Here is a 288358-nt window from a genome sequence, read left to right as displayed (position 1 = left end):
GTCCAGAAAAGGGGGAAGGAGCTGAAGCTGCGCAGCCGTTCAGGTATTACAACTGTGGAGCTCCGGGAAAGCTACCAGCACCCGGTGAGCAGAAGCATAAGAGGGGGACCAAGACTGGGTTTGGTTCCCATTTCTGTACTTTTGCTCACTGGGCCCCATACAGCAGTAAGGGCGGCAATGCTATTAGCATGGTCTAAGAAGCTTGCTGGAGCCTGGTGCCCCGTATGATGTCATGACGTCAGGTCACCATGACAACTATCAGGTATCTACAATGATGTCACGGCGGCGCTGATTGGAGGGCAGAGGGGCCCCCTCCCTCCACATGCCTTCTAAATGCTACGATCAATTTTGATTGCAGCATTTAGAGGGTTAAACTGCTGGGAGAGGTGCCGGCAGTAACTGCCGGGTGTCACTTGTGATATTAGCTGAACACCCGTGGCGATTGAGCACGCAATATCGCCAGGATGTACCTCATGAAGAGGTTAACGTGGTTATCAAACATGTTTAAGCAAGGGGTGTAACAAGTAAAGCAAAGTTCTGCACGACCTGTCAGTGTTCTATTTGGGTTGAGGACACTTATTGTACGTGGGCTGGTGAATTGTGTGTGCCACGGCTGCTTTTTAGTCCCAGTCTGGCCCTGAATCACCCCCATTATCTGAATGCATGAAAGAGTGTGAAATTGTGCTAATTGTGCAGTAACACTTTGTCATCTCTGCTTTATTCTGTCTTCTAGCACAGGGTTAAAATTGCTCCGACTCCATTTCTGGCTTCATGGCTTGATCATAGATGCTGGATCCTGATTCACAACAAAATCCCCCCCAACCCAAGATTGTGAAAGAAACACACAAAACACTTTTATTGGATGTTAAATTGACCAAATTTTATTCCAATTCTCATTATTATTATTTCATTCAGTGTCTGAAATTTAGAATCAGCCAATTACTATGAAAAAGACACTGAAAATGGCACAACCTCCGACTCACGAAGAATCGTCCTTCAGCACTCAGGAGAGGAAAAACCCCCTGTGGTGGAAACCTCTAGGGAACGATGGCTGGAGGACTGCCCTTCCCTTGGGCTTAGAAGGTTAGCCCAGAATTTGTACATTGTGTCATATTTGGTATGGAGAAGCCTAATGTGACCTCTCCAGGCTGTACACATAAAGGTGAAGGCGGCGGGTACCGGACGTGAGGGAGATCTGGCTGCAACATCTGTCACCCCATTGATCTGGCTGGCTAGGCGGTATGGCTGATCTGGCTGGCTAGGCCGTATGGCTGATCTGGCTGGCTAGGCGGTGTCCCCTTCCTCCCATTGTGGAGTAATGAAGCTCCAGGTCTCCAGACACATCAAGTACGGCTCCTCATACGGCTGAATTGACTGGTGGTTCTGGAATCTTCTCCTATATCATAGATGCATGTGTTTATGACATCAGCACAGTTGCCGTAGTTACCACAGGTGTTTATTACTGTTGTTTCATTGGCTAGAAGTCCCACTCAGAATTAACCCTTCAATGCCTGGCATTGTGCCTTTCTCCAGAAGTCTATAAAATAAACTTGTCACTAGTCAGGACCATTATCATTATTACATTTAAAAGGTGCCCCAACCAAAGTCTCATTAGTGACCGCTTCTACAGATTTGATGTGTAACGATTAACGGGGTGGCCCAAAGGCAAATAAATTTTCCCTATCTATTTAGTCCCATAATTTAAGCTATTTTCTAATGTACTTGTTTTGAACATTTTTTTTTTACCGTTCCCTATCTACAATATTTAACTGCTTTGGTATTTCTTTTCTCTACTTCCTGTCCGATGGCGATTCATTTGAGTAACCCAAGTGCATGCTGGGATGCTCAAACAAAGCATCATCAGAGCAGGGGGCAAAGACTGCGGTTATTGTCACAGCCTCCACCCTGAAACAAAGTGTCATCAGTGCTGCTCGTTTTGGTGGCTGGTCCCTGCTCTGTCCCTGAGCGTCTCCCTTTTCCAGTGTCTTCCCCAGTGCCCTGTGCAATGTATATGAACTTCTATTTACCTCCTGCTTCACTTTCTTGTGGGGTTGTGGTGTCATCTTGTGGTTTCCCACTTTTTTACTAGTTTTTTAATGGCTTGTACTTTGTATTGATATAATAAATAAACTTTCACTCTTTTGTTATACAGTATATGGTTCTCCTGTACATTTTTTTTTGTATGATCTTATGTCTTTTTGTACTGAAACCAGGGACGGACTGGTACTGAAATTCAGCCCTGGCATTAGAAATCACACAGGCCCAAGGTGCCTTCACCCCCAGGCACCAGATAGGGATATATTACTAATATTTCCCTGACTGAAGTAAATCAAGATTTACTGTAAGACAAATATTTCTAATAATAATAATAATAATATTTCTATAGAAGATGAAATAATTAGAATGTCAAAATAATAATGTTGCGGTATTACAGACAAATACCAACAAACCATAACCAAATATTACCAGCATATACAGTATTGCTAATGCCACCATACTGATCGTTAAAGAGGTGGAGGTTAAAGTCTATTTAACACCAGACTTCTGTATCCTCATAGTGCACACTTTGAGGATTCTCCGGTGCCGACATTGGGTGACGGCCATCCTTGACCCCAAGAATGCGATTTTCACACCTCCGGTCACATTCCGACCAATTGTACTTGGCTTTGCTCATTTCGCTTGCATTGAGCGAGGCCATGCAAGTCTAGTTGGCATGTGAGTGCATGTACGCAAATCTCATACTTGCGGCAACATGATCAGGGGCAAACTACAATAGGTGCGAGGGTTGCAATTGAGCCTAGAGGGGCCCAAATGTATTTTTGGCCAATATGGAAAGGCAAATCCTATTAAAGACTTGCAATAATTGGCCTCCTTAGAGCTTTTGCTTTGAGACTCATGCTGTTCAAGTTACCTCATTGCATATGATCACCAGCACCAACACTAGAGAATCCTCACAGGGCACGAGCTTTCTGAGGATTGAGAAGTCGGCACATCACAGACTCACTGCAGACTTTAACTTCAAGCTTGGACAACTACTTTAACCAAAACACTGTACTAAGACTGATAATACCACCATATAGTGACCATATAGCGGTAATATCAGTCCCACACTAGTGCTCTGCAGACCATATACTGTATGTGTATGTTGTGCAGGTTCTCCCCAGTGACGTATCACTGATTGTTCCATTCGGCACAGACCTTCTTCCATCTATAACTCATCCCTTCAAAATGTAACACACAAACCTCTTCACTTTACTGATTTTCCAGGACCCTCCTAACATTCTACCCCCTCTACACAAACAACAGCTTGTGATACCTTATAATAATTCCCCTAGGCCTCCTTTAATAATGCTCCCTCTTGACTTCTTATATTAATGACCCTGTACCTCCTTATAATAATAAAAATATCCCTTGTCCTTTCTTATATTATTAATATAGAAGAGAAGATAGATCTGGATAAGTTGGAAACTTGGGCCAAGAGGTGGCAGATGCGGTTTAACAATGATAAATGTTTCTCCCCACAACCGTACGGTCCCCTATGTAGAACGATATTACATCCTACTTTTTTATTGCTCCTTTATATTTTGGTTCCACCTAAACTCTCTCCATGACCTTGGACACTCCAGTCTGTATCGTATAAAAGGAATTATTGAATTACTCTAGTTATTCTGTTTAATTTCTATGACCCTGAGTGTGTCAGCATGGTTATTGTACTACACAATCTAGTCATGTTTATGTATGTTGTTAATTGCTTAATAAATAATTGTTTAAAAAAAAAGAAAGAACAAAAGGAATAGAAGAAAAATAAAATTGCCTGAAGGAAAATGCTGAGGAGACAGCCTAAGGACAGAGAGAAACAATGAGGATACAGAATGAGAGCAGAGAGGAGCACTGAGGAGATGGCTTGAGACCAGATAGGAACGATGAACAAACAGCCCGAGGGCAGAGAGCAACGCTACTGAGACAGAGGAGACAGTCCGGGGGCAGAGAGGAATGCTGAGGAGACGGCTTGATAGCAGAGTGGAACGCTGAGGAGATAACCTGATGACAGAGAGAAATGCCTAGGAGATGGCATGAGGGCAATGAGGAACACTGAATAGGCCTGAGGGCAGAGAGGAGTGCCGAGTAGATGGTCTGAGGGCAGAGAGGAATGCCGAGTAGATGGCCTGAGGGCAGAGAGGAGTGCCGAGTAGATGGCCTGAGGGCAGAGAGAAGTGCCGAGTAGATGGCCTGAGGGCAGAGAGGAGTGCCGAGTAGATGGCCTGAGGGCAGAGAGAAGTGCCGAGTAGATGGCCTGAGGGCAGAGAGGAGTGCCGAGTAGATGGCCTGAGGGCAGAGAGGAGTGCCGAGTAAATGGCCTGAGGGCAGAGAGGAGTGCCGAGTAGATGGCCCGAGGGCAGAGAGGAGTGCTGAGTAAATGGCCTGAGGGCAGAGAGGAGTGCCGAGAAGATAGCATGAGGGCAGAGAGGAGTGCCGAGTAGATGGCCTCAAGGCAGAAAGGAACACTGAGGGGATGGCATGAGGACAGAGAGAAGCACCGAAGAAACAGGTTGACAGCCAAGAGAAGCGCCAAGAAGGCAGCCTGCAGTCAGAAAGGAGCACTGAGGAGATGGCCTGAGAGCAACGAGGAGTGCAGAGGATATGGCCTGAGGGCAAAGAGTAGTGCAAAGAGGACAGCCTGAGAGCAGAGAGGAGCACTGAAGAAAAGACAGAGCAGGGTGTCAAGGGGACGACCTGAAGGCAGAGAGGAGAGCTAAGGAAATTGCCTGACGGCAGAGAAGAGCATCAAGGAGATGGCCTAAGGGCAGAGAGTAGTGCCTAGGAAATGGCCTGACCGCAGAGAAGAGCATCAACGAGATGGCCTGAGAGCAGAGAAGATTGCAGAGAAGATGGTCTGAGTGCAGAGTGGAGCACCAAGGAGACAGCTTCAGGGCAGAGAGGTGCACTGAGATGGCCAGAGGCCAGAGAAGAGCGCCGAGAAGACGGCCTGAGGGCAGACAGGAATGCTGAGGAGATGGCCAGAGGGCACTCAGAGTGGACAGCCTGAGGACAGAGAGGAGTGCTGAGGAGACGGACTGATAGGAACAAGAACTTGGGTTTAAAATGTGATGAGCACCTGGACAGAAAGTTGATGGAGCTCATTATAGTCAAAGGGGATAGTTGGACTCTGCTGTGCATTCGTTGACCAATCTGTCCCCAGCTGGTTTTCATTGTTCTGCCCCTATAATATACAAGACAACTAAAAGATTTAGCAGTAGTGTGAACACAATCTTGAAAGGGTTGTCTATCACTTTCTAAATGTTTTTTTAATGAGACCAGGTGAGAGTGAAATAGTAAATGGGTGGCTGTGGTTAATGGCGTGGCCTAAAATGTGTTGTATATTTTGTCCCTCTTTATCTTTTTCAAAAATTGGGAGGTATTGCAGTGACATTAGCGGTTGGAAACAAAATGTATGAGAGTGCATCTTTGAGACTCAACCATATAGAGGACTAGATGGCACACAACTTATAAAGACTCGACTATACAGACCAGCGGCACGTTCTAGCTTCAGAAAGATTACATGTTCAGAAATAACTGCCCAAACTGCATTTCAGGAAAACAGTAGAATCATGACCTGACAGATTCCCTTTAACGCTCCATGTCAATTAGATGTTTACATATAAAACGCAATTTATATAAAATATATGGAAAAAAGTTTTGGGACACCTACACAGCTTTTTTAACATCCCATTCTAAATCCATAGACATTACTATGGAGTCGGACTATGCTTTGCAGCTAATACAGCTTCCACTATTTGGGAAACGCATTATATAACATTTTGATATGTGTCTGTTGGAATTTTTGCCCCTTAATACAGCATTTGTGATGTCAGACAATGATGTTGGACGAGAAGACCTGATACTCAGTCTTTGTTCTACTTTAAGGGAATCTGTCACCTCAAATTGGCCGGATATGTATATGCCCGGTATCCGGTCTGATGGGCGGTGTTTCATCTTCTTTTCCCCACCCCATCCTTCCCCGCTGTCCGCAATATTTTCGTGAATTTGAGTAGGTGTCCTCCATAGTTCGCGCGTGCGCAATGCAAATCTTGCCTCGCGTACGCGCAGTATGCTTTGCCCAACTGCGGGCAAAGCCGAAAAGCATTACTGCGCATGCGCCGGGGCACTATGTCCCGGAACACAGCAAAATACTTCTGGGACAGAAGGGGGCCATCGCCCCAGGCCCGATGCTCTGAGGGGGCCACCCGGAGCCACGCTACTGTAACTGTATTGGCATGCACAGAGCACCGATAAAGTTACATTCTGCGGCAGAGCAGGGAGACACGATCTCCCTGCTCCGCTGCCCGGCCGCTGTGGGGCCCCTGAGCAGGTGAGGGGGGGGGGGCAGTGCCAGCAGTGGGCCCCACCACTGTCATCGCAGGGTAAGCTGTATCGGCATCTAGCAGATACAGCTGACCGCATTGATGAGAGAGGGCGCGTTATGCTCCCTCTCTCATCATCCCTATATCAGTGTCTAACCAACGCAGACACTGACAGCGGGCGCGATGACTTCACTGCACAGGGCCCGCGGTCTGGAGGTGAGCGGGTGCTCACAGCAGCGGAGGAACCAGGAAGAAAAGAGGTAAGTATTTATTGTTTTATCTTTATGGGGTGCTGCCTTATGCTACAGAGTCTGCCTGTGGGGGGTTCCTTGTACTACAGAGTCTACCTGTGGGGGGTGCTGCCTTATACTACAGTCTGCCTATGGGGGGCTACTTTATACCAGAGTCTGCCAGTGGTGGTGCTGCCTTATACTACAGAGTCTGCCTGTTCGGTGGGGGGGGGGTGCTGCCTTATACTAGAGGCTGCCTGTGGGGGTGCTGCCTTATACTTCAGAGTCTGGCTATGGGGGCTACCTTATACTAGAGTCTACCTATGGGGGTGCTGCCTTATACTGCAGAATCTGCCTGTGGTGGTGTTGCCTTATACTACAGTCTGCCTATGGGGGGCTGCCTTATACTACAGAGTCTGCCTATGGGGGGACTGACTTATACTAGTCTGCCTGTGTGGGGGGCTGCCTTATACAACAGAGTCTGCCTGTGTGGGGGTGCTGCTTTTACTACAGAGTCTGCCTGAGGGGGGAGGGTGCTGCCTTACACTACAGAGTCTGCCTATGGGGATGCGGCCTTATACTACAGAGTCTGCCTACGGGGGGCTGCCTTATACTACGGAGTCTGCCTGTGGGGGTGCTGCCTTATACTACAGGGTCTGCCTATGGGGGTGCTGCCTTATACTACATGGTTTGTTTATGGGGGTGCTGCCTTATACTACAGGGTCTGCCTATTGGGGCTGCCTTATACTACGGGGTCTGCCTGTGTGGAGATGCTGCCTTATACTACAGAGTCTGCCTGTGGGGTGGTGGCCTTATACTACAAGGTCTGCCTATGGGGTGCTGCCTTATACTACAGAGTCTGCCTATGGGGTGCTGCCTTATACTACAGAGTCTATGTGACGCCCAAGAGACCGGGATACCCAGCACCGGACCAATGGGGTCTGTCTCTTGAGGGGGATGTCACGGGTGGCTTGACCCGGTGCTGTGGCCTCAGGCAATGCACAGTTTAAGGGGTATCGTGAGGGGACAGGCACCTACTTGATCAGCAGCAGGTTCTCCCAGCGGTGACGATCCCGATCCTGGATAGATGGCTATTGTCCAAATGAAAGACTGAGGCACTGAAACGTTTAACCAGTTTACTTTAACATAAAAGGATTTACAACCAGTCCTGTCACCGGAGTCTGTATGGGAACTCTGAGTTACTTTGACCCTGCCGGGGTCTTCGCCTCTTATTGTGCGCAATTTCTGTGTGGCCCTGCTGCTGTATGTGAACTGGCTGCCGGCCCAATCTGTCCCCTCCGGGTCCTGGTTCGACGGGCAACCCGAGTCCTTTTATCGGCTTACCCCCTCCGGGAGTACCGCTGAACTCTGTGTCTGTTGCTGCGTCCGGCCCTAGTGAAGCTGATATCACCTCACGTTTTTCCGGTTGCTGTATTATATATAATGAATACAGCCACGGATCCGGTATCCGTCTTTGCGCCTGTTCTGGGTAGTGATTAATGCTACCCGGTTCTCACAATGTCCCTTTTCTCTATCCCTCTTCTCCTCAGGCCGGTGATTTGGGCCTGGAAACCGTCATAGGGCTGTTAGAAATTCAGCTGCATGACCTCTCACTATCAGCTCCTTAGCCCAACTGCCATTTCTTCTCTCAGACCAGAATGGATCAAGGGGAGTCTCTGGAGCTCCCCCTTCTGGCCGGAGGTGGTAGTGCAGTTTTGCTATCTTAATATTTGTATTTAGTGTCAGTAACTATTTTTGTGGCAAATACCCCTAGGGGTGCCACATTCCCCCTTAGTTAAGAACAGTACTCCGGGACTGTGGGACGATAACATTTTGAAATAACAATTAATATGTACAGAGTCTTAAAAATTAAAAGTTACAAAAACCACTCGAGGAAACAAAAATAGAGTTCTGTAAAAAGTCACTTCAAATAGCGTCCATTAATACAGTTCTACCCTTGAAGGTACTCAATATAAAGTCTAAAGAAAGTTCAAAAAGAGCAAAAAGCAAAGTTCAAAAAGCAGTCTTTCCGGAGCTTTGATTTAGTGCCTCCAGGCTGATAACAAGTTCAAGAATATGCAAGAAGTTCATACAGACAAGTCTCTGTAGGCACTGGGCTTAAACGTTGCAGACTGATAACAATGACTATACTACATTTTCTGTTTAACTATATACGGCATAACATATATACAATTCACATTATGAGCTTTATAGTTGGTAATCTGCATACCTGGCCGGTAATTGACCCTGGGTACTACGCTGTGATCTACGTAATAGCGGTGTCTATTCATGTGGTGTACTACTGTCTACTGCGGAAGTAGTATCTGCCCGCTCTGCTATAGATAATTCCACGACTATGGAGTTGGCAAGTCCACTGTGAATGGGATTACTCTGACCAGGAATATGTTCTTCCTGGCCTGGAACCTCCTGTAGTACGGGGTCAGCCTCTTCATGTCTTGGGACTTCTGGTATTGGGTTCGGTGTTGGGTAAAAGGCCACCATGGGAACCACTACTGCACCATGGTATGTTAGTAGGGTTTTGGGAAAGTCTCCTATACAGGTGTGATACACTTCCTCTTCTTTTTCCTTTACTGGTTGAACCTGTATGGGTTGAATAACTTCTGGTTCTGGCTGGACAACGTCTGGCTCTTTCAATGCTTCCGGACATAATTTAAGATTGTCTCTTGACACTAGTACAGATGTTAAGCCTCCGTTTTTGCTAATGAGACACATTTTAGGATTATCCACTCTTGTTGGTAAAACTGTGTAGGGTACGGCTTCCCACTGATTGTCCAATTTATTGGTTCGACGATTTCTCTTGAGCACTTGGTCACCCGGTCTTAATGGGGTCGCTAGAGCATTCTGGTTGAAAGTTCGCTCTTGTCTTTCTCTAGTTTGCTGAAGGCTTCTTTCCACACTCTCTTGCACTTGGCGATACTGCTTTTGCCGTGTGATATCCCAATTGGAGTCTTGAACTTCTGCGTCTGGTTTCAGAATTCCCATTTCTAGATCGATTGGTAATTGGCCGGGTCTTGCACGCATAAGGTAAGCTGGGGTGCAGTTGGTAGAGCTCACCGGAACATGATTATACAGATCCACCAAGTCAGGCAATTTCTCTGGCCATTGATTCCTTTCTGTCTCAGGTAAAGTCTTTAGTAGGTCTATTACAATATGGTTCATCTTCTCGCATAAGCCGTTTGTTTGTGGATGATAGGCCGTCGTCCGGATCTTTTTGCAACCATACATATTACAGAATTCTCTGAAGATCTCTGATTCAAAGGCTGTACTGTCATGATCCCAATGGCAGGGGATCACAAAAATGACAAGCACAGATACAAACAAGCTCTAGGGCGATGGAACCTGAGCTGACCGCGACCCTAAACCTAACACACAAATAAAAGTAGCCGGGGAACGTGCCTACGATGATCCTAGACGTCTCGCTCCAGCCGAAGATCTAACTTCCCCTATCAGAAGAAACACAGACCTCTCTTGCCTCCAGAGAAATACCCCACAGCAAATAGCAGCCCCCCACATATAATGACGGTGAAATGAGAGGAAAGCACATACGTAGTATGAAAACAGTTTCAGCAAAATGAGGCCCGCTAAAGCTAGATAGCAGAGGATACAAAAGTGAACTGCGCGGTCAGCGAAAAACCCTTCAAAAAACCATCCTGAAATTACTTGAACTCATGTGCCAACTCATGGTACATGAAAAGCAATTTCAGCCCACTAGAGCAACCAGCAGCAGAGAATCACATAACTGCAGGCTGGACTAAAAACCAAATTAAGCAAAACACAAAACAGGAAAATCCAAACTTAGCTTGTCCAGAAGGTTCTAGGAGCAGGGAGCAGAGGTAACAAGACACACTGGATACATTGATAACCAGCGAGGAAATGCCAGCAAAGCCAGGTTAAATAGGAAACTCCCATATGCTGATGGAACAGGTGGAACCCAGAAACCCAGGAAAGACAAGTCACCCAGTACCATAAGTAACCACCAGAGGGAGCCCAAAAACAGAACTCACAACAGTACCCCCCCCTTGAGGAGGGGTCACCGAACCCTCACGAGAACCACCAGGGCGACCAGGATGAGCCCTATGAAAAGCGCGAACCAAATCATCAGCATGAACATCCGAGGCAACCACCCAAGAATTATCCTCCTGACCATAACCCTTCCACTTGACCAAATACTGGAGTTTCCGTCTGGAAACACGAGAATCCAAGATCTTCTCCACAACATACTCCAATTCTCCCTCCACCAGCACTGGAGCAGGAGGCTCAAGCGAAGGAACAACAGGTACCTCATACTTCCGCAACAACGACCGATGGAACACATTATGAATAGCAAACGATGCCGGGAGATCCAAACGAAACGACACAGGGTTAAGAATTTCCAAGATCCTATAGGGACCGATGAACCGAGGCTTGAACTTAGGAGAAGAGACCTTCATAGGAACAAAACGAGAAGACAACCACACCAAGTCACCAACAAGAAGTCGAGGACCCACGCGGCGACGGCAATTAGCAAACTGCTGAGCCTTCTCCTGGGACAACTTCAAATTGTCCACCACATGACTCCAAATCCGATGCAACCTATCCACCACCATGTCCACTCCAGGACAATCAGAAGGTTCCACCTGACCAGAGGAAAAACGAGGATGAAACCCCGAATTACAAAAGAAAGGAGAAACCAAGGTAGCAGAACTAGCCCGATTATTAAGGGCAAACTCGGCCAGCGGCAAAAAGGTAACCCAGTCATCCTGATCAGCAGAAACAAAACACCTTAAATAAGTTTCCAAGGTCTGATTAGTTCGTTCAGTCTGGCCATTCGTCTGAGGATGGAATGCAGACGAAAAGGACAAATCAATGCCCATCTTAGCACAGAACGTCCGCCAAAATCTAGACACAAACTGGGATCCCCTGTCAGAAACGATGTTCTCAGGAATCCCATGCAAACGAACCACATTCTGAAAAAACAGAGGGACCAACTCAGAGGAGGAAGGCAACTTAGGCAAGGGTACCAGATGAACCATTTTAGAAAAGCGATCACACACAACCCAGATGACGGACATTTTTTGAGAGACAGGGAGATCCGAAATAAAGTCCATGGAAATGTGCGTCCAAGGCCTCTTCGGGATAGGCAAAGGTGACAACAATCCACTGGCCCGAGAACAGCAAGGCTTAGCCCGAGCGCAAACCTCACAAGACTGCACAAAAGAACGCACATCCCTCGACAAGGAAGGCCACCAAAAAGACCTGGCCACCAAGTCTCTAGTACCAAATATTCCAGGATGACCTGCCAACGCAGAAGAATGGACCTCGGAGATGACTCTACTGGTCCAATTATCCGGAACAAACAGTCTCTCAGGCGGACAACGATCAGGTTTACCCGCCTGAAACTCCTGCAAAGCACGTCGCAAGTCTGGGGAGACAGCAGACAAAATCACCCCATCCCTAAGGATACCAGAGGGCTCAGAATTTCCAAGGGAGTCAGGCACAAAACTCCTAGAAAGAGCATCCGCCTTCACATTCTTTGAACCTGGCAGGTATGAAACCACAAAATTGAAACGAGAGAAAAACAGTGACCAACGAGCCTGTCTAGGATTCAGACGCCTGGCAGACTCAAGGTAAATCAAATTTTTGTGATCAGTCAAGACCACCACACGATGTCTAGCACCCTCTAGCCAATGACGCCACTCCTCAAATGCCCACTTCATGGCCAAAAGTTCCCGATTACCAACATCATAATTCCGCTCAGCCGGCGAAAACTTTCTAGAAAAAAACGCGCATGGCTTCATCACTGAGCCATCGGAGCTTCTCTGTGACAAAACCGCCCCCGCTCCAATCTCGGAAGCATCAACCTCAACCTGAAAAGGGAGCAAAACATCTGGCTGACGCAACACAGGAGCAGAAGAAAACCGGCGCTTAAGTTCCTGAAAGGCCTCCACAACCGCAGGAGACCAATTAGCAACATCAGCACCCTTCTTAGTCAAATCCGTCAAAGGCTTAACAACACTAGAAAAATTAGTTATAAAACGACGATAGAAATTAGCAAAACCCAAGAACTTCTGTAGACTCTTAAGAGATGTAGGCTGCGTCCAGTCACAAATAGCCTGAACCTTGACGGGATCCATCTCAATAGTAGAAGGGGAAAAAATATACCCCAAGAAAGAAATCTTCTGGACTCCAAAGAGACACTTTGAGCCTTTTACAAACAAGGAATTGGCCCGCAGGACCTGAAACACCTTCCTGACCTGCTGAACATGAGACTCCCAGTCATCAGAAAAAACCAAAATATCATCCAAATACACAATCATAAATTTATCCAGATATTCACGGAAAATATCGTGCATAAAGGACTGGAAGACTGAAGGAGCATTAGAAAGTCCAAAAGGCATTACCAAATACTCAAAATGGCCCTCAGGCGTATTAAATGCGGTTTTCCACTCATCACCTTGCTTTATTCGTATAAGATTATACGCACCCCGAAGATCAATCTTAGTGAACCATTTAGCCCCCTTAATGCGAGCAAACAAATCAGTCAACAATGGCAAAGGATACTGATATTTTACGGTAATCTTATTCAAAAGACAATAATCTATACAAGGCCTCAAGGAACCATCTTTTTTGGCCACGAAAAAAAAACCTGCTCCCAAAGGGGACAAAGATGGACGGATATGTCCCTTTTCCAAGGACTCCTTAACATAATCCCGCATAGCAGTATGCTCTGGCACTGACAGATTGAACAAACGACCTTTAGGAAATTTACTGCCTGGAATTAAATTTATAGCACAATCGCAATCCCTGTGAGGAGGAAGCGAACTGAGCTTAGGCTCCTCAAAAACATCCCGATAGTCAGACAAAAACACAGGAATCTCAGAAGGAGTAGATGAAGCGATAGAAATCGGAGGTGCATCATCATGACCCCCCTGACAACCCCAGCTTAACACAGACATTGATTTCCAGTCAAGGACTGGATTATGAGTTTGTAACCATGGCAGACCAAGTACTAGAACATCATGCAAATTATACAGTACCAGGAAGCGAATCACCTCCTGATGAACGGGAGTCATACGCATGGTCACTTGTGTCCAGTACTGAGGTTTATTCATAGCCAAAGGTGTAGAGTCAATTCCCTTCAAAGGAATAGGGACTTCCAGAGGCTCCAGACTAAACCCACAACGATTGGCAAATGACCAATCCATAAGACTCAGGGCAGCGCCTGAATCCACATAGGCATCGACGGAAATGGATGATAATGAACAAATCAGAGTCACAGACAGAATGAACTTAGACTGTAAAGTACTAATGGCAACAGACTTATCAACCTTTTTTGTGCGTTTAGAGCATGCTGATATAACATGAGCTGAATCACCACAATAAAAGCACAACCCTTTTTTCCGCCTATACTTTTGCCGTTCACTTCTGGACTGAATTCTATCACATTGCATTATCTCAGGTGACGGTTCAGACGACACCGCCAAATGATGCACAGGTTTGCGCTCCCGTAAACGCCGATCAATCTGAACAGCCATAGTCATAGACTCATTCAGACCAGCAGGCGCAGGGAACCCCACCATAACATCTTTAATGGCCTCAGAAAGGCCATCTCTAAACTTTGCAGCCAGAGCGCACTCATTCCACTGAGTAAGTACCGACCACTTCCGAAATTTTTGACAAATTTCTGCTTCATCTTGCCCCTGAGAGAGGGCCAACAAAGCTTTTTCAGCCTGAATCTCTTGGTTAGGTTCCTCATAGAGCAAACCCAATGCCAGAAAAAACGCATCCGCATTAAGCAACGCAGGGTCCCCTGGTGCCAATGCAAATGCCCAATCCTGAGGGTCACCCCGCAGGAAAGATATAATTATCTTGACTTGCTGAGCAGGGTCTCCAGAGGAGCGAGATTTCAAAGAAAGAAACAACTTGCAATTGTTCCTAAAATTCAGAAAACGAGATCTATCTCCAGAAAAAAACTCTGGGACAGGAATTCTAGGTTCAGACATAGGAGCATGTACAACAAAATCCTGTATATCTTGAACCTTAGCGGCAAGATTATTCAGGCTGGAAGCCAAACTCTGGACGTCCATGATAAACAGCTGAGATCAGAGCCATTCAAAGATTAAGAGGAGGAGGAAGTAGCCAGGCTGCAATAAGGCTAGGCAGCAAACTCTGAGGGAAAGGGGAAAAAAAAAAAAAAAAAAACTTCCTCAGACTACTTATCCTCCTACTTCAGCCAATACAATTAACACTTTGTGGGCCGGTTATACTGTCATGATCCCAATGGCAGGGGATCACAAAAATGACAAGCACAGATACAAACAAGCTCTAGGGCGATGGAACCTGAGCTGACCGCGACCCTAAACCTAACACACAAATAAAAGTAGCCGGGGAACGTGCCTACGATGATCCTAGACGTCTCGCTCCAGCCGAAGATCTAACTTCCCCTATCAGAAGAAACACAGACCTCTCTTGCCTCCAGAGAAATACCCCACAGCAAATAGCAGCCCCCCACATATAATGACGGTGAAATGAGAGGAAAGCACATACGTAGTATGAAAACAGTTTCAGCAAAATGAGGCCCGCTAAAGCTAGATAGCAGAGGATACAAAAGTGAACTGCGCGGTCAGCGAAAAACCCTTCAAAAAACCATCCTGAAATTACTTGAACTCATGTGCCAACTCATGGTACATGAAAAGCAATTTCAGCCCACTAGAGCAACCAGCAGCAGAGAATCACATAAACTGCAGGCTGGACTAAAAACCAAATTAAGCAAAACACAAAACAGGAAAATCCAAACTTAGCTTGTCCAGAAGGTTCTAGGAGCAGGGAGCAGAGGTAACAAGACACACTGGATACATTGATAACCGGCGAGGAAATGCCAGCAAAGCCAGGTTAAATAGGAAACTCCCATATGCTGATGGAACAGGTGGAACCCAGAAACCCAGGAAAGACAAGTCACCCAGTACTATAAGTAACCACCAGAGGGAGCCCAAAAACAGAACTCACAACACTGTACCTTGGTCGGTGAGAACCTGTTCCGGATATCCATGGGGTCTACAAAAGTACGTTTGGAACGCTTTGGCTGCTGTTTTTGCTGTCAGATCTTTTACGGGTACTACTACCAAGAAGCGTGAATAATGGTCCACGATGGTCAAGGCATAGACATAGCCGGACCGGCTTGGTATTAACTTCACGTGGTCTATGGCTACAAGTTCAAGTGGTTGTTTTGTGATTATGGGCTGCAGTGGTGCTCTTTGGTTCTTTTGATCGTTTCTTCTGAGGTTGCACGGGCCACAATTTCTGCACCACTGTTCGATTGATTTTCTCATCCCGACCCAATAAAATCTTTCTCTTAGAAGTACTTCTAACTTTTTCCAACCGAAGTGACCAGCACCATTGTGGTAAGCTTCGAGGACCATCTTGACATCTTGTTTAGGCACGATAATCTGCCAAACCAATTCATGTGTTTTCGGATTGGTGTACCTTCTACAGAGCTTCCCTTGATACAGGAACATTTTGCCTCTCTCTTTCCAGAGTTGATGCGTCTCTTCTGGGGCATCCTCATCGGGATATGCACTTTGCTCAGTTAACAGTTCCTTCACCAACTTCACAGCCGGATTGCTGTCTTGGGTGTCAGCCCATCTATGGTGTGCTAATGGATTAATATTCACCTCTTGTTGTTTCTGATAGGTACTTGACTGATGATGTTTTGCCTTGGGATGATGGAAGGCTGGTAGTTCAATTTCTTCAAGCTCCCCCGTTTCTTCTTCTACATCTTTCAAGTGTGGCATCCGGGATAGGGCATCGGCATTTCCATTCTTGCGACCTGCTCGATACTTGATCTTGAAGTTGTAATTAGATAACCGGGCTATCCATCGCTGTTCTAACGCACCTAATTTGGCTGTGTCCAGGTGGGTCAACGGATTGTTGTCAGTATAGACAATAAATTCTGCAGCGGCCAGATAGTGTTTGAAACGTTCAGTCACAGCCCAAACTACTGCCAGTAGTTCCAATTTGAAGGAGCTGTAATTTTCTGAATTTCTTTCAGTAGGCCGGAGCTTTCTACTTGCAAAGGCGATGACTTTCTCCTGACCTTCTTGCTTTTGTGACAGCACCGCTCCTAGTCCCACATTACTGGCATCGGTGTAGAGGATGAAAGGTTGATGGTAATCTGGGTATGCCAGAACCTCTTCTCCGGTTAGTGCCTTCTTTAGTTGTTCAAAGGAGTCTTCCCTTTCGTCGTTCCACTGAAAAGGAGGGTTTCGGTTTGAAGGTTTCTTCGTCTGCCCTACCAAGGTGTCTTGCAAGGGTGCTGCTAACTTGGTAAATCCTTTTATAAATCTGCGATAGTAACCCACCAATCCCAGGAATTGTCTCACTTCTTTTGCGCTTGTAGGTCTTGGCCAATCCCTTATGGCGCTTATTTTCTCGGGATCTGGTGCTACTCCCTCCGAACTCACGATGTGTCCCAGGTACTGTACCTTTGGCTTGAGAAGGTGACATTTGGATGGCTTGACTTTCATGCCATACCTGGATAAGGCTTCGAACACTTCTGCCAGATCTATTAAGTGTTGTTCGTAAGTCTTTGAGTAGACGATCACATCATCTAGGTACAGGAGGACGGTCTCGAAGTTCTTGTGTCCGAGGCAGCATTCCATCAGCCGCTGGAAGGTACCGGATGCGTTGCAGAGTCCGAACGGCATGCGATTAAATTCACATAGACCCATTGGTGTGGTGAATGCCGTCTTTTCCTTATCTCTCTCAGCCACAGGGACTTGCCAATACCCGCTTGTTAAGTCTAAGGTGGAAAAATAATTAGCAGATTTCAAAGCAGTTAAGGACTCTTCTATCCTAGGCAAGGGGTAGGCGTCTTTATGGGTGATGTTATTAATCTTCCGGTAGTCTACGCACATTCTCATGGTTCCGTCCTTTTTTTTGACAATCACTAGAGGGGCCGCCCAGGGGCTACAGCTGTCTCTTATTACCCCGGCCTGTTTCATCTCCCTCAGCATATCTTTTGCACACTGATAGTGAGCGGGCGGTATGGGTCTATATCTTTCTTTTATTGGGGGATGGTCACCGGTGGGGATTGTGTGTTCTACCCCTTCTATCCGTCCGAAGTCCAATGGGTGTTTACTGAAGACTTGTTCATATTCCGTCACTAGCCTATACACCACTTGTTTTTGATGGGTAGGTGTTGAATTTATGCCCACGTGTAGCTGTTGGCACCAATCCTCCAATTCTACGTCTGAGCCGTTGCCTTCCACCTGACAGGTTGGTTCTAAGGGCTCAATGGTTGTGATGGCATTGTTGTCAACAGTATATAGCTTTGCCACTGTAGCATACCTTGGCAAAGTGACCTCTTCCTCTCCACAGTTCAAAAGTCGTACCGGCACTCGTCCCCGGTGTACCTCGACTACCCCTCGTGCTGTGAGTATAGTGGGCCTGCTGTTGGTGTACACTGGTTCTATTAAGGCTTGATAATCTCGTCCCTTAGTACCAATGGCTGCTCTACACCATACCAGCATTTCTGTTTTTGGTGGGATTACAATAGACGTTGGATCACTTACCCTCACACTGCCGATTTCTCCACCTGCAACTTCTACCTGTTGCCTTAACATCAATACTTTTATTTCCCTTCGGAGAACTCTCTGCTGGCAGGATTGGGCAGTTTCAGCAATTTGCTGTAAGACAGAAATAACTTCGGAAAAGCAGTTCTCTAACACATTCATTCCTATCAAAATACAGTGGGTTCACAGTTCCGCCGGTCAACATCAACAACAATTATACCCTGTTTCTTCAATTCTACTTTACCAATCTTTATGGTCATCTCCCTGAATCCTAGTTTCGGTACCAACTTACCATTACTGGCCCATATATCTAGTTCAACATCAGAGGGCCCTTTATCAATATCTGCATCAGCCCAGTACCTCTTATAAAGGATATACGGTATAGATGAAATCTGGGAACCTGTGTCCAGCAAAGCGTTGAGGGGCATTCCGTCCAGCACGATAGGGATAATGGGTCGTCCTCCGATGTACCTGTCGTGCCAGGGTGTTGGGCCTTGAAAGTTCATTCCTGCGAAGCGGCCCGCATTCCCAGGGGATTCCCGTTTAAATCACAATCTCGTGCAAAGTGGCCTGGCTGCTGGCAACGGCGGCAAATGGGCTGTCCATCCGGTTGGTAGCGGTCGTGGGGTCGTCCTCTCCATGTCGGGTATCTCCGGGGTCTCATCCATGGAACACCTTCTCTACGGTTTGACAACTCCATCTTGGGTCCTCTCATCTCCTGCATGGTTTTAGCCATTGAAGCAACAACATCAGTTAAAGAATCAAGCTTTTGTTGAAGAGCCTCATTAGTACTGGGCCCCAGGGGCTTAGCAATGGCCCCGGACATAGCTGATGTCACTGGTACTCCATGTTGTTGAGGAGCCTCTGCCATGAGTTGCGCAGGCTCCTGATCCCGAGGTGCCTCTGCCAGCTGGAGACGTATAACGCTCTCCTTTAATTGGGCAAATGTCAATTCAGGGTTCTTAAAAACAAGCATGCTCACATGCCCCCGGTGAGAAGGGGTGTAGAGTCCCTCAATAAATTGATCTCTTAGCAGTTTATCCGCTCCGGTGTTAAAAATGGGTTCAGCCAGTGTAAGTGATTTAAGGGCTTCCTGCAGGTTTAAGGCAAAGTCTCTCACGCCCTCATTAGCTTTTTGTTTGCAATTAAAGAATCGTACTTTAGCTTTGCTGCTGGCAGTGGTTTCAAATGTAGCTTTTAATCCAGCAAATATGCGTTCAACAGTGCCTTTTAGGTCAGCTGCCCATGCTGTGACTTCTCGCTTAGCATGGCCACTTAACTGCATCATCAGGAGACTAACACGCTGAGCTTCACCCACGGGGAACATGTCAAAATGGGCCAACATCTTTTCTCTGAAATCGTCAAGGGTATTAGGCTCACCTTCATACATTGGAAGCCACGGGCCACCCGGGGTATATGGCATCAGCATCGGCATGATGGGCACCACTCCTTGCACCGCTGCACTACCGGACTCTCTATCAACACTCTGTCTTTCAGCGGCATTAACGTCGCCGGGTGCTGCGGCGTCTCCGTGCTGCGACATACTGTGCCCCCTTAGTTAATCCGGACCCTTCCGGTCCTCCGCTTCCGTCGGGATAGTGTAGATTCGTTCCGCTGTGCAGCAGGATCGGTTTTCCCCTTGCTCTGACGTCAGAGCGTTCAGCTTGGTGCCGCCCACAATGACACGCCCCCTGCTGCTCCCACCCGCCGCGCGCTCTGTAATGGCGGATTCTGAAGTTTTTCAGTCAGACTGGGGCTCAGGTGATGGCGCAGCTCAACCAACAGTCTCGTGCCCAACTGTCATGAGGTGATCACCTCAGGGGATGGCGGCCATCTTTACTTCATTATAACCAATGGGGAAAAGTCACTTTTAATAGTTTTCAATGGGGAATGGAATTTTCTTTAATAAAGTCAATTTTCAAGATTTTTCATCCAAGTTTTCACAGTTTTGGGCTCCAATCACGGCACACAATACCCGGTATATGGGCTGGCTAGATCCTGTTCGTGACGCCAAATGTGACGCCCAAGAGACCGGGATACCCAGCACCGGACCAATGGGGTCTGTCTCTTGAGGGGGATGTCACGGGTGGCTTGACCCGGTGCTGTGGCCTCAGGCAATGCACAGTTTAAGGGGTATCGTGAGGGGACAGGCACCTACTTGATCAGCAGCAGGTTCTCCCAGCGGTGACGATCCCGATCCTGGATAGATGGCTATTGTCCAAATGAAAGACTGAGGCACTGAAACGTTTAACCAGTTTACTTTAACATAAAAGGATTTACAACCAGTCCTGTCACCGGAGTCTGTATGGGAACTCTGAGTTACTTTGACCCTGCCGGGGTCTTCGCCTCTTATTGTGCGCAATTTCTGTGTGGCCCTGCTGCTGTATGTGAACTGGCTGCCGGCCCAATCTGTCCCCTCCGGGTCCTGGTTCGACGGGCAACCCGAGTCCTTTTATCGGCTTACCCCCTCCGGGAGTACCGCTGAACTCTGTGTCTGTTGCTGCGTCCGGCCCTAGTGAAGCTGATATCACCTCACGTTTTTCCGGTTGCTGTATTATATATAATGAATACAGCCACGGATCCGGTATCCGTCTTTGCGCCTGTTCTGGGTAGTGATTAATGCTACCCGGTTCTCACAATGTCCCTTTTCTCTATCCCTCTTCTCCTCAGGCCGGTGATTTGGGCCTGGAAACCGTCATAGGGCTGTTAGAAATTCAGCTGCATGACCTCTCACTATCAGCTCCTTAGCCCAACTGCCATTTCTTCTCTCAGACCAGAATGGATCAAGGGGAGTCTCTGGAGCTCCCCCTTCTGGCCGGAGGTGGTAGTGCAGTTTTGCTATCTTAATATTTGTATTTAGTGTCAGTAACTATTTTTGTGGCAAATACCCCTAGGGGTGCCACATCTACTTGTGGGGGGCTGCTTTATACTACAGGGTCTGCCTTTGGGGTGCTGTCTTATATTACAGGGTCTGCCTGTGGGGGGGGGGTTGCTGCCTTATACTACAGATTCTGCCTATGGGGTTGATGCCTTATACTACATGGTTTGTTTATAGGGGTGCTGCCTTATACTACAGGGTCTGCCTATGGGGGCTGCCTTATACTACAGGGTATGCCTGTGTGGAGATACTGCCTTATGCTACAGAGTCTGCCTGTGGGGGGCGGCCTTATACTACAGGGTCAGCCTATGGGGGTGCTGCCTTATACTACAAGGTCTGCCTATGGGGTGCTGCCTTATACTACAGAGTCTGCCTATGGGGTGCTGCCTAATACTACAGAATCTACCTGTGGGGGGCTGCTTTATACTACAGGGTCTGCCTTATACTACAGAGTCTGCCTATCGGGTGCTGTCTTGTACTAGAGTCTGCCTATGGGGTGCTGCCTTATGTAGCAGAGTCCCTTATGCAGCAGAGTCTGCCTATGGGTGCTGCCTTGTGCTATAGAGTCTGCCTGTGGGGGGGCAGCTTTATACTACAGGGTCTGCCTATGGGGTGCTGTCTTATACTACAAGATCTGCCTATGGTGGAGCTGCCTTATACTACAGTCTGCCTATGGGGTGCTGCCTTATACTACAGGGTCTGCCTATGGGGGTGATGTATTATACTACAAGATCTGCCTATGGTGGAGCTGCCTTATACTACAGTCTGCCTAAGGGGTGCTGCATTATACTACTGGGTCTGCCTGTGGGGGGGGGGGCTGCTTTATACTACAGGGTCTGCCTATGGGTTGCTGTCTTATACTACAGGGTCTGCCTATGGGGGTGATGTATTATACTACAGGGTCTGCCTATGGCGTGCTGCCTTATACTAGAGTCTGCCTATGGGGGGCTGCCTTATACTACATGTTTTGTTTATGGGGGTGCTTGTTGTGAATTCCGCTCTTGGGCTCCCTCCGGTGGTTGTAAGTGGCACTTTTGTGAGTCCTGCTCTTGGGCTCCCTCCGGTGGTTTTAAGTGGTATGGCTGCTCCTTGGATTTAGCAGTCAGCAGCTGCTTCCACTGATTGTCTTTTCTGCTCGGCTATTTAGCCTGGCTCTTTCCTTCAGCTTGTGCCACTTGTCAATGGTTCCTGGTTGGATTCACATCTCTGCTTGGATTTCCCTGATATCCTGACCAGTTCAGCAAAGATAAGTCCTTGCTTTGCTCTTTTCTGTCCACATGTTGTGGACTTATTGCTCTGTACATTCTATGTTTTTGTCCAGCTTGTCAGTATGGATTTATTCAGTTAAGCTGGAAGCTCTGGGAAGCAGATTTACCCTCCACACCTTTAGTCAGGTGTGGAGATTTTTGCAAACTCTGTGTGGATTTTTCTAGTTTTTAATACTGACCGCACAGTATTCCGTCCTGTCCTATCTATCTAGCTAGACTGGCCTCCTTTGCTACATCCTGGTTTCATTCTACGTATGTCTTTTCCCTCTTCACTCACAGTCATTATTTGTGGGGGGCTATCTATCCTTTGGGGATTTTCTCTGAGGCAAGATAGCTTTCCTGTTTCTATCTTTAGGGGTAGTTAGTTCTCAGGCTGTGACGAGGTGTCTAGGGAGTGACAGGAACATCCCACGGCTACTTCTAGTGTTGTGTTGAGCTTAGGAACTGCGGTCAGTACAGGTACCACCTCCTTCAGAGCTCGTCCCATGTTGCTCCTAAACCACCAGTTCATAACAGTACAAGTGGCCAAAAATGAATTAAATGCATCTCAAAAGAAGGAAAAAAAAATTCTGAGCCATTTTTTTTTCTGCACTCTGTTTTGTCTTTTTTTCCCTCTTAATCTCTGGGTGGTTCAGGATTTTGGCGCTGGCATGGATGTTCAGGGTTTGTTTTCCCGTGTGGATCAACTTGCTGCAAGAGTACAGAGTATCCAAGATTATGTTGTCCAGACTCCGGCTTTAGAGCCTAAAATTCCTACTCCTGATTTGTTTTTTTGGGACAGATCCAAGTTTTTGAACTTTAAAAATAACTGCAAATTGTTTTTTGCTTTGAAACCCCGTTCTTCTGGTGATCCCATTCAGCAAGTTAAAATCATCATATCCTTGCTGCGTGGTGACCCTCAGGACTGGGCATTCTCCCTTGAATCAGGGGATCCGGAATTGCTGAATGTAGACGCATTTTTTCAAGCGCTCGGATTATTGTATGACGAACCTAATTCTGTGGATCATGCAGAAAAAACCCTGATGGCCCTGTGTCAAGGTCAGGAAGCGGCATAATTATACTGCCAGAAATTTAGAAAATGGTCTGTGCTCACTAATTGGAATGAGGATGCTCTGGCTGCAATTTTCAGAAAAGGTCTTTCTGAAGCCCTTAAAGATGTTATGGTGGGCTTCCCTACGCCTGCTGGTTTGAGCGAATCTATGTCTCTAGCCATTCAGATTGATCGGCGTCTGCGCGAGCGCAAAGCTGTGCACCATATGGCAGTGTCCTCTGAGCAGAGTCCTGAGCCTATGCAATGAGATAGGATTTTGACTAGAACAGAACGTCAGGAATTCAGACGTCAGAATAGGCTGTTTTTACTGTGGTGATTCTGCTCATGTTATTTCTGATTGCCCTAAGCGTACTAAGAGGGTCGCTAGGTCTGTTACCATCAGTACTGTACAGTCTAAATTTCTCTTATCTGTGACCCTGATTTGCTCATTATCGTCCTTTTCTGTCATGGCATTTGTGGATTCAGGCGCGGCCCTGAACTTAATGGACTTAGAATTTTCCGATTATTGGGAGTCTCATGTGAAGCAGGTCAGGATGGTATTCCAGATCCTTCGTGATAATGCTTTATTTGTGAAGGGGTCTAAGTGCCTATTCGGAGTTCAGAAGATCTCTTTTTTGGGTTTTATTTTTTCTCCCTCGTCTATAGAAATGGATCCTGTTAAGGTCCAAGCCATTCATGACTGGATTCAAACCACATCTGTGAAGAGCCTTCAGAAATTTTTGGGCTTTGCTAATTTCTATCGCCGTTTCATTGCCAACTTTTCCAGTGTGGTTAAGCCCCTTACTGATTTGACGAAGAAAGGCGCTGATGTGACGAATTGGTCCTCTGCGGCTGTTGAGGCCTTTCAGGAGCTTAAACGCCGATTTACTTATGCCCCTGTGTTGCGTCAGTCGGATGTTTCTCTTCCTTTTCAGGTTGAGGTTGACGCTTCTGAGATTGGGGCAGGGGCCGTTTTGTCTCAGAGGAATTCTGATGGTTCTTTGATGAAACCGTGTGCTTTTTTTTCCAGAAAGTTTTCGCCTGCGGAGTGCAATTATGACGTCGGCAATCGTGAGTTGTTGGCTATGAAGTGGGCATTTGAGGAGTGGCGACATTGGCTTGAGGGAGCCAGGCACCGCGTTGTGGTCTTGAGTGATCATAAGAATCTGATTTACCTCGAGTCGGCCAAGCGGCTGAACCCTAGACAGGCTCGATGGTCCCTGTTTTTCTCCCGTTTTGATTTTGTGGTCTCGTATCTTCCGGGATCTAAGAATGTTAAGGCTGATGCCCTCTCTAGGAGTTTTTTGCCCGATTCTCCTGGAGTCCTTGAGCCGGTTGCCATTTTTAAGGAAGGGGTGATTCTTTCTGCCATCTCCCCTGATTTGCGGCGGGTGCTTCAGGAATTTCAGGCTGATAAACCTGACCGCTGTCCAGTGGGGAGGCTGTTTGTTCCTGGTAGATGGACAAGTAAGGTAATTTCTGAGGTTCACTGTTCAGTGTTGGCTGGTCATCCTGGGATTTTTGGTACCAGAGATTTGGTTGCTAGGTCCTTTTGGTGGCCTTCCTTGTCGCAGGATGTGCGTGCTTTTGTGCAGTCCTGTGGGACTTGCGCCCGGGCCAAGCCTTGCTGTTCCCGCGCTAGTGGGTTGCTTTTGCCTTTGCCGGTCCCTGAGAGGCCCTGGACGCATATTTCCATGGATTTTATTTTGGATCTCCCTGTTTCCCAGAAGATGTCTGTTATCAGGGTGGTTTGTTACCGATTCTCTAAAATGGTCCATCTGGTACCTTTGCCTAAGTTGCCTTCCTCCTCATATTTGGTTCCATTGTTTTTTCAGCATGTGGTTCGTTTGCATGGCATTCCGGAGAATATTGTGTCTGACAGAGGTTCTCAGTTTGTTTCTAGGTTTTGGCGGGCCTTTTGTGCTAGGATGGGCATTGATGTGTCTTTTTCTTCGGCGTTTCATCCTCAGACAAATGGCCAAACTGAGCGAAATAATCAGACCTTGGAAACCTATTTGAGATGCTTTGTGTCTGCTGATCAGGATGATTGGGTGGCTTTCTTGCCGTTGGCTGAGTTTACCCTTAATAATAGGGCTAGTTCGGCTACTTTGGTTTCACCTTTCTTTTGTAATTTTGGTTTTCATCCTCGTTTTTCTTCAGGGCAGGTTGAGCCTTCTGATTGTCCTGGTGTGGATTCTGTGGTGGACAGGCTGCAGCAGATTTGGACTCATGTGGTAGACAATTTGACGTTGTCTCAGGAAAAGGCTCAACGTTTTGCTAACCGCCGTCGGTGTGTTGGTCCCCGGCTTCGTGTGGGGGATTTGGTTTGGTTGTCTTCTCGTCATGTTCCTATGAAGGTTTCTTCCCCTAAGTTTAAGCCTCGGTTTATTGGTCCTTATAAGATTTCTGAAATTATCAATCCGGTGTCTTTTCGTTTGGCCCTTCCAGCCTCTTTTGCCATTCATAATGTTTTCCATAGATCTTTGTTACGGAGATATGTGGTGCCCGTTGTTCCCTCGGTTGATCCTCCTGCCCCAGTGTTGGTTGAGGGAGAGTTGGAATATGAGATTGAGAAAATTTTGGATTCTCGTTTTTCGAGGTGGAAGCTTCAGTATCTTGCCAAGTGGAAGGGTTATGGCCAGGAGGATAATTCTTGGGTTGTTGCCTCCGATGTCCATGCCGCCGATTTGGTTCGTGCTTTTCACTTGGCTCGTCCTGATCGGCCTGGGGGCTCTGGTGAGGGTTCGGTGACCCCTCCTCAAGGGGGGGGGATACTGTTGTGAATTCCGCTCTTGGGCTCCCTCCGGTGGTTGTAAGTGGTATGGCTGCTCCTTGGATTTAGCAGTCAGCAGCTGCTTCCACTGATTGTCTTTTCTGCTCGGCTAGTTAGCCTGGCTCTTTCCTTCAGCTTGTGCCACTTGTCAATGGTTCCTGGTTGGATTCACATCTCTGCTTGGATTTCCCTGATATCCTGACCAGTTCAGCAAAGATAAGTCCTTGCTTTGCTCTTTTCTGTCCACATGTTGTGGACTTAATTTTTCTGTACATTCTATGTTTTTGTCCAGCTTGTCAGTATGGATTTATTCAGTTAAGCTGGAAGCTCTGGGAAGCAGATTTACCCTCCACACCTTTAGTCAGGTGTGGAGATTTTTGCAAACTCTGTGTGGATTTTTCTAGTTTTTAATACTGACCGCACAGTATTCCGTCCTGTCCTATCTATCTAGCTACATCCTGGTTTCATTCTACGTATGTCTTTTCCCTCTTCACTCACAGTCATTATTTGTGGGGGGCTATCTATCCTTTGGGGATTTTCTCTGAGGCAAGATAGCTTTCCTGTTTCTATCTTTAGGGGTAGTTACTGTAGTTCTCAGGCTGTGACGAGGTGTCTAGGGAGTGACAGGAACATCCCACGGCTACTTCTAGTGTTGTGTTGAGCTTAGGAACTGCGGTCAGTACAGGTACCACCTCCTTCAGAGCTTGTCCCATGTTGCTCCTAAACCACCAGTTCATAACAGGTGCTGCCTTATACTACAGGGTCTGCCTATGAGGGCTGCCTTATGCTCCAGGGTCTGCTGATTTATACTACAGGGTCTGCCTATGGGGGTGCTGTATTATACTGCAGGGTCTGCCTATGGGGTGCTGCCTTATACTACAGGGTCTGCCTATGGGGTGCTGTCTTATACTACTTGGTCTGCCTATGGGGGCTGTCTTATATTACAGGGTCTGCCTGTGGGAGGGTTGCTGCCTTATACTACAAGGTCTGCCTATGGGGGTGATGCCTTATACTACATGGTTTGTTTATGGGAGTGCTGTCTTATACTGTCTGTCTATGGGGGGCTGCCTTATACTACAGAGTCTGCCTATGGGGTGCTGCCTTATACTACAGTCTGCCTGTGGGGGGCTGCTTTATACTACAGGGTCTGCCTATGGGGTGCTGTATTATACTACAGGGTCTGCCTATGGGGTGCTGCCTTATACTACAGAGTCTGCCTATGGGGGCTGCCTTATACTGCAGAGTCTGCCTATGGGTGCTGCCTTGTGCTATAGAGTCTGCCTATGGCGAGTGCATTACACAACATAGAGTAGGCCTATGGGGAGTGCATTATACTATATTTAGCACTATGTGGTGCATTATATTATATGGAGGCTATCTAGGGGGCTATCATACAGTGTGGGGATTACAGTGAGGGGGTCATCATACAGTGTTGGAGCCATCAAACAGTTTGGGGGCTACTAAGGGGTCAGTATACTGTGTGAGTGGTACTATACAGTGAGGGGGCATTATACTGTGTATAAGAGCGCATCATACTGTGTATAAGGGAGCTGTACAGGGGAGACTCGGGACATTATTAAATGTAAAGAGGGCACTTATTGTTATAGGGGAACTCAGGTTACTGTGACTATCAAAGAGGCACACAGAGGGCATTATTACTTTCTAGAGGTCACTTGCACCTGACATTACTATATTATATAGGGGTGCTTTAGAATTTAGAAGGCACAGAGAACCACACAGCAGATGCAGTAATAGGGACACATGTCAGCAGTGGCTCAGTATTGGGGTATCAGGTGCAGTAATGGGGTCACATACAGCAGCAGCGGTTCAGTATTGGGGTATCAGGGGCAGTAATGGGGTCACATACGGCAGCAGCGGATCAGTATTGGGGTATCAGATGCAGTAATAGGGACACATACAGCAGCAGTGGCCCAGTATTGGGGTATCAGGGGCAGTGATAGGGACACATATGTCAGCAGTGGCTCAGTATTGGGGTATCAGGTGCAGTAATGGGGTCACATGCAGCAGCGGTTCAGTATTGGGGTATCAGGGGCAGTAATGGGGTCACATACGGCAGCAGCGGATCAGTATTGGGGTATCAGGGGCAGTAATAGGGACACATACGACAGCAGCAGCTCAGTATTGGGGTATCAGATGCAGTAATAGGGACACATACGGCAGCAGAGGCTCAGTATTGGGGTATCAGGGGCAGTAATAGGGTCACATACGGCAGCTGTGGCTCAGTATTGGGATATCAAGGGCAGTAATAGGGTCACATACGGCAGCACGGCTCAGTATTGGAGTATCAGGGGCAGTAATAGGGACACATACGGCAGCAGCAGCTCAGTATTGAGGTATCAGGTGCAGTAATAGGGACACATACGGCAGCACGGCTCAGTATTTGGGTATCAGGGGCAGTAATAGGGACACATACGACAGCAGCAGCTCAGTATTGGGGTATCAAATGCAGTAATAAGGACACATACGGCAGCAGTGGCTCAGTATTGGGGTATCAGGGGCAGTAATAGGGTCACATGTGCCAGCAGCAGCTCAGTATTTTGATATCAGCAGGATGAGGGGTTTGTGCAGGTTGGGAATAGATGGTGATGGGGCTGGAATGTGAGAAGTGAAACGTGTCTTTGTTGTATTCTCTGCAGCCGAGACCTGGCTGGAAGAAGTTGTCATGTCGGTCTGGGCCAGATGGAAAAGACGGGAAAAATGGATGATTCCATCAGAAAGAACGTCAGCGATAAGTCATTATCTGTAACTGTGCTGTGATCTGTTATATGTTCTGTAGGGCTAGTATCTACCACTGACCATATGGCGGTAATATCCATGTTGGTCTTTATATAGAGATTATCTTCAGTAACAGCGCGGTCATCTGCTCCACTATTAGGGAGCGTCACCGAGTTGTAATCAAGGTTACCTGGTTAGGGGCCCACTCGGAAGTTTCGCCCCCTCCCCCCCCCGAACCAAAACCTTAGCTACGCCTCTGACTTGCGCTGATGCTAATGTCAGAGGAGGTTATTGAGGTATTGCAGTTATTGAGTCAGTAGAGCATTGGTGATTTTTATGCTTCACCACTCGGTGGCCCGACATTGTAACTTTACGTAGTCTTCACTTCATGGCTCAGTTGTCTTTGTTCCTTACACTTTTCAATAGATGTTAAGAGCTGATCTGCAGTATCTGGTGGCGACCACTACACAGTGTACAGAGCCGTGCTGCTTACAACTGGCCGCCACTAAAGCTTATAACAGCGGATCGGTGAGGGTGGTGGGTGTCGGACCCTCACTGATCAGATATTGATGACCTTTCCTGAATATAGGTAATATCAAAGGAGAGGACAACCAGTTTGAGGTGCGGAATTTAAAATAAATGTCAAAATCAATAAATTATGAAGTGTATGTCACAAGGTACTGATGTCAGCTAAGATGATATTGATCACGCTCCTGAAGGGACCCAGTATCAGAATCTTAAAGAGAATGATACATTGTGCACGTAGCCTGATCTGTGGGCAGCATGGTATAGAGGGAGAAGCTGAGCAGATATATAGGATTGCTGGAAAAGATTCAGCATAACTTCTATATTATTCATTAAAGTCCCTGCCGTTTGTATGCATGCGAGTGCAGTGGACGATCCTAATAGTGATCGCTGCATGCACATGAGTCGTCCGCCAGGGCAGTGGGGATACTTGGTACCAGATCCGGTACTTAAAGGGGACGTCGCGGTGGCTGCGACCCGGTCCATGGCTCTAGGCACCCAAATAAAGGGAATGTCTTTAAAGGGGATTTGAAATAAAGTTTATATTCGTGATGCCTACTATGGTATTCGGTCAGTGGGGACCGACGCTGCTTAAAGGGGTCCTCTGGGGTGACGTTATGGCAGCTAAGATGGTAAAACTTCCCACAGGTGAAGTAGATCCCCAGGGCTCCCGGTGTATAGATGGAAGATGGTGAATGGCGCAGTAAAGAACGGAGGACACAGGTTCGCAGTCTCTTTACCTGGTTTACTGAAGTCTTCAGGCAGCCACAGTCCAGGGCACGAGATCACAGATACAGGCAGGGACCGGCCGGCTTGGAAGCGAATTCAGAGTCGCCTTTACCAGGTGGAGTTATAAGCCTTCCTGTTAGCGCGGTGATGTTGTCCCTTACTGCCTATGGCTTCTGGTAAGGTCCTCACAGTTCTCTCTGTCCTCCATGAAGGCGGGACACAAACCCGTATGACAGGTGACTCGAGCCTTTCCACAGGGTCTCTATCACGACACGGGCTCTATGTGTCACTGTGCCTCCTGGGTATTAGGGCAGACAGGTGATATGTAGTCCAGCTGTCCTGCCGGTTTCTGCTCCTAGAGTCCAACAAAACCTCGGTCTTCCAGCTACCGGTGTCTGCGCTCGGCCAGGGGAGGTAGCTGTACTCCCCAAAGGTCACTCTCCTGTGCTTCACTGTCCTGCACGCTCACTAAACACTGTTCTTTTCTTGCTCTCTCATTCCTGGAGCTGCAGCACCTTCGGCTGCACGGCCCCAAACATGTTCCTCTGCCTCAGACTGCTCCAGTCTGCTGTCCGGCGCTAACTAACTCACTTTCCCTCCAGACCAGAATATATATATAGGGGAGCCACCCATAAGTTGGATCAGAGCTCCCCCTTCTGGCCTGGAGTGTGAACATGTTGTGTGCTTTGTGATTACCTGATAAGATCTTCCTTCACTTCCATGCGTGACATCACTCTCCCTGTGAGGAAAGCAATGCCACTGTGACAACCTGGATCCTGGGGTGTTACATACAGGGATACAGGGAACTGTCAATCACTGTTCTTCTGATGAGCCCCGTCCCTTACTTGCCAGCATCCACAGCTGTTCTTCTGATGAGCCCCGTCCCTTACTTGCCAGCATCCACAGCTGTTCTTCTGATGATACCCGGCCCTTACTTGCCAGCATCCATGGCTGTTCTTCTGATGAGCCTCACCCTTACTTCCAGCATCCACGGCTGTTCTTCTGATGAGCCCCGTCCCTTACTTGCCAGCATCCATGGCTGTTCTTCTGATGAGCCCCGTCCCTTACTTGCCAGCATCCACGGCTGTTCTTCTGATAAGCCCTGTCCCTTACTTGCCAGCATCCACGGCTGTTCTTCTGATGAGCCCTGTCCCTTACTTGCCAGCATCCACGGCTGTTCTTCTGATGAGCCCTGTCCCTTACTTGCCACCATCCACGGCTGTTCTTCTGATGAGCCCTGTCCCTTACTTGCCAGCATCCACGGCTGTTCTGATTAGCCCTGTCCCTTACTTGCCAGCATCGACGGCTGTTCTTCTGATGAGCCCCGTCCCTTACTTGCCAGCATCCACGGCTGTTCTTCTGATGAGCCCCGTCCCTTACTTGCCAGCATCCATGGCTGTTCTGATGAAACCCGTCCCTTACTTGCCAGCAACCATGGCTGTTCTTCTGATGAGCCCCGTTCCTTACTTGCCAGCAGCCACGGCTGTTCTTCTGATGAGCCCCGTCCCTTACTTGCCAGCATCCACGGCTGTTCTTCTGATGAGCCCCGTCCCTTACTTGCCAGCAGCCACGGCTGTTCTTCTGATGAGCCCCGTCCCTTACTTGCCAGCAACCACGGCTGTTCTTCTGATGAGCCCCGTCCCTTACTTGCCAGCATCCATGGCTGTTCTTCTGATGAGCCCCGTCCCTTACTTGCCAGCATCCACGGCTGTTCTTCTGATGAGCCCCGTCCCTTACTTGCCAGCAACCACGGCTGTTCTTCACGGCTGTTCTTCTGATGAGCCCCGTCCCTTACTTGCCAGCATCCATGGCTGTTCTTCTGATGAGCCCCGTCCCTTACTTGCCAGCATCCATGGCTGTTCTTCTGATGAGCCCCGTCCCTTACTTGCCAGCATCCATGGCTGTTCTTCTGATGATACCCGTCCCTTACTTGCCAGCATCCACGGCTGTTCTTCTGATGAGCCCCGTCCCTTACTTGCCAGCATCCACGGCTGTTCTTCTGATGAGCCCCGTCCCTTACTTGCCAGCAACCACGGCTGTTCTTCACGGCTGTTCTTCTGATGAGCCCCGTCCCTTACTTGCCAGCATCCATGGCTGTTCTTCTGATGAGCCCCGTCCCTTACTTGCCAGCATCCATGGCTGTTCTTCTGATGATACCAGTCCCTTACTTGCCAGCATCCACGGCTGTCCTTCTGATGAGCCCCATCCCTTACTTGCCAGCATCCACGGCTGTTCTTCTGATGAGCCCCGTCCCTTACTTGCCAGCATCCACGGCTGTCCTTCTGATGAGCCCCATCCCTTACTTGCCAGCATCCACGGCTGTTCTTCTGATGAGCCCTGTCCCTTACTTGCCAGCAGCCACGACTGTTCTTCTGATTAGCCGCCCTGGCGTGACATCGTGGTTGGAAGATGACGGCCATGTGCTGACTAATCAATAAAAGAGCCGCGGATCCGGGAGGAAGGCGGTGGCTCTCACGGTTCCCGTTCGGTGCCGAGTCCTGCAGATTCATTTACACGCACCCTGTCAGGAGGGTTTAAAAAAATGATAAACACTGGAGGGTGGATCAATGTAGGGACGTGTAGAGCGAGGTACAGCCGCTGTAAAGTCGCACAGTAATGGCGCCCATTGACTCCCACCGTAAACTACCACATATGGTATAGGCTATGTGTATCCTTCTGTGTAGGGGAAAGCAGCACACAATGCCTTTCTAAATGGTACACAACTGTATACAGACATGTATCAGCCACACGGACACTGTGGAGCACACGGACACTGTGCACATAAATACAAATGGGGCAGGAAAATAGTTGGAACCAATCAGACTGCAGATTATACTTTTACAGTAAGTGTTACAGAAGGTAAGGAGTGATCTGATTGGCTGTTGTTTCTCAGTACTACTAGTTCATACCGAAAGGCTTTGACACAGATTTCTCTCACTCTCAGTCTCCACGGCCAGCGCAACACGTCACGTGATCAGGCAGGCGCGCAGCAGCCTATGACGTCTCCGGTTGTAACCCACGTGATGTCCCAGGTAGCCCTGTCAGGAAGTTCTTCCTGCGGCCGCTAGTTCCGCACTGCGCATGCCCCGGCCACCATTTTGCCGTGCAGTGTTGTGTCGTGTCGGGGGCTCGTTCTCCGGGGCGGGGGAGGCTGTACACTCTGCCAGGGCCACGGAGATTACGGCAGGAAGGCCGGAGGACCTCAGCTATACATTCCGGCGTCGCATCCATTGAAAAAGCCAGAACCGCGCCAGGACAGCACCGGAGCAGACATGGCCAACATCGCAGCGCAGAGGATCAAGAGGGAGTTCAAAGAAGTGCTAAAGAGCGAGGAGGTGAGGGCTGCCCGGCCACCACCATGCCTGGTGCCACACTGGCTGTGCCAGTCCTGTCTGGGCCCATGGGCCAAGTGTGGAGAGGGCTCCTAGTGTGACCTCCCCGGTGCCCAGTGCCTGTCCTGTGCCCACCTCTGCTGTTCCTCCATGTACCCTGAGGTGATCCCTGCCCCTCTGACCACTGCCACCCCCTCTGCACCCTAGTGTCAGCCCTGCTCCTCTGTGACCACCGCCACACCCCTCCCCCCCAGTCAGTACCATAGTGATAGTGTCAGCCCTGCCCCTCTGTGACCACCTCCACCACTGTACCATGGTGTGAGCCCTGCCCCTCTGTGACCACTGCCACCCCCCTCTGTACCCTGGTGTCAGCCCTGCCCCTCTGTGACCACCTCCACCGCTGTACCCTGGTGCGAGCCCTGCCCCTCTGTGACCACTGCCCCCCCCCCCCCCTCTCTGTACCCTGGTGTCAGCCCTGCCCCTCTGTGACCACCTCCACCGCTGTACCCTGGTGCGAGCCCTGCCCCTCTGTGACCACTGCCACCCCTCCCCCCTCTGTACCCTGGTGTCAGCCCTGCCCCTCTGTGACCACCTCCACCGCTGTACCCTGGTGCGAGCCCTGCCCCTCTGTGACCACTGCCCCCCCCCCCTCTCTGTACCCTGGTGTCAGCCCTGCCCCTCTGTGACCACCTCCACCGCTGTACCCTGGTGCGAGCCCTGCCCCTCTGTGACCACTGCCCCCCCCCCTCTCTGTACCCTGGTGTCAGCCCTGCCCCTCTGTGACCACCTCCACCGCTGTACCCTGGTGCGAGACCTGCCCCTCTGTGACCACCGCCGCTCCCCCCCACTCTGTACCATAGTGTCAGCTCAGCCCCTCTGTGACCACCTCCACTGCTGTACCCTGGGGTGAGCCCTGCCCCTCTATGAACATTTCCACCCCCCCTCTGTACCCTAGTGTGAGCCCTGCTCCTCTGTGACCACCGCCACTCCTTTCCTACCTCAGTACCCTGGTGTGAGCCCTGCTCCTCTGTGACCACAGCCACTCCTTTCCTACCTCAGTACCCTGGTGTGAGCCCTGCTCCTCTGTGACCACAGCCACTCCTTTCCTACCTCAGTACCCTGGTGTGAGCCCTGCCCCTCTGTGAACACTTCCACCCCCCCCTCTGTACGCTAGTGTGAGCCCTGCTCCTCTGTGACCACAGCCACTCCTTTCCTACCTCAGTACCCTGGTGTGAGCCCTGCTCCACTGTGACCATCGCCACCTCCTACCCCCAACCAAAGCTGTGTTCTTAACGCGACCCTCCACTATGGGACTGAAGTTACACTACACCTTTCTCTTGTATACCTGGGGCATTCTGTTTTCCTTCTGTTGCCTCCTCTGCTCAGATCGGCGTTCTTTTCCTCCTGCTTCCAAGGTGGCCGCTGCAGTGATAAGTTTAACCGCTCTGCTTTCCGGCTCACAGCCAGTGCAGGAGGAGAGCAGAGCACAGCGCTGGAGGACAGACAGCGGTAGGTAAGTATCTAGTGTTTGTTTTTTTTACTTTTAGCATGGTAACCAGGGTAAACATCGGGTTACTAAGCGCGGCCCTGCGCTTAGTTACCCGATGTTTACCCTGGTTACCAGTGAAGACATCGCTGGATCGGTGTCACACACGCCGATCCAGCGATGTCAGCAGGAGTCCAGCGACGAAATAAAGTTCTGGACTTTGTTCAGCGACCAACGATCTCCCAGCAGGGGCCTGATCGTTGGTCGCTGTCACACAGAACGATTTCATTAACGATATCGTTGCTACGTCACAAATAGCAACGATATCGTTAACAATATCGTTATGTGTGAAGGTACCTTTACTCCTTCTGCCGCAGTGGCCACCATCTTTGAATCACGAGGAGCAGAGCGCCAATCTGAGTGGAGGAAATGCAGGAGGCAAAGTGAGACCATCAGGCAAGGTGAAAATACATGAAGTGTAAAGTTACTTTGTAGTTTTATGGTGTAAGGTTATTTTAATATATAAATATATACGACCTGCTAATATAATTGTTTTTTCAAAGGTGCCCGATTCACCGGATATCGGCGCTGGTCCTCGGATATGCGGCCTATGCTTTATACAGCAGAGTGTTTTCTGTATCTGCCATGTTGTGAGAGCTGTGTGAGGGGAGCTGGACAACTCGCTCATTTCAGTAACTTAACCAGCACCCTTCTTTATCTTGTCTGTGGCACTGAAAATGAGGAGGCTGGATACATCTGAAATGTGAAGTCAGCCAGCCCCCTTCACACACAGCATTGATGACAATGTGACCTAGGAAACTCAATGTCATGTTAGAAGTGGAATTGCCATGACTGCAGTGGTATCTGGAGATTAGGGAAATAAACTGTTCTGTTTTTTTTATTTTTTTTTTATTTTAATTTTTGGAAACTCCATCCTGTAGATAGATGACTGTACATCCAGATTACACGCAGGGCTGTGGAGTCGGTAAGCCAAACCTCAGACTCCTCAATTTCCATCACACCGACTCCACAGCCCTGATTACAAGTGATCTCCGAAATGACAGGGCACAGTTGTACCCGCGCCATCCACATCAGGAGCCGGCTGTTATCCGAGGGGTGGAAATACTGGGATCGGAGCGGAGTTCCAGCCGCATTTGCAGAAATAGTACCATCTGTAATCCCAGTACTTCAACCCCTAAGAAATCAGTAGTGACAGCTATAAGTCAGAGGGCAGTCGCTCACGTTGTCAGCCCATCGGCATCCCCACAGTGCGATTGTGGGGTGTCAATGATTGCTGTAGAGACAAGAAGGCCCAGCAATGGCCTGTCTGCCATATCCATCATTGTATCACATCCTGAAAGCCTGGTAGGTTACTGATCGGTCAAAAACTGACATGTTAATGCGCAGGTTGTATAGTGTCTTATCTATGCAGTCAAAGGATGTGTGGGTTCAAGGCCCCTTGTGGGAGACCTCTAAGTATTAGAGCTTGTTCACATGATGTTTGTTTGTGATGGTTTTTCTATGCATTTTTTCAAGGGTCAAAAATGCTGCACCTTACAGTACCAGCAAATTTAATGTGACTTCTAAAATCTCATGCGGCTTACTTTTTTCTTTGCAAATTTGAACCGTTAGGCTATGTGCACACGTTCAGGAATTTTCACATTTTTTTCACGATAAAACCGCAAAAAAAATGCATACATTAAGCATCCTATTATTGCATCCTATAGAATGCAATCCGCATTTTTTTGTGCACATGCTGCGTTTTTTTTCTGCGGCGGAATCGCATTCCGGAAAAAAAACGCAGCATGTTCATTCCTTGTGCGGAGTCGCGGGGATTCCGCACACATTGATCCGCTTACTTTATGCCTGTGGCTATTCCCTACCATGTGGGAAGTAAGCGGATCATGTGCAGTTGGTACCCAGGGTGGAGGAGAGGAGACTCTCCTCCAGGCCCTGGGAACCATATCATTGTTAAAAAAAAGAAATAATTAAAATAATGTATTGTGATATTCTCACCTTCCGGCGTCCCTCGCAGCCTTCCCGCTCCTCGCGATGCTCGCGTTCTCAGTGATTCTTTGTGGCAATGACCTGTGATGACGTAGCGGATCGCTTGGAAAACGCTAGCATTCTGCAAGATAATTACGCTTGGAAAACGCTAGTGTTTAGCAGGAAAACGCATGCTAATTCTGCACGCGTTTTTCCTGCGGCAGGGAGTCCCGGAATTGCCGCAGAAATTTCCGTGGCAATTCTGGATGTGTGCACATAGCCTAAAACCATTTTTCAAATCTGCAGCTTGACAATTTTCAGCATTTTTCACTCATCCAAATGTATGGGAGAAAAAAAACATAAAAAATCGGTAAAAAGCGCATTTCGTGCCATGGTGTTGAAAAATCTGCTGCAAATGCTCAACATGTGCTCATACTCTTGTAAAAAAAAGTTTTTTTTTTTTGTTTAGTGTAAGACAAACATATAGCCTCCAAATCAGTTTTAATATTGAAATGGTTTACTTTAACCCCCCCCACAATAGTACTATCTTTACCCCTTACGGCGAAAGCCCTTGAAAAATAAAAAATGAAAAGCAATGAACTCACCGAATAGTGCTCAAGTCATAATCCTATAAAACATAACCTTTAATGTAAATATGTAAATAAAATTATTACACAACAAAATAACTTTTTCATACGTTATTGTCATCACCCCATATGGGTCTGCACATTAACTGGTAAAAAGGAAAGGGAAAGAGATCACCATACTAAGTTACTATGGACCCCCTTCCTACCAGCGGAGGTTGCACCCTTTAATCCTGCTCAGTGGCGCCCCCACTCGACAACGGCTCTCCCTCCCTGTCCCTGAATGGCACTGTAAAGATAGGGTGCACTAAGAGAGCAGTATTGTACCATATGTTTTGTAATCAGTAAACATGGTACCCTGCTTCTGATATACCATGTGGCACGTCCAATATATCAGAGAGGGGGGTAAATTGAGGCCCAGAACAGACACCAAAATCATGAACACAAAAGAAGTTAGAAAGTGTAGGCAGATATTCAGATTGCACATCTTCTCAGATATCATATACAGATTGATGCAAAAATCGATGATACCTTATTATATGCACCATCAACAGTCATTGTGCAATTTTAAACTGGATTGTATATTCATATTGCGCATTACCCAAAAATGTAGGATTATATGTATCAAATAAATCCCACAATATAAGAATGGGGTATTGAAATCCCAGGTAAGACAGATGCTGAATAAATTGCACACTGTTCTTTTGCTAATACCCCAAACAATCATTTAAGTGATTCTATTGCCTCATATAAGTCATACACAGAAAGAGCCAGTATGTACATTTCTCAACGCATTTCCCAATAAGTTGGTTCTTCAGGAGAACATACTGGTATACATCCCTTAAAAGGGGGAACTTATCTTATCAAAAGTCATCAGAGAGACCACGTGGGAGTAGTGTCCGTCTGCATATGTCAGGGAGGCGATAACCGCCATGGGACGCAAAAAATAAGACTTCAAAGAGCTCCACTAATGGGAGATTGTAATCATTGTTTATGGTGACCAAAAAAAATGTTTTCCTTATTTCAATGTGTCTTTTAATTGTACAAAAGTAATAAAATAATGAAGCCATAGAAACTTGAAATCGCCATTATTGTGCTGTCCCATAGTCAGGAGCTCTCGTTCAGCCGATCGCTCTGGTGTCTTCTATGGAAAGCTGCTGCCAGTATCTCGGTAAATTCCAGCTCCACATCTAACCTGACCCAATGGAGAACTTTAGAGCATACCGACACTTTCACAAGACATTGATAATAGAGCAGGGCTCCGCAGTATCATTTTTCTACATCAATGTATTAGCAATTTTTGCTGATAACCTGCTGCTTGAACGGCTAGATTTCTGTGATGCGGGGAACTTTATACATAGTAACATAGATACAATATTGTTACGCTCCAGGAAGACATCCAGGCCTCTCTCACTGCCCTAACAGTAAAGAATCCTCTTGTATGTTGGTGGGAAAACCTTCTCTCCTCCAAACGCAGAGAATGCCCCTTGTGACCATCACTTTTTGTATTGTCCCCTTATATACTTATACATGGTTATTAGATCGCCCCTCAGTCGTCTTTTTTCTAGACTACATAATCCTAATTTTGCTAATCTATCTGGGTATTGTAATTCCCCCATCCTCTCTATTAACTTTGTTGCCCTCCTTTGTACTTGCTCTAGTTCCACTTTATCCTTCCTGAGCACCGGTGCCCAAAACTGGACACAGTACTCCATGTGCGGTCTAACCAGGGATTTGCACAGAGGCAGTATAATGCTCTCATCATGGGTATCCAGACCTCTTTTAAAGAGAACCTGTCACCCCCCCCCCGGCATTTTTAACTAAAAGCGCCACCTTGTGCAGCACTAATGCTGCATTCTGTCAAGGTGGCTTTTATTTGGGGTCCCTTCCAACGCTGCAATATGGTTTTTTGTTTTTTTTTATTTGCCCGACATACCTGTAGTCTGTCCGGGGGGGGGGGAGGCATGTCTTCCCCCACACGCACACAAACGTCTCCCAGCCATCACTCTGCCCCTCCACGCATCGGGCGCTGCCTCCTCTGTCTTTATTGACGTCCCCGGTGCCTGCGCTGTAAGTTCCCATCATGTGATGTGCGCATGAACGAAAAATGCATTATCATCATACCACCGAACAAAAAGTGGAATAACACGTAATCAAAACGATGGATATAAATAAACATGGTACCTCTGAAAACGTCATGCTGTCCTGCAAAACACAAACCGCCATACAGCTCCATTAGTGAAAAGATAAGTGTTAGCTCTCAGAATAAAGTGAAGGAAAAATAATAATTTTTTTCTATAAAAGTTTTTATTGTATAAAAGCGCCAAAACATAAAGAAACTATATAAATGAGGAATCGCTATAATCGTACTGACCCACAGAAGAATAAGACTCAATAATAAGAATCAATTTTGCCACACACTGAACGGCATAACACCCCCCCCCCCCCCGAAAAAAAAGAGAAATTCATGAATTGCTGGTTTCTGTTCATTCTGCAATGAAACAATGAAAACGTCAACTCCTCCAGAAAAAAAACAATCCATCACATGACGCTGTGGACCAAAATATGGACAAATTATAGTGTCTGGCTGCTGTCGCACACTAAATAAAACATAAAAACCTGCTATAAGGTCCCTTTCACACATCCTGATATTTCCGGTACCGGAGAGGTCAGTGTCCATGTTTGTAATACGGACAGGGCAATAGAGATAATATATATAAAATACTGATTTACTTACTGTATATGGGTGTTACTAATATTACTCCTATGTGATGGGGCGTTATAGTCTGAATTACGTGCAGTGTTCCTAGTAGTAGTATATCTAGATGCCCTTACCAGAGATGGCCATAGTCTTATTTTTCCCAGACTTAGGATGGCAATTTCACATTAGTGCGCAAGCGCAGTGCACGCGGTTTTCTCGCCACTTCATAGAAGGTCTCGTTGCCTTGGGCAGCCTGGGTAATGATGTTGGAGGGTTTACCCTCCCCTGCTGCTTCAGTGAGGCCAGATATAATGCGGACAGTGACCGCAGCGCGACGCTCATGCGCCGATTCTAATGTGACTAATAATGGTATGTATAGAAAGACAGGGCAGTGCACCATCCAGTACAGCTCCCGGAAGGAGCCCCCCAAAACGCGCGTTGGAGCTGCGCACACTTGGTCCCTAATAAGGACACTATGGGTAAGAGCAGGCTTTTGGTATTGTGACAATTTGCTGTGATTTCTTTAGTTTTAGGAGGAGTTAGGCCATGTTCACACCATCCTTTTTTTCATGCGGAATCGCCGCGATTTTCCCGCTGCGGGTCCGCAGCTGTTTTCCTTTCTGGGTACATTACAATGTACCCTATGGAAAACAGGAACTGCTGTGCCCACATTGCGGAAAATCCCGAAAAAAGCCACACTGAATAGCCGCGGTAAAAAAGAAGTACCATGTCACTTCTTTTTGCGGAACTGCAGCGGTTCTGCACCCATAGACCTCCATTGTGAGGTCAAACCCGCAGTAAAAACCGCAGATGAAAAAAATATCTGCGGGTTTTCTGCGGTTTGTGGTGCAGAACCGCTGCAGTGTGGCTGCCCCCCCGTGCCCTCATCTCCCCCCCTTATACTTACCCGGCCTCCCGGTGTCCGTCCGGCCGTCTTCTCCCTGGGCGCCGCCATCTTGCAAAATGGCGGGCGCATGCGCAGTGCGCCCGCCGAATCTGCTGGCCGGCAGATTCGTTCCAAAGTGCATTTTGATCACTGAGATATAACCTATCTCAGTGATCAAAATAAAAAAAATAGTAAATGACCCCCCCCCACACCTTTGTCACCCCCATAGGTAGGGACAATAAAAAAATTAAGAATTTTTTTTTTCCACTAAGGTTAGAATAGGGGTAGGGGTAGGGTTAGGGTATTTTCAGCCATTGTAACCCTAAAGAACTTCCTAGAAAACACACAGACTCTGCATAGAAAACTGCATAAAAAACGCATCAAAAAACGCACCAAAAAACGCACCAAAAAAAGGACCTGCGTTTTCTGCCAAGAGCTGCGGTTTTTAGTCCTGAAAAAAAAGGAGGGAAATCAGGAACGTGTGAACATAGCCTAAGAGATCACTTTATGCAGGCTGATGCCTGTACTTGTTTGGGGCATGGGTAAGTGTTGATCTGCACTGGCACTTTAAAGCTTTCTCCCCTTTTCCCACATTACTCTCCTCTTTTGAAATTATTACCATAGTTTGCACCCCCATCCTTTATAATGTAAGTGTGCCTTGTGTGATACACCTGTTGTGGTCACTTTTTTACTTTGTCTTTAAATGTATTGTTATTGTGTTCATTTTTATGTAAACTACCGTATATACTCGAGTATAAGCCGAGATTTTCAGCCCAAATTTTTGGGCTGAAAGTGACCCTCTCGGCTTATACTCGAGTCAAGGTGGGCGGCGGGTGAGGGCGCTGAGGCATACTTACCTGCTTCCAGCGATCCTGGCGCTCCCTCTGCCGTCCCACGGTCTTCGGTGCTGCAGTTCTTCCACTGTTCAGCGGTCACGTGGGACCGCTCATTAGAGAAATGAATAAGCGGCTCCACCTCCCATAGGGGTGGAGCCACAAATTCATTTCTCTAATCAGCGATAATGGTGACCGATGATAGAGGAAGAAGCTGCGGCACCGAAGACCAGCTGTTCGGGAGAAGGAGCCGGACGCCGGGAGCAGGTAAGTATCGCATATTCACCTGTCCACGTTCCAGCTGCCGGGCGCCGCTCCATCTTCCCGACGCCGCTCCATCTTCCCGACGCCGCTCCGCTCTGACTGTGCAGGTCAGAGGGCGCGATGACGCATATAGTGTGCGCGGCGCCCTCTGCCTGATCAGTCAGAGCGGAGAGACGCCGGGACCGGACGCTGGGAGCTGCAAGCAAGAGAGGTGAGTTTGTGTGTTTTTTTTTTTTTTTTTTATTGCAGCAGCGGCACAGATATATGTGGAGCATCTATGGGGAAATATGAACGGTGCAGAGCACTATATGGCAGAGCTATGGGGCAATATGAACGGTGCAGAGCATTTTATGGGGCACAGCTATGGGGAAATATGAACGGAGCAGAGCACTATATGGCACAGCTATGGGGCAATATGAACGGTGCAGAGCACTATATGGCACAGCTATGGGGAAATATGAACGGTGCAGAGCACTATATGGCAGAGCTATGGGGAAATATGAATGGTGCAGAGCACTATATGGCAGAGCTATGGGGAAATATGAACGGTGCCGAGCACTATATGGGGCACAGCTATGGGGAAATATGAACGGTGCAGAGCACTATATGGCACAGCTATGAGGCAATAATGAACGGTGCAGAGCACTATATGGCACAGCTATGGGGCCAGAATGATCTATTTTTATTTTTGAAATTCACCGGTAAATGCTGCATTTCCACCCTAGGCTTATACTCGAGTCAATAAGTTTTCCCAGTTTTTTGTGGCAAAATTAGGGGGGTCGGCTTATACTCGGGTCGGCTTATACTCGAGTATATACGGGTAATTTAAATTCTTATGCTATTTTTATCTCTGGATTCTTGTACTCTTTATTCTTTGGTTGCAGTCTGGCATATAAGAGTTTCCACTGCTACTATAGCTTCCTCTACCCCTGGGATTGAGGTATCAAGGATTAATATGTATTCGGGTGTGAAGTTTGTTTGTCTGTTTGTAATACTTGTGGCAACCGTGTGCCGCATCAGTACCACACGGACGGGGCGCCAGGGAGGAAGCGTTAGGCTGCCGTCACACTAGCAGTATTTGGTCAGTATTTTACATCAGTATTTGTAAGCCAAAACCAGGAGTGTGTGATAAATGCAGAAGTGGTGCATATGTTTCTATTATACTTTTCCTCTAATTGTTCCACTCCTGGTTTTGGCTCACAAATACTGATGTAAAATACTGATCAAATACTGCTAGTGTGACGGCAGCCTTACAGTAAGCACTGTTCCCCGGCGCTGAACGCGGCTCTCGTCATTCTCCCTTGCTCTGCCGGCGATCGGCACAAGCAGGGGAGAATGATGAGAATTATATTTCAGTGATAAGTGACGTCAGGCGGCAACAGATGGGACTATTACTCCCCAACAGCCTATCCTGCTGCTGCTAATAAGTGACAGCAGGAGCGAATGATGGGGGTATTCATCAGCCGCCGCCTGCACTATAAATAAATTTTAAAAATGTCATGGGTTCCCCTGTATTTTCTATAATCAGCCAGGCAAAACTCACAGCTGGGGCCTGCAACCCTCAGCTGTCCTCTTCAGCAAGGCTGGATATCAAGAGTAGACTGGTCCCCACTCAGGTTTTTTTTTTTTTTAATTATTTAAATAAATAATTTTAAAAACGTCGTGGGGTCCCCCCCATTTTGAACTACCTGCCTTGCTAAAGCTCACAGCTGGGGCTGGTATTCTCAGGCTGGTAAGGGGCCATGGATATTGACACCCAACCCCCCCCAGGCCTAAAAATAGCAGCCCGTAGCTGCCCAGAAAAGGCGCATCTATTAGATGCGCCAAATCTGGCTCTTAGCCCGGATCTTCCAATTTGCCCTGTAGCAGTGGCAAGTGGGGTTGATGTCACCTTTGTATCGTCAGGTGACATCAAGCCCACGGCTTAGTAATGTAGAGGCGTCTATAAGACGTCATCCACGTGTGTTATGCGTATTCACGTGTGTAGGACGTTTTGTGGCCTGTGCTGACATTAAAAAAACAAGACATGTCAGCGTGTTTTGCACAGACACATGGTCCGTGGAAGCACACTGACATGTGCACCGACCCATTCACTTGAATAGGCAATAGCACTCCGTTCTCCCGAGTCTCTCCGCATGGCTAAGTAGTACTGTAGAGCCACATATTCACATATTGACACATTCCGTAGAAATTGTGGGACAAATTTTGTTGCCATTTTTACCCACTTCTTGTGTAAAAATGTAAAATCTTTGGCTAAAGCTAAATTTTGGTGGTATAAATGTAGTTATTTTGTCTTCACTGCCCAATGGTATAAAATTGTGACATACCCGTGGTGTCAATATGATCACTGTACCCCTAGCTGAATTCATTGAAAGGTGTAGTTCATAAAATGGGGTCACTTATGGGGGGTTCTGCTGTTCTGGCACCTCATGGGCTCTCCCAGTGGGTCATGGCACCTGCACACCATAACTGTAAAATCTGCGCTCCTTGCCTTCTGAGCTTTGCACTGTGCCTGAAAAATATTTCCCGATTTTACATGTAGAGTATTGGCGCACTAGGAAAAAATGGACCTCAGTTTGTTGTATAAAAAAAAATCCCTATTAGCCCTTTGAAAAATTAAAAACTTGGGGCAAAAACAACATTATAGTGGTAAAAATGTAATTCATTGTTTATTCACCGCTCAGTGGTATAAAATTCTGTGAGGCACATGTGGTGTCAATATGATCACTGCACCCCTAGATGAATTCATTGGGGAGTGTAGTTTGTAAAATGAGTTCACATATAGGGCGTTTCCGTTGTTCTGGCACCTCAGGGGCTCTGCCAATGTGACATGGCACCCTCAAACCATTCCAGCAAAATATGAACTCCAATATGGCACCTCTTCCTTCTGAGCTTTGCACTGTGCCTCAAAAGTAGTATTTCCTCCACATATGGGGTATCGGCGCACTCAGGAGGAATTGCTCAACAACTTTTGGGGTCCAATTTCTTCTGTTTCCATTGGGAAAATAAAAAAATTTGGAGTGAAAAGATTATTTTTGTGAAAATGATTTTGTTTTTTAATTTCCACGGCTCTACGTTATAAACTTCTGTGAAGTACTTGGGGGTTCAAACAAAAATGGTGGCTCCGTGGTTAGCACTGCAGCCTTGTAGCGCTGGAGTCCTGGGTTCAAATCCCACCAAGGACAACATCTGCAAGGAGTTTGTATGTTCTCCACGTGTTTGCATGGGTTTCCTCTGGGTTCTCCGGTTTCCTCCCACATTCCAAAGACATACTGATAGGATATTTAGATTGTGAGCCCCAATGGGGACAGGGATAAGTGTGTGCAGACTGTAAAACGCTGCTGAATGTTAGCGCTATTTCAAAATAACTGGTGGTGGTAATAGTTCCTTGGGGGGGTCTATTTTCCAAAATGGGGTCACTTGTGGGGGGTTTCCACTGTTTAGGCACATCAGGGGCTCTGCAAACGCGACATGGCGTTCAATCTCAATTCCAGCCAATTCTGCTTTGAAAAAGTCAAACTGCGCTCCTTCCCTTCTGAGCTCTGCCATGCGCCCAAACAGTGGTTTACCCCCACATATGGGGTATTGGCGTACTCAGGACAAATTGCGCAATAACTTTTGGGGTCCAAATTCTCCTGTTACCCTTGGTAAAATAAAAATTTTTTGGATCCGAAGTAAATTTTGGGAGAAAAAAAAAATTTTTTTTTTTTAAACATTCCAAAAATTCCTGTGAAACACCTGAAGGGTTAATAAACATCTTGAATGTGGTTTTCAGCACCTTGAGGGTTGCAGTTTTTTGAATGGTGTCACTTTTGGGTATTTTCTATGCTATGGACTCATCAAAGTGACTTCAAATGTGATATGTTCCCTTAAAAAAAAAAAAAAAAAAAGTGTAAAAATGAGAAATCGCTGTTCAACATTTAACCCTTATAACTTCGTAACAAAAAAATGTTGGTTCCAAAATTGTTCTGCTGTGGACATGTGGGAAATGTTACTTATTACCGTATAAGCCGAGACTTTCAGCCCATTTTCTCGGCTTATACTCGAGTCATACCCAGGGGTCGGCAGGGGAGGGGGAGCGGGGGCTGTGTAATTATACTCACCTGCTCCTGGCGCGATCCCTGCAGGTCCCTGCTTCCCCAGCGCCGCAGCTTCTTCCTGTACTGAGTGGTCACATGGTACCGCTCATTACAGTAATGAATATGCTGCTCCACCTCCCATAGGGATTACTGTAATGAGCGGTAACGGTGACCGCTCAGTACAGGAAGAAGCTGCAGCGCCGGGGAACCAGGGAGTGCACCGCGCCAGGAGCAGGTGAGTATATCGGGGAGGGAAGCGCAGCGCGATATTCACTTGCTCCTCGTTCCGGGCGCTCCGTCTTCAGCGTCTTCTGCAGTGACGCTCAGGTCAGAGGGCGTGATGACGTGGTTAGTGCGCGCCCTCTGCCTGAACGTCGATGCAGAAGATGCTGAAGATGGAGCGGCGCCGGAACAAAGTCAGGTGAATATTGAAAGTGCCGGGGGCCTGAGTGACGGAGAGGTGAGTATGTGATTTTTATTTATTTATTTTTTATCGCAGCAACAGCAAATGGGGCAAGTGTCTGTATGGAGCATCTTATGGGGCCATAATCAAGGTTTGTGCAGCATGATATTGGGCAAATGTGTCTATGGGGCCATTATTAACCTTTATGGAGCATTATATGGGGCATATTTTAATATGGAGCATCTTATGGGGCCATTATAAACTGTATGGAGCATTATATGGGGCTCCTGATTCAATATGGAGATTCAAAAACACTTAATCTACTGATGTCTCAATTAATTTTACTTTTATTGGTATCTATTTTTACTTTTGACATTTACCGGTAGCTGCTGCATTTCCCACCCTAGGCTTATACTCGAGTCATTAAGTTTTCCCAGTTTTTTGTGACAAAATTAGGGGGGTCGGCTTATACTCGGGTCAGCTTATACTCGAGTATATACTGTGAGTATTTTGTCTGACATATCTCTGTGATTTAAGGGCATGAAAATTCAAAGTTGGAAAATTGTGACATTTTCAAAATTTTTGCCGAATTTCCGTTTTTTTCCACTAATAAACGTAAGTCATATCAAATAAATTCTACCACTATCATGAAGTACAATGTTTTCTTGTGACATATTCTCAGAATCACTGGGATCCATGGAAGCGTTCCAGAGTTATAACCTCCATAAAAGGACAGTGGTCAGAATTGTAAAAATTGGCCATTAACATGCAAACCACCCTCGGGGGTAAAGGGGTTAATAGAGAATGTTTGATAGGCCGGAGTCACACTAGCGAGGAATACGGATGAGTGCTATGTGATAAAACACCGCATAGCACTCGGACTGCTGTTGTCTATGGGGCAGCTCACATCAGTGTTTTTTTTTCTCGGCCGTATTATACGTGTGAGTGAAATTGCAGCATGCTGGGATTGTCACCAACACTCGGCCGAGTCTCGGCTCACTCGCACCCATATAAGCCTATAGGTGCGAGTGACACAGCGCACATCGTTGGGATATCATTCGAGTGCTGTGTGATATACGCCAACAATGGAGGAGATGGAGAAATTAGTTTCTCCTCCTCCGCAGCTGTGCTCCGCTTCGCTCTGTGCAAGAGGCTTGGAGCACAGTAGCATGACACTTGGCCTCCCGCTCACAGCAGAGCAGGAGCCGAGGGTCATTAGCATATCGCACCCGAGGCTCTCGCATCCGATGCAATACGCTAGTGTGACCCCGGCCATACAGACCTCCTCCAACATCTCAACCACATCAAATAGGCAAGCAACCGTGTGGTCGCATTTGACCAATTGGATAGACGTGCCGTATTTTTCGGACTATAAGACGCACCCGAAATTTTGGGGTGGAAAATAGCAGAAAAAAGATTTTTATAAGATGGACGTCCGTCTTATTGTCCGAATTTAAATTCTTACCCGAGGGCCAGCGATGGTACAGCCGGATCACAGGCAGGGTCGCTTCCTCAGGAAGCCGGAGGCTGCTGTCCCGGTGTGTGATGCTGCGGGTCCGGTGTCGGCGGTGAGGCAGAGCATGGAGCAGGGTCCTTTCCTCAGGATGCCGGCGGCGGCAGAATTGGGGCAATGTTCCGCACGCGTGGCCTTCGGTGGACATTTTCCTGAAGCCTCCGGAGGCCCACGACTTCAGGAAGATTGCTGCAGGGAAACCGGTTAAGCGCTCGGGTCTGCTCACTGTGGACATAGCGCCATCGCCACAATTCTGCTGCCGGCATCCTGAAGAAGGGATCCTGCTCAGGTGCACTCCGCACCGCCCATTGCCGCAGCATCACCACACCTCTGCACCAATCCCCTGGTAAGCCTGTGTTCGCACTGTAAAGGTACCGTCACACTCAGCAACTTTGCAACGAGAACGACAGCAATCTGTGACGTTGCAGCGTCCTGGATAGCGATCTCGTTGTGTTTGACACGCAGCAGCGATCAGGATCCCGCTGTGCCATCGCTGGTCGGAGCTAGAAGGCTAGAACTTTATTTGGTCGCTAGATCGGCGTGTATCGTCATGTTTGACAGCAAAAGCAACGATGCCAGCAATGTTTTACATGGAGCTAACAACCAGCGAGAACGATAAGTGAGTCGCCGTTACGTCACTGGATCGCTCCTGCATCGTTCTGGAGTTGCTGTGTTTGACGTCTCTACAGCGACCTAAAGAGCGACACTCCAGCGATCTAGTTTAGGTCGGATCGTTGTCTATATCGCTGCAGCGTCGCTGAGTGTAACGGTACCTTAAGACGCACCCCCCATTTTCTTACCAAATTTTTTGGGGAAAAAATGCGTCTTATAGTCCAAAAAAGCGTTGTTTTAATTTTGTATTTTATAAATCGGTAGTACACATGAAGAAATAAGACACTTTGTAATTTATCTTATCAGAGAAATGACTGCCCAATAATTTCCCAAATTCTCAATTTCAAGATAACGTGTGTATTTAGTGAAAACAGAATGTCACATTTAGTAGATGGCAGCTGGCGCTCATAATGTTCTACACAGAGAGAGGCCTTTATGAGCACCAACCGTCATCTAAGTGATGGGAAAATGTCTTCACTGGATTTTACCCATGAATTGAAAATGTTGAGTATGAATGAGCAGTCCTGGCAGAGAAAGGAAATAAGGAATATTCCAAATTATCTTATTTTCATTTGTTTTATGAAATAAAAATTAAAACGTCTTGAATTTGTCGTGCATTACAGTAACAATTGGTGTCACGCCTTCCGTTTTTTATCATCACTACGATTTCTATGCTCTTGGTTGTGACAAATTCTTCGGGGATTGTTAGGTCAGCTGCCCCCCCACAGATGTACAAGACCTCTGGACCTAATTCTGCTTGCCTCTCCATAGATGTGGGGGTACATTATGGCCCATAGAAGAGAGAGCACTGTATTGGGGTTATTTCTTGTCTCTGGTTCTCCCGTGGTACAGTATGCTGATAATTTAGTTATTGGAGGAGCATGTTCTACACTGCGGTTTTGGGCATTTAAATTTTAGTTCTTCCTTCTGCAATATTCTCATTCCCCATGGATGAGTTCCCCTTCTTGTTTACAGGCATGTTATCTACAAAGAAAACGAGTCGCATGTGTCCAATGTTTTACAAATTTTATGTATTAAGGTGGTCAACATAATATTATAACTTTTGCCATCAACTCAGCATATGATTCTTCGTACTCATTTAGGGATTTTAATACACAGTAAAGATACATAAAGCGTACGCAAAAGCTGAAAAAATGCTGCAGTGTAAGTGTGCTTTCAAAACTAAATCGTCTGGTTTATTTTTTCTACATTTTAACATAATGCTAACTGAATAATGCACAAAAGAGAAATATAAATCGCATCAATGTTTGGTGTCGCCATCCTTCTCCTTTAGAACAGGATCAAATAATCAATTCTCCTAGATACTTACACACAGGTTTTGAAGAAACTCATCAGGGAGGTTGTTCCAAACATCTTGGAGAACTAACCGCAGATCTTCTTTGGTTGTCGCTTGTGCAAATCCTTCTGTCTCTCTATGTAATCTCAGACAACTTGGTGTTGAGATCATGGCTCTGTGGGGTTATATCGTCCCTTCCAGGACTTCTTGATTCTTTATGCTGAAGGCACATCTTCATGACATGACATTGGCTGTATGTTTGGGGCAGTTGTTCTGCTGCAGAGTAAATTTGGAGCCAATCAGTTGCCTCCCTGATTATATATGACTAGATGGTGGCCCGATTCTAACGCATCTGGTATTCTAGAATATGTATAGTAGTATATAGCACAGCCCACGTAGTATATAGCAATGTGGGCACCATATCCCTGTAAAAAAAAAAAAAAAAAAAAAAATTAAAATAACAAATAGTTATATACTCCTCTTCCGGCATAGGCAGCATCAATAGTAAAAGTTAGTCACACAGGGTTAATAGCAGCGTTAACGGACTGCGTTATGCCGCGGTGTAATGCAGTCTAACGGACTGCTAAAATGCAATGGGGGCACTGACTGGAGGGGAGTAGGGAAGGGCGAATTTGTGGCCGGACTGTATCCGTCGCTGATTGGTCGCGGCCGGCTGCGACCAATCAGCGACGCGGGATTTCCGAGACAGACAGACAGACGGAAGTGACCATTAGACAATTATATAGATAGATGGATATGTATCTGCCTGCATACAGTACATCACAAAAGGGAGTACACCCCTCACATTTTTGTGAATATTTTATCTTTTCACATGACAACAGATATGACGCTGATACAATGTAAAATAGTCACTGTACGGCTTGTATAACAGTGTAAATGTATGCCGTCTTATTAACTCAACACACAGCCATTAATGTCTAAACCACTGACAACAAATGTGAGTACACCGCTAAGTGAAAATGGTCAAATTGTCAAAATTTTGTGTGGCCACTATTATTTTCAAGTGGTGCCTATATGACCCGGGAGTTCACTAGAGCTTCACCCGTTGCCACTGGAATATCCATTCATGACATCACGGAGCTGGTGGATGTTGGAGACCTTTCTCTCCTCCGCCTTCTGTTTGAGGATGTCCCACAGAAGCTCAATAGGGTTTAGGTCTGGAGACATGGTCGCTCATTCCAGCACCTTTTACCCTCGGTCTCTTTAGCAAGGCAGTGGTGGTCTTGGAGGTGTGTTTGGGGTTGTTATCATGTTGGAATACTTCCCTGCAGCCCAGTTTCCGAAGGGAAGGGATCATGCTCTTCTTTCAGTATGACAAAGTACAAGTTGGCAATTATGGTTCTCACAGTGAACTGTAGCTCCCCACAGCTGGCAGCACTCATGCAGCCCCAAGCCATAGCACTCCCACCATGCTTGACTGTAGGCAGGACACACTTGTCTTTGTACTGCTCACCTGGTTGCCACCACACACGCTTGACACCATTTTATCCAAATAAGTTTATCTTGATTTCATCAGACCACCGGACATGTTTCTAGTAATCAAGGTCCTTGGTCTGCTTATCTTCAGCAAAGTGTTTGCGGGTTTTCTTGTGCATCCTCTTTAGAAGAGGTCTCCTTCTGGGATGACAGCCACGCAGACCAATTTGCTGCAGTGTGCGGTGTATGGTCTGAGCACGGACAGGCTGATCCACCACCCCTTTAACCTCTGCAACAATGCTGGTAGCACTCATATTTCTGTTTTCAAAAGTCAACCTCTGGATATGACGCTGAGCACATGCACTGAACTCATTTGAACCTGGCGAGGCCAGTTCTGAGTGGAACCTGTCTTGTTAAACTGCTTGTTAAACTGCTGTATGGTCTTGGCTGCCGTGCTGCAGCTCAGGTTCAGGGTGTTGGCAATCTTCTTATAGCCTAGAGCAACAATACTTTTTTCAGATTTTCAGAGTTCTTTACCATGAGGTGCCATGTAAGTCTCTTACACATCAGGTTTTCAGTGTCAGGCTCAATCCGGCTAATTTAAAAAAAAAACAGAACCGGCGAAAGTTTTTTTCCCATAGACTTGTATTGGTGCCGGATTGCTCCTGATGACCTTGTGTTTCATCCGAGCAAATCTGCCCTTTCCGGTTTCTTGAAAAAACGTCCATAGCAACGTGTTTGTCTCTGGCGGAAAAGCCGGAAGCGCCGGATCCGGCGCTTCCGGCTGTTTGCTAGAATGGAAGTCTATGGGAGGATGCCAGATCCGGAAAATGACTGATTCCGGCGCTGGATTCCGTCTTGTTTTTTTTTTAAACTGAGCAGGCTCCAAATTTTTTTTTTTAAATCCAATAATCTAGATATGCTTGCTAGATCCGTCGAAAAAACGGATTAGTCACATCAGTTTTTCCACAATCTTCGCCGGATCCAGTTTTTCCAACATTCGCCGGATTGTGCCGCCTGCAAAAAAACCTGATGTGTGAAAGTAGCCTTCAGCTTCTAGTGACCAGTATGAGTGTGAGAGTGATGACACCAAATGTCACACACCTGCTCCCCATTCACATCTGAGGCTATGCGCACACGTTGCAGATTTCCTGCGGATCCGCTGCGTTTTTTGCGGTGCAGAAACACTGCAGATCTGCAAGTGATTTAGTTATAGAAATCCGCAGGGGTAAAAAATGCAGTAAATCCGCAAAAAATCTGCACCAAAAACGTACAAAATCCACACAAAAAAACGCGACAAATCCGCACCTGCGTTTTCTGCCAAGATGCAGAATCCGCGCCAGAAATTCCTAAGCCTAATCCGCAACATGTGCACATGGCCTAAGACTGTGTGTAACACTAATGAGCCACATAACACCGAGGAGGGAAAATGGCTGTTTGGGCACAGTTTGGCCATTTTCATTTAGTTGTCTACTCACTTTTGTTGCCAACAAATTAGACATTAATGGTTGTGTTGAGTTATGTAGAAGGCACACCAAATTTACACTGTTATACAATGTAAAATAGTGTACAGCTTGTATGTGTTACATCGTCAGTGATGTTGAAATTATGTAATAAATTATACTGTATATCAGCATTAAGAAAACCAATAATCTTGAACAAATCCCCAACCCCATTTGCTGAAATGTAGCCCCAAACTAGCAAGGAGCCTCCCCCATGCTTAATTGTAGACACTATTGTACTGCTCCCCAGCTTTGATCAACAATTTGCCTTCTGTTACAGCCAAATATTTCATCACTCCAGAGCCCCTGCTGCCATTTTTCTGCACAACGGATCCTGTATTTTCATGCGTAGTTGAATCACTTGGCCTTATTTCCATGTTGAAGGTATGATAATTCCACGATTCTCCCATGAAGACTTCTCCTAACAGTAAATGGGTGTAGCGGAGTCCCAATGGTTGCTGTCAGTTCTGAGCTGATGGCACTGCTGGATACCGTCTGATTTTAAAGGAAATTAAGCATAATGTGTCTCTCATCTGCTGCACTAAAGGTACCGTTACACTAAATGACTTACCAACGATCACGACCAGCGATACGACCTGGCCGTGATCGTTGGTAAGTCGTTGTGTGGTCGCTGGGGAGCTGTCACACAGACAGCTCTCTCCAGCGACCAACGATCAGGGGAATCGGTTTTGACGCTGCGGATCTGCAGCTGTTTTCCATGAGTTTACAGCACCATGTAAACCTATGGAAAACAAAATCCGCAGTGCACATGCTGCGGAAAAAAACGTGCGTTGTTTATTCCGCAGCATGTTCATTCTTTGTGCGGATTCTGCAGCGGTTTACACCTGCTCCATAATAGAAATCTGCAGGTGTAAAACCGCAGGTCGAATCCGCACAAAAACCGCATAAAATCCACAGTAAATCTGCAGTTAAAACGCAGTGCTTTTTTACCTGCGGATTTCTCAAAACGGGTGTAGAAAAATCCACAGACGTTCCATGTACGTGTGCACATACCCTACCTGGTCGAAAATTGTCAATGTAAATATCGGCCCGGTCGCAATTGTTGCAAAAGTTTGAGACTTTTCCAAGCGATTTATGCCAGATTTCTGGGGTTAATCGCCTTGATGAAATCAGGGCCATAGTTCTTATTGGTGGATTATGTCTTATTTGTCCCGCATAAGGCGAATTTGGAAGCTGCTCACTAGTTTGTATATACACTTTAACCCCTTAATGACAGCCAATAGCCTTTTAACTGACCGGAGATATAAGAGAATAGCCTCCCCATACAGGCGACAATCCAGCAGCTGTCGGCTGTGCACTATAGCTGACAACTTGCTGCATCAGCCACGATCAGTGTTTGCACCATCCAAATCTGTTTAACCCCTTAGATGCTGCTGTCAATAGCGACTACATCATTATAAATGGTTAACAGAGTGTGGGGGCTTCCTCTTTATCCCAATTGGTGCCCTCAGATCATGATTGTGTGGTCCTGATGTTTGCCATGGCAATTCATGACCAAATAGCGGCCTTAGAGTCAGAAGTTACCGACATTTAGGTGGTAAAAATACACATTTTCATTTCTGCCATGCCACTTTGCATTAATTCCCGAAAAGTACCTGAAGGGTTAATAAACTACCTGACAGCAGTTTTCAATATGTCAGGGGGTGCTGTTTTTAAAATGGTATAACTTTTGGGGGGTTCCCAACATATGGGACCCCTAAAGGCACTTCAAACATGGATGAGTCCCTAAAAAAAATAAAAAAAAAAATAAAAATGCATTTTTGAAATTTCTTTAAAAAATTCCTGCTACATTTTTAAACCTCCTAAAATGTTAACAAAATAAAATAACATTTTATAAATGGTGCTGATGTAAAGCAGACATGTGGAAAATGTTATTTATTGTTTTGCTGTAGTATGACTCTGAGGAAGGGATAAAATCATTCAAACTTTGAAAATTGCTAATTTTTTTACATTTTTCTCAAATTTCTGACATTTATTATAAATAAACACAAAACCTATCAACCTAAATTTATCATAAAGTATAATATATCACAAAAACACAAGCTCAATTACTGGGATTTGTTGAAGCGTTCCAGAGTTACCACATAAAGTGACACTGGTCAGATTTAAAAAATTTGGCTCCGTCACTAAGGGGTTAAAAGACGCGTTCTGGTTCCACAAAACCAACAAAGATGCTCCAGGAAAAACACTGCCATCTTCTTCAAAAAGTCAGCATGTGCAAGGTGTTAGTTTATTAAGAACAATAGTAAACCGCCCCAATATCTAAAGATGTCTGCTACAAATGGGAAGGGTGTCCTGCCAGATGATGAGCCTTTATTTAGCTGGAAAGGCCGGTTGGCCTAGGAATAACGTCAGAAGATTAGATCTAGTGACAGTGATTTTATAACCTTCTTTCTACATTCTGAATGGCCCCAGCTCATCAATGCAGATATTACAGTGCCAGCCTCTGCTCCTTAAAGGGTTTTTCCACTCAAAAATGTATTGCCTTTCTACAGGCTATGCAATGAGTGTCCTCTGTTCTTCTCACTTTGGATGTGGTTGGGGTTGTGTGTGGCCAGTGCTGCTCCATTCTTTTATCTGGTGATGATGGAGATAGTGGTGCGCTGCACTCTACTGTCTCCATCAGGTCCATAAAGCAGCAATTTTTGCTTTCATAGGAAAAACCCTCAAGTTTTCATCTTCTCTCTCTGTGATGTTATGCTTGCCCTGTGACAACCACATGGACCTTCTACAGCTTCCTATCAGGTTGTCACCTATGGAAAGTGGCAAACTTCATACAATAGTACAGGTGCATCTCACAAAATTAGAATTTCATCAAAAAGCTTATTTCTGTTCTTCAATGCAAAAAGTGAAACTCATATATTATATAGTCATTACAAACAATGATGTACAGTATTTTAAGTTTTTCTGTTAATGTTGATGATTATGGCTGAAGCCAATGAAAACCCAAAAGTCATTATCTCTGTAATTAGAATACTTTATAATATGAGCTTTGAAAAAATGATTTTAAAATCTGAAATGTTGGCCTACTGAAATGTATGTTCAGTAAATGCACCCAATACTTGGTCGTACTTTGGTCTTGATAAAACACAGTGGTCCTACACCAGCAGATGACATGGCTCCCCAAACCATCACTGATTGTGGAAACTTCACACTAGACCTTGGAAATCAAGGTCCCAGAGTCTGGAGGAAGAGTGGAGAGGCCACAATCCAAGCTGCTTGAGGTCTAGTGTGAAGTTTCCACAATCAGTGATGGTTTGGGGAGCCATGTCATCTGCTGGTGTAGGTCCACTGTGTTTTATCAAGATCAAAGTCACTGCAGCCGTCTACCAGGAAATTTTAGAGCACTTCATGCTTCCCTCTGCCGACAAGCTTTTTGGAGATGGAAATTTCATTTTCCAGCAGGACTTGGCACCTGTCCACTCTGCCAAAAGTACCAACACCAGTACCAAAATAACAACAGTATCACTGTGCTTGATAGGCCAGCAAACTCGCCTGACCTTAACCCCAGAGAAAATCTATGGGGTATTATCAAGAGAAAGATGAGACACCAGACCCAACAATGCAGACGAGCTGAAGGCTCCTATCAAAGCAACCTGGGCTTCCATAACACCTCAGCAGTGCCACAGGCTGATCGCCTCCATGCCATGCCGCATTGATGCAGTAATTGATGCAATAGGAGCCCCAACCAAGTAATGAGTGCATTTACTGAACATACATTTCAGATTATAACACCAGCTTGAAAATTGATTTTAAAAAGTATTCTAATTTACTGAGATAATGACTTTTGGGTTTTCATTGGCTGTAAGCCATAATCATCAACATTAACAGAAATAATTACTTGAAATAGATCACTCTGTAATGACTCTGTATAATGAGTTTCACTTTTTGTATTGAAGAACTGAAATAAATTAACTTTTTGATGATGATCTAATTTTGTGAGAAGCACCTGTATGTATTGGAGCTGCTGGACACACCCTGTCTAATTTACTTTGTTAATTATGAGAAATCTCTTCTAACCCTTTCACTGCCAAGGACCTGGGTGAAAATACATTCTGATTTTAAACGATTGCTTCGATTTTAGAATTTGAGCTTGGGATACCAGAGTCCAAGTTAAGGTACCTTCACACTCAGCGACGCTGCAGCGATACCGACAACGATGTCGATCGCTGCAGCGTCGCTGTTTGGTCGCTGGAGAGCTGTCACACAGACAGCTCTCCAGCGACCAACGATCCCGAGGTCCCCGGGTAACCAGGGTAAACATCGGGTTACTAAGCGCAGGGCCGCGCTCAGTAACCCGATGTTTACCCTGGTTACCAGCGTAAAAGTAAAAAAAACAAACACTACATACTTACCTACCGCTGTCTGTCCCCGGCGCTCTGCTTCTCTGCACTCCTCCTGCACTGACTGTGAGCACAGCGGCCGGAAAGCAGAGCGGTGACGTCACCGTTCTGCTTTCCGGCTGACCGACACTCACAGCCAGTGCAGGAGGAGTGCAGAGAAGCAGAGCGCCGGGGACAGACAGCGGTAGGTAAGTATGTAGTGTTTGTTTTTTTTACTTTTACGCTGGTAACCAGGGTAAACATCGGGTTACTAAGCGCGGCCCTGCGCTTAGTAACCCGATGTTTACCCTGGTTACCAGTGAAGACATCGCTGGATCGGTGTCACACACGCCGATCCAGCGATGTCTGCAGGGAGTCCAGCGACGAAATAAAGTTCTGGACTTTCCTCAGCGACCAACCATCTCCCAGCAGGGGCCTGATCGTTGGTCGCTGTCACACAGAACGATTTCCTTAACGATATCGTTGCTACGTCACAAAAAGCAACGATATCGTTATGTGTGAAGGTACCTTTACAGGGATATTATTAGCCATGCAGGACTGATATGAGGTCAGCAGTGAGGATAATGGGTTTTCTTTTCTGGCTTTGTGTATAAATTGTGAATGGGAAGGAGTTAAAGGGGCAGTAGGAAGCCATAAAGGCATCCATGATTGTAAAGCGCCGGGTGCTGCCTTCACAAGATCTGCTTTGAGAATATATGAATACTGCGGAAAATGGTATTTTATAAATCCGGTTTCAGATGTATAAGAGAAAGTTGTTCTGCAGCCAAAGGGTTAAATTACCTGTTGATTTAGCCATGAAGTCTGCGGTGCCATTATAAGGCTATTTTCACACTAGCGTCATTTGGGATACGTCGCAATGCGTCGTTTTGGCGAAAAAATGCATCCTGCAAAGTTGTCTGCAGGATGCGTTTTTTCCCCACAGACTAACATTAGCGATGCATTGCGGCGCATTGGCACACGTCGCAATCATTGTGCGACGGTTTGCGTCGTGTTGTGGCGGACCATCCGAACCAAAAAACGTTGCTTGCAACGTTTTTTGGAGCGTTGTGTCCGCCATTTCCGACCGCGCATGCGCGGTCAGAACTCCGCCTCCACCTCCCCGCAACTCACAATGGGGCAGCGGATGCGTTGGAAAAATGCATCCGCTGCCCCCGTTGTGCGGCGCTTCCACATTATGCGTCGGTACGTCGGTCCGACGCACTGCGACGGGCCGAGTACGACGCTTGTGTGAAAGTAGCCTAAGGCAGAGGGGGGTACATGTCCTGAGTCCACAGGTTCTTTCCATTGAGTTTGTGTGAGTAAACTATTCCAGAAATGCTGATCACTTCCTATTCATTGTCACAGAAGTGTAGGTAGTGGTCGGCCATAGGAACCACTGAAGGCAGCAATGCATCACGTAACGTGAAGGAGATTCCTGATAGAACCGTGCTAGAAAAATTGTAAATGGTGCAAGGCCAAGAAAATCCGGGTCCTAGTAAGATGTATATGTATGTAGTGGGTTTGTATGGTCTGTCAATTTACTGGTGTAAAGGTACCGTCACATTTAGCGACGCTGCAGCGATCTAGACAAGGATCCCGATCGCTGCAGGGTCGCTGTGTGGTAGCTGGAGAGCTGTCACACACAGCTCTCCAGTGACCAACTATGCAAAGTCCCCTGGTAACCAGGGTAAACATCGGGTTACTAAGCGCAGGGCCGCGCTTAGTAACCCGATGTTTACCCTGATTACCAGCGTAAACGTAAAAAAAAAAAAAGCAAACACTACATACTTACATTCCGGTGTCTGTCCCCCGGCGCTGTGCTTCTCTGCACTGTGTGAGCGCCGGCCGGAAAGCACAGCGGTGACGTCCCCGCTGTGCTCTGCTTTCCTGCCGGCGCTTACACAGTGCAGAGAAGCACCGCGCCGGGGGACAGACACCGGAATGTAAGTATGTAGTGTTTGCTTTTTTTTTTTTTACGTTTACGCTGGTAATCAGGGTAAACATCGGGTTACTAAGCGCGGCCCTGTGCTTAGTAACCCGATGTTTACCCTGGTTACCAGTGAAGACATCGCTGAATCGGCGTCACAAACGCCGATTCAGCGATGTCTGCGGGAGATCCAGCGACAAAATAAAGTTCTGGTCTTCTAGCTCCGACCAACGATGTCACAGCAGGATCCTGATCGCTGCTGCGTGTCAAACTCAACGATATCGCTAGCCAGGACGCTGCAACGTCACGGATCGCTAGCGATATCGTTCAGTGTGAAGGTACCTTTAGATTCGATCCGGAATATGTTTCTGAAAGAGGACCAGTCACCAGGTTAAAATTAGGCAGTGTTTGCTCTATTTCCTCTGATCTACTGAGGAATCTGGTTTTGTTGTTTTCCACCTCTCCTCTTCTTCTTTTTTTTTTTTTTTTCTCTGTCATATGGTTTTTAGAGAGATGGGCCTTTTTTATTTCAGTCCAAATATTTATAGTCTTTAAAAGGGGAACATTGAACACAGAATTCTCAGGGGTCTTCAGGCTGCTTTGTAGTATTACCCTGTGAGCAACACCCCTTATTAAAGATCATAAATGTGTCCCCAGATAAAAAGGTCAATATCTATGGAACCATATGGCAGATTGTAAAAAGAAAATAATCGGCAGCAGAAGGGAATAAAATAAGAATATCCATAAATGAGTTCAGCTTGTGTGTGACTCCATGTAATACCTCGTTACTAGTGTCCCAGTAAGGATTACAGTGCTGGGACATATTTCCATAGAGCTCTGGGCTGTTCCTCTGTTATGCCTCCTGGTAATGTGTGAATTGCCAACTGGGTGGTATCATTTCCACTGTCAGTGTAGTGCTCCTGGCCAGACTGACACTGTTCAGTCACTCTGTCCTGAAAGGTCGATCTAGCAGTATCCATGGGCGTTTAGGTTATTTTGGGCAGACGTCGTACACGCGTTTTTCACCCTTAAATGCTTCTATTGAGTTGAATTGGAACACCATGTTTGATTATATAGATGTCATGTGTGACAATCACTCCCATCGTTTGACCAGTGTGCCCAGAGTAGGAGTATTTATCTGTCTGCAGCAGCCCTCTTATACAGGTAACTGGGATCTGGTTTCTCCTTCTCCGTACACTCAGACTTGGCTTCTTAGAAGAGCAGCTATTTTAGGATTGTGCTCCCAGAATATTGGATATGACCTTACATGAGCTCCGGGTCTTCAATGATGTGATACCATGACTGCGCTGTGTACCTGCTGACCTACACAGCCCTGATAATAATGCCAGATGCTGGTTTTTGTGTTTGCATAATGATTGTAATATGCGGGTTATTCATCAGTAGTAATAATAATCCTTGTTTTTTTTTTCTCTCTCTCTTTTAAAGACTAGCAAAAACCAAATCAAAGTAGATCTAGTAGATGAGAACTTCTCTGAGCTGAGAGGCGAAATAGCTGGCCCCCCAGACACACCGTATGAAGGTAGGTACATCTATGTGCTTATTGTACCCTGTCCTGCGTCTATGTAGGATATTGGTAGAGGATCTAGCTTGTGGGGCATGATGCTTGGAGCAGGAAATGTGCTGATATAATAACAAACGTTCCATCCTACACCGCTCCAGCTCTGATCTAATGGTTACTGCACGCCTTGTTCTGCAGTGATGTGCCGTACATCCATGTTTAAGGTTTCCACACCAAAATACACAGTAGCAATATTCCCTGATTGTTGTGTGTTTGGTGCAGCTTTGAATTTTTTTTTTTTTTGTTAATGCGTTTTTTGATACAGAATTACAGGGATTCTGCACTTTAAGGGAGCCGGGCATGTTTGATAATGCTATTAACTTGCAGATACGGGGTTAATCTCCAGGTGTATAGCGGTTGCACTTGGATAGGTGCCTGGCTGCTGTACTAAAAGTGCTCCTTCCCCAACAAAATGTACTGTATTCCTCCTGGGAGACGCCGGCTGTCAGTCATAGTCACAGTTCTGGGTGTTCTTACAGCCGCGCCTCACAGGCTTGTATGAATTAAAAGCTTGCGGCTACAGGGAAGAAGGTTGATTTTTTTTTTTTTTTTTTTCCCTCCCTGGAGCCATGCTTTTAGTTTTACGGCCAGACACCATTTTTATGGACAAGTTCACACGTTCAGCATCTGGTCAGTAATTTACCTGAGTATTTGTAAGCCAAAACCAGGAGTAGGTGATAATACAGAAGTGGTGCATATGTTTCTATTATACGTTTCCTCTGATTGTTCTACTCCTGATTTTGACGTACATATACTGATCTAAAATACTGACCAAATACTGAACGTGTGAACGTGGCATAATGCTATTACCCTGTCAGATTAATCGGACCTGACAGGTTCCCTTTAGCATGTATAAAATGGTGGAAGGTATTATTTAAAAATAATAGTGGCTGAAGAGCTGAATAAAATGTACCGTATTTTTCGGATTATATGGGGGTGCGTCTTATAGTCCGGATGTACTTACCAGGAGTCTCACCCCAGGCTGATGTGCAGCAGTTTCGCAGATGCTTGGTGGTGTGGGGGCTCCGCCAACATTTTGTGACATCCCGGAGCCCCCACACATCCATTCCAGGCTGAAGCGCAGCAGTTTTGTAGATATTTGGTGGTTCGGGGGCTCTGCCGACATGTTGTGAAAGCCCAGAGCCCCTGCACTTCCATTGCTGTAATGTGTTGGCCTCCAGGAAAATGGCCACCAGAGGCAGCGCATGTGTATATTGAGATCTCGGGAGACAAGATCTCGGTGCCGAGACCTCATTCTGCGCATGCGCCGCCTCTGGTGCCATTTTCCTGGAGACCACAGCATTACAGTCAAGGAAGTGCGGGGGCTCCGGGCTTTCACAAAATGTCGGCGGAGCCCCCGCCCCACCGATCATCTCCACAACTGCTGCACACCAGCCTGGGATGGACATATTGGGGCTCTTGGATTTCACAAAATGTCGGCGGAGCCCCCATGCCATCGAGCATCTGCGAAACTGCCTTGCACCATCCTGGGATGGATGTGTGGGGGCTTTCACAAAATGGCACCACCGATCCTACCGCACCAGCCTGGGATTAGTCAGATCATTCCCAGACCACCGAATACCTCCCGTGACCCCGCTCCACCAGTGCACCTGACCACACCCCTACCCCCGGTAAGCTGAATAATTCAGGCTGTAAGACGGACCCTCATTTGACGCATTCATTTTTTTCCCTATTTTTGTTCTGACAATTTGGGGTGCGTCTTATGGTCTGGTGCGTCTTATAGTCCAAAAAATACTGTAGTTTTATATTTTTTTTTCTCATCTCCATTGTGCAGATTTTGGCGTGTAAAGTTTATATGCTAATCTCCACCATAACCAAGGGGGAGTTAAAAAAAGATTCTTTGGAGACATTTACTTTTTCCACTTTGACATTGCTGAATCATAAGCAAGGGGCCTCATACAAGGGATTAAAAAATAAAACACACCCTCCGAAAAGGTCAGAACTGTTTTTCTCTGTGTGATACGATAAAACGGATATGCTCAGCCAGGTGACACTGAGATCTTGCTGCCGGCAGCACAGACAGTGATTACAAGTGCTGTAATGACATTACATACCCGCTCTGCAGCTATCCCAGGCATCGGGAAATCTTTCCCCGGTACCTAGATTATATGCAGAGCGTGATACTCTGCAGCTCTCACCTCACTGCACAATGTGGGGGGAGGAGGAGAGCTGACCTGTGTGTCATTACATACATTCCCACCAGACGCACAGCTCTGCCCTCCGCCCAGGTAAGGTAGAGCGGTGCTTGTAATGGCACACAGCTCTGCTCTCCTCCCACGGTCACACAGATCTCACTGCTGCAATTACAAGTGCAGAGGGAGGAGAGCAGAGCTGTGTGCCATTCCTGGGAAAACCGCTTCTGACATTCTCTGGGGGCATTTCCATTTTTCCTTCCTGTATTATCCTTCCTGCTCATGATTGGACAGTGCCATTTAGGGGTAAAAGTAAACGTCCCCATAGATGAATCTCTTCTAATGCCCTCTTGCTTATAGAGGAAATTAGCATATAAACTTTACAAGTCAATTTGCAATTGAAATGAGAAATAATAAAACATTTATTTAATAAGATCTTCAGCCACTAAATCATGATGTGGCCAGTTTATCATGTAAAAAATGGTGAAACGTCCTCTTTACAAACACAACTGCATTTTTTGCATATATTTTTCAAACTACCTAATGACTCCTAAATACGGAAATCATATAATTCTACATAATTGTCATTACACACCTGCAGCTGATGGAGCCGACCCGCCGCCAGGGGGGAGATATATATATATCTGTTTGTGCAGGTAACTATTACTGTGCAGAATTATTAAGCAACTTAATAAAAAAACAAATATAATCCCATCTCGCTTATTTTCACCAGGTAAATCACTATCACTGCACAAAATTTAGAAATAAACATTTCTAACATGCAAAAACAAAACCTCAAAAAATTAGTGACTAATATAGCCGCCTTTCTTTATGATAGGTAGGAATTGGTTGGCTGTGTAAATTTAGAAACTAATCCGCAGCATTGCACGCTTGGCGGTTCCAAGCGCTGTGGATTAGACAGGGGTGGAAAGAGATGATTTGCATAGCTCCGCCTACTGCAAAGGATTCTGGGTAAACCTGCTATTCTTTGTATTATGCTGCTTGCAAGTACTTTCCGTTTCAGGAAAGCATCCACTATGTATTTCCTTTAAGTAGAGGGCTTTTCGGTCTCTTTCGTCCTGCTACATTTAGCCCAACTTGGGTCTCTCCCTAAGGTGGCTAGCATATATGTATTTCTTTATGATGACACTCAGCAGCCTCCATCCATAGATTCTGTGAGTTGCTTGATCTGTTTACGATGAACATTGAGTGCAGCAGCCACCACAGCCTCCCAGACACTGTTCCGAGAGGTGAACTGTTTTGCCTCCCTGTAGATCTCACAGGTTCTCTATGGGGTTCAGATCAGGGGAACAAGGGGGCCATGTCATTATTTTTTCTTCTTTGAGACCTTTACTGGCCAGCCACGCTGTGGAGTAGTTGGAGGCATGTGATGGAGCATTGTCCTGCATGAAAATCATGTTTTTCTTGAACGATATCGACTTCTTCCTGTACCACTGCTTGAAGAAGTTGTTTTCCAGAAACTGGCAGTAGGTCTGGGAGTTGAGCTTCACTCCATCTTCAACCCGAAAAGGTCCAACAAGTTCATCTTTGATGCCAGCCCATACCAGTACCCCACCTCCACCTTGCTGGCGTCTGAGTCGGAGTGGAGCGCTCTGTCCTTTACTGATCCAGCCTCTGATCCATCCATCTGGTCCATCAAGAGTCACTCTCATTTCATCAGTCCATAAAACCTTTGAAATGTCAGTCTTAAGATATTTCTTGGCCCAGTCTTGACGTTTTATCTTATGTTTCTTGTTCAAAGGTCGTTTTTCAGCCTTCCTTACCTTGGCCATGTCCCTGAGTATCGCACACCTTGTGCTTTTTGTTACTCCAGTAACGTTGCAGCTCTGAAATATGGCAAAACTGGTGGCAAATGGCATCTTGGCAGCTTCACGCTTGATTTTCCTCAATTCATGGGCAGTTATTTGCGCCTTTTTTTTGCCCAACACGCTTCTTGCGACCCTGTTGGCTATTTGCCATGAAACGCTTGATTGTTCAGTAATCACGCTTCAAAAGTTTGGCAATTTCAAGACTGCTGCATCCCTCTGCAAGACATCTCACAATTTTGGACTTTTCAGAGCCCGTCAAATCTCTCTTCTGATCCATTTTGCCAAAGGAAAGGAAGTTGCCTAATAATTACGCACACCTTATATAGGGTTTTGATGTCATTACACAACACCCCTCCTCATTAGAGATGCACATCACCTGATTTACTTAATTGGTAGTTGGCTCTCAAGCCTGAACAGCTTGGAGTAGGATAACATGTATAAAAAGCATCATGTGATCAAAATGCAACTTGCTAATAATTCTGCACACAGTGTAGTAGGACGCATCAGTAAAAGTTGTCCTGATGAGATGATCCTTTTAAGACAAATGGCCTCAGCAGTGACATATACTCATCACTCTGCGAGATGGCCGGTATCTTCATTATACCATCTACACACCTACCATCCTAGACGGAGTCAGAGCCGTGCACTCCGGGGGGCTGCCGCAGTGGTGGCCGGTCATTCATATTCATGGCCGGCAGAGCCGGGGTCAGCGCTCAGAGATATCATGTTGTATAAGGTGTGCGGTGATCGGCGGTGTAAGGTAGGGATACAATGACACCGCCTGACTCCTGATCCTTCTCCGCTTTCAGTTTATTAGGGTAAAGTTCATTGTGCTTCATTTACTTTTACTTCGGCCTCAGAAAGTACCGTACTTTATATTTCCCTGGATGGTTTTACTTCTAGTTTTGGCCGTGTAAGGAGATTACATAGAGATAACCGCATACAATGGTCATGGCTTTATAAAAGGGCCAGTAGCCACGTGGCCGTTTCTCCCCAGCTCCCCGCCGCTCTGGGAGTAATGTCCCGTCTGGCTGCAGCGCTGCCTCGGGGTGTGATTCCCTAGTCATGAGCTGTCTGTCGTGGAGAAGCTGATGTCATCCCATTGTGTCCGCCCTGGTTTCAGTGCATACGTCACCTGTACCAGTTAGGTGCCCATTCATTTGACTCAGGCCACCGCTGCATTTTCTTTGCTGAGGCTGGTATACACAAGTTGATTTTTTTTTCCTAATCCTATTAATCCCCCAAGACTGTAACCAGTGAGATTTATTTGCAGTCTACATGTTGTTTATGATCTATTAAAGGGAGGCTTGTCCCTTCAGTCTGACGATATGAAGGAAGCACAAGGACGTATAGCACCTATAAAAGTCTTCCCTTTAGGGCCTGATACATTATTGCAGTTGCGTTATTTCTTGCTTACATTTTTTGGGGGGACATTTTGTGGAACATGACACTTTTTTTTGTGCTCTGAAAAGGTGCAAAAAAAAAAAGTTGAAAATAAACATCACACCACTATTGGCAGCTTTCTTTATAGACCGTGCATAGGCAGAAAGCCGTCACAGTGGTGGGAACGGAGCTAAGAAATATGGAGACTACCTGGCAGCAGATTTACTAGTCCTCCAGTGCTAATCTCTTGCTGATGAAGCAGTGTTTTTTTTGCCTTTTTTCATGCGTTTTTTGTGCGTTTTTTGCGCGTTTTTTCCCCAAATGCATAGAATAGCGGGAAAAACACAGAAAATCCGCAAAAATAATGAACATGCTCATTTTTTTACCGTGATGCGTTTTTTTCGTGGAAAAAAAACGCATCCATGTGCACAAAACATGCAGAATGCATTCTAAATGATAGAATGCATAATGTATGCGTTTTTAATGAGTTTTTATAGCGTTTTTAGCGCGAAAAAACCTGAACGTGTGCACATGGCCTAATAGTGAGGGGGGAACATAACTGAGTGACCTGTCTGGTGGCTGCTTATCTCTTCTGAAAACAAAGGACCCCCCCCCCCATAAAAAAAAAAAAAAAGGGCTTTAGGGAAGGTTTGAAACCCCCATATGGTTTAGGTGGTCTCTGATCCTGCCTAAGGGTATGTGCACACACTATGGTTTATGCGTTTTTATAGTGGTACAAAAAATAATTTCTGTACCAGCAAAATGAGTTTGTGAAGTCTCCTGCACAGGCTGCTTTTTTCCTTGCAGATGTGAAGCACTTTCAAATCTGCAGCTTGTGAATTCTATTAGTTTTTGCAGCCTATTTTACACATAATTTATCCTGCCAAAAGAAGTTTTTGCATAAGAAATTTCTCCAAAGACCCAATGTGTGCACATAGCCTTAGGCAGCGGGTTCATGTAATGTGTATGGCCATCATATATAATGAGGGAATTGATGTGGTCTATCTCTTTTGTGTTGTCTTTTGTTAAGTTTTTTTTTTTGTAGCTGTTACAGTGGAAATGTCTTTGTTTCATTTTGTCAGTGTAGGGGAAATTGCTATAGGATACAGTAGTGAACATTCTGCCTTTCTAATGCGCCCTGACGTGTGACTGCATCGCAGGTTGTGGCCACAGACATTCTGCTCCATGAGCCCAGTGTATTTAGTTTGATAATGGAAACCAATCCCAAGTATATAATTCAATGAAATGGTGAATGCATGTAGAGCGCTTGCTGAGAATTAGTAACGACGTGTCTGGGGTCTGCGGACCCCCTATAATTGTACTCTGGGTCTTCTCTGTATAAGTCCTAGATCTGTGATTGGCATTATATCTAGAATTTGGCAAAAATGTCAATATAGTCCTGATACAAGGATGTACAATTATACAATTCTAAGTGATATACGGTTTAATTTCTGTGTAGTGAATGGTTCTCCAACTTCCTAATATACCATTTATTAGATTTACTCTACATTGTCAGCACGCTGCTTCTCTCTGTGAATAGAGACATTCTTGGGCCCAAGCAAACCATTACAGAAATAGTACATCTCCGAGCTGGGACATTGCTGGATTTTGCTGGGGATTATCAGTCCCGTGGAAGCGGTCCTGCTGGGGATTATCAGTCCCGTGGAAGCGGTCCTGCTGGGGATTATCAGTCCCGTGGAAGCGGTCCTGCTGGGGATTATCAGTCCCGTGGAAGCGGTCCTGCTGGGGATTATCAGTCCCGTGGAAGCGGTCCTGCTGGGGATTATCAGTCCCGTGGAAGCGGTCCTGCTGGGGATTATCAGTCCCGTGGAAGCGGTCCTGCTGGGGATTATCAGTCCCGTGGAAGCGGTCCTGCTGGGGATTATCAGTCCCGTGGAAGCGGTCCTGCTGGGGATTATCAGTCCCGTGGAAGCGGTCCTGCTGGGGATTATCAGTCCCGTGGAAGCGGTCCTGCTGGGGATTATCAGTCCCGTGGAAGCGGTCCTGCTGGGGATTATCAGTCCCGTGGAAGCGGTCCTGCTGGGGATTATCAGTCCCGTGGAAGCGGTCCTGCTGGGGATTATCAGTCCCGTGGAAGCGGTCCTGCTGGGGATTATCAGTCCCGTGGAAGCGGTCCTGCTGGGGATTATCAGTCCCGTGGAAGCGGTCCTGCTGGGGATTATCAGTCCCGTGGAAGCGGTCCTGCTGGGGATTATCAGTCCCGTGGAAGCGGTCCTGCTGGGGATTATCAGTCCCGTGGAAGCGGTCCTGCTGGGGATTATCAGTCCCGTGGAAGCGGTCCTGCTGGGGATTATCAGTCCCGTGGAAGCGGTCCTGCTGGGGATTATCAGTCCCGTGGAAGCGGTCCTGCTGGGGATTATCAGTCCCGTGGAAGCGGTCCTGCTGGGGATTATCAGTCCCGTGGAAGCGGTCCTGCTGGGGATTATCAGTCCCGTGGAAGCGGTCCTGCTGGGGATTATCAGTCCCGTGGAAGCGGTCCTGCTGGGGATTATCAGTCCCGTGGAAGCGGTCCTGCTGGGGATTATCAGTCCCGTGGAAGCGGTCCTGCTGGGGATTATCAGTCCCGTGGAAGCGGTCCTGCTGGGGATTATCAGTCCCGTGGAAGCGGTCCTGCTGGGGATTATCAGTCCCGTGGAAGCGGTCCTGCTGGGGATTATCAGTCCCGTGGAAGCGGTCCTGCTGGGGATTGACGGCTATCTATATGCAGTGTCATACAGGAAAGACTGTCAATCACTAGTTGGACCTCCCACTGGACTCATGCATACAGTCACCAGGGATATCAATGAAAAATACACATTTTACTGAAACTTTTCCCACAAAAATGTAGGAATCAATGTGATCCGTATATAAGAAGGTTGTAGAACTGTTCATAAAGTAATCTCCAGACTATATTTCCATAAAATCTTTTTCCTGGACGTCCATCTTGTTCATTGTACTTATGTGTCCATATCTTGGTTACAGGAGGCCGATATCAATTAGAAATTAAAATCCCAGAAACGTACCCATTTAATCCACCAAAGGTAAGAAGATGCAAGTTACTGTACTTACAGCTAATAGCCGCTCACTTTGCTGCCGAATATGTAGGAATATTTTAATGAGGTGTTTAATCATTTTGTACATATTCATGTCAAAGTAGCGTATTTTTGGACTATACACATCCTGGTATACGTGGGCCCCATACCCCCAGGGAGAGCATGGCACAGGTTTGTAAATGGTGTTTGGGCTAATAGAGCGGACCTGTACTGTGCTGGCCGGATGTGATGCAGTGGTGCCGCTTTATCCTCCGCTGAGGCGTCACACAGATGTGCCCACCATGATGGGGGATCGGAGACAAGTACGAAGGTCTCCATTCCTGAGCCAAGGTGCCCTGCTGTACTGATGCTGCTCCTTTCTGTCCTAGGTGCGGTTTATTACTAAAATTTGGCATCCAAATATTAGTTCAGTTACAGGAGCCATATGCCTGGATATACTGAAGGATCAATGGTAAGACAATTTATTCAGAGACTTCTAGTTGCTGCCCCCATATATTCTGACCCCTCCAACACAAACACACACACACTGTGACTGCCGGTTAGGCCACGTTCACACGTTCAGTATTTGGTGAGGTTTTTACCTCAGTATTTTGATATTCACTAACAAATTGTATTGTGGTACCGTGTTAGCCAGAAAAATCAGTGTGAATACTTTTCTGCCCAATGATGACAGAAGTATTCTAGGAGTGATACCTTTATTGGCTAACCAGAAAATATGTGTGCAGCTTTCAGAGCACAGTGGCTCCTTCTTACAAATAGATTAATAAGAAACAAGCACAACATTTAGAGAATTCTACAGTAGGACATTTGTTCAAGGGGTGGGAGGTGTGATGCCTCCTAAAGATAAGCCAAGGAAATCAGATCAGGCATTCTCTTACACATGGAGAGGCAGTGGGAATGATGTCCTAAAGGTACCGTCACATTTAGCGACGCTGCAGCGATCTAGACAACGATCCTGATCGCTGCAGCGTCGCTGTGTGGTCGCTGGAGAGCTGTCACACAGACAGCTCTCCAGCGACCAACGATGCCGAAGTCCCCTGGTAACCAGGGTAAACATTGGGTTACTAAGCGCAGGGCCGCGCTTAGTAACCCGATGTTTACCCTGGTTACCAGCATAAACGTAAAAAACAAACAAACACTACATACTTACATTCCGGTGTATGTCCCCCGGCGCGGTGCTTCTCTGCACTGACTGTGAGCGCCGGCCGGAAAGCACAGCGGTGACGTCACCGCTGTGCTCTGCTTTCCGGCCGGCGCTTATACAGTGCAGAGAAGCACCGCGCCGGGGGACATACACCGGAATGTAAGTATGTAGTGTTTTTTTTTTTTTTTACGTTTACGCTGGTAACCAGGGTAAACATCGGGTTACTAAGCGTGGCCCTGCGCTTAGTAACCCGATGTTTACCCTGGTTACCAGTGAAGACATCGCTGAATCAGCGTCACACACGCCAATTCAGCGATGTCTGCGGGAGATCCAGCGACGAAATAAAGTTCTGGACTTTCTGCACCGACCAACGATGGCACAGCAGGATCCTGATCGCCGCTGCCTGTCAAACTCAACGATATCGCTATCCAGGACGCTGCAACGTCACGGATCGCTAGCGATATTGTTCAGTGTGAAGGTACCTGTAGTGATCTGGAGTCCGTCTGGTGGAGGTGTGAATTGTATCCATGTAGTGACTCAAATCCAGGTGTTAGATTGAGTCCTAGTGTCAAAGAATTGAACATCTTCATCAGTTTGAATTCCCAAATTTTTCTTTGTCATCCTTAAAATGACATTTTAGTATTAAGACTTTCTAATCTGTCACACTGTGTCCAGGTCCAGAGTAATATTTTCCCACCGGTGTGTCCATTTCATTCCTGATTGTGTGTCTGTGTAGATTTGTCCTTGTTTGCAGTTTTTGCATAGTTTCCCCAATATAGATACTTCCAGGGCACCTCGTACATTGTATCATGTACACCACATTGGAGGATGTACATGAGAAGGAACCCGTGACCTTATAGTCCGTGTATCAAACACAAATCAGGGCCATATTTGCTGCCTCTCCATGTGTAAGAGAATGCCTGATCTGATTTCCTTGGCTTATCTTTAGGAGGCATCACACCTCCCACCCCCTAACAAATGTCCTACTATAGAATTCTCTAAATGTTGTGCTTGTTTCTTATTAATCTATTTGTAAGAAGGAGCCTCTGTGCTCTGAAAGCTGCAAACATACTATTTTCTGGTTAGCCAATAAAGGTATCACTCCTAGAATACTTCTGTCATCATTGGGCAGAAATGTATTTACCTCAGTATTTGTAAGGCAAAACCAGGAGAGGAACAATCAGAGGAAAGGTATAATAGAAACATATTCACCACTTCTGCATTTATCACCCACTCCTGGTTTTGGCTGAGAAATACTGATGTAAAATACTGAGTGTGTGAACATGGCCTTATAGTCTCCTTACACTGACGATTGGGGAGAAGACCTATAAACCTGGCTAGAGTGCAGATGGGAAAACATTCTTGTGTCAGTAATCACACTGTGTGTGGCTATAAGATTAATGATTTCATGTGAATAGGGGGTGTGCTGTCCACAATATCAAGTGAGGGGGAAGAGGCGCTCATGGGAACAAAACTGGCAGCATCAGAGGCTTCTAGGTTGATCTAGGTTTTAGTGCAGAAGAGCGAAATGTGGTCTGGGTTTTGCGGCTGTATCGCAGCTCTCCAGGCCTAACATTATTGCTGTCCTCCTTCTCCACAGGGCAGCAGCCATGACGTTAAGAACAGTGTTGTTATCATTGCAAGCCTTGCTGGCTGCAGCAGAACCAGATGACCCACAGGACGCGGTGGTGGCTAATCAGGTGAGACTGGCACGGATCTCCTACTCCATAGTGGCTGTGACAAGTCCCATCAGGTCATGTGGCTAGAGGTAATGGCCATTCTGCTCACAAACTCTTTTACCAATGTAGTGCTGAGTCCAAATAAATAGGCAAACCAGGCTGAGTCCGCCAGGATAGGAGCGATCTCGGCTTCTGGAAGAGATGGAGTCTTGTAGTGAAGACCCTCGTCTCATTTGGACAAAACCTCTAATGCGAACTTCCCACAGAGTGTTTTCTGCATACTTATGGTGCACAAGCAGACAAATCTAACTGTTTTATGTCCTCTTTGTTTTGTTTTTTTTTACGGTGTGTAAACTGTCCTATGAGGTGTGAAAAAAAAGTACTAAAAAAATCAATGAAAAAAAAAGAAAAAAAAAGCAAGTGTCCTAATCTAGATAATTGATGCAGAAATGCTGCATCATAAAAAATGCACCAAAGTCTCCTGGGGGCAACGAAGCCTAACAGGACGACAATGTGACATTCTGTGCAACAATGGAAGCTTCTTGCTGATCTGTAACGTTTCGTTTCCTCTCTGCCTCCACATCTTTTATTTTTGTCCTCTCTTTTTTTTTTTTTTTTTCTTTTCTAGTACAAGCAGAATCCAGAAATGTTTAAACAGACGGCTCGGCTGTGGGCACATGTATACGCAGGCGCACCGGTCACTTGTCCAGAATACACAAGAAAAATAGAGAATCTTTGTGCTATGGGCTTTGATAGAGTAAGTATCGTGTGTGGTGGAGCTCGCCTGTGACCACGGGGCCACGTGTACCGCACGCAAGGAAAGTCCTCGATCGCTGCACATAGTGGATCACTGCACGTGGGCTGCCAGATTATCCAGCCTTTTCTGTGCAAATTGTGAAATAAAGGAGTAGTCTTATCAGATACCCAGAGTAGTGGGCTGCTCCAGAGACCCACCCTGCCGCCACAGTGACTGTTCACACCAAGTACAGGTGCATCATGTAACTACACCTTCCCCCCTGCTTGTTTTACCTCCATCTCCAACCTTTCCCCTATCTCTGGCTTTCTTTCCCTCGATCTTACCCCTTCTATAAAAGGTTGGGCCCGCCATGATGCACCGAGCATGGTTTGAAAAGTCATTCTGTGCTGACGTCCCTTTTTTAAGGGCTAGCACTGATGTCTGTGGGCAAGTACAATAAACATGCCAATGCACAGGTACCATCGTACACAATAACAACTAGCTTTATTAAAGTATACAAAAAGCACCTAGACATAAAACCAATTAAAAACCATTTAGAAAAAATAACACCCGTTGACAATTCTTGGCCCCAATGACAATCTTGCACACACAACTCCACATATAAATAATGTTTTAAAGACACAATAATGCGGGTCTTTGACATCACAATACATGTATTGGCATCAAATATACAACCTTATAAGCCCCAAGTCCTACAATAGGATGAATCCGCTGGTGCATAGTCAAGGGGCCAGATCAGAGCCCGACGCTTGTCGCCACTGGAGAGGCTTCCTCAGGGGCCTTAGTTTTCACAGGTTTGTCCACTGCTTATACTTTTTGTATTTATTCATATATACGATTTTTGACTGTTTATTTAGGTGGGTCTCACCTGTGCTTGGAGTTCATGGGCACTACAGCTGGTGGGGTCTAGCCACTGACACGCTGATTCATCCAATTGTAGGACTATACTACTATATGTACTATGAATATATATCTATCTCTCTCTCTCTCTCAAATTCAAATTAGCTTTATTGGCAGGACTAAGTACAGATTAGCATTGCCAAAGCATATCTCTCTCTATCTCTCTCTCTCTTATATATTGAGTGTGTGTGTATACAGTCATCGCCAAAAGTATTGACACCCCTGCAATTCTGTCAGATAATACTCAGTTTCTTCCTGAAAATTATTGCAATCACAAATTCTTTGTTATTATTATCTTCATTTAATTTGTCTTAAATGAAAAAAAACAGAGTATTGTCCTAAAGCCAAATTGGATATAATTCCACAGCAAACATAAAAAAGGGGGTGGACAAAAGTATTGGCACTGTTCGAAAAATCATGTGATGCTTCTCTAATTTGTGTAATTAACAGCACCTGTAACTTACCTGTGGCACCTAACAGGTGTTGGCAATAACTAAATCACACTTGCAGCCAGTTGACATGGATTAAAGTTGACTCAACCTGTGTCCTTGTGTGTACCACATTGAGCATGAAGAAAAGAAAGAAGACCAAAGAACTGTCTGAGGACTTGAGGAACCAGATTGTGAGGAAGCGTGAGCAATCTCAAGGCTACAAGTCCATCTCCAAAGACCTGAATGTTCCTGTGCCTACCGTGCGCAGTGTCATCAAGAAGTTTAAAGCCCATGGCACTGTGGCTAACTTCCCTAGATGTGGACGGAAAAGAAAAATTGACAAGAGATTTCAATGCAAGAGTGTGCGGATGTTGGATAAAGAACCTCGACTCACATCCAAACAAGTTCAAGCTGCCCTGCAGTCCGAGGGTACAACAGTGTCAACCCGTACTATCCGTCGGCGACTGTATGGTAGGAGACCCAGGAAGACCCCACTTCTTACCCCGAGACATAAAAAAGCCAGGCTGGAGTTTGCCAAAACTTACCTAAAAAAGCTTAAAACGTTTTGGAAGAATGTTCTCTGGTCAGATGAGACAAAAGTAGAGCTTTTTAGGCAAAGGCATCAACATAGAGTTTACAGGAGAAAAAAAGAGGCATTCAAAGAAAAGAACACTGTCCCTACAGTCAAACATGGCATGATCAATGTTTTACTTTTTGCTTCATTCTATTTTGTGTTTTGTCATTTAAGAGGAATTAAATGAAGATAATAATACCAAAGAATTTGTGTTTGCAATCATTTTCAGGAAGAAACTGAGTATTATCTGACAGAATTGCAATGCTTTTTTGAAGTGTGTTTTGGGTCATTGTCCTGCTGGAAGACCCATGACCTCTGAGGGAGACCCAGCTTTCTCACACTGGGACCTACATTATGCTTCAAAATTTGTTGGTAGTCTTCAGGCTTCATAATGCCATGCACACGGTCAAGCAGTCCAGTGCCAGAGGCAGCAAAGCAACCCCAAAACATCAGGGAACCTCCGCCATGTTTGACTGTAGGGACCCCGTGTTCTTTTCTTTGAATGCCTCGTTTTTTTCTCCTGTAAACTCTATGTTGATGCCTTTGCCCAAAAAGCTCTACTTTTGTCTCATCTGACCAGAGAACATTCTTCCAAAACGTTTTAGGCTTTTTCAGGTAAGTTTTGGCAAACTCCAGCCTGGTTTTTTTATGTCTTGGGGTAAGAAGTGGGGTCTTCCTGGGTCTCCTACCATACAGTCCTTTTCATTCAGATGCCGACGGATAGTACGGGTTGACACTGTTGTACCCTCGGACTGCAGGGCAGCTTGAACTTGTTTGGATGTTAGTCGAGGTTCTTTATCCCACATCCGCACAATCTCGCCTTGAAATCTCTTGTCAATTTTTCTTTTCCGTCCACATCTAGGGAGGTTAGCCACAGTGCCATGGGCTTTAAACTTCTTGATGACACTGCGCACGGTAGGCACAGGAACATTCAGGTCTTTGGAGATGGACTTGTAGCCTTGAGATTGCTCATGCTTCCTCACAATTTGGTTTCTCAAGTCCTCAGACAGTTCTTTGGTCTTCTTTCTTTTCTCCACGCTCAATGTGGTACACACAAGGACACAGGACAGAGGTTGAGTCAACTTTAATCCATGTCAACTGGCTGCAAGTGTGATTTAGTTATTGCCAACACCTGTTAGGTGCCACAGGTAAGTTACAGGTGCTGTTAATTACACAAATTAGAGAAGCATCACATGATTTTTCGAACGGTGCCAATACTTTTGTCCACCCCCTTTTTTATGTTTGCTGTGGAATTATATCCACATTTTTGTGTTTTTTAAGACAAATTAAATGAAGATGATAATAGCAAAGAATTTGGTTTGCAATAATCTTCAGGAAGAAACTGAGTTTTATCTAACAGAATTGCAGGGGTGTCAATACTTTTGGCCACTATGTATATATATGTGTGTATACACACACACAGTGTGTGTGTGTATATTATTCATACTATTGCAGGTTGTATATTTGATGCCAATATGTGTATTGTGATTTCATAGACCTGCATTATTGTGTCTAATAATCTCTGAGTGGTGCTCTCCCTGTTGGTTTCCTTTGGGGAAGTACAATACCTGCTTTTTTCCCTCTGGTAATAACTGATGGTCGTGAAACCCTCTGATATCGGCTTCTTGCCAAGAGACCTTTCACATCAGAAGGGATTGCCTCTTTTCCCGAAGTCCCGGTGGCAGCACCTTTTTCTAGGCAATGACCGGCCCATCTGCTTCATGTCTATGTTTCCTCTGTAGAAATGGCCTCGATCAGGTCCGGCTAGCACTGACGCACGGAGCACTGTACATGGCCTGAGATAATCTTCTTTTCTCTTCCAGAATGCAGTAATAGCTGCCTTGTCATCAAAAGCATGGGATGCAGAAATTGCAACAGAAGCTCTGCTGAGTAACTGAGAAGTCACCGATCCAGGCTCGCCCCTTCCCAACAGCTCGACATATCTTATTTTTAAGATTCTGCATAAGAGGAAAGCAAAACACTCTGCGTGATGACGTGATTTAGGCCACACTGAAGACTGATGGGGGGGGGGGGGGGGGGGGAACTGTTCTGTAAATAAAGCTAATTAAACATGTAAATTAAATGACAACCAAACAAAGGGGAGGGGGTATGAGTATCATTTTTCTTTAATTATTGTAAAAAAAAAAAGTTTTGGAGCTGAACCAGTGGAAAAAAATATGCATTTGTGTTTTACCATGTGACAGTGGCACAGTGCCCACTTTTCTTTTTCCCTGTTCTGATCTCTGCACCACAGCTGCCGGGTCAGCAGATTCATACTTTGGGCTACTAGGTCGTCATTTTGCCAGTCACTGTCTGCCGTACCGCTCGTACCAGCCATTCTTTGTGTCTGTGGACTTGCATGCACAACATCAGGTTACACTTATTTGTTCAACCTTTTCATTTGTAATATATTTGGTACTTGGTTTTCTTCTCCTGGGGGACTTGAGACATAGGAAAAAAAAAGGTTTTCATGAAACCAGACATAAAAATGTGATCTGCTAAGTGTTGACAGCTAGTACCAGAGAATGATGCTTACGTCCACACCGCACTCCATAATGGTGGGTTTCTACTACTTTTTGGAAAGCTGAAAGAAAAATAAATGGAAGGAGCCAACTAGTGAGGAAGCAAAAGAACTTGTCTTGTGGTTACATTGCTGAGCTCCTTACACCAGTTTGAACCACTTGTTTTGTGAGACCAGATCCTTCTTTGCAACCAGTTTGTGTTTTCTTGTTGCTACCATGCATCTAACAAAAGAAAATTGGCAAATAAACTTTGTTTTTTAAATTTTATCATTTTTGTGACTGCAGCTATACTGCCGATTTCTGGGGTTAGTCGAAGACTGTGATTTTCACACTCGCCCAAACTTGACAGCTCCATATTGATTTATGAGGTGGTTGGTGAGTTCGGCCTTAGGTTATGTTCCCATAGTTAGTAAACGCTGCTGGTTGGACGCTGTATACATCTGCAGAGTCCAACCCACAGCGTCCAGATGTTACAGCCTAGTGGCGGGGATTTCAAGAAATCCCATGTCCACTATGCAGCCAGGGACCCCTCCTGACTTCCCTGCGGAGACGGACATGCGGTGCGTCTTTCCAGACCGCAGCATGTCTATTTATCTTTTGGAGACTCGTGCCGTAAATATCAACCGTACAATGTATTGGATGCGGTGATTCTGCATGGTTCAGTGAACACATGCGGAATCACCGGTGTTCAAAAGCAGTCAGCGCTTTGGATAGAGCGGACCTGTGCTGCATCCAAAGCGCTGCTTGATACTGTCACTGGTAACGTAGTCTAGAGCGGCTGTCATTGCTTCTTATAATTGGTACAATAATAGTGGACTCAGGTCAAGCATTATGCCTAATCGAATAAAGTATGGAGAGACTTGGGTCCACATTGGCTAAGTGGGAACAAAATGGTGCAGGTACATGTAATTTTTTTTTTTTTTTAAATAACAATTATCCAGTATGGCCTCTATACTGGTTGCAATTTAGAGTATTACAGGAAAACCCATGCTGTTGGCTTTAAGAAAAAAAAGTGAAGGTAAAGTTCTAGAGCTGCTTGGTCTTAATAATTACTCTGCCTCTTGCTTATGAATTACTACAGTGATCTCTAGTATCTATGAAACCCTGACTGTTCACAGTCCAAGTGTTCTATAAATCCCTCATGTCGTCTGTATGTAGTCACTGTTCCGTCTTGTATCCTGCAAGTTATCAATGAAGGCGCTTTATGAATCAAATGCAGCTACTTCAGACAATCTTTGCTTTTTTTCCCCATGGACACATCTTGGAAAGTAGCTCTAGCATCTCTTACAAATCAGCATTTCTGAAGTTGGCCTAAATACAAGTGCCAAGATTATTATTTTTTTTTAATTATTATTTTGCAACAGGAGTTTGAACAAAATGATACTTTATAGTATGTTTATCCCCCAAGTACCTTAAAAAAATAAATAAATAACCTTGTGCAGGACACGTGGTAGCATGCGCCTAACAATCAGAGAATCTGGCTTTGTAATGTTTGTAACTAAATCTAGTTTTAAAACCTCGGTTATGTTCACAGTCGGCTAGCTGCTTCAGTACAAGAATATGATTAGTCTTAAAAAAAAAAACCTGACAGGTGGTACATGCTACCCAAACTGCAGCGTGGGTCACCTACAGGCTGTACGATCTCCGTCGGCTTGCAGTGACTGACAAGTTTCTGCCTGTATGCCCTTTTTTTTTTCCCCATGTAAAAGCGCCATGGAATAAATGGTGTTATAAAAATAAATAATAAAATCCACATATAAGCATACTTTTACGTCACTGTCAATGGGACCCACCTGTACGACTAGTGCACAGTGCAGCTCAGTCCCCAGCAGGTATTAAAAGTATGTTCTTTGAACTGCTGCGGCATTTCAGAGTCAAACATATAAAGCTGTGGTCATACAGCCCGTGGCTGATACATGGCCACAGTTTGAGCAGCATGCATTGACAGGTTCCCTTAAAGTGATTGTCCACCACTACCTTTTTTTCCCCACAAACATCAGGTCGTGTCTGCTTCATTAAAGTAATTGGAGCCGAGTTGCAATTTAAGGCCGGGGTCACACTTGCAACTGCAATACGAGAAACTAGCACAAGTCTGTCACAAGAATACCCAGCACTGCAGCCGGCGGTTCCAACCGGAGCGTTCAGCTGTGTAGAAATAAATGCAGCCGCACGCTCCGGTCTGAGTGCCGGCGGCAGTGCCAGGTATGGAGGCGAGAGACTCGCACAAGTTTCTCACACTGCACTCGCAAGTGGGACACCGGCCTTAGGCTATGTGCACACGATGCAGATCTGCAGCGGATTTTTCCGCGCAGACACGCTGCAGATCCGCACTGTGATGTACAGTATAATGTAATTCTATGGGGAAAAATTAGTGTGGAATTGCTGCAGATTTAAGAAGTGCATGTCACTTCTTTTGTGCGGATCTGCAGCGGTTCTGCACCCCTCCATGTTAAAATTCCGCAGTGTCCCAAAACCGCTGAAAATCCGCATCAATTCCGCAGATGTGGATTCTACCAGGAGATGCGGATTTTGTGCAGAAAATTCTGCACCTCTTTTCCTACGTGTGCACATAGCCTAATAGTGTAAACCGGGGTCCTGCTGTTTTGATTAGAAAGCAAATTGTTTTTTTTTTTTGTTTTTTTAAAGCATGTAAACCATCATAAAGTAAATTAGTCAGTGTGTACATTGACAAATGCGGACACCCTACTGCTGGGATCTTATTAGTATAGGTGGATTATTCTTGATGTAGTATAAGGAATTTCCAATAATGGGTGGTATTGGTTTTCCATAGAAGCTGTGCTAAGCGTGCGTGAGATGCAGTAACTGACACTGCCCATGGACAGAGGTGGCAAAAAAAAAATGAATCAATACACAAAAACAACTCCATCCACAAGCATTTATTTCATTGTATTTTTCCTTTAAGGAATTAGTCACGATTTCATTATATCCTTCCCGAAGAAAATGCCTTCTACTTCTTTCTCCTGAAATCTTTTCCTAATAGAAGAATGCAGGATCATACGCCTTTATTAAAGTCAAAATTGAGACTTTGCAAGCACTTCAGTGGCTAAGGCTATGTGCACACATTGCGGATTAGGCTTAGGAATTTCTGGTGCGGATTCTGCCTCTCCTGGCAGAAAATGCACCTGCGGATTTGTCGTTTTTTTGTGCATTTTTGCTGCGTTTTTTACCCCTGTGGTTTTCTATAATGGAATGGGTACAAAAACGCTGCAGATTCACAAAAAAAGAAGTGACATGCTACCTCTTTTAAACCGCAGCGGATTTTCCGCAAAGTGCACAGCATTTTTTTCTCATTCATTTGCATTGTACTGTAAATCAATTATCCAGCGTTTCTGCACCTAAAAAAAACCGCAGAGAATCTGCAACGTGTGCACATACCCTAAATCTTGCAATTTTGTTGCGTTTTGTTTTAAACCACAAACGTAGCTCCACAATTCACTATGTGTAATAGCTGCGGGAAATGTATTCGGTCACTTACTTTGAGAATGCCTTTTATGTGTTTACGGCGGATGATTTGCTTACTTATTTCTTGGCCTTTCTAGAACACGTCACCATGTGCTCCAAAAAATTTATGATTACATCATTAAAAAAAGAAAAATATGGAAAACATTGTACCAGATGTATATTTTTATTTTTTACACATTTTCAAGATCTGTGCCATCTTCAATAGCCCAAATGTTTGTTTTGAAGGAAGCATTAAGCTATGGAAAACGTGTTATTTGCATACCTGTGGTACATTCCACATTGTCTGACAAGAATTTGGGATAGTTCAACAAAAAGCTAAAATAAACAAAAAAAAAAAAAATCTGAAAACACAAAACTTTTAAACGTGAGCTTTTGTCTGTGTCTTCATTGAACTTTCAGATTGTCCAGACTGGAACTCCAAATAACTAATAGAAAGTTGTATTTCCTATGCATTTGATGAAAGGGACAGTATTGGACATCATCAATAGGATTCTGATAAATGGTCACAATTCTAGATCACGGTTTTGCTGAATTGTGATTGAACGATGCAGTGGAGAGCTAGCTTTTATGTCACTATTAAGATTAAAGGGTTTATCCCAATAAATCCAAAAGTCCTGCAAGGTTAGGCTACATTCACATGTCTAGTAATCATCAGTTGTAATTTATCCAGCAGCGATCTGTTAACAAAAAAGTTGTGCAGATGGGTTTTTTTTTTTTCAGATAAAAGATTTTTTTAAACGGCTTCCTGGCCACCGCACTGGAAGTCTGGCTACTGAGAGGAAATTACCGTAGCTTAATTCCTACCGGCAGCTTCAGGCTTTCAGTCATTGCTCAGTAGATAATGAGTGGCAGCTGTAACCACACAATGGCACTGGCAGCCGGGTCAGAACGGGTGGTGATGCACAGTGTTGGTTTTGTGCCAAAGAAAACTTGAAACTGGCCAAAATGTTCAACCTTGGTCTCATCAGACTATCACCTGTTTTCGCACATGCTTCTGGCAGACTGGAAGTAGGTTTTGGCAAAACAGCTCAGTTTGGATGTCTTTTCTTTGTAAGAACACTTTTGTCACCCAAACACACAGGCCAGACACATGAAGAATACAGGAGATAGCAGCTACATACAATGCACAAACAGTGCTTGTCAGAAATTGCTGCAGCTCCTTTGAAGGGAACCTGTCACCCCGTTTTTTCAGTAGGAGATAAAAATACCGTTAAATAGGGCCTGAGCTGTGCTTTACAATAGGGTATTTTTTGTCCCGATTCCCTACCTATGCTGCCGAAATACCTTACAAAAGTGGCCTTTTTCGCCTGTCAATCAGGCTGGTCAGGTCGGATGGGCGTGGTCACAGCGCTGTTTCTCCCCCACATCTTGCTTATGTTCCCGTTGGTGGTGTAGTGCTTCTCGCATGCGCAAGTGCCGAATGCACTGCGCAGCTGTAGAAAAAGAGCGCGCTCGCCGCTATTCAGCGGTTTCTCGGTGGGCGCGGTCATCTTCCTGAGGCCGTGCGTGCGCAGATGGAGTCTCCTGCTTCCCGGGGCTTCAGGAAAATGCAGGAGACTCCATCTGCGCACGCGCGGCCTCAGGAAGATGGCCGCGCCCACCGAGAAACCGTTGAATAGCGGCGAGCGCGCTTTTTCTACAGCTGCGCAGTGCATTCGGCACTTGCGCATGCGAGAAGCACTACCCCACCTGACCAGCCTGATTGACAGGCGAAAAAGGCCACTTTTGTAAGGTATTTCGGCAGCATAGGTAGGGAATCAGGGGACAAAAAATACCTTATTGTAAAGCACAGCTTAGGCCCTATTTAACTGTATTTTTATCTCCTACTGAAAAAACGGGGTGACAGGTTCCCTTTAATGTTGCTGAAAGCCTTGTTTCCACATCTAGGACCAATTTTCTTGTTGGCTTTTCATCAATTTTTGTGTGACATCCAGTTCTAGGTAAAATCTCTGTTGTGCCACGTTTAAGCCACTTCTTGATGACAGCGTCAGTGTCCCATGGTAAAGCTAATGGCTTTGAAACTGTACTCTTCTCCCAGCTAATAACTTTCAACAATGAGACCTCTTTGCTGTGTTGTAAGCCAACTACAGCTTTTGATGTATAGAGAATGTCAGGAAAATCTTACTAGAACAGGTAAACTTTATATGAGGTCAATCAGAATCACTATGAATGATGGCAGCTGGTGTACAATGTAACATGAGTTTAATTGGGTAATTTGGAACATAACCACATCTCCATTTTAGTTCAGTTTCTCAATGGATTTGTTCAGATTGTGGGAGACAAAGATGGAAAAAGTTAAGAAATCATTCTTGGTAGGTTCTGTTTCCACTTACGTAAATTTTGTTACTCCTAACTAGATAATTGTTTTTGTACAGAATGTGTGAGGAAAACACTGTGGAAAATGTACTCTTCAAATTGAGCCAGAATTCTGACAGGTCACATTAGCAGTTTAGCCCCTTTACCCCCTAGGGTGGTTTGCATTTAATGACCAGGCCAAATTTTACAATTCTGACCACTGTCCCTTTCTGAAGTTATAACTCTGGAACGCTTCAACGGATCCTGACGATTCTGACATTGTTTTCTCGTGACATATTGTACTTCATGACAGTGGTAAAATTTATTTGATATTACGTGAGTTTATTTGTGAAAAACACAGAAATTTGGCAAAAAAATGTGAAAATTTCACAATTTTCCAACTTTGCATTTTCATGCCCTTAACCCCTATCTGACGTACTATCACGTCAAGGTGGCCTGGGCCTGTATGACCACCGACTGGATAGTACGTCATGCCCTTTAATGCAACACAGACTTAAGTCGCGGTGATCACATTAAAATTCCGACGCCATCTTACAACAACTTTTGGGGTCCAATTTCTCCTGTTAACCTTTGGAAAAAAAAAAAAAAAAACTTGGAGTAAATAGTGTTTGTGGAAAAAAAATAGGATTTTTTTATTTTCACGCCCGGGTGTTATAAACTTCTGTGAAGCACTTGGGGGTTCAAAGTGCTCAACACACATCTAGACAAGTTCCTTAAGGGGTCTAGTTCCCAAAATGGTGTCACTAGTGGGAGGTTTCCACTGTTTAGGCACATCAGGTGCTCGCCAAACGCGACATGGCGTCCATCTCAATTCCAGCCAATTTTAGTTTGAAATTGTCAAACAGCGCTCCTTTCCTTCTGAGCCCTGCCGTGCACCCAAAAAGTGAACCCCCCACCCTCCCACATATGCATACTCAACAAATTTTGACGTCCATTTTCTCTTTTTACCCTTGGGAAAATAAAGCAAATTGTTGCTGAAAGATCATTTTTGTGACTAAAAAGTAAAATGTTAATTTTTTCCTTCCACATTCCTTCTACTCCTGTGAAACACCTGAAGGGTTAATAAACTTCTTGAATGTGGTTTTGAGCACCTTGAGGGGTGCATTTTTTAACCTCAAAGTGACTTTAAATTTGAGGTTGTCAAATGGTTTTGTAAATTTTGTTGTAGAAATTGCTGGTCAAATTTTAACCCTTATAACTTCCTAGCAAAAAAAAAAAATTTGCTTCCAAAATTGTGCTGATTTAAAGTAGACATGTGGGAAATGTTATTTATTAACTTTTTTTGTCACATAACTGGTTTAACAGAATAAAAATTCAAAATTTGAAAATTGCAAAAGTCAAAATTTTCGCCAAATTTCCATTTTTTACATAAATAAACGCAAGTTATATCAAAGAAATTTTTACCACCAACACGAAGTACAATATATCACGGGAAAACAATCTCAGAACCGCCAAGATCCGTTGAAGCGTTCCAGAGTTATTACCTCATAAAGGGACAGTGTAAAAATTGGCCCGGTCATTAACGTGCAAACCACCCTTGGGGGTAAAGGGGTTAAATCACAGAGATATGTTACATAAAATTCTTAAGTAACATCTCCCGCATGTCTACTTTACATCAGCACAATTTTGGAACCAAATTTCTTTTGTTGTTAGGGAGTTATAAGGGTTAAAAGTTGATCAGCGATTTCTCATTTTTACACCACATTTTTTTAGGGACCACATCACATTTGAAGTCACTTTGAGGAGTCTATATGATAGAAAATACCAAAAAGTGGCACCATTCTAAAAACTGCACCCCTCAAGGTGCTCAAAACCACATTTAAGAAGTTTATTAACCCTTCAGGTGCTTCACAGAAATTTTTGGAATGTTTAAAAAAAAATAAAAATGAACATTTAACTTTTTTTACAAAAAAATTACTTCAGATCCAATTTTACCAAGGGTCATAGGAGAAATTGGATCCCAAAAGCTGTTGTGCAATTTGTCCTGAGTACACGGATATCCCATATGTGGGGGTAAACCACTGTTTGGGCGCATGGCAGAGCTCAGAAGGGAAGGAGCGCAATTTGACTTTTTAATTCCAAAGTGGCTGGAATTGACATTGGACGCCATGTCACATTTGGAGAGCCCCTGATGTGCCTAAACAGTGGAAACCCCCCACAAATGACACCATGTTGGAAAGTAGACCCCCTAAGTAACTTATCTAGATGTGCGTTGAGCACTTTAAACCCCCAAGTGCTTCACAGAAATTTATAATGTAGAGCTGTAAAAATAAAAAAAATCATTTTTTCACAAAAATTCTTTTCACCTCCGATTTTTTTTTATTATCGGAGAAAGTGGACCCCAAAAGTTGTTGTCCAATTTGTCCCGAGTACACAGATACCTCATATGTGGGGGTAAACCACTGTTGGGCGCATTGGCAGAGCTCGGAAGGGAAGGAGCGCCGTTTGACTTTTTCAATGCAGAATTGGCTGAAACTAGACCCCCCCCCAGGAACTTTGAACCTCCAGGTGCTTCACAGAAGTTTATAACGCAGAGCCGTGAAAATAAAAAAATCATTTTTTTCCTCAATGATTTTTAGCCCGCAATTTTTTATTTTCCCAAGGGTAACAGGAGAAATTGGACCCCAAAAGTTGTCCAGTTTGTCCTGAGTACGCTGATACCCCATACAGTAAGGTCCATATATATTTGGACAGAGACAACATTTTTCTAATTTTGGTTATATGCATTACCACAATGAATTTTAAACAAAACAATTCAGATGCAGTTGAAGTTCAGACTTTCAGCTTTCATTTGAGGGTATCCACATTAAAATTGGATGAAGGGTTTAGGAGTTTCAGCTCCTTAACATGTGCCACCCTGTTTTTAAAGGGACCAAAAGTAATTAGACAGATTAAATAATTTTAAATAAAATGTTCATTTCTAATACTTGGTTGAAAACCCTTTGTTGGCAATGACTGCATGAAGTCTTGAACTCATGGACATCACCAGATGCTGTGTTTCCTCCTTTTTGATGCTCTGCCAGGCCTTCACTGCGGTGGTTTTCAGTTGCTGTTTGTTTGTGGGTCTTTCTGTCTGAAGTTTAGTCTTTAACAAGTGAAATGCATGCTCAATTGGGTTGAGATCAGGTGATTGACTTGGCCATTCAAGAATATATTTCACTTCTTTGCGTTAATAAACTCCTGGGTTGCTTTGGCTTTATGTTTTGGGTTATTGTCCATCTGTAGTGTGAAACGACGACCAGGAGTTTTGCTGCATTTGGCTGGATCTGAGCACACAGTATGGCTCTGAATACCTCAGAATTCATTCGGCTGCTTCTGTCCTGTGTCACATCATCAATAAACACTATTGACCCAGTGCCACTGGCAGCCATGCATGCCCAAGCCATCACACTGCCTCCGCCGTGTTTTACAGATGATGTGGAATGCTTTGGATCATGAGCTGTACCACGCCTTCTCCATACTTTTCTCTTTCCATCATTCTGGTACAGGTTGATCTTGGTTTCATCTGTCCAAAGAATGTTCTTCCAGAACTGTGCTGGCTTTTTTACATTTTTTTTTAGCAAAGTCCAGTTTAGCCTTTTTATTCTTGATGCTTATGAGTGGCTTGCACTGTGCAGTAAACCCTCTGTATTTACTTTCATGCAGTCTTCTCTTTATGGTAGATTTGGATATTGATACGCCGACCTCCTGGAGAGTGTTGGTCACTTGGTTGGCTGTTGTGAAGGGGTTTCTCTTCACCATGGAGATTATTCTGCGATCATCCACCACTGTTGTCTTCCGTGGGCGCCCAGATCTTTTTGCATTGATGAGTTCACCAGTACTTTCTTTCTTTTTCAGGATGTACGAGACTGTAGATTTTGCCACTTCTAATATTGTAGCAATTTCTCGGATAGTTTTTTTTTGTTTTCGCAGCTTAAGGATGGCTTGTGTCACCTGCATGGAGAGCTCCTTTGACTACATGTTTACTTCACAGCAAAACCTTCCAAATGCAAGCACCACACCTCAAATCAACACCAGGCCTTTTATCTGCTTAATTGAGAATGACATAACGAAGGGATTGCCCGCACCTGTCCATGAAATGGCCTTGGAGTCAATTGTCCAATTACTTTTGGTCCCTTTAAAAACAGGGTGGCACATGTTAAGGAGCTGAAACTCCTAAACCCTTCATGCAATTTTAACGTGGATTCCCTCAAATGAAAGCTGAAAGTCTGAACTTCAACTGCATCTGAATTGTTTTGTTTAAAATTCATTGTGGTAATATCTAGAACCAAAATTAGAAAAATGTTGTCTCTGTCCAAATATATATGGACCTAACTGTATGTGGGGGGGAACCACTGTTTGTACACACGTCGGGGCTCGGAAGGGGAGTAGTGACGTTTGGAAATGCAGACTTTGATGGAATGTTCTGCGGGCATCATGTTACGTTTGCAGAGCCCCTGATGTGCCTAAACAGTAGAAACCTCCCAATTCTAAAGGTACTGTCACACTAGACGATATCGCTAGCGATCCGTGACGTTGCAGCGTCCTCGCTAGCGATATCGTCCAGTGTGACAGGCAGCAGCGATCAGGCCCCTGCTGGGAGATCGCTGGTCGGGGAAGAAAGTCCAGAACTTTATTTCGTCGCTGGACTCCCCGTTGACATCGCTGAATCGGCGTGTGTGACACCGATTCAGCGATGTCTTTGCTGGTAACCAGGGTAAACATCGGGTAACTAAGCGCAGGGCCGCGCTTAGTAACCCGATGTTTACCCTGGTTACCATCCTAAAAGTAAAAAAACAAACACTACATACTTACCTAACGCTGTCTGTCCTCCAGCGCTGTGCTCTGCACTCCTCCTGCTCTGGCTGTGAGCGTCGGTCAGCCGGAAAGCAGAGCGGTGACGTCACCGCTCTGCTTTCTGGCTGCCCGGCGCTCACAGCCAGACCAGAGAAGCAGAGCGCCGAGGACAGACAGTGGAAGGTAAGTATGTAGCGTTTGTTTTTTTACTTTTTAGGATGGTAACCAGGGTAAACATCGGGTTACTAAGCGCGGCCCTGCGCTTAGTTACCCGATGTTTACCCTGGTTACCGGGGACCTCGGGATCGTTGGTCGCTGGAGAGCTGTCTGTGTGACAGCTCTCCAGCGACCAAACAGCGACGCTGCAGCGATCCGGATCGTTGTCGGTATCGCTGCAGCGTCGCTATGTGTGACGGTACCTTAACTCCAACCCTAATCCCAACACACTCCTAACCCTAATCCCAACCCTACCCCCACTTTGGCCCAACTCTAACCCTAATGGCAAAACTGGGGTGTGAGGGGGTGATCACTGGGGCACGGGGGTGATCAGCAGGGCAGATCCGTGGGGCAATCAGCGGGGCAGGGGGTGATGAGTGGGGCGGGGGCAATCAGCGGGGGCTGAAGAGATGCAGCATGGAGATGGTGCCGGCAGCAGGGGGGCGATCTCCAAGGCAGGGAGCAGAGGTCGGCGGGATGGAATCGGAGGGCAGCAGAGGGGAGTACTGGATGGCAGGTGGCGGAGGTCAGTGGCAATGTAAGTAGGGCAGCTGAAGGGACATCACTCTGCAGCTCCCACGAAAGGGATCAAGCTGCAGAGTGAGGGCAGCCATATTTCACTAAGCCCCTCCACATCTAATTGGAGCAATAGCGTCACATAGATGCTAGCTCCAATCAGATAAGGGGGGTGGTGACAAAGAGGTCACCAGAGCGATCGTAGCCATGAGGGGGGCTCAAGTACAAGCCCCCACTGTTCCTGCAGGTCGGGTGAAATTTCAGTTAACCCGTTCACCCGACCCGCAGGAACGCGATCCCGCCATGACGCATCGCTGCATCACAGGTCGGAAAGGGGTTAAAATGTTACTTTTCAAAAGGTGGTGTACTGATTTATGCTGAGCACTGTGCTTGTGTTACTACCATAAGATGGGAGATCACTACACACCACCTCCTACACAGAAAACGATTTACTACTAAAAAAAAAAAAAAAGGCAAAACGCGTGTTAGGTCGGCAGGGAAGTCACCATACCAGCATGGTCACATTTAAGTGTCCATTATGAATAATAATCCTTACATAGCTGTAATTATTGGACACCATTAGTATTAGCATAATCTATGTGGAGCTGAGTGTGAGCTGAGTGTAAGAGAACGTCGGTAAGTGTGACTTGTGATTCAGTGACTTTGGAGTCAGGGAGTTTCCAAGGGAGGAATTACTGAATTGTTGTCTGTTTTTTTTTTTTTTTGTTATTAATACTTTGTATTTATTTTTTTATTTTTATTTAACTTTTCTGTCTGGTGCAATCCCCATTAGGAAATGTGCTCCACTATTGTTAATGCCATCCAGTGCACATCTTGCCACATGTATGCAGTCCTTGAGCAGCCGATCGAGGGTGCATACTGCTGTGCGAGATGTGAGCACGTTGTGCATTTGGAAACCCAGATTCTGACTCTAAATGTGCAGCTGGCGACACTGAGATCCATAGACAATATGGAGAGGAGTCTTCTGCTCACGGAGCAGACGCTCAATGGGACAGATGAGGGGGGGATGGTAGGATGGAGATGCAGGACGGTGAAGTAGCAAGCTGGGTGACAGGAAGCGGGGTAGAGGGAAGAGTGCCAGGGAGGTTAGTCCTGATCTGGAACACCCCAATAAGTTTGCTAAGTTGGCAGATGAGGGTGGTGCCAGTACAAGGGTAGCACTGCTGCAGCCAGGCATGTCCTCTGAAAGCCGGAGGAGTGACTGCTCCAGTAAGGAGGGAAATAGGAGAGCAGGGCAGGCCAGACAGGTGCTGGTAGTGGGCGACTCAATTATTAGGGGAACAGATAGGGCAATCTGTCACAAAGACAGGGATCGTCGAACGGTGTGCTGCCTTCCTAGCGCTCGAGTCCGACACATTGCTGATCGGATGGACAGATTATTGGGAGGGGCTGGTGAGGACCCAGCGGTCATGGTGCACATAGGCACAAATGACAAAGTTAGAGGTAGGTGGAAGGTCCTTAAAGATGATTTCAGGGAATTAGGCCGCAAGCTGAAAGCAAGTTCCTCCAACGTGGTATTTTCCGAAATACTGCCTGTACCACGTGCCATGCCAGAGAGGCAACGGGAGATTAGGGAGGTTAATAAGTGGCTCAAGAATTGGTGTAGGAAGGAGGGGTTTGGGTTTCTGCAGAACTGGGCCGACTTCTCAGTTGGCTACAGGCTCTACAATAGGGACGGGCTGCACCTCAATGGGGAAGGTGCAGCTGTGCTGGGGGAGAAAATGGCTAGAAGGTTGGAGGAGTGTTTAAACTAGGAATGGGGGGGGGAGGGTATTCATTTTATAGGAGGGGAAGATAGTGCAGATAGAGACCTGGGCACAAATAAGGAAGTTGGGGGTGGCGGTGGCAGGGGGGGTGGGGTTAGAACAGTTAATAATTTAAGAAAGAATAGAGGTGCAGAGAGATACATAAAATGTATGTATACTAATGCCAGAAGCCTCGCCAACAAAATGGACAAATTAGAACTAATGTTGTTGGAGCATAATTATGACATGGTGGGGATATCTGAAACATGGTTGGATGAGAGCCATGACTGGGCTGTTAACTTGCAGGGCTATAGCCTGCTCAGAAATGACCGTACAGATAAGCAAGGGGGTGGGGTGTGTCTATATGTAAAATCGTCCTTAAAACCCATACTGCGTGATAATATAGGTGAATTTAATGAAAATGTAGTATCCCTGCGGGTGGAGATAAGGGGAGTGGGAAAAAATAATATATTACTGATAGGGGTTTGTTATAAATCTCCAAAAATAATGGAAGCAATGGAGAATATCCTCGTAAAGCAAATAAATGAAGCTGCGACTCAAGGAGAAGTCATTATTATGGGGGACTTCAACTACCCTGAAATAGATTGGGGAACAGAAACCTGCAGTTCCAGCAAAGGTAATCGGTTTTTGACAACCATGAGAGACAATTACCTTTCACAACTGGTTCAGGACCCAACAAGAACGGGGGGCACTGCTAGACCTAATATTAACCAACAGGCCAGACCGCATAGCAAATATAAGGGTTGGGGGTTACTTGGGTAATAGCGATCACAAAATAATAAGTTTTCATGTATCCTTTAAAAAGATGTGTAATAGAGGGGTTACAAGGACACTAAACTTCAGGAGAGCAAATTTCCAACGGATGAGAAAAGATCTTGGTGCAATTAACTGGGACGATATCCTGAGACACAAAAATACACAAAGAAAATGGGAGACATTTATTAGCATCCTGGATAGGACCTGTGCACAGTATATACCGTATGGGAATAAACATACTAGAAATAGGAGGAAACCAATATGGCTAAATAGAGCTGTAAGGGGCGCAATAAGTGACAAAAAGAAAGCATTTAGGCTACGTTCACATTAGCGTTTTGCGTGTTTGCGTCGGGCGACGCAGCGGCGACGCATGCGTCATGCACCCCTATATTTAACATGGGGGACGCATGGACATGCGTTGTGCTGCGTTGTGCGACGCATGCGTTTTTTTTGCCGCAAGCGTCGGGCACAGAAAACGCAACAAGTTGCATTTTTCTTGCGTCCAAGTTTCGGCAAAAAAGGACGCATGCGTCGCAAAACGCAGCGTTTTTGCATGCGTTTTGGAGAGTTTTTATTTGCGTTGTGTCGCCAACGCAGCGGCACACAACGCAAATGTGAACGTAGCCTAAGAGAATTAAAGGAAGTAGGTAGTGAGGAGGCATTAAATAAATACAAAAAATTAAATAAATTCTGTAAAAAGCAAATCAAGGCAGCAAAGATTGAGACAGAGAGACCTGCTTAACCCAGCAGGAAGTGCGGCGGCGTCTAAAAATCACTAAAATTGACAAATCTCTGGGCCTGGATGGGATACACCCTCGAGTACTGCAGGAATTAAGTACAGTCATCGATAGACCATTATTTTTAATCTTTAAAGACTCCATAATAACAGGGTCTGTACCACAGGACTGGCGTATAGCAAATGTGGTGCCAATATTCAAAAAGGGGACAAAAACTGAACTCGGAAATTATAGGCTTAACCTCTACTGTGGGTAAAATCCTGGAGGGCATTCTAAGGGATGCTATACATGAGTATCTGAAGAGGAATAACCTCATGACCCAGTATCAGCACGGGTTTACTAGGGACCGTTCATGTCAGACTAATTTGATCAGTTTCTATGAAGAGGTAAGTTCCGGATTGGACCAAGGGAACCCAGAGGATGTAGTGTATATGGACTTTTCAAAAGCTTTTGATACGGTGCCACACAAAAGGTTGATACATAAAATGAAAATAATGGGGATAGGGGAAAATATGTGCAAGTGGGTTGAGAGCTGGCTCAGGGATAGGAAACAAAGGGTGGTTATTAATGGAGCACACTCGGGCTGGGTAGCGGTTAGCAGTGGGGTACCACAGGGGTCAGTATTGGGCCCTCTTCTTTTTAACATTTATTAATGACCTTGTAGGGGGCATTCCGAGTAGAATTTCAATATTTGCAGATGACACTAAACTCTGCAGGGTAATCAATACAGAGGAGGACAATTTTATATTACAGGATAATTTATGTAAACTAGAAGCTTGGGCTGATAAATGGCAAATGAGCTTTAATGGGGATGAATATAAGGTCATGCACTTGGGTAGAAGAAATAAGATGTATAATTATGTGCTTAATTCTAAAACTCTGGGCAAAACCGTCAATGAAAAAGACCTGGGTGTATGGGTGGATGACAAACTCATATTCAGTGGCCAGTGTCAGGCAGCTGCTACAAAGGCAAATAAAATAATGGGATGCATTAAAAGAGGCATAGATGCTCATGAGGAGAACATAATTTTACCTCTATACAAGTCACTAGTTCGACCACACTTAGAATACTGTGCACAGTTCTGGTCTCCGGTGTATAAGAAAGACATAGCTGAACTAGAGCGGGTGCAGAGAAGAGCGACCAAGGTTATTAGAGGACTGGGGGGTCTGCAATATCAAGATCGGTTATTACACTTGGGGCTATTTAGTTTGGAAAAACGAAGACTAAGGGGTGATCTTATGTTAATGTATAAATATATGAGGGGACAGTACAAAGACCTTTCTGATGATCTTTTTAATCATAGACCTGAAACCAGGACTAGGGGGCATCCTCTGCGTTTGGAGGAAAAAAGGTTTAAGCATAATAACAGACGTGGATTCTTTACTGTAAGAACAGTGAGACTATGGAACTCTCTGCCGTATGATGTGGTAATGAGGGGACTGGATACCTTTCTGGAAAAGTATAATGTTACAGGGTATATACACTAGATTCCTTGATAGGGCGTTGATCCAGGGAACTAGTCTGATTGCCGTATGTGGAGTCGGGAAGGAATTTTTTTCCCCAATGTGGTGCTTACTCTTTGCCACATGGTTTTTTTTTGCCTTCCTCTGGATCAACATGTTAGGGCATGTTAGGTTAGGCTATGGGTTGAACTAGATGGACTTATAGTCTTCCTTCAACCTTAGTAACTATGTAACTATGTGCCAGACTGGTATTGGTAAATTGGTGCATTTTAAATGGCAGCACTCAGTTTTACACTTTGATGAATCGGGCCCACAAGGTTTGATGAGGCCACTGTGATCTGTGCACCCGATTGTGAGAAATCAGAGCCGATAGTCCCACCACATCCAGACTGTGGAGAGTTAGATGTGGACCCTGCAGAGTTATCACAATGGTACTTTGTAAGACCCCCGTTTGTAAAAGATGTGACTCCATTAAATTTACAAATAAAAAGCCAAACCCAAATGTTAAGAAGAAAACAAACTTTATTAAATAGCTGTATGTACACTTTGGAGGGAAAAGAGAAATGGCTGTTTTCCCTGCAGGAACCTGGATTATAACGGTGTACGATGGCCAGAAAACCATTAGAGAGATAATATTAGGAGACGGATACAATGTCTGACAGTGTAAATAGTGTTCACTAAAAAGCAGATCAAAATAGTAATGCGAGTTGTAAGGAAGACAAAGAAATTAGTGTGACACAGGGCACAGACAAAAGATGATGCTGTACAGAGCCGAGTACACACGGGACGATCTACAGCCATTTAGATTCCATTCACATTTCTTCCTTTCATCACCCAATGTAGACTATCAGCATTTTGGCCAAAATTTAATGTGAGGGGGAAATAAAAAAAAACTTAATTCTCCAATGAGTCTGAATTACCAGTCAGGGAAGCATGACAAAAAAGACAGACAAGGTGAGATATCATTAGGCGTCGAGACACAGAGGGGGAAATACGATGCAACAAACTTTGAGGACTTTTTTTTGGTTGTGCATTTTGTGCTCTGTTATCCAACAAGACAATGGAACGGAATAAGAGCAAAGGTGGGAATTATCCAGAATACATTCCCCCACCACCATCAGGGACAACGCTGCAAACATTTTATGATATAAGGCACAAGGAAAAGCAACACAAATACAATACAGCAACCTATCCGGGGAGAAGGACACTGATATAACTCCACATGGATGCGGCAGGTTGGACTGAAATGGTTGTAGAAATGTATCCTAGCCATACTGGAAACTATCCTGCAACCAGAACAGGGAGTCAATACAACGTGAAGAACATTAAACACAGGAATCATATAAAGCCAATGTTGGCTCCCTAGTCCGCTCACATCTCTACGGACATAAAGAGCAGAAAAAGGTGCAATACTACAAGCAAATAAGTGCAGCATACACATACAGAGGATGCTTGAGATCAACACTTCTAACAAGAGAGGTGGGGAAACGCATGAAACTGTAACCGTGGAAAGGCACCCATTTAGGTTATGCGGCACCCGTTACTTCAAGAAGTTTGGTTGCTGGAGGTTCCAGAATTCACAGCATAGACAAAGGTCAAGAATAAGTTGCTACAACTCTGCAGCCATTTGCTTCCTAAATGCAACTTTCTAATAGTTCATTAAAAAAAATTATCAATTTTTCTGCTGTTTAGCGTCTGCAAGTCCTATATTTAATAAAACGATCTACAAAAATGTTACAAATGCAATCAGAGCTTTTGCTTCCAACACACTTTCTGCTCTCTCTCCTTCCTTAGAAATAGCAGGAAGGAATGGGAGGAGGTTGTACACCGATCTGCAGTGGAGAGGAGGGAAAGGATCTACAGGGTTATGGAAAGCACAGAAAACATGTTGCAGACAAGGAGGAAAGCATATGCAGAGTACAGTATTATGGCGGTGTTTAAAAATAAAAGCAAATGAAGACCACAGCACCCCGAATGTACACAGATCTCACATCCACCATGTGTCACAGTCTCTCTGATGAGAAAATATATGAAACTAGGATCACTGCTTATTCACAAGTCTGAAAATGAATCAAGGAATATGAATGCTGCAGCCAGGAATTTAGTGCAATTTTACTAACTTAAGGGAATCACTAAAGATATGCAAAATCATTAATCCAAAATATTTTTTTTTGTCTTTTCTTTTTATCGCCTGTAAGAGGGAGACTACTAATCTAGTAGAAAGTGCAGACCACATATATACGCCTATGAATATCCTCAGAAAACAAAACACGGAAACTAAGTTATGGGTGATCATAGGATAAAGGATTTTTGGAGTTAAAGGTTTAGGGTATATACAATGCCCAGTTTTTTTTTTCCAAAGGGTTCAAAAATGGTGAAACATTTCTCAAATTTTACTTTTTTTGGTAGTTTTTCGAGCAGTCTTTTATTTCCAGAAGATATTTTGGAAGAGTTTTTCACATTCTTTTTAGGTCGTGCACACAAAATCTCTGTACACTCACTATATCTTACAACACACATCAATGGGAAACCTCTATAGACAACTGGGCGTTAATTGGAGCATTCTGTCGTTTTTGCTTTAAAAGAAAAAAGAAAAAAAAAAAAGATAATGGTTTCTTCATTATTCCATGGAATGAAAAAAAAAACAAAAAAAAACAGAAATTATATATTAAAAAAAGTTGAAAAAAACATGGAAAAACCTTCCAAAAAAATAGCAACAGCCAAGCCAGTCGAAAAAAACAGTTGATGTTTATGTTATGACATTCTGCTTGGAAAACATGATGGATGGCCAGAGCTTAAAAGATGCTGGGTGCATATTTGTTTAGAGTTACTGAAGTGGTTTTTTTTTTTTTTGCAGCCTTCTGATTGGACAGTCCCTTTAACGTACACCTGAACAACAAATATCACTAATATATTAGGATTACTATCTTATAATGAATATAGATATGACAAAACAATGGGAAAAAAAGAGCAACAAAAAAAAAAAATCAGAACAAAAATAACCAATGGACACAATGTGACACCTAGAAGCATTTATTGTATGCAACAAAACTTAAATATGATCATGTGTACATACACGGTGCACGGGCATCAGGAGAACATGTACGTGTCCACTAATCCTTTGACAACATGCGGCGTGTACGGTCATCAATCTAAAACTGAAAGTTGGAAAAATTATTCTGAGACAGACAAGAAACAATGACTGCAGAACGGCAAAAACTCCTAAACAGAGTCGGCCGCCTCCTGTAAAACGCCACCTAATGCAGCCACTTTCTTTATAATAAAAAAATAAAAACAAAATAAAGGGGAGGAAACTTTAAAAACGTAACTTCTTAGGAAAGACCTGGCAACCAACATAAAATGAAATGCCGGACTGTCTCGCTTATCCGGTACAGTATCCCAACATGAACAGGTCATAAAAACGCTGTCTACACAAAGTGATATATTGTTTAAAAAAATATGTACATTTAGCAAATTCTGAATACAGAGCAGACAGAGGTGGAGGATTAATGAAAAGTCTGCTTAAAAAAATAAATGGTGGATCCCTCTCCTACTTGGTGCAGAGAGATAAGCATAACGTTCTTGGGGTTGGGGCCGGGCTCTGTACATTTTATTCTATTTAAAAAGTAGACTTGCAACGCAGTTTTTTTTTTCTTTATCTTTTTTTTTTATACATAAAACAGTGTCTAATTGATTTATTCAACACATTTGTCCAACAAGCGTTTCCCTTGTCCCTGGTTGTGCCTTGCCTCTATGTACACCAGCAGTACAATCTGTTTACACAGCAAGTCCTATGTGCAGGGGCAAAATTCATGAGAAGCCAAAACAGCACCGTCCAGCTTTTTCCAGAGTAAGCCAGACACTGTGTGTCCAGGAGACCCAGTACAACCATACTGTGATTTCAATAGATGGAAGAAAAAAAAATGTTCCTAAAATTTCAGTGAGCTTTTTTTGTATCTGTTAAAAGTAGAAAGCAGTTCATGTTTGAGCAAGTTCAATTTCTGAGTAAAAAACTGGAATTTAATCTTGAAGTGTGGAGCATGCCTGGTGCCGGACAGTCACTTCTGTCTCGAGTTCAGGACTTTTCTTTTTACCTGTTCAGAGAAAAAAAAAAATAAAAAACAAATGTGGCATAGAACCAAATCAGATCTGTAACACAGTATTTCTATACCAACACACCAGGGTTTCATGTACAAACAGACATTAGGTAACCAAGTATACGTCTGTAGGCTATGGATATGTTTGTATGATGGGGCAGGCCATGAGTGTAGTTTGGGATGATAGTGTTCGTTCAGCACTGTTCACACTGGATGTATTCCCCAGATGTATCTGTATACTAATGCACCCAGCATAAGGGAAAAACAACAGAAGGATTTTGTGAATAAATACCAAGAAAGGATTTATTGGAAATTTATCAGGTCACTATGTATTGGCCTGCACAGGAACCCACTGGATTTCCCATAGACCCTTCTTAGTATCTTTTCGCAAGATCCTGGCAAACCTAATTTTGTGCTGCTAACTGTTGACCTGAAGATAAATGGTTACATTAAGCCTTGCAGTTTTACAGATTCTGTAGTTGGACCAATGCAGTGTAAACATTTGCTTTTTGTTCCTACCTGAAAAAAGTATTTTTCATTAAGTCTATTGGTGGACATGGAGACCATGGGTTTTAATTTGCTGACAATAGAAGGCGTACACCAAGTAGTTTAGGGTTTGCTCCTCTCAAGCTATAACCCTCTCCTGCAGGCAGTGAGCTGCTTATCAAGTTTCTTACCAGCAGTAGGAGAAACACAAAATCACCAATATCACAATGCGAAAATATAACCAAACTCGAGAATTAGGAACCTCTTGCGGAGAACGGGCCAACTTTAGGAACGTAGGGTGGGTGGGTTGTTCCTCTATGTGCCCCAATGAGGGGGAGAAGAAAGATTTTACAGGCAAGAAGAAAGTCAATTTTCTTGTCAGTAATGGGATGCTCCAAAGCAGTCCCTAGGGCGTTGGACAACAATGGAGAACCTTTCTAATGAACTCTGCATCCTAAGGGTACCGTCACACAGTGGCACTTTGATCGCTAGGACGGCACGATCCGTGACGTTCCAGCGATATCGTTACGATCTCGCTGTGTCTGACACGCTACTGCGATCAGGGACCCCGCTGAGAGTCGTACGTCGTAGCAGATCGTCAAACTTTATTTCTCCTTCGCCTCATTGGGGGACACAGACCGTGGGTGTATGTTGCTGCCAATAGGAGGCTGACACTAAGTGATACAAAAAAAAGTTAGCTCCTCCCCTGCAGTATAAACCCTCCTGCTGGCTCACAGCTAACCAGTTCTTGCTTAGTGTCTGTAGGAGGCACATGGGTCGGTTTCAGACCCCAACGTTTTTATTTTATTGTTTACTTTTCTGTAAATTTTTATTTTTTAATTAGCGGAGTGAAGGGGGCGACGGTTCCTTTCAAGGTTCCGATCTCCCCCGAACCATCAACAGGCGAGCACGGCGAGTATACCTCCCCGTACCTCTCCTGCGACGTGGAAAGCCATGCCTGAGCTCACTTCAGGGGCGACGGTTCCTTTCATGGTCCCGATCTCCCCATACCAGCAGCAGGCGACCACATGGAGTGTCGCCTCCATGTATCCTCTCCTGGAGCCAGGCCTAATGCCGGACAACTGGCCCTGTCCATTCGGACTGAACTCCGTGGCTGTACAGAGGCCCCTCTCTATGGCGTCCGAGCAGCCCCCACTGTCCCACCACTGTGAAAGCGGATGGCACAAGGAGGCGGACGGTTCCTCTCCACCTCCCTAACAAACGGATGATGGATTGAGGCTTATCCCTGCACCGTCCACGCTGCACAGAACAGCGCTGAAACCCCCATCCGCGCCGGCTCCATGCCGGGACGCGCATCAATGGTGAATGGATCCATCTTCAGTGGGATATTCACATGCTGACAGGCAGCCTCAGCCACTTCCCTGTGGCCCACCTCCCTGAGGTAACGCTCTGGATGGCTGCAAAAATTTAGCCCCTGGCTTCGGCCGATTTGTAGGCCGCATTCTGGAAGTCTTGCCTGGAACGACCCACTGGTGACTTCCGCCGGCTACAGAAATTTAGGCCCCGGCTTAGGCCTATTCAACATCGTGTCTGTGGCTCCGCCCCCCAAATTGGCGCTTCTCGCTCTCTGCGAGATTTTATCAACTCTGCAGCTCCCGGTGGCCATCTTGGTCCACCCGGCCAGCTCACACTGGGGTGACAGTATTTTTGCATTAAAGGGGCACATCGACTCTACATCAGTACCCGGGTAAGGAAGTACCTGGTCTTAAAGGCACATGACCAGTATTTCCTGGTCTTAAAGGCATATGGCCAGTATTCCCTGGTCTTAAAGGCATATGGCCAGTATTCCCTGGTCTTAAAGGCATATGGCCAGTATTCCATGGTCTTAAAGGCCCATGACCAGTATTTTCTGGTCTTAAAAGCACATGCCCAGTATTCCCTGGTCTTAAAGGCGCATGACCAGTATTCTCTGGTCTTAAAAGCACATGCCCAGTATTCCCTGGTCTTAAAGGCGCATGACCAGTATTCTCTGGTCTTAAAGGCGTATGACCAGTATTCCCTGGTCTTAAAGGTGCATGACCAGTATTTCCTGGTCTTAAAGGCGCATGACCAGTATTCCCTGGTCTTAAAGGCGTATGACCAGTATTTCGTGGTCTTAAAGGTGCATGACCAGTATTCCCTGGTCTTAAAGGCGCTTGATCAGTCCGAGGAGCCCTCCGCCGCTGACCCCAGCTTTATCCTCTAGTTCCCCTCAGTGGACTTCTTCACTGACCAATCCATGGTTCTCGGACCAAGAGATTGAATCCCTCTGTGTACCCTCTGTGTTTGGAGTGCTCGCAGGACCAATTTACATGGTCCCTATCCTACATGGGAGCTGTCGGCTAGCAGGGGCCGCAAGTATTCTAGAAACGTGCAGGCATCTAGAAAACGGAAGTTTTTTGTTTCCTGCTCCCTCACCAATGATTTGATGACAACAAGGCTCTGAATATGGATTGGATATTGCCTGAGCTTGCCAGAGCTTCAGAGACTAAACTCCCTCGAGAGCATTTGCCATTCAATTCGGATAAGCGATTCACTGGACAGAAGCCTCTACGTGGGATGCCATGCCTGGCCTGTTTTTTAAGGGCGACGGGTCCTTTAAAGGGCACCGATCTCCCCACACCATCAACAGACGAGCACACGGAGTGTCGTCTCCATGTTTCCTCTTCTGCATCCAGGCCTAACGCCAGACCTGTCCTGTCCACCTGGAGACCTGAACTCTGTGGACATATAGAGGCACCCTTTTTGGCGTACGAGTTCCCCCCTCTGCATCACCACTATTCAGTGGATGATGCAAGAGGGTGGACAATTCCTCTCCACTTCCCTGTTAAGAGGTTGATGGATCGAGGGTTCCTAATTTTTATCTCTGCACCGTGAAAAGAGGAGATGGCAAGAGACTATGACCTGCTGGATGCAGCCGCACATTCTGCCATGGGGCAGTTTAACCGGGTAGAATCTCCTGTGGTATACCTACCAGTATCCCTACCTGATGGGTCATCAATTAAAAATACCACGGACTGTCAGATAGCAAATCTGGTTCGTTCCATCTTGCGGCTTCGGGTCCAGCGCTCTATCCTCCCTAGCGGCCGCATGGATTGCTAGAGCAATGGTCTCCTGGCTGGAGACCTTAACTACCTTGATTCACACCAGCAACAACTGGCCAATCAAATCTTTTGAGCGGGAGACTGACAAAGGATTGTATAAGGATTGTCCAGCACAGTCTAGATCTAAGGGATCTTGGTTCCAAACAGGGGAACGAAAAGTAAGATCGACCCTGGACCTCAAACTTCTAACAACCTTTGACATGGTCCTCCTTCTTTGGATGGAGTCCCTCCGCTCAGCCATTACTTCAACAGAAAAAGGTGCAGTTTCCGGCATCCATCGACATTCGGGTTGCTTACCCTCTGCAAAAATTCCTTCGCCTTTCTATTCGTCAACAGCATTTTCAAGTCACAACCTTGTCCTTCGGCCTTGCTTCCGCACACAGAGTGTTCGCTCGGGTCATGGCGGATGTCATGTTTCTCTTGCACTCTAGAGGCGTGCTCGTCCTGCCCTGTTTGGTCTGTCTAGCCGCCCTTCCAGGACTACGCTGAGTCGTCTATATCTCTTGCGATACCTTCTCTCCTGGGCTGGCAGCTACACTTAGACAAGTTCTCCTCATGTCCAGCCCAGCAGATATCCTTTTTGAGGATGATCCTGCATACTTCTAGAAGGATGGTAATTCTTCCTCGAGACAAGGTCATGGCCCTTCAACAGGGAGCTCGCGCAAGGAGAGTTCTGAGGACTTGATTACTCACCCCCTCATTTCATTCGATTTGCTAAGAGAGTTCTGAGCAAAAATGGTGACGACAATGGAAGCGGTTTCCTTCGCTCCGCTCGTTTTCAGCAAGTCAAGCAGACTTTCAGACAATAGTCTCTGAGCTCCTTCTTCATCCAGGGCCTTTCTCCCGGTTCAATGGTTATTAGTAACTTCCAATGCCAGTCTTCTTCTCCCCATCATTGTTCTGGAGATCCGAACGGTAGTCTTACAGCAAGTCCACTGCCTTCTGGCGGGTCTCCCTATCCGAATTCAATTGGATAATGCCACGGCGGTGCCTTACGTCAGTCATCTAGCAGGTACGCACGGTCAGGCGCCATGACCGAGGTACCTCACTTTCTCTGATGGGCCGAAGTCTATTATTCGGTGATCTCGACAGTATATATCCCAGAAGTAGAACTCTGAACGGCAAACAAATTCAGCCGTCAGGGTTTCGCCTCAAGTCAGTGGGAACTTCACCCCGAAGTCTTCCATCAGATCTGTCCTTACTGGAGCTCTCCAGTTGTAGGTGGGATGACATCCAGACTGAAGGCCAATGTACTCGAGTTCGTGGTTCGGCCTCGAGATCCAAGAGCCATCCCTCTCCATGCTCTGGTTCTGCCGTGGTACCAGTTTCCATAACTCCCCTTCCACTGCTTCCGAAAGCCTTTTGGAAGCAGAAAGGGGCCCCAGTGATCCTCAGAGATCTGCACTGACCACGTCCGTTTTTTTTGTTGGCAGAGCTAGTATCTTCTCGCCTTATCGCAGCACAACCGCAAGTAGGGACTGTCTCACAGGGAGTTTTCACACGTAGTTCTTCCCTATCGCATACCGTTAGATCATTGGGACCTTATTATTCATAGGAGCCTTTCAGTAGGCTCCTTTTTCATACGGGCAGACTTTACTATCAGGGAAAGTCGTCCCGTTCTCCTCTGCAATATTCTCACTCTGACGAGTCTTCGGAGCTAGCTTCTCTGCTCTTTCAGACTTTTTTTTTTCCCCTTATTTTCTTCGAGGCAAGGTTGTCCTCAGGCCATCTCCATCCCTTGTTACCAAGGTGGTACTGTATTACCACTGTTATGAGGGCTTAGTTCTTCCCTCAACTCTTTTGGCTCCAGTCCACAAAATGGAATAAGATCCCCCATATTCTGGACGAAGTGAGTGCTGTGAGTAGGTACGTCTTGAGGACGGCGTCCTTCTGAAGGTTGGACGTTTTATTTGGGCTTCCTGACGGTAGAGGAAGGCTTCCTGACATTTTCAGGAAGGGTTTAGCCGTTTCATCGACCATGATAGCATGGTGAATTCTTTTCACCATCCAGGAGTCCTTCCGTGCTAGATGTCAGCCTATCTCCCTGTCTATCAAGGGTTCTAGGCACCAGGCGTCAGCAAGGCACGCCTGCAAGCTTGCGGATTCGTCCAGTCCGCATGCATTCTTGAAGCACTATAATTCCCACACTTCCACAGATGTGAGTCTGGGCAGGCGGACTCTGGAGGCCACGGTGGCGCACTTGTAAGTAGCGGTTACACAGGGCCTGATCTATTGTTGTCCCCACCCAGGGACTGCTTTGGGACGTCCCACGGTCTGTGTCCCCCAATGAGGCGAAGGAGAAATAGGGATTTTTGTGTACTCACCGTAAAATCCTTTTCTCCGAGCCATTCATTGGGGGACACAGCTCCCACCCTGTTATTAGCTTATGATTGTTTTTTATAATCTGACATGCTATACTCTCATATATAATATGACATGCTATACGCTCATATATTGTTATTGATCTCCTACTGCTTTTGCACCGAACTGGTTAGCTGAGAGCCAGCAGGAGGGTTTACACTGCAGGGGAGGAGCTAACTTTTTTTTGTATCACTTAGTGTCAGCCTCCTATTGGCAGCAGCATACACCCACGGTCTGTGTCCCCCAATGAATGGCTCGGAGAAAAGGATTTTTTGGTGAGTACACAAAAATCCCTATTTCGTCGCTGATCTCCCGCTGACATAGCTGAATCGGCGTGTGTGACGCTGATTCAGCTATGTCTTCACTGGTAACCAGGGTAAACATCGGGTTACTAAGCGCAGGGCCGCGCTTATTAACCCGATGTTCACCCTGGTTACCAGTGTAAACGTAAAAAAAACCAAACACTACATACTTACCTTCAGCTGTCTGTCCCCGGCGCTCTGCTTCTCTGCACTCCTCCTGCATCCTGTATCAGCGCCGGCCAGCCGGAAAGCACAGCGGTGACGTCACCGCTCTGCTTTACGGCTGACTGGCGCTAACAGTGCAGAGGAAAGCACAGCGCCGGAGGACAGACACGGAATGTAAGTATGTAATGTTTGTTTTTTTACGTTTACGCTGGTAACCAGGGTAAACATCGGGTTACTAAGCGCGGCCCTGGTTACCAGGGGACTTCGGGATCGTTGGTCGCTGGAGAGCTGTCTGTGTGACAGCTCTCCAGCGACCAAACAGCGACGCTGCAGCGATCGACATCGTTGTCGTATCGCTGTAGCGTCGTTTCAGTGTGACGGTACCCTAAAGCAGCATCAGCAAACATGTGTCCTGGAAATTGGTAAAACACCTGATGGGCAGAAGCCATGTAATAAAAGACCTGTGAAGCCCCCAACACTGTGTAGACTGGTGGTCACAGAGGGGTGGCGACTTTCATTGAGGTGAAAGTGCACGCTCAAAAATTTTAGACGTGGCGAGGGAGAGAGAAACAAGGTTTGATGGTTGATTATCCAACTGAAACAACTCAGAGCGTCACAGGAGATGTGAGATAGTCTACTCTAGACGGCACTGTGATCATGAGATCATCCAGATAAGAAATGGCTAAAACACTCTTGTTGTGGAGAATGTCCATTACTAACGTCAAGAATCTGTGAAGGTAGTTTTCAGAACTAAGGAAAGGGCCACAATTTGACTGTGGTGGGCCCCAACAGCAAAGTGCAGGAAATGCTGGTAGGTCTGGTAGATTGGTAAGTAAAGGTTTATATGGTACATCCTCAATGTATATGTATGGCATACATCCTCCCTGATAATTGTCCTGAGGGACTCCATTGGAAAATGATGAATCTTCATACAGCAGTTACGAAACTTGAGGTTCAGGACAGGGTGCAGAGCATGATAACCAAAAGTATCTGAAACCAGTGCAAGCGAACCCGCTGAAGAACATAAACTCTTGGTCTGGCAAAGTCCGAATGACAGGAAAAAATTCATCAGCACGGGGTGGTGCGTTAAGAGGGGCATTGTGGGGGAAAAAAGGGGGGAGGGGGGCATGTAATTTATAAGCTGCAGAGGCCTCCTCACCCATCCATGAGTCTTGTAGGTCTTAGAGCCAGACATCTTTAAACAGAAGACAACAAACCTCAATCCTAACCTCATCAGGTGGAGGTTCCCCTTCATGCTGAAGTAGACTTTGACGTCTGTTGGCAAGGATGGGGGTGAATGTCAGGTTTCTTGTAACATTGACTGTGCTGGACAGATGCCAATAGAAGCAAAAATGTGTCATGGATCTTCTCTGATGGCGGGAAAGAACCTAACCTGCTTGTTAACAGGCAGATGAGTTCTCTTTCCACCTCTTGTTTCTGAGAGGATTTCATCCAGAGGTTTACCAAACTAACGAGTGCCTGTAAAGGAGAGAGCTGTAAGAGCTTTTATTGATTTTGTGTCTGTAGACTAGAATTTCAGTAAGAGGATGTGATGGATGGCCACAGAGTAGAAGAGCTGACAAAGACCACCAGATGCATCAAGAGTGACTTCTCAGATGTATCTTCCAGCTTCAGATATTTGCAGAGTGATGTCTACAAAATCTTTGGGAGAAGTACCAGCTAAAGAAGCCACCTTAAAGTGCAATTGGCTTAAAGTGCAATTGGACGTGGCCTTATAAAACAGTCATGAGCATTGACCTGAGCTCCAAATTCACAGCTTAAAAAGAGGATTTAGAAAATGACTCAATCTTACAAGTCCCTGAATGGGTAAAGTTGTGTTTTGTTAAGACATGAGACTACTTCTGTTAAGGTAGCCTTATGACAAGCAACACATTTGGGTTCGTAGGCACATAGGGGTGAGCATGAATAAGATGGCCACTTAATGAATTCAGGGCATGTTATCAGTAGTGTTGGTTTTGCCAGAAATGCGTCTCCAGTTTGGGACTGGAGTAACATTTCTGGGGTAAGAAACGCTGTCACATTTGCTTAATTTGACGGCCAGGCATAGCCAAGCTATGCCCAGCGCCACACATTTTGGCATAGCTATCTAAAACTATACTTTGTGAAAAAATTTTTAGACTTTGCAAAGAATTGTACGTCAGTTTTCTAGTGTAAGGGTACCGTCACACAGTGGCATTTTGATCGCTACGACGGCACGATTCGTGACGTTCCAGCGATATACTTACGATCTCGCTGTGTCTGACACGCTCCTGCGATCAGGGACCCCGCTGAGAATCGTACGTCGTAGCAGATCGTTTGAAACTTTCTTTCGTCGTCTAGTGTCCCGCTGTGGCGGCATGATCGCATGGTGTAACAAAGGTGTGCACGATATTGTATACGATGTGCGCATAGTAACCAACAGCTTCTACATCGCAAATACGTCGTGAAATTATCGCTACAGCGTCGTGCATTGCGAAGTGTGACCGCAGTCTACGACGCTGGAGCGATATTGGAGCGATGCTGGAGCGTCACAGATCGTGCCGTTGTAGCGACCAAAGTGCCACTGTGAGACGGTACCTATAAAGCCTTGATGAATCGGGGCCATAAGTGTCCAAACATTTAGGTCTGTAAAAATGTTTATCTGGCTATTTCCATCCCTTTGATAGCTTGCTCTCCATACTCTGTGTAAGAAAAAAAAAAGTTTTCGAATTTTGGCAGATCCTGAAAGCAAATGGGCTCCTGGTAAGAAAAGGTGTCCGTCCGTGTAAGTGAAATTTAAGATCAGACAGGGTAATTGTGGATAAAGTGTCCGAGCATTGTGCCATCAGGGAAGAGGATGGTAAAAAGCCAGGGAACTGTGATGGCAGGCTGAAGAGTTTGAACCTCATCTATTTACATGATGTGTCAGAAGTTTCTCTTGCAGCGCAAGCCTCATTGTCCATGGCGTTGTGCTTAAAGGGGTTGACCACTACTTGGACAACTACTTGATCAAAATGTTTGTCCCCCATAAAAGTATAAAGCCTATACCCCCCCATCCCCTCCTTGCCGGCGATGTTCCCGCGGTGTCGGGACTTTCGTGCGGTGTTCTGACATGCGACGCAATGCATGCAATAGCACGCAATCAGCTCTGTCATCACTGTCTCCGCCTTCAGACAAATCGAAAATGAAGGGGAAGTCCGGCCTGCAGCTGATCTTGGACTTCCTCTTCCTGCTCAATTCGACACGAGCCGGGGACACGGACGCCAGCACTGACTGGGCGCCGGAGTCATGTGCCAAAGGCACAGGAATCCCAGGAGAAAAGCTGACACTACAGGATGGGCGCCAGCAGGGGAGGGGAGTATAAGCTATTTTATGGGGCCAAGCATAGGGTATGACAAAAGCTACCAAAGTCTGTCTCTTCCCTCATTGTATGTGGATGGATAGAGGAGGGGCGCAACATAATAATTTGATCAACCATGAACTCCAAGTCGAGAGGGAGAAAAGAAAAAAAACAAAAACAACAACAACAAGAAAAAAAAAAAAAAACAGGTAATGTCTACCCCTGTGGACACTAAGCCAAAACAGATTAACTCACTACCTGCAGGTGGCAAATAGCTGGTTGGAGAAGCAAACACTTAGGCTACTTTCACACTTGCGTCATGTGACGCACGTCGCAATGCGTTGTTTTGGAGAAAAAAACGCATCCTGCAAAGTTGCCCACAGGATGCGTTTTTTCTCCATAGACTTGCATTAGCGATGCATTGCGACGTATTGCTACACGTCGCATCCGTCGTGCGACGGATGCGTCGTGTTTTTGGCGGCCGCGTCGCACAAAAAACGTTCAATGTAACTTTTTTGTGTGCATCGGGTCCGCCATTTTCGACCGCGCATGAGCGGCTGAAACTCCGCCCCCTCCTCCCCGGAACTCACAATGGGCAGCGGATGCATTGTAAAACTGCATCCGCTGCCCACGTTGTGCTAATCAATCACACTGTCCGTCGGTATGTTGGGCCGTCGGTTTGCGACAGCTTGTACTGACGGACTAGTGTGAAAGTAGCCTTAACTGCTTAGTTTCCATCTCTTAGTGGCAGCAGCTATAACCCATGAGCTCGGCGTCACCAAATAGCCTGGATGAGAAATTGTTTATGTAACAGAATCGGCAAAATGTTTTTTTTTTGGCATCCACTGGTCTAATATGCATTGGATTTTCTTTTTTACCCTCAATAGAGGACACACTTAACATGTACGGCCCCCGCGGTAAACCTTCTTCCACAATGGGTCCTTATTGGCTTTCTCAACTTCTGGTATACGTAGAAATCTCCCAAGTGTACCTCCAGCCTAGGCTGAAACCGAGAAGTGAATACAGCATTAGCTGCACACCCCACCTTCTTGAATACAAGCACAAGAAAAAAAAATCTATTAAAACAACCTCTACCTATATGACCCATGAGGAACTATAAGAGAGCCACTCTCCCTTGGAGACAGAAGGAGAGCAGTATCTATAAGAGGCTCCCGTTATGGCAGACTTGTGCCCTCTACGTATTAGGCTATGTTCACATGTCCTGTAATCGTCTGTTAGAACGAATCCAGCAGTGATCCGCTGGCAAAAGTTCTGCAGACAACTTTTTTGTCCGTTTTTTAAAACAGATTTCAGCTTGATCTTTAACACTGAAGTCTATGGACCACGGATCTGTTAATTAACCATCCATTATTTTCCATTAGAATATCTTGTAAGAAAAAAAAAACGGATGTTTACAAATGAAAAAACGGATTGCTGATTATTGGATCAGTTATCCATAGACTTCAATGTAAAAAAAACAAAAAACTAAGATCCAGCTGAAATATTTTTTCCTGAAAAATGGACAATAAAGTAGTGTCTGCAGACATTTTTTGACAATGGATTGCTGCTTGATCCGTTCAAACAGATAATCTGGACATGTGAGCACAACCTTACTTAGATGGCCATTCAGTTATATGTACATGTCCCCTCTTGTCTGGGCTGGATCAGCAGAACGAGCTGTTTGCTGTAGGCCTTGTTCTTGGATTGTACCTGACAAGACAACCCCTGTAATGTAAATGTGCATACAATAGTGAGATACATTTGCAGACAGGTAATAAGAAAAGCATAACACTTATGGACTAGCAAAAAAGCACAAAAATATACGCACTGCAGACATTATGGATTATCATGTAACTAGACACACTTCTACTCTGTTGATTATTGAGGTTAACCTGCACCTTCAAGAAACCTCTCTCTTCTATCTGTGCATCTTCTGTTTCCTGGCTGCTCTCACATGCACTAAATAGATCAGCATCACTAGCTGTATATCCTGGACTGGAGTCTATCTCCCATAGGCAATCTCCTTCACTGCCCAGATAATGGCTGCTGGAGGAATCAACAGATTATCACATTGTACATCATCGCTTAAATAGTCAGCATGTATGGGGAAAAAATACATACAGAGTTATCAGAGAGGTACCACAGGGGTCAGTATTGGGTCCTCTATCTTTTACTAAACACTCGTCAACATTGAAATTTTAACACCAAGAACAATAGTCATGGTATTATGGAAATCACAGAATGGATAGAGATGTTAATGATACACAATGAGTCTAAGGAATAAAGTATTTCCTTGTGGAGAGTACGCCCACAGTGTAGGGAGACTTACAGGACAGTGTAGCCTAAAAGTGCTGCCATGGCCTGCAGCGTCTCCAGACTTCACTCCCATTGAACACAACTGGGACACTATTGTTCGGCAATAACAAATGTAGCTGCCAGCAGCAGATCTTGATTATTTGAGTGCCCTGAATAAATTGAGATGTTTTTAATATTTTCTTTACACTTTCTCATCACTTGCAGTAACATGACTCCCCATCTTGTAATGTCCATAATTCAAAGACTTATATGAGGAGTGTATTTATTAACGAAGTTGTGCGGGACAGAGAAAATAATTTCAATATTTGAAGAGGATACTAAACTGCAAGGAAATCAACACATACGACAATTTAATATTACAGAGGGACTTATATAAGCTGGAAGCTTGGGCTGGGAAATGACAAGGGAAGTTTAATGTGGATAAATGTAAGGTCATGTACGTGGCCAGAAGAAATAAAATGTACAATTGTGAAATAAATCGCAAAACCATCATTGAAAATGTTGTTTTGTTTGGGTGGACGGCAAGCTCCATTCCACTAACTAGTGTCAGGCAGCAGCTGCCAAGGCAAATAGATCACGGCATGCATTAAGAGAGGCATAGACGCTCATGGTAAGAGAATAGCTTTGCCCTACACAAGTCAGAAGGGCCACACTTAGAATACGGTGTACAATTTGGGGCCCCAGTGTATAACATGGATATAGCTGATCTTGAGCGGGTGCAGAGAAGAGCGGGTGCAGAGAAGAGCGGGTGCAGGACCGAGACACCTGGGGATATTCCATTTGGAAATACAAAGCTTTGGGGCGAACTTTCTACAATGTACAAATACATGAAAGAACAGAGATCTTTCTAATAATCTTTTTACATCTAGGCCTGCAATGGTGACAAGGGGGCATCCTTTACGTCTAATGGAAGGAGGGTTTAATCATAATCACAGACATTGATTCCTAACTGTAAGAGCAGTGAGATTATGGAACTCTCTCCCACCATATGCTGCAATGGTTGATCCACTAAAAACACAGCCTGGATTATTTTTTGTGGAAAATGTAATATTACAGGTTCTAGGTGCTAGATTCGGAGCTGGGATGTTGATCCACGGAGCTAGTGTGATTGCCGTATGTGCAGTCAGGAAGGAATTGTGCCGCTATCAGTATCTGCATCAGGAGTTATTTTCTTACTCTGGACCAACATGTTAGAGTATAGGTTGAAGTCAATGGACTTGTGTCTTCTTCAATCTTAAAACTCTAAAACATCTCCATTAGGTCATTAACAATACAATATATTCAAGTAAAGGGCTCTCTGGATCCTTCTAGAGCATCAATGAACTTTCTAGAAAAATGTGTCTGCTAGCAGCAAGCAGATAAGTGATGTAATCAGACAGGGGAGGAATCCCGAAAATTCATGAGCTGCACAATATGTCAACATGTAAAGTTTTATCATGTAAAAAAAAAATATCCCAAGATGAATCATTTCAGAACTTTTTCCACCTTTAATGTCCACCATAATCAAGTCAATTGCAAAATAAACTGAAATCTTTGATTTGATTGAAAAAGATAAAGAACTAAAATAATGCTGTTGCATAATTATGTACACCCTTAAATTAGTATCTTATTGAAGAACTCTGAATATTTTTTGGATGAAGTCCATCAGCACGGGATATCTAGAATTGGCAGTCTTTGCCCACTCTTCCTTGCAGTTGTTCTAAAATCTGCCCAATTGTGAGGGCTTCTCTTGTGAACAAAGATTTTCACTTGGATTCAGGTCTGGGATCTGGCTGGAGCATGCCACAACTTTCATCAACTTCTACAGAAGCCACTGTTTTGTTGATTTGGAAGGTATCCTTAGGGTTGTCATCATCATGAAAGGACACATTGCTCCATTTTTATATCACTTCCTGAAGGTCTTGAAGGAAACTTGCCTGATATTTGGAACTGTTCGTAATGCCCACCATCTTGACTAAAGCCCCAGTTCCAGAACATAACATGCTTTCCCACAAGCTTTTTGCAGACTTTACGTAGGTTTTCGCAAAACATAGACAGGCGTCCATACTTGTTTTGTAAGAAAAGGCTTACATCTTGCCACGCTACCTAACTGGCCAGAAATATCACATATCTTCATCCCAACCCTAACCCATCTCTTCAACCTATCACTAACAACTGGTGTTTTCCCCTCAAGCTTTAAACATGCCTCCATCACACCTATCCTCAAAAAGCCCTCTCTTGACCCATCCTCTGTATCTAGCTATCGCCCTATATCACTTCTCCCATATGCCTCCAAACTACTGGAACAACACGTTTACCTTGAACTGTCCTCCCATCTCTCTTCTTGCTCCCTCTTTGACCGCCTACAATCTGGCTTCCGGTCACACCATTCCACCGAAACTGCCCTAACTAAAGTCACCAATGACCTCTTAACCGCCAAGAGCAAGCGACACTACTCTGTCCTCCTCGACCTGTCGGCTGCCTTTGACATAGTGGACCATTCCCTATTATTACAGACCCTCTCATCCCTTGGCATCGCAGACTTGGCCCTATCCTGGATCTCATCATACCCAACAGACAGGACATTCAGCGTCTCCCACTCACACACCACCTCCTCACCTCGCCCCTTATCTGTCGGAGTCCCACAAGGTTCAGTCCTTGGGCCCTTGCCCTTCTCCATTTACACCTTTGGCCTGGGACAGCTCATAGAATCTCATGGCTTTCAGTATCACCTCTATGCTGACGACACACAGATCTACATCTCTGGACCAGATATCACCTCCCTTCTAACCAGAATCCCTCAATGTCTGTCCACTATTTCATCCTTCTTCTCCGCTAGATTTCTGAAACTTAACATGGACAAAACAGAATTCATCATCTTTCCCCCATCTCACGCGACCCCCCCAACGAACCTATCCATTACAGTAAACGGCTGCCCACTCTCCCCAGTCCCACAAGCTCGCTGCCTCGGGGTAATCCTTGACACTGATCTCCTTCAAACCACATATCCAAGCCCTTTCCACTTCCTGCCGACTTCAACTCAAAAATATTTCACGAATCCGTTCATTCCTCAACCATGAATCTGCAAAAACCCTAGTCCATGCCCTCATCATCTCTCGCCTTGACTACTGCAACCTCCTGCTCTGTGGCCTCCCCTCTAACACTCTCGCACCCCTCCAATCTATTCTAAACTCTGCTGCCCGACTAATCCATTTGTCTCCCCGCTATTCCCCGGCCTCTCCCCTCTGTCAATCCCTTCACTGGCTCCCCATTGCCCAGAGACTCCACTACAAAACCCTAACCATGACATACAAAGCCATCCACAACCTGTCTCCTCCATACATCTGTGACCTCGTCTCCCGGTACTTACCTACCCGCAACCTCCGATCCTCACAAGATCTCCTACTCTACTCCCCTCTTATCTCCTCTTCCCACAATCGTATACAAGATTTCTCTCGCGTATCACCCCTACTCTGGGACCCTCTACCACAACACATCAGACTCTCGCCTACCATCGAAACCTTCAAAAAGAACCTGAAGACCCACCTCTTCAGACAAGCCTACAACCTGCAGTAACCACCGATCGACCAAACCGCTGCATGACCATCTCTACCCTCACCTACTGTATTCTCACCCATCCCTTGTAGATTGTGAGCCTTCGCGGGCAGGGTCCTCATTCCTCCTGTACCAGTTATGACTTGTATTGTTTTAGATTATTGTACTTGTTTTTATTATGTATACCCCTCCTCACATGTAAAGCGCCATGGAATAAATGGCGCTATAACAATAAATAATAATAATAATAACAACATGAAGAATACGGGAGATTGTTGTCATATGCTGTATACAACCAGTACTTGCCAGAAAATCAGCACCTTTAATGTTGCTGTAGGTCGCTTCGCAGCCTCTCAGACTAATTCTATCCTTGTCTTTTCATCAATTTTTGAGGTACCTCTAGTTCTAGGTAATGTTGTGGTTGTGCCAAATATAAGCCGCTTCTTGATGACCATCTTCACTATCCTCCACAGCATATCTAAATGCCTTGGACATTTTTTTTTTATACCCTTCTTCTGACTCGTCACTTTCAATGATGAGATCCCTTTGCTGTGTTCTAAGCTATTAATGGACAAAGGCTTTTTTCTGTAAAATGCAACTAAGAAAATGAGAAGAAAAGCCAGCTAGAACAGCTAAACTTTGCATGGAGTTAATCAGAATCACTGTAAATGATGGCAGCTGTGCACCGACTACTAGTTACCATGAGTTTCAATGCAATTAGCTAATTCTGAACCCAATCCCATCCTCAATTATAAGCGGGTGTTTAAACTTATACAACAACGTTAGTTTTTTTCTTCTTCTTTTGCCCTTGAAAATGATTTCAGTTTGTTTCTCAATAGATCCGTACAGATTATGGGTGACATTTTTACATTATAACAGTGGTGGAGACTTCATATATGCACTTTAGTAAGAAACTGAAATATAATGCACAACAAACTATTCTAAAATGACTAATCCTAAGCCATAGAAATGCTTTGACCGCTGCACATCTGGAGGGATTTTCCAAGTTAATTAAAGACACAAAACTCTTAGCCTATGTGCACACGTTGCAGATTCATGTGCAGATTTTTCCGCGCAGAATCTGAAAGCCCGCAGTTTTGTGCAGATTTCACATGAGTTTTTACACCTGCAGACTCCTATTAAGGAATGGGTGTAAAACGCTATTTTTGCTGAATCCACACAAAGAATTGACATGCTGCAGAAAATACACCGCAGTGTTTCCGTGCGGTATTTTCCGAAGCATGTGAACTGCGGATTTTGTTTTCCATAGGTTTACATGGTACTGTACACCGCATGGAAAACAGCTGCGGATCAGCAGCGTCAAATCCACTGCAGATCCGCAAGCAAATCTGCAACGTGTGCACAGACCCTTAGATATTATATCTCATCATACTACTGAATCATTAAAACAATGGTTCTGCAGCTATCAGCTTCCCCATAGCCATTGTTATCCAACCAGGGCTGGAGTTATGAGAAGTTAAAAAGAAGCTATCTTCAGAATCTTACATATTGTCAGTCAGACTTGCATGTTACATGTATTTTTAAAAACTTTTTTGGTAAGGTTTATATATTTTTTAATATCACGATCTTTGTTAAAAATAAAATTAGTAATCTTGCAATTTTGAAACTGGCCAATGGGGCTTTTTAGGCTCTAAATTCTTGAATTTTCAGAAAGTTTACCGGAGATTTCAAATGAACAGAGGCAGGATTACAATGAGAAGTAACAGCGCCACACACAGCTAGTAACACAGGGGCCACCAATGACAAGAGGCGAAGTCACAGCTCACCTGCCCCACCTCCTTAAACAATTACCTTTGCAAACGCTCATTAGTCACCAACGATGGTGGCTATGGATGTGTTATTCCAAGGAAGTCAAGAGTCTAAAAATCCACAGATGTCAGTGTGAATTTTCCAAGATTTCTATTCTTTATGAAAATAGACCATGATGTCACTGCCATGCGCTGCTTATAAGCATAAAACAGTTGCTGGCACCGGAGCAGGACATTGTGAGGGAGAGCCGGGAAGGTAAGTGTAAGGCTATGTGCACACGTATTCTGGTCCACTGCGGATTTTTCCGCAGCGCAAAACCGCTGCGGATTTACCACGGTTATTCTGCGGATTTCACTGCGGTTTTACAACTGTGGATTTCTATTGGAGCAGGTGTAAAACCGCTGCGGAATCCGCAGAAAGAAGTGGCATGCTGCGGAATGTAAACCGCTGCGTTTCCGCGCGTTTTTTTCCGCAGCATGTGCACAGCGTTTTTTGTTTCCCATAGGTTTACATTGTACTGTAAACTCATGGGAAACGCTGTGGATCCGCAGCAAAATCCGCATCGTGTGCACATACCCTAATGGCTTGGGGTTCTTAATGTTTTCTCTGATGGGGCCATGCATACCAGGATAGGGATGAGGCCATGCATACCAGGATAGGGATGGGGCCATGCATACCAGGATAGGGATGGGGCCATGCATACCAGGATAGGGATGGGGCCATGCATACCAGGATAGGGATGGGGCCATGCATACCAGGATAGGGATGGGGCCATGCATACCAGGATAGGGATGGGGCCATGCATACCAGGATAGGGATGGGGCCATGCATACCAGGATAGGGATGGGGCCATGCATACCAGGATAGGGATGGGGCCATGCATACCAGGATAGGGATGAGGCCATGCATACCAGGATAGGGATGGGGCCATGCATACCAGGATAGGGATGGGGCCATGCATACCAGGATAGGGATGAGGCCATGCATACCAGGATAGGGATGGGGCCATGCATACCAGAATAGGGATGGGGCCATGCATACCAGGATAGGGATGGGGCCATGCATACCAGGATAGGGATGAGGCCATGCATACCAGGATAGGGATGGGGCCATGCATACCAGGATAGGGATGGGGCCATGCATACCAGGATAGGGATGGGGCCATGCATACCAGGATAGGGATGGGGCCATGCATACCAGGATAGGGATGGGGCCATGCATACCAGGATAGGGATGGGGCCATGCATACCAGGATAGGGATGGGGCCATGCATACCAGGATAGGGATGGGGCCATGCATACCAGGATAGGGATGGAGCCATGCATACCAGGATAGGGATGGGGCCATGCATACCAGGATAGGGATGGGGCCATGCATACCAGGATAGGGATGGGGCCATGCATACCAGGATAGGGATGGGGCCATGCATACCAGGATAGGGATGAGGCCATGCATACCAGGATAGGGATGGGGCCATGCATACCAGGATAGGGATGGGGCCATGCATACCAGGATAGGGATGGGGCCATGCATACCAGGATAGGGATGGGGCCATGCATACCAGGATAGGGATGAGGCCATGCATACCAGGATAGGGATGGGGCCATGCATACCAGGATAGGGATGGAGCCATGCATACCAGGATAGGGATGAGGCCATGCATACCAGGATAGGGATGGGGCCATGTATACCAGGATAGGGATGAGGCCATGCATACCAGGATAGGGATGAGGCCATGCATACCAGGATAGGGATGGGGCCATGGATACCAGGATAGGGATGAGGCCATGCATACCAGGATAGGGATGGGGCCATGTATACCAGGATAGGGATGAGGCCATGCATACCAGGATAGGGATGAGGCCATGGATACTAGGATAGGGATGAGGCCATGGATACCAGGATAGGCATGAGGCCATGCATACCAGGATAGGGATGAGGAGCCATGCATACTAGGATAGGGATGAGGCCATGCATACTAGGATAGGGATGAGGCCATGCATACCAGGATAGAGATGAGGAGCCATGCATACTAGGACAGGGATGGGGGCCAATCATACCAGAATAGGAATGGGGCCATGCATACAAGGCGAGATGGGGCCATGCATACAAGGCGAGATGGGGCCATGCATACCTGGATAGGGATGGGGGTCCTGCACACCAGGATAAGGATGGGGGCCATGCATACTAGGACAAGATGGGGACCCTTCATACCAGGTTTGGGATCGGGCCATGCATACTAAGATAGAGATGATTGGAACCAATCCTACCAGGAAAGGGATGAGGGGGCCATGCACACCAGGATAGGGATGAGGGGGCCATGCACACCAGGATAGGGATGAGGGGACCATGCACACCAGGATAGGGATGAGGGGGCCATGCACACCAGGATAGGGATGAGGGGGCCATGCACACCAGGATAGGGATGATGGGGCCATGCATACCAAGGTAGAGATGAGGGGGCCCATGTGTATCAGGATGGGGATGAGGGGACCATATATACCAGGATAGGGGATATTAAACACAGAATTGACCACATTTTTTGCTTCAATATTTTTCCTAATTTCCTCCTCTAAAACCTAGGTGTGTCTTATGGTCCGGTGCGTCTTATAGTCCAGAAAATACAGAAATCAGCAGGTCATTTCCCATTAAGGCTCATTTAGATGTCCCTATTCAGCATCATGTTGCCAACAGTACGTCCCTATTATAGGGGGCAATAGGATGTTGATAATTATTTTTATGTCAGCATAAATAATCTGAACACCGGATGGACAAGAATTTTGCTTGTTTGACTCAGGGTGATTAATTGGCTTGTCTGAATACGCTTTTAGCAGTTGAGGCTACATGCATTAACCTGTATAGTGATCTGTAAAGACACTCCAATCACTAAGTATGCATGGACTGAGCTACTCTGAGCACACACCTCACATGCAGGAGATTACAGTCATGGCCAAAAGTTTTGAGAATGACACCAAAATTATATTTTCACATGATCTGCTGCCCTCTGGTTTTTATTAGTGTTTGTCTGATGTTTATATCACATACAGAAATATAATTGCAATCATATTATGAGTACCAATAGGTTATATTGACAGTTAGAATGAGTTAATGCAGCAAGTCAATATTTGCAGTGTTGACCCTTCTTCTTCAAGACCTCTGCAATTCTCCCTGGCATGCCCTCAATCAACTTCTGGACCAAATCCTGACTGATAGCAGTCCATTCTTGCATAATCAATGCTTGCATTTTGCCAGAATTTGTTGGTTTTTGTTTGTCCACCTGTCTCTTGATGATTGACCACAAGTTCTCAATGGGATTAAGATCTGGTGAGTTTCCAGGCCATGGACCGAAAATCTCTATGTTTTGTTCCATGAGCCATTTAGTTATCACCTTTGCTTTATGGCAAGGTGCTCCATCATGCTGGAAAAGGCATTGTTGGGCGCCAAACTGCTCTTGGACGGTTGGGAGAAGTTGCTCTTGGAGGACATTCTGGTACCATTCTTTATTCATGGCTGTGTTTTTAGGCAAGACTGTGAGTGAGCCAATTCCCTTGGCTGAGAAGCAACCCCACACATGAATGGTTTCAGGATGCTTTACAGTTGGCATGAGACAAGACTGGTGGTATCGCTCACCTCTTCTTCTCCGAATAAGCTGTTTTCCAGATGTTCCAAACAATCGAAAAGGAAATTCATCAGGGAAAATGGCTTTGCCCCAGTCCTCAGCAGTCCACTCCCTGTACCTTTTGCAGAATATCAGTTGGTCCCTGATGTTTTTTCTGGAAAGAAGTGGTTTCTTTGCTGCCCTCCTTGAAACCAGGCCTTGCTCAAAGAGTCTCCGCAGTCTCACAGTGCGTGCAGAAGCACTCACACCAGCCTGCTGCCATTCCTGACCAAGCTCGGCACTGCTGGTAGTCCGATCCCGCAGCTGAAACAGTTTTAAGATACGATCCTGGCGCTTGCTGGTCTTTCTTGGGCGCCCTGGAGCCTTTTTGACAACAATGGAAGCTCTCTCGAAGTTCTTGATGATGCGATAGATTGTTGACTGAGGTGCAATCTTTGTAGCTGCGATACTCTTCCGTTAGGCCATTTTTGTGCAGTGCAATGATGGCTGCACGTGTTTCTTTAGAGATAACCATGGTTAACTGAAGAGAAACAATGATACCAAGCACCAGCCTCCTTTTAGGGTATGTGCACACGTCCGGATTTTTTCCTGAGAATTCTGCCAGAAATCCGCGTGCTTTTTTCGTGAGGATATCTCGCAGAATTTGTGCGTTTTTTGCGTGGATTTTTTTGCGGAATTTTTGCGGATTTTTCCGGAATGTCCATTTTGATAGGAAATCCGCAGAAAATCCGCAAAAAGATAGAGCATGTCCGGATTTTTTGCGGTATGCGGTGTTTTGCGGAAAAAAACGCTAACATATGCACAAAAAATGTGGAATGCATTCTAAATGATAGGATGCATAATGTTAGCTTTTTTTAGCGGATTTATAGCGTTTTTATGGCGAAATTCCGCAAAAAAAACGCTAAAAATCCGGACGTGTGCACATACCCTTAAAGTGTCCAGTGATGTCTTTTTTTTTTTTTTTATTCAAATAAATTTTTATTAAGAATAACAAGATAAATTACATGTTACATTCTTATTTTCAATACAAAGCTTTCCCCCCCCCCCCCCTTCAAACATTCCCCTTCAATCTCACCACCCCCCAACCCCACCCAACAAAGCAGCTCACCTTGCTTAGCACTTCCATCATTAGACCAATATACTATCTAATCCCTCGGCCAATAATATAAGCCACATTTAACATTACCATTAATTAGGAACCTTAATTAACTCTCCCTCTATAATACCCCTATCCCATAGCAATCCACGGAGACCACATTTTATTGAACATTTCGATTTTCCCTCTTTTTTTATAAAACCCCTTTTCCAGTGTCAGGCCCTGATTCACATTCTGGAGGAACTCTCCTCTTGACGGCGGTTCTTCCCTAATCCAATTTCGAGCTATTACCTTCCTAGCCATGTATAACAATCTGGCAATAGCTATCTTTAGGTTGTTATCCACTCCAATCTCATCCACACATCCCAACAAGCACACTATAGGGTCCCTTGGCACCTTACATCCATACGCACCTTCCATACGACTCAAAACTACCACCCAAAAAGCAGCCAGTCTCGGACACGTCCACATCATATGGAGTATATCAGCATCTGCAGTTTTACACCTCGGGCATTCAGAATCATCACGCAAACCAGCCTTATATAGCACCATCGGTGACTTATAAACCCTGTGTATCACATAGAGCTGTGACAGTCTATACGGTTCGCTCAGTGACAATCGTGGGACCCATTCTAGCACCGACTCCCAAGTCTCATTCTCCATTGGACCCAGATCCCTCTCCCACTTAGCTCTCGCCATTATTGGAAACCCCAATAGGAAAGTGTGCAACAGATCTTTATACAAAGTAGATATGACTCCCCCAGTCGTCCCTTCATTACACACATACTCCAGTACTATATCCCTCTGAATTCCAATACCTCCGTTTCTACTCTGAGCTCCAAAAGCATGCCTCATCCGCAAATACTGAAATTCCCCCACAGTCCCAAGACCAAATTCCGCCTGTAATTGGGAAAATGATTTCAATTCACCTCGCTCAATTATTTGATACACGTATTGAATCCCTTTGACTTGCCATTCTGTCAGTACCCCCAGTGCCTCAAACTCCTGTAAGTTGCTGTTATGCCATAGCGGTGAGAATCTAGTCAAATCCGTGACCCCCCGTATATGTCTCAGCCTACCCCACAGCCTGCGTATCAACAACACAGTCGGGTATAATTTCCCCAGAGCCCCCAGGGATCCATCCTCCAAACATTGTACCACTGGCCTTCTTTTTGTCACCACTTCCATCAGCCGCTGTACCGCCCCAGATGACCCTTCATGCGCACAGCCTTTTAAATGCTGACTCTGGGCTGCAAGAAAATATATTTCAGGGTTAGGCAATGCCAATCCCCCATCTTCCTTGGGTCGCTGAAGTGTCTCCAGTTTGATACGCGGATGCTGTCTCCCCCATATCAAATTCCTGAACAGAGAGTTAATCTGTCTAAATCTCCCGCGTGGTATCCAAACTGGCGCATTATGAAGAATATACAGTATTTTTGGCATCAAAATCATTTTAATAAGATTCACCCTACCTACCACAGATAAATGCAGTTTAAGCCATGCATCCGCTTTCGCTTTAAGAACATCTAAGATTGGAGTCAGATTTCTATGTATATAGTCAGTAACAGGCATAGATACCCATATTCCAAGGTACTTAAATTGGCTAGTCACCTCCAGTCGCCCATTCTCCAGTGGCTCCCCACCATCATCATCCACCTTAAACAAGACAGACTTACTCCAGTTTATCCTAAGTCCCGACACCGATCCGAAACGCTCAATAATCCCAATGGCTCCCTCCAAGGACGTACCCGGGTCAGCCAGAAATAGCAGAATGTCATCCGCATACAACGCCACCCTTTCTTCAATCATCCCATATTTAAACCCAGTCACCTCATCAGACCGTCGAAGCTTAGCAGCCAGTGGTTCCACAGCCAGAGCAAACAAAAGAGGAGAGAGCGGACACCCCTGTCTCGTCCCTCTAGCCAGTTGTATGGTTCGTGATAACTCCCCATTTACCCTAACGCTAGCCATCGGCATCGAGTACATCAGTTGAATCCAGGATATGAACTGCGGTCCAAACCCCATACTCCAGAGCACCTGCCAGAGATATCCCCACTCCACACTATCGAACGCCTTATGAGCGTCTAAAGATGCAATAACTCTTTGGCCACAGTTGTCCGATCTGAGTTGCAAATTCATATACAGCCTTTGTAAGTTGATCGCAGTGGACCGATCAGGCATAAAGCCGGACTGGTCTGAGTGCACCAGGCCGGAAATAACACTTGTCAACCTCATCGCCAACACCTTAGCCAGAAGTTTAACGTCTGTAGTAAGCAAGGAGATTGGCCGATATGAATCCGACTGTGTCGGGTCCTTCCCCTCCTTAGGAATCACCACTATTATGGCCTCCCGCATAGATGCCGGTAGACGACCGCCACTCCTAGCCTCCTCCAGAAGTACCCTTAATTTAGGGATCAGCACTTCCCCAAAGTTTTTATAAATTTCAGCAGGAAATTCATCTACGCCAGGTGCCTTCCCATTAGCCATAGACTGCAGTGCCCGACCCAACTCCTCCTCCATGATGGGAGCTTCCAAATCTTCTCTATCTATGTCACTCAGCCTTGGGAACTCCAATTCCTCAAGGAACGCCACCGTGTCCTCCACCGACCCATCTACCTGAGAGGAATGTAGGTCCGCATAAAAATCCGCAAAAATGTCCAAAATCTCTGAAGTCTCAGAGACAGCCACACCGCTCCCCGATACCAAAGAATGAACAAAGGAAGTGTTTCTCTGGGCAGAAGCCACCATCGATAGCAAATGACCCACAGATTCGCCCTCCTGGTAAAAAGCCAGATTCATGAATTCCCTCTTCCTTTCAGCCTTACCGAGCAATACCTCCTCCAACTGACTCTGAGCTGCCTTTAGCCTCCTCCCAGCTTCCGGAGTACCCGCTATTACCATCTCATCCTCGGCTATCCTCAGCCCTTCAACCGCCAACCTCTCTGTCTCAGTGATGTCATTCTTACTTAATCATGACTGATTGATCGCCAGCCCTGTCCTCATCAACACCCACACCTGTGTTAATGGATCAATCACTAAAACGATGTTAGCTGCTCCTTTTAAGGCAGGACTGTAATGATGTTGAAATGTGTTTTGGGGGTTAAAGCTCATTTTCTGAGCAAATATAGACTTTGCAAGAACAGTAATTGATGTTAAGCTGATCACTCTGACATTCAGCAGTATATGCAAATTGCCTTTAGAAAACATGAAGCAGTAGACTTTGGAAAAATTAATATTTGTCTCATTCTCAAAATTTTTGTCCATGACTGTACAATGCCCCCACTAACTAGATAGCCATTAGGAACCTGTAAGACATGTAACTAGAAAAAGGGACATCACTGCAAAAGGATCACATTAGTGGCTGAAAATTATGACACGGAGTGAAGGCATTAAAATTGGACTAATTGATCCCAGAAAACACCTTCTTGAGGGGCTCCGTGCACACGGCCTTTACTTCTGAATTTACAGCTATGATGGATCTGATATGTAATGTAATGGATGTCGCTGACTTATACACTGACTTGGGAGCCTAACCTTAGCTCCAAAGGTGCATTCAACATTAAAAGACTCACTCACTTAAAGGGGTTGTCCGGACCAAATTGATAAGTCTGCACTCACTCTGACTGCAGACTTATAAATCTCCCCAGTGTACGCACTATGCGATGCGGGGATTCGCCAGTTTCTAACCTGGGATGGGAGAGTATACGCATACACTTGTATGGACCAAGGCCGCGAATTGTAGTCAACCACACCCATTGGTTGGCTGCATTACTAAATGGGGCGCGGTCTCGCTTCCATACACTTGTATGGAGCAAAGTCACACCCACTGCCCGGGAGTATGTATAACGCATACATACGCAAATCCCCGCAGCGAACCCTGCACACAGCTCCTAGGGAGATTTAGAAGTCTACAGTAACACAGAACTGCTGCAGATTTATCGGTTTGGACCGGACAACCCCTTTAAGTGCGTACATATATAACTCCATTATAATCTACTGAAAGCACAAGGAGGGCTAATTAAGATGTGGTATTGCTGTAGAGGTTACTAGGAGATTTGTTCGGGAAAACCTACAGCGACCGTAGCAGACAGGAAAATCTTTACATGCTGTGGACATTTTGGCATAAAAAAAAACAGAACAAAACAAAAAAAAAACAAAAAAAAAAAAAACACTTTCACAATAGTTTGTGGGTTGTATGCAACTTGAATGCTACAGAGCTGGAATAGGGGAACCAGGCCATGGACAACTAAGGGGAGGCTCCAAGTTCTCCTAATCTCATTCAGGCACTTTAGTTGTATCCATTTTACAGTCATTTCCATAAAAAATAAATAAAAACCTTATAATACTATGCCTCCAATGGCAAATGCTGGAGGAAAAAAGATAATATTTTTTTTTATTTCACCATGCCTGCTCTTTTATTCTCACGTGCGGTAAGCCACCAAGGTTATCTGACACTTACTACCCTCAGCATGCTGCAAACGCACAAACACTGGCGAGCGGAGTCACTCAACTGACATGTTGGGCTGACATCTATCTAGGATGCTGGCTATCTTAAGGCCCTGTCTCTTCTTGGTCTCAGAGGTAGAGCCTGTACTCTAATTCCTGAAAACTATTCTATGAAATGTCTCTGTAAACTGACTCATTTACCTTTGTAAATCCATCTGTCTTTGTGCTGTTTTTTTGGCTGTTACATCTTGCTGTTTTGGTACCTTTGCATTGCCTGCCTCCATCCCTGCAGCACCTTCTTGACTGGCCGCTGCCCTCTTGCGTCCTCGTCCAGACGGCTTGCTGGAGTCTTCACGTTTTGCTGCACTGCCCTGAGACTCTGACTTTGGCGGCCGTCCTCTTCTAGGTTTGGGTGGTGGTGTTGGCACCACAGCATCTGTTTTTATCTCCTCAGTCTCTTTCCTGATATTTTCTGTCCCCGTGGAAGCTGCTGGCCTCTTTTTTCCTTTTTCTGGCCCAAGATTTGGAGAAGCCATCTGATCTGAAATAACCTCCTGACAGACAAAATGCATGTGTAAAACAAGAGAACTAAGAATAACCCAATTTACAAAAAGAAAAAAAATACCATTTTTGTATTTGCTTCAAAATCCCTTTCTCATTGAATACATTGGGGGACCCTGGACCGTGGGTATACACCCTGGCTCTAGGCAGCCTGACACTAGGTGAACTAAAAAGTGTAGGCTTTGCCTGGTGGGCTATACCCGATTCTCGAATGCTAGGCAGCTCAGTTTAGTGCCAAAAGCCGTAGGACAGCAATGCCGAAAAAAGTAAAAAAAGTTTGGTGACAGAATCACACACACATACACAAAGAAAAAAAGAAAAAAACCAACATGACCTCAACCCTGGGAAAAAGAAGCACAGACCAACCAGAACTGACTCCAGGACAAGAGAAAATGGAATAGAGTGGGAGCTGTGTCCCCCAATGTATTGAACTAGAAAGGGATTTTGAGGAAAGAACATGCACATTTTCTCCTTGCCAACATTGGGGAATAGAGGACCATGGGACGTTCAAGAGAAGTCCCAATGGGAGGGAAAACAGGATTTTTGGTTGCTTACCGTAAAATCTGTTTCTCGGAGCCTTCATTGGGGGACACAGGAACCATGGGTGTATGCTGCTGCCACTAGGAGGCTGACACTATGCAAATAAAAAAGTTAGCTCCTCCTCTGCAGTGTACACCCCACCGACTGGAAGTAGGATATTCAGTTAGTGAAAAAAGCAGTAGGAGAAGTAACATGTTAAAGATAGAAAGTCAAACTGTGACAATATAACACAATAAAACAGAGCTGTTCAACTTGGGAGGGTGCTGTGTCCCCCAATGAAGGCTCCGAGAAACAGATTTTACGGTAAGCAACCAAAAATCGTGTTTTCTCTATCGCCTCATTGGGGGACACAGGAACCATGGGATGTCCCAAAGCAGTCCCTGGGGTGGGAACAGCAGAAAAAAACTCCATTCAGGTCGGAGAACTTACCACTGCCGCCTGCAAGATCCTTCCGCCTAGGCTGGCAACTGCCAAAGCGTAGGTATGGAGCTTATAACATTTGGCAAATGAGTGAATGGAACACCAGGTTGCCTTGCAAAGTTGTAGGGCAGATGCCCCATGGTGTACCGCCCAGGAGGCGCCCACTGCCCGGGGCAGAGTGAGTCTTAATCCCAGGAGGAGTCACTCTGTTCCTGACCTGGTAAGCCTCCAGAATAGCAGGTCTGATCCAGAGAACAATCATAACCTTGGAGGCTGGCAGGCCTCTTGGCGCACCGTCTGGAATGACACCTAAAGAAGGTGGTCCTAGACAAATAGATCCTCACCGCCCTGACCAGGTCTGGCCTGTTCAGCGAACGCTCCAGAGAATAGGTCGGAGCAGAACAAAAAGGTGGGAAGGATGATCTTATTGAAGTAACAAGGAGGACACCACCCTGGGAAGAAAAGGCGACGATGGCCGTAAACTACCTTATCTTGGTGAAGAACCAAGAAATGGGGCGACAGGAGAGAGCCACCAACTCCGAGACGCGCCTAATGGAGGTGATGGCCACCAGAAACGACACCTTGCAGGACAGAACAGACAGTGAGGCCTCATGGGGAAGTTCATGGGGGGGGAACCCCACAGCCTCCAGAACAAGATTAAGCTCCTTGGGATCCACGAGAGTCCGGTACAAGAGAGCTGCATGCACCACTCCTTGAAGAAAAGTTCTGACCTGAGAACGGGACGGATATATATCCTTATACCGTGATAGCCAGTAGATAAAATATTTGGAATTGAATTAGTCTATGCCTGATGAAGAGGCCTGAGAAGTCTCGAAGGTTTGCAATTTGCTACCATCTTTTCAGTTAGCCATTAAGAGGTATCAACCACCGAGGTCTCTCAGATCTAAATATCTGACCTGAGAACGGGAAGTCAAGGACTTCTGAAATGGGACTTCAGAAAGAGAATGGAAAGCGTTGCTACCTGACCCTTTAGAGGACTAAGGTCAAGGCCAGCATCAAGTCCCGCCTTGAGAAAAGGCCAAATGGAAGGATTCAACAGCCAAGATGTTAAATTGAGCAACCAAGAACTCTGGTGGCAGATCGGTCCTTGGGACAGAAGATCTGGCCTGTCTGGGGCCTCCAGAGGAAGTCCGCGAGGAGATTGGCGATCTCAGCGAACCAGAACCTTCTGGGCCAATCTGGTGCGATCAGAAAGACCGGCACCCCCTCCGCAATGATCTTCAACAGCCTGGGAAGAAGGGAAGGGGAGGAAACAGATAGGGAAATACAAAATGCGACCCAGGAATGGCCAAAGCATCGGTCTCTACTACAAGAGGGTCGCGGACCTGGAAATAAACGGTGGAACCTTCCTAAGCAGTCGCGACACCAAGAGATCCGCGTCCGGAGATCCCCATCAAAGGCAAATTTGAAGGAAGACCTCCCGATGCAGGGACCACTCTCCTGCCGAAAGGCCCTCGTGGCAGAGAAAAACACCGCGGCCTAGTTGCCAACACCGGGAATATGCACTGCGGATAGTGCCGGAACCGTCGCCTCTGCCCAGAAGAGGATCTTGGATACCTCCGCCATTTCCAAGAGACTGATTCCCTCCATGGTGTTTGACATATGCCACAGCCGTGGCATTGGACGTCTGGATTCTGACTGGCAGACCTCTGAGAACCTTTTCCCAGTGACTCAGGGACAGAAGAATGGCCGCTATCTCAAGGATGTCGATCGGCAGAGGGGAATCTTGCTCCGACCAACGCCCCTTTAACTGACGGATTGTGGGAAACCGTGCCCCAGCCGGGAAGGCTGGCGACCGTCGTCACCACCTGCCATGGGCGAGAAGGAAGGACCGGACCTGGGGAATGAGAGGGGATGACAGCCACCAGCTGAGAGACCATTAGAATCGGACGGAAGGCCGAATCGGACGATCCAGAGACAGCACCAACCTGTCCCACTGAGAAAGGATGGCCTACTGAAGTGGAACAGCGCAAAAGGGAACGCTTCCGATGCTGCCACCATTCGTCCCAGGACCTTCATTGCTGAACGGAAGGAAGGCAGCCGAGGGCCTTGCAGAAAACTCCGTCCTGGAGAATTGCCCGTTTCTCCTTGAGAAGAAAAAAATAACAAAAAACCCTCAACTGACAGGTGTCGAACAGCATGCCTTAGAAGACGAGGCACTGACTCGGAACAAGACAAGACATTGTTCTGCTGACCAGCCACCAGAAACGGGACAGGGAGTCGGATGATTGTCACTCTCCTGGGCCTGAGAGGGGGGCGGAGCCTTGATGTCTTCGAGGTACGGAATGAGCACTAGGCCCGTGATCCTCAAAATGGCCATAAATGTAGCCATGATCTTTATGAAGACACTGGGTGCGGTCGCAAGACCGAGTGGCAGGGCGATGAACTAGAAATGACTCTTCTGCACCACGAAACGCAGGAGACACAGGTGTGCTGGGAAAATCAGAACATCGAGATAGGCTTCTTGGATATCTATGGAGAACAGGAATTCCTGTGGTTCCATGCAAGCCAATACTGAACAGAGGGACTCCATCCTGAAATGCCGCAGGCAGAACCTTTTGTTCACTAACTTAGGAACCAGATGGGTCGAACTGCGCCGTTGTTCTTCGGCACTACAAGCAGGTTTGAATAGAAACCTGTGAAGCATTCCTACTGAGATGGAAACGATAACCTCCGAACAATGAAGAAAGGCAATGGACACAAAGAAACCTGGGATCAGATTAGGATCTTGTAGAGGGTGGGATTCGAAGAAGCGATTCCGGGGCCGCGAAGCGAACCCCATCTTGTATCCAGAGGATACCACCTCCCTGACCTCGACTGAGGCAAGCCAAACATCCCTGCAAAAAAGAAAAAAACAAAACAGACGCCCGCCCAAACTGGGAGGAACACTGGGCCCTTAGCACGAGTTATGCCAAGGAAGATCTGCCAGGTCTGGGCCTGGTGGACCTACCATGGGAATTGAGGGAACGCCAGGAAGGGGTAGGCTTGAAGGAAGCCTTTTCTCTAGCCAGGCGAGACCGCGGTCTGTGCTAGCCAGAGGAATATTCTGAAGCCACGAACCAGCGAAAGGACAAAAAGGGAGCTGAACTGCCATATCAGGGGAGGCCAGCGACGCTCGTGCCTCCCGTTGCGTCCTTAATAATTTGTTCCAGCATGTAGTCAAAGACGGGCCCCCTGGAAAGGGAGGCTGGTAAGGGACTTCTTTGAAAACAAGTCCACCTGCCATGTCTTGAGCCAAATATTCCGCCAGATGGTCACCATATTGCTGGATACCTGAGCTGCACAAGACACGCATCTAGGGAGACAGCTACCAAATATTTCCCTGCATAGGAAATCTGGTACGTCAGGTCGGCCAGCTCCCCCGGAAGAGGTCCAGCCGTGGTACCCTTACAAGGCTGTTTGGTCCATCTAGCTGTGGTCCTTGAGACCCAGGTAGAGGCAATGGCCGAGGCACAAAGCAGAAGCAGCCACTTCAAAAGGCTGATTTTTCCAGCGATTCTATACTTGTATCCTTGGAATCCATGAGGGATGCTGCATTAGAAAAGTCGAAGGACCATGTTGGCGGACAGTCTGGGGACCGACGAGTCCGCTGCCGAGAAATCAGTCCAGTTAGCGATGAGCTCAGGGGAGAAGGGATATAGGATGCCGAGACGCTTCCCTGTCTGAAAGCATCTGGTATGGTTCACCTTTCCCCTGGCAAGTACCACAACAAATTCAGTGTGTAGAGCAAAGACCTTGGAAGTTGGTTTTGACCGTCTAAACGAAACCGCCTTTTCTGCGGGTTCCGTAGATGTATCCATGATGCCTAAGGTCTGGTTGACTGCAATAATAAGGCTTTGCACCCTATCACTCATGCTAGAAGCCTGTAGTGAAACAAAGTCTGAATCTTCCTCTGAAAACATGACCGAGGACGCCCGTCTGACTCGGGAGAGGAGGATCTGGAAGAGGGATCTCACCGTGCCAGACCGGAGGGCGAGATGGATCGGGAAAAGGACAGAATTTCGCTCCTGTCTGGATCTCTTGTGACCTGTGTTGAAAAGGCCGGATGGAGAACCCTGTGACCCACTGGCAACTGCGGGGGGCAGGGAGGGACAATCTGTCAAGCACGGACACCAGGGACGTGACATCCTGGTGAAGTCCGCCACAGACCGAGACAGAAGGAAAGCCCACCCAGGGATAGGGGCCTCTGTCTCACCCGGGGTAGGAACTCCTGGCCGGTGGGTTCATGATGAGCAGACCCATTAACTGATGCCAGAACATTAGGGAATAGGAGAGCCGAGGAGAGTGTCGGGCTGCAGAGCAGCTACTCACAGTAGGTGCAGTCATCCTGTATTCAGCTCCAGACTGTAGGGCTGCTGTGCCAGGAAGAGAAGGCTCCACAGGAAACAAGTACAATCTGGATCAATAGGAAAAATGGCAGTCACAAGAGGGTGTCCAGGTCCAGGAGTGAAAAAGCGCACACTGCAGGGACACATGCTGAAAAGCCTGCTCTGAGACAGGAAAAAGGGGCGGAGCTAAATCGAGGGACCAGGGGGCGGAGCCAAGTGCCGGGGGCGGAGCTAAGTCCCGGCAGGAAGGAGCTGACTAAGAGCTAGGTGGGAAAAAAGCCCGCCCGAAAAGCAGGAAGAAGAGGGGCGGAGCCAGCCCTGCAGCTAGGCCCGAGTGAAGCCGGGACCTAAATTAGAGCTGGTGACCGCCGGAGGATGGGGGAGCGGCGCAGAGGATTGAAAAACGCTGCAAAACAATGCCTGCAGCCCCAAATACCCGCAAAATTAAAGGGGAAAAGACCCCCGATGCCCCACTCTGCAGCTAGGCCTGGAAGAGGCCGGGACCTAGATTACATCCCATGACCACCTGAGCACGGGGGAAGTGTTGAGGAAAGCCCTAAAACTGCTGCAAAGGTAACCTGAATTAAGGGGCCCACTATTAAAATAAAGGAATTTTTTTTTTTTCTTCTTCTTTCCCGATCTTCTTATCTCTGTACCTGGGGGGAGAGAGAGAGAGTACCTCCCCATCCAAGATCGGACGTCCGATAATCCAGCATAGTGGGACGTCCGTGTCTCCTCGAACCGACAGGCTCTGGTAGGCGAGTGGGTGGGAGACGGAGGCAGGCCCGGGTCTGAATCACCTCAGCACGCTTCAGTGTTAGGGGCTGGGGTCCTGCCGACCAGACATATGAGGATACGGGGTGGCAGTACACGCCGTACTCATAGTCTCTTTGTGGGACTACAGGTGTGACTGACCACCCTGTATCCCTCCGTGGTACCTGAAAAGAAACGACGCACATTGAGGTAGATAAGGGTCTAATGAAAGACCCGTGTCCACCTCCTACTGACACTAAGCTAAACTGAATATCCTACTTCCTGTCGGTAGGGTGTACACTGCAGAGGAGGAGCTAACTTTTTTATTTGCATAGTGTCAGCCTCCTAGTGGCAGCAGCATACACCCATGGTTCCTGTGTCCCCCAATGAGGCGATAGAGAAAAAGCAGCAGCTTACCATGCAGACTGTCTAGCAGACAGTGGCCTGCAGTCCTATGTATCCCATTCCAGCAGCAGCCATAGATGAAGGCATCGGCCCGGGTAACAGCTTTGTAGATCTGATCTCTCAGTAGACCTGACCTGTAGAATGAGCTGTAATCTAAAGGGTGGAGTTTTGCCATTGGCCTTGAAGGCTTCTACGAAAGCCAACCTGATTAATTTTAAAAAAGTCATCTTAGAGACTGACAAGCACATGAGCGGTCCATCAGGGATCAAGGAAAGAAAATTGTAAAGTTGTAAGGATTCCAAAACTGAAAGATAAGTAGTCCCTTATTGCCCTGACCAGATACAGGTGTTGGAGAGTATGAACAATGTCCTCTGATGTGGAAAGACAAAAACTGTAAAATAAATGAAGGTAAAGGACCAAAGACAACCTTGTCCTGATGGAGAACAAAAAAGTTCTGAAGGAAAAGACAGGAAATTGATGTTATGGCCACCAGAAATGAAACCTTCACCAAAAGGAATCTTGGAAAGGTGCTGTAAAGAGGCTCAAGAGAAGACTCCTGGAGCAAAGACGGAACAAGGTTGATGTCTTAAGGTTCCACTAGATAACTGGATGCCGAAAGTCATGACCAGAAATTAAAGGCGCTGGGATAGCATCAGACAGGACTTCTGTCAGATGATGATCCAACTAAATAGATGCAAGGAGTTCAAACTGATTTGGAGACTGGACACATTTTTCCCCATGCATGGGCATTTCACCAAAAAGACTGTCGACATAAGGAATGACTGAATTCCTTCTGACACAGAGTGGCGGCATCAGGAGTCAGGGCACATTGGTGAAGACCCTGGGAGCTGTCTCTAGTCCAAAGGGGAGTGCGACAAACTGGAAATTAAAAAAAAAAAATCTTCAGGAAAGCAAATAAGTTGCTCCGGTTGACAACTTAACAGGTTCTGGTAGTATCCCTGTCAATGTTCCTTGTATGGAAGAAGAGCAATGACCTTTGGAGTCATAGATGGCTTGGAAGAAAGCTAACGAGCAAGGTCAAACCTTCTTAGGCGAAGAAGCATAGAACCTTTAGGGTATGTGCACACGTTCAGGTTTTCGCGTTTTGTTTGCGTTTTTTCGCGATAAAAACGCCATAAAAAAAAATCATTAAAAAAGCATGCATTATGCATCCTATCATTTAGAATGCATTCTGCAATTTTTGTGCACGATGCGTTTTTTCAGCGAAAAAACGCATCGCGGTAAAAAAAAGCAGCATGTTCAATAATTTTGCGTTTTTTTTTCGCATTTTTCCTGCTATTCTATGCATTTGGAAAAAACGCTAAAAAACATGCGGATTTCTGGCAGAAATGTCCGGTTTTTGTCAGGAAAATTGCTGCAAGAACAATGACAAAATTGCCAGTGAGGCCGCTGCAGAAAACAGGGATTTTTGTGTACTCACCGTAAAATCCTTTTCTCCAAGCCAATCATTGGGGGACACAGGACCATGGGTGTTATGCTGCTGCCACTAGGGAGGACACTTAGTAATACAGAAAGAATAGCTCCTCCCCTGCAGTATACACCCTCCTGCTGGCTCCAAGTGAACCAGTTCGGTAACAAAGCAGTAGGAGCTTAACATTTAACCAGGATGAACCATGTCAAAACCAAGCCAACACAGAAAACCAAAGCCGTTAGGCTAACAGGGTGGGTGCTGTGTCCCCCAATGATTGGCTCGGAGAAAAGGATTTTACGGTGAGTACACAAAAATCCCCGTTTCTCCTACGCCTCATTGGGGGACACAGGACCATGGGACGTCCTTAAGTAGTCCCTGGGTGGGGAACAATCAGCTGTAATTGCTCCTTGTACCCACAGGTTACAGATGCGGCACAGCCGCCTGCAAAATTCGTCTGCCGACGGTCGCATCTGCCGAGGCCTGAGAATGAATATGGTTATGTTTTGTAAATGTATGCAGACTTGTGCTGCCGAAGCTTGGTGCCGGATGGCAAAACTTAAATACACCCTTTGTCCAGCAAAAAGTAAAACAAAGTAACAAGTCCATACAATAGTACTGTTTAGTCACCCTAGTAAGAGTCTAGCTTCTTACTCCTTTAGCAAATTGTCTGAAGAGACAATTTGCATATTTTCCAGAGGAGCATTGCGGCTTTTAAGGTACCGTCACACTAGACGATATCGCTAGCGATCCGTGACGTTGCAGCGTCCTCGCTAGCGATATCGTCCAGTGTGACAGGCAGCAGCGATCAGGCCCCTGCTGTGCTGTCGCTGGTCGGGGAAGAAAGTCCAGAACTTTATTTCGTCGCTGGACTCCCCGTAGACATCGCTGAATCGGCGTGTGTGACACCGATTCAGCGATGTCTTTGCTGGTAACCAGGGTAAACATCGGGTAACTAAGCGCAGGGCCGCGCTTAGTAACCCGATGTTTACCCTGGTTACCATCCTAAAAGTAAAAAAAACAAACAGTACATACTTACCTACAGCAGTCTGTCCTCCAGCGCTGTGCTCTGCTCTCCTCCTGCTCTGGCTGTGAGCGTCGGTCAGCCGGAAAGCAGAGCGGTGACGTCACCGCTCTGCTTTCTGGCTGCCCGGCGCTCACAGCCAGACCAGAGAAGCAGAGCGCCGAGGACAGACAGCGGTAGGTAAGTATGTAGCGTTTGTTTTTTTACTTTTTAGGATGGTAACCAGGGTAAACATCGGGTTACTAAGCGCGGCCCTGCGCTTAGTTACCCGATGTTTACCCTGGTTACCGGGGACCTCGGGATCGTTGGTCGCTGGAGAGCTGTCTGTGTGACAGCTCTCCAGCGACCAAACAGCGACGCTGCAGCGATCCGGATCGTTGTCGGTATCGCTGCAGCGTCGCTATGTGTGACGGTACCTTAAGTCTCCTCACCTCGACATGCTTATCATGTCACTCTCCGCAAGGAGAAACGATACTTCTTGGATCCCGGTCAGACGCCTCTCAATCAGCCAAACTAGATCTCCACTTTGCATTGACGAGGGGCAGTACCCCGAAACACAGGGTCTGCAAATTGAGCTTCTGGTTTGGCTATTATCCTAAGTCATGTGACAAGGCTCGTTAAAGGGTCAAGATTGACTATTAGGATTGCTACTTCCAATAGGTGGCACTAGAGTTCTAGTCCTCTTCCTCTCTGAAATGAAAACCTTGAAACCTTTCGCTTTAAGGGACCGGGATAATAACCCCATCTTCTTTTAGAGAGCTTAAGGCTTGGAAGAACTCCGATGCCCTTGCCCTGGGAGGAGAAGACAAGAAAAAGCGATTTGGTGGAAGAGAGGAGAATTCCATCTTGTATCCGGAGGACACTAGGTCGCGGACCCATTCGTCGTGAACGACCGAGAGCCACGCGTCGCTGAAGGAAAGCAGGCAGCCGCCTACTTTGAGTGTGTCCCCCGGATACCACTGGGAGTCATTGTGTGGTAGATCTGCCCGGTCTGGATCCCCTGGATCCTGACTGCCTAGGCCTGCCTCTCCATGAAGGGGAAGGATTGTAAGAGGTCTGGGGACCTCTATCCCTACGTTGTGTGCGGCCGGGTCCAGAAGATGTGGAAGTAGAGGACCAATTTGAGTTGGAGCGAGAGGGGGGGGGAAAAAAAAAAAAAAAAAAAAAAAAAAAAATCGGGACCGAGCCTGCTGTTGCTGGTTCCGAAAGGGCCGAAAAGGTCTCTGTTGTGGGAGAAATTTACTCTTCCCTCCAGTGGCGTCGGAAATTAATTGATCGAGTTTTTCGCCAAAAAGGCGACCGCTCTGATATGGTAAAGAAGTCAATGATTTTTTGGAAGCAGAATCCAGCACGCCAGTCCCTGAGCCATAAGGACCTCTGAATGGTGATGGCGTTGGCTGCTGCTTGATAAGCGCAGTCAGCGGCATCCAGAGACGCGGTCACTAGAAAATCCCCAGCTTTGGCTATCTGAGTAGCAAGGTCTGCTACCTCGGGGGAAGACTGGTATCCAGAACAGCTAAACACAAGACCTCAGCCCAATGGGTCATAGCCTTAGCCACTCATGTAGCGGCAAAAGATGGAAAGAGTGTGGCTGCTAAGGCTTCAAAAGCTGAACGAGCCATATTGTCGATCTGACGATCGGTGGGGTTTTTAATCGAGGCGCCCTCTGAAGAGGATAAAATAGATTTAGTAGCTAGGCGCGATACCGGAGGATCTACCGGAAGGAGCAAAGGGATATTTTGACTCCATGGGCTTTTGCCTTGTGAAGCGTTTATCTAGACGGATCCTATGAGATTCAACGATTTCCTTAAATTCGGGATGATTGGTGAACACTCTTGTGTGCCCGCTTAGTCCTCTTAAAGGACACAGCATTATCCGTTTTAGATAAAGGTTCCTCATCTAGCTTCAGGGCCTTGTTTACTGACTCAAAGAGAGTCGAGACTCTCCTGATCATGTTGAAATTCCTGATCTAGGGACATGTCAGAATCGTCCTCTGAGCCAGGTTCTCTACTAGCCCCAAGGGAGGGGGTGCGAGAAAAGGAACTCTCAGAACCCGATTCCCGGTGATGGTCTGGGGACAAGGCAAGAGTCCTTTTCCTGGAAGAGCGAAAGCTCCTTGGTAAGGTACGACCCTAGTGTACAAGGGGTTCTGATCATCGGAAGCGTTGTCCGTAAGTGTGCCCTGGTTAGAGGAAGGGTCTAGGAAAGAGTCTAACGCTTTGGCCAGGGATGCCATAGACCGGGTAAGGAAGGTTGCCCACTCATGGGGACTAGGCTCACTGGGTTCGGTATCAGTAACAGGTGGTTCCTGGGCAGTCACCGGTTAACAGGCTGAGCATAACAGTATTGTGACCCCGGGGAAGAGTGTGGGTTTTCCCAGATATTTTGTTAGGCTTTGATTGAGACATAGTGTAGCCTTGAGGAGAGCGCTTACTAGCAGGGGAAGGGTTAAGCTATGTTTCTGCAGCTTACCCAGGTCTTGTGTCTTGAGTCCCCGGGGGAAGTTCCGCAATGTGTCCACCGAAATCGCTAATCCCTGCAGCTGTGATTCAGAACGCTGGAGCAGCGCTGCAGCATCAGCCCTGTGGGTGTCCAAAGATGGCCGACAAGATCAGGAAGAGAAGGCACTTCTCGCAGAATGATAAGCGCCAGAGAGAGTGGGCGGCGGCAACTGCCTGTGGGCGGAGCTACGTTCCGGCCTGGACAAGAGAAAAGCCGGGGGCTAAATTTTAAGCTTGCGGTTGCGGCGGCCGCTATTTGTGCGTACCGACATGACCCACGCACCCAGGCTTTAAGATATATGCGGACCTCCCTTATCCCAGGGACCAGGACCTCCCCAGCGCTTCGGCCCCGCAGGTGTACTCATGGTAGATGCGGTGGGCCATTGCTCAATCCATCGTTGCCATAGTCAGGGAGGGGGTGGAGAGCTTCTGCCACCTTCCATCATCCGCTATAACAGTGGTGATGCAGTAGGAGGCTGCACGGATGCCACAACCATCATGTCCGGCTATGCACCTGGCTCCAGGAGAGGTAGATGTAGAGCTACTCCATGTGGTCGCCTGCTATGGAGTGGAGAGATCGGAACGCGAAGGAACCGTCGCCCGTAAAGAAAGCTCAGGGCTGAGATCCAACGGTGCAGGAAAGGGTATGGGGAGGGACGCTCCGCGTTCTTACCTGTTGATAGTTCGGGGAAGATCGGAACCTAGAAAGGATCAGTCGCCCCAATTCGCTCCGTTAATGGAAAAATAGAATAAAAATAAAAACGGTGGGGTCTGAAAGCAGACCCAAGTGCCTCCTACAGACACTAAGCAAGAACTGGTTCACTTGGAGCCAGCAGGAGAGTATATACCGCAGGGGAGAAGCTATTCTTTCTGTATTACTTAGTGTCCTCCTAGTGGCAGCAGCATAACACCCATGGTCTTGTGTCCCCCAATGAGGCGTAGGAGAAATGAAAGTCTGCTTTCCTTAAGCAGCTTTGCCTGAGAAAACTTGGCGGCTGCACCAGCGTCTAGAAACACAGTGTGCACATGCCCTTACTGGGCTTCTATCATAGTTTTGATTAAACACTGTTCTAATTTCTGCAAATCTGCTAGTCCTCTCAATTAGGACCTTGCGCTTTGTAGTCCTTGATACTTATGAACCCTGGCCATCCTTGCTGCCACAGGTGATTGATAGCTTTAGGTCTATGCACAGTATAGGAATTAAGTGGTCAATCAATGTTGCAGGCAGGGTTAGACAGAGCTGAGAGAACTAACAGGCCTGCAGAAGATAAACCACTGATTTTTATTAAAACTAGAGCAAGAATCCCAGTTAATAACTAAGCTATAGAATCAGGGTCTTTGCCCCTATCTTATGATGTATGTGAATTGGAAAGCATAAACATGGTGCAGCTTTCTTTTAACTATAACATTAAAAACAGTGATGTGACTTTACCTTGTTCTTCACAGCGTCACACTTTACTGGAGTGACAGAGATCATTCTCACTGGATGCTCCTCATTTTCACTTACGCCAATTTCGGATACTTCTGAGCTTTGATCCCTAAAGAGAAATGAACAATTATTTATAAAACTGTATATAAGCTTTGCTTTTGTGTGTGCAAATACATCATTACAGAAATACTGACGGAAACGTGTCACTTTTTTGTTATTAAATATATTACTAATAGTATATACTATGACAACACATTTAAAACATTGTGATGTTATTTTATTTTTGATTCCGTAACAATGATTTGTTGAACAGGAGAGCAACCATATGAGACTGCCAGAAATAAGAGCTTTGGTTTCTCCGGTAGTCCCACAGACAATGAATGGAGCAAAGATTCAGCAGGTGCACCTCTGCATCATTCAGGAGATGACTCTACAGAGCCCAATCCTCCAGATCTCCAGAGGTTTCAGATGTCCAACCCCCAGCAATCACAAAAACTGTTAAACTGTAAAGCGCTGCGGAATATGTTGGCGCTATATAAATAAAGATTATTATTATTATTATTAATCACTAACTTATACCCTACATCAGAGTTCCCCAACTCCGGTCCTCAAAAGCCACCTACAGGTCATGTTTTCAGGATTTCCTTAGTATTGGACAGGTGATCGAATTCTTGCCTGTCTAGGTGATGGAGTTATCACTTGGACAATGCTAAGGAAATCCTGAAAACATGACCTGTTAGTGGCTCTTGAGGACCGGAGTTGGGGAACACAGCCCTACATAATGGATAGAGGATAACTTCATATTTTGGGAGTAGCCCATTAACCTGCTCCTCCATGCTTGTTTTGTAGAAGCAAAAGGGAAGTGTAGCTGTTAGGACCCAAGCAGAAAAGGCAGTCAAAAATGTACAGCAATTCTTTTGTAGTTTGCTTGTTTGCCCAATATTTCCATACTTGCCTCTTTGCTAGCAGACAATGGTAATATGAAAAATTATTTAGTTTTCAAGAACTACATGGAGCCGGATGCTACTAATTTATGTAAGGGCATACGCCTTTTCATGAATCAGGAGTGCCAGATGAGTGGCGTGCACACAGTCCCTGAAGATTTGTGGCTTAGCTGCCACTTACATTGCTGGAGCTGGACAAAAAAAATAGGGTGAAAATGCCAAAAATCAGAAAATTTTAGCGAAGTCTTCAGTTGTGCCAAATTTATGAGACACTTCCAAGCTTTTCATGGCATAAAAGTTTTGATGAATTGGGTCCCTTACCTTTAAAACACCCTCCATTCTTCCCATATACCCAGTCTGTTAAAAGGGAATGTGTCAACTCATTTTTCCTATATAAGCTTCGGCCACCGCCATTAGGGGCTTATCTACAGCATTCTGTAATGCTATATATAAGCCCCCGAAGTATCCTGAAAGATAAGAAAAACAAGTTAGATTATACTCACCCAGGGGCGGTCTGGGTTTGATGGGAGTCGCAGGTCCGGGTCCTCCCATCTTCATGCGATGACGTTCTTTCTCTTCTTTGCTTCCTGTCGCGGCTCAGGCGCAGGCGTACTAATTTGCCCTGTTGAGGGTAGAGCATAGTACTGCAGTGCGCAGGGGCTGGGCCTCTCTGACCTTTCCCGATGCCTGCACACTGCAGTACTATGCTCTACCCCCTCAACAGGGCAAATTAGTACGCCTGCGCCGCGACAGGAAGCAAAGAAGAGGACGTCATCGCATGAAGATGGGAGGCGCTGGACCCGGACCTGTGACGTCCATCGGACCCGGACCGCCCCTGGGTGAGTATAATATAACTCTTATCTTACAGGTTACATCGGCGGCTTATTGACAGCATAACAGAATGCTGTAGATAAGCCCCTAATGGCAGTGGCAGCAGCTTATATGTGAAAAATGAGGTGACAGATTCCCTTTAAAGGGCCACTGTCACCCCCTCCAGCCGTTATAAACTAAAAGAGCCACCTTGTGCAGCAGTAATGCTGCATTCTAACAAGGTGGCTCTTTTAGTTTTGTGTTCAGGTATTACTAAAATAATGCGCTTTGAAACTTTGCAAAAATACCTCTCTTTGTCCACGGAGGCGGGTCCTCAATCCCCAGCTTGAACGGTACTCTGCCGTCACTCACATCTTCAGGGGCTTTCGGCGCCGCCCCCTCCGCGCTGTTTTCCCTTCAAATCCGGCGCCTGCGCTGTGTAAATCTTTGTGGGGCAGCCTCTGTCTATTCAGCTGATCGTGCCTCCTCCTCCTCATAGCTATCGCCGGGACGATCAGCTGAATAGACAGAGGCTGTAAGGCGGGGGACCTGGGTGACAGCCTGACACACGCAGTGCGCATGCCCAGGAATCCTAGCCCCGCACTGTGCATAATGCATAACACAGTGCGGGGCAGGGATTACCGAGGTGGGTGGCCGCACTGCCCGCACAGGCGCAGTCTCCAAGCCTGGCTGGGACGTCAGACCGCCAGAGCTTACTGCGCTTGCCCCACAAAGATTTACACAGCGCAGGCGCCGGATTTGAAGAGAAAACAGCGCGGAGGGGGCGGCGCCGAAAGCCCCTGAAGATGTGAGTGACGGCAGAGTACCGTTCAAGCTGGGGATTGAGGACCCAGCTTGAATGCGGCATTACTGCTGTACAAGGTGGCTCTTTTAGTTTGTAATGGCTAGAGGGGGGTGACAATGGCCCTTTAAGCAAACAGTTCACTGTTCACCATAAATTAGGTAAAAACTTCATAAATACCTTTAAGTAATAAAAGCCACAACTTTAGTGGTTATATATTTATTGTCAACTCTGGAATTTTTTTTTACATGTTTCTGAGCACAGAAAAAGCTATTTCTATAGATTTCTAACACAGCGCCACCATCTCTATTTTGCTGTACATAGGTAAAACCTTGTAAGCTTTTAAGAATCTAGCCGATACTTGGTTATTAGTAAAGTGTCTTAGTTCTACCTTTGCCGTATAAGAATAGTAGGGTCCGATTCTGAAATGACACTTGTATTGCTTACAGCATCAGGACCAGAGGACCTGTGATAAGGCCGCCTGCCGGTTGCAGAAAGAGGCTTATTCAGGGCACCAAGGACTGTTGTTGGTTTCGGCTACAGGAGAAAAAGAAAGGGTGTGAAAACCATGAAATACGTGAAGAACATCGGCTCATTAGTACATTTGTAATACCGTATATATTCGAGTATAAGCCGACCCGAGTATAAGCAAAGACCCCAAATTTTGCCAGAAAAAACTGGGAAAACTTAATGACTCGAGTGTAAGCCTAGGGTGAAAAATGCAGCAGCTACCGGTAAATTTCATAAATAAAAAGATACCAATAAAAGTAAAAATGAATTGAGACATCAGTAGGTTACGTGTTTTTGAATATCCATATTGAATCAGGAGTCCCATATAATGCTCCATACAGTTCATGATGGGCCCCATAAATGCTCCATATTAAAATATGCCCCATATAATGCTGCACAAAGGTTAATAATGGCCCCATAAGATGCTCCATAGACACATTTGCCCCATTCAGTGCTGCACAAATGCTGATTATGGCCCCATAAGATGCTCCATAGAGTAATATGCCCCATATGCTGCTGCTGCAATGGCATACTCACCTCTTGTCGCTCAGGCCCCCAGCACTTGCAATATTCACCTGCACCTCGTTCCACCGCCGGGCTCCATCTTCAGCGTCCTCTGCACTGACATTCAGGCAGAGGGTGCGCACTAACCACGTCATCGCGCCCTCTGATCTGAGCGTCACAGCAGAGGACATGGAAGACGGAGCCTGGCGGTTGAACGAGGACAGGTGAATATCACGCAATGCTGCTCAACCTCCCCATTCAACTCACCTGCTCCCGGCGTGGTCCCTGGCAGCTTCCCTGATGGTCTCCGGGCGCTGACAGCTTCTTCCTGTATTGAGCGGACACCGGTACTGCTCATTACAGTAATGAATATGCGGCTCCACCCCTATGGGAGTGGAGTCGCGTCCATATTCATTACAGTAATGAGCGGTACCATGTGACCGCTCAATACAGGAAGAAGCTGTTAGCGCCCGGAGACCATCGGAGATGCAGGGACCTCGCCAGGAGCAGGTGAGTATGTCACAGCTGCCGCTCCCCCTCCCCCGTCGACCCCTCTGGGACAATGACTCGAGTATAAGCCGAGAGGGGCACTTTCAGCCTAAAAAAATTGGGCTGAAAATCTCAGCTTATACTCGAGTATATATGGTAAATGTTTTTACACAATTTTATTTCAATCTCAGAATATCCGGTTATATTGTGTTCGTTACAGGCAATTACCAGTAAAGCAAGGTGAGGGCAGTGCAGCCCCAAAACCTCCCACAGAAGCTAATATAATGATCTTATTATGCAATTCCTTAAAGACTGACAATTTTAGTTTATGCCTTTCATTTTACTCCTCTCCTAAGACTCATACATTTCATATTTTTAATAATTGGGCTTGTAGTTTTGCAGAATGAGTTGTTGTTTTGGATGACACCAAACATTTTACCATAAATTGTATGTAAAAATGTAGAGCAAAATTCCAGGTGTAATATTGAAACATCCCCGACCTCCTTCCCCCCAAATCCACCATTATTTTTTGGGGAGTTTCATTTTTACGGCGTTCATTGGTGGGAAAAATGGCCTGGCAAGTTACTAGTATCAAACTTTTGTAGTTTTTTTTGTGTTCTATTTTAATGACTTTATAAAATGTGCAACTTTGTATACAAAAAAAATAAATACTTAGTTTGTTGCCATTTTCTGGAATCCAAATGAGTACCAACACGATAGCGGAAAGCTTTGCCTTCAGCAGAGACTGACAGCAGTATTTAGGCTATGTGCACACGTACAGGTTTTTTCGCCTTTTTTTCATGCTAAAAACGCTATAAAAACTCATTAAAAACGCATACATTATGCATTCTATCATTTAGAATGCATTCTGCATGTTTTGTGCTTATGGATGCGTATTTTTTCCGCGAAAAAAACGCACCGCGGTAAAAAAAAAAAATGAGCATGTTTATTATTTTTGCGGATTTTCTGCGTTTTTCCCGCAATTCTATGCATTTGGGAAAAAACGCACAAAAAACGCGTCAAAATCGCGGTAAAAACGCATGCGGATTTCTGGCAGAAATGTTCGTTTTTTTGTCAGGAAAATTTCTGCAAGAAATCCTGACGTGTGCACATACCCTTAAGGGGCTGTCAGTAGGGATCACTCCTAGCTCAGACGGTACCTGTTTGGAGGCAGATGCTGACGGTGATCAATGATATTTTACACTTCAAAAATGGCAAATTTACACTTTAAAATGTTACCTTTCCCGTTAATAGATGTATCCGCGTCTCTTCAGATATGTAACTCTTATCATTGCAGAAATCCTGCAAGGAACAGAATACCTTGTTATATTCTCCAGAAGTTATAAGTGAGAAAAAAATGTACAGAATATCCCAAACAAAGCGTGTAATGCAAGTCGCCAGCCCTGTCATGTAATGACCTTAACATTAACCCTTTAACAACAGGTGTCTGCAAATCAGTTTCGTCAGATGAAAAAAAACGTAACAGTTATGAAAATCGTAATTGGTTATAGTAACATAGTTAGTGAGGCCGAAAAAAGACATTTGTCCATCCAGTTCAGCCTATATTCCATCATAATAAATCCCCAGATCTACGTCCTTCTACAGAACCTAATAAATATTCTACAGAACCTAATAAATAATGATGGTTATCACATCATTATTGCCGGGTGGGCAAGTGAATGACAGATGTGACACTGCGGGAAAGTGACACAAGGTATGGTGGCATCATACTGGTAAAGGTGACCATACAAAATAGATGAATGTGCAGCCCGCCATCTAATGTGAATGATAGTGACATTCCTAATAAAGTGAATAGGAGCAGAGCTGCAGCACACAGGATCGGCCACTATAGCGTATAGGGCTGTGCTGGTGTATGCAGATTATATCTAGCCACCAGCAGCACTGCAAACAGCTGATCTATTACTGATGACTTCTCATACTGGTAGGTCATCAACATCCAAGTCGTGCACAATTCATTCACATTTTGCAAACAAGCGATCAAGTTTTATTACCTTGTCAGGCTGTGTAAAAAATCTACTTGGCAACATGGGTTCCTTAGGTGTTTCAGCGACCGTGATAGTAATTTTGCTATTGATAACACAAAGTGCGACATCGCAGACCGTATGCAATTTCTAAAAGGAAAGACATCATTATTGCAGATTACAGTAAAAACTAAATGAACACAAGACTTTTTTTTTTCTTCTAACGATTGAAACCATAAGAAGAGATTTTTTAATTTTAATTTTTTTCTTAAATTAGAGTGGAACCCAACAAAAATTAGGAGCGGTGGGGGGACATAAACCACGTCATACAAAGTCATGTTGTCTACACACCACGGCACTTTCTATGCACAACAGCTCCCCCATTACACCTGTGCTACCCTACAAATAACAGGATTTTTGGTTGCTTACCGTAAAATCTGTTTCTTGAAGCCTCCATTGGGGGACACAGGAACCATGGGTGTATGCTGCTGCCACTAGGAGGCTGACACTATGCAAATAAAAAAGTTAGCTCCTCCTCTGCAGTGTACACCCCACCGACTGGCATTATACTCTTCAGTTAGTGAGAAAGCAGTAGGAGATAATGAAACAAGGTTGAAAAACCATAAACACAAACTTGAGAACTGTAACTCGAGAACAGACATAGAACAGATAACAACAGAAAACATTGGGAGGGTGCTGTGTCCCCCAATGGAGGCTTCAAGAAACAGATTTTACGGTAAGCAACCAAAAATCCTGTTTTCTTTATCGCCTCTCATTGGGGGACACAGGAACCATGGGACGTCCCAAAGCAGTCCCAAGGGCGGGAAAAACAGACTTCCATCAGGTCAGAGGACTCACCACTGCCGCCTGCAGGATCCTTCTGCCTAGGCTGGCGTCCGCCGATGCATAGGTATGGACCTTGTAAAATTTGGCGAACGTGTGGATGGAAGACCAAGTTGCCGCTTTGCAAAGCTGTAGGGCGGAAGCCCTGTGGTGCACCGCCCAGGAGGCGCCGACTGCCCGGGTAGAGTGAGCCTTAATCCCAGGAGGGGGCACTCTGTTCTTGACCCGGTAAGCCTCCAAAATTGCCATTCTGATCCATCGAGCAATAGTCGCTTTAGAAGCCGGCTGGCCTCTGCGCGTGCCATCAGGAATGACGAAAAAAGAATCCGTCTTCCGGAAAGAGGATGTTCTATCCAGATAAATCCTCACTGCCCTGACGAGGTCTAGCTTGTTCAACGATCGCTCCAGAGGATGAGTCGGAGCTGGACAAAAGGAAGGTAGAACGATGTCCTCGTTGAGGTGGAAGGTGGAAACCACCTTAGGAAGAAAAGAAGGTGGGGGTCGGAAGACCACCTTGTCCTGGTGAATGACCAAAAACGGAGGGCGGCAAGACAGTGCCGCCAGCTCGGAAACGCGGCGAATGGACGTGATGGCCACAAGAAAAGCCACCTTCCAAGATAAAACTGATAGAGGAATCTCCCTAAGAGGTTCAAAGGGAGAAACCTTTAAAACGTCCAGTACCAGGTTTAGGTCCCATGCCTCCACAGGGGCCCTGTACGGCGGGACGGCGTGGGCTACCCCCTGAAAGAAGGTCTTAACCTGTGGCCGAGAGGCCAAGGTCTTCTGAAAGAGGATGGAAAGCGCCGAGACCTGACCCTTCAGGGAACTAAGAGCCAGGCCCGAATCCAGCCCTGCCTGAAGGAAGGCCAAAAGAGAAGGCAGGGAAAAAACCATAGCCGGAACGCGGTTGGACTCGCACCAACGGAAGTAGGCCTTCCAGGTGCGGTAGTAGATCCTGGAAGAAGAAGGCTTCCGAGCCTGAATCATGGTGTGAATCACCCGGTCCGAAAGACCGGACGCTCTTAGAACCGCGGTCTCAACAGCCACGCCGTTAAACTGAGCGACCGAGAATTCGGGTGGCAGATCGGACCCTGGGACAGCAGATCGGGCCTGTCTGGAAGGCGCCAGGGAGCGTCCGCGAGAAGGTTGACGAGCTCCGCGAACCAAGCTCTCCTGGGCCAATCCGGGGCGATCAGAATGACCGGCACCCTTTCCGCTTTGATCTTCTTCAAAAGTTTGGGAAGTAATGGAAGGGGTTGGAACAGGTAGGGCAGCTCGAACTGTGACCAAAGAATGGCCAGAGCATCGACGCCCACTGCGAGAGGATCGCGGGACCTGGAGACGAACTGCGGAACCTTCCTGTTGATTCGAGACGCCGTGAGATCCACATCCGGAGTTCCCCATCGAAGACAAATCTGATGGAAGACCTCCGGATGCAAGGACCATTCCCCTGCCGCGAGACCCTCGCGGCTGAGGAAGTCGGCGGCCCAGTTTTCCACGCCGGGGATATGTACCGCGGATATCACCGGAACCATTGCCTCTGCCCAAAGGAGGATCTTGGATACCTCGGCAAGGGCCAAGGAGCTCCGAGTCCCCCCCTGATGGTTGACATATGCCACAGCCGTGGCGTTGTCCGTCTGGACCCGGACTGGAAGGCCCCTGAGGATCCTTTCCCAATGGCGGAGGGACAGAAAGATGGCCCGAATTTCGAGGACGTTGATCGGCAGAGAAGACTCCTGCGGCGACCAACGGCCCTGAACCGTCAGGTGGCGAAAAACCGCACCCCAGCCGATCAGGCTGGCGTCCGTTGTCACCACCTGCCAGTGAACCGGAAGGAAGGACCTGCCCTGGGAGATGAGAGGTGACGTCAGCCACCAGTTGAGAGACCGCTTGACCCGAAAGGAGAGTCTGATCGGCCGATCCAGGGAGAAGACCGACCTGTCCCACTGAGACAGAATGGCTTGCTGAAGGGGTCGAGAATGGAATTGTGCGAAGGGAATCGCTTCCAAGGTAGCTACCATCCTCCCCAGAACCTTCATGGCCGATCGAAGGGAGGGAGGCCGAGGACCCTGGAGCAAGCGTATGTCCCGACAAAGGGTGGATCTCTTGTCCTTGGGAAGGAAGACTCTGGACTGATGAGTGTCGAAAAGCATGCCCAGAAAGATGATGCGCTGAGAAGGAATAAGGCAGGACTTTTTCCGGTTGACCAGCCACCCGAAACGGGATAACGTGTCGAGAACAATGGACAGGCTTTCGTGGGCCTGAGCAAAGGACGGAGCCTTGATGAGGATGTCGTCGAGGTATGGAAACAGAACCAAGCCTCTGACTCTCAAGATGGCCATCAGCGCCGCCATGATTTTCGTGAACACCCTTGGCGCGGTTGCGAGGCCGAACGGCAGGGCGACGAACTGAAAATGATCTTGTTGCACTGCGAAGCGCAGGAAACGGTGATGTCCGGGAAATATCGGAACATGTAGGTAGGCGTCCTGGATATCTATAGAGCATAGAAATTCCTGAGCCTCCATGGAAGCAATTACTGAACGAAGGGATTCCATCCTGAAGTGTCTCAGGTGAACCCTCCTGTTCAGCAATTTGAGGTCCAGAATGGGACGAACCTTGCCGTCTTTTTTCGGTACCACAAAGAGATTCGAGTAGAAGCCTGTGTACCGTTCCTTTTCTGGGACGGGAACGATTACCCCGGATTTGAGCAGAGAAGCGATGGCTGCGAAGAAGCCCGGAACCAGAGCGGGATCTTTTGGAGGACGGGATTGGAAGAAACGATCCCTGGGTCGGGAGGCGAACTCTATTTTGTATCCCGAGGATACAACTTCCCTGACCCACGCATCCTCTACTGCGGAAATCCAGACGTCCCTGAAACGGAGAAGACGGCCCCCCAACTTGGGAGTTGGGCTGGAGTCTTGCCAAGAGTCATGCGGAGGTGGATCTTCCAGTCCTGGGCCTGGACGATCTACCCTGGGAAAAGCGAGGACGCCAGGACGGAGTGGGCCTGAAGGACACCGCCTTCCTCTCTTGACGTGCCTGTGGCCTCTGTTGCTGCTGGGAAAAGGAGTTCGACGCAGCGAAACGCCGAAAAGGCCGAAAGGAGCGAAACTGCCGTCTAGGAGGAGGGCGACGAGGTTTAGCCTGGGGGAGAAGAGAACTTGTACCCCCGGTGGCGTCCTTAATGATTTGGTCCAGCTGGGAACCAAAGAGACGAGAGCCCTGGAAGGGCAGACTAGTGAGGGACTTTTTGGAGGACAAGTCCGCCTGCCAGGCCTTGAGCCAAACGGTCCGGCGGATGGCAACGGCATTGCTGGAAGCCTGAGCCGCACACGACGCGACATCCAGGGAGGCGGAAACCAGGTATTCACCAGCGTGGGAAATCTGGTTGGCAAGTTCCGCCAATTGCGCGGGAGGTGCCCCGTCAAGGATACCTCGCCGTAGATCCTTGGCCCATTTTGAGATGGATTTTGAAGCCCAGGTGGAAGCAAAGGCTGGGCATAGCGCTGCTGAAGCCGCTTCAAAGGCAGATTTCGCGAAGGATTCTATAACTCTGTCGTTAGAATCCTTCAGAGATGCTCCGCCGGACAGTGGAAGCACCGTGTTGGTGGACAGCCTGGAAACAGGGGGATCCACCGAGGGAGAGACCGTCCAATTGGCGGTAAGTTCTGGTGAAAACAGATATAACACCCCCAAGCGTTTTCCCCTCTGAAAACGTCTGGTTGGATTCTCTCTCTCTCTGGCCAGGATTTCCTCGAATTCAGGATGAGGAGCGAAAAATTTTGAAGGTGGTTTGGCCCGTCTAAACGAAACCGCCTGATCTGCGGGTTCCGTAGCGGGATCCTGAATGCCACAGGTTTGGTTTATAGCCCGAATGAGGTTCTGGACCGTCTCACTCATGGTGGCGATCTGGTTAGGATCCAGCTCCGAAATATCCTCTGAGGGCGCATCAGATAATGCCTCGCCTGACTCAGGGGAGGAGGATCGGTGGGACACCAACCGCGCGGGAGGGCCGTGCGGCGAGATGGAACGCGAAGAGGACTCAGACCGACGTTCCTGTCTGGACCTTTTGTAGCTTATCAAGGAGGTCTCGGGCGGCGGTTCCTGCGACCCGCTGGCCACGGCAGGGGTCTGCAGGGGTAACCGATCCAGCGCGGACACCAGGGTTTGAGATACCCGTGTTAAATCGGCCACCGATTGGGACAGAGAGGCGGCCCAGCCTGGGATGGGGGGATCACTCTCGGGCGGAACAGCCGGAGGATCCTGGGCGGTGGGAACAATTGGGTTGCTGCAGGACTGACACAGCGGGGAGGACTGACCTGAGGGAAGTTTGCTGTTACAGGACGAACATGCAAAGTACGTGACTAAGGTAGAAGATGAAGAAGTAGGGGGACGAGAGCGGCCCCCTTTAGAAGACATTTTGAGAGATCCCTGAAGATGCCAGTGGGTTAGGGAACAGTGGGGCAGAGAAGGGTGTCAGTCTGCAGTGCAGCTACTCACGGACCCGGTCCTGGAAGATGTCCCACTTGTCCTCGGCGGAGGACTTCCCTGAGGTGCTGATTCTGCGATGCTGAGCCACAGAAGATGCGAGTGAAGGAGCGTGGCGCGCTGTGTGAGGCACTGCGAGGGCTGCTGCTGCTGCTGAGAGAAGCGGTGCACACCGGCCGAGAGATCCACGAGGAAGGGGGTGGAGCCAGATGCAGAGGCGCCGGTGGGCAGGGCGCAGAATGTCGGGCGGGAAAAAACCCGCCTGCAGGGGCGGAAATGGAGAGGCCGACAAACCGGAAGTAGGCCCCGGCCGAAGCCGGGGCCTAAATTAGGCACCGGCGGCCGAGAAAAGAAGCCGCGGCGCCGAAATAGCGCACCGGAACGATGCGGCGAGAGGAAGGCTGAGCCGCAGGCGCCGCGGCCAGCTAGGCTGCGCCGCTGAAGGGCGCCGCAGAAAACACCCTCCTGCGGCGCCAGAGCGATGCGCCGCAGGGGAAAGCGGCACGAGCGCCTGCAGAGCTGCGCCGCAGAAGGGGCCGCAGATAACAACCCCCTGCGGCGCCAGAACAATGCGCCGCAGCGAGAAGCGGCGCGACCGCCTGCAGGGCTGCTGAGGATGTGTCCCCTCCGGTCTAGGGATCCGGCCACAGGGGATAAGAGCGCGGTGGCCTAAAAGGGGCCCCGTGAGACAGAAGGCCCCTGTCAGAAAGGGAGGAGAAAGAATACCGGCCGTCACTGGAAGATACAGTCAATGACCGGGTAAGAAAACGACAGGGAGCCTCTAACAAGAACCCCCCTAACAAAGATCTGGGATGGGAAGGGAGAATACTCACCTAAAAACATCCCACGCCGGTACTAACCTTAAAAGGGGGTGAGACGTCCAGGGGCTAATGGACGTCCTCGTCTCCGCCGACCGACAGGCTCTGGTGGGCGAGTGGGTGGGGGACGGAACCAGGACCGGACTTCTGAGCACGCTTCTGTGCTAGGATCTTGGTCCTGGAAAGGGATCTATGAGGATACGGGGTGGCAGTACACGCCGTACTCATAGTCCGTTTTGTGGGACTACAGGTGTGACTGCTCACCCTGTATCCCTCCGGGAAACCTGTAAAGGAAACGACGCACATTGAGGTAGATAAGGGTCTAATGAAAGACCCGTGTCCACCTCCTACTGACACTAAGCTAAACTGAAGAGTATAATGCCAGTCGGTGGGGTGTACACTGCAGAGGAGGAGCTAACTTTTTTATTTGCATAGTGTCAGCCTCCTAGTGGCAGCAGCATACACCCATGGTTCCTGTGTCCCCCAATGAGAGGCGATAAAGAAATGCTCATTTAGTCAGTGGTGGTAAAACATTTACAGGGAAATGGATTAAGGCTTTCTGGGGCATAAAAGTTACAAATCAAAGCACAATGCGTAATCTTACAATTTCTTTTTTGTTTTTTTGAACCAATCATCATTTTTTTTTTAGCACTTGCAGAAGGGGATTCTATGCATATATTGCATTGTAAGCTGTAAGCTACCCCCGGAAGAAGCCTTTGTGAAACGGCGTAGGGGTTGTGCGGCTGTCCTGGTCTTCCCTGGAGTCTCTTTATTTCTAATCATTTAAGGCGATGTAATCTTTTCTACCTGCTTATCTTTCACGGCATTTTACAATAGAATATATGCAAAAAAATCATTGCTGGTTTTTGTAAACATATGCTGTCAAGTAGACCAATATAACAGATTGTTAGTGAGTGGTTATTGATTGGATTACTCCCTTGCACTTTATGCTTTTGTTGGAACCCCCTATATCTCTATATACCACTGAAAAGACGGTACTGGACGTATTGGTATACATGATAATTAGCTAGCATTATATGAATTACATTCCTATGTCATTAAGATCTTGAATTGTATGGTAGACCCGCCTTATTTTTTCTCTGAGCACATCTCCCTTTGGAGGTTTATTCCCATCCTGTTTTTTGTCATATCCTTTTTTTTTTCACGTTTTTAATTATATATTAATAAATCATGATTTTAATACCTTTGCTGGAATCACTTGCTGGAATCACTTTATGTACTCAGGCGGTAAAATACAGCTATTTTGGAAAGTGTGGGTTCTATATTTGGAGTGTCTAGCACCCTAATTGTGTTTTATGGACTTACTTTGAAACAATTAGAAATATAGTATAGTTTTCCTGATTCACCATGTCTTTTTCCTTATGTGCAGGCATTGCAGGACCTTTGGTATCCATGGTTACGACTACTAGCAACTATCTGTCACTATATCAGTGGTCATAACTATGAATACCTAAGGTCCTGCAATGCCCACACAAAGAAAGAGACATAGCGAATCAGAAAAACTATGCAACATTTCTAATGGGAGGTATTTGCTAATATTATTTTATCTACTAATACTGGGATACTATCATGGAGATGGGAATACCCCTTTAAGTAGGTCATCACTGCATGCTCAGAGCTTGTAAAGAAGCACCCCACAGTAATGTTGCCTAAATTGCTATGGGCAGCACAGTGGCTCAGTGGTTAGCACTGTTACTCTGCAGCATCAGGGTCCTGTGTTCTAATTACACCAAGAATATCTACTAGGAGTTTGTATGTGCTCTCCGTGTTTACATCGGTTTCCTTCCACACTCCAAAAACATACTGATAGGGAATGTACGGTAGATTGTAAGCCCCAATGGGGACAACGATGATAATGTCTGTAAAGCGCTGTGGAATTAATGGCGCTATATAAGTAGAATGTATAAATAAAATGGTCGGTGTATTATGGCTCACGAGGAGCCTGTATAAAGCCTATAATGTGTGTCAGTTAAAGGTGACTGACTACAGTGCCGTATCCTACAGTGGCACTCACTTCATTTACTTTAGGGTCATCAGGAGCTTGGGCATCGCGAGTCTGTTTGATGCTCTCACACATTTTCTTCATGAACATATGACTGTTGTTTTCATTCTTTGCCATCAAAACTTCAAGCATGAACCAAAGGCACCTGCATAGAAAGAGCAATACAGTAAGGGTCCAGATCAAATAATTTTGTTGGAAAGGTCATAACATGAGGTCAATTTTATTTCAGATATTCTCAAGTTATCTAAACGTACAAAGGGGGTAAAACAAAACAAAACAATAACTTACTCTTTGATATCACGGAGTTGGTCAATATCCTGAGGTTTAGTAAAGTCTGGGTCATGAGCCAGAAGATGAATCATGTAAGGTACGACATATTCTGGTAATAAAGACAAAAGCTTTTCTGTGGAAAAGAAAATAGACACATTTCAACAATATTTTGTAGAAAACATAACTGCATAGTAAATGAATAATCGTAGGAAAGCGGTAGCAGAAAAACAGTTATAGACAATCCCCTAAAGATGACATCCCTACCTACAGGACTATTATCAGTCGTGCTACAATAAAAGATCTAGAGGAAGCTTTTTTTAATTCTTTTGGGCCTTACGTAAACTCACCATTTGCCATTGGGTTTTGTTTTATGTATTCTCTCCGCACACTTATGTTCTTCAGCAAACATTGCCTGGCATGTGCTCGTCTTTCTTTCACTGGATCTTTGGCACAGAGGGTAAAAATAGCCATGTACTCAAGTGGAAGCTGAAGCTTACCAAGGGCCTTGTGCAGCTTTTGTGCAAATATCTGCCGGACCTGGTAGCATTCATCCTGCAAGATAAACACAAATTGGCACTGGTCATTAGTTTTTCCTACTATTTAGCAGTAAGACTAATAGAGAGAAAAATAGAAAATGCAGTATTGCATGAATAAATGAATCAGCTCCTTTCGAATGTCATCACAATCTCATATTTGTAGCCAGAAACATTTGGTCTCCAACATGCGGTAAATTGTAAATAGCCGGGGGTCAGACCCCTGAGGCGACAATCAATTGTCATACCTCAGGAATCTGGGTTCACCCATCCGGCAAAACTTTTAAAAAGAAAAAAAAAAATAGGGATTTTTGTGTACTCACCGTAAAATCCTTTTCTCCGAGCCATTCATTGGGGGACACAGACCATAGGTGTATGCTGCTGCCACTAGGAGGCTGACACTAAGTGATACAAAGAAAGTTAGCTCCTCCCCTGCAGTATACAGCCTCCTGCTGGGTCTCTGCTAACCAGTTCGGTGCAAAAGCAGTAGGAGATCAATAACATATGAGAGTATAGCATGTCACATTATATATGAGAGTATAGCATGACAAATTATAAAAACAAGCACAAGCTGATAATAGGGTGGGACCGGTGTCCCCTAATGAATGGCTCGGAGAAAAGGATTTTACGGTGAGTACACAAAAATCCCTATTTCTCCTTCGCCTCATTGGGGGACACAGACCGTGGGACGTCCTAAAGCAGTCACTGGGAGGGAACATCATCAGATCAGGCCTTGTGAAACTGCTACTTACAAGTGCGCCACCACGGCCTGCAGAGTTCGCCTGCCCAGACTCACATCTGTGGAGGGTTGGAAATTATAGTGCTTCAGAAATATGTGCGGACTGGACGAACCGGCAAGACTGCAGGAGTGCACTGCTGACACCTGGTGCCTAGAAACCAAAATCCTCGATAGACAGGGAGATAGGCTGACATCTAGCACTGAAGGACTCCTGGATGGTGTAACGAATCCACCAGGCTAACATGGCCGATGAAACTTCGAAACCCTTCCTGACACCTTCAGGGAACCGACCTCTGACCGTGAGATAGTCCAAATAAAGTGTCCAACCTTCGGAAGGATGCCGTCCGAGACGTACCTACTTAGAGCACTCACCACGTCCAGAATTGGGGAACCCATTCCGTTTTGTGGACTGGTTGTGGAAAGAGATGAGGGAAGAACGATACCCTCATAACTGTGGGAATACCATACCACCTTGGTAACAAGGGACGGGGATGGCCTGAGGGCAACAATGCCTTGATGGAAACAAAGGAAAAAAAAGTCTGAAAGAACAGAGGAGCTAGCTCCGAATACTCGTCAAGATGAGGAGATCGCAGGGAAAAAAGGGGGCCACCTTCCTGATAGTAAAGTCTGTTAGGATCAAAAAGGAGTCTACTGTAAGACTCCTAGGAGCATTAAGAACCCAATGATCTAATGGTATGTGAAAAGGTTAGAACCGCAGGTGAGGACTCCCTACGCGGAGGTCCATATTTGCAGTTTTGTAGCAATAAGACGGAAAAATACTAGTTCCGCAAACGAGAAAACCTGACATGGTCAGTGCGGATCACCCAGGCCCTTCCTGCTTCCGAAAGATCTCGGAAGTAGTGGAAGAGGGGTTATGGAAAAAGGAACCATGGAAGAACCAGAGCATGTGCTGCGATGGCTTTTGGACCTGGAGGCCGAACCATGAACTTAAGAGTACATTGGCGTTCAGTCTGGTCGCCATCCTACCTACATCTGGAATGCTCTAGAGAAGACAGATCTGATGGAAGACTTCCGAGTGAAGTTCCCACTCACATGGGGCGGGACCCTGACGGCGTCTGCCGCCCAGAGTTCTACTCCTGAGATGTGTAGTGCGGAGATCACCGATAGATCGTGGCCCGACAGAGAATGTGAGGTACCCTGGTTATGACGCCCGACCGGGGGTATGTGCTAGATTATTGACGTATGGCACAGACGTGGAATTGACGGATTGAATAGGATGGGGAGACCCGCCAAAAGGCAGTGGACCTGCTGTAGAATTAGCCGTACTGTTCAGGAGAAGAGGACTGGCATCAGTAGACACTAAACCATTGAATCCGGGAGAAAGGATCTCCACTGGATGAGGAAGGAGCTCAGAGGCTACCCTCTGAAAGCCTGATTTACCTGCAGAAGACAAGAGGAGCGAAGGAAAACGCTTCCATTGTCGTCACTAGGCTTGAGCGAAACTGATCAGACAAATTCAAAGAGAGAGAGAGAGAGAGAAACCTGTCTCGACCCTAAAAGAGTAAAAGTCGCTCAACCCTAGTCGTCACCAATTTCCCTGAGAACCCTTTAGCAGATCGAATGGAATGAGGGGAGAGTGAACAAGTGCACGAGCTCCCTGTTGAAGGGCCACGGCCTTGTCTTAAGGTAGAATTACCCAAATTCTGGAAGATTCCAGGATCATCCTCAAAAAGGATATTTGCTGGGCTGGAAATGAGGGAAAAACTTGTCTAAGTTTAGCTGCCAGCCCAGGAGAGAGAGGGTATCGCAAGAGATATAGACGACTCAGCGCAGGGCAGGAAGAGCCGCTAAAAAGTCGACCAGATAGGGAAGGACGACCTCGCCCCTAGGGTGCAAGTGGAACATGACGGCCGCCATGACCCTTGCAAACACTCTAGTTGCGGTAGTAAAGGCCGAAGGACAAGGACGTGATCTGAAAAGGTTGTTCGCGAAATGGAAAGCAAAGGAATTTTTTGAAGAGGGGAAGACATAGGAATGTGAAGGTAAGCATCCCGAATGGCAGCTCGGATGCCAAAGAAGGGTGCCTCTGTACATCCACAGAGTTCAGGTCCCAGGGTGGACAGGGTTGGTTGTCTGGCGTTAGGCCTGGATGCAGAAGAGGATACATGGAGGCGACACTCCATGTGCTCGTCTGTTGACAGTGTGAGGAGATCGGTGCCCTTTAACACTAGGACTACTGGACTCGTGAACCCTGACTAGAACTACTGCAAGTAAGTAGTCAAAATGACTATACCTAGTCCTAATGTTAAGGGACCCGTCTCCTTTAAAAAATAGTCCAGGTATGGCATCCTACATCGCAGGAGAGGATACGGGGGTGCCACTCCATGATCTTAAATGGTGGTGAGGGGAGATCGGTGCCCTTTAAGGGACCAGTCACCTCTAAAAATCAGCCCAGGCATGGCATACTATGTAGAGCATCACTTATATGGACACCCCTGTGCGGGTGACTGACAAATGTTCTATGAGAGAATTTAGTCCTTTGAAGAACAGCGTGATCCGGAGCAGAGCCGGAATCCTCGTCAACCTACGGAGTGCGGGAGACGGGTTCAATAAGTAAATCCTATTCGTTAGAGCGAGGAGCGGTAGCGGATGCCAAGACACATGATCGCTTAGTAGACATACTACATGTCCATTTTCCGGATGCCTGCAGATATCTGGAATGCACGCGGCCCCTGCTAGCCGACAGCCCCCTGGTATGAGAGGATCCATCCACCTCAGTGATTCCAATGGCTTTGGAGAGTCCATCGACAGTGACAATACAGTAAAAGTGAAAGAACGCTGGCCGGAAAGTCCAGAGGATCGCGCTGCAGGAGCCCCTTCCCCCCTCCCCCTCCATCCCCTTTTAGAGGGGAGGAGGCGAGGGACCGTCCAGCTCATTGCAGCACCGCTGTTCAATCAGTGGTGGTGCAGCGGGAACAGCACGGACACCATAGGGGCCTCTGTGTATCCTAAGGGTTCACTCCCCTAAAATTTCACAGGGCTGTGTCCGGCTGTAGCCTGGCTCAGAAGGGGGTACATGGAGGCGACACTCTGTGTTTCCATCTGTTGCTGGTGCAGGGAGATCGGCGCCCTGAAGGGAACCGTCGCCCCTAAGATAGTTCAGGCGTCCCACGTCACAGGAGAGGGTACGGGGAGGCGACACTCGACGTGCTCGCCTGTGGATGTTTGGGGGAGAACGGCCCCTTGAAAGGGTCCGTCGCCACAGTCTTCCTCTTGCGCAAAGGGTTTACGAAAGTATAAAAATAAGAATAAAATAAAAAAGTATGGTCTGCATAACAGACCCCAGTGTGCTCCGACGGACACTAAGCAAGAACTGGTTAGCTGAGAGCCAGCAGGAGGGTGTATACTGCAGGGGAGGAGAGAATTTTCTTTGTATCACTTAGTGTCAGCCTCCTAGTGGCAGCAGCATACACCCATGGTCTGTGTCCCCAATGAGGCGAAGGAGAAAAAAGCCTTCACTGATTTGCAAAGTGGCAAAAAGCGCTCCTATAGGTTCACCTCGTGATTATTTCCAAACTCAAAAAGTAGTGTATGGTAACAAAACAAATTCGGGATCTTTGACGAGACAAAAAAAGCATCACAAAGGGTGTAAAACAAGCTTAACCCCTTCAAGTCGCGGCCCTTTTTAGTTTTTGCGTTTTCGTTTTTCCCTTCCCTCCTTCCCAGAGCCATAACTTTTTTATTTTTCCATCAATATGGTCATGTGAGGGCTTATTTTTTGCAGGACGAGTTGTACTTTTGAACGACACCATTGGTTTTACCATGTCTTTTACTAGAAAATGGGGAAAAAAATTCCAAGTGCGGTGAAATTGCAAAAAAAGTGCAATCCCACACTTGTTTTTTGTTTGTCTTTTTTGCTTGGTTCATTAAATGCTAAAACTGACCTGCCATTATGATTCTCTAGGTCATTACGAGTTCATAGACACCTAACATGTCTAGGTTATTTTTTATCCAAGTGGTGAAAAAAAATTCAAAACTTTCACTTTAAAAAAAAAAAAAAAGTGCCATTTTCCGATACCCGAAGCGTCTCCATTTTTCGTGATCTGGGGTCGGGTGAGGGCTTATTTTTTGCGTGCCGAGCTGTCGTTTTTAATGATACATTTCGGTGCAGATACGTTCTTTTGATCGCCTGTTATTGCATTTTAATGCAATGTCGCGGTGACCAAAAAAACGTAATTCTGGCGTTTCGGATTTTTTACTTGTGCCATGCTTCAATAGCCTCCATGGGAGGCTAGAAGCAGGCACAACGCGATCGGCTCAGCTACATAGCAGCGATCAGCCCACATCAAAGGTGGTGACACGGCATGAACACTAATAGTACGGCGCATGTCGTGAAAGGGTTAAAAGTCAAATTATGGTAATTTCCAATTGGCACATGATCAATTAATGTTCTTGATATACTCTTTGTGTTAAGATTTTTACTTTTGCATTAATAAATTATATAATCAATTTTTTTAAACAAATTGGAATGCCAAGTTTTTAACTATTTTTTTAATTACTTTTTCCTACAGCCACTAAGTGCTGCCATTTTTATTTGCTAGAGTTTAAGTGTGTGCACAGCAAAAATACAGCAGCTCCAACCCATAGACTGTGTAAGATGTCCGACCGCATGTCTTGTACAGCGGCTGCCGCTCACCTGACCAATTCACAGCTGTTGGGGGAGCCAGGTATAATTTATTTTGTAGTCCCGAGCTGTGCTCTCAGATATAATCTTCCCGCCATTGCTCACAGTGTTCAGTGGCGAGCGGTGGGAGGAGGTTCAGGCAGAGGCGATGAGTGAGTACAGTAATGCTAAGCCACTGAGCTGTTGTCACTGCTGTAAGAAGTCACCAAGGCAGGTCTGCAACAAACTTATTCCAGCGGTAAGAAAAGCTTGGTAGTCTGGGATCACTAGTACAATGTCGGTTGCCTGGCCTGTGCTCGCAGCCACCAAAGTGTTCAGAGAACAGCTGAGAAATCAGCAATATATCATCATGTGCAATACAGTCCGCTGAGCAGTGTTTAACAGTAGAAGATATCAAATTGCACTCCTTTTAATAAATTCAATGAAGACAAAGTTTTAAAAAAAAATCAAAAACTTTAAAAATAAGCATTTTTTTATAGCATTAAAGGGAACCTATCACCCCCAAAATCGATGATGAGCTAAGCCCACCAGCATCTGTAATGCTGTAGATAAGCCCCCAATGTATCCTGAATGATGAGAAAAAGAGGTTAGATTATACTCACCTGGGGGAAAAAGAGGGGGGGGGGGGGAGGGGCGCGGTCCGGTCCAATGGGTGTCGCGGTCTGGTCCGGGGCCTCCCATCTTCATAGGGATGTCCTCTTTTTGTCTTCACGCTCTGGCGCAGGCGTACTTTGCCCTGTTTAGGGCAGAGCATAGTATTGCAGTGCGCAGGCGCCGGGCCTCTCTGACCTTTCCTGGCGCCTGCGCACTGCAGTACTTTCCCCTTAACCCCTTCCCGACCCATGACGCCACGTAGGCGTCATGAAAGTCGGTGCCATTCCGACCCATGACGCCTATGCGGCATCATGGAAAGATCGCGTCCCTGCAGATCGGGTGAAAGGGTTAACTCCCATTTCACCCGATCTGCAGGGACAGGGGGAGTGGTAGTTTAGCCCAGGGGGGGTGGCTTCACCCCCTCGTGGCTACGATCGCTCTGATTGGCTGTTGAAAGTGAAACTGCCAATCAGAGCGATTTGTAATATTTCACCTATTATAACGGGTGAAATATTACAATCCAGCCATGGCCGATGCTGAAATATCATCGGCCATGGCTGGAAATACTAGTGTGCCCCCACCCCACCCCACCGATCGCCCCCCCAGCCCTCCGATCTGGCCGGTACACTGCTCCGGCTCCCCTCCGTCCAGTGCTCCGCTCCCCCCCGTGCTCTTGTCCGCTCCCCCCGTGCTCCAATCACCCCCCCGTGCTCCAATCACCCCCCCGTGCTCCAATCACCCCCCCTGCACTCCGATCCACACCCCCCGGTGCTCCGTTCCACCCCCCCGTGCTCCATTCCAGCCCCCCGTGCTCCGTTCCAGCCCCCCCGTGCTCCGTTCCACCCCTCCCGCGCTCCGATTCCCCCCCCCCCCCCCCCCCGTGCTCAGATCCCCCCCCCGTGCTCCGATCCCCCCCCCCCGTGGTCCCCCCCCACCCCATCATACTTACCGATCCAGCCGGGGTCCCGTCCGTCTTCTCCCTGGGCGCCGCCATCTTCCAAAATGGCGGCCGCATGTGCAGTGCGCCCGCCGAATCTGCCGGCCGGCAGATTCGTTCCAAAGTGCATTTTGATCACTGAGATATAATCTATCTCAGTGATCAAAATAAAAAAAATAATAAATGACCCCCCCCCCCCCTTTGTCACCCCCATAGGTAGGGACAATAAAAAAAATAAAGAAATTTTTTTTTTCCACTAATGTTAGAATAGGGTTAGGGTTAGGGGTAGGGTTAGGGGTAGGGTTTAGGGGTAGGGTTAGGGGTAGGGTTAGGGGTAGGGTTAGGGGTAGGGTTAGGGGTAGGGCTAGGGGTAGGGCTAGGGGTAGGGCTAGGGGTAGGGCTAGGGGTAGGGTTAGGGTTTCGGTATGTGCACACGTATTCTGGTCCTCTGCGGATTTTTCCGCTGTGGATTTGATAAATCCGCAGTGCTAAACCGCTGCGAATTTATGGCGGATTTACCGCGTTTTTTTCTGCGCATTTCACTGCGGTTTTACAACTGCGATTTTCTATTGGAGCAGTTGTAAAACCGCTGCGGAATCCGCACAAAAGAAGTGACATGCTGCGGAATGTAAACCGCTGCGTTTCCGTGCAGTTTTTCCGCAGCATGTGTACAGCGATTTTTGTTTCCCGTAGGTTTACATTGAACTGTAAACTCATGGGAAACTGCTGCGGATCCGCAGCGTTTTCCGCAGCGTGTGCACATACCTTTAGAATTAGGCTATGTGCACACGGTGCGGATTTGGCTGCGGATTCGCAGCAGTGTTCCATCAGGTTTACAGTACCATGTAAACATATGAAAAACCAAATCCGCTGTGCCCATGGTGCGGAAAATACCGCGCGGAAACGCTGCGTTGTATTTTCCGCAGCATGTCAATTCTTTGTGCGGATTCCGCAGCGTTTTACACCTGTTCCTCAATAGGAATCCGCAGGTGAAATCCGCACAAAAAACACTGGAAATCTGCGGAAAATCCGCAGGTAAAACGCAGTGCCTTTTACCCGCGGATTTTTCAAAAATGGTGCGGAAATATCTCACACGAATCCGCAACGTGGGCACATAGCCTTAGGGTTAGGGTTGGAATTAGGGTTGTGGTTAGGGGTGTGTTGGGGTTAGGGTTGTGGTTAGGGGTGTGTTGCGGTTAGGGTTGTGATTAGGGTTATGGCTACAGTTGGGATTAGAGTTAGGGGTGTGTTGGGGTTAGTGTTGGAGGTAGAATTGAGGGGTTACCACTGTTTAGGCACATCAGGGGTCTCCAAACGCAACATGGCGCCACCATTGATTCCAGCCAATCTCGTATTCAAAAAGTCAAATGGTGCTCCCTCACTTCTGAGCCCCGACGTGTGCCCAAACAGTGGTTTACCCCCACATATGGGGTACCAGCATACTCAGGACAAACTGCGCAACAATTACTGGGGTCCAATTTCTCCTGTTACCCTTGTGAATCTAAAAAAATGCTTGCTAAAACATAATTTTTGAGGAAAGAAAAATGATTTTTTATTTTCACGGCTCTGCGTTGTAAACGTCTGTGAAGCACTTGGGGGTTCAAAGTGCTCACCACATATCTAGATAAATTCCTTGGGGGGTCTAATTTCTAAAATGGGGTCACTTGTGGGGGTTTCTACTGTTTAGGCACACCAGGGGCTCTGCAAACGCAACGTGACACCCGTAGACCATTCCATCAAAGTCTGCATTTCAAAAGTCACTACTTCCCTTCTGAGCCCCGACGTGTGCCCAAACAGTGGTTTACCCCCACTCATGGGGTATCAGCGTATTCAGGAGAAACTGGACAACAACTTTTGTGGTCCAATTTCTCCTGTAACCCTTGGGAAAATAAAAAATTCTGGGCTAAATATTTATTTTTGAGGAAAGAAAACGTATTTATTATTTTCACGGCTCTGCATTATAAACTTCTATGAAGCGCTTGGGGGTTCAAAGTGCTCACCACACATCTAGATAAGTTCCTTTCGGGGTCTAGTTTCCAAAATGGGGTCACTTGTGGGGGGTTTCTACTGTTAAGCCACATCAGGGGCTCTGCAAACGCAACGTGACGCCCGCAGAGCATTCCATCAAAGTCTGCATTTCAAAACGTCACTACTTCACTTCCGAGCCTCGGCATGTGCCCAAACAGTGGTTTACCCCCACATATGGGGTATCAGCGTACTCAGGAGAAACTGGACAACAACTTTTGGGGTCCAATTTCTTCTGTAACCCTTGGGAAAATAAAAAATTCTGGGCTAAATAATTATTTTTGAGGAAAGAAAACGTATTTATTATTTTCACGGCTCTGCATTATAAACTTCTATGAAGCACTTGGGGGTTCAAAGTGCTCACCACACATCTAGATAAGTTCCTTTGAGGGTCTAGTTTCCAAAATGGGGTCACTTGTGGGGGGTTTCTACTGTTAAGCCACATCAGGGGCTCTGCAAACGCAACGTGACGCCCACAGAGCATTCCATCAAAGTCTGCATTTCAAAACGTCACTACTTCACTTCCGAGCCCCGGCATGTGCCCAAACAGTGATTTACCCCCACATATGGGGTATCAGCGTACTCAGGAGAAACTGGACAACAACTTTTGGGGTCAAATTTCTCCTGTTACCCTTGGGAAAATAAAAAATTGCAGGCTAAAAGATCATTTTTGAGAAAATAATTTTTTTTTTTTTATTTTCATGGCTCTGCGTTATAAACTTCTGTGACGCACTTGGGGGTTCAAAGTCCTCACCACACATCTAGATTAGTTCCTTTGGGGGTCTAGTTTCCAAAATGGTGTCATTTCTGGGGGATCTCCAATGTTTAGGCACACAGGGGCTCTCCAAACGTGACATGGTGTCCGCTAATGATTGGAGCTAATTTTCCATTTAAAAAGCCAAATGGCGTGCCATCCCTTCCGAGCCCTGCCGTGCGCCCAAACAGTGGTTTACCCCCACATATGAGGTATCGGCGTACTCGGGAGAAATTGCCCAACAAATTTTATGATCCATTTTATCCTACTGCCCATGTGAAAATGAAAAAATTGAGGCGAAAATAATTTTTTTGTGAAAAAAAAGTACTTTTTCATTTTTACAGATCAATTTGTGAAGCACCTGAGGGTTTAAAGTGCTCACTAGGCATCTAAATAAGTTCCTTGGGGGGTCTAGTTTCCAAAATGGGGTCACTTGTGGGGGAGCGCCAATGTTTAGGCACACAGGAGCTATCCAAACGCGACATGGTGTCCGCTAACGATGGAAATAATTTTTCATTCAAAAAGTCAAATGGCGCTCCTTCCCTTCCGAGCCTTACCATGTGCCCAAACAGTGGTTTACCCCCACATGTGAGGTATTGGTGTACTCAGGAGAAATTGCCCAACACATTTTAGGATCCATTTTATCCTGTTGCCCATGTGAAAATGAAAAAATTGAGGCTAAAAGAATTTTTTTGTGGAAAAAAAAGTACTTTTTCATTTTTACGGATCAATTTGTGAAGCACCTGGGGGTTCAAAGTGCTCACTATGCATCTAGATAAGTTCCTTGGGATGTCTAGTTTCCAAAATGGGGTCACTTGTGGGGGAGCTCCAATTTTTAGGCACACGGGGGCTCCCCAAACGTGACATGGTGTCCGCTAAAGAGTGGAGCCAATTTTTGATTCAAAAAGTCAAATGGCGCTCCTTCCCTTCCGAGCCTTACCATGTGCCCAAACAGTGGTTTACCCCCACATGTGAGGTATTGGTGTACTCAGGAGAAATTGCCCAACACATTTTAGGATCCATTTTATCCTGTTGCCCATGTGAAAATGAAAAAATTGAGGCTAAAAGAATTTTTTTGTGGAAAAAAAAGTACTTTTTCATTTTTACGGATCAATTTGTGAAGCACCTGGGGGTTCAAAGTGCTCACTATGCATCTAGATAAGTTCCTTGGGATGTCTAGTTTCCAAAATGGGGTCACTTGTGGGGGAGCTCCAATTTTTAGGCACACGGGGGCTCCCCAAACGTGACATGGTGTCCGCTAAAGAGTGGAGCCAATTTTTGATTCAAAAAGTCAAATGGCGCTCCTTCCCTTCCAAGCCCTGCCGTGCGCCCAAACAGTGGTTTACCCCCACATATGAGGTATCAGCGTACTCAGGACAAATTGGACAACAACTTTTGTGGTTCAGTTTCTCCTTTTACCATTGGCAAAATAAAAAAACTTGCTAAAAGATAATTTTTGTGACTAAAAAGTTAAATGTTCATTTTTTCCTTCCATGTTGCTTCTGCTGCTGTGAAGCACCTGAAGGGTTAATAAACTTCTTGAATGTGGTTTTGAGTACCTTGAGGGGTGCAGTTTTTAGAATGGTGTCACTTTTGGGTATTTTCAGCCATATAGACCCCTCAAACTGACTTCAAATGTGAGGTGGTCCCCAAAAAAAATGGTTTTGTAAATTTCGTTGTAAAAATGACAAATCGCTGGTCAAATTTTAACCCTTATAACTTCCTAACAAAAAAAAATTTTGTTTCCAAAATTGTGCTGATGTAAAGTAAACATGTGGGAAATGTTATTTATTAACTATTTTGTGTCACATATCTCTCTGGTTTAACAGAATAAAAATTCAAAATGTGAAAATTGCAAAATTTTCAAAATTTTCGCCAAATTTCCGTTTTTATCACAAATAAACGCAGAATTTATTGACCTAAATTTACCACTAACATGAAGCCCAATATGTCACGAAAAAACAATCTCAGAACCGCTAGGATCCGTTGAAACGTTCCTGAGTTATTACCTCATAAAGGGACACTGGTCAGAATTGCAAAAAACGGAAAGGTCTTTAAGGTCAAAATAGGCTGGGTCATGAAGGGGTTAATAAAGGCCATACTTACATTAATAACAAGTGCACATAATTGGAATTGCTCCGGCGTGATTATTTCATGGTAACAAGGCTCTTGTGCCAACTTCATAATGGCGCCACCGGCCGCTAATCTCAGTCGTGACATATCGGACTTACTGAAACAATGACGGTCAATATCAATGTTTGGTCATAGACATCAATACAAAGCCTATAAGGTGCTACATGCTGGGTCAATGTAGGCCTCTGGCCATTACTCGTGCTTTTCAACTGACCTTATTTTTTTGTGTTCCGTCAGGTCCCCTTCGCTGACTAACATGGCAGAGAGCAATCGTAAAGTGGAGTTTGCAGACTTTGACTGATTGTTCTTCATACCCAGCAACCAACGCACTAGTAGCTTTATTGCTTGCACCTGAAAAGAAAAAGTAAAACTGACAAATTTGTACGCTTCATACCTGGGTGCAGTATTACAGGCCCTCTCATAAAAGCATGTACTATACAAAGAACGGAGCAGAAATCCAGGCAGTTGGACGTGGCAGATTCTAGGAGGGAAAATACCCCTAGGAACTCGGTTGGTGAGCTGTGCAGGAACATCTGGTCACCTGGATGTAGCAGTTTAGGTGATTTGTGGACACAACACACAGCTTGGTCTTGCAGCCATAGAGGTTTTTCTAAAATCTGAAAAACTTTAATAAGAAGCTTGAACAATAGTCCAAAGGCGGCTGTGACCGATCCTCCTCATGGAGGCACTTCTCTGCTTAGTATACAGCTAATGCAGGGATGGACAATTCTGGACACTTCACATGACTGCAAGATCACTTCAGGAGTTCGGTCCAGGAACGAGATTCATCCATGGACCTCAATAGGAAGCAAATAAATGGCTTAAAGGGGTTGTCCGGTCTAAAATGAGAAGTCTGCAGACTTATGAACACCCCCAGCGCTCTGAGGATTTGCCGGTTTCTGAGCAGGGAAAGGTGGTGATGTATGCGATACTCCCAGGCAGAAGTCGTTTAGTGGGCGCTGCCACGCTCCATACAAGTGACGGTGGATCTGCTCCTCAGTGCTCCCTCTACCTCCTGGGACATGGGCTTAACCTGCTCCTGGCTTCTAGTGATAGCCCACACCATAACCATCTCCTTTCATGCTATCCAAAAATCAGGGGTCATGGCCAGCCCCTGCCAAGCTGAAGTCGTTCTATCCGAGCTCTACTTGCTATCCCCTTCCCTCGGGATCCATGAATACTAATTTCACAGCTTCTATGACAGTCATAGCTCCTGGACATGTCATAAATGTCGTAAATACAGGTTGCAATCCACTGCTGACCCGCATCAGGCAGGGAGCAGAGCGCTGATGTCAAAATAAGCTGTGGCAGTGCATTATGTGCTGAGGTGCCGATGAGCGATCTAATCATGGTCCATTCATGTAATGAGTCAGTATAAAAACAGACGAAGCTCAGAAGTACACAGTCTGTCTTCAGTTATCTGTTCTACATGGATTGCCCCAGACTTTAATGACAGAGTCTGATCCGCAAAATGTATGAGAATAGGATATGCTCCTGGTCTCATGGACCGGACACACGGATCTGTTTTTAAAACTCTGTGTAAGGATCAATGGTCAATGTATTGTCGGAGGAAAAAAATATACAGACCGCTATAGGATGTGTCATACGATTGTGTAGGTTAAAGGGAAAAAAGGCAAAATACAAAAATATTGAAAAAACAGAACTGCAAAAGCAGGAGTGTGTCAGCTATAGATACCATGCTAAAAGGCATTTATCTCAGCGCCTGCAAGGTGGTAGTATAGTTTGGTAGGAATAACCAGGACTTGTTCTTACTTTGTATCACCTCCTGGAGACAACGGTTATACCAAAAGATTTTCAGTGTCTCCCAAACATGTAGACAAGACTGTGCCTTATGGTTACTACTTTTATGCCTATTACAAACATATTTACATATTTTTTTTTTATAAAAACAAAAATATTCAAGTATGAACATGATTTTTGCTTTATTAGAACAGTTGTCTAAAAGGTACCTTCACACTGAACGATATCGCTAGCGATCCGTGATGTTGCAGCGTCCTGGCTAGCGATATAGTTCAGTTTGACAGGCAGCAGCGATCAGGATCCTGCTGTGCCATCGTTGGTCGCTGCAGAAAGTCCAGAACTTTATTTAGTCGTTGGACTCCCTGCAGACATCGCTGAATCGGCGTGTGTGACGCCGATTCAGCGATGTCTTCGCTGGTAACCAGGGTAAACATCGGGTTACTAAGCGCAGGGCCGCGCTTAGTAACCCGATGTTTACCCTGGTTACCAGCGTAAAAGAAAAAAAAAACAAAACACTACATACTTACCTTCCGCTGTCTGTCCTCCGGCGCTGTGCTTCTCTGCAGTGTGAGCGCCGGCCAGCCGGAAAGCAGAGCACAGTGGTGACGTCACCGCTCTGCTTTCCGGCCGCTGTGCTCACAGTTAGTGCAGAGAAGCACAGCGCCGGGGGACAGACAGCGGAAGGTAAGTATGTAGTGTTTGTTTTTTTTTACTTTTACGCTGGTAACCAGGGTAAACATCGGGTTACTAAGCGCGGCCCTGCGCTTAGTAACCCGATGTTTACCCTGGTTACCGGCATCGTTGGTCGCTGGAGAGCGGTCTGTGTGACAGCTCTCCAGCGACCAAACAGCGACGCTGCAGCGATCCGGATCGTTGTCTGGATCGCTGCAGCGTCGTTTAGTGTGAAGGTACCAAAAGTTCAGACATTAAAGTTATTCATTTCTTAGTGTGTCTAGACAAAAACACCAAAGATATACTAAATGGATATACTCAAACACCACAGACGTAATTCACATATAGAAAAACACAAATGACAAGTGTCAATGAGTAGCAGAAATATTTCAGCTGAATCATACCACCCTCCTGGTGCAGCTTCAACTAATCCAAAAAAATCTACGTTTGGCTTACGAGGATGCAACTAAAAGCACCTATTTCACCGTGAGACAGGGGTCTTCTGGTTTGTATTGATTTTATTAGAAAGCACTAAGGATTTCATCAACAGACAAACACATTACAAATAACAACTACACAACAAAATATATTGTGTAACATTATGTAGCAAGATAAAGAAGCTTCATAAAAAAAATTAAAAAAAACAAAAAAAAAACAAGTGCATGTGTGTGTACAAGGTCTTGCATAAAGACCTTTCTGCAAAACAACCCGAACCACATCACTTATGCAAGTTGATGACAAACGTAACCATTAGAAACGTTTACATACAATGTAATGTTAATTGAGTTACTGGATATTTCCATTGTCTTATACTTTCTGATACTGGTGTATATTACATAACTATAGATTTATCCTACACATACATGTCAAAGCAAATTATAAAAGCACTTCCAAAAAATAGAAAACCACACTACGTTCTAATTTAAAAAAAAATGACCATAAACCCTCAAAATATAAGTAGCCTTACTTTAGCAAGAACTTCTGGTGAAACTTCTTCATCAAGTGACCACAGTTTGCCATTCTTATCACCATTGGTCTGTAGATAAAAAAATATTTTTTAGCTAATTTCTCCACTTATATTTTAAATAAATCAATAATACAACAATGGTTGACTGGAGGAGTCGTACCCGATCATTCATTAGCAGATCTTTCACAATGAAGTTTGCCACAACTGATTTCATTGGTGAAGCAAACTGATCAGGTGCCAACATGGAAATGTGACCCAGCGATACTAGAGGCGTTACTAACTGTTCTGGTACATCCGCATTGAGACTTCGACTGAGGGGCTACAACAACAAGAACAGAATACAAGTTTTATCATTGCAGAGAACAAGAGCAAATATTGTTAGAAATAAAGTTGAGCGAATTTTTGAAAAATTCGGTTCGGATTACGATCGGCAGCGAATATTGAATTAGCAAATATTCGCCGAACGTCACTGGAGTCAATGAGAGTAGAAATGACCAAATATGTTTGGAACCGATCTTCAAACAAATTCGGCACGAATAGGGTACCAATACAGCACTAATATGGCAAATTCAGAGTCGGTGATCATTTCCAAACAAATTCGCTCATCTCTAGACAGAAAGAACTTCAAATTATTGGGTTGGGTTATAGTTACATTATGCTGCAAACTCTAGCTTGTCATCTTCAATGGCATGTGATGCTACTTATATGTAAGTTATAGTTACAAGTAAACAACCAACTAGAATAATGTAAGGATATACTTAATTGGACAACCAAAAAGAAACGCAATATCCTAAAAGAATGCTTTATTAATAATATCTAAAATTCTCATAGACAATTAAATATACTTAAATGTATGCTACCAACATCAACCACCTGGGTATGGGTAGGCTAGGAAAAATTCAGGGAGTAGTAACAAATGTATTCCTGACACAGTCCCTGTTAGGTGGCCCTATAGTAGCTTTCACCTGCCTAACAGCGGAGGTTGGCACCCTAAATTTCGATGTGGCGCCCCCGCTCCACGTCGACTGTCCCTTCTTGCCCTACTGGGCCCTACCAACTACCCACGCCCAGGTCCCCACAGACATACACACAAATTGACCAAAAGGTCACACTAACCAAAAACGTGAAAAAAGTGAAAAAAAGAAGTGAAAAAAGTGTAACAAAACATACTAAAAACAACGCGGCAAAAAATAGTGCTGCGTAAAAGTCCACTAAATTCCGTGTACCCCAAGGCTATATCAGCAAAATAGTATAGATACTGCTTGATGAAAAAATGTTCTTAAGATATGAATAATGGTACACAAGCAATAATCAAAATTATGGGGTACAATAGAGCACAGATATATTGTGCTCATAAATACTCAGAGGTCATAAAGAATAGGAACCTCTAGTATATATAACAATATGTCACTGTCTTTGTTAGCACATTATGACCTACATGTCATTAAAGGCAGACCTATACATAGGACCTATACAAAAGGTAGATACCTAGACAAGGTGTCTCAAATCCGGAATAGCAGATATATCGGCTCACTCAGTAGGTGTTCCTATGTTTGGGTGATATATAAGTTTACACCCTGGATACCATACGGGTTCAGCATAAGATGTCAGAGATAAAAAATGAGCAGAATATTCAACAGAACAAGAAAAAAGTAATAAAACACAAATGAAAAGATGTTCTGCTATATCAGGTATCACATATAGTGTCTCTCATTTTAAATTGGGCCAATGCACAAAAGAGCCCGAAAAAGCTGAGGCCAATCCCTCATTACCTTCTCATAAATAAATGCTCTGCTCGGTCTTATGAGAGCTCGTTTGCATGGGTGATATATACGTTTACACCCTGGATACCATACAAGTTCAGCATCATATATCAGAGAGAAAAAAATAAGCAAAATATTCAACAGAACAAGAAAAAAATAGAAAACACAAATGAAAAAATGTCTGCTATATCTGGAATATAGATGACGGTAATAGGCTGTGATTCCTTATGACTCAAAACTTGATGCTGTGCTTCGACTTTGAACCTCATGAAATGCCCCCAAACAATGCCCAAAGAATAATAAACGTGTTGAAAATTTTAGAGAAGCACTCCCAAGAAAGGTTTTATTTGATAAACCTGTGTGTTGTGTAATGCAACAGAATATTTGCCGATTGCAGTCTTCGCCGGTTTTCCAGCATCGCTCCTCTCATTTCTCAAGTGACTAAAGTTACAACTCGCTGGATCACAAAGGGTTTAAAAGAGAACTGGAAGTCGCTTTTACAATGTAACCCTCTGTAGCTTCACGGTGTTGTTCCATAGACTTACATTGTAAAAGTGACAGCGTTCACACATAAATCCCTGTGTGATCCAGCAAGTCGGAATGTAAGTCACATGAGCAACAAGATGATTGGTGCAGCACTGAAACCTGGGGAAGACTGATCGGCGAGTATTTTATTTCACTGACATTACTCAACACATTTAGGCAGGTTTAGGAAATTAAACATTTTTTGGGAATGTTTCCTTAATATGATGCCATTATGCTTTTTGACAGAGAAAGTGTTAATTTGACTATAGTACTAAGTACACTTTCCATTTAAATCTGAAAGCTTTGAACATGCAGAATATCAAACATTCACTTTATAAAAAAAACAAAAAAAAACAAAACATTTTTTGCACAGCTTTACTTGTAATTAACCATTTTGAACATAAAAATAATATACCTCAAAGATCTGAGCCAGTTGCACTTCTTTGTTGGAGAATATAGAATGGATGCAGTGTACAGCCTGCTTTGCTTGATGAGGCGTTCCCCTCTTTGCCTTCTGATGCAAAATTGGAATAAGCGTCCTATTAAACCATAAATTTAGCAAATTAATATTGCAGTTTGAACGTAAGAAACCCCAAAATGTAAGACTGAAAAATCGTGTCAAACAATCTTAAGACAAGTGTTCTACAAATCAGTAAGCTCCACACTGCAGGTGGACCTAACACTATTGTGCAAACCCGCACACAGTGAGCAGTCCTAGAATGGTGATTTCACTAAATATAAATTGTTAAATGTGCAAAGATGGAACCATAGTGCCCCCAATAGGGCTCAACTTTCTAGGAAAAGTTGGGCCTGAGCTATTAGATTGTGGGATTCCGCATGCATCCGTTCTGCACACACTTATCTCTTCTAAATATCTCCTTTACTCGTTTCCTTCATTGGGGACATAGGAACCATTGGAAGTCTTAAAGCAGTTCTGCTGGGTGGGAAATTAAATGTATATCGCAAATAGAAAAATAGGCCACGAGACAGCAGGCAGAACCACAGCTGGCTGTAAGCCTACACTGGATCGTCTGATATTCTACCTCGCCTGTGCAGAAGTGACGGCAGAATAGTTCAGAGATCCAATGCTTGCACAGCAGAAGAGATTCTGTTGGCACCAACAGCATGGGGCTATGTACTGAGGGAAAACACTTCAAAATACCAGAAGAGGATCTAGGCTATGTTCGATCTGAAAATGAGATTCGAGAACCCATGGGTTTAGCAGGCATGATCAAGATGGGACAAGAGAGAAAATCACCAAGGTAGGGGAAAAACTAAGATTCCCCCGGAAAGTAGAAGGGCCCCGACATCAGCCATGAACCAGTCATATGTTGCAAAAAAGCTTAATTTTGGGGAAAAAGTGGGCAGATTTAAGCTTTTATATTAAATAAATATTGTGGTGAAATATGTGTATATATATCTATATGTGTGTAGTGACATATGTCTAGGGTTATATGTGTGACTAGTGATAATGTAACATCTGTCCTGAAGGCAAGTCGCACCTAGGTGTTAATAGGTACTTCCTTGGGACTAGTAGAAATTGCGTCTCCATATCTCACCAGGAGGTCTAGCTAGGGCCAAGAAGAAAAGTAACATTTGGCACCTCCTAGGTCTTGGAGGGGAGATGCTAATTGCGGCCTGAGGGTATCTATTCCTGAGAACCTTTTCACAAGAGAAAATAATATATTCATTAGTAGTGCGGCCGTGGCCAATCAAAAAGCAGGGAGCAGAAAGCAACTACCAGTTAGATAATTTCTGTAAATTTCTCCTGTTTATTTTGATACTGTTTTGCATAAGTTGTATGTCTTTTTATTATCATATTTTTATACCTTTTTCTTATTGTAAGCATTGAACCTTTTGTTATTAAAGTATAAAACTTTAACAAGTTGAACCTTGAATGTTCTAAAAGAATCCATAGCCTAAGGTGTGTGAGCCTTATGAGTGATAGACATTATTAGTATCATTAGTTCCGGGACTCATCGCCCGTGTATTCGATGAGTAGTGGCAGCGTGTATGAGCGGGTGTGTGGCCTGGGTCGGTGTGTGGCCTGGGTCGGTGTGTGATTTATGCTCCCATTACAGCATAGGACAGAGGTTGAATGCTGGACTGAGAGTGGGGAGATAGATTAACCCTTGCAGGCACAACCCCAAATCACGTGTGAGAGTGGGCACGTGACGAATAGGTGACACCACGGAGAAGGTATTCGTAACAAATATATTTTTACATATCTTTGCACCTTTAGTTAGTTTCCTTAGGTGAACTGAACTATGATCGCCAATACAGTACACTGGAATACTGTAGTATACCATATTACTGACGTGCATTGTTAAGTTTGTGGTCCTCGGCTGGACTTCATAGGAAGATGACCATGGCAGACACTGAGGCCTTCAGAAGGCACTGGCTGCCATTACAGCTCATGATCACATAGCTTGAGGGAGAGGAATTGGGATTGGGGGGAGGTAGGTGTAAAATAGGCTCAAAACTCATAGTGGTCATTTTAAATACTTCTTCACTGCAGATAATTGTGGCGTTTAAGAAGTTACACTGATGCGATCTGAGCTAGGTTATGGTCGCATCAGCTAGTCTTGGGTGTCAGCCACATAATGAAGCCAGCACTTGTATGGGGTTCTATGGAGAGGGCTCAGCTCCTGAGCTTGCTGTATATATAAAGACATAGGATTTATAAATTCCCCTCAGGGTTTATACACACACCGATGGCCTTTGCGTCCCTTAATGAAGCAATAAGAGAAATACAAAATTATATTTCATTCTTTAAAATGACTTACGATCGAATCTGTGGCAAATCTGTTTCTATTTTATGCCCTGTGTTGCGAAATATCTGGATGGCTGCTTCGGCTACCTTGTCATCATCCATACGAAGGCACTGTAGGAAAGACTCGTACGTCTCTGCTGAGTGGAAAGCAGTTGGATGTGTAAAGGACAGTACCTATAAGTAACCACACAAGTCCATTAATTTAGTTCATTTTTACAATTGGCCTAATATTACCTCTATGAGTAGCATCAGTGGCTAATCCATTACTAGAGACACATGCGTAACTCCACACAATCCACAAAAAACAAAACAAAAAAACAATCATGTTATCATTGCCCACCTATTACATTCTACCACAACTAGCGACACACACACACACACACAAAATCAATTGCAAAAGGGCGAGCGTCACATGCAGTGGTCAAATACAACACTTCCAATATATTCTCATACTGGAGTTAAAAAAAAAAATAAAATAAAAAAATACCTTAAGCAGTTCCAGTCCTGCTCGAATTGCAGAATCGGGACTCACACCTTCCTCTTCATCATCTACAGTACCTTCAATGGATTTGTTCATCAACTTTACTAATGCACTGGAAAATAAAATGAGTTGCAAATCTTTAAATAGAGGCTTTTGCTCCATTTAAGAAGGTCCTGATGATTTATCGGTCGCACTAAAACTGGACTATTAGGTGCTGCAGAAGCAATACAAACTTATCTGCTAGAATTACTGAGCTGATCTAAATGGTAATCCAAAGGTACGTCAAACAAACAAGTTATAAATACCTGATCGCTTCTGAATCTATATGCACAGGAGCTATTCTTTCCAGGAGAAATTTCACCATTTCCAAGAATGGATTAGTTGGTTGCTTAGGGTTAGCTAGTTTTCTGGCAATTTCTCGCTTTAAAAAAATAAATAAATAAATAAAAGAATTCGATTAGCCACTACAATAGGATACTGTTGAGATTTATTTTATTATAGCCCAAAACAGAAGTGAATGTGCCCACATCACTGGCATCTGAAAGCAGCCTTTAGGCCACTTTCAGATGAACATGTTGCGGTGGGTCCTGAACTACATATGATTAAAACTGAAGCCGGACATTAACTTTTTCAATATGGGCATGAAAACAATCCCCCATTAGGCTACGTTCACATTAGCGTTTCCCGACGCTGCGTCGGGAAACGCAGCGGCGACACACGCGTCATGCGCCCCTATGTTTAACATGGGGGACGCATGCGTTTTTCGCGTTGTTTTCCGACACGTGCGTCGTTTTTGACGCTAGCGTCGGACGCATGAAAATGCAACAAGTTGCATTTTCTTGCGTCCGATTTTCGTCAAAAAACGCCGCACGCGTCGCAAAACGCAGCGTTTTTGCGTGCGTTTGCACGCGTTTTTGCGTGCGTTGCCTCGCCGACGCAGCGGCGCGCAATGCTAATGTGAACGTAGCCTTATGTTCAACAGACCAGTACTTTTATGAGTTATGTACTATGCATTTAAAAAATGATCAACAAAAAAGCAAGTGATCCCATACCCGTCAGACACACAGTTCTCGATTTTCTCCGGCAGTCCCATAGCCAATAAATGGAGCGTATGCCAAAACATTCAAGACAGGGATGCAGAGCCCCATTTTCAGGCACACTGGGGATCCCAGAGATCAGACCCCTAACATTCAGCAAATTATTGACTAGCTTTTTATTTTTTTAACAACCCTTTAAACTTAATTTCTAAAATCTCAGCCTTCTTACCACACAGATATCCGCCTGTTTACACGAGCACGTCGGGCTTATAAGCAACTCCAGTTGAGACCGAAGTTTCTCGTCATCACCTAAAACCTGATTGAACTTTTTGACAAAATCTTGTGCTTTTCCAGGATCAGGTAAATTTTCTAGAAAATAGGTAAGAAAGCAAATAAAAAACGTAATCTGAACATAAGGATAAGACATGTAGCGAAACATTCCTTATAAATGAACAGCAAAATGGAATACAAGCTGCAGCAAATTTCCAGCTTTTTAACTTTCCGATTGGCATCCAAAACTGGACCCTCTGTAGGCGACACTGCCTTGGTGAGAATTACTCACTTGCTATTGTCATTAATTTTCCGAACATGGCTGTACTGTTTGCTTCTGACTGAAAATAGAAATAAGAGAATACACATTAAGAACAATGATACAATAAAATGTGACAAACACACACTGGTCATACAAAAGGTAGACAGAGTTGAGCGAATTTTTCAATATTCGGTTTGGATTGCAATCGGCAGCAAATATTATATTTACAATATTCTCTGAACACAGCCGAATGCCATTCTAGTCAATGGGAGAAGAAATGAGGGAATACATTCAAAAACAATTGTCAAACATAAAATCGGCATGAAAAGGGTACCAATATAGCACGAATATGGCAAATTCAGATTCAACGATCATTTTGGAACATATTTGCTCAACTCTAGTACACAGCAGCAGCCAAATGCATCTTGTAGTACGTCTGACACTTGTAACAGAAGCACCAGTTTAGAAACAAAAATCACAAGGCATGTTATAAGGCAAGCTTACTGTTGGCAGCTTGTGCAAATCTAATAACTCCCGGACGTGGCTCCTTAGCATGTTCTGACATTTCCACATTTCATTCAGTGCCCTGAAAAAAACAAAAAACACATTAGAAGGATCGTCTGACCCCATTTATCCTTTTAAATACTCCTCTAGAATCACAGAAACGATTAACAAAAAGTTTCAATAAGTTACAAGGGTTTGGTGGGCGTCCGTCGCCCGAGACCCCACTGATCGTTCAAAACCCCACTGTGTAATGTGCGGTGAATGCATGATCTGCACACGGAGAGCAGCGTACAGACTTGAAGGTCACTGTGGGTCCAGCACCACAATACGCAGAGCAATCACTGGATACAGACTTACGTTTCAGGCAGTCTATAGCTCTGTACATGCAGCCGATGATGGACTTGCGCCTTTCAGAGTGGTGTTTTGAGAGATCAAAAGGTCTACAAATGAAAGGTACTCTTTACTCTGCTGGGAACTCTGCACACTGCTGTGGAATACAAATATAAATCTGGAAAGCAGTACTACACAAAAAACAACCAGGATTTTTGGTTGCTTACCGTAAAATCTGTTTCTCGGAGCCTTCATTGGGGGACACAGGAACCATAGGGTGTATGCTGCTGCTGTAGGAGGCTGACACTATGCACAAAAAAAAAAGGTAACTCCTCCTCTGCAGTGTATACCCCACCGACTGGCATTCTGAAACTCAGTTAGTGAGAAAGCAGTAGGAGAAAACAAAGCCGGAAGAACACAGATATTTGCGCTGTTAACATGGAACATAAAAGAACCAAACATAGAACACAGAACACCAAGGAACTGATCAACATTGGACAGTGCTGAATCCCCCAATGAAGGCTCAGAGAAACAGATTTTATGATAAGCAACAAAAATCCTGTTTTCTCTAACGCTTCATTGGGGGGGGGACACAGGAACTATGGGATGTCCCAAAGCAGGGATGTCCCTTCCCTGGGAGGGAAAACAGACTTCCATCAGGTCGGAGGACTCACCAATGCCGCCTGCAAGATCGTTCTGCATAGGCTGATGTCCGCCGAAGCGTAGGAATGGACCTTGTAAAATTTGGCGAACGTGTGGATGGAAGACAGGTTGCCGCTTTGCAAAGCTGTAGGGCGGAAGCCCTGTGGTGCACAGCCCAGGAGGCGTCAACTGCCCGGGTAGAGTGAGCCTTAACCCCAGGAGGGGACACACTGTTCTTGACCCGGTAAGCATCCAAAATTGCTGTTCTGATCCAGCGAGCAATAGTCGCCTTGGAAGCCGGTAGGCCTCTACGCCTGCCATCAGGAATGACGAAAAGAGAGTCCGTCTTCCGAAAAGAAGCCGTTCTAGCCAGGTAGACCCTCAGCGTCCTGACCAGGTCTAGCTGCTTGTTCAAAGAACGCTGCAGGGGATGAGTCGGAGCTGGGCAAAAAGAAGGTAGGACGATGACCTCATTGAGGTGGAAGGTGGATATCACCTTAGGAAGGAAGAAAGGCGGAGGCCTCAGGACCAGCTTGTCCTGGTAGATAACCAAGAAAGGAGGTCGACAAGAAAGGGCCGCCAACTCCGAAACGCACCGGATAGAAGTGATGGCCACAAGAAAGGCCACCTTCCAAGATAGAACTGACAGGGAAACTACCCTGAGAGGCTCAAAGGGGGAACCCTTCAGGACCTCTAGAACAAGATTGAGATCCCATAGATCCACAGGAGCCCTGTACGGGAGAGAAGCATGCGCTACTCCCTGAAGGAAGGTCTTGACATGTGGTCGGGGTTTTAACATCTTCTGGAAAAGGATGGAAAGTGCTGAAACTTGACCCTTTAGGGAACTAAGGGCAAGACCCGCATCCAGTCCTGCCTGGAGGAAGGCCAAAATAGAAGGAAGAGAAAAAGACATAGGTGGGACGTGATTGGACTCACACCAGAGGAAATAGGCCCTCCAGGTTCGATAGTAGATCCTGGAGGACGACGGCTTCCTAGCCTGGATCATAGTGTGAATCACCGGATCTGAAAATCCGGACGCTTTTAGAACCGCGGTCTCAACAGCCACGCCATCAAACTGTGGGACCAAGGTGGCAGATCGGGCCCTGAGACAGCAGATCGAGTCTGTCTGGAAGCCGCCAGAGAGCGTCCGCGAGAAGGTTGACTATCTCTGCAAACCAAGATCTTCTGGGCCAATCCGGTGCGATCAGAATGACCGGCACCCCTTCCGCCTTGATCTTTTTCAACAGCTTGGGAAGCAGGGGACGGGGTGGAAATAGATAGGGGAGCATGAACTGAGACCAAGGAATGGCCAGAGCATCAGCACCCACCACGAGAGGATCGCAGGACCTTCCTGTTCAGTCAGGACGCCATGAGGTCCACATCCGGAGTCCTCCATCGAAGGCAAATCTGACGGAAGACCTCCTGATGCATGGACCATTCCCCCTGCCGCGAGGCCCTCACGGCTGAGAAAATCGGCGGCCCAATTGTCCATGCCGGGAATGTGCACCGCGGATATCACCGGAACCGTCGCCTCTGCCCAAGGGAGGATCTTGGATACCTCGGCCAAAGCCAGGAAACACCTAGTCCCCCCCCGGTGGTTGACATATGCTACTGCTGTGGCACTGTCCAACTGAATTCGGATTGGTAGACCACTGAGAAACCTTTCCCAGTGAAGGAGAGACAGAAAGATGGCCCGTATCTCGAGGACGTTGATCGGCAGAGAAGACTCCTGCTCCGACCAGCGACCCTGAACAGGCAGGTGACGAAACACCGCCCCCCCAACCGAGGAGACTGGCATCCGTCGTCACCACCTGCCAGTGAACTGGAAGGACCTGCCCTGGAATATGAGGGGTGACGTCAGCCACTAATTGAGGGACTGTTTGACCCAGGACGAAAGCCGAATCGGACGATCCAGAGAAAAGACAGACTTGTTCCACTGTGAAAGAATTGCCTGCTGAAGAGGTCTTGATTGAAATTGGGCGGAGGGAATTGCTTCCAACGTTGCTACCATCCTCCCCAGGACCTTCATGGCCGATTGGAAGGATGGAAGCCGGGGGCCCTGGAGCAGATGAACTTCCCGACGGAGAATGACTCTCTTCTCTTTGAGAAGGAACAGGGCAGAACTTCTTCCGGTTGACAAGCCACCCGAAAAAGGATAGGGTGTTGAGAATGATGGTCAGTCTTTCGCGAGTCTGAGAAAAGGACGGGGCCTTGAAGAGAATTTCGTTGAGGTACGGAAAGAGCACCAGACCTCTGATCCTCAAAATGGCTATCAACGCTGCCATGATTTTTGCGAAAACCCTAGGAGCGGTTGTGAGACCGAATGGCAAGGCAACAAACTGGAAATGATCCTGATGTACTGCGAAACGCAGGAATTTGTGATGTCCCGGGAAAATAGGGACGTGAAGGTAAGCATCCTGTATGTCTATGGAGCACAGAAATTCCTGTGCCTCCATGGAAGCGATTACTTAACGAAGGGATTCCATTATGAAATGTCGCAGACGAACCCCTTTGTTCAGTAACTTGAGGTCCAAAATGGGACAAACCTTGCCATCTTTTTTCGGCACCACAAACAGGTTCGAAAAAAAAACCTGTGAACCGTTCTCTTTCTTGAATGATTACCCCTGAATTGATAGACGCAAAAAAACCCAGAACCAGAGCGGAGTCTCTTTGAGGGTGGGATTCAAAGAACCAGTCCCGGGGCCGAGAAATGAATTCTATTTTGTATCCTGAGGATGCAACTTCCCTGACCCAGGCGTCTTCCACTGAGGTGATCCAAACGTCTCTGAAAAAAAGGAGATGGCCGCCCAGCTTGGGAGATGAGCAGGGGTCTCGTCTTGAGTCATGCCGAGGTTGATCTTCCAGGTCTAGGCCTGGTGGATCTACCTTAGGAGTAGCGGGAGCGCCAGGAAGGAGTAGGCCTAAAAGGATACCTTTTTCCTATCTTGATGCACCTGTGGCCTCTGCTGTCGGGAAAAGGAGTCTGTTGCCAAAAAACGACGAAAGGGCCGAAAGAACAAAAACTGTTGCTGAGGAATAGGCCGGCGAGGTTTGGACTGGGGAAGCAAGGAACTCATGCCCCCGATGGTGTCCTTAATAATTTGGTTCAGCTTAAAACCGAAAAGACGCGATCCCTGAAAAGGCAGGCTGGTAAGAGACTACTTTGATGAGAAGTCCGCCTGCCAGGACTTGAGCCTAACGGTACGACGGATGGCAATGACATTACTGGACGCCTGAGCTGAACAAGACGCGGCATCCAGGGAGGCGGAAACCAAATAATCCCCTGCGTGAGAAATCTGGGTGGCAAGTTCCGCCAGCTGATCTGGCGGAGCCCCTGCAAGAATGTCCCGACGGAGTTGTTTGGCCCATTTTGTTATAGACTTTGCAACCCAAGTGGAAGCAAAGGCCGGACAAAGAGTGGACGCAAGCCGCCTTGAAGGCTAACTTCGCAAAGGATTCTATAATTAGAATCTTTCAGGGATGCTCCGCCAGACAGCGGAAGGACCGTGTTGGTGGACAGTCTAGAGACTGGCGGATCCACTGATGGAGAAGTAGTCCAGTTGGCGGTGAGTTCCGGAGAAAAAAATCTAATACACCGAGGCGCTTTCCTCTTTGAAAGCATCTGTTCAGATACTCTCTTTCTCTGGTCAGGGCAAAAACCTTGGAAGGTGGTTTAGACCGTCTAAACGAAACCACCTGATCTGCGGGTTTCGTAAAGGAATCCTGTCTGGTTTATCGTTCCAATGAGGCTCTGAACCATATCCCGCGTGCTAGCGATTTGGTTCGAATCCAGCTCCAAAACATCCTCCGAAGGCACATCTGAGAACGCCTCGTGTGACTCGGGGGGGGGGAGAGGGGGGATATGGCGGGGGGGCGGAGAGACAGGGAAGCAGCGGACCGCAGAGATGGGCCGAGGGGCGAGATGGAACGGGAAGAGGACTCCGACCAGCGTTCCTGTCTGAATCTTTTGCGGCCTAAATTGGTAGGCTCGGATGGAGCTTCCTGCGACCCGCTGGCAATAGCGGACGTCTGCAGGGGCAAATAATGTATGGACACCAGGGTCTGAGACACCCTTGTCAGATCTGCTACCGATTGTGACAGAGAGGAAGCACAACCTGGGGTAGAGTCGTCGCTCTCAAGCGGAGCAGCAGGGGGTTCCTGGGCGCAGGACGCAGCCAGGATTCCTGCAGACCTGACAGAGGGGAGAGGACTGACCTGAGGGAAGCCTGCAATTACAGGACGAACACACAAAGTGTTTGACTAAGGCAGAGGAAGTAGAGGAGGAAGCAGGATGAGAACGACCTCCCTTAGAGTTAGACATGATGAACACGCCCCTAAAGAAAATGCCAGAAGGTTAGGGGACAGGAGAGCAGAGCAGAGTGTCAGTCTGCAGCGCAAAGCTACTCACGGCAGATGTCCTGTAGCTTCCCAGCTGTAGGGACTGCGAAGATAGAGCAGGTCTGCAGAAGAAACAGCGCCGGATCCCACACCGAAAATTGCGACCGCCAGGAGATGCAGGGCCACACTGTGGGCGTGAGGGGAGCAAAAGCCCGTTCTCCAAGGCCGGAAGAGGGGACGGAGTCAACCATCGCAGCCGGAAGCAGAAAATCACTGGAAGAAGACTTTGCTGGGTTTGGGAGGAGCAGGCGGAGCCAGCTGCAAAACCCAGGGGGACCAAGAAGGATCCCAGCACAGTAGGTGAGCCCACTCTCTATGTGGCCGGGAGGAGAGGGCAGCGCTAACCGTGCGGTCCGGGAGGACAAAGATGGCGCCGGTGGGCGAAGCTCGCCGAGAACAGGGAGAGAGGGTGAAAGATGGGTGGGAGAAAAGCCGGGTGGGCAGAAGTCGGGGCCTAAATTAGAAACCGGCGAACGCCGGTGGAACAACAAACAACGCGGCTTCCTAGAGGAGCCACCGCGCTGCGCAGCGGTTACCCGCGCCATATGCCCGCTGGCAGAAAAACTAAGCTCGGAATAGTGCCAGGTACAGAAGAAGTACCTGGAGGAACAATGTACCAGAGGGGGATGTGCAAGCCTGAACGAGCCCTGCGCCCCTCATCTAGCACAGTGGAACTGCTGTGATCTCAACTGGAAAGGGGCTAATAAAATACTCACCTCTATTCATCCCACGCAGTTACTGATGAGGTAGAACCCTGGGGAGACTGAGCTAGGACCAGTCCAGATCTCCTAAACACGCTTCTGTGTTAGGGGTCTTGGTCCTGCTGTCAGATCTATGAGAATATGGGGTGGCAGTACACGTCGTACGCAGTCTGTTTGTGGGATTACAGTTGTGACCATTCACACTGTATCCCTCCGGAAAACCTGAAAGAAAACGACGCACATTGAGGTAGATAAGGGTCTAATGAAAGACCCCTGTCAACCTCCTACTGACACTAAACTAAAATGAGTTTCAGAATGCCAGTCCATGGGGTGTACACTGCAGAGGAGGAGCTCAATTGTTTTGTGCATAGTGTCAGCCTAATAGTGGCAGCAGCATACATCCCATGGTTCCTGTGTCCCCCAATGAAGCGATAGAGAAACAAAAAATTCTGTGTAAACAGTGAATACCCGTCTAATGATAGGACAGAAAATAATGAGTACTACAGAATTTTTACTTACTGAAGAAATTTTCTGGTTTAAAAAAAAAAAAATCCGTGTTCCCTGCTGTAGATTGATAAAGAAAAAAACAAAACTCTTACCCCCTTCCCGCGGTCCAGTGCTGAGTGAGAGAGGCGCTGTATATTCCCTTTAGACAATCAATTAACCAAGTTCCGTATATACTCGTGTATAAGCTGACCCAAGTATAAGTTGAGGCACCTAATTTGGCCACGGAAAACTGGGAAAACGTATTGACTCGAGTATAAGCCGGGTAAGCATTGTCCAATCAAACCCTTTCCTGGTATGCATGGCTCCCCATCCCCATCCTTGTATGCACAGCTACCGGTCCCTGCATGCATGGCTCATCCCCTATCCTTGTATGCATGGTTTTTATAAAAAACAAACAAAAAAACACATCCTATTTACCTTCACTGCGTGCCCTCGCTGCATCTCGTTCTGAGGCCAGCAGGTCTTCCGGCCGAGCGAACAGGCGTACCCGCTCATTAAAAGTAATGAATATTCACTCCACGCCTAATATTCAATACCTTAATAAGCGGGGGACATGTGATCACTCGGCCGGAGGACAGACACCGGAAAGAGATGCAGCGAGGGTGCGCAGGGAAGGTAAGTAGGATGTGTGCTGGAAGCCGAAGGCTGCGGCTGTAACTGTGCGCGCTATAAGAGAAATTAATATTCACTGCCAGCGCAGTGAATATTCATTTCTCTTTAGCAGCGGGTACAGTTATAGCCGCAGTTCCTGCCTCTGTGACTCACTCCTCCGCCGTCTTTCTGGGACAATGACTCGTGTATAAGCCGAGGGGGCGTTTTCAGCACAAAAAAATGTGATGAAAAACTCGGCTTATACACGAGTATATACGGTAACACAGCTGAGAACGCTGACCGTCCCCCCAGCCAGAAAAGAATGATTTTAGACATGAAAGTACTAATCTAACCTCTACTTTGTGTACTCACTTCACAGCATTGGGATCCAGGCTTGCATACAAATAATACAGACATTTCATTCTTTCTTCAGTTTCAAGATTGTGGGGTACTATATACTGGGCAAAAATTTTCTCTACAAGTAACCTAGCAGGAAAGAAAAGATATATATGATTGAGTAGATTATTTGCACAAAATGTCTGAAGTAAGAACTTGCAAGATATACGTTAATAGAACTACTTGCTGGGAATAACGATCACAGTTTAGAAAAAAACAGCAACAATAATAAATACTAACTTGTCATCAATGCTGTTTTGGTAATATATATGTAAAAGCTTATCCTTTATCCAGCTGACTTTCTCGCCGACTTCCTTCCCAGCTTCGGCGTGCAGGCAGTACTTTTTGTACAGCTGAGCGAGGCCCATCATGGCTTCCTTCCTGACTCTCCACTGCATTGATAGAAGAGGTAATGTGTGGTTTATTATAATATTTATGGACAGCTATGAAATAAGCCAGTCAAAATGAGAGTACAGGTAAATTAATACTGTGTATACGTCAACTGCTTTCTTTCTTACCCTCTTGTCCAATGTTCTCTCTCGTACAAACCCAAGCAGCTGATCATTGACAAGAGAAAGATCCTTCTTCCCGGCTGTAATAATCGTCACTATAACATCATGCCGAATTGCTTCTTCAGGATCGTGCGATCTAACTTTCAGAAACTCTGCAAATGCCAGTAAAATACACACAATAAAGGTATAAACTTATATACAGGACAGGTACTTTAGTGCCAGGCTACCGGCCACTCCACTCATGGCTGCAAACTTGGCCTATATTTTAATTTAGGGTTTCAATGGCTACTATTGCAGGAAATATACTAAATATCAATTCCAATTAAGAAGGAAAAATAAATCCTCCTTGGTATAGACCATCAGTATTAAATCATGGTGGCCAGATACTGATCTTTTGTACTGGTAAGCGCTACAAAAAGCCCAGCATCCTCTTCATGGTCAACCAGGTACAGCTCGGTAGTTTTAGTAGCGGCTGAGGCCAGGATTACACTTTTCTATAGCTACGTCCCATTCAATTACATGGGACTGATCTGTAAATACCAGGCACATACACTACCAGGTGACAATGAAGGGGATGAACCATTTGCCAGACCGCCATAGTCCCTTCAGAGAGTTGATCGACAGGATTGCAGTGAGTTGGCCACTTGATGACATATTAATACGTTTTTCATTTCCACTGTTATTTATTACTAAGCAATGGTTCACAACTTACCTGTGAGATCTTTAGCCAGGTCAGGATGGTTCATTAAACAGTGACTAGCAAATTTCACACTTTCCAGTCTGACTGGTACATGGATATCATTAAAGCTAAAAAGAAAAAACATATGAAAGTCAGATCTTGGGGTAAGCACTATTCTTATTTGTAAGAAATACTGACAATGGTCTGAGAAGGAAAGAGATCAAAGTCTCATATATAACCAGTAACACGAGCAAACCTCAATATCCAAGGAGACAAAAATCCTTAACATTATATATTACATGAAAAACATATCTTTATCATCAGATAGTGTGTTAAATGGGGCCCGGCGGGAGAATTCAGGGGGGCCCAACTGAGACCCAAGTGGTCTGAAAATATTTCAATTTGTCATCAGCCACTAAAAGGTATCAACTACTCAGGATTCTAAATTTTTTATCATTTTAAATGATTATATTGTAATTTTGACAGGAAAATATATTTCTTGCAGTGAAGAAAAAAAATGACATGATTTATTAAGGTACCGTCACACTCAGCGACGCTGCAGCGATATAGACAACGAGCCGATCGCTGGAGCGTCGCTGTTTAGGTCGTTGTAGAGACGTCAAACACAGCAACTCCAGAACGATGCAGGAGCGATCCAGTGACGTAACGGCGACTCACTTATCGTTCTCGCTGGTTGTTAGCTCCATGTAAAACGTTGCTGGCATCGTTGCTTTTGCTGTCAAACATGACGATACACGCCGACCTGACGACCAAATAAAGTTCTGGACTTCTAGCTCCGACCAGCGATGGCACAGCGGGATCCAGATCGCTGCTGCGTGTCAAACACAACGAGATCGCTATCCAGGACGCTGCAACGTCACGGATCGTTGTCGTTCTCGTTGTAAAGTTGCTGAGTGTGAAGGTACCTTAACCAACCTTAACCAAGCTCACTGCACTATGAAAGCCGGGCAACCTGGCTACATGTCAACATTTCACAGCTCTCGTGACTGGCAAGGGGAATCTCTGCAAGACTCCTCAAATACGATGCTAGAAGATTTCTTCTAGATGCAGTTTCACTAGATCACAGGTTTTTTTTTTGTTTTTTATCCCACATTACATATGAATTATTATCTTTCAAACGACATCTATAATTGTTTGCTCTCCCATCATTCTAAAGGTTTATGTGGGTCTCTGCTCGTGGACCTCTAGCAACAATATTTTGAAATGAACCTTTGAAAAATGTATTACATGCCATATAAAGAAGTCAGCTGAATTAACGGGTAGGGGGTCAAGGTGCCGAGACCCCAAGAAGCACTCTATCCTCCTCAAAAACTGAAGCTGGCTTAATGGAAATTCTATGTCATGATGGAGGATAACAGCGCTGAGCATTTCTCTCCTTTTAAGGCTGTGTGCACATGTTGCTGTTTTTTTGCGTTTTTTTTGCGATAAAAATGGTATAAAACCGCAAAAAAACAGCATACAATAAGCATCCCATCATTTAGAATGAATTCCGCATGTTTTGTGCACATGATGCGTTTTTTCCCGCGAAAAAAACGCATCGCGGTTAAAAACGCAGCATGTTCTTTAATTTTGCGTTTTTATTGTGGATTTCCCACTATAAAATGCATTGGGAAATGTCCGGAAAAACCCGCATCAAAACTGCACCAAAAACACGGCAAAAACGCGCAAAAAACGCATGCAGATTTCTTGCAGAAAATTTCAGGTTTTTCTCAGGAATTTTCTGTAAGAAATCCTGAACGTGTGCACATAGCCTTAGAGTCTCCTCATCTGCCCCCTGACATGTCTCTATGACAAAAGCGCAGATACGTGCTACAAGGTAAGTACATACCCATTCACACAACTGTAGACGTAGAAAAGTAAAAATGACTGACAGTCACACTCACCGGCCAAGGAAGCACTGCCACAGCGGACGGTTCTGATTTGCCAAGTCTGAATCTTTAGAACCAAAAAGTTTAGCAAGTAGTCGAACAACAGCCAGACGTTCCTCTCCGTCGTTACTCTAAGAAAGGCAATGACATAAAATGTAGATGCTAAATAATGGAGACCTGCAAATTCTGGGCAATAAGTCAGTGCTCTTAATATTGTATTCAAACCAATGGCTTGTTCTAATCTAACGGGCAAATGGAGAGGCTACAGAATTTAAGGAATACACTCAGAAAACCCAATAGGCCATTCTGAGTTAATAAAGGAAATTCGATGTAGAGGTCAGAGAGGAGACCGGCTACAAACAGCCGCGTAGTCAGCACCTCTGTGCTCTACATGGGCAGCCTGGTGATTTTACTGAGTTTAGTGTAATGCTTTGGCTCTCCTTTGGGGGAGCTGCAGGGAAATCAAACACTTGCTGCCAGGTTCTACCGCAGACTAGTCAATTGCTATGGGGCTAAACAACATGACAGCCTGCTATATATGTTTCTTTTCAGGAGACCCTTGTAACACATCTCTTTTTTGGAGGAAAATGAGCCAAATTCAGAGAGAAACTACCAAGTGTAGAAGCAGGAGAGACTGGGGGACTTCTAGGTAACATTGGTCATATGGCTCCTAGATTTGTCCTATCCTACATTAGCAGTCACCCGTGAGCCCAGTAACAACATTTATTTTAAGGTCCTGAAAATGCTGGCAGAATAGGGAACAATCATCATATTACTACTAAAGCTAAAGTAGGGAATCCTTACCTTTAGCTTGAATTCCAGCTGTGGCATTACAGAAACCAGCAGATTGGGATCTATGGCAAACAGCTCTTGAATGAGATCAAACACGTGCTCTGACAGGTCGCTCACTGATGATTTTCCCAACACCAAAACTTGGTTGAAAAACTATTGGGTAAAAAAGAAAAACGATTTAACAAAACTGCAGGAAATATTGGACTTAAAAATAAAACATTAAATCTTTATTCTCATTTCAGCCTTTTTTGATCGGACAGAATAACTGACTGCTGGGACTCAGAAAACGGGCAGCGTCCGAGCTCCACCGACTCCTTATCTCTAGCTCCAGTGGTCAGAGATGGATGGACTCACCTAAGGCTCTGCTGTTCTAAAATTTACTAAAATTTTGAAACTGCTTGATTTTTACATGTAATAAGTGTTTTTATACCGTTCTTGCTGACATTTTTAGTCATTTGGTGCCTACTTGTATGTGAAATGAACGCATCCTATAGTGTTGCTTTACACATGACTATTGTGTTTACGCTGGTTTTTTAAGTCCTATTGAGAAACCAAAAGTAAAAATACTGGAATAATTGCTGTACCATACAGTATAGAACAGTGGCCGTTACACAGGTAAAACCCACCGCTAGCAAGCTGTAGCCAGCTGCCAGAATGGATGGGTCAGTAACCTGAGAACTACCGCTCTCTACAGACCATAGATTGACAGATAACCGTAAGCTGATGTAAATATACACATTTCCATCCACACACAACATAAAGTACCTACGTTTGCAATGCAGGGTTCAATGGTCTGAACCGTTCTCTTTAACAGAACTTTGGCAAGATCAAATGCCTGCTTGTTTAAATTCTGGTTGAAATATGGAAAGAAAAAATAAAGTTTAAAGTTCATCTTTAAAAGAAAAACAAACACAAACAATTCACAAAACCAATTGAAATCAGTGCAGTCGGTTTGTAGACATTAATGATAATGCACTAGCAGTCAGTAAAGATAACAAGCACCCCAAAAAGATGAAACATTGCCAGATTTACTAAGGATGGACAAGCTGGCTGTCAGATAGAATATTATGCCAAAGATGAATCAAATAATATCAACATAATTATATGTGAACTGAGAGAAGGTCCGAGGCATTTACAGAAAAGAATTTAGTGTGTGCCGCCTGCAGCCGCCACTAGAGGGAGCACAGAAGGCTTCTGCATAGTTTTATACAAATATCATTACAAAGGATTGTTCACTACTAGACAACATCTAAACTGCTGAAGGGCCCACATAAAAGGATCTACCTCCTTGTAAGGCTCATACAGCCATCATTACATAGGGCATTAGGAGGCTGATGACGTGCTCCTCACACCCTCTATGAGTAAATCCTGATGACTGGCACCCTATAAATAATAGTGTTGTCCTGTAGTGGACAACCTCTTTATTAGCGCAGTAAGCAGCAGGCCTCTGCAGTGGCAGCCAGAATGTAATCACTTTAATATCTTTGGTTTTCGTATCTAAAATAAAGCCTCTGTATTTCATGCTTTTTCTCAGGATCGGTTGGGTTCTCCGGTCCAGCCCTCACTGATCGTATGATGATGGCATATTCAATCAATAATTTTGCAATATGCGAAGGTTGAAGGGAAAAAAAAAATTATATCTGTAAGGGTGAACTATATAATGGACAAAACACTGCACTGATCTGGGATTACCCAGTTATTTTTTGCCGGTCAAAATATTATTTCATTGCATTGTATGAACGTCTGAAAATTAAAGATGTGCCAGTAAACACCATACCGTATGTGTGTGTGTGTACCATACCGTGTGTGTGTGTGTGTGTGTGTGTGTGTGTGTGTGTATATATATATATATATATATATATATATATACACACACACACACACAGGTCCTTCTCAAAAAATTAGCATATAGTGTTAAATTTCATTATTTACCATAATGTAATGATTACAATTAAACTTTCATATATTATAGATTCATTATCCACCAACTGAAATTTGTCAGGTCTTTTATTGTTTTAATACTGATGATTTTGGCATACAACTCCTGATAACCCAAAAAACCTGTCTCAATAAATTAGCATATTTCACCCATCCAATCAAATAAAAGTGTTTTTTAATAACAAACAAAAAAACCAACAAATAATAATGTTCAGTTATGCACTCAATACTTGGTCGGGAATCCTTTGGCAGAAATGACTGCTTCAATGCGGCGTGGCATGGAGGCAATCAGCCTGTGACACTGCTGAGATGTTATGGAGGCCCAGGATGCTTCAATAGCGGCCTTAAGCTCATCCAGAGTGTTGGGTTTTGCGTCTCTCAACTTTCTCTTCACAATATCCCACAGATTCTCTATGGGGTTCAGGTCAGGAGAGTTGGCAGGCCAATTGAGCACAGTAATACCATGGTCAGTAAACCATTTACCAGTGGTTTTGGCACTGTGAGCAGGTGCCAGGTCGTGCTGAAAAATGAAATCTTCATCTCCATAAAGCATTTCAGCCGATGGAAGCATGAAGTGCTCCAAAATCTCCTGATAGCTAGCTGCATTGACCCTGCCCTTGATGAAACACAGTGGACCAACACCAGCAGCTGACATGGCACCCCACACCATCACTGACTGTGGGTACTTGACACTGGACTTCAGGCATTTTGGCATTTCCTTCTCCCCAGTCTTCCTCCAGACTCTGGCACCTTGATTTCCGAATGACATGCAAAATTTGCTTTCATCAGAAAAAAGTACTTGGGACCACTTAGCAACAGTCCAGTGCTGCTTCTCTGTAGCCCAGGTCAGGCGCCTCTGCCGCTGTTTATGGTTCAAAAGTGGCTTTACCTGGGGAATGCGGCACCTGTAGCCCATTTCCTGCACACGCCTGTGCACGGTGGCTCTGGATGTTTCCACACCAGACTCAGTCCACTGCTTCCTCAGGTTCCCCAAGGTCTGGAATCGGTCCTTCTCCACAATCTTCCTCAGGGTCCGGTCTCCTCTTCTCGTTGGACAGCGTTTTCTGCCACATTGTTTCCTTCCAACAGACTTACCATTGAGGTGCCTTGATACAGCACTCTGGGAACAGCCTATTTGTTGAGAAATTTCTTTCTGGGTCTTAACCTCTTGCTTGAGGGTGTCAATGATGGCCTTCTTGACATCTGTCAGGTCGCTAGTCTTACCCATGATGGGGGTTTTGAGTAATGAACCAGGCAGGGAGTTTATAAAAGCCTCAGGTATCTTTTGCGTGTGTTTAGAGTTAATTAGTTGATTCAGAAGATTAGGGTAATAGGTTGTTTAGAGAACCTTTTCTTGATATGCTAATTTATTGAGACAGGTTTTTTGGGTTATCAGGAGTTGTATGCCAAAATCATCAGTATTAAAACAATAATAGACCTGACAAATTTCAGTTGGTGGATAATGAATCTATAATATATGAAAGTTTAATTGTAATCATTACATTATGGTAAATAATGAAATTTAACACTATATGCTAATTTTTTGAGAAGGACCTGTATATATATACATACACACAAACACACATACATGCATACATATACACTAGATGGTGGCCCGATTCTAACGCATCGGGTATTCTAGAATATGCATGTCCACGTAGTATATTGCCCAGCCATGTAGTATATTGCCCAGCCACGTAGTATATTGCCCAGCCACATAGTATATTGCCCAGCCACATAGTATATTGCCCAGCCACATAGTATATTGCTCAGCCACATAGTATATTGCCCAGCCACATAGTATATTGCCCAGCCACATAGTATATTGCCCAGCAGAGCCACGTAGTATAGAGACTTAAAAAAAAAATTAACATATACTCACCTTCCGAAGGCTTGTTGGAAGTCCTGCTATACTCACCATCCGCCGCCTTTCCCGCTCCTCGCCACGCTCCCGGGACCGCTCCATTGCAAGCGGCAGCTTCCGGTCCCAGGGCTGGTGTGAGCAGGACCTATGATGACGTTGCGGTCACATGACCGTGACGTCACGGCAGGGCCTTGTCACACACCAGCCCTGGGACCGGAAGCTGCCGCTTGCAATGGAGCGGTCCCGGGAGCGTGGCGAGGAGCGGGAAAGGCGGAGGATGGTGAGTATAGCAGGTTTTTTGATTATTTTTAACATGACATATTTTTACTATTGATGCTGCATAGGCAGCATCAATAGTAAATAGTTGGGGACACACAGGGTTAATAGCAGCGGTAACAGAGTGCGTTACACCGCGGGCTGTTACCGCTGCCATTAACCCTGTGTGAGCGGTGAGTGGAGGGGATTACGGAGCGGGCGCCGGGGAGTGAGTGCAGGGGAGTAGGGGAGGGACTAATCGGACTGTGCCGGTCGCTGATTGATCGCGGCAGCCATGACAGGCAGCTGCCGAGACCAATTAGCGAACGAATAACCGTGACAGAAGGACAGACAGCCAGCCAAACCCTATGTGTGTATATATATATATATATATATATATATATATATATATATATATATATATATATATATATATATATATATATATATATATATATGCTTCTGGGTGAGGAATGTCACGCCATTGGTCCCTGCACTGGATGGATGCCATGAAGGCACTGCAAAAGCTCTGCATAACAACAATCTCACATACTTTTTAAATCAGACTTAAAAACTATATGGTAATAATGACAAGAAAATCATTGCAAAAATTGTAATATATCACTCAGTAGTTAAACAATACATAAAAACGTCAAAAAAACAGTTAAATCACCCATTAGTAAATAAAGGGATATTAATGGAGTTGGGAAACGATCATAAAGTATATACCAAGAGCTGCAATTTACAAAGGTAAGGCTCAGTACCTCACGTTCAATAGACTATGCTATTTATATGTGGTGCCATCAAGTATATAATAGCAATAATGTCAGAACATGCCCGGGTACGGCCAATCCATATGGTAGCATATATGTAGATATACAGTTATCCATGCGAAGTGCTAAAACACAGACGTGTACAGATTCATACCCAGATAGTGAACAGTTACCCACTTCTTGTGTGAAAATGTAAAATCTGGGCTAAAACAAAATTTTGGTGGTAAAAATTTAGTTATTTTGTCTTCACTGCCCAATGGTATAAAATTCTGTGACACAACCGTGGTGTCAATATGATCACTGTACCTATAGATGAATTCATTGAAAGGTGTTTTTCATAAAATAGGGTCACTTATGGGGGGTTCTGCTGTTCTGGCACCTCATGGGCTCTCCCAGTGGGTCATGGCACCTGCACACCATAACAGTAATATATGGCACTCTTTGCCTTCTGAGCTTTGCACTGTGCCTGGAAAATATTTCCCAAATACATGTAGGGTATTGGCGCACTCAGGAAAAAATGGACCTCAGTTTGTTGTATAAACAAAAATTCCTATTAGCACTTGGGGCAAAAACAACATTTTAGTGGTAAAAATGTAATTTATTCTTTCTTCACCGCTCAGTGGTATAAAATTCTGTGAGGCACATGTGGTGTCAATATGATCACTGCACCCCTAGATGAATTCATTGGGGAGTGTAGTTTGTAAAATGAGTTCACATATAGGGCGTTTCCGTTGTTCTGGCACCTCAGGGGCTCTGCCAATGTGACATGGCACCCTCAAACAATTCCAGCAAAATATGAACTCCAATATGGCGCATCTTCCCTGAGCTTTGCTTTGCACTGTGCCTCAAAAGTAGTATTTCCCCCACATATGGGGTATCGGCGCACTCAGGAGGAATTGCTCAAACTGTATCGGGCAATTTCTCCTGTTACTCTTATGAAAATGCAAAATGTGGGGCCAAAATAACATTTTTGTGGGGAATTTTTTTTTTTTTTTGTTTAATTTTTATTTTCACGGCCCAATGTTATAAGACACCTGTGGTTTCAGGGTGCTCACCAAGCATTTAAGTACAATCCTTGAGGGGTCTAGTTTCCAAAATTGGTTTACTTCCGGGGGCTAGGGGTGTTTACGATGTTTAGGCACATCAGGGGCTCTCCAAATGGGATATGACATCCCCTAATGATTCCAGGAAATTTTACATTCAAAAAGCCAATTGACGCTCGCTCCTTCCCTTCCGAACCCTGCCGTGTGCCAAAACAGTAGTTTTCTCCCTCATATAGAGTATCGGCGTGCTCAGGTGAAATTGCACAACAAACTGTATGGTACAATTTCTCTGGTTACCCTTATGAAAATGCAATAATTTGTGCTAAAAACATATGGGGGGGGAATTAGATTTTTTTTTAATTTTAATGGCTCAATGTTATAAACTTCTGCGAAGAAGCTGAGGGTTCAATGTGATCACCACACATCTAGATTAGTTCCCCGAGGGGCCTAGTTTCCAAAACGGTGTCACACAACAAATTTTGGGGTCCACTTTTTCCTGTTACACTTGTCAAAAAAAAAATGGCTCTGAAGTCATTTTTTTGTGAAAAATAGTTAAATGTAAATTTGTTGTTTTTTTTTTAATTCCTGTGAAGCGCCTAAAGGGTTAATAAACTTCTTGAATGTGGTTTTGAGCACCTTGAGGGGTGTAGTTTTTAGAATGGTGTCACTTTATAAACCCCTCAAAGTGACTTCAAATGTGATGTGGTTCCTTTTTTCTTTTTTTATTCAAATAAATTTTTATTAAGAATAACAAGATAAATGACATGTTACATTCTTATTTTCAATACAAAGCTTTCCCCCCCCCTTTCAAACATTCCCCTTCAATCCCACCACCCCCCAACCCCACCCAACAAAGCAGCTCACCTTGCTTAGCACTTCCATCATTAGACCAATATACTATCTAATCCCTCGGCCAATAATATAAGCCACACTTAACATGACCTACGGTCATGATGGCCCCGGTGTATGTTACCCCGTAGAATAAACGCCTCGACGCGCGTTTCACCACGCCATTGGCTTCGTCATGCGTTTACGAAACGCGCGTCGAGGCGTTTATTCTACAGGTAACATACACTCAGGGCCGGCTCCAGGTTTTCGAGGGCCCCGGGCGAAAGAGTCTCAGTGGGCCCCCCCCTTTAACACATACCCCGATTTATGATGCACAGATACGGCAGAGAAATGTATAGTACAATGCCAGATTTCACTTCTTACATGAGTGACAGCTATTGTAGATTCTGCAGTGTATATATACAGGAGGAAAGGTGCTGTGCAGTGTATATATACAGGAGAGGTGCTTTTCTGTTTTGAGTTTTTCTATGAAACAAAGACTTTTCTACATAAACAACGTTGTTTGGTTTTGCAGCCCCAACAGATATGTGCTACAAAGTAACAGGCGGCTCGGGCATTAATGAGGGACCTGATGCTGAATCCTTTCCAAACACCCTAATGACCCAATTAGTGCCCCGTCATTAGAAGCTCATTAAACGCCTCCCTGTCCCGAGCAGTGATGTACAGTATGGGGGGATCCTGCAGCCCACCCCCTGACTGCTCCATACCATACACTGCCCTCTGTCGCTCTCACTATTATCCTGTGCATTTCTCCTTCATCGTTACCCCATGTTACACTTGTCACCCCCCCACTACAGAGTAGCAGGGCAGCCAATGTCACCCCCTCCCGGACCCTAATGGCAGCAGGAAATGTCTGCTCCTCTATTGGGTTGGAACCTGATTTAATCAAGGAATAATGTGGATTTGCTGCCGGTGGCTGCAGGGGAAGGGTTAAGTGATGCCATGTCCGTGGTGGGAGCAGTGGCAGCTGCTGGGACCTGGACAGACACAACCAATGTTGCTGTGACTGCACAGTGTGATGTGGAGGAGAGAAGCTGAGATTCCGGAGCAGAAATCACCCACATGCCAGCACTGGGCAGAGTCCCTCCAGTCACCAGCCTGGGGCCCCAACCTACAGCCCACAGCTCAGTTTTATCCATGACAGCAGCTCCCCTTCCTCCTAGTATCTGGTTAACCCCATTTATGCGGGTCGGATTGTTATCTTTAAGGTTCAGCAATAACATTCATACAGATGGGAAGCTTCTTCCTACCCCACTGGTGCAGGTTTGGTCCAGCATGCATGTATTCTGGGTGAGCTGGGCGGCTACAGGCTGCACCCCACCAGCTGCTCCTCCAGACATCACCCACATTTTTAGGCAGCGGAGACAGACAGCAGCAGACTGAGCCACAACTGCAATCACTGCTGGATACTTTAGTTTGCACTCACTCAGGCACTGGTAGGATGGAGCTCCTCAGGAATCTGCCAGATAAACTTCAGCACTGTCTGCAGCCACCCAGGGGGGAGAGCAGAGATCGTGCTCTCTCCGCCCACAACGTCACACTGGCTGCCTTCTGTTAACCCCTATGTGTGCCTGCCTGGCTGCACTGACTGAGTGAGAAGATGCTTGTGTCAGAGCTGGCACATAGGGGTTAAGAGAATGCAGCCAGCAGTGACTTTGTGGGGGGAGAGAGCATGTTATCTCCTGCTCTGCTCTCCCAGCTGTATCTATGACAGCATTAGTGGGGCCCCCTCTCTTCCCAGGGCCCCGGCATTTGCCCGGTGTGCCGGGTGCCGACGCCGGCCCTGCATACACTGGGGCCATCATGACCGTAGGTACTATGCATTTAGCACTTAGCTACAGCTTATTAAGAGCCATAGACGTTATTTTAGGCCAATGGGTATGGTGTAATATTTGTAATGGCAACTGATATTGGTGGGACAGATTGGATTCCGTCACCTTATCATCTTGTGCTTTATACGACATGTTCATTTGTGCTCAGTTGTGCTAGGCATCCTGTGTTATCTCAGTAGGCCATCTTGAACCTGTTGTGTTGTACCCGTGTATTTTCTTTTTCTGCTGCTACTAGCTTGTTGTACCATCTGATATGTACTCTTTTGACTGACTTTGTACATTATGTATTTCGTGTTATAATTATTTTTCATAATAAACATTGTTATATTGGGAATTACTCCTTCAGTTTCTCTATTGGTATATGAGGGAAAAGTTATTAACTATTTTGCGTGACATATCTTTGAATTTTCATTCCCTTAAATCACAAACTAGGAAAATTGCAGAATTTTCCGAACTTTCACCAAATTTCCATTTGTTTCTCAAATAAACACAACTCATACCAAAGAAATTTTAGCAATATCCTGAAGTATAATATGTCACGAGAAAACAATTTCAGAATCATGGGGATCTGTTGAAGAGTTCCAGAGTTATTACCTCATAAAGTGACAGTTGTCAGAATTGTAAAACTTGGTCTGGTCATTAACGTGCAAACCACATTCGGGGGTAAAAGGGGTTAAAAGGTCTAAGTTTTTTTCCACCTGCTCACTGTTCTGATTATTGATGATTTAACAATTATTTGTATACTTTTTGGGATAAATTGCATACAGCTAACTTTGCCGAATCAGTTTCTCCTACCTCAATGGCAGCAGTTTTACACAAGATGGGATATAACGATATATGGCGAGTGAGAAAGCCTAGAGCTGTCTAGGGTAGATCTAGCGGCTTGAACCTATGGCACCTTTAATTACTGGCGTACAATATTTGACTAGGAGTGTTTCAGACCTATCATGTATTCGCGTTCAGATAAATCTAGGAGAAGCAACAGAAAGTGGGGGTCTCTTGGCGACTCATCCCCATCTGGTTTGAATTCGTTCTAAACCATCTACAAGAGTATTTTGACATCAATACAGGTTCAACTTCCATAGACAAATTGTAGGATGTAATTAAGGCATTTATTAGAGGAAAACAATCTAAAATAGTAACAAACAAGTGTCAGAAAGAAGTAGATAATTAAGTACACCTATTCCTTAGCGATCCACCTGAAAGTATCAGACAATTGTGAATGGGTGTCTGGGGAAGGAACGAGAGGCCTTACTTCTAATCTGTATAAACGACAGCTAACTTCTTACCTAAAGTTCCCTCCTACTATTCCCATCTTCTTACGATGATGTCCTCTTCTGGTCTTGACGCAGCGGCTCCGGCACAGTCGTACTTTGTCTGCCCAGTTGAGGGCAGAGCAAAGTACTGCAGTGCGCAGGGAAAGGTTAGAGAGGCCCAGCACCTGCGCACTGCAGTACTTTGCTCTGCCCTCAACAGGGTAGACAAAGTACGCCTGCGCCGGAGCCGCAGCGTGAAGACAAGAAGAGGACGTCATCTGATGAAGATGGGAGGCGCCGGACCGGACTGCGACGCCCATCGGATCGCACCGCCCCCCAGGTGAGTATAATATAACCTGTTTTTCTCATCCTTCAGGATACATCGCGCGCTTATCTACAGCATTACAGAATGCTGTAGATAAGCCCCTGATGCTGGTGGGCTTAGCTCACCCTCGATTTGGGGGGTGACAGGTTCCCTTTAAAGTAAAGGGGTTTATACATTCAAGAAAAAAGGAATTTATAAAAAAAAAAGAAATGGAATTAAAAAAATTTTTTATAATATTCTGGGTCCTTGGATCAACACCCCTGGTTCACTGTCGGGAATCTTAGTGTTGGAAAATATTTTCTCCTCTCTACACTAAACTAACTTTCCCTTCCTCGGCTTGCAATGAGCAGTGTGAACAGACACTTGCTGGACGGCAGAGAACGTCTGTTTATACGATGAACCGGAGGAATTAGTCTCAGTCTTATCGGCATATATGGAAATGTCATAACAGACAGAAGATGCTCTGTAATCGTCCTATAAGAACACAGTCCCTGGACTTTCAGAAGGGAGGGGTTTATCTTTTCTGTTTTTACATGCGATTTATTTGGGGAGATGTTCCCTGTGGTTGTAATTATTTTAAAAAATGTCTAATAAAAAAGAATCTGAATAATAATAATAATAAAAAAATGTATATGACAAAGGTGTGGCTGTAAGGTCAGTGTAGAAGTTATACCGATTCAGAGTGATGGCTGAAATCTCTCCATGCACGCTTCATCTCTGCTTCTTTCTAACATATATACCGTACTTTATGAACTTTCCACCGATTCAGTTATACCCTTTTATCTACTGATGGATAAGTGAACTGCCTTTTTTAAATTGTTAATAATAATAATAATGTTAATGTAGAGCTAACATATTCTGCAGCACTTAAAATGTTATGTGTAACTTCTGTGATATAATAAAACAATACATGTTCATAATCCTGTCATTATGGGTTTTATGTAGCATTTATGACTGCAAACACAAATAATTGCCTCCATGTGGCTAATGACTGGTTGACAATAAGCAATGGTGGTGTAAGCAGTACTGACCTTATGTGCAGGAATGAGGTTTATAAGTATTGAATCCAACAATTCCTGTGTAACTCCATCACCCTCCATAGTAATTGAGCTCATTAAATCCAACATGTGCATTTGTACTTTCTGGTTGTGGCTGTTACTATGAAAAACAAACACATTGGGGTGTTGCAAAAATTGTAACCAATCAAAATATACAAATAACAAAGAAAAACATGTTTTTAAATCTTAAAAAAACCACTTAAAAGCTAAACACCACCAAAAATAACTACATTTTCCAAAGACTGGAAGAGTTGTCCAGTACTCAGACCAGACAACCTGTTCTCAATTACTATGCCCCCACCCCGCCCTTATAAAATAACTAGATTGTGGCCCGATTCTAACGCATCGGGTATTCTAGAATATGCATGTCTCCGTAGTATATGGACAATGATGATTCCAGAATTTGCGGCAGACTGTGCCCGTCGCTGATTGGTCGAGGCCTGGCGGCCTCGACCAATCAGGGACGCGGGATGTCTACGTCCTTTATGACATCATCATCACTGTGCCCGTCTCCGATTGGTCGAGGCCAGGATTTCTACGTCGATGCTGTGCCCGTCGCTGATAGGCCTCGACCAATCAGAGAGGTGGGATTTCCTGGACAGACAGACAGACAGGGAAAAACCCTTAGGCAATTATATATATAGATAATACCTAAATACACCTGCGTTGCTGGCGCCATTCCAGCGGTGTCTGCACTGGCTCTCCCTGGGCTCACATGACATTGTCACACAATCCTTGCAGCCAATCAGTCAATTTGTCCAAGGGAGAGGACATTGAAGCGGCCCGCTGTTTGTCTTTACAGCCAATGTCTGTCGAGCTTCGGGGGAGTCAGTGCGGACACCCCTGGAATGGCGCTGACACCAAGGGAATGAGAAGGTTTTCTGAGTAGTGGACAACCCCTTTGAAGAGAACCTGTCCTCTGGATGAATCAGACAATAGGTCCAAGAATTGCTGATGCGATTCAGAGAAGACCACACTTTGAAAAGCCAGCCGGGAACTCTGTCTTTGCCATCTCTCCCCGCCTGGATCCCCATGACCGATAGGTCTCTCCAACACAATGATAACGAAAGGGTGGGAAGCAGCCGCCAAGGACCAGCCTCAGACTTTTCAGCACAGAAACAGTCCCTAGGGGGCTTTCCAAGATGGGACATTTCAGAGTAAAACATATAAGGCTGTAATAGTGCAGCACGCGTCGGAGACACGCTACCTGTGGTTCGGGCAGTATGAATCAGATGACAGAGTGTTTTAATAACCCTCGTTAAAGAATATGCAGAAATATCCCCTTGTAAGTTGTTCCTGCACTGCGGCGCTCCCAGCCACCACGGCCCCATGCTCCCTGCACAGTAGGCTGCTTCAGTGCAGGAAAATCAGTGAAGAGAAAGCAGCAATAATCCAGCAGAGAAGCCCGTCCATTCTCAGGACCGACGATGGTCCTGGAGGTCAGACCGCCACCAATCCTAACCCTCGTGTGGCACAAGGAATGCAAGAAAAACATTGACGGTGGTTTTACAGGAGGCTTCAGAAATTGTGATTTTCCTACAGCTGCCATTATACCCTGAATGTGGAGACACTGGCACAGGTTACCATTACTCAAGGAACTTATTTATATGTAAACATGGAAAAACAAAAACAATTTTACTTACTTTATAACCGAAAAGAGCGTCCTAAAGAGCTGAATAAAAATTTCATTGCAGTCTTCCAACTCAAAGCAAATGTTATATGATTTGACCCATGCTAAATTCTGAAAATCAAAGACAGAAAGAACAATTAAAAAACACAAACAAGTCAGTCATAAGAAGAGGGAGAAAGAGAGAGGGAGCGCTTTAAAGGCCCAAAGCCCGCTGTGTGACATGGTGTAGGATTGTAGATGAGGTGCCACTTATTCTGAAGCTACGTGGACCATTAGCAGACATTAGTAAGTGCGGGCCCGGTGTGCTGAGCGATTCATGTAATGCCGGGACACATGGACGCAGTTCTAGGTTCTCGTCACATTTCACAGCTAGACATTTACTACCCAAATGCAGGATTGCCATCGCCGGATAAAAGTGCATTCATATTTTAAGGTGTTAAATCGGTAATTATTTACAGATTGCCGGTGGTTTAACCCCTTAATGACTGGGCCAAATGTTTGAAAATTTGACCATTGTCACTTCATGTAGCAATAACTCTACAACGCTGTTTTTTTTCGTGACACATTATACTTTATGATAATGGTAAACTTAGGTTGATATGTTTTGCATTTATTTATAAAAATACTAGAAGTTTGACAACAATTTAAAAAAAAATTAGCAATTTTCAAACTTTGAAGGATTCTCCCTTCATTCCAGATAGTCATCTCACACAAAAACAATAATAAATAACATTTCTCTAATTTTTGCGCTTGACATCAGCACCACTTTTTAAATGTTGTTTCATTTTGTAAATATTTTAAAAGATTTAAAAATGTATTAAATTTACAAAGGTTATTTTTTATAAGGGATCGATTCAGTTTTGAAATGACTTTGTTGGTCCTATGTATTGGAATCTCCCAAAAGCGATACCATTTTAAAAACAGCGCCCTTCAATGTACTAAAATTGCTTTCAGGTAGTTTATTAAGGCTACTTTCACACTTACGTCGTTTGGCCTCCGTTGCAATGCATCGTTTTGGGGGGAAAAATGCATCTTGCAAATGTGTCCGCAGGATGGGGTTTTTTTCCCCCATTTATTTGTATTGCCGACGGATCGCGATGTATGGCTATACGTCGCGTCCGTCGTGCACTGGATGCGTTGTGTTTTGGCGGACCGTCGTCACGAAAAAACGTTCCCTTGAACGCATGCGCGGCCGGAACTCCGCCCCCTCCTCCCTGGGACTTTAAAATGGGCACCGGATGCGTTGAAAAACTGCCCCATACCGACGGAAGTGTGAAAGAAGCCTTACCCATCAGGTGCTTTTTAGGCGTTAAGCCTCTTTCACACTTCCGTCTTTGAGCTCCCGTCCCAATCCGTCGATTTTTGAGAATGCAGGATCCTGCATTTTCCCATAGACTTGCATTAGCGACGGATTGGGACATCCGTTTAATCCGTCTTTCACTGGATCCTGCATAAAACACGGCTGGTCGGGCAGAGAAAACGTTCAGAGGAACGCTTTTTCAGCACGTCGGAAAATCGGTCAGCGACGCATCCTGCGCTGCCCGTCACTGGCTACAATAGTAGCGTATGGGCCTATCACTGACTGTGAAAAGCAGGAATCCAGCGACGGGTTCCATCTTTTCAAAGAGAGCATGAGTGGAAGAATTTCCCGTCAGGGAAGTTCTCTCTCGCTCTCTTTTTACTATTGATGCTGCCTATGCAGCATCAATAGTAACAAGATAGAATGTTAAAAATAATGATTAAAAAAAAAAAAAAAAAAAAAAAATCGCAATATTCTCACCTACCAGCGTTCCCGCGCAGCGTCACCGATGTTCCCGGCAGCTAACGTTACTTCCTAGTAATACATTGCGAAATCTCGCGATAAGTCACGGTCTCTAGCTTACACTCACCAATAATTAGTATGTATTTACTGCAGTAAACAGGTAACATTTTTTTTTGCATAATTAAGGCCTTAGATGGATATAATAACATTGCCAGACTCTAAATACACACATATTTTTCCCCCAAAGCTGATGTAAGTACATTTCTACTGAATCTGCCTGCGACTCCACAGCCCTGGTTACATGTGATCGTCACATCATTATAGCTAGGAAGATTGTATGCCGTGTTATAGAGACAGGTTTTATTACCCATAGAAGGATAAAGACCCGTCCTCAACAGAAGATATCTGGTATCTTATAAGGGAAGACATAAAAAGGACAAATGCCAGAAATGGGTACACAAGTGACACGGAGGGCTGGGTAAACCCTGCCTTTTTGGTGACACTACAGCCGTCAGAGAACAGCCGCCTGCTCCTCCTGCCAAGGATAGATGCAAAGCAGGAATGTGCATGCAGAGGTTTACCAGCAGATGGCGCAGTGACCGTGACAATGGTGTGCAGGATAGGTGGGGGAGAGTAATGTGCAGGCTTACTGTAAGGACACAGTAATGACAAGAGGCATGATCGGGATCACTGACCACTGTGAAGGCAATATAGAGGAGGGTGGACAGAAAAGGGCCCCTGTGCAGCCCAATAGTTCAGTTTATGACAGACGCTGTTTTGGAGGTGGTAGTGGCCCCATTACCTCTTGAGCCCGTGTGGCTGCACCAATGACATGTCCTCCCTCGAGTACTGATGTACTATGGTTACAACTGTAGAACTGAGGACCGGATGTGGGAATTATCACTGTGATATGACATGATATCCTGTGGGCCACTATGTACACACACAGAAATCTCGGAGCCACTACAGGGGAACATGTCAAAATGACCAAACGAGAATAAATATAGATTTCAGAATGGTGGGACAAAATGGGGCAGCAGTCAGAGGACAAGGCTGGGGCTACTCATGGTCTGACATTAGCATCGGGTCTCATGTGTTCATTAGAAAGTATATAAAACCAATAAACACAACGGGTTCATTTCAGAATATGTCAGCAGCTAGACAAGACCTACTACAATAAGGCATCAGTAAGATATATGTCCTGGAGGAGTGAATTGGTTTCTGAAAATACTAGAGCTGCCAGCGGCTATGACGTCCCGTCACAGAGGGATCAGGCCATGGGACACGAAATCTAGACCTGGGCCAGCAATATAATAACTCCTAGTAATGAAGACACGGGATCAACTGTAATAAAAAGAACATAATAATGTAAAATAATGGTCACCTCAAGCAGGTAGAAGTATCTGTTGAACTGTGGGCTTTTAGTGTCTTCTAGACCCTTCAACTGCCTTGTTATAAACAAGAAAATGTCCTGTAAAAAGAAAAAAAGGATGAGAGAGAAGCAACGACTTACAGCATATAAGAAATGCAGAGCTACAGACACAGCTAGACTAAACTTATGCAGAAAATTAACAGGTCCGCTCTTCAGGGCTACAGAAATACAGAAGGTCTGCTGGACCATCGCACCAAAAACACAAAGGAAGATTCCAGATATCCATCTGCTGGAGCCAGGTTCATGGCTGTTGTGCATACAGGGAGCTATATAACACTACATTTACACCATATTTCATCTTTTTTTCTTGTTGCATAGCTGACAAATCGTTAGCGCAATAGTGGCAACATGTGCCCCGCTCCCATCCATCTATGTGTTGTACAGTGTGGACTATATCTCACCCACAGAAAGAATAATTAGAAAAAGGTAAGGCGATGGGTTAAGGTTCCAGTCTCTTCAGAGGCGTGGGTTCAAATCCCACTGCTGCCAGTAGGTCTTCAGAACCTTGGGGTTCAAGAGAGGCCTGGATGTCTTCCTGGAGCAGAACAATATTGTATCATACAATTATTAGGTTCTGTAGGACGTAGATCTGGGGATTTATTATGATGGACTATAGGCTGAACTGGATGGACAAATGTCTTTTTTCGGCCTTACTAACTATGTTACTATGTTAAAAAAAAAAAAAAAAAAAAACACTTTTACCCATTTTTTTTTTTGGTGTGGGCATCATAAGCACCTCTAAAAGACATTTATGTACGCATGTATGTGCATGTATGTGCTCCTTGTACGTGTGTGTAAATCCCGGCAGCACAGACGAGACTTCAGAGGTGGTCAACAATCGCCCCACGAGCAAAATGCTGCCTATTCATCAATGATTAAATTGTTTATGAGGGAACATAAATCGCTGCTTTCAGCAGCACATCGCCGGGTGAAGACTGCGGATCTGCTGCTGATAACATGATATGTAGGGGACAGACTGACCTCCTAAACAACGACATGAACATTGTTGATCACGTTCATTTAACGTCCTAAACTACGGTAAATGTTTCAGTGTGATGGTGCAATGTGTGAGCATTTGGGCCCCACTTTGTCTAAAACCTTCCCCGTATATGTCAAGTAACACACAAATAATGCTGGTGTACTACTGTGTAGTACTAGTGAGTAACAGCGTCTACCAAAGTATCGCACACAGCTTAATACTTCTATGGTTTTCAGCTGTAGCTCAATAGTTAGGCCAGGGATACATGGTGACATTGGTCATGCAATATAGAAATTGCAACATCACATTAGGGCTTCTAATAAATGCTAATGGGGTTACAAAAACATTTCTGGTCGCAGCAATTTTGTCACCAGACCATAAAGGGAACCTGACATGTGAAAAAATGCAATTAATCTGCAATGTGCAATATGTGGTTTATCACGTTCTGACCCTGCTTGGCGCCCGCACAGAGAGTCCCGCTGCCAGGAGGAAATTAACTTTATTCCTACCGGCAGCCTTGGATTTCAGTCATAGGGGTGGCACAGGTACGATTTCAGTAACCGGGCCCCCGGCACTGACTGACAGCAGCTCAGCATTAGGGCTGACTGCCAGTACGTCCCGGAGGCACGGTCATAGCCATCACTCTATATACAAAGCAGCAACTGAACCGGAGCACTGATCTGGGCGCCCTCCTTAATTTGGAGTACTGTCCACATATAGCAATGAAACATCACTTTCAGAACAGCACTTTCCATAAAGAAAATATGTCCACATTAACCCTTCACTGACAGGACAATTTTCAAGCCTTTTATTTCTAATTGTAAAAAGTAAGCGCACACTTTGCAGGAGCATTGCGATGCTTTTCAGCTGTCAGGGCTGCACTGACACCAGTTAGTTGGATCATGCACTACTCACGATCTAAGTAACTTGCTTGAGCCTGGTGACCCGGGTGTCATCATGGACATGCAGAGAACGCCGATCGGAGGGGGCTCCCTCCAGCTGCTTCCTAAATGCAATTGTTCACTATCATCGTTAGGAAAGGCCAGGTGATGCAAATTTCCCACCTTTATAAAAACCCAGCCTACTCTGACATTGTGCCAAAAAACTGCAGCCATAGATTCTTCTAAGAAGCTGCCTAACACTCTGAAAATGACAATGTTGGAGGCCCCCAAAGCAGGAGAAGACTATGAGAAGATGGCAAATTTTCAAGTTGCCCTTTTCTCAGTTTGAAATGTAATAAAGAAATGGTAACAGGAACAGTAGAGGTCATGATAAGGTCTGGAAGACCAAGCTAAATTTCTGTGATAGCTAGTCATAGGATTGATAGAGAGGCAAATCAGAACCACTGTTGACTGAAAAAGACATTCAGAAAGATTTAGCAGAATCTGGAGCTGTGGTACATTGTTCTACTGTACAGAGACACCCACACAAATATGGCTTTAATGGAAGAGTCATTCGAAGAAAACCTCTCCGGCATCCCGACCATGAAATTCAGAGTCAAAACTATGAAAAAGAACATCTAAGCAGTTTTGTGGACTGATGAGGTTAACATAGAACTCTTTAAATACAATGATCAATGATACATGTGGATAGGAAAAAAGCACAGAATTTCAGGAAAAGAACATATTGACTGCCATTAAGCATGGGGGTGGTATCAAACTATGGGGTTATGTTGCAGCCAATGACACAGGGAACATTTTATAGGTAGAGAGAAGAAGGGATTCAATGACATTTCAACAAATTCTTGATGAAAACATTAAGACCGTGTGTAAAAAAGTTGAAGTTGAAAAGAGGATGGCAAATGGATCTACAAATGGATAATGATCGTAAACACAAGTCAAAATCAACAACAGAAGACCTCAAAAGGCACAAGCTGAAGGTTTTACAATGGCCTCTGATTTGAACATCAATGAAAATTTGTGGCTAGACCTCAAAATATCAGTGAATGCAAGACAACCCAGGAATCTGACAGAAGGAAGAATGGATGAAAATCCCTCAAACAAGAATTTAAAAAGACTCTTGGTTGGCTACAAAAATAATTTACTAAAAGAGGGTTCTACTAGGCACTAATCATGCAGGGTGGCCAAACTTTTGCATCAGCCCATTTTCCATTTTGGAATTTTTAAAAATGTAAAAGATGAATAGATATAAGTTTTTGCCTAAAATACAAAGGAAATGTGTCATCTGTAACGTTAGCCCTCTTAGAGATTATTTCATCTTCAACTTGCTTAACTGTTCACAATAACAGTAATTTAATCAGGGGTGCCGAAACTTTTACATGTCATCGTATATAAAAGTGTATTGCACACAGATTGCATGTGGATGACAAATTACAAAAAAATAGTCCAAGTTTTCTGGATGAACGCTCTTGAGAACTTCGCCTTAGATGGAAGTGTTCACATGAACGTTTATCTGTCCCATGTGATCAACACGTAACTGCTATACATGGACAAATGTAATAATTTTTTTGTATGTATTCTGAGTGTGGAATGAGCCTATTATGTAGGAATAATGTAAAAAAAAAAAAAAAAAAAAAGCCTTACTTGCCCTCATGGAACACCAAATCATGTTCCTGTATTGGGCTATTCTGAATTAAACCCAAGTCTCCACAAGGAGCCAGAATTGTTGTGAGACATTACCTTTAATTTGTCATGTGAGGTGTATGGTGCTTCTGGTGCATATATTCTGAAGATGTCAGCCAAACAGCAGGCCACGAGGAGGCGGACATCTTTATTTGGATTCCTGAGGAAGAATTCAGATGAAAGGTGCAAGGCTAGAGGGAGATATTGCTGTTTTTCATCCTCTGAATCCTGGTCCATATCCATAAACGTTTTAACCACCATCTGAGAAAAAAAGCAAAACAAAAATAAGTTTATGATAAAATCAGTTTGACATATGCGAACGACGCACCATTCCTAAACTACGTACTTGTGCCTTGCATGAGGTATGAACTCACATTTCAGCACTATTTTATAGTTTGCTTTTTTCTAGATTATTTCTAAATGTACAGTCAGAAACCCCATAAATGTATCACACTGATTAACACGCACTGCTTTGGAAGCGTATTATAATCCAGAGCTTCATTCATAATTCTACAGGATCCATCATGGTTTGCTGCCTCTTTAAGTGCACAAAGCATGCTTCTTAGTTGTAAGCACAGTGGACTGATGTTGGAGGAACTACACCTGGCATTACACACCATTATGGAACCAGCCGGCCATCTCCTGTACACAGCTCTGGCAAAAATGAAGAGACCACTGCACAGTTTTATAAAAATCAGCTTCTCTACATGTCTGACCGCCATTCCCTTCCAGTGTCAGTTGAATTCCAACCAGAGTACACCTCATTCTACTTAATGGGCTTCTGATTAGGTGATCACCTGAACCAAATCTTATTTAATGAAGGAAAGTCTAAAAAAAAACCCTGCTGTGGTGTTCACAAGCCTCTTGCAATAGGACAAGCTGGATGGCAAAGCAAGTGCTAGTAATATCCCCAAAGTAATAGGAATGAAAAAATAACTTATCCATTGCAAAGGAGTTGAAAAGAAAAGTCTTGAGTGAGGAAAATGAGGGTTGAATTTTGGCTTTACTAGCAGAGGGATACAGTGAGCGTCATGTTCCCTCCATCCCTAAAATTTCGAAGACGGCAGACCATTACAACAAGGTCAAGCAGCAGATATTGGGGTCAACAAAGCTACAGACCGGCAGAGGGCGAAAACGACTCTCCACTGACCGGGATGACCGTCATCTTATTCAAATGTCAATCGGCAACCGCAGGATGACATCAAGTGACTTACAAAAGGAATGGAAAATGGCAGCTGGGGTGAAGTGCACGGCAATAACAGTTTGTAACAGGCTCCTAGAGGCAGGACTCAAGTCATGTAAAGGTAGGAAAAAGCCTTTCAATAATGAGAAGTAAAGGAGAGCCAGGCTGAAGTTTGCCAAAGACCATAAGGCTTGGGCCATAGAGGACTAGAGTAAGGTGATCTTCTCTGATGAGTCTAATTTTCAGCTTTGCCCAACACCTGGTCATCTGATGGTTAGACGGAGACCCGGAGAGGCGAACAAGCCACAGTGTCTTGCTCCAACTGTGAAATTTGGTGGAGGATCGGTGATGAGCGGGGGATGCTGCAGAAAGACTGGAATTGGGCAGGTTGTTCTTTGCGAAGGACGTATGAATCAAGCCGCATACAAGGTTATCCTGGAAAAACTGATGATTCCTTCTGCTCATGCAAAAGTTCCCCAACTCTGAGGACTATTTTTTCCAGCAGGACAATGCGCCATACCACACGGCTAGGTCAATCAAGGTGTGGATGAAGGACCACCACATCAAATCCCTGTCATGGGCAGCCCAATCTCCAGATCTGAAGCCCATTGAAAACCTCTGGAATGTAATCAAGAGGAAGATGGATAGTCACAAGCCATTAAACAAAGACAAACTGACAAAAAAATTTGTACCAGAAGTGACACAAGGTCACCCAAAAGCAGTGTGAAAGACTGGTGGAAAGCATGCCAAGACGCATGAAAGCTGTGATTAACCCCTTCCCGACATGCGCCGTACTAGTACGGCGCATGTCAGGTCCCCTGCTTTGATATGGGCTCCGGCGCTGAGACCACATCAAAGTCACGACATGTCTGCTGTTTTGTACAGCTGACATGTGCGCGCAATAGTGTCGGGTGAAATCGCGATTCACCCGCCGCTATTAACCTGTTACCTATTAAATGCCGCTGTCAAACGCTGACAGCGGCATTTAATTACCGCTTCCGGCCGCGCGGCCGGAAATGATTGCATCGCCGACCCAGTCACATGATCGGGGGTCGGCGATGCATCAGGATGGTAACCATAGAGGTCCTTGAGACCTCTTTGGTTACTGATGCGGGCCTGCTGTGAGCGCCCCCTGTGGTCGGCGCTCATAGCAAGCCTGCAATTCAGCTACATAGCAGCGATCTGATGATCGCTGCTATGTAGCTGAGCCGATCGAGTTGTGCCAGCTTCTAGCCTCCCAAGGAGGCTATTGAAGCATGGCAAAAGTTTTTTAAAAAGTTTTTAAAAATATGAAAAAAAAAATATATATAAAAGTTTAAATCACCCCCTTTCGCCCCATCCAAAATAAAATAATTAAAAAAAAAAAAAAAAAATCAAACCTACACATATTTGGTATCGCCGCGTTCAGAATCGCCCAATCTATCAATAAAAAAAGCATTAAACTGATCGCTAAACGGCGTTGAGAGAAAAAAAATTGAAACGCCCGAATTACGTTTTTTTTTGGTCGCCGCGACATTGCATTAAAATGCAATAACAGACGATCAAAAGAACGTATCTGCACAAAAGTGGTATCATTAAAACCGTCAGCTCGGCACGCAAAAAATAAGCCCTCAACCGACCCCAGATCAGGAAAAATGGAGACGCTAAGGGTATCGGAAAATGGCGCTTTTTTTTTTTTTTAAACAAAGTTTTGAATTTTTTTTCACCACTTAGATAAAAAGCAACCTAGACATGTTTGGTGTCTATGAACTCGTAAAGACCTGGATAATCATAATGGCAGGTCAGTTTTAGCATTTAGTGAAGCTAGCAAAAAAGCCAAACAAAAAACAAGTGTGGGATTGCACTTTTTTTGCAATTTCACCGCACTTGGAATTTTTTCCCCGTTTTCTAGTACAAGACATGCTAAAACCAATGATGTTGTTCAAAAGTACAACTCGTCCCGCAAAAAATAAGCCCTCACATGACCATATTGATGGAAAAATAAAAAAGGTATGGCTCTGGGAAGGAGGGGAGCGAAAAACTAAAACACAAAAAACGAAAAAGGGCGCCGCAGCGGGAAGGGGTTAAAAATCATGGTAAGGCTTTTTTTTTTTTTTTTTTTTTTTTTACACATACTGTTGTTTTGCGGCCCCAATAGATTTCTATGGGGCCGCAATAATTTCATTGTGCACCGTATGGCCGTATTTACGGCCATGAAAAAAAGCTTTTCACAGCTTACGGACAGGGCCCCTATTGAAAATCAATGGGGCCGCAAAAACAACAGAAGATTGTTTTTGCGGTGCACCGTGACTTCCTGTTTTGCGGAATGGCTTATTTTTTCCAATACTATTTCCATAGTATTGGAAACTCAAAAAATGGCGATCAGAAAGTTTTTTGCGGTCCGTTATAGCGGCAGTCCGTGAAAATTGCGGCTATACGGCCCACAAAAAAACCCGGTATGTGTAACAGAAGCCTTATTCAACAAAATATTGATTTCTGAACTCTTCCTGAGTTAAAACATTAGTATTGTGGTTTCTAAATGATTTTAAACGTGTTTATTTGCATAATTTGAGGCCTGCAAGCAATGCTTTTTTTTGTTATTTTGACCATTTCTCAGTTTCAGAAAATACAAAATTTATTGCTTGGAAATTCGGAGACATGTAAGTAGTTTATAGAATAAAAGAACAATGTACATTTTACTCCAAAATATACCTATAAAGAGAAAAATCAAAAAAACTGAACATTTTGCAGTGGTCTCTTAATTTTTGCCAGAGCTCTATGTGGGGGCCTGACTGCCCTAACAGCAGGTTCAGGGAGGGGGAGGGGGGGAAAGGGGGGGTTGGAGAAGGATAAGACCTAGACCCCTCTCCGTATTAAGCCCATCTTGGCGTGCCATCCTATACACATGCATAGTTAGGGGCAGATAGCCGGACACAGGGGCAGATAGCCAGACACAGGGGCAGATAGCCGGACACAGGGGCAGATAGCCGGACACAGGGGCAGATAGCCGGACACAGGGGCAGATAGCCGGACACAGGGGCAGATAGCCGGACACAGGGGCAGATAGCCGGACACAGGGGCAGATAGCCGGACACAGGGGCAGATAGCCGGACACAGGGGCAGATAGCCGGACACAGGGGCAGATAGCCGGACACAGGGGCAGATAGCCGGACACAGGGGCAGATAGCCGGACACAGGGGCAGATAGCCGGACACAGGGGCAGATAGCCGGACACAGGGGCAGATAGCCGGACACAGGGGCAGATAGCCGGACACAGGGGCAGATAGCCGGACACAGGGGCAGATAGCCGGACACAGGGGCAGATAGCCGGACACAGGGGCAGATAGCCGGACACAGGGGCAGATAGCCGGACACAGGGGCAGATAGCCGGACACAGGGGCAGATAGCCGGACACAGGGGCAGATAGCCGGACACAGGGGCAGATAGCCGGACACAGGGGCAGCTAGCCGGACACAGGGGCAGCTAGCCGGACACAGGGGCAGCTAGCCGGACACAGGGGCAGCTAGCCGGACACAGGGGCAGATAGCCGGACACGGGCAGAATGGAGAAACGGGGCATGATGACAGACATGGCGGCATGACTGGAGACACTGGGGCATAACTGGAGACAGATGGGGCAGAATTGAGACACAGGGGGCATGATTGGAGACGGGACAGAATGGTGATACGGGCATGATTGGAGACACTGCGGGCAGGATCGTGGGGCAGGATGGATACGATGGAGACAGATGGGGCAGGATGGGGAGATCATATGGGGCAGGATGGATACTCATTAGGGCAGGATGGGAGAACATATGGCTTATATTAGAACAATAGTATTACCATAGGGGCTAATTAAGGGATATTATTACTGCAGTGATATATTTATTTTATTTTTTTGAGTATACTGTTCTAAATGGGGGCGCGGTCCTATTACTGTGTAGAGTGATACTACCGTGTTTCCCCGAAAGTAAGACCCTGTCTTACATTAATTTTACCCCAAAAAGTCCCACCCTGTCTTACTTTCGGGGGAGGTCTTACATTAGCCGAAAAAAAAAATGACAATTTCTTTTTAACCAATAAATTAACATTTATTAACATGCTGAAGAGTCGGTCATCACCAAACAGTAGAATAAAACAAATGTAGCGTATCAAGAATATCTTGTTACTACCGTATTACCGTATGACGGTATTTCCATGTATAACATGTAAAACAACGAACTAACAACAACAAACAGTCTGAATGAGTTATACTGGAAGATAAAACAAGATTTATTCCATCACAACCAGGTCATCATCTTCAGGAACATCATCATAAACATCAACACTCTGAGGTTCCTCTGGATTTTCTTGGGGCTCTTGGGGCTCCATTTCCACCTGGATCATTGGCCCATACCTGTCATGTGTTGCAACGGCACTGTCCTGAAATGAGCAGGTCTTGTCCAGGTAGCCAGCTCGCAGTGCATTAGCAACGCAGGTGTCCGTTATCTTTCCCCATGAGTTCTTCACCCAGTTAACAATCTCAGGCAGTTTTGGCTTAACAAAGTTCCCACGGACGTTCATCTCCATACGGTTTTCAATGTAATCATTGATTTCTGCACGGAGATTGTCCTTGAAGGGCTTGTTAATGGCGATATCCAGAGTCTGGAGATAAGCCGTCATCCCTGCCGGAATCATGATCTGGTCGATTCTTCGCTCATGAAGGAAGTTCTTCATGTCCTTGGCGCGGTGTGTGCTGGCTGCATCCCAGATCAGCATCCCTCTTTTGTTCCCGCGCATAACAAGCGGCAGCATTAAATCAAGCCACTTCCTTATAACCGCTTGTGTGGCCCAGGCTTTTTCAGTTTCCAGCACATAAATGCCAGACACCCTCTCAATCTTGTCCTTCTTGCCCTTCGCAATGAGTAAAGGTGGGACTTTACTGCCATCCAAACGAATCGCCAAAATGCAGGTGACACGTGCACTTTCATAAGCGGTGGAGGGAACGTACACAGAGGAGGCACCTCGTTGGTCAATGGTGGTTTGAGCTGCTTGGCCCATGAACACGGCAGTTTCATCCAAGGCAATCATGTTGGAGAGACCGTACTTTGAGAAGTCAGTGTCATCCACAAACTTCTTGTATGCAAATACACGCTTAACAATCTCCGCATCTTCCAGCCTAAAGAGGGTCGTGGATCTTCTCAACGACAGGTCATTGCGCTCAAGAAAGTTATCCACCCAGTGCTGTGATGCCTTGAATTCCTCTGGGGAAATTTCAAACTGGGGTGCCACAGCAAGGGCATATTCCTGAATCTGAGCCCTGGTCACCACCAATGTCTTCGCTCTCCTGTCAGCAACCCACTCACAGACCAGGCTTTCCAGCTCGGTATACATTGGTTGCCGACCACATCCAACCTTGCGCTTTTTAGCCATGCCGCTCTCCACTTGCTCACTGAGGTGACCGTAATCTGCACGCCATTTACGCACCAATCGTTCACTCAACATTTTTTCCTTGCAGAATTCTGCCATATTTTTGCCCCAAGACTCTTCCACTATTCCTTTTTTATACTCCACGGAGTAGCTCTTTCTTTTACCGCTCCCGGAAGCGCTCATGTCTAGGGGTAAAAATATACGGTACCGTATCAGCATTGTTTATCATTCAGTATCTCTTTTACAGTACAGTACTTAACGTTACACCGTTCAACTGGAAAGCAGACAACAAATCAAAGTACGGTAACAGTAACACACTACGGTACGGTACTGTACGGTAATTATTATTATTATTATTATTATTTATTATTGTAGCGCCATTTATTCCATGGCGCTTTACATGTGAGGAGGGGTATACATAATAAAACAAGTACAATAATCTTGAAAAATACAAGTCACAACTGGTACAGGAGGAGAGAGGACCCTGCCCGCGAGGGCTCACAATCTACAAGGGATGGGTGAGGATACAATAGGTGAGGGTAGAGCTGGCCGTGCAGCGGTTTGGTCAATCGGTGGTTACTGCAGGTTGTAGGCTTGTCGGAAGAGGTGGGTCTTCAGGTTCTTTTTGAAGGTTTCGATGGTAGGCGAGAGTCTGATATGTTGTGGTAGAGCATTCCAGAGTAGGGGGGATGCACGAGAGAAATCTTGTATGCGATTGTGGGAAGAGGAGATAATAGGGGAGTAGAGAAGGAGATCTTGTGAGGATCGGAGGTTGCGTGCAGGAAAGTACCGGGAGACGAGGTCACAGATGTATGGAGGAGACAGGTTGTGGATGGCTTTATATGTCATGGTTAGGCTTTTGTACTGGAGTCTCTGGGTGATGGGGAGCCAGTGCAGGGATTGACAGAGGGGAGAGGCCGGGGAATAGCGGGGGGACAGGTGGATTAGTCGGGCAGCAGAGTTTAGAATAGATTGGAGGGGTGCAAGAGTGTTAGAGGGGAGGCCACAGAGCAGGAGGTTACAGTAGTCAAGGCGGGAGATGATGAGGGCATGGACTAGGGTTTTTGCAGATTCTTGGTTTAGGAATGTGCGGATCCGTGAAATATTTTTGAGTTGGAGGCGGCAGGAAGTGGAAAGGGTTTGGATATGTGGTTTAAAGGAGAGATCAGTGTCAAGGATTACCCCAAGACAGCGGGCTTGTGGGACTGGGGAGAGTGGGCAGCCGTTTACTGTAATGGATAGGTTCGTTGGGGAGATCGCGTGAGATGGGGGAAAGATGATGAATTCTGTTTTGTCCATGTTAAGTTTTAGAAATCTAGCGGAGAAGAAGGATGAAATAGCGGATAGACATTGAGGGATTCTGGTTAGTAGGGAGGTGATATCTGGTCCAGAGATGTAGATCTGTGTGTCGTCAGCATAGAGATGATACTGAAAGCCGTGAGATTCTATGAGCTGTCCCAGGCCAAAGGTGTAGATGGAGAAGAGCAGGGGTCCTAGAACTGAACCTTGCGGGACTCCGACAGATAGGGGGCGAGGTGAGGAGGTGGTGTGTGAGTGGGAGACGCTGAATGTACGGTCAGTTAGGTATGATGAGATCCAGGATAGGGCCAATTCTGTGATGCCAAGGGATGAGAGGGTCTGCAGCAGCAGGGAATGGTCCACTGTGTCAAAGGCAGAGGACAGGTCCAGGAGGAGGAGGACAGAGTAGTGTCGCTTGCTCTTGGCGGTTAATAGGTCATTGGTGACCTTAGTTAGGGCAGTTTCAGTGGAGTGGTGTGACCGGAAGCCTGATTGAAAGCGGTCGAAGAAGGAGCAGGAAGATAGATGGGAGGACAGTTCAATATGGACATGTTGTTCCAGTAGTTTTGAGGCAAAGGGGAGAAGTGATATAGGGCGATAGCTAGATACAGAGGATGGGTCAAGAGAGGGCTTTTTGAGGATAGGTGTGATTGTGGCATGTTTAAAGCTTGAGGGGAAAATGCCAGTTGTTAGTGATAGGTTAAAGAGATGGGTTAGGGTTGGGATGAAGACTGTGGTGAGGTTTGGGATGAAGTGGGATGGGAGTGGGTCAAGTGCACAGGTGGTGAGATGCGATCTTGAGAGTAGAGTGGAGAGTCCGTCTTCTGTAATGGTGGAGAAGTTGGTTTTGGAGGTGGAGGGCTGGGTAGTTGGGAGGAAGGGTTCTGGGGGTTGTTTACTAAAATTGTCTCTGATGTTCTCAATTTTCTGCTTGAAAAATGAGGCGAAGTCTTCAGCTGAGATGAGTGGGGAGGGAGGAGGTGCTGGGGGACGGAGGAGAGAGTTGAAGGTGTTGAATAACTGTTTGGGGTTGTGAGACAGGGAGGATATGAGAGATGAGAAGTAGGTTTGTTTTGCTGTGGCGAGCATGGTTTTGAAAGCAGTGAGGGACTGTTTGAATGCGATGAAGTGCTCGATGGAGTGGGATCTTTTCCATCTGCGCTCAGCAGCTCTGGAAGCTCGCCTCAGTTCTTTTGTCATGCTGGTGTGCCAGGGTTGTCTGTAGATTTTGCGAGCTTTGGTATGTGTGAGAGGGGCAAGAGATTCCAAAGCTGCAGCTATTGTGGTGTTATATAGAGTGGCAGCATCATCCGCATTGTGTAGGGAGCTTATGTCTGTGAGAGGGAGGAGGGATTCAGAGAGTGAGTGAAGATCAAGGTGTTTAAGATTTCTGCGAGGGTGTGAGAGTTTGTGGGGTGGGGGTTGTAGACAAGGAGTGGAAAGGGAAGAGAATGTAAGTAGGTTGTGGTCAGAAAGAGGAAGAGGTGAGTTTGAGAGGTTAGATAGGGAGCAGAGGCGGGTGAGAATGAGGTCCAGTGTGTGACCATCTTTGTGGGTGGCTGTAGAAGACCATTGAGTGAGGCCAAAGGAGGAAGTGAGAGATAGAAGTTTAGTGGCAGCTGAGAGGGAAGTGTCAATGGGGATGTTGAAGTCGCCCATGATGATAGTGGGGATGTCAGCGGCGAGGAAGTGGAGTAGCCAGGTGGTGATTGCCGTATACCTGCCTACCATAACAGTGCCGTATCCCACTGCACACAGCCCCATACCCCATAACAGTGCCATATCCCACTGCACACAGCCCCATACCCTATACAGTACATGTTTCCCTACTTGGTTTTTAAATGCTGGACGTTTTCCTCTGCGGTGCAGCTGTGGGTGCGGAAGGCCTGTGCTGCAGGGAACGCTGTGCCAATCAGCAGGGAAACAGCGGTGACGTGGGGCTGGGGTGGCCAATTACAGCCCGAGCTGCTGGGCCAATCAGCGCTCGAGCCGGGGACCGGCGGTGACGTGGGGAGCAGGGGCGGCCAATGAGCTGTTGAGCTGGGCGGATTGCGGGGTTAACACGGCGAGTTAACCCCATGAGCGCTGGACCCGCCCAGCTGCACCTGAGGACACCTCTGGAGCCTGGGGACCCAATGGGGGACAGCGGCGGCCCAAAGGTAAGGGCCTTACATTTCACAGCGGCCCCCCCAACCCTGCCTTACATTCGGGGGAGGCCTTACATTGGAGGACCCCCCCGAAACCCCCACCCTGTCTTACTTTCGGGGGGGTCCTACTTTTGGGGAAACACGGTATGTCGCCTTCTTCATGTGGTGTAATGGTAACAAGACCAGGCAACATAATATAAACACGAGGGGAATTAAAAGCACTAGATAGTGCAAGAAGACCCCTCACCAAACACAAGAACCAACTCCATAAAGCTTATGAGAAAAGGAGTACGACAGGAGCATATAGGTTATCAAAGAGTAACAATACTTTATTATATCACATATATTACTATTTTGATGATACTGTTTACACTTTTGTAGTATCAAAAAATACAATGTACTGACTATGGGGCCAATACACTAGCTGAATAACAGAGGAGTGCTGCTATGAATTATATAGAGTATATCCCAATAAATCACCAAAACCCAGTGGCATGGAGGTAAAATAAATTATATAGAGCAGCGCTTACCAGTGCAAGATCCCTGAGCCAGGCGCACCGGGTGCGATCCACAAACGCAACCCCCATGCCACTGGGTTTTGGTGATTTATTGGGATATACTCTATATAATTCATAGCAGCACTCCTCTGTTATTCAGCTAGTGTATTGGCCCCATAGTCAGTACATTGTATTTTTTGATACTATTTTGATGATACTGTTTACACTTTTGTAGTATCAAAAAATACAATGTACTGACTATGGGGCCAATACACTAGCTGAATAACAGAGGAGTGCTGCTATGAATTATATAGAGTATATCCCAATAAATCACCAAAACCCAGTGGCATGGGGGTTGCGTTTGTGGATCGCACCCGGTGCGCCTGGCTCAGGGATCTTGCACTGGTAAGCGCTGCTCTATATAATTTATTTTACCTCCATGCCACTGGGTTTTGGTGATTTATTGGGATATACTCTATATAATTCATAGCAGCACTCCTCTGTTATTCAGCTAGTGTATTGGCCCCATAGTCAATACATTGTATTTTTTGATACTATTTTGATGATACTGTTTACACTTTTGTAGTAATATATGTGATATAATAAAGTATTGTTACTGTTTGATAACCTATATGCTCCTGTCGTACTCCTTTTTTCATGTGGTGTAATGTAGAAGTTGGGAAAATTAAGTAATGTGTTCTGCAAGTGGAACTCGAGATAACGGTGTTATTTCCTGCAGAGACGAGTCCTGGCTGGATGAAGTGATGGCGGTCTGTGCTGGATGAAAGATGAAGGACTTCACCTAGAGACGTCACTGGTGAGTCAGTGTTACCTATACACTGACACTATACACTGTATACTATATACAGAGGTCCTGTGTATAATGTGACCAGTGATCACTGGATTACCTATACACTATATACAGAGCTCCTGTGTATAATGTCACTGGTGATCACTGTATTACCTGTACACAGACACTGCATACTAAGTACAGATCTCCTGTGTATAATGGCACTGATGGTGATAGTATTGTGGGTTTTTTTTTTTTATTATTGATCAGTATTGTAGTATTCAGTCACTATGTGGTGGTAATATGTGGTCTGGTCATGATGTTGTGGTATTTGTTCCTTATATTTGATATTATTCGATCACTGTGGTGATAATATGTCATCTGGTCATGGTGTGGCGGTATTTGTGCCTTGTAGATAGTATTATAGGTCACTGTGGTGATATGGTGTCTGGTCATGGTGCTGTGGTATTTGTTCCTTGTATGTGGTATTATAGGTCATTTTAAAAATTGAAAAATAAAAATATACCTAAACTGTATTGCATATTTTAACAAATATTTACAGTAGAGTAGGGCCTGGCCAAAAGTGTCTACCTTGTCATTTTGGTGGCTTAAAAAATCTTTTGGCCAAAACAAAAGCTGCTGGCTATATGTGTGATCTGGTGATGGGAACTGTTAATGTGTGATAGGTGAGAAGTGGAGTTTTTCCAAGAAAGAGTGGTGGGACTGTGGACAGTTTGAGGGGTGGAGCGAGGAGGCGGGGCTGGGGTGGAGCCTGGGCGGAGTCTCAAGGGGGCCCCGGAAATTTTGCCAGTATGGGGCCCTGAAATTTCTAGTGGCAGCCCTGCTCATTCATATTAATAGGTGAAAAGCATTGCAAAAACACTGGAAAAATATGGTGAGTCTTAGCAAAAACACAAAGTCTGGAAATTCGCACAGAAACAAGCAGCCTGTGCATGATTTCAGAAATCTCATCGATTTCGCTAGTAAAGTAAAATGACGAGTATAATGCACAGCAAAAAAATGCCACATGTGAATATACCCCAAGACTGAACTCAGATGATAAAAACACTTTTGCACCAAGTGACTCTGAATAAGGAAATATTCAAGAATCAGACTAAAGTGATGAACACAGTGATTTTCTCTGCACGTACCAACAATCCTTGGTACAATCACACACGTGAATTGGTTAACTGACGGTAATGGGTCATTGTTCAGGCTTAGTGTGTGGTCCCACCTACACCCAGACAGAACACGCATGTACACTGTGTGACTAGGCCCTTAGTCATAGCCAGCCATTACCTGACATCTGTAGCTATGTATTATTACTTATACAGCGCCAACATCTATCACAGCGCTTTCCATACCTCCTCATCTCTCGCTGTCCCCACTGGGGCTCACAATCTAAGCTCCCCATCAGTATGTCTGGAATATGGGAAGAAACCAGAGGATACCCGAACAACATGGGGAGAATGTACAAAGTCCAAGCCGATGTAATGGATGAATTTACAACATAATAATAAAACTATTTACTATTACTAGCGAACCGAGCTGTGAAACATACCCTGAGCAAAAAAGGTCCTGAATCATTTCTATGATAAAAAGCAAAGTGCACCCCATGTGTGAGAAGAAATATTCTTAATATCAAATGTCAGACACTCAGAAATTCAATTGTCCAAGTAACACAAGCATCAGAGGCCAGCGAGTGCCGCGGCCGTGCGGATGGTCCAAGTAACACAAGCATCAGAGACCAGCGAGTGCTGCGGCCGTGCGGATGGTCCAGGTAACACAAGCATCAGAGACCAGCGAGTGCCGCGGCCGTGCGGATGGTCCAAGTAACACAAGCATCAGAGACCAGCGAGTGCCGCGGCCGTGCGGATGGTCCAAGTAACACAAGCATCAGAGACCAGCGAGTGCCGCGGCCGTGCGGATGGTCCAAGTAACACAAGCATCAGAGACCAGCGAGTGCCGCGGCCGTGCGGATGGTCCAAGTAACACAAGCATCAGAGACCAGCGAGTGCCGCGGCCGTGCGGATGGTCCAAGTAACACAAGCATCAGAGACCAGCGAGTGCCGCGGCCGTGCAGATGGTCCAAGTAACACAAGCATCAGAGACCAGCGAGTGCCGCGGCCGTGCGGATGGTCCAAGTAACACAAACATCAGAGGTCAGCGAGTGCCGCGGCCGTGCGGATGGTCCAAGTAACATAAGCATCAGAGGCCAGCGAGTGCCGCGGCCATGCGGATGGCAGCCAGGCTTACTGCAGAGACACGAGAGGTGGCGATTTTGCTCACTATATGGATATTTATTAAATGAAGGTTACATAAATGCTGAAGATAAGGCTCTTAAAGGGCTGGCCACTACCCGGGACAACCCTTCTTAAATACTCACTGATATTTAATAAAATGCATATGTTCGTTCTCTGAGTCTAGTGTACACTTTTCTTATATGATGATACAGTAATACTTAAATACTATAGTCCCCAATGTTACACAAAAACTCCATATACTCACCCCTCGCCCATATTGCAATGCCACATGAAAGGTGATGAGCGAGTGTGCTTGGATAACATGTTGTCCGATCATGCTCGGGTGTTATCAGAGTATCTCGGGCATGAATAATATGTTTGCGCCCCCGCGGCTGCATGTCTCATGGCTGTTCGACAGCTGCAACACATGGAGGGATTGCCTGTTTGTTTTAAACATGCAGTAGCAGGGACTGCCCGAGATACTTGGATAACACGTAACCAGAGCATGTTCACTCATCACTACACGTGAACACTGCTGTCAATCAGTGGCTGCTAAGAGCAGCGGTTCATCACAGGAAACAGGAACACATCAGTGGGCGCCGATTCTCTGAACGGCTCAAGTGGCATAGCAATGTAATGCAGATCTCCATCTACATGGATAAATATAAAATAATAAAAAGCTTTCATTTTTCACACTGGCCTTTAAGTCTAACAATAGACTCACACCTCCTGTTAAGTTCAGCCATATACAGACAGACTGCAAAAGACTCCTTTATTTTTGACAGAAGCTATGCTGTGATCTGGGCAAAGGTAATTGTGTAGGGAGGAAGCGAGCTGTGACATCGCCTGTTGTTGACGGTGGATCCTGTGTCCTCTACTGTATGACACGTGTGAAACACAATCTGAGTGTGGACCGTGATGTCCAAACCAAAACATCCATCTAGGCATATATGATGCTGTTCACATCAGGAGACCCATGGACAGCCCAGACATCAATGTCTCACCGGGTATCACATATGTCTGCATTCGACTTAGAGGCCACTGTGAAAATGGCAAGATTTCTGATTACCGTATACACTCGAGTATAAGCCGAGATTTTCTAGTATACTTGAGTCATTGTCCCAGGGGAGTTAGCGGGGGAGCAGCGGCTGTCACATCATACTCACCTCTTCCCTGCGCGGTCTCTGCACTTCTCTGCTTCTCCGATGGTCTCCGGCACCGGCAGCTCTTCCTGTGTTCAGCGGTCACGTGGTACCGCTCATTAAATTAATGAATATGGACGCAACTCTACTTCCATAGGCGGAGGGCATATTCATTACTTTACTAAGCGGTACCATGTGACTGCTGAACACCGGAAGAGCTGCAGGCACCAGAGACCATGGGAGAAGCAGGGACCGCGCCAGGAGGGTGAGTATGACTGGGTGAGCCATGCAATATTCACCTGTCCCCGTTCCACCGCCGTGATGTGTCTTCCGCATTCTCTGGCTGTGACGTTCAGGTCAGAGGGCACGATGACGTGCTTAGTGCGCGCCCTCTGCCTGAACAGTCACTGCAGAGCCGGAAGACACAGCGGCGCGCGGCGGTGGACTGGGGACAGGTGATTATCGCAAGTGCCGGCTCCTGCACTGGGCCCCCATAGTGTGCCAGTGTCCTCGCCTCCTCAGGACACCAACACCAGGCCCTCAGCGACGAGGAGTGAGTATGTCATTTTTTTATATATATTTTTTTTTTAATGGCAGCAGCATATGGGACATATTTTTCTATGGAGCATCTTATGGGGCCATCATTAAAGGGCACCTGTCGCCCCGAAAATTGCGGGTGAGGTAAGCCCACCGGCATCAGGGGCTTATCTACAGCATTCTGTAATGCTGTAGATAAGCCCCCGATGTTACCTGAAAAAGGAGAAAAAGAGGTTAGATTATACTCACCCAGGGGCGGTCCCGCTGCTGGTCAGGTCGGATGGGCGTCTCTGGTCCGCTCCGGCGCCTCCCATCTTCTTTCCATGACGTCCTCTTCTGATCTTCAGCCACGGCTCCGGCGCAGGCGTACTTTGCTCTGCCCTGTTGAGGGCAGACAAAGTACTGCAGTGCGCAGGCGCCGGGCCTCTGACCTTTCTGGCGCCTGCGCACTGCAGTACTATCCTCTGCCCTCAAGAGGGCAGAGCAAAGTACGCCTGCGCCGGAGCCGTGGCTGAAGATCAGAAGAGGACGTCATGGAAAGAAGATGGGAGGCACCGCAGCGGACCGGAGACGCCCATCCGACCTGACCAGCAGCGGGACCGCCCCTGGGTGAGTATAATGTCTTTTTCTCCTTTTTCAGGTAACATCGGGGGCTTATCTACAGCATTACAGAATGCTGTAGATAAGCCCCTGATGCCGGTGGGCTTACCTCACCCGCGATTTTCGGGGTGACAGGTGCCCTTTAACCTTTTATGCAGCATTATATGGGGCATATTTTAATATGGAGCATCTTATGGGGCCCATCATAATCTTTATGGAACATCTTATGGGGCCCATCATAAACTGTATGGAGCATTATATGGGGCTCCTGATTCAATATGGATATTCAAAAACACTTAACCTTCTGATGTCTCAATTAATTTTACTTTTATTGGTATCTATTTTTATTTTTGACATTAACCGGTAGCTGCTGCATTTTCCACGCTAGCCTTATACTCCAGTCATTAAGTTTTCCCAGTTTTTTTGTGGCAAAATTAGGGGTCTCTGCTTATACTCAGGTCGGCTTATACTCGAGAATATACAGTAAATGTTTTTTGTTTTTTAAATTTAATGACATGACAAAAAAGATATATAGTTTTTTTTATTCAATTAATATTTTAGCATAAAAATCTAATGCCTAATAGGTCTTTCTGAAGATACATTCATTATTAATATGGGCATACAGGTTTTAGACGGCTGAGGAGAGTGATCCCTGTGTCTCATATCTGATACTCTGTTGTGGCTAAATAATCTTTTATCACTTTAAATACCGGTAAATGACCTCTTCCAGGCTCTGGGTAAGACGCTGCCTGGAAGATAACTCTGCCTCCACAGATCATTTTACATGAATGAGGAGTTACCAGTGTGATGTGTAATGGCCGCTCTCCTGATCTCACTGCAGAGTTGTGTATGATTATACCTGACACATCTGCAGGTTCCTCTCAGCTTCCAGCTCACAGGCAGACAGGGCTGTAATATTGTTACAGTACAGCAGAGCTGTCTTTGCAAGAAGACAAAGATCATTTCTCCTGTTCTGTGTTAGATCCTTGTCTCACTGGTAACTCCTCATTCATATAAAATAATCTCTGGAGGCAGAGTTATCTTCCAGGCACCATCCTCCCCAGAACCTGGAAGAGGTCATTTAACGTATATACTCGAGTATAAGCCGACCCCCCCTAATTGTGCCACAAAAAACTGGGAAAACTTAATGACTCGAGTATAAGCCTAGGGTGAGAAATGCAGCAGCTACCGGTAAATGTCAAAAGTAAAAATAGATACCAATAAAAGTAAAATTGATTGAGAAATCAGTAGGTTAAGTGTTTTTGAATATCCATATTGAATCAGGAGCTCCATTAAGTTTATGATGGCCCCATAAGATACTCCATATTAAAATATGCCCCATATAATCCTGTATAAAGGTTAATAATGGCCCCATAAGATGCTCCATAAACACATTTGCCCAATATAATGCTGCAAAAATGTGGATTATGGCCCCATAAGATGCTCCATAAATATATTTGCCCCATATAGTGCTGCACAAACCTTGATTATGGCCCCATAAGATGCTCCATACAGACATTTGCCCCATTTGCTGTTGCTGCGATAAAAAAAAAAAAATCACATACTCACCTCTCCGTCACTCAGGCCCCCGACACTTAATATTCACCTGACTTCGTTCCGGCGCCGCTCCATCTTCAGCACTGACATTCAGGCAGAGGGCGCGCACTAACCACGTCACCGCGCCCTCTGACCTGAGCGTCACTGCAGAAGACGCTGAAGATGGAGCGGCGGCTGGAACGAGGACAGGTGAATATCGCGCAGCGCTTCCCTCGCCGGGGAAGCAGGGACCACGCCAGGAGCAGGGGAGCATAATTAGACATAATTGACTTGAGTATAAGCCGAGAGGGGGACTTTCAGCCCCCAAAAATGGGCTGAAAATCTCGGCTTATACTCGAGGTTATACGGTATATAAAGTGATGAAGGATGATTTGTCCACAACAAGGCATCCGATATGAGACACGCAGGGATCACTTTCCTCAGCCATCTATTGCCTGTATGCCCATATTAATAGATTTGATAGGTCAAAGGTAGTGACAGATTCCCTTTAAATCTGTGTGACATCCTCCTTTCCCTCAAATTCCCCCCCTACACACACAATTTCAGTACAGGAAAAATAAATCTGATCTACTGTATGTGAACAATTAAAATTTCAAGAAGAATGGAAAAATTTAGTGCACCACCCCTGTGTTTTTTTTTTTTTATTTCAACACTGGAGTGGTGCCACTAATTTTGGTTCCATACCCCCCAGAATTATATTTAGACGTGGTCTTCAGCTCTTCCCAGCGCCGCTCCAGTTGTGCGCCATCTTGTGACCGCAACTACTGACTGAGTGGAAAGTCAGAGGTAACAGTCACAAGTCTCGGTGTAAGTTTACCAGCGTCTCGTTGTGCCTCTCATAGACTTACACTGAGTAGTGATGTCCAGCTCGCCCTGAAAACACTGGAGCGATCCGGCAGATCACAACCTGCAGAAGACGAGCAGAGCGGTGCCGATAACAGATGAAGATGGCGGCTGGTGAGTATAATACTAGGAGCAGGAACTTATATTAGTGACCACTCTAGCGGTAAAAAAAAAACCAAAACAATGGAGCTTTATTGACATGATGTGAATAGATCTGACGCTTTCTGAACAGCAAGAAGGTAAGTGAGACGCCACTGAAAATGCTGAGGCTTTGGTATCGTTTTAACTAAACCCTAGATGTGACGTAAACAGCTGCTTATGAACCTGGCGTCTCATATCATCATTACTTACAATGTCAAAGAAAAGTAATATTTAGTTTTTTGGATCCATAGGAGGGTTAAACATTTTTTGGGAAAATCCTTTAAGGATTAAGGGTAGCCGAGACTCAGGAGAACACGATCAGGACTTGTTTTTCGGGCAAAGAAAAAACAGGGTGTCCACTATAAAAATGATTTCTCTTTCTTCTGTTTTGATGTAACATGCCGGAGGAGAAATAAATTATGTCCTCAAACCCGCCTCTGTACTTCCGCCATCCCCCGGACCCTCTTGATCCGTCCCCCTGCCCTCCGCTTAAAAATAAAAAATGGTAGGCGCATATGCAGTGCGCCCGCCGAGATCTGCCGGCTGTGACCCGGCAACAGCAAATATTTTTCCTAATGGTTCCTGACTTTTGATCACTGTCATAGACCCCATCACAGTGATCATAAGCCCAATAATTAGCAAATTAGCCATGTGTCACCCCCTTAGTCAAATAAAATAAAATTAGTTTATCATTATTCCTTTCATTCTTTTGTCATTAGGGTTAGGCTTAGGGTTTGTACTCAAATTAAAAAAAATAAAAATAAATAATAATGATGAGGATATGACTACTAGTGTTTTATCCAGGGGTATAGTGAGCATTTTGAATCAAAAGGAACTGCACAGAATTTGATAACATTAGGTTATCTTTAGGGTAAGTTCACACTGGGCGTTTTTGCTGCTTTTTTTATGCCAATTTTCCGCTGCTTTTTACAGCACCAGCAAAGCCTATGACATTTCAGAAATCTCATGCACACACATTGGTTTTTTGTGTGATCAGTGTTTTGTTGCATTTTTTGGACATAGGGCATGTCGCTTCTTTCAGCGCTTTTCCAGCGTTTTCCACCCACTTACTTGAATGGATGGTGAAAAACGCTGCAAATAAGCAGGTTGACCTTTCTTGCAGAGTATTTGCTGCAGAAAAGTCAAGGAGAGCCGGATGTGACGTCACACTTGGCACTGTTACCTCTAGATGGCAGGCTGCTTGAATGGGGGGTCCGACATTACAGTGTTTGACACGCTGTCATATGCATGACAGTGCAGCAAACACCGCTTCTGATCGGCGGGGAAATCCTCCCCGCCGATCAGAGAGCCACAGCTCCCACGCTGAAGACAGCAGGAGTGCTCAAATGTGATCAGAGGTATAAACTTCACCTCCGATCACTGGTGTCAGCTGATGGGACTACTGCTCCCATCATCTGACACCTACAGCCGCTAATTACAGTGAGAGCAGGAGCGGCGGGTGGGAGTATTCATTTAGATTGTGAGCCCCATCGGGGACAGCGATGATAATGTGTGCAAACTGTAAAGCGCTGTGGAATATGTTAGCGCTACATAAAAATAAAGATTATTATAATAAAGATTTGCAGCTCCTGCGCTATAAAAAACAAAACAAAAAAAAACAGCGTTGGTTCCCTCCTAATTTTGATAACCAGCCAGACAAAACGCACAGCTGGAGGCTGAAACCCTCAGCTGTCAGCTTTAGCAAGGATAGTTATCAAGAATAGAGGGGGTCCTCACGCTTTTTACAAAAAAAATTATTTAAATAATTTAAAAAAAATAAATAAATAGGTCCCCCTTATTTTTGACAGCCAGCCTTGCTAAAGCTCATAGCTGAGGGCTGGTATTCTCAGGCTGGTAATGGGCCATTGATATAGTCCCCCCAGCCTAAAAATAGCAGCTCGCAGCTGCCCAGAAAAGGTGCATCTGTTAGATGCCCAATTCTGGTGCTTTGCCCGGCTTTTCCCACTTGCCCTGTACATAGCGGTGGCACCTTCCTATTGAAAGGAGACATTAAGCAGGCTTAGTAATGGACACCTATCCATTACTAATCATATAGCAGTTAAAGGGTTAAATAAACACACATGCAGAAAAGTCTTTTAATGAAATAAAACACCACACAGTTTTGCAATCTTTTTATTGTTCTCTGCCATTCCAAGTGAAGCCCTCGATCTTCTGAAATAAAAATAAACAAACGTATACTCCCTGATCATCGTAGTCCAATATAACGAGTGTCCCACCCAGGAGATAAAGCTTACAACTGGAAGCACTGCTAATGAGAACACTCCCGGCTGTAAGCGACTGGGGAATGAATGAGACGGAGCGGGGGCAGGCTCAGTAACGAGCGGTGACGTCACCGAGCCTGCGCTTCCTCACAGCCTGACCGGAGGTAACCTGTACACCAGAGGTGTCAAACTGCATTCCTTGAGGGCTGCAAACAGGTCATGTTTTCAAGATTTCGTTAGTATTGCAAAGGTGATGGAATCATTCTGTGCAGGTGAGTAAATTATCACCTGTGCAACACAAGGAAATCCTGAAAACATGACCTGTTTGCAGCCCTCGAGGAATGCAGTTTGACACCTCTGCTGTACACCGTGGGAAAATGCCAGGTTAGAGGATACCACAAGTAATGTATCTATTCTATCAATCTAGCTATTCATTCTACCAATCTATATATTCTAGCAATCTATCTATTCATTCTATCTACAGGAAGTTTTTTTTCCTCTGTGCACTCAACTTTATTGGCATGCACAAAGAGAAAAAACCGCATGAAAAAAAAAAAAAAAACACATGAAAAACCCAGGGACAGCCCATAAAAAATATAGGGTCCCCCTATAAAAGCTAACCAGCAAAGGCTAGGCAGACAACTGCGGGCTGATCTTAATAGCATAGGAAGGGACCAAGGATATTGGCACCCTCCCATACTAAAAACATCAGCTCTCAGCGGCCCCAGACAAATGAGACATGTCACCTGCAATCTATTTCAGCCAAATGGTGTTCAAAAATGTAAATTGTACTCTTCTAATCCGAGCCCTGCCGTTTGTCCAAACAGAACTTTTTGATTACACGTGGGTTATCGCCGAGTCAGTATCCATTTTGGAGAAGTTGGTATAAAATGGACTGACTCAGTCTCCTAAAATATATTATACTTTGGTTCAGTAGTACAATGCAGGATGTGATCTAAATGTTTTCATAATAATTTGGGATAGTTAAGAAATGTCTTGAAGTTTGTTCCTGATCTAAGGATCTCGGTTTTTAGTTGAGATGAATCTGTGCTGCACGTTATGTGCATGCTCAGTAGTGATCAGTGCTGGGGAGTTGTAGTGGAGATGAATCTGTGCTGCACGTTATGTACATGCTCAGTAGTGATCAGTGCCGTGGAGTCGTAGTTGAGATGAATCTGTGCTGCACGTTATGCACATGCTCAGTAGTGACCGCTGCTGTGGAGTCGTAGTGGAGATGAATCTGTGGTGCACTTTATGCACATGCTCAGTAGTGATCAGTGCTGTGGAGTCGGAAGTCAGGGAAATTGGTGAGTCAGAATTTTGGCTTTTTCATTCCAATTTGCATTAAGTCCTGTGTAGCACCTGAAGGGTTAAAGAAAAATTCTGACAACAGTTTTGAAGTACCGTATTTGAGGGGTGCCCTTTTTAAAATGGTATTTCTTTTGGCATTTCCAAAATATAGGCATCTCAAGGTCCACTGAAATCTGAATAGGTCCCTAAAGAGACAGATTTTGAAAATTTGCTGAAAAAAAATTGAAATTGCAGATAAAACTTTTAACCCTTCTAACAGCCTAACAAAATTACATTTGAAAAATGATGCAGATGTAAAGTAGACATGTGGGAAATGATATTTATTAATTATTTTTACAATATGACTTTAAGGATCTTAAGATTGAAAGTTTTAAAATTATGATTATTTTTTCAAAATTTTCACCAAAATTGTTTTATTTTCACAATTAAACACAAGTCATAGCGAACACATTTATCACTATCATGGAGTACAATATGTCGCGAAAAAAATCTCAGAATCAGCGGGATACAGAGTAATAACCTCAAAGTCACATTGGTCAGAACTGTAAGGCTGTGTGCACACGTTCAGGATTTTTCGTGTTTTTTTTTCAGCGATTTTCTGCTGCACTGCTGCAAAAAAACGCTTAAAAACGCTTACACTAAGCATCACATCATTATTAATGCATTCCGCAATTTTTGTGCTCATGCTGAGTTTTTTTCCGTGAGCATGTTCCTTAATTTTGTGGATTTTTCACTGTTTTGCCGCTATATTATTGCATTGGGAAGCTCTGGAAAAAAACGCAAAAAAAAAAAACCACACACACAAAAAAAAAAAGAAAACCGGGAGCGGATTTCCTGCGCAGGAAGTCCGGTTTTGCTCAGTTAAATTCTGCAGACATTCCTGAACGTGTGCACATAGCCTTAAAATTGTGCCTGGACATGAAGGTGAAAACAGGCTCTTTCCTTCAAAAAGGATGCACTTTTTTTTCCCCACGATGGAAAAATATTTATTTTTTTAACTGCTTGCAGTTAAAATCCACATGTTGAATGAGAGCTAGAAGCAGCAGCCCTTCTCCAGGCAGGCCACTCCATGGAGTGCAGGATCTCAATTCCCCTCCTCCACAGCTACATTTCAGGTTTGCTGGCATGCTGATCAAACACAGCAGAGCTGGATCACGGATGCAGCGTTACACAGGTCCTGTCTGTATGGGAGGAACGTACAATGAGGAGTCTGTGGCAATTACAGCAAGCAAATCTTACATTGTAAATTGCATCTAGATGGATTCTGCACACCTTATTTGTAGCTGTGGCATCTCATACACAAATGGCAGGTAATGGTAATGTACAAGGGCCCACTTAAGGTACCGTCACATTTAGCGACGCTGCAGCGATACCGACAACGATGCCGATCGCTGCAGCGTCGCTGTTTGGTCGCTGGAGAGCTGTCACACAGACAGCTCTCCAGCGACCAATGATCCCGAGGTCCCGGGTAACCAGGGTAAACATCGGGTTACTAAGCGCAGGGCCGCTGGTTACCAGCGTAAAAGTAAAAAAAACAAACACTACATACTTACCTACCGCTTTCTGTCCCCGGCGCGGTGCTCTGCACTCCTCCTGCACTGACTGTGAGCACAGCGGCCGGAAAGCAGAGTGGTGACGTCACCGCTCTGCTTTCCGGCTGACCGACGCTCAGTCCGTGCAGGAGGAGTGCAGAGAAGCAGAGCGCCGGGGACAGACAGCGGTAGGTAAGTATGTAGTGTTTGTTTTTTTTACTTTTACGCTGGTAACCAGGGTAAACATCGGGTTACTAAGCGCGGCCCTGCGCTTAGTAACCCGATGTTTACCCTGGTTACCAGTGAAGACATCGCTGGATTGGTGTCACACACGCCGATCCAGCGATGTCTGCAGGGAGTCCAGCGACGAAATAAAGTTCTGGACTTTCCTCAGCGACCAACGATCTCCCAGCAGGGTCCTGATCGTTGGTCGCTGTCACACAGAACGATTTCCTTAACGATATCGTTGCTACGTCACAAAAAGCAACGATATCGTTAACGATATCGTTATGTGTGAAGGTACCTTTACACTGCAGCTGTTCATGGACGGCTGATCGATCAGCTACAAGCAAGCTGATCAGTGGTCAATTCATATCCTGCTTACACAGGCCAGCCACACTGCTACATGCACAGATTGGTCTATACAGGGGTTGTTGAGTCACGGTATATTGATGATCTATGGCCCATCCACAGATCTGATGGACCCAGGCACCTTCATCCATCAGCTCCTATTTGCTTGAATCCCCTTGATGAGCTGTTCTGCAGACCTGCCAGCCACACACTGAATGCAGCTGCGCTACGCACGTCCGCTCAACGCATTTACATACGGCAAGCATTGGAGCATATAACTGATCGGAGGGTGTGCTGGGTCTTGGACCTCCACAAATATTGATGACCTATGTCAAGTAGAGATCATCAATATGCTGGGACCAGGCAACCCCTTTAATAAGATCGTTCTGAGCACTTGGATCATTACGTTCTCGGTAGGTTGTTTATATCGGACGATGTGCTGCCGAGAACGATGATTTTTATCATCTCATCAGAAGAAAAAGCATTTTGTTTATTTGTCGGGTGCTTGCAGGCCACAATTGGGAAACGAACAGTATTGATCAGGGATGTTTGTACACAATTATCATCCTGTCTAAATAGGCATCTAGTACCTCCTAGGTACGCACAGCACTATTTCTCATAAATTACAAGCCCCCAAAAATAGAGCCCTCTTACAGCTGAAGATTATAGAGGAGTAGTTACTACCTACTGAATTGAACCAATCCAGGTAGGACAGGTCCTCTGCCAAAATCGCTGCCTTCCTTGATTCAGGACTGCTCTCCTGGCTTTGTGTTTGGCCCCCTGGCGTGCCGCCTCTCCTGCGCCTGGAGCACATTGGCTTCATACAAATCTCATTTACATTGCTGGCATTTTAATATAATACAGATTTTCCACCCAGATCCGCAGCATATCTGACCCATGAATCTGTACAGTAAGGTTATGTTCACATGTTGCTTTCTTTCTGCAGCAAAAACCTGACCTCTTGGCAGTAATAGGCTAAATGCACATGTTGAGTATTTGCTCGCATACATTTCTGCAAGGTTTCTGCATCTCTTCGCAGGAAAAACGCTGTGGCAAAAATGTGTTTTTTTAATGTGTTTTTATACAGCAATGAAGGCTTTATTGAACTAAATGAAGATATTGAAAAAAAAAATTTGTGACCTAATTTCTTGGTTCAACACCATCTTTTCATGCTGATGCAGTGTGGCATCAAGGTAATGGGATTAGGGCTTGGGGGTCAGCAGTTGTCATTGACACCTAGACCTAGGCTTAAGGTACCGTCACATTTAGCGACGCTGCAGCGATATAGACAACGATGCCGATCGCTGCAGCGTCGCTGTGTGGTCGCTGGAGAGCTGTCACACAGACAGCTCTCCAGCGACCAACGATGCCGAAGTCCCCTGGTAACCAGGGTAAACATCGGGTTACTAAGCGCAAGGCCGCGCTCAGTAACCCGATGTTTACCCTGGTTACAAGTGAAGACATCGCTGGATCGGCGTCACACACTCCGATTCAGCGATGTCAGCGGGTGATCCAGCGACCAAATACATTTCTGGCCTTCTAGCTCCGACCAACGATGTCACAGCAGGATCCTGATCGCTGCTGCGTGTCAAACAACAATATCGCTATCCAGGATGCTGCAACGTCACGGATCGCTATCGTTATAGTTTTAAAGTCGCTCAGTGTGAAGGTACCTTTAGTAATGAAAAGGAGTCAGCCCAACACCCTCATTACTAAGCCGATAAGTGCGCGCGCACACCTATGTACGAGCGTTAACAGAATGAACGTACATAGGCTGTAACCAAACAGCAACTGTTAATTTTAAAGAAAAAAAAAAAAATTGCTTGGCCTACCGGGTATTTTTCATAACCAGCAGAAGGAAAACCAACGGCTGATGTTAATATTCTGGGAAGGAGCTAATAGCCATAAAGGTTCCCAAGCTGTTAGTATCAGCTCACAGCTGTTTGCTCAGCCTTTACTAGCTAGTATACAGGGACAGCCCAGAAAAAAAATTGACATAGGGTCCCCCCAATAAAAGCTAACCAGCAAAGGCTAGGCAGACCGCTCCGGGAGGATATTAATAGCATAGGAAGGGACCATGGATATTGGCACCCTCCCAGACTAAAAACATCAGCTCTCAGCCGCTCCAGAAAAAGCGCACCAAATCTTACGCTTAGCCTAGCTCTTCCCACTTGCCCTATAGCGATGGCAAGTGGGGTTCATATTTGTGGGGTTGATGTCACCTTTGTATTGTCAGGTAACATCAAGCCACAGGTTAGTAATGGAGAGGCGTCTGTTGTTGTGTTTTCCACGCAATCACACAGATGACAGCATGGGAAACACCATAGGAAGCCGGTAAAATCACAAACAAAAACTCAGCAAATCCGCAAACATTTATATACCTGCATTTTTGTTGCAGATTTGACTGAATCAATTGAAGTCAATGCTTGAAAAATGCTGCAGAAACACACAAAGAATTGACATGCCGCAGGAGGGGGGGGGGGGGGGGGGGGGAATTCGCACTGCAAAACTTGATGGAAAACTGCTGCCAATCCGCTGCGGTTCCGCAGGCACCATGTGCACATAGCTTTAAAGTGACATGCTGCAGTTTTCAAAAAGCAGTTTTCCAATTCAGCCAGTGGGCTTAGCTCACCGTCGATTTTGGGGGTGACAGGTTCCCTTTAAAGGGGTTGTCTAGTTTCATTTGTTATTGCAGCTTTGCTCACACTGACCAGTACTTCTGCCCATAAAATGACCAATGAGACAGTATAAGTTATTTCTCCATCTCCGCTGCTGCCGGAATCTGCGGGAATCGCACTGCACTTAGGTGACATTCGAGTGCAGTGCGATGTTTCACACGGCCTGAGACTTATATGGGTGTGCGTCATTCTGATTGTTGGATGCTCCTGCAGAATGCAATTGTTTTTTCATGCTGAATCAGCATGATAAATTAATCGTAGATGTGAGCTGCCCCACAGAGTAACATTGGGCCGAGCGCTACCTGATTTTTTATCAGATTGTACTCGTATGATTTCATCACAAGAGTGAGTGAGGAGTCGGTTTATAAGTGGAACATGAAATTTTGAGTTATGATGCAAAGGAGTCTCCCAAAACCCAAGTGTAAGCAGATATCAAAATGGCTGGGGAAACTTACAAAACAAAATGTTTTGGGATAAACCAAAGCCATTCAATGGAAGCCATCTGAAATGTCACAGCAGTATCCACAATGAGGAGAACAGGCACAAACACCAGACAACTTGTTGCTCTCAATTTTCAGAAGACATTTGAAACGTGAAGATGGCAATCTGATTGCTAGGAGAGAACTCATCACTTTTCTTTCTCACTACTTTGGAGACATTATCCAATTCTAACAGAGCAGAAAAGCAGGTTACAGTTCAAAAGTACCATGAAAGAGGACAGTCGTATTTTGGGGAAACTAAAGAGTCTTCCAAACCCAATGCATGAACAGGAGAAAAAGGAAAGTTGGGAAGCAGCTTATTCCAATCTCACTAATGACATCAACATGCAAAGTAATTTGTGGCTCAGTCATGTGTGGCCACCATAAAGCATCCATTTGCAGTCTAACAATAAAAAGGTTATATCTTTTCAATAATATATATACGGTAATGTAATTATACAAATATTCCTCTAAAGGTGTTTGTCCACTAACTGGACAACCTCTTTTTAATTAAAGTAGTTCCCCTTGTACACTGTTCCAGCGATGTCGGCGCCATGCCTTGCATGACATTGTTATGCCACGTGAGTCCTGCAGCCATGAACAGCTGCGGCATGCTCACTTATTCCGTTTCTCAGAGGTTCACGCCGTTGGACGAACCTTAGGCAAGCGGAAAAAGTAAGAGCGTAGCACCCCAATAGTGGTCACTGATTGTTATACCATGTGAGCCCTGCAGCCAACGTCACAAAAGGCATGGCGTCGACATCACTGGAACAGTGGCAAGTATACAGTTTTTAATTTTATGAAGGGCCCTGCTTTATTTAGAAAGGGGACGTCCAGGTAGTGGACAACCTCTAAGATCATCTTCTCTTTGACCCTTTTTCGGTCTCATACAGTAATTAGGCCTCTTTCACACTTCCGTCTTTTTGAAGACATTGCAATGTGTCGTTCTGTGCAAAAAACGCATCCTGCAAAGTTGCCCGCAGGATGCGTTTTTTGCAAATAGACTTGAATTACCGATGCATCGCGACGTATGGATACACGTTCCATACGTCATGCACTGGATGCGTCGGTAATTGGCGGACCGTCGTCACAAAAAAAGTTCAATGTAACTTTTTTTGTGCGTTGCATCCGCCATTTTCGACCATGCATGCGCGGCTGAAACTCCACCCCCTCCTCCCCGGACTGCAGAATGGGCAGCGGATGCGTCGAAAATCTGCATCCGCTGCCCACGTCGTGCAGAGAATTCACAACATCCGTCGGTATGTCAGCCCGACGCATTGTGACGGGCCCGTACCGACGGAAATGTGAAAGAGGCCTTACAAACAAAAGAATACAGCAGCTTCTTTAAGTGCCACCGTGCATGCAAACATTGAATATATGAAAATTGTACGGCATTACTGCTATACAGAATATACTTATGAAGATTAATGCACTTAGTGCATAAATTGGCCATCTCCTAAGAGCCCATCAGCCATGGCGGCTGCAACCTCTCTTTAAAGGGACCCTAACCCCAATATTTATCAAACATGCTTCTAACAGGCTAAAAGCCTACAAATTTAAGGGCAGGTAGGATCCAGCATTAAATAAAAACCAAGTATTATAAAGATGTTTTTGAGGTGTAGGTGACATGAGATAGCAAGTGATTGGATGTAGGGAGTGAAGAAAAGATCCGAAAGACCCGAAGACATAAGACACGGCAGGGGAGTAATGGTAGAACCACACATAGAAATAGCAATATTGGGTTGGGGAAGGAAACACAAGTTCAGTTTTATTTGAGAATGAATTCCACATGGAGGTAAGGCCTCAGTCACACGTCCATTTTTCATTGGTGATCTTCAGATAGAACACATACCCGTTATAGCCTATGGGTTGCTGTATTTTTTCACAATCTGTTGCTGTATTTTTTCACAATCCGTGTGTCCATGCAAAAATTACAGAGACATAACCGTATGTTACCGGCAGAACTGATGAATACTAATGGGTTGGTGAAAATCACTTACAGTACACGGATGGCATCAGTGAACAGTCTGTGATTAACACTGCAAAGGATAAGATATGCAACTTATTTATCCATATGTGAAAAACACGGATGAAACACAGACCAACACGGATGAAACACGGATGACTCTTGTACCTTTTAATTCCCCCGCATATAAAAAAACACAGATGTCTGAATGAGGCCTTAAGGTACCGTCACATTAAGCGACGCTGCAGCGATATAGACAACGATGCCGATCGCTGCAGCGTCGCTGTTTAGTCGTTGTGTGGTCGCTGGAGAGCTGTCACACAGACAGCTCTCCAGCGACCAACGATGCTGAAATCCCCTGGTAACCAGGGTAAACATCGGGTTACTAAGCGCAGGGCCGCGTTTAGTAACCCAATGTTTACCCTGGTTACCATTGTAAATGTAAAAAAAAAAAAACACTACATACTTACATTCCGGTGTCTGTCACGTCCCCCGGCGTTAGCTTCTCTGCACTGTGTAAGCGCCGGCCGTAAAGCAGAGCGGTGACGTCACCGCTGTGCTCTGCTTTATGGCAGCCAGCGCTTTATGTGGGGTGAGCATTCTGCTTCACAGAAGTTTATAACGTAGGGCCGTGAAAATAAAAAATCTTTTTTATTCCCCTCAAAAATGATTTTTTTAGTCCGCTATTTTTTATTTTCACAAGGGCAACAGAAGAAATTGGACCCCAAAAGTTGTTGTCCAGTTTGTCCTGAGTATGCTAATACCCCATATGTGGGTGTAAACCACTGTTTGGGCACACGTCGGTGCTCGGAAGGGAAGTAGTGACGTTTTGAAATGCAAACTTTGATGGAATGGTCTGCAGGCATCACGTTGCGTTTGCAGAGCCCCTGATGTGCCTAAACAGAAGAAACCCCCCACAAGTGACCCCATTTTTGGAAACTAGACCCCCCAAGGAACTTATCTAGATGTGTTGTGAGCACTTTGAACCCCCAAGTGCTTCACAGAAGTTTATAACCTAGAGCCGTGAAAATAAAAAATCTTAACAGTGGAAACCCCTCAATTCTAACTCAAACAATAACCCCAACACATCCCTAGCCCTAATCCCAACCCTAACCATAACCCTAACCACAAGCCTAACCCTAACCCCAACACACCGCTAACCCTAATCTTATCCCTAATTCCAAACCCAACCCTAATCCCAACCATAACTCTAATTACAACCCTAATCTTAAGGCTATGTGCCCATGTTGCGGATTCGTGTGCGGATTTTTCCCGCACCATTTTTGAAAAATTAGCAGGTAAAATGCACTGCGTTTTACCTGCGGGTTTACCGTGGATTTCCTGTGTTTTTTGTACGGATTTCACATGCAGTTTTACACCTGTGGATTCCTATTGTGGCGCAGGTGTAAAACGCTGCGGAATCCGCACAAAGAATTGACATGCTGCGGAAAATACAACGCAGCGTTTCCACGCGGTATTTTCCACACCATGAGCACAGCAGATTTGTTTTTCCATAGGTTTACATGTTACTGTACACCGCACGGAAAACTGCTGCGAATCCGCAGCCAAATCTGCACTGTGTGCACATACCCTAATTCCAACCCTAGTTCTAACTCTAACCCTAGTTCTAACAAGAACCCTAGTTCTAACAATAACCCTAGTTCTAACCGTAATTCTAACCCTAATTGCAACCCTAACCCTAATTCTAACCCTAACCCTAATTGCAACCCTAACCCTAGTTCTATCCCTAACCCTAGCTGTAACCCTAACCCTAGTGGAAAAATAAAAATAATCTCTTTATTTTACGATGTCCCCTACCTATGGGGGTGATAGGGGGGGGGGGGGGCTATTTACTATTTTATTTGATCACTGTGATGGGATGTATCACAGTGATAAAAATGAATGAACGAATCTGCCGGCCGATTTTGCAAGATGGCGGCGCCCATCCTGGAAGCCGGACGGACACCGGGAGGGACCCCAGTACTCGGTAAGTGTGTGTGGGGGGGGGGGGGATTAGGAGGGGAGTGGAGGGCAGCAGGGATAGAACGGAGGTGTAGGAAAGGCTGACAGCGGCGGGGGTCTCCAGCCATGGTCGATGCTATTGCAGCATCGGCCATGGCTGGATTGTAATATTTCATCAATTTTCATTGCTGAAATATTACGATTGGTCTGATAGGCTGTTGAAAGTGAAACAGTCAATCAGAGCGATCGTAGCCATTCCGCAATTGCTGTGCCCATGCTGCTTATTTTTCTGCAGCGGAATCGTATCGTGGAAAATTACGCAGCATGCTCATTAATTTTACGGAATTGAGGCGATTCCGCCGCCATAGACTTGTATGGGAAAACGCTTGGAAAAAGAAAATTAAAAACGCGACAAAAACGCAAGCGTTTTCCTTGGCAAGAGAGAGCATTTTTTTATGCTGAAAAATCTGCTTCTATTCTGCAACGTGGGCACATAGCCTAAGCCTGAACACCTATATTTCAGGAGCCTCACATATATAAATAGTGACTAATGTAGTCCTTCACCTAGAGCCCATATAATGACTAGGAAAATCCAGAGCTGAAGAGTGACAATCAGAGCAACGGGCATCATATATTACCGCCCAACCATTACATTCTCCACAGGTAAATAAAAACATACACAGACCAATAAATAGCACATGCAGATAATATAGATGTAAAGGGATTGTCCCCTTACATTTTTCTTTATTTTAAAGACTCATATTGGGATACAAAATAGAAACCAGCAAAGGTCACCTCACCTATTCCAATGCTGCACAGCCCCCTGCCAATGGACCGAATGGGCAAAGGGGACATGTGGTAGAAAAACTAACAGATCAGAATTCTTGCTGGTTGGTCAGTGATCAAATACTTATTTCATGCATTAAAATGCAAATTAATTATGTAAAAATCATACAATGTGATTTTCTACTTTTTATTTTCAGATTCTGTCTCTCACAGTTGAAGTGCACCTACGATAAAAATTACAGACCTCTCCATTCTTTGTACGTGTGAAAACTTACTAAATCGACAGTGTATCAAAGACTTATTCACCCCCCCCATATCCCCATATATCAGTAAAAAAAAAAAAAAGCAGCAAAGGGGTCGAATAAAACTTTTTTTTTCTCTCTCCACAGAATTGCAAAGATATGAGCCTTGGAAGTTTATATGCAAATTTTATTAAGGTGGGCTCGTTAAAAGATTCTTGTTTGGAGAGATCTACTTTTCACCCTGTATGACACTGCCCAATCAGAAGAAGGCAAAGTCATACAGGGAGAAAAAAAACCCCAGAGACTGTCAAAAATGTGGCGAAGGAGAAAGCCGCATAACCGAGTGGGTAGTTGTGATAAGATTAGACACATCAAGTCTCACCAGATCACGCTGAAAAAGACAGTTCTGACCTTCTCTGACATCTAACAGGGTAAAGAAAAGTAAACTCTGATAATACCCCTAAGGGCTCCTTCTCACTTGCGAGAAATACGTCCGAGTCTCGCAGGTTAAAACCATGCTTTGGCGCCGGTACTCCAGAGCAGAGCGTGCAGCTCCATGTATTGCTGTGCGGCCGCACGCTCCGCTCTGGAGTGCCGGCGCCAGAGCAAGGTTTTAACCTGTGAGACTCGGACATATTTCTCGCAAGTGAGAAGGAGCCCTTAGTCAAAGGAAAGTCTGCACATAACCTGCAAATGTTCATATCTCTGCAATGCCGTATAGAAAGCATTAAGCTACTTACTGGTAGCGGCATTTCTCGGAGGCCCATGACAGCACGACGAGAGAGGGGATCCGCCCATTAGGAACAGGAAACCTACAGATACAAAAGGGCGGTACCTCTCCCTTGCCTCAGTTGTATTTCAGAGTCTTGAGAGGACTACCGCGGTTAGTGGTACACAAAAATATACACTATATACAGATTATATACAAAAATAGCAGACATCTATTGGGACTGGTATCATATTGTGAAATATATACATTTATATGGAGTGCAACCCCCACGTGAATAGGGAGGGAACTAAGGGTGCTGTCATGGGCCTCCGAGAAATGCCGCTACCAGTAAGTAGCTTAATGCTTTACTCGGACTCCCATGACAGCACGACGAGAGAATTACAGAGATGTAAGCTTCCTTAGGGAGGGACTATGGCCTGTAGCACCCTTAACCCGAATGTGAGATCAGAGGAAGCCCCCAAATCCAACCTATAGTGCTTAAAGAAGGTGGACGGGGATGACCATGTGGCCGCCTTACATATCTGGTCGATTGATACTCCAGACTTTTCCGCCCAGGATGTAGCCATGGCCCTGGTGGAATGCGCCCTCAGATTCTGCGGAGCCGGACCCCCACCTGCAGTGTAAGCCAAAGAGATAGCCTCCCTAATCCACTTTGCTAGTGTGTACTTTGATACCCTAAGTCCCTTTCTAGGGTTTTGGAAAGATAAAAACAACGCATTATCTTTCTTCCAAGTGTCAGTAATAGAGATGTATTCTAGCAGGCATCTCCTAACATCTAATGTATGGAGTAGTTCTTCTTTAGGGTTGGAGGGATTGGGAAGGAAGGATGGTAAAACTATCTCCTGTGTCCTGTGAAACCGTGATGACACTTTCGGTAAATAGGCTGGGTCCGGTCTGAGGATTACTCTGTCTGGTAGAAACTCTGTATAAGGGGATACCCTGGAGAGCGCTTGTATGTCTCCAACTCTACGAGCAGATGTAATTGCCACAAGAAAGGCTGTCTTAAGAGATAGGGCCTTAATTGAAGCTGAATGTAATGGTTCAAACGGCTCTCTAGTCAATGCTGACAGGACTAGGTTGAGATCCCAAGGCATAGATCTATCTTTATGTATGGGTCTAGATCTAATAGAAGCTTTAATGAACCTTGAGATCCAATAATTATTGGCGATGTTACATGAAAATAGAGCCCCTAGGGCCGAGACCTGTACTCTTAGAGTACTAGTGGATAGATCTAGCTCTAGGCCTTTTTGCAGAAATTCTAAGATTTGTTTAATAGGTAATCCCTCTTCTAAATTAAAATCAGAAGAGGCCAGAAATTTCCGCCAGGTCCTAGCGTAGATTGTTGTGGTTATTTGCTTTCTACTTTTCATAAGGGTCTCAATTAGACTCGGGGAGAACCCTTTGCTTTTTAGTAACGCCCTTTCAAAATCCATGCCGTTAAATGGAGATTCTTTACTTGAGGATGGCTGATCGGCCCCTGGTAGAGCAGATCTGGAATGTCCGGAAGTACCCAGGGGTCCTCCACTGACATGATCCTGAGCCAAGTGAACCAGGCCCTTCTGGGCCAGAATGGGGCAATCAATATAACTCTGGCTCGATCTTCTCTTATCTTCCTGACTACTAAGGGTATCAGGCCTTGTGGAGGAAATACATATGCCAGTTGAAAATCCCATCGGATCAGAAAAGCGTCTACCGACAGAGGATTTTCTCTGGGATTTAGGGAACAAAATTTTGTTGTCTTCCGGTTGTCCCTGGTAGCAAATAAGTCTACTTCTGGATGTCCCCATTTGTGGACGATCTGATCGAACACGTAATTGTTTAGGGACCATTCCCCTTGTCTCAAGGTGTTGCGGCTTAGAAAGTCCGCTTTGATGTTTTCTTTTCCTCTTATGTGTAGAGCAGTTAGGGATAAGAAGTGATTTTCTGCTGTCTGGAACAGATGATCCGCCACTCTCATCAGTGACTCGGAATGAGTTCCACCCTGATGATTTATGTATGCGACCGCCACCTGGTTGTCCGATAGGATCTTGACATGATGACCCTGTAGATATATGAGGAATTTTTTCACTGAAAGCTCTACTGCCATTAACTCTTTCTGGTTGGAGGAGCTCTGTAGGCACCCGTCCCCTCAGGAACAGGAAACCAACTGAGGCAAGGGAGAGGTACCGCCCTTTTGTATCTGTAGGTTTCCTGTTCCTAATGGGCGGATCCCCTCTCTCGTCGTGCTGTCATGGGAGTCCGAGTAAAAAAATGTTTTTTCTCTCTGCGCCTTTTTACTGATACATCAAGTTCAAATAAAAAAATATTGTGAGGGATCCTCTTTAATTCCGAGTCTTAAAACTAAAAACTCTCCAGCATCTCTAGTCTGACACGAATGTGTAGAAACAGTCCAGCAGCTTTATTCCATATCAATCAATAGTCTATGTGGCTGAGCAGTTTTCCAATTCACTAATTAAAAACATTGAGCAAAAGTGAACGTACAGCCTGAAGGAGACGAGAACATTATTTTGCTTTGTGGCTATATACATAATCCCATCATAGCGAGGATTCGCCCACAGGCAAGTGCCATGCATCCAGATTAACGAGAAACTCTGCACATTATTGGGTCATCCTGCAACAGGACTATAAAATAAAAATGTCAAACAACATTCAGTGGCTCAGAAAGTGAGTGCCCCAGACTGGAGGAATCTGCAGCTCCTCTGCGATTGTAGAGACGTCTCCATCCACCCGTCATATAGCAATAAAGGAAAATCCACAAAAATAAAAGCTGGAAACCAAATGGAAGATAAAGACGGTGTGGGCGCACTCAAGTCTTGCACAGACACAAAGATTTACACTTAATTGGCCAAAGTCGTTTTCAGTGAGAGTGTCAATGATATCCACAAGCTTATATGACACATGATATGAATTATTCCACCGAATGGAAAGACTGATACAGATAAGGTCATAGAAAATAAATGAAATGTAGCAGATGGGGCGAGACCTTTTACCACACCAAGTCCTGGTCTTGCGTCTGAGCTGTGTGATGAGAGTTAGGCCGGGATCACACGTGAGAAATACGGCCGAGTCAATACATGGAGCCGCACGCTCCGCTCCTGAGTGACGGCGGCAATGCCGGGTATTAACACGCGAGACTCCGCCGTGTTTCTCTCATGTGTGATCCCGGCCTTACTCTGTGCTCCCCTAACATCGTATCCCGAAGGTCAGATCTTGGAAACACATCAGATTTATTACACCATGGGCCATCCACATACACAGAAACCAACAGCAGTACAGAACCATCCAAAGCAGCAAATGCAAGGACAACTAATCACTACAGCACCGCCCACTGGACTCCTAAGCCAAGAATGAGCGGAGAATTTCATGAAATATTCACAGTTTACTCAAAATCTTTTAGGCTATGTTCACATTAGCGTTATGCTAGTTTGCGTCGGGCGACGCAGCGGCAACGTATGCGTCATGCGCCCCTATATTTAACATGGGGGACGCATGCGTTTTTGTTTGTTGCGTTGTGCGACGCATGCGTCTTTTTTGCCGCAAGCGTCGGACCAAGAAAACGCAACAAGTTGCATTTTTCTTGCGTCCAAATTTCGGCAAAAAACGACGCATGCGTCACAAAACGCAGCGTTTTTGCGTGCGTCTTGGTGCGTTTTTATTTGCGTTGTGCGTTGCCGACGCAGCGGCGCACAACGCAAATGTGAACGTAGCCTTACAACAAACCTATTGGACATGTAAATCCGGTCGCTTATACATCTTTATAAAATGTATGTGCACATTATCATCACAAAAAAAGGAATTTTTTAGAGGAAACTGCTTTAGCAAATGTTATAGACTATGTTCACACATTGCATTTTTTTCAACTTTTTTTAATGCAAATCTTGAGCTGCAAAGTGTATGATTTATGAAATCTCATGCGCACAGCTTGGTTTTTTTGCCCTCTATTTTGTGCAAAACCTTGTTTTTTTGCAGAATGCAGAATGTGACTCATTTCAGCACTTTTCACCCATTAAAAGCAATGGCGGTACAAAAAACGCCGAAAAAACACTGCAAAAACGCAGGTATCAGGCTTTGCTTTGTTTTCAGTGCCAAAACCTGATGCCGTAGAATCAGTTTTTTTTTTTGCACTAAATATTTATCAGCACTCACAAAAGTCATATGTACGCTGACAAAAACAAAAAAGTACCAAAAACGAGGCAAGTTTCTTACTGCCAAGACAGTAGGTTTTACCTTAGAAAAAAAAAAAAAAAAGCATTAAAACGGATTAGCCTTAGGAATTTCTGGTGCGGATTCTGCATGTCTTTGCAGAAAATGCAGTAGTGGATTTGCTGCGGATTTTCAGCGTTTTTTACCCCTGCAGATTTCTATAATGGAATGGGTACAAAAATGCTGCAGATCCGCAAAAAAGAAGTGACATGCTACTTCTTTTAATCTGCAGCGTTTCCGCACAGCGTTTTTTTTTTCTCATTGATTTACATTGTACTGTAAATCAATTGCGGATCTGCAGCGTTTCTGTACTGCAAAAAAAACGCTGCAGATCCGCAGAGAATCCGCAATGTGTGCACATTGTTTTTTTTCTCGTTTACTGAAAAGATTATGAAGATATTTTTAAGGATTATTTTTCCAAAATGCTTTTAGCAGCCTATTTATTGGACAGGGCCTAGTTTGTAGGAGAGGATTAAAAGAAGTGACATGCACTCTTTTTTTCAACAAGGCATTTTAAAAAAACGTAAAGCAGAAAAACAATGCTCACAAGATATATGACCAGCAGTGGTTTTACAATAGAAATTAAAGTGAACCTTTCACCAGTTTTGGCAGATACGAGTTGTTTGATGTAGCTTTTTAATGCACTTTTTACAGTAGTGAAAAGTTTTAATTCTGCACTTAAATGCAACTGTTTTTTTTTTTTGTTTGGTTAAAATCAGTATGCAGACAATTTATTCAATTAAAGCCGCATTCACACATCTGTGTGTCGCAGTACGAGTACAGACCGTCATTCACGAACTAGCCACAAGTCTTTTGACACAAAATTGACAACCTCATAAGCATATATAGTATGAGGCTGTAAGTTCATGTCAGGAGACCTGCGGCCGGGTCAGTGAATATAACTGGCTGTACTCAGCCTGTGACATATACAGTCAGGTTCAGACTGGGGTGTCTGAGGCCCACCAGGGGAATGGACTCTGGGGGCCCACCCTACAGCTATATGCAGATATTTGTCAGTCGTTGAGGTTTAACAATGATAAATGTAAGGTTATACACATGGGAAGAAGGAATCAATATCACCATTACACACTGAATGGGAAACCACTGGGTAAATCTGACAGGGAGAAGGACTTGGGGATCCTAGTTAATGATAAACTTACCTGGAGCAGCCAGTGCCAGGCAGCAGCTGCCAAGGCAAACAGGATCATGGGGTGCATTAAAAGAGGTCTGGATACACATGATGAGAGCATTATACTGCCTCTGTACAAATCCCTAGTTAGACCGCACATGGAGTACTGTGTCCAGTTTTGGGCACCGGTGCGCATGAAGAATATAATGGAACTAGAGAGAGTACAAAGGAGGGCAACAAAATTAATAAAGGGGATGGGAGAACTACAATACCCAGATAGATTAGCGAAATTAGGATTATTTAGTCTAGAAAAAAGACGACTGAGGGGCGATCTAATAACCATGTATAAGTATATAAGGGGACAATACAAATATCTCGCTGAGGATCTGTTTATACCAAGGAAGGTGACGGGCACAAGGGGGCATTCTTTGCGTCTGGAGGAGAGAAGGTTTTTCCACCAACATAGAAGAGGATTCTTTACTGTTAGGGCAGTGAGAATCTGGAATTGCTTGCCTGAGGAGGTGGTGATGGCGAACTCAGTCGAGGGGTTCAAGAGAGGCCTGGATGTCTTCCTGGAGCAGAACAATATTGTATCATACAATTATTAGGTTCTGTAGAAGGACGTACATCTGGGTACTTATTATGATGGAATATAGGCTGAACTGGATGGACAAATGTCTTTTTTCGGCCTTACTAACTATGTTACTATGTTACTATGTTACTATGAGTTACGGCCACCACCTTTCAGGGCTTACAGGTCGGATCAGGGGGCTTATCTACAGCATTATAGAATGCTGTATATAAGCCCTGAAAGGGGGTGGCCGTATCGGCCAAAACTGGTGACAGGGAGAGCGTTTCAAGCATTTTTTTAACCCCTTCACCTCTGGGCTATTTTCCGCTTTTTAGTTTTCATTTTTTATCCCCTTCTTTCCAGAGTCATAACTTTTGTGTGTGGGCTTGTTTTCTGCGGGACGAGTCGACACCATTTATTTTACTATATAATGTACTGGAAAATGGGAACAAAATTCCAAGTGCAGTGAAACTGCAAAAAAAAAAAATGTTAAACTGACCTGCCGCTATAATTCTCCAAGTCAGTGAAAGGTTACAGATACCAAACAGGCACAGGTTCTCAAGTAGTGAGAGAGAAGAAGAAGAAAAAAGCACCATTTTCTGACGCCACAGCGTCTCCATGTTTTGGGATCTGGCTGAAGGCTTATTTTTTACACACCGAGCTGATGCTTTTGTTGATGACATTTTCGTGTGGATACGATGTTTTAATCGACCGTTATTGCAATGTTTCAAAGGCAAAACATTTTATTCTCATTACAACGTTTAATGATCTAATTGTTTTTATATTTTGATAGATCGGATGATTCTGAAAGCAGCAATGCAAAAAGTATTTTTGATATTTTTATTGTATTTTGAATGCTGCAAAAAGAGGGCGATTTGAACTTTCATATTTTTAAAAACATTTTTATTTCTTTTTTACTTGCTGCAATAGGGAGACTTGAAGCTGCGATCTTCTGATTGCTTGTGTTACACACAGCAGTGCTTCAGCCCTGCTACAGTGCATTGCAAATTAATTAGAACAAAGCAAAAAAGTAAAACGTTATAATGCACCGTTACATACTAATTCTGAAAATTACCTTTTTCCACTGGCTAGTTAGTTGACCAAGATTTATTTATTATATATTAAAACTGGTTTGAACCACTGACTGGTAACCAACTTACGATTTAACTTAACCCCTTTACCCCCAAGGGTGGTTTGCACGTTAATGACCGGGCCAATTTTTACAATTCTGACCACTGTCCCTTTATGAGGTTATAACTCTGGAATGCTTCAATGGATTCCAGTGATTCTGACATTGTTTTCTCGTGACATATTGTACTTCATGACAATGGTAAAAATTCTTTGATAGTACTTGCGTTTATTTGTGAAAAAAACGGAAATTTGGCGAAAATTATGAAAATTTCGCAATTTTCCAACTTTGAATTTTTATGCAATTAAATCACAGATATATGTCCCACAAAATACTTAATAAGTAACATTTCCCACATGTTTACTTTACATCAGCACAATTTTGCAACCAAAATTTTTTTTTGTTAGGGAGTTATAAGGGTTAAAAGTTGACCAGCAATTTCTCATTTTTACAACACCATTTTTTTTTAGGGACCACATCTCATTTGAAGTCATTTTGAGGGGTCTATATGATAGAAAATAACGAAGTGTTATACTGTGAAGAGCAGAACAAAAATGATTACCTCAATGAACAAAAATAAAAAAAAAAGTATTTGTGATAAATATTGACCTGTCCATTCAAGGACATTTTAGCTATAGTATGAAATCCTGTTTTTCTTGTCTGTGGAATTGCCTTTGTACTGTTTGTTGTGAAACTGCCGCCCACGAAACGGTTTTCTTTTCTTTTCTTTCTTTCCTGTTTTGTCTCTTTGTTTAAACATGCAAAACTTGTATAACCACTAAACCTACTGAAACAGCTATATAAAGAAGGGATAGCACATTGAAGGCGGGCGTGCTTCAGAGACTTCCCAGTGATACACTATACAAGACGTGTCTTGTGTATTATTTCTGGTGATTCCCCACTTCCAAAGGCTGCTCCGACTGAGTGTGATCCCGACATTTCCTGGCGCCTGAACAGGGACCCGAGGTCTGTGTATTCCTTCAAGAACACCGGCAGAATACGAACGAAAAGAGAATCTGGGATAATGGACGGCAGATGAACAAAAACCTGGCCAGGTAAGAGACACTGTTAGATCTCTTATATCTGCCCTGCACTGTCCGTAAGATTTTCTGTGTCGTGTTCTTTAGCGGGTAGTTCTAGTAGAGGAGGATACCTATAGCTCGGGTTCTTGAACTATTTAGGAATTGATCACCTCACGGAGTACGGCATTGAATGAGAGTGAATGTGAATAGAAGGTGTGTGGAAGTTGGGAATAGCCCTATAAGCCGTCCAGGGGGTTGAAACAGAAGAAGTGACTGTCCCACTGGGCAACGTGGTTGCGTCCTTTCGGGGAGACCTCCGCGCCTATGTTCAATCTCTGATCCTGTCTTTGACAAAAACCTGGTGACGGATAAGTGTATGATAGTATGAGCCCAGGACAGATAAATTAGCCTGGGACAAGAATACGTTGTATGTGATAGTATAAGCCCAGGACAGATAAATTAGCCTGGGACAAGATACGTTGTATGTTCTTTTTCTTTTTCTGTCTGGTTGCATTTGTGTTGTTTGCTATAGGTTTTAGGAGTCAGGATTTTCTTACATCAACACAGTTTAAACATCCTAGCTCCTTAGGAAGAAGGTAACGAGGTATTCTCATACCCAAACGCCACCTAGGGCAAGAAAAAGACATCCTAGCTCCTTAGGAAGAAGGTAACGAGGTATTCTCATACCCAAACGCCACCTAGGGCAAGAAAGCTCAGGATAAGAAAATGGGGAATAAGCAAACAAAGTCGGAACCAGAAGAATTAGATATCTATACTATCATAAAGGAGAGAAGTGGTGAAGATGCCACTAAGGGGCTGAAAAAGATTTTTAGTAAGTTTGGAGTTACTAGGGCAGAAGCTTTTAGTAGAAAACTATGGGAAGGAATTCAGGAAAGGAAAAAAGGCATAATCAGAGACAAGAAATGGATAGATCAGATCCAAGCATTGATTGATGTCTCTAGGGTAGCAGCAAATGAGGGATGGACATATAATCAACAGAGTAAAAAGTGGTGTATTAGACCCACAGGCTGTGGAGAAAAACAAAATGTGGAATCTAAAAATACCCCACCCCCATACCTTAACCCACATGCCCCATCTTTTCTCCAAACACCACCTCAAAGTTTAGCCGGACCAGGAGGATGGGTATGTCCGCACTGTGGACAACAAAATCCAGACTGGAGAAATGATTGCCTAGCCTGTGGTACACCTAGACATGGCGCTGTACTTGCCCCTGTTAGGGTAGTACCAAGACCCTTTAGGGAACCTGGTGCTGACGGAGTAATGGGAACTAGATATCACCAAACTCGACACTATTTCCCTTGGTCCCCCGCTGAAGGCATGTCTCTCTTGCATAACGCACCAGATCCCACCCAGTGTCCAGTTAGATTTGCACAACATATACAGCAAATTATGCAGACTCACGCTGGAGTTTGGGCAGATGGAGAAGAATTATGTAGAATGAAAATGACTCCTGGACTCTTCCAGGAGCTATTAGCAAATCTACAGGTACATAGGCCCCAAGCAGGAGATGGTGCCTTACAAACGATAGAATCAGGTACACAATTTGTAGATCACTTAATGGTTTTCATGAGGGAGAGACAGAGGCAGAGAGGAACAACGGGAGTGGTGGCTCAGAAATCTGGACAATCAGTAGACGAATATTATCTAAGTGTAGAAAATAATTTCAGAGATGAAGGCATGGATCTAACCGCTCCAGGAATGATGAGGTTAGTTACAAAAACCTTTATAGATGGATTGTCTCCAAAAGTGAAGGAAAAGCTTAAGGCCGCAACCCCTGATTGGAGAACCTTGGAAGACCCACACCTGGCTAGACAGAAAGCTGTAGGGATAGAAATGGACTTAAGAGAAAATTCTAAGCCAGTAAGAATTGCACAGGCTAATACTGGCTCTGCTAATCAAAAGTTTACTTGTCATTACTGTAAGAAGCCAGGACATTTCCAAAGGGAATGTAGGAAGAGAAAAGCAGATATAGATTCAGGAACCTTTGTACCCAAAAATAGGATAAATAACCCAGTGCCTGATCAAACAGACAGCTCAGAATGACTGAAAGTTATGCAGGTCTCTCTTCCTTCTAGAAGACCAAAAATACAAGTTGAAGTTGAGGGTAAAAATGTACCTTTTCTGATAGATACGGGAGCAACATCCTCCATTTTAAATCAGGACTTTTTACCATATCCTGACAATATATCCTCAAAGGTTACATATGCAGAAGGGTATGATGGTAAAATTCAGGCGTTGCCCTTTACAAAACCTTTAAATGTGAGCTTTGGCCCTAAAACTTTTGTATCCAAATTTTTATTTGCTAAAGGTGCACCTACCTGCTTGTTGGGTACTGATGTCTTAAGTAAAATGCATGCAAACATCCATTTTAGAGAAGATGGCACAGTTATGCTGACCATCCCTGAAGATGCAGAAACTCTGGAACCATATGTTAGAATACAGGCAATGGAGGATTTTCCCGAAATTTACACTCAACAAGCAAAAATTGACTTGTCTCGGGTTCCTGACAGCCTATGGGCAAAAGGAGACACTGATGTAGGATTTTTATCAGTAGCTCCTATACTGTTAGAAACTGCCCCGGGAACCATATTACCTCAGCTTAGGCAATACCCCATCAGCGCCCGGCAAGAACAGGCGATTTCTCAACAAATTCAGGATTATGTGTTACAAGGTGTTTTGGTAGAAATCAGGTCACCCGCCAATACACCCTTATATCCTGTTAAAAAGAAAGTGTCCTCCAAAGAAACTATGGTGAAATATCGCATGGTGCACGACTTACGGGAAATCAATAAGGTTTTGGCACCGGTCACCCCTGTGGTACCAAATCCTCATACCTTACTGTCTCAAATTCCCAGCACTGCTGCATATTTTACGGTAATTGACTTATCAAACGCATTTTTTTCTGTGCCACTACATAAGAACTGTTGGCATTTGTTTGCCTTTACATTCAAGGGTAAACAATTAGCATGGACAAGATTGCCACAAGGTATGGTACACTCACCAACTTTGTACTCTGAAGCAATGCAGACCGTGCTAAAAAATTTCATCCCAGAACCAGGAGTAGTCATTCTACAGTATGTAGATGACTTACTTATTTGTTGCCCTGATGAGCAGACGGCAGTTACCTCAACTGTTAATTTCTTAATTTTCCTAGCGCAAGAAGGCTGTAAAGTAAATAGACAGAAACTCCAGGCTTGTCAACAAACAGTCGTGTTTTTAGGTCGCTGCATATCACAGGGCATCAGACACCTCACACCTCAACGTACGGAAGCCATACGTAACATGCTTGAACCCAGGAATCACAAACAGCTGCGTGCTTTCCTAGGTATTGTTTCACACTGTAGACAGTGGATCATACATGCAAGTCAACTCATGCAGCCTTTATATGACTGTATTGCCAACACACCATATTCACTCAGTGAAGAGGCTAAACAGTCATTTTCCTCTTTGAAAACAGCACTGGTATCAGCTCCGGCTTTGGGACTCCCAGACTACACTAAACCTTTTCAATTGATGGCAGCTGAGATATCCTCACATGCTACAGGGGTGCTCACACAAAAACATGGAAACAAACAGAGACCTGTGGCATACATATCAGCTCATCTGGACCCTGTAGCTAGAGCCGCACCTTCTTGTGTAAAGGCCCCTTCACATTAAGCGACGCTGCAGCGATACCGACAACGATCCGGATCGCTGCAGCGTCGCTGTTTGGTCGCTGGAGAGCTGTCACACAGACAGCTCTCCAGCGACCAACGATGCCGGTAACCAGGGTAAACATCGGGTAACTAAGCGCAGGGCCGCGCTTAGTAACCCGATGTTTACCCTGGATACCATGCTAAAAGTTAAAAAAAACAAACACTACATACTTACCTACCGCTGTCTGTCCTCCAGCGCTGCGCTCTGCTTCTCTGCTCTCCTCCTGTACTGTCTGTGAGCCGGAAAGCAGAGCGGTGATGTCACCGCTCTGCTTTCCGGCTCACAGACAGTACAGGAGGAGTGCAGAGCACAGCGCTGGAGGACAGACAGCGGTAGGTAAGTATGTACTGTTTGTTTTTTTTAACTTTTAGCATGGTATCCAGGGTAAACATCGGGTTACTAAGCGCGGCCCTGCGCTTAGTTACCCGATGTTTACCCTGGTTACCAGTGAAGACATCGCTGGATCGGTGTCACACACGCCGATCCAGCGATGTCTCCAGGGAGTCCAGCGACGAAATAAAGTTCTGGACTTTATTCAGCGACCAACGATCTCCCAGCAGGGGCCTGATCGTTGGTCGCTGTCATACAGAACGATTTCATTAACGATATCGTTGCTACGTCACAAATAGCAACGATATCGTTAACAATATCGTTATGTGTGAAGGTACCTTAAGAGTAGTAGCCGCAATTTCACTGTTATTAGATAAAGCTTCTGAGATTGTTCTTGATCACCCACTTCTAGTTCAGACCACTCATGATGTACATGGCATTCTTAACCAGGTCCAACCTAAACATATTTCAATGGCCAGACACCTCCGTCTCCAATGTTCCCTACTACTGCCGCCCAACATTTCCTTTGCCAGGATTCAGACTCTTAATCTCGCGTCTTTGCTCCCTTTAGAGTCTGAGGGGGGTACCATACCTGAGGAAACTGCAACTGCACTCTCCAACTCCTTTGAAACTGCACTCTCCAACTCCTTTGACCCATCAAAGTCAATGCATGATTGTGTACAATTAATGGAACAAGAGACTCAGGGCTTATGTAATGTACGTGACAAGCCACTCTGTAATGCTACATTTGAACTTTTCATAGATGGCAGTAGATATGCAGATATGAATGGACAATTTCATACAGGTTATGCGGTAGTAACTCAGCATGAAGTGCTGAAAGCAGAACCTCTCCCTGCTAATCAGTCTGCACAAGAAGCAGAACTTACGGCATTAGTTGAAGCTCTAAAAATAGCCAAAGATCAGACAGCAAACATATACACTGATTCTAGATATGCACATGGCATTATTTTCGATTTTGGCGTAATATGGAGAGCCAGAGGTTATATGACTGCTTCAGGCCAACCTGTTAACCCCTTCCCGACCTGTGACACAGCGTATGCGTCATGAAAGTCGGTGCCAATCCGACCTGTGACGCATATGCTGTGTCACAGAAAGATCGCGTCCCTGCAGGCCGGGTGAAAGGGTTAACTCCCATTTCACCCGATCTGCAGGGACAGGGGGAGTGGTAGTTTAGCCCAGGGGGGGTGGCTTCACCCCCTCGTGGCTACGATCGCTCTGATTGGCTGTTGAAAGTGAAACTGCCAATCAGAGCGATTTGTAATATTTCACCTAAAAAAATGGTGAAATATTACAATCCAGCCATGGCCGATGCTGCAATATCATCGGCCATGGCTGGAAATACTAATGTGCCCCCACCCCACCCCTCCGATCGCCCCCCCAGCCCCCCGATCTGTGGCCCGCTCCCCTCCGTCCTGTGCTCCGCTCCCCCGTCCTCCTGTCCGCTCCCCCGTGCTCCAATCACACCCCCCCGTGCTCCAATCAAACCCCCCCGCACTCCGATCCCCCCCCGTGCTCCGAACCACCCCCCCTGCACACCGATCCCCCCCCCCTGCACACCGATCCACCCGCCCGCACACCGATCACTCTCCCCCATGCTCCGATCCCTCCCCCCCCGTGCTCCGACGCCCCCCCGTGCCCTGATCTCCCCCCCCTGTGCCCTGATCTCCCCCCCTTATACTTACCGATCCTGGCGAGGTCCGTCAGTCTTCTTCCCCGAGCGCCGCCATGTTCCAAAATGGCGGGCGCATGCGCAGTGCGCCCGCCGAATCTGCCGGCCGGCAGATTCGTTCCAATGTGAATTTTGATCACTGTGATATAATCTATCACAGTGGTCAAAATAAAAAAACAGTAAATGACCCCCCCCATTTGTCCCCCATAGATAGGGACAATAATAAAATAAAGAATTTTTTTTTTTTTTCACTAAGGTTGGAGTTAGAACTAGGGTTAGGGTTAGGGTTAGGGGTAGGGTTAGGGGTAGGGGTAGGGGTAGGGTTAGGGGTAGGGGTAGGGTTAGGGGTAGGGTTAGGGTTAGGGGTAGGGTTAGGGTTAGGGGTAGGGGTAGGGTTAGGGGTAGGGTTAGGGTTAGGGTTTCGGTATGTGCACACGTATTCTGGTCCTCTGCGGATTTTTCTGCAGCGGATTTGATAAATCCGCAGTGCTAAACCGCTGCGGATTTATGGCAGATTTACCGCGGTTTTTCTGCGCATTTCACTGCGGTTTTACAACTGCGATTTTCTATTGGAGCAGTTGTAAAACCGCTGTGGAATCCGCAGAAAGAAGTGACATGCTGCGGAATGTAAACCGCTGCGTTTCCGTGCAGTTTTTCCGCAGCATGTGTACAGCGATTTTTGTTTCCCATAGGTTTACATTGAAATGTAAACTCATGGGAAACTGCTGCGGATCCGCAGCGTTTTCCAAAGCGTGTGCACATACCTTTAGAATTAGGCTATGTGCACACGGTGCGGATTTGGCTGCGGATCCGCAGCGGATTGGCCGCTACGGATCCGCAGCAGTGTTCCATCAGGTTTACAGTACCATGTAAACCTATGGAAAACCAAATCCGCTGTGCCCATGGTGCGGAAAATACCGCACGGAAACGCTGCGTTGTATTTTCCGCAGCATGTCAATTCTTTGTGCGGATTCCGCAGCGTTTTACACCTATTCCTCAATAGGAATCCGCAGGTGAAATCCGCAGTAAATCCGCAGGTAAAACGCAGTGCCTTTTACCCGCGGATTTTTCAAAAATGGTGCGGAAAAATCTCACACGAATCCGCAACGTGGGTACATAGCCTTAGGGTTAGGGTTGGGTTGGAATTAGGGTTGTGGTTAGGGTTAGGGGTGTGTTGGGGTTAGGGTTGTGGTTAGGGGTGTGTTGCGGTTAGGGTTGTGGTTAGGGTTACGGCTACAGTTGGGATAAGGGTTAGGGGTGTGTTGGCGTAAGAATTGAGGGGTTTCCACTGTTTAGGCACATCAGGGGGTCTCCAAACGCAACATGGCGCCACCATTGATTCCAGCCAATCTTTTATTCAAAAAGTCAAATGGTGCTCCTTCCCTTCCGAGCCCCGACGTGTGCCCAAACAGTGGTTTACCCCCACATATGGGGTATCAGCGTACTCAGGACAAACTGGGCAACAATTACTGGGGTCCAATTTCTCCTGTTACCCTTGAGAAAATAAAAAATTGCTTGCTAAAACATCATTTTTGAGGAAAGAAAAATGATTTTTTATTTTCACGGCTCTGCGTTGTAAACGTCTGTGAAGCACTTGGGGGTTCAAAGTGCTCACCACATATCTAGATAAGTTCCTTGGGGGGTCTAGTTTCCAAAATGGGGTCACTTGTGGGGGGTTTCTACTGTTTAGGCACACCAGGGGCTCTGCAAACGCAACGTGACGCCCGCAGACCATTCCATCAAAGTCTGCATTTCAAAAGTCACTACTTCCCTTCTGAGCCCCGACGTGTGCCCAAACAGTGGTTTACCCCCACATATGGGGTATCAGCGTACTCAGGAGAAACTGGACAACAACTTTTGGGGTCCAATTTCTCCTGTAACCCTTGGGAAAATAAAAAATTCTGGGCTAAAAAATTATTTTTGAGGAAAGAAAACGTATTTATTATTTTCACTGCTCTGTGTTATAAACTTCTGTGAAGCACTTGGGGGTTCAAAGTGCTCACCTCACATCTAGATAAGTTCCTTTCGGGGTCTAGTTTCTAAAATGGGGTCACTTGTGGGGGGTTTCTACTGTTTAGCCACATCAGGGGCTCTGCAAACGCAACGTAACGCCCGCAGAGCATTCCATCAAAGTCTGCATTTCAAAATGTCACTACTTGACTTCCGAGCCCCGACATGTGCCCAAACTGTGGTTTACCCCCACATATGGGGTATCAGCGTACTCAGGAGAAACTGTACAACAACTTTTGGGGTCAAATTTCTCCTGTTACCCTTGGGAAAATAATAAATTGCAGGCTAAAAAATCATTTTAGAGAAAATAAAATTTTTATTTTATTTTCATGGCTCTGCGTTATAAACTTCTGTGAAGCACTTGGAAGTTCAAAGTCCTCACCACACATCTAGATTAGTTCCTTTGGGGGTCTAGTTTCCAAAATGGGGTCATATGTGGGGGATCTCCAATGTTTAGGCACACAGGGGCTCTCCAAACGTGACATGGTGTCCGCTAATGATTGGAGCTAATTTTCCATTTAAAAAGCCAATTGGCGTGCCTTCCCTTCCGAGCCCTGCCGTGCGCCCAAACAGTGGTTTACCCCCACATATGGGGTATCAGCGTACTCAGGACAAACTGGACAACAACATTTGCGGTCCAATTTCTCCTATTACCCTTGGCAAAATAGGAAATTCCAGGCTAAAAATCATTTTTGAGGAAAGAAAAATTATTTTTTATTTTCATGGCTCTGCATTATAAACTTCTGTGAAGCACCTGGGGGTTTAAAGTGCTCAATATGCATCTAGATAAGTTCCTTGGGGGGTCTAGTTTCCAAAATGGGGTCACTTGTGGGGGAGCTCCAATGCATAGGCACACAGGGGCTCTCTAAACGCGACATGGTGTCCGCTAACAATTGGAGCTAATTTTCCATTCAAAAAGTCAAATGGCGCGCCTTCCCTTCCGAGCCCTGCCGTGTGCCCAAACAGTGGTTTACCCCCACATATGAGGTATCGGCGTACTCGGGAGAAATTGCCCAACAAATTTTAGGATTCATTTTATCCTATTGCCCATGTGAAAATGAAAAACTGAGGCGAAAAGAATTTTTTTGTGAAAAAAAAAGTACTTTTTCATTTTTACAGATCAATTTGTGAAGCACCTGAGGGTTTAAAGTGCTCAATATGCATCTAGATAAGTTCCTTGGGGGGTCTAGTTTCCAAAATGGGGTTATTTGTGGGGGAGCTCCAATGTTTAGGCACACGGGGGCTCTCCAAACACGACATGGTGTCCGCTAACAATGGAGATAATTTTTCATTCAAAGAGTCAAATGGCGCTCCTTCCCTTCCGAACCTTACCATGTGCCCAAACAGTGGTTTACCTCCACATGTGAGGTATCGGTGTACTCATGAGAAATTGCCCAACAAATTTTAGGATCCATTTTATCCTGTTGCCCATGTGAAAATGAAAAAAATTGAGGCTAAAAGAATTTTTTTGTGAAAAAAAAGTACTTTTTCATTTTTACGGATCAATTTGTGAAGCCCCCGGGGGTTCAAAGTTCTCACTATGCATCTAGATAAGTTCCTTGGGGCGTCTAGTTTCCAAAATGGGGTCACGTGTGGGGGAGCTCCAATTTTTAGGCACACGGGGGCTCTCCAAACGTGACATGGTGTCCGCTAAAGAGTGGAGCCAATTTTTCATTCAAAAAGTCAAATGGCGCTCCTTCCCTTCCAAGCCCTGCCGTGCGCCCAAACAGTGGTTTACCCCCACATATGAGGTATCAGCGTACTCAGGACAAATTGGACAACAACTTTCGTGGTTCAGTTTCTCCTTGTACCATTGGGAAAATAAAAAAAATGTTGCTAAAAGATAATTTTTGTGACTAAAAAGTTAAATGTTCATTTTTTCCTTCCATGTTGCTTCTGCTGCTGTGAAGCACCTGAAGGGTTAAAAAACTTCTTGAATGTGGTTTTGAGCACCTTGAGGGGTGCATTTTTTAGAATGGTGTCACTTTTGGGTATTTTCATCCATATAGACCCCTCAAACTGACTTCAAATGTGAGGTGGTCCCTAAAAAAAATGGTTTTGTAAATTTCGTTGTAAAAATGAGAAATCGCTGGTCAAATTTTAACTCTTATAACTTCCTAGCAAAAAAAAATGTTGTTTCCAAAATTGTGCTGGTGTAAAGTAGACATGTGGGAAATGTTATTTATTAACTATTTTGTGTCACATAACTCTCTGGTTTAACAGAATAAAAATTCAAAATGTGAAAATTGCGAAATTTTCAAAATTTTCGCCAAATTTCCGTTTTTATCACAAATAAACGCAGAATTTATTGACCTAAATTTACCACTAACATGAAGCCCAATATGTCACGAAAAAACAATCTCAGAACCGCTAGGATCCGTTGAAGCGTTCCTGAGTTATTACCTCATAAAGGGACACTGGTCAGAATTGCAAAAAACGGCCAGGTCATTAAGGTCAAAATAGGCTGGGTCATGAAGGGGTTAAACATGCCTCCCTCATTAGACAGATTCTGGAGGCAGCACAAGAAACTAAAGAAATAGCGGTGATAAAGGTAGCTGCACATGTGAGACTCGACACCGAGGAAGCCAGGGGTAACGATAAAGCCGATAAGGCAGCAAAACAGGCAGCACGTAAACCCTTACATCATGCCCACACACTAGATAGCTCTGAAGATGATGAGGAAAGATTGAAGGAAGCTCAGAAACAGGTAGACGACGAAGAACGAGGGCAGTGGCAGAAAAAAGGGGCAGAAGATCAGCAAGGATTATGGAAAAAAGGAACTTTGTTGTGTTTACCCAGAGCCTGGTACCCCGCAGTGGCAAGTGACCTCCACCTACCCACGCATGTGTCGGCAAATGGTATGACGCTCAAGGTAAAAGAAAGGTGGTTGGCTCCAGGCTTTGGTAATTTTGCTCGGAACATGTGTGCTGCATGCGCTATATGCCTGGCACACAATCCAGGTCAGGCCATTAAAACCCCAACCAAGCATCATGTAAGACCACTGTATCCCTTTCAAAGACTCCAGATCGACTACATCCAACTTCCTAGGTACAATGGATACGAATATGTGCTTGTGTGTGTGGACATGTTCTCAGGGTGGCCAGAGGCTTATCCAGTTCGTAAAGCCTCAGCAAAAACTACTGCCATTAAAATAGCACATGAACTGATACCCCGTTACGGCATGCCTGAGGTGATCGAGTCAGATAGGGGTACCCATTTTACTGGGGAAATATTCCAGAATGTTATGAAAATGTTGGGAGTAGAAAACCAGTTTCACACTCCATATCATCCACAGAGTTCAGGTAAAGTGGAAAGATTAAATGGGACAATAAAATTAAAAATCCAGAAGGCCATGGCAGAAACAGGAAAGCCTTGGACCGAGTGTCTACCACTTGCCCTGTATTCCATCCGAAACACCCCAGGGGGGAAGGCTAAGCTGTCACCACATGAGATTCTTTTTTGGTAGAGCAGCAAATTTGGGTTGTTATTTTCCACAACAACTGATGTTGAATACTGAGACTTTAACTGCTTATGTACAAGAATTACAAAAACGTTTAACTAAAGTGCATTCGCAAGTTTTTGCTTCCCTTCCAGATCCAGAAAATCTCGAAGGAGGCCACAAGTTGGAATCTGGTGATCAAGTCTACGTGAAAAGACACACCAGAAAGACTCTGGAACCGAGATTTGACGGACCTTTCCAAGTCCTGTTAACAACTCCAACAGCAGTCAAGCTTGAAGGAAAGGCATCATGGATACATGCAAGCCATTGCAAAAAAGCAGTATAAGACTCATGATATTGATGTTAATAATGTTAACCTCAACGGAGGCATGGGAAAGACTGAATTCTCTAGCCCCTTTGAACAATAGATTCGTACAACATCATAGAAAATTAGTGCATGACTTGTTAAATAATACGCAACCCCTGGCAGATTGTTGGATCTGTACCCATTCACCAGTATCAGCCACAAGTATACCTTTTCTAGCAGTTCCCGTGTCAGCTGAAGAAATATTCGCTTGGCCTAATTGTTCAGACAACCTGGCCAACAACCAACCTGGCAATACTAGACTATGGAATACTACAATCGCCATACCAATTGTGGGATGGGTAGAATTTCCTTGGTGGCAGGGCAATCTTACAGGAAAAATAGACAACTTACAATATTTAGCATTCAAGGGAGGAAAATGGGTACCTAGGAATAAGACTGGATTAACTGATTTAGGACAGGTCCCCACTGAAAATCTACAGCTCAGTTTCAGTACAACCACCCCTTCCTCTGATGCTTTCAAACCTACAGTATTGGAAAGATACATACATAATAGAAAATGGGAACATTCTAAATTGTTCCCCCAAGGTGATGCAGACAGTTGTACAAGTAACCCGGGGAACCTGGTTTGTAATGAATCCAATGAGTATGTCATCGGAATGCATGTATGTGGGAATCCCGCAGCCGGGTACTGTAGCCCCTTGGGACAAAAACCCTCTTGGTGTATGCTTCAGAATGTATCTAGTTTTGTGGATTTGGCTCACAGATTGGTATTGCAGCACTCAGCTTTGTGGGATCTGCCTGAGGGTACATTTTGGATATGCGGAGAAGGAGCATATAAATGGCTTCCCGTAGGTATAAAGGGTACTTGTACATTAGGACGCCTAACCCCGGCTACTTTCATAATTTCAAATAAACAAGTGAATATGCAAGCCGTGCCCAAGCACACACTGTATAAAAGAGCTGCAGATAAATCACCACGTCCCTCGGGGAGGCCGCATATAGTACAAATGGGAATTCCCAACAAAATTGCTAGTACCATTTTTATTTATCCTATGTTAACACAAATGTGGGATAAATTAGTTAGAGCCACGGATTATCTAGATGATCAGATTTGGGATATATTGGACATATTAAATACTAGTATAGCTGTACAGAATCAGCTTATAATAGTCACTAACCAACATACCCTGGTATTGGATTACCTAACTGCCTCACAAGGGGGTATGTGTCAAATCATCGGACCCACCTGCTGTCATTATATAGACCCGAATAGTACTATGAGTATGAGATTTAAATTAAAAGACGTACAACGACTCAGGGATCAGTATGACAAAGACAATGACCAAAATAAGGATAGCTGGTGGTCAGATACCTTTTCTTTTCTTAACCCGGCCAATTGGTTCAGAGGGATCGGTGGGTGGGTTACCGGGATTATGCAAAGCCTAATACATACAGTTATGGTTATTGTAATTATATATGTATTATTCAAGGTTGTACTCAAGGGTATCTCGGTATGCACAAATAAATTTTGTGTAATGGATGCGAGAATATAAAGTTTTTTTTTGTAATATCACAAAAAGAATGACTAAAATGATCGACAAGGTTTTGAATGGAATATGTCAAAGGGGGGATTGTGAAGAGCAGAACAAAAATGATTACCTCAATGAACAAAAATAAAAAAAAAGAATTTGTGATAAATATTGACCTGTCCATTCAAGGACATTTTAGCTATAGTATGAAATCCTGTTTTTCTTGTCTGTGGAATTGCCCTTTGTACTGTTTGTTGTGAAACTGCCGCCCACGAAACTGTTTTCTTTTCTTTTCTTTCTTTCCTGTTTTGTCTCTTTGTTTAAACTTGCAAAACTTGTATAACCACTAAACCTACTGAAACAGCTATATAAAGAAGGGATAGCACATTGAAGGCGGGCGTGCTTCAGAGACTTCCCAGTGATACACTATACAAGACATGTCTTGTGTATTATTTCTGGTGATTCACCACTTCCAAAGGCTGCTCCGACTGAGTGTGATCCCGACAATACCATTTTAAAAACTGCACCCCTCATGGTGCTCAAAACCATATTCAAGAAGTTTATTAACCCTTCTGGTGCTTCACAGGAATTTTTGGAATGTTTAAATAAAAATGAACATTTAACTTTTTTTCACAAAAAATTTAATTCAGCTCCAATTTGTTTTATTTTACCAAGGGTAACAGGAGAAAATGGACCGCAAAAGTTGTTGTACAATTTGTCCTGAGTACACCGATACCCCATATGTGGGGGTAAACCACTGTTTGGGCGCATGACAGAGCTCGGAAGCGAAGGAGCGCCATTTGACTTTTCAATGCAAAATTGACTGGAATCGAGATGGGACACCATGTTGCGTTTGGAGAGCCCCTGATGTGCCTAAACATTGAAACCCCCCACAAGTGACATTTTGGAAAGTAGACCCCCTAAGGAACTTATCTAGAGGTGTGGTGAGCACTTTGACCCACCAAGTGCTTCACAGAAGTTTATAATGCAGAACCGTAAAAATAAAAAATCATATTTTTTCACAAAAATTATATTTTCGCCCCCAATTTTTTATTTTCCCAAGGGTAAGAGAAGAAATTGGACCCCAAAAGTTGTTGTACAATTTGTCCTGAGTACGCTGATACCCCATATGTGGGGGTAAACCACTGTTTGGGCGCAAGGGAGAGCTCGGAAGGGAAGGAGCGCCGTTTGACTTTTCAATGCAAAATTGACAGGAATTGAGATGGGACGCCATGTTGCGTTTGGAGAGCCACTGATGTGCCTAAACATTGAAACCCCCCACAAGTGACACCATTTTGGAAAGTAGACCCCCCTAAGGAACTTATCTAGATGTGTGGTGAGCGCTTTGACCCACCAAGGGCTTCACAGAAGTTTATAATGCAGAGTCGTAAAAATAAAACAAACATTTTTTCCCACAAAAATTATTTTTAAGCCCCCAGTTTTGTATTTTCCCGAGGGTAACAGGAGAAATTGGACCCCAAAATGTGTTGTCCAATTTGTCATGAGTGCACTGATACCCCATAAGTGGGGGGGAACCACTGTTTGGGCGCATGGGAGGGCTCGGAAGGGAAGGAGCTCCATTTGGAATGCAGACTTAGATGGAATAATAATAATAATAATAATAATAATTTTTATTTATATAGCGCCAACATATTCCGCAGCGCTTTACAAATTATAGAGGGGACTTGTACATACAATAGACATTACAGCATAACAGAAATACAGTTCAAAACAGATACCAAGAGGAGTGAGGGCCCTGCTCGTAAGCTTACAAACTATGAGGAAAAGGGGAGACACGAGAGGTGGATGGTAACAATTGCTATAGTTATTCGGACCAGCCATAGTGTAAGGCTTGGGTGTTCATGTAAAGCTGCATGAACCAGTTAATTAATTTTTTTTTTTTTTTTAATATAGGCCACACAGGGATCGTTAGGTTAATGCATTGAGGCGGTAGAATGGTCTGCAGGTCTGCCTAGGTCTGCATGGTCTGCCTAGAATGGCGGTATGGAATGGTCTGCAGGTGTCACATTGCGTTTGCAGAGCCCCTAATGTACCTAAACAGTAGAAACCCCCCACAAGTGACCCCATATTGGAAACTAGACCCCCCAGGGAACTCATCTAGATGTGTTGGGAGAACTTTGAACCCCCAAGTGTTTCACTACAGTTTATAACGCAGAGCCGTGAAAATAAAAAATCTTTTTTTTTTCCCCCACAAAAATTATTTTTTAGCCCCCAGTTTTGTATTTTCCCAAGGGTAACAGGAGAAATTGGACCCCAAAAGTTGTTGTCCTATTTGTCCTGAGTACGCTGATACCCCATATGTTGGGGCAAACCCCTGTTTGGGCACACGGGAGAGCTCGGAAGGGAAGGAGCACTGTTTTACTTTTTCAACGCAGAATTGGCTGGAATTGAGATCGGACGCCATGTCGTGTTTGGAGAGCCCCTGATGTGCCTAAACAGTGGAAACCCTCCAATTATAACTGAAGCCCTAATCCAAACACACCCCTAACCCCAATTCCAACGGTAACCCTAACCACACCCCTAACCCTGACACACCCCTAATCCCAACCCTATTCCCAACTGTAAATGTAATCTAAACCCTAACCCTAACTTTAGCCCCAACCCTAACTGTAGCCCCAACCCTAACCCTAACCCTAGCCCTAACCCTAGCCCCAACCCTAGCCCTAACCCTAGCCCTAACCCTAGCCCTAACCCCAGCCCTAACGGGAAAATGGATATAAATACATTTTTTTAATTTTTCCCTAACTAAGGGGGTGATGAAGGGGGGTTTGATTTACTTTTATAGCGGGTTTTTTAGCGGATTTTTATGATTGGCAGCCGTCACACACTGAAAGACGCTTTTTATTGCAAAAAATATTTTTTGCGTTACCACATTTTGAGAGCTATAATTTTTCCATATTTTGGTCCACAGAGGCATGTGAGGTCTTGTTTTTTGCGGGACGAGTTGACGATTTTATTGGTAACATTTTCAGGCACGTGACATTTTTTGATCGCTTTTTATTCCGATTTTTGTGAGGAAGAATGACCAAAAAACAGCTATTCATGAATTTCTTTTGGGGGAGGCGTTTATACCGTTCCGAGTTTGGTAAAATTGATAAAGCAGTTTTATTCTTCGGGTCAGTACAATTACAGCGACACCTCATTTATATCATTTTTTTATGTTTTGGCGCTTTTATACGATAAAAACTTTTACGGAAAAAATAATTATTTTTGCATCGCTTTATTCTCAGGACTATAACTTTTTTATGTTTTTGCTGATGATGCTGTATGGCGGCTCGTTTTTTGCGGGACAAGATGACGCTTTCAGCGGTACCATGGTTATTTATATCCATCTTTTTGATCGCGTGTTATTCCACTTTTTGATCGGCGGTATGATAATAAAGCGTTGTTTTTTGCCTCGTTTTTTTTTTTTTTTTCTTACGGTGTTTACTGAAGGGGTTAACTAGTGGGCCAGTTTTATAGGTCGGGCCGTTACGGACGCGGCGATACTAAATATGTGTACTTTTATTGTTTTGGTTTTTTTTATTTAGATAAAGAAATGTATTTATGGGAATAATATTATTTTATTTTTTTCATTATTTTGGAATATTTTTTAAAAAATTTTTTTTTTTTACACATTTGAAAAATTTTTTTTTTACTTTTTTACTTTGTCCCAGGGGGGGACATCACAGATCGGTGATCTGACAGTTTGCACAGCACTCTGTCAGATCACCGATCTGATAGGAGTGCAGGCTGCTTCACAGTGCCCGCTCTGAGCAGGCTCTGTGAAGCCACCTCCCTCCCTGCAGGACCCGGATCCGCGGCCATCTTGGATCCGGGCCTGGAGCAGGGAGGGAGGGAGGTAAGACCCTCGCAGCAACGCGATCACATCGCGTTGCTGCGGGGGGCTCAGGGAAGCCCGCAGGGAGCCACCTCCCTGCGCGGTGCTTCCCTGCACCGCCGGCACATCGCGATCATCTTTGATCGCGGTGTGCCGGGGGTTAATGTGCCGGGGGCGGTCTTTGACCGCTCCTGGCACATAGTGCCGGATGTCAGCTGCGATAGGCAGCTGACACCCGGCCGCGATCGGCGGCGCTCCCCCCGTGAGCGCTGCCGATCGCATATGACGTACTATTGCGTCCTTGGGAAGTAAAGCCCACCCCACATGGACGCAATAGTACGTCTAATGGCAGAAAGGGGTTAAAAAATACTTTGTCCCAATTAATTTGCACAGCACTGTATGTGTAGCAGAAACGATCATCTGTTATGAACACCGGCCATGGGGCGGCGCTCATAGCAGGTGGGCAATGACAACCACAAGGGTCTCCTGCAGACCCCCAAATGTCATGCCAACCTATCAGGGCCTGGTGACCATGTGACGGGGCCACCGATGGGCAGTGTTAGTGACTCGCTTCCGGTAAGCACGTTAGATGGTGGTGTTAGATTGGCAGAAGCATTTAACTAAGTAACAGTCGAGGGTGAATCGCAATTCCACCAGCGGCTCTTAGGAGCACTGACAGCTGATCAAATCAGCTCTCATGTGCTGGAAATGATGCAGGCTCAGCGCCAGAGCCTGCACCAAAGGGGAATACACGACATGATGTACATGTACGTTATATGTCATGAAGGGATTAAAGGAATTTTTCTGGCGTTTGGACTTGTGAAAAAACAACAAACCCTGTGTGCATATACACTAACACAATGTCTTGCACTTTACAGGATGTTCACAGGTCGCGTTTTTTTTTGTTTAAGTTTTATTTTCCATTTTTTTATTAACACAATAAAAATAACAATAGCAACCATTAGTCGCATAAATGAAGTAATCATCATCAATGTCCACTGAAGCCAGTTTAATAAACTACTAATTCCAGATCTATATTGTGTAGTACACAACAACCAATCATCACGTTTTTGCCGCATTTTTCCTGTGAAAAAACACAGTATTTTACTATCCCAAAGTGAATGAGATTTCTGATGTCTCGTGCACACGTTGCTTATGTTTTTCCTGCAGATTGGAAGCAGTTTCATATGTGCAGCATGTTAATTCTTTAATTGTTTTTCATTTATTCTAATGAAAAGGAATTAAAAAATGAAAGCACAAACACATTTTAAGGCAGCATTTTTCCTGCCAAGAGGCAAGTTTTTTGATGCAGACGTGTCAATACTCTGCGTGGGTGCCGACTGCGGACGTTTTTATTGAAGACCCGGAGACCAGAGGTGAAATCTCACACTGCGCACACACCGCCCACCCAATGATGGTGGCGGCACAAAGTTTCAAAACCGAGGCAGATTAAGAATTAGTGACCTGTAGAACCACAGAAGGCAGACAGAGGGGCCGGAGCAGAAGACCACCCAGGCCCGACCTGATGCACAGAACACATCATCACAAGGAAACTAAAGGCCCCTTCACATTAAGCGACGCTGCAGCGATACCGACAACGATCCGGATCGCTGCAGCGTCGCTGGAGAGCTGTCACACAGACAGCTCTCCAGCGACCAACGATCCCAAAGTCCCCGGGTAACCAGGGTAAACATCGGGTAACTAAGCGCAGGGCTGCGCTTAGCAACCCGGTGTTTACCCTGGTTACCAGCGTAAAAGTAAAAAAAAAACAAACACTACATACTTACCTACCGCTGTCTGTCCCCGGCGCTCAGCTTCTCTGCACTCCTCCTGTACTGGCTGTGAGCGTCGGTCAGCCGGAAAGCAGAGCCGTGACGTCACCGCTCTGCTTTCCGGCCGCTGTGCTCACAGCCAGTACAGGAGGAGTGCAGAGCACAGCGCCGGGGACAGACAGCGGTAGGTAAGTATGTAGTGTTTGTTTTTTTTTACTTTTACGCTGGTAACCAGGGTAAACATCGGGTTACTAAGCGCGGCCCTGCGCTTAGTTACCCGATGTTTACCCTGTTTACCAGTGAAGACATCGCTGGATCGGTGTCACACACGCCGATCCAGCGATGCCCACGGGAGATCCAGCGACGAAATAAAGTTCTGGACTTTGTTCAGCGACCAACGATCTCCCAGCAGGGGCCTGATCGTTGGTCGCTGTCACACATAACGATTTCCTTAACGATATCGTTGCTACGTCACAAAAAGCAACGATATCGTTAACGATATCGTTATGTGTGAAGGTACCTTTAAACTCATGATAAAAAAAAGAACCACGGATCAGATTAACTACACAATGGTATCAATTTAATCAGTGTAATAGCGCCATTATGGCCATACCTGTACTTTATGGTGCTGAATCCTGCTGACAGGTTCTCTTTAAGGGGTTCTTCCAGTAATAGATTAAATGGACTCTGCCAGAATCACTGCTCAAACTAAGTACAAGCGCTCGGCGCATCATGGCGGGTCAATCAATTAAACAGTAACTGTTGTTTTCAGTTTTATATCATAAATCACATCATAATTTACAGTAGCTTTGTCAATTAAAGAGGTTGTCCTCTACTTCTACATTATCCCCTTCGCGACCTGGGCCGTACTAGTACGGCGCAGGTCGCTTCTCTCCCTTTGATGTGGGCTCTAGCGGTGAGCCCACATCTTTTCTGGCACATGTCAGCTGTTTTGAACAGCTGAAATGTACCTGGAACAGCGGCAGGTGGAATCGCGATCCACCCATGGCTATTAACCCATTAAATGCCATTGTCAAACTGACAGCGGCATTTAACGCACGCTTCCGGCCATTGGGCCGGAAATCCGCCCACAGGTAACCCACCCGTCACTTGATCGCGGGTCACTGATGGGTTGGCTTGACAAACAGAGGTCTCCTGGAGACCTCTATGGTTGTCACTGCCCATAGCAAGTGAGGTATTCTGCTACATACAGGTGATATGATCATCGCCTCTATGTAGCAGGGCCGATTGGATTATGCCACCTTCTAGTCTCCCATGGAGACTATTGAAGCATGGCAAAAGTATAAAACAAAAAAATGTTATTAAAAATATTTACAAAAATAAAATAAGAAAAAAGTTTAAATGATCCCCCTTTCGCCCCATTCAAAATAAAATAATAATAATAATAAACAAAATCTAACTTACACATATTTGGTATCGCCGCATTCAGAATTGCCCAATTAAAAAGGAAAAAAAAAAAAGGATTAACCTGATCGCTAAACGGCGTAGCAAGAAAAAAAGTCTTAACACCAGAATTACGTTTTTCTGGTCGCCGTGACATTGCATTAAAATGCAATAATGGGCGATCAAAAGATCGTATATGCACCAAAATGCTATCAATAAAAAAGTCAGCTCGGCGCACAAAAAATAAGCCCTCACCCAACCAGAGATCATGAAAAATGGAGACACTATGGGTATCGGAAAATGGCCTAATTTTTTTTTTTTTAACAAACTCTGGATTTTTTTTCACCACTTAAATAAAAAAACAACCTAGGCATGTTTGTTGTCTATGAACTCGTAATGACCTGGAAAATCATAATGGCAGGTCAGTTTTAACATTTTGTGAACATGGTTAAAAAATAAATAAATAAATAAAATCAAACAAATGTCGTGGAATTGCACTTTTTTTTGCAATTTCACCGCACTTGGAATTTTCCCCCATGTTTGAGTACACGATATGGCAAAACCAATGGTGTCGTTCAAAAGTCCAACTCGTCCCGCAAAAAACAACCTCTAAAACGGCCATATTGACGGCAAAATAAAAAAGCTATGGCTCTGGGAAGAAGGGGAGAGAAAAATGCAAAAACGAAAAAGGGCAAGGTATCAAAGGGGTTAAAGACCTATCCTTAGGATAGGTCGTCAATGACCGAAACCCTCGCTGACCAAATGTTCCCGATGTCGGTGGCCAGATGTGCAGTACCAAGCCTCGGCCACTACGAGAAAACAGAACAGCTTTGCAAGCGACTACTTCCGGTCAGCAGCCACCGACACTGGTAATCGCTGATCGTCAGGGGTGTCCGACCACAGCCAATCAAACATTGCTGACCTTTTACGGATAGGTCAGTGTAAAACTCTGTACCTCAGTTCATGCAAGTGTCCCTCAGAATCTCAGCCCATTCCCCAAAGTTAGTCTCAGACACATCCAGGTAATTGTTGAGCCGGAAAGGGAGTATGGATTGTGGTCCTCAAGCCTTCATGTGCGATCACTGCTTGCTACAGTGCAGGGCACAGTGCGTAGACCACACGGGCACAATCCTAGTACTCCAACACCGCCCATATACTAACGCTAGAGTTAGGCTACGTTCACATTAGCGTTGCGCCGCCGTGCGTCGGCGACGCAACGCGCGGCGCACGCTAAAACGCACGCAAACGCGCGCAAAAACGCGCGCGTTTTGCGACGCGTGCGTCGTTTTCCGACGAAAATCGGACGCACAGAAAATGCTACATGTAGCGTTTCCTTGCGTCCGACGCTAGCGTCGGAAACGACGCACGTGGCGAAAAACGCCAACAAAACGACGCACGCGTCCCCCATGTTAAACATAGGGGCGCGTCGCCGCTGCGTCGCCGGCGCAACAGCGACGCACATTGGCGGAACGCCAATGTGAACGTAGCCTTACATATTCTAAGCAGTAAAGTTCAGACTGTAAACCACATGGATGGTATAAGGAGCATCACCAGAGTGAATCTCAGACTGTAAGAGAGCCAGAACTTATACTGAGAGCACATCACAAGTCTCTTTACACCGCTGAGAGAAAGCTAAGGGACATTAAGGCTGCCGTCACACTAGCAGTATTTGGTCAGTATTTTACATCAGTATTTGTAAGTCAAAACCAGGAGTGGAACAATTAGAGGAAAAGTATAATAGAAACATATGCACCACTTCTGTATTTATCACCCACTCCTGGTTTTGGCTTACGACTACTGATGTAAAATACTGACCCAATACTGCTAGTGTGACGGCAGCCTTAAAGGGAACCTGTCACCCCGTTTTTTCAGATTGAGATATAAATACTGTTAAATAGGGCCTGCGCTGTGCGTTACTATAGTGTATGTAGTGTACCCTGATTCCCCACCTATGCTGAGAAATACATTACCAAAGTCGCCGTTTTCGCCTGTCAATCAGGCTGGTCTGGTCAGGTGGGCGTGGTGACATCGCTCTTTTCTTCCCCAGCTTTCCCTTGGTGGCGTAGTGGTGTGCGCATGTCGCAGTGACGAATCCACTGCGCGCATGTGAAGAAGCAGCGCGCGATCTGCGCTATTACCCCCTGTCATCGGTGGGGGCGGCCATCTTCCTGGGGCCGCGCGTGCGCAGATGGAGTGCTCTGCTGCACGGGGCTTCAGGAAAATGGCCGCGGGATGCCGCGCGTGCGCAGAAGAGATCGCGGCGGCCATTTTCCCAAAGCCGAGATGCAAACTCGGCTTTGGGAAAATGGCCGCCGTGATCTCTTATGCGCACCCGCGGCCATTTTCCTGAAGCCCCGTGCAGAAGAGCACTCCATCTGCGCACGCGCGGCCCCAGGAAGATGGCCGCCCCCACCGATGACAGGGGGTAATAGCGCAGATCGCGCGCTGCTTCTTCACGTGCGCGCAGTGGATTCGTCACTGCGACATGCGCACACCACTACGCCACCAACGGAAAGCTGGGGAAGAAAAGAGCGATGTCACCACGCCCACCTGACCAGACCAGCCTGATTGACAGGCGAAAACGGCGACTTTGGTAATGTATTTCTCAGCATAGGTGGGGAATCAGGGTACACTACATACACTATAGTAACGCACAGCGCAGGCCCTATTTAACAGTATTTATATCTCAATCTGAAAAAACGGAGTGACAGGTTCCCTTTAAGGGTAAGTCCACACTAGGAGTTTTTTCAGTGTTTTTTTCTGCAGCAAAACCTGATCTCATGGCAGGAAAGAAGCTGCAGAAAAAAAGCATGCTTTCCTTTTTTTCTTTCTTGCGTTTTTGATTCTTTTTTGTGCATTTTTTGCGGCAGTTTTGGCATGCTAGATTTCTTTCTTGTGCATGTTGATAAAGTTTAGTGTAGAAAAAAAAAATAGTCTTATTCCATAGAATCCGGTTTGGGCAGAAAAAAAACGCAGCAAAACCTACTACCTGCGTTATTCACCAACCATTTAAGTAAATGGGTGAAAAACGCTGAAAACCCACTGAAAGAAGTGAAAGCTCTACAGTATGTCCAAAAAAAAATGGAAAGCACAAAATCCTGGTACTGTAAAAAGCAGCTGATAATTAGCATAAAAAGCTGCAAAAATGCCTAGTGTGAACTTAGACTAAAGGGGTTCTGATGTTTCATGTTCAGCACAAGCACTGCTCCCCCGCTTTCCAAAGCGCGAAGGTGTGTGCTCTCGGTCAACAGTTTAGCGCTTGGACGTCACGAAAACGGAACGCAGAGCCCGGCGGGCGCACAGCGAGGGAGGACGACGGGACGCAGAGCCCGTCGGGCGCGCAGCGAGGGAGGACGGCGGGACGCAGAGCCCGGCGGCCGCGCAGCGAGGGAGGACGACGGGACGCAGAGCCCGGCGGCCGCGCAGCGAGGGAGGACGACGAGACGCAGAGCCCGGCAGCCGCACAGCGAAGGAGGACGATGAGACGCAGACCCCGGTAGCGAAGGAGGACGACGAGACGCAGAGCCCAGCGGGCACGCAGCGAGGGAGGACGACAGGACGCAGAGCACGGCAGCCACGCAGCGAAGGAGAACGATGGGATGCAGAGCCCAGCGGGTGCGCAGCGAGGGAGGACGACGGGACGCCGAACCTGGCGGCAGCGCAGCCAAGAAGGATGGGACGCAGAGCCTGGCGGCAGCGCAACGAGAGAGGACGACGGGACGCAGAGCACGGCAGCCGTGCAGCGAGGGAGGACGACAGGACGCAGAGCTCAGTGGTCAGCTTATGTGCGCTGGAGCCAAATACCGGAGCAGAGGTGGGGAGCAGGGGTTGAGCCCAGGGAGGGTGAGAGCGAAGGCGTTTATTCCCCAGTTTGTGGGGGCTCTCCTGACAGCGCCTTTAACCATTTGTGACATTGAGAAATCCCCATTACAAGCTGCTCCGGGGCCGCCACAGATCCCAGCCGTCGGTGCTCACCTTGAGCCGTTTCACCACCTCATCGTTGCTGATCTTGTCGGTGATCTCCTTCACCCCCGGGGGGTAGACGATCTTGCCGTCCGGGGCTTTCTGCGGGGCAGGGAACTCCATGATGTCGGTCTGCGCGGTCCTCTAGCGGCCTCTATGGGTCAGAAAACAAAACGTCACCTCCGTGTACAGAGCCGGAGACAAAAACAGCCCCGTACACGGCGCTCTGCCCGGTCACAGCGGCCCGGACGGGCGGGGGCGGCACCGGGAGATGCGGACAGGAGGCTGCAGGCGGGTGTGAGAGGGACAGGACCGGAGGGCAGGCAGGGAAGTGATAGCCACTTTTACCCGGTAGCGATTGAATGGGAGGCCGGAAAGTGTCAGTGACCGCCCCGGGGGCCCCGCACTCCACTCCCGGCCGGGCAGCAGCTGTGAACGAGGCCCGAGCTCAGCCTCCCCCTGTACAGCAGCAGGATATGGGCCGGGCCCGCTGCAGGCTTACCTCCGGAGGACAGCAGGCTCCCCCCGCATGTATCCGGCGCCCGGTGTGTCGGGGCGGCTCTCACACAGGAGGCGGAGTGTGTGAGGGGAAGGCCTCTCGCGTGCACCTCGCTTCCTGTCCGCAGCGGCCTGGCTCACACACACGAGTCACCTGGCGCCAATCCGCTGCCGGACACGTGACCCGCACCGGGCTGCACAGCGGCACCGCCGGCCTCGGGTACGGCGGACACACACGCAGGCTCTGCCGCCGCCGCCGCCGCCACACTCCCTCACACGCTGCTGCTGCCGCCGACACCGGGGCTCGCGCTGGCGCACAGCGACATCTAGTGGTTGGCGCCAAAACCCTGGAGACCAACTAGGAAACTGAGAAAGAAAGTGTGACCCCTGCCTTCCCGTCACGGGGAGACCCGGGGACAGCGGCAGGGGAGAAGGGGACAGCGGCAGGGGAGAAGGGAAGAGGGAACAGGGAGAGGGGACAGCGGCAGGGGAGAAGGGAAGAGGGAACAGGGAGAGGGGACAGCGGCAGGGGAGAAGGGAAGAGGGGACAGCGGCAGGGGAGACGGAGGCAGGGACACGGGAGAAGGGGACAGCGGCAGGGGAGACGGGGGCAGGGACACGGGGAGAGGGGACAGCGGCAGGGGAGACGGGGGCAGGGAGAGGGGACAGCGGCAGGGGAGACGGGGGCAGGGACACGGGGAGAGGGGACAGCGGCAGGGGAGACGGGGACAGCGGCACGGGAGAAGGGGACAGCGGCACGGGAGAAGGGGACAGGGAGACGGGACAGCGGCAGGGGAGAAGGGGACAGCGGCACGGGGGACATGGAGAGGGGACAGCGGCACGGGAGAAGGGGACAGCGGCACGGGGGACATGGAGAGGGGACAGCGGCACAGGAGAAGGGGACAGGGAGACGGGACAGCGGCACGGGGGACATGGAGAGGGGACAGCGGCACAGGAGAAGGGGACAGCGGCAGGGGAGAAGGGTACAGGGAGAGAGGGGAGAAGTGTACAGGGAGAGGGGACAGTGGCACGGGAGAAGGGTATAGGGAGAGGGGACAGCGGCAGGGGAGAAGGATACAGGGAGAGGGGACAACGGCACGGGAGAAGGGTACAGGGAGAGGGGACAGCGGCATGGGAGAGGGGGCAGGGGACAGCGGCACTGGGAGAAGGGACTGGCCGACACGGGAGAAGGGTACAGGGAGAGGGGACAGAGGCACGGGGAGATGGGAAAGGGGGACAGCGGCACGGGGAGAAGGGAAATGCTGACACAGGGAGAGGGGACAACGGCACGGGGAGAAGGGTTCGGGATCAGCGGCAAAGGGAGAAGGGTTCGGGAACAGCGTCACGGGGAGAAGGGACCGGGGACAGCATCACAGGGAGAAGGGACCGGGGACAGCAGCTCGGGAAGAAGGGGACAGCGGCACGGGAGGATGGGACCGGGGACAGCGGCACCGTGAGAAGGGATCGGGGGACAGCGGCACGGGGAAAAGGGACAGGGGTCAGCGGCACGGGGAAAAGAGACCGGGCTGACACAGAGAGAGGGGGACAGTGGCACAAGGATAAGGGGATGGGAAGAAGGGTCAGGGTACCACGGGCGTGGGAGAGGGTCTACTCACCAGCGACGGCATAAGGGGGAGAAGGGTCCAGTCACCGGAGATAGCAACATGCACACACGTTTGATACACTATTGTTTGATTTTTACATAATTTGTATGAAATAAGTATTTGATACAATAGAAAAACAGAATTTAATATTTTGTAGAGAAACCTTTGTTTGCAATTACAGAGGTCAGACTTTACCTATAGTTCTTGACCAAGTTTGCACACACTGCAGCAGGGATTTTGGCCCCCTCCTCCATACAGATCTTCCCCAGATCTTTTAGGTTTTGGAGCTGTCGCTGGGCAACATCGAGTTTCAGCTCTCTCCAAAGATTTTCTATTGGGTTCAGGTCTGGACACTGGCAAGGACACTCCAGGACCTTGAATGCCTCTTACGGAGCCACTCCTTAGTTGTCCTGGCTGTGTGTTTTGGGTCATTGTCATGCTGGAATACCCAACCACGACCCATCTTCAATGCTCTTACTGAGGGAAGGAGGTTGTTGGCCAAAATCTTACAATACATGACCCCATCCATCCTCCCTTGAATACGGTGCCGTTGTCATGTCCTCTTTGGAGAAAAGCACCTCTAAAGTATGACGTTCCTCCCACCACCACCATGCTTCATGGTTGGGATGGTGTTCTTGGGGTTGTACCAGGGCCAGACTGGGATTGAAAAATGAGCCCTGGCACACAAACCAAAGCAGCCCACATGCAAATCTTTTTTTGGCTGTAGGGACCACCAAACTGTATGTGGAGTGGGTTCGATTATTCTGTGTTGGGGAACAGTACGGGCCATCAGTGTTGGAGTCACTGGAGATCTTAATGTGTGTATGGGTGGGGACTGTGGGGTCATCACTGTGTGGGTACTAAATGGGAATCCTGCTGTGCATGTGGAGGAATTTCCTGTGCATATAGCGGTTCTGACCTTGGTGGGTTGGAGCCTGCTATGGTGTACCACGTCTATTGGCACATTCGTCTCTCATATAGGGATTGATGGAGCTAAACGGACGTTGTACGATCAGTCTCTGAAAGTGTCTGTCAACTTAGCCCTGCTGGTGTTCTTTCATCTTTGGAACAAACTCCGCTTTGCCACATAGTTGGCTGCATTTTCCTCCACATTTTGCCCTTCATTCCAGTACAGTTTATTCTTCCTGCTACAATATACGCAAATGCGGGACAACTGTTTTGTTAGCAAGACCAAATTTTATAATCAGCCAATGTGTTTTTAGGAGCATGCCTCCCTCTGCGAGTACCGTATTTTCCGGCGTATAAGACGATTTTTTAACCCCTGAAAATCATCTCAAAAGTCGGGGGTCGTCTTTTACGCCGGGTACAATATGTGCAGGGAGCGGTCCTGTATGGTTCCCAGGGTCTGAAGGAGAGTAGACTCTCCTTCAGGCCCTGGGATCCATATTCATGTAAAGAAAAAGAATAAAAATTATGGGATATACTTACCCTCCGATGGTCCCTGGCACTCAGCGGTGCAAGCGGTGGCCTCCGTTCCTAAGGATGCATTGAGCGAAGGACCATCGATGTCGCAGTGACCGCGACGTCATCGAAGGTCCTTCACTCAATGCCCAGACCCTGGGAATCATCCGCACCGCACACGCCATATAAGATGACTGGGCGTATAAGACCCCCGTCTTATACGGCGAATATATCCCAAACTCCATATTTTATATGGAAAAGTTGGGGGTCGTCTTATACGTCCAGTCATCTTATACACCAGAAAATACGGTAATAATTCCTGGAAGGATTTTCTTGTTTGCTCAATGTCTCTAGAAGCTTTGAATGGGTCATGGATCTCCAATTTCGCCCTAAAGACCAAATGGTGTGCCATCTATTATAGACACTGCTTTGTCACCAGGACTCACATTGGTGCCATATTGGATATATTTCTAAAGACTTAAAACTAGTGAAATAAAATTTTAGGTTTGTTCCTCAGAACTTACAAAAAAAGAATCATAAAAGAGACAGTAAAAAAATGCAAATTGTAAATTTTCAAGCTTGTGTTGCATCAACTGCATAAAAAATGGTGGCATCAATCTACTCATTACCTCCCTAGATAAATAGGTTAGAGGGTACAATTTATGAAAAAAATACATTTATGGGGGATTTCTGTTGCTCTTGAACCATACAGGCTCTGCCAGTATAACAATCTATTTCAAATAAAGCCAAATTTGTCACATTGTGTCCCTTTCTGTCCGAGCCCTGCCATTTGTCCAAACACAACTTTTTGACTACACATGGGATATCGCTGCACTCATAATAAAGTGGGTAATGAATTGTGGGGTCCACTTTTTAGTGTTATTTCTGAAAAAAGTGAGAAATTCAGGTCTAAAACAAGATTTTCGTGAACAAAATTAATTTTTTCAATATGACGACCAAATGTTATCAAACTCTGTCGTACATGTGGGTTCAAATGGCTCAATATACCCCTGATTAAAATCTTTGAGGGGTGTAGTTTCCAAAATGTGGTCAGTTGTGGGGGGTTTCTGCTGTTAGGCACATCTACAAACCCGAAATGGCATCCTCTCACAAGAGATTAAAAAGTCAAACGGCGCTCCTTCCCTTCCAAGCTCTCCCATGCGCCCAAAAAGAGATTTACCCCTATATATGGGGTATTGACATACTCAGCACAAATTACACAACAACTTTTGGCATCCAATTTCTCTTGCTACCCTTGGAAAAATAAAAAATTGGGGGCGAAAAGATCATTTTTGTGAAAAAAATATGATTTTTAATTTTTTCGGCTCTACGTTATAAACTTGTGTGAAGCACTAGGGAGTTCAAAGTGTTCACCACACACCTAGATAAGTTCCTTTGGGGGTCTAGTTTCCAAAATGGTGTCACCTGGGGGTTTCCACTGTTTAGGCACATCAGGGGCTCTCCAAACATGACATGGCATCCGATTTCAATTCTGCGTTGAAAAAGTCAAATGGCGCTCCTTCCCTTCTGAGCTCTACTGTGCACTCAAACAGTGGTTTACCCATACATATGAGGTACACTTGTGTGAAGCACTTGGGGGTTCAAAGTGTTCACCACACACCTAGATAAGTTCCTTAGGGGGGTCTAGTTTCCAAAATGGGTTTCCACTGTTTAGGCACATCAGCGGCTCTCCAAACGCGACATGGTGTCCGATCTCAATTCCAGGGAATTCTGTGTTGAAATAGTCAAATGGCACTCCTACCCTTCTGAGCTCTGCTGTGCACCCAAACAGTGGTTCACCCCCACATATGGGGTATCGGCATACTCCGGGCAAATTGCACAACACATTTTGTGGTTCATTTTCTCTTTTTACATTTGTGAAAATAAAAAAAAATAGTTCTGATATAAAATGTTTGTGAAAAAAAGCTAACTAATTTTTTCCTTACACATTTTTTCCCCAATGTGGAGCTTACTCTTTGCCACATGGGTTTTTTTTTGCCTTCTTCTGGATCAACATGTTAGGGCATGTTAGTTTAGGGTATGGGTTTAACTAGATGGACTTAAAGTCTTCCTTCAACCTTAATAACTATGTTACATTGCTTCAGTTCCTGTGAAGCAACTGAATGGTTAATAAAGTTCTTGAATGTGGTTTTGCGCACCTTGAGGGGTGCAGTTTTTAGAATGGTGTCACTTTTGGGTATTTTCTGCAATATAGACCCCTTAAAAATGACTTTAAATGTGAGGTGGTTACTAAAAAAATGGTTTTGTAAATTTTGTTGTAAAAATAAGAAATTGCTGGTCAAATTTTAACCCTTATAACTCCCTAATAAAAAAAAATTTGTTTCCCAAATTGTGCTGATGTAAAGTAGACATGTGGGAAATGTAATTTATTGACCATTTTGTGCGACATATCTCTCTGATGTAAGTGCATAAAAATTAAAAGTTTGAAAATTGCAAAATTTTCGCCATATTTCCGTTTTTTTAATAAATAAACGCAAGTAATATTGAACAAATGTTACCACTAACATGAAGTACACTATGTCATGAAAAAACAATCTCGGAATCTGCGGGATCCGTTGAAGCGTTCCCGAGTTATAACCTCATAAAGTGACAGTGGTCAGAATTGTAAAAATTGGTTTGGTCATTAAGTACCAAATTGGCTCTGTCAGTAAGGGGTTACAAAAGTAATGCTGATGTAAAGTATATATGGGAATGTTATTTATGTAACTATCAAAGGAAGTAAACATTCAAGATTTGAAAATTGATAACTTTTCAAGACTTTTGTAACATTTCTTTACCTTTTCATAAATTAATTCAAATTGTAGCAACCTAAATTTACCATTATAATGAATTAAAATGTGTTCACTATCATTGGGATTGAAGTAAACTGTTGCTGATTCACTGCTCATGAACAAGCCGTTAGACAGGGTAGTCAAGAGGTCCAGGGTCAGATACCAAGAGGGTTCATCATAAACAAAGGGGTAAGTCAACGGTTGTATTCAGGTCACAGACCGGGGTCAGAATTTCAGGAAGGTAGCGGATCTTGGCAAACTGATTGTCACAGGCAAGGTCCAAGGTAAGATAGCAAAATATCAGAATCAGCACTTGGAAAAGAAGGAACAGACACCACCGAGCTAAAGCTTTGACTGGCAATAATCAGACAATCACAGCCAACTAAACAGCCAGGTAATCACCCAGAACGGGAGACACTTGGAAGAAACCCAGCACGTCCCTACCCTGATTGATGGCTGGACTATAACAATACTGACAGCTCAGCACAACCCTGATTCTATAGGACGGATGAGCTGTCACTCACTGCGTCAAGGTGAAATTGTGACAATCCTTTCTAAGTCATTACCACATACCACAAGGAGGTGAAAACTGGGCTCACAGAAATATACACCAATTAAAACATTACTTTAAAAAGTTTCCATTTAAAACTACATTATTTAATGTATAAATGTAAGTTAGGCTAGGTTCACATTGCGTTAGTGCAATCCGTTTAGCGCATATGCTAACGGACTGCGCTAACGCAATGTTCCAAAAGGGATTGCGTTTAGCGATCCCGCTAGCGCAGATGCCCGATCTGCGCTAGTGAGAACGGACCTAAAAACGCTGCAAGCAGCGTTCGAGGTCCGTCCTAAACTAACGGAACATCGCTAGCGCATGCCAAAAATGGCATATGTTAGCGATGCGTTAGTTACATTGCCGTCAATGGTAGCGCTAACGGACCCGTTACATTGCGTTAGTGGCGCTGTGTAAAGGATTCCGTTAGCGGACTGCCAGTAACGCAATGTGAACCCAGCCTTAGAATTCACAGTAAGAAATTTAAATAATAAAATATCAAATAAGGCTATCCGATATTTTTCAAAATTCCATTAATATGTTCCCATCAAAAAAGTAGCAAATGACTCAAAGTATATCAACCATACAGTACATGATGCAGTCTAATTACTGCATCATGATTTCATTTGGTTAGTCCAGAGAAATCTACAAAACATGTTAAATGCATCACAGAAACAGATTTTGCACTGCAGTTGCCTTAGACTATTGTTTTTATGATCTTATTTATATAATCCCTTTTGGAGTTTGTCTCAATCTAGATTGTAAGCTCTTACGAGCAGGGTCGTCATTATTTTGCTTTAATTACTGTATTATCTTTAACTTTATTACTTATGATTGTTTTATATGAACAGTTGAATTGTCAAGTGCTGCAGAATATGTTGGCGCTATATAAATAAAGATTAATATTGTCTATCATATTTAGTTATTTTTCTGTCCTGTGATATTAGGGTGCCAACCGAGGTAGGATTAGGACTAGAGGTACAATAGGGTTTGTCTTTACCCCAACGCTTGATATACTTTGAATCTTTTGCTACTTTTTGATAGAATACGTCAATGGAATTTTGAAAAATATTGGTTAGCTTTTTTTTAATATTTTCTTATTTAAATCTAACTGGATTCTAACTTACATCCATACATTAAATAATGTGTTTTCAAATGGGAACTAATAAAAGTAATTCGGTGGGTTTTCAGGTTCCGTCTGAAGGATCTGAATGTGGTTGATAGTCGGACGTGTAGGGGCAAAGAATTCCAGCGGATGGGGGATGTTGTGAATTCTGTTATCGAACTCCCTCCTGTGGTCATGAATGGTACTTCGGCGAGTTCTGTCCATGGACTCCCTCTGGTGGCTGTGAGTGGAGTTGCTGGTTCTGAGGTGCATTTCACAGGTGACCTAGGTTATTCTTAGGCTGGCTTCTCTATTTAACTCCACTCAGATCGTTACTCCATGCCAGCTGTCAATGTTCCTGTACTGGTTCAGTTCGCTCTTGGATCTTTCTGGTAACCTGTCTCTTCCTGCAAGAAGCTAAGTCCCCGATTGTTATTTTCTGTTCATTGTTTTCTTGTCCAGCTTGCTTTCATGATTTTGCTTTGCTAGCTGGAAGCTCTGGGATGCATAGTGGCACCTCTGCACCGTGAGTCGGTGCGGGGGTCTTTTTGCACACTCTGCGTGGTCTTTTGTAGTTTTTTGTGCTGACCGCAAAGATACCTATCCTATCCTCTGTCTGTTTGGTTAGTCTGGCCTACCTTTGCTAAAACCTGTTTCATTTCTGTGTTTGTGACTTTCATCTTAACTCACAGTTAATATTTGTGGGGGGCTGCCTTTTCCTTTGGGGAAATTTTTCTGAGGCAAGGTAGGCTTTATTTTCTATCTCTAGGGCTCGCTAGTTCTTAGGCTGTGTCGAGGCGTCTAGGCCATGTCAGGTACGCTCCACGGCTATTTCTAGTGTATGTGATAGGATTAGGGATTGCGGTCAGCAGAGTTCCCACTTCCCAGAGCTTGTCCTGTATAGGTTTAACCATCAGGTCATTTCGGGTGCTCCTAACCACCAGGTCCATAACAGTACAGCTGGCCAAAAGTGTTAATGCATCTCAACAGAGGGATAAGAGAAGTTCTGAGACCATTTTTTTTTCTCTGCAGTGTGTTTTGTCTTTCTTTTCCCCTTAATCTCTGGGTGGTTCAGGACACAGGTGTAGATATGGACATTCAAGGTCTGTCCTCTTGTGTGGATCATCTCACTGCAAGGGTACAAAGCATTCAAGATTTTGTAGTTCATAATCCGATGTTAGAGCCTAGAATTCCAATTCCTGATTTGTTTTCTGGGGATAGATCTAAGTTTTTGAATTTCAAAAATAATTGTAAACTGTTTCTTGCTTTGAAACCCCGCTGCTCTGGTGATCCCGTTCAACAAGTGAAAATTATTATTTCTTAATTGCGTGGCGACCCTCAAGACTGGGCATTTTCCCTTGCGCCAGGAGATCCTGCATTGCGTGATGTTGAATCGTTTTTTCTGGCGCTTGGATTGCTTTATGATGAACCTAATTCAGTGGATCAGGCAGAGAAAATCTTGCTGGCTTTGTGTCAGGGTCAGGATGAAGCGGAGGTATATTGTCAGAAGTTTAGAAAGTGGTCTGTGCTTACTCAGTGGAATGAGTGTGCCTTGGCGGCAATTTTCAGAAAGGGTCTTTCGGAAACCCTTAAGGATACTATGGTGGGATTTCCCACGCCTGCTGGTCTGAATGAGTCTATGTTCTTGGCCATTCAGATCGATCGGCGTTTGCGTGAGCGCAAAGCTGTGCACCATTTGGCGGTACTCTCTGAGCATAGGCCTGAGCCCATGCAATGCGATAGGACTTTGACCAGAGCTGAACGGCAGGAACACAGACGTCAGAATGGGCTGTGTTTTTACTGTGGTGACTCCACTCATGCTATTTCCAATTGTCCTAAGCGCACTAAGCGGTTCGCTAGGTCTGCCACCATTGGTACTGTACAGTCTAAATTTCTTTTGTCCATTACTCTGATTTGCTCTTTGTCGTCCTATTCTGTTATGGCATTTGTGGATTCAGGCGCTGCCCTGAATTTGATGGACTTAGAGTTTGCCAGGCGCTGCGGTTTTTTCTTGGAGCCCTTGCAGTATCCTATTCCATTGAGAGGAATTGATGCTACGCCTTTGGCCAAGAATAAGCCTCAGTACTGGACTCATTTGACCATGTGCATGGCTCCTGCACATCAGGAGGATATTCGCTTTTTGGTGTTGCATAATCTGCATGATGTGGTCGTTTTGGGGTTGCCATGGCTACAGGTCCACAACCCAGTATTGGATTGGAAATCAATGTCTGTGTCCAGCTGGGGTTGTCAAGGGGTAATGGTGATGTTCCATTGCTGTCAATTTCGTCTTCCACTCCTTCTGAAGTCCCGGAGTTTTTGTCGGATTACCGGGATGTATTTGATGAGCCCAAATCCGGTGCCCTACCTCCTCATAGGGATTGTGATTGTGCTATTAATTTGATTCCTGGTAGTAAGTTTCCTAAGGGTCGACTGTTCAATTTATCTGTGCCAGAACACGCCGCTATGCGGAGTTATATAAAGGAGTCCTTGGAGAAAGGGCATATTCGCCCGTTGTCATCACCGTTGGGAGCAGGGTTCTTTTTTGTGGCCAAGAAGGATGGTTCTTTGAGACCTTGTATTGATTGCCGCCTTCTTAATAAGATCACGGTCAAATTTCAGTACCTTTTGCCGCTGCTGTCTGATTTGTTTGCTCGGATTAAGGGGGCTAGTTGGTTCACCAAGATAGATCTCCGAGGGACGTATAATCTTGTGCGTATTAAACAGGACGATGAATGGAAAACAGCATTTAATACGCCCGAGGGCCATTTTGAGTACCTGGTGATGCCATTCGTGCTTTCTAATGCTCCATCTGTGTTTCAGTCCTTTATGCATGATATCTTCTGAAAGTACCTGGATAGATTCATGATTGTATATTTGGATGATATTTTGGTCTTTTCGGATGATTGGGAGTCTCATGTGAAGCAGGTCAGAATGGTGTTCCAGGTCCTTCGTGCAAATTCTTTGTTTGTGAAGGGGTCTAAATGTCTCTTTGGGGTTCAGAAGGTTTCATTTTTGGGTTTCATTTTTTCCCCTTCTACTATCGAGATGGACCCTGTTAAAGTTCAGGCCATTTATGATTGGACTCAGCCTACATCTGTGAAGAGCCTGCAGAAGTTCCTGGGCTTTGCTAATTTTTACCGTCGCTTCATCGCAAATTTTTCTAGTGTTGTTAAACCGTTGACTGATTTGACCAAGAAAGGTGCTGATGTGGTCAATTGGTACTCTGCGGCCGTTGAGGCTTTTCAGGAGTTGAAGCGTCGTTTTTCTACTGCCCCTGTGTTGTGTCAGCCAGATGTTTCGCTCCCGTTTCAGGTCAAGGTTGATGCTTCTGAGATTGGAGCAGGGGCTGTTTTGTCTCAAAGAAGTTCGGATGACTCGGTGATGATACCATGTGCTTTCTTTTCTAGAAAGTTCTCGCCTGCTGAGCGCAATTATGATGTTGGCAATCGTGAGTTGTTGGCTATGAAGTGGGCATTCGAGAAGTGGCGACATTGGCTTGAAGGAGCCAAGCATCGCGTGATGGTCTTGACGGATCAAAAGAATTTGACTTATCTCGAGTCTGCCAAACGGTTGAATCCTAGACAGGCTCGATGGTCGCTGTTTTTCTCCCGTTTCAATTTTGTGGTTTCATACCTTCCGGGCTCTAAGAATGTGAAGGCTGATGCCCTTTCAAGGAGCTTTGTGCCTGACTCTCCGGATGTTCCTGAGCCGGCTGGTATTCTCAAAGAGGGGGTAATTTTGTCTGCCATCTCCCCTGATTTGCGGCGGGTGCTGCAGAAGTTTCAGGCTGATAGACCTGACCGTTGTCCAGCGGAGAAACTGTTTGTCCCTGATAGATGGACTAGTAGAGTTATCTCTGAGGTTCATTGTTCGGTGTTAGCTGGTCATCCTGGAATCTTTGGTACCAGAGATTTGGTGGCTAGATCCTTTTGGTGGCCTTCCTTGTCACGGGATGTGCGTTCTTTTGTGCAGTCCTGTGGGATTTGTGCTCGGGCTAAGCCCTGCTGTTCTCGTGCCAGTGGGTTGCTTTTGCCCTTGCCGGTCCCGAAGAGGCCCTGGACGCATATTTCCATGGATTTTATTTCAGATCTCCCTGTCTCTCAAAGGATGTCGGTCATCTGGGTGGTTTGTGATCGCTTCTCTAAGATGGTCCATTTGGTACCCTTGTCTAAATTGCCTTCCTCCTCCGATTTGGTGCCATTGTTTTTCCAGCATGTGGTTCGTTTGCATGGCATTCCGGAGAACATCGTCTCGGACAGAGGTTCCCAGTTTGTTTCAAGGTTTTGGCGGTCCTTTTGTGCTAAGATGGGCATTGATTTGTCTTTTTCTTCGGCTTTCCATCCTCAGACAAATGGCCAAACCGAACGAACCAATCAGACTTTGGAAACATATCTGAGATGTTTTGTTTCTGCTGATCAGGATGATTGGGTGTCCTTCTTGCCTTTGGCTGAGTTCGCCCTTAATAATCGGGCCAGCTCGGCTACTTTGGTTTCGCCTTTTTTCTGTAATTCTGGTTTCCATCCTCGTTTTTCTTCAGGGCAGGTTGAGCCTTCGGACTGTCCTGGTGTAGATTCTGTGGTGGACAAGTTGCAGCAAATTTGGACTCACGTAGTGGACAATTTGACATTGTCCCAGGAGAAGGTTCAACGTTTTGCTAACCGCCGTCGCTGTGTTGGTCCCCGACTTCGTGTTGGGGATTTGGTTTGGTTGTCGTCTCGTTATGTTCCTATGAAGGTTTCCTCTCCTAAATTTAAGCCTCGTTTCATTGGCCCTTATAAGATTTCTGAGGCTCTCAATCCTGTGTAATTTCGTTTGGCCCTTCCAGCTTCTTTTGCCATCCATAATGTGTTCCATAGGTCGTTGTTGCGGAGATATGTGGCGCCTATGGTTCCCTCCGTCGACCCCCCTGCCCCGGGGTTGGTCGAGGGGGAGTTGGAGTATGTGGTGGAGAAGATTTTGGATTCTCGTATTTCGAGACGGAAACTCCAGTACCTGGTCAAGTGGAAGGGTTATGGTCAGGAAGATAATTCCTGGGTTGTTGCCTCTGATGTTCATGCTGCCGATCTGGTTCGTGCCTTTCATTTGGCTCGTCCTGATCGGCCTGGGGGTTCTGGTGAGGGTTCGGTGACCCCTCCTCAAGGGGGGGGTACTGTTGTGAATTCTGTTATTGAACTCAATCCTGTGGTCATGAATGGTACTTCGGCGAGTTCTGTCCATGGACTCCCTCTGGTGGCTGTGAGGGGAGTTGCTGGTTCTGAGGTTCCTTCCACAGGTGACCAAGGTTATTCTTAGGCTGGCTTCTCTATTTAACTCCACTCAGATCGTTACTCCATGCCAGCTGTCAATGTTCCTGTACTGGTTCAGTTCGCTCTTGGATCTTTCTGGTGACCTGTCTCTTCCTGCAAGAAGCTAAGTCCCCGATTGTTATTTTCTGTTCATTGTTTTCTTGTCCAGCTTGCTTTCATGATTTTGCTTTGCTAGCTGGAAGCTCTGGGATGCAGAGTGGCACCTCCGCACCGTGAGTCGGTGCGGGGGTCTTTTTGCACACTCTGCGTGGTCTTTTGTAGTTTTTTGTGCTGACCGCAAAGATACCTTTCCTATCCTCTGTCTGTTTAGTTAGTCTGGCCTCCCTTTGCTAAAACCTGTTTCATTTCTGTGTTTGTGACTTTCATCTTAACTCACAGTTAATATTTGTGGGGGGCTGCCTTTTCCTTTGGGGAAATTTCTCTGAGGCAAGGTAGGCTTTATTTTCTATCTCTAGGGCTAGCTAGTTCTTAGGCTGTGTCGAGGCGTCTAGGCCATGTCAGGTACGCTCCACGGCTATTTCTAGTGTGTGTGATAGGATTAGGGATTGCGGTCAGCAGAGTTCCCACTTCCCAGAGCTTGCCCTGTATCGGTTTAACCATCAGGTCATTTCGGGTGCTCCTAACCACCAGGTCCATAACAGGGGGATATTCGGGAGAACTATATTCGGGAGAAGTCTTGGAGGCAGTTGGGTGAGGAGTGAATAAGTGTGGAGGAGACAATGAGGTCTTGGTAGGACCGGAGATTACGTGAGGGAAGATATCGGGAGATTAGATCAGAGATACAGTGGCATTTAAAAGTTTGGGCACCCATGGTCAAACTTACTGTTATTGTGAACAGTTAAGCAAGTTGAAGATAAATGATCTCTAAAAGGCCTAAAGCTAAAGATGACACATTTCCTTTGTATTTTAGGTAAAAAAAAATTAAATATAATGTCATTTTTTACATTTTAAAAATTACAAAAAGGAAAATGGGCCTATGCAAAGGTTTGGGCACCCTTGAATATTTCTGTGCTAAAATAAATTTGACCAAGGTTTCAGACCTTAATTAGCCTGTTAGAGTTATGGCTTGTTTACTATCATCGTTAGGAAAGGGCAGTTCATGCACATTTCCCAGCTTTATAAAAACCCAGCCTCCTCTAACCTTGTGCCAAAATACAACAGTCATGGGTTATTCTAAGCAGCTGCCTTGCACTCTGAAAATGAAAATGGTGGTGGCCCACAAAGCAGGAGAAGGCTATAAGAAGATAGTAAAGCTTTTTCAAGTTGCTCTTTTCTAAGTTTGAAATTAAATTAAGAAATGGCAGTTATCAGGAACATTGGAGGTCTAGATAAGGTCTGGAAAAGAAAGCAAAATTTCAGTGAGAGCTGCTCGTAGGATTGCTAGAGAGGCAAATCAGAACTCCTTCTTCACTGCAAAGGACCCTCAGAAAGATTTACCAGACTCTGGAGATGTGGTACATTGTTCTACCTTTCAGAGACACCTGTACAAATTTAGCCTTCAGAAGAAAACCTCTCCTGCATCCTCACTATAAAATTCAGCATCAGAAGTATGGAAAAGAACATCTAAACAAACCTGATGCGTTTTGAAAACAAATCCTGTGGACCGATGAGGTTAAAATAGTACTCTTTGGCCACAATGATCAAAGGTTTGTGTGGAGCAAAAAAAAGCACTTAATTTCAGGAAAATATATCTCTAACCATTAAGCTTGAGGGTGGCTCAATCATGCTCTGGGGTTGTTCTGTAGCCAATGGCACGGAGAACATTTCACGGGTAGAGGGAAGAAGCGCTGCGGAATATGTTGGCGCTATATAAATAAAATTATTATAAGAATGGATTCAATGAAATTTCAACAAATTCTTGATGCAAACATAACACAATCTGTAGTTGAAAAGAGTTGGCTTCTACAAATGTCAAAATCCACAAAAGACTACCTCAAATGGTGCAAGGTGAAGGTTTTACAATAACCCTCACAGTCCCCTGACCTGAACATCATTGAAAATTTGTGGCTAGACCTCAAAATAGCAGTGCATATAAGATGACCCAAGAATATCACAGAACTGGAAGAATTTTCCAAGGAAGAATGGATAAAAATCCCTCAAACAAGAATTGAAAGACACTTGGCTGGCTACAGGAAGAATTTTGCATTTTGCGTATGGGAGCCGTGGAACACACGGTTAATGATTTCATCACTTGTAGAACTGACCATGTGGTGTATGTTATATTTTGCCCATGCAGGTTGTATTATATTGGGAAGACAATTAGACCACTACATATACGTTTTCGCGAACATTGCCGGTCTGTAGTGACAGGGAAAGGAGTCCCACGTCTGATTTCGCATGCGAGAGAGGAACACGGTGGCAATGCGCAATGTCTTACCTTTGCTGGAATAGAAAGGGTTATTCTGCCGGAACAGGGAGGAGATTGGAATAACTTACTCCTGAGACGTGAGGCCAGGTGGATCATGCGCAGTAATGCGCTGGGTCCGCTTGGCTTCAATGATCATGTGGACATGTCCATTTTCTTATAGAGACAGAGGCAATACCCTGGAGTCAGGTAGATTGCAAGCTTGAACCTATGCCAATATTTTGGGTGCGATATTACTGCGAACACAGTATATTGATCCGTGTTAGAGCTTTAGAAGTAGTCTCAGATGTTTGTCTTAATGTTTTTAAATGTGCTTTTTATATTTGGTGTATTTCGTGATTTGTGGGAGGGTTTTGGTAGTGGGAGGTGTCAGGGCCGGTACACTATTTCCGCTGTCTTACCTGAGCACAGATTGACCCGTAGAAGCGCAGGCACAGTGCGAAACGGCCGTCGTCCCCCTCTGCTCACACGAGATTCGGCTCCCTCTCCCCCGGCCATGAATTTTATCTGGAGTTGGTGTTAATAAAGGAATCTTTTGGAAGACTGGTGAGTGCCTTCATTTTCTCCTTGTAAGAATTGAAAGACACTTGGCTGGCTACAGGAAGAATTTACAAGCTGTGATACTTTCAAAAGCGGGAGCTACTATGTACTAACCATGCAGGGTGCCCAAACTTCTGCATCGGCCCATTTTCCTTTTTGTAATTTTTAAAATGTAAAAAAAAATACAATCTAATATATAAAGCTGAATGTGTGTGTGTATGTATGTATGTATGTATGTATGTCCGGGATTGGCATCTGAACCGTCGCAGCTACAGCCACAAAATTTTGCACAGTCACACGTCTGGACCTCGAGAGCGCCGTCATAGGCTATGTTGTGAGGTGAAATTTTAACCCCACGCTTTCCAATTCACCAAACAATTTTGCCCCTATCTACATAATGGGGAAAAAGTGAAAGGAAAAGTGTCGGAGGCGTCGCAGCTACAGCCACAAAATTTTGCACAGTCACACGTCTTGGCCCCGAGAGCGTCATATGCTATGTTGTGAGGTGAAATTTTAACCCCGCGCTTTCCAATTCACCAAACAATTTTGCCCCTATCTACATAATGGGGAAAAAGTGAAAGGAAAAGTGTTGGAGGCAAATTGACAGCTGCCAGATGTGAACAAGGGGGACTTAAAGAGTGAGAGCGATGGCGCCAAAGAGTATATACCGTACAGTTGTTAAGGTGGGGCCCCGACATGGGATACTCACCACACACGAGGATATAAACACACACAAAAAGCGCCACACACTACCATGTGCTTGAACACATATACCACCCTCAGCACACATTTCACCACACATACACCAACCTCGCCACATAAAAGTCGAAACACAAAAGTCGCCGCTCAAAACTCGCTACGCACAAAACTCGCCACATGCAAAACTAGGCTCACGCAAAACTCGGCACACGTGCAAAACTCACCTCATGGAAAACTCGCCACACGCAAAACTTACACACGCGGAAAAATTGCCACATGCACAAAAGTTGCAACACATGCAAAAGTTGCCTCA

At 45.6% G+C, this 288358-nt stretch overlaps 2 protein-coding genes across 5 annotated transcripts; one reads left to right on the top strand and one right to left on the bottom strand.

Annotated features, from left to right (window-relative positions):
• Positions 1-33173: 33173 nt before the first annotated feature.
• UBE2K (ubiquitin conjugating enzyme E2 K) lies at positions 33174-81141 on the top strand. The gene is made up of 7 exons (XM_069744578.1): positions 33174-33436; positions 60733-60826; positions 69213-69271; positions 69652-69734; positions 72028-72127; positions 72735-72863; positions 76592-81141. The coding sequence occupies exons 1-7, from the start codon at positions 33374-33376 to the stop codon at positions 76664-76666; spliced, it is 603 nt and encodes a 200-aa protein (XP_069600679.1). The 5' UTR covers positions 33174-33373; the 3' UTR covers positions 76667-81141.
• Positions 81142-96358: 15217 nt separating this feature from the next.
• Positions 96359-271958, bottom strand: PDS5A (PDS5 cohesin associated factor A). 4 transcript variants are annotated; one of them, XM_069744574.1, is made up of 33 exons: positions 271664-271958; positions 271174-271315; positions 206298-206501; positions 202632-202718; positions 199499-199596; positions 197829-197955; positions 187432-187512; positions 186675-186815; positions 185886-186001; positions 184015-184109; positions 183309-183454; positions 183031-183182; positions 182767-182880; positions 175226-175307; positions 174752-174800; positions 174419-174558; positions 173458-173573; positions 173159-173264; positions 172685-172845; positions 170314-170437; positions 167771-167929; positions 167611-167679; positions 164425-164561; positions 164184-164307; positions 152198-152402; positions 151869-151983; positions 151593-151725; positions 143439-143558; positions 142666-142728; positions 140315-140460; positions 137371-137476; positions 124220-124510; positions 96359-97435 (listed from the first exon to the last, which is right to left on the bottom strand). In XM_069744574.1, exons 2-33 carry the CDS (start codon positions 271282-271284, stop codon positions 97400-97402), a joined length of 3954 nt encoding a protein of 1317 aa, XP_069600675.1. In that variant the 5' UTR covers positions 271285-271315; positions 271664-271958; the 3' UTR covers positions 96359-97399. The 4 variants fall into 4 exon arrangements, with proteins under 4 accessions (XP_069600675.1, XP_069600673.1, XP_069600676.1 ...); XM_069744572.1 differs by having other exon boundaries at positions 124158-124510; positions 271664-271949; XM_069744575.1 differs by having other exon boundaries at positions 271510-271667.
• Positions 271959-288358: the final 16400 nt, after the last annotated feature.

The sequence above is a fragment of the Ranitomeya imitator genome, chromosome 1 (assembly GCF_032444005.1).
Source record: "Ranitomeya imitator isolate aRanImi1 chromosome 1, aRanImi1.pri, whole genome shotgun sequence".
NCBI lineage: Eukaryota > Metazoa > Chordata > Amphibia > Anura > Dendrobatidae > Ranitomeya > Ranitomeya imitator.
Note: the sequence above shows the minus strand (reverse complement) of the source record. Positions and strands in the feature narration are given on the sequence as shown.

What these genes read in the sequence shown, in the direction of transcription:
- PDS5A (XM_069744572.1), bottom strand. Translation starts at nt 271,284, where the DNA reads ATGGAGTTCCCTGCCCCGCAGAAAGCCCCGGACGGCAAGATCGTCTAC. An exon ending in ACGGAACACAAAAAAATAAG is followed by an intron (nt 164,308 to 164,424) that starts GTCAGTTGAAAA and finishes TCATTGTTTCAG; the next exon opens with TAAGTCCGATATGTCACGAC. An exon ending in ATGACCCTAAAGTAAATGAA is followed by an intron (nt 143,559 to 151,592) that starts GTGAGTGCCACT and finishes CTTTCCTTTTAG; the next exon opens with AAATTGCATACGGTCTGCGA.
- UBE2K (XM_069744578.1), top strand. Translation starts at nt 33,374, where the DNA reads ATGGCCAACATCGCAGCGCAGAGGATCAAGAGGGAGTTCAAAGAAGTG. An exon ending in ACCCATTTAATCCACCAAAG is followed by an intron (nt 69,272 to 69,651) that starts GTAAGAAGATGC and finishes TTTCTGTCCTAG; the next exon opens with GTGCGGTTTATTACTAAAAT. An exon ending in GTGCTATGGGCTTTGATAGA is followed by an intron (nt 72,864 to 76,591) that starts GTAAGTATCGTG and finishes TTTCTCTTCCAG; the next exon opens with AATGCAGTAATAGCTGCCTT.